We start from the raw sequence: 243,793 nt of genomic DNA on the forward strand, positions 1-243,793 counted from the left end.
TGGGAATTGAATCTCCTTTGAGGACCTCACCAATCACACTCCTGCCTGCTCTACTCGGGGAGACTGTCACCAGGCACAGGTTCAGTTAGCGGCGAGGAGAGAGACTCCACTTCTTGATATGGAGCCCACAAGGTTCTGAGAGGCTCCCATACAGGACGGGAAACGATCTTGTGGATATCTGTGCAAATGGCCATCTGCCCCCAGACTTGCATGGCACACTTACACACACCAACGCACACACGCTCACACACAATAAACAGAATTCTTGATTGATGATGCAGCCAAATACCATGAGGCTCTTCATGGAATGCTTCCTAACCTCTATTCCAAAAGCTCTCATCGCTGTTCTGAAGCTACATAGTTTTGTAAATGACGGTCAGACAAATAAAACTCAGCGAATTCGTGGAGGATTTCTTAGCACCTTTAACAGACTAAGAGGCAGAAAGAATCTCATAAGCATCGTCACTCAAAATATGGTTGTTGGATCCGTAAAATTGCATCACTCGGGTGCTAGTTAGAGATGCAGAACTGCGGGCCCCAAGTAGGCCCGCTGAGTCAGCACCTGCATCTTATCAGGACTCCCTGGTCTCCACGTGCACAGACTGGAGATGCACTGACTTACACAACCGTGTGGTATTTCACAAAGTCATCCATGGAGCCCTATTTTAACCCTGAGCACTTCCTGGGCTTCCTGGGAATTCATTTTGGGATTGCCAGAACCCATCCTTAGGGAACTGCAGCCTCCGCCAGGCCTAAAGGAACAGGTCACCAGGCCCAACTTTCTCAGGCTTCTCCCAAGAGAACTTGATGGAAATAGATAACCAACAAGGACCTACTGTATAGCACAGGGAACTATACTCAGTATTCTGTAATAACCTATAAGGAAAAAGAATCTGAAGAGGAAAATATATAATTATACACACACACACACACACACACATACATATAATTGAATCGCTATGCTGTGCACCTGAAACTCACACGATATTGTAAAACAACTATACTTCAATAAAAATAAAATAAAATAATTTAAAAATCACCTTAAAAAACAAAGAGAGTTTGATGGTTCTGAGGACCCGCTACCCCTGACCTCAGGCAAGAGAGTGGTGAAAAGAAGGGTCCTGGCCTCCAACCCCCCACTCTCCTTCTAACTCTGTCTTCTAGCCCTCCCCACAATCTCTCTTGCTTCTGAAAATAGTATAGAGATGGAAATGTGCACAGTGACAATGATACTATTGGCTACATTTTGGTTATGCATTTTTTTCAGTATGGAAATCATTTTAGTGGTGTGTGTATTTTATGTAGGAAAAAAAAAGGCAGTATCATTAGTCGAGCTCTCAGACTGCATAACCCTTCTCACAACAGGCTCAGTCGCTAGGAACCATGTAGACTGGAAAATGAAACACATTACTGCACACCCATGAAAGGCGTCTTTGTAAACATGTTGGAGGCAAGTGGGGGGATGCATCTCAGACATAGGATTAGATACCATCCAAACCGATTCCACTCACGCTAGTAGCATCAGCTCTGAAGTTCAACTGTTTTCAAAATACACTAAACTTTCCATGAAAAAGTCAACTTTTGGCAGCATTGGGAGGTGGGGGAGGAATTACGGAAAGTAAGAGCTTTAGAATGTTCATGTCCCCATCCAGAGAACAGAAGGAAGGGCCTTTGTCACTCAAGTAACCCATGCACTTTGAGAAAGGTAAAGCCTTTCGTGTCAGAAGAAAAATAAACCAATTTTTATACTTGAGAAGGCAACAGCTGTGTCCATTTTCAACCTGTAGGTTTGTTGAAACTGTAGGGACCAGAAGAGATTTCCTGCAAGGCAGATGAAGTGGATTTGGTTTTGCTCTTATGATCCATGATAGCTATACGGCAAGAATAGCAATTTCCCTCCTGTATCAAGTTCTGCTAAGTGTGAGATAACATGAGGGAATTTACATGAACGTGGGAATTATATAAATGAGTTGTTTAGGCAAAACTGCTCCTAAGTTAAGCTACCTATTTTTCAGCTCATGAGGGTTGAATGCAGTAACAAACGCATTTACAGATATTAGGCAATTTGATCCAAGGTGACCTGTTACCATCTCTGCTCAGAAATACCTATTTGTTACAAAGAAATTCTCCTGACTTTGAGAACAAGTCATCCTACCTAGGAACTTGCAAAATCTATTGTCGGGGGTGGACACTATCTTTTTTTTTTCCTTTTGGGAAAACAAATTACAATTTGGAAAGAAAAATGAAGAACGTTAAGGCTAGTGGTTAAGACACGACAGTGCCATTCATCTACTCCCAGACAGGTCCCTGGCTTACTAAGGCATCCAAGATGCTACTTAACTGCCCTGAATCCAGGCTCCCGCCCAATGCCCTCCAGATATACAAATCGGGAGCACTTCATCAAGGTGAGACCTTGGATCCCTTGGACCAAAGCTTTTATACCCAAGTGATTTGACAGAAGCTTATTTTACAGCAAGGGTGGGAAATCTCTTCTTACTTATGTCCTCATCAGATAAATAATTATATCACTAAAGGCTCAGGGAATTTCTGATTTTACAGAAATACAGACCTCGAGACAAAAATACTTAACCCATCTAAAAACAACACCATCATTTATTATCCACGTGAAACCTTCTTTGAAAAGCAAGGAGAAGGTGGAAGATGTAAGTCAAAGATGTTCAACTGTTTCAGCCTCTTCTGACTCCCCCGTCCTGATCCCTCATGCATCACGCTAACCCTTCTCTGGGGGCCAAGCTCGGAGCGTGTGAGTTTGTCGGGCAGGTGCGTTTCCCATACCTGCCTCAGCGTGAAGCCAGCCTGCTTCTGGGCCCGAGGAGAAGTTCTCTTTCCTTGCAGCAAGATAATGTTTTAAAAAGCTGACTTTTAAACCTCTTCCTGAATTTTTTAATGGATTAAATTCATCATGTCACCAGCTGCTGTGCAGCTAATAGAGCCATAAAATACTGTATTAAAGGATTACCCATGCAAAATTTCCTCTTGCACTAATGTGAATTTTAATACTTTTAACATTTAGTTGAGATGGGAATGTCCAAGAACAGCTTGTTCAATAGGTTGTTCTATAAAATTAAGTTCCTCGTCTCATCAGAAATGCCAGGACTCCATTAAGCTAAAATTTTACAGAGAGGCTAAGATGATTCACTGTGCAGCATTTGTGAGAAAGGAGGCAACATCTGCTTCTACATTATTGCTCTTTAAAAAAAGAAAAAAGGAGGGAAAGAAAAGAAAAAGCAAACAGTCACGGATCCCATACATTCATGGAGACTGGACTGAACAGAGGAAAATGCTAACTTCAGGTTTGTGGAAGGTCCATCTACACAACCCCAAAATGAAGCCAATAATTAGGAACACCTCAATTTATGTTCCTCTTGAATGTCATTACTCAGAAGGTCAGAAAGTCTGAAAATATACAAAGGGCGATTGTCAAAATGACATAGATATCATATTTTGGGTAACAAAAATGTGATTATGTGTATCTCTATGACAAAGAGAGAATAGAGGGAAAATGTAGCTGATAAAAGATTCACAAGAGGAAGACTTCCCTGGAGGTCCAGTGGTTAAGACATTGCCTTCCACTGCAGGGGGCATGGGTCTGATCCCTGGTCGGGAATCTAAGATCCCACATGCCTCGTGGCCAAAAAAACCAAAACATAATACAGAAGTAATATTGTAACAAATTCAATAAAAACTTTAAAAATGGTCCACATCAAAAAAATCTTAAAAAAAAAAAAAATCACAAGACGGGACAAAAGGATGCTGGAAGTTATATAGTTCAACTTCTTCTTTTCTAGGGGGCAGTATTGAGCCCCTGAGAGTTCCTTCCTTCCCCAGGTCATGGGGCCAATTAGCTCAGAACCAAGAATAAAACCCAGGTCTCCTGCACCCAGACCCAGAGACCACACGTCTCCCTTACACATCTCTAAATATGAATATGTGGATTCTGTGTGTATGAAACGGCTTATGTGTTAAACAACAATAAAAAGTCAACAAGTCAACAGTGATAAGATAATCTTTCCCCCTGTGAAAGCTTTAGAAGGTAACAAAGCTGTATGGATTACACATCATTTCCACATACTTCTAAATCAGACCACCTTCTGAATAGTTCATTTGAAATGTTACTTTCCTGATTATGTCTCCTTACCCTCTTTTCCTGAATGAGCCTCCAAAGCCCAACTGTAACTGTTACCTGTGCATCTCAAATGGGTCAGAATTTCATTCTTTGCTAAAGAAAATGTCTCTTAAATGAGTTTGCTAAAAAGCACACAGACTTCTTCTTTAATGTTGTTCAATAATTGGTCGAAATGAAATCATCCACAGAGGCTCCAAATTCACATCAAAATTAAAGTGGATGTTAGGGGGGCGCCTTCAAGATGGCGGAAGAGTAAGACGCGGAGATCACCTTCCTCCCCACAGATACATCAGAAATACATCTACACGTGGAACAACTCCTACAGTACACCTACTGAATGCTGGCAGAAGACCTCAGACCTCCCAAAAGGCAAGAAACCCTCCACGTACCTCGGTAGGGCAAAAGAAAAAAGAATAAACAGAGACAAAAGGATAGGGACGGGACCTGCACCAGTGGGAGGGAGCCGTGAAGGAGGAAAGGTTTCCACACACTAGGAGCCCCTTCGCGGGCGGAGACTGCGGGTGGCAGAGGGGGAAGCTTTGGAGCCGCGGAGGAGAGCGCAGCAACAGGGGTGCAGGGGGCAAAGAGGAGAAATTCCCGCACAGAGGATCGGTGCCGACCAGCACTCACCAGCCCAAGAGGCTTGTCTGCTCACCCGCCGGGGCGGGCGGGGCTGCGAGCTGAGGCTCGGGCTTCGGTCGGAGCGCCGGGAGAGGACTGGGGTTGGCGGCGTGAACACAGCCTGCAGGGGGTTAGTGCATCACGGTTGGCCAGGAGGGAGTCCGGGGAAAAGTCTGGAGCTGCTGAAGAGGCAAGATACCACTGTTTCGGGGTGCGCGAGGAGAGGAGATTCAGAGCACCGCCTAAACGAGCTGGAGAGATGGGCACAAGCCGCGGCTATCAGCGCGGAGCCCAGAGACGGGCATGAGACGCTAAGGCTGCTGCTGCCGGCACCAAGAAGCCTGTGTGCGTGCACAGGTCACTCTCCACACCCCCCTTCCGGGGAGCCTATGCAGCCCGCCACAGCCAGGGTCCCGGGATCCAGGGACAACTCCTCCGGGAGAACGCAAGGCACGCCTCAGGCTGGCGCAACGTCACACCGCCCTCTGCCGCTGCAGGCTCACCACGCACTCCGAGTGCCTCCCTCCGCCCGGCCTGAGTGAGCCAGAGCCCCCGAATCAGTGGCTCCTTTAACCCCGTCCTGTCTGAGCGAAGAACAGACGCCCTCCGGCGACCGACACACAGAGGCGGGGCCAGATCCAAAGCTGAACCCTGGGAGCTGTGGGAACAAAGAAGAGAATGGAAATCTCTCCCAGCAGCCTCAGGAGCACTGGACTAAATCTCCACAATCAATCTGATGTACCTGCATCTGTGGAATATATGAATAGACAATGAATCATCCCAAAATTGAGGAGGTGGACTTTGGGAGCAGCTGTAGACTTAGGGTTTGCTTTCTGCATCTAATTTGTTTCTGGTTTTATGTTTATCTTAGTTTAGTATTTAGAGCTTATTATCATTGATAGATTTGTTTATTGATTTGGTTGCTCTTTTCCTTTTTTTATTTTATATATATATATATATTTTTTTCCTTTTTCTCTTTTTGTGAGTGTGTATGTGTATGCCTTTTTGTGTGATTTTGTCTGTATAGGTTTGCTTTTACCATTTGTTCTAGGGTTCTGACTGTCCTTTTTTTTTTTTTAGTATAGTTTTTAGCACTTGTTATCATTGGTGGATTTGTTTTTTGGTTTGGTTGCTCTCTTCTTTCTTTCTTTCTCTTTTTATGACTTTTTTATTTTTAATAATATTTTTTAATTATTTTATTTTTTCCTTTCTTTCTCTTTTTTTCTCCCTTTTCGTCTGAGCCGTGTAGCTGACAGGGTCTTGGTGCTCCAGCCAGGTGTCAGGCGTGTGCCTCTTAGGTGGGAGAGCCAAGTTCAGGACATCGATCTACCAGAGACCTCCTGGCCCCACATAATATCAAACAGCAAAAGCTCTCCCAGAGATCTGCATCTCAATGCTAAGACCCAGCTCCACTCAACGACCAGCAAGCTACAGTGCTGGACACCCTATGCCAAACAACTAGCAAGACAGGAACACAAACCCACCCATTAGAAGAGAGGCTGCCTAAAATCATAAGTTCACAGACACCCCCAAACACACCTCAGACATGGTCCTGCCCACCAGAAAGACAAGATCCAGCCTCATCCACCAGAACACAGGCACCAGTCCCCTCCACCAGGAAGCCTACACAACCCACTGAACCAACATTACCCACTGGGAGCAGCCACCAAATACAATGGGAACTACAAACCTGCAGCCTATGAAAAGGAGATCCCAAACACAGTAAGTTAAGCAAAATGAGAAGACAGAGAAATACACAGAAGACAAAGAGGCAAGGTAAAAACCCACCAGACCAAACAAATGAAGAGGAAATAGGCAGTCTACCTGAAAAAGAATTCAGAGTAATGATAATAAAGATGATCCAAAATCTTGGAAATAGATGGAGAAAATACATTTAACAAGGACTAGAGAACTAAAGAGCAAACAAACAATGATGAACAACACAATAAATGAAATTAAAAATTCTCTGGAAGGAATCAATAGCAGAATAACTGAGGCAGAAGAACGGATAAGTGACCTGGAAGATAAAATAGTGGAAATAACTACCACAGAGCAGAATAAAGAAGAGAGAATGTAAAGAATTGAGGACAGTCTCAGAGACCTCTGGGACAACATTAAACACACGAACATTCAAATTATAGGGGTTGCAGAAGAAAAAGAAGAGAAAAAAAGAGAGACTGAGAAAATATTTGAACAGATTATAGTTGAAAACTTCTCTAATATGGGTAAGGAAATAGTCAATCAAGTCCAGGAAGTGCAGAGTCCCATACAGGATAAATCCAAGGAGAAACACACCAAGACACATATTAATCAACCTATCAAAAATTATATACAAAGAAAAAATATTAAAAGCAGCAAGAGAAAAGCAACAATTAACATACAATGGAATCCCCATAAGGTTAACAGCTGATCTTTCAGCAGAAACTCTGCAAGCCAGAAGGGAGTGGCAGGACATATTTAAAGTGATTAAAGGGAAAAGCCTACAACAAGATTACTCTACCCAGAAAGGATCTCATTCAGATTCAATGGAGAAATTAAAACCTTTACAGACAAGCAAAAGCTAAGAGAATTCAGCACCACCAAACTAGCTTTACAACAAATGCTAAAGGAATTTCTCTGGGCAGGAAACACAAGAGAAGGAAAAGATTTACAATAACAAACCCCAAAACAATTAAGAAAATTGTAGTAGGAACATAGATATCAATAATTACCTTAAATGTAAATGGATTAAATGCTCCAACCAAAAGACATAGACTGGCTGAATGGTTACAAAAACAAGACGCATACTTATGCTGTCTACAAGAGGCCCACTTCAGACCTAGGGACATATACAGACTGAAAGTGAGGAGATAGAAAAAGATATTCCATGCAAATGGAAACCAAAAGAAAGCTGGAGTAGCAATTCCCATATCAGACAAAATAGACTTTATAGTAAAGACTATTACAAGAGACAAAGAAGGACACTACATAATGATCAAGGGATCAATCCAAGAAGAAGATATAACAATTGTAAATATTTATGCACCCAACTAAGGAGCACCTCAATACATAAGCCAAATGCTAACAGCCATAAAAGGGTAAATCGACAGTAACACAATAACAGTAGCGGGCTTTAACATCCCACTTTCACAAGTGGACAGATCATCCAAAATGGAAATAAATAAGGAAACACAAGCTTTAAATGATACATTAAATAAGATGGACTTAATTGATATTTATAGGACATTCCATCCCAAAACAGCAGATTACACTTTCTTCTCAAGTGCTCATGGAACATTATCCAGTACAGATCATATCTTGGGTCACAAACCAAGCCTTGCTAAATTTAAGAAAATTGAAATTGTATCAAGTATCTTTTCTGATCACAACACTATGAGACTAGATATCAATTACAGGAAAAAAATATGTAAAAAACACAAACACATGGAGGCTAAACAGTACACTACTAAATAACCAAGAGATCACTGAGTAAATCAAAAAATACCTAGAAACAAATGACAATGAAAACACAACAACCCAAAACCTTTGGGATGCAGCAATAGCAGTTCTAAGAGGGAATTTTATAGCAATACAATCCTACCTCAAGAAACATCTTAAATAAACAACCTAACCTTACACCTAAAGCAATTAGAGAAGGAAGAACAAAAAAGAAACCAAAGTTACCAGAAGGAAAGAAATCATAAAAATCAGATCAGAAATAAATGAAAAAGAAATGAAGGAAACGATAGTAAAGATCAATAAAACTAAAAGCTGCTTCTTTGAGAAGATAAACAAAATTGGTAGACCATTATCCAGACTTATCAAGAAAAAAATGGAGAAGATTCAACTCAATAGAATTAGAAATGAAAAAGGAGAAGTAACAACTGACACTACAGAAATACAAAGGATCATGAGAGATTACTGCAAGCAACTCTATGCCAATAAAATGGACAACCTGGAAGAAATGGACAAATTCTTAGAAATGCACAATCTTCTGAGACTGAACCAGGAAGAAATAGAAAATATGAACAGACAAATCATAAGCATTGAAATTGAAACTGTGATTACAAATCTTCCAACAAACAAAAGCCCAGGACCAGATGGCTTCAAAGGCGAATTCTATCAAACATTTTGAGAAGAGCTAACACCTATCCTTCTCAAACTCTTCCAAAATATAGCAGAGGGAGGAACACTTCCAAACTCATTCTACGAGGCCACCATCACCCTGATACCAAAACCAGACAAAGATGTCACAAAGAAAGAAAACTACAGGCCAATATAACTGATGAACATAGATGCAAAAATCCTCAACAAAATACAAGCAAACAGAATCCAACAGCACATCAAAAGGATCATACACCATGATCAAGTGGGGTTTATCCCAAGAATGCAAGGATTCTTCAATATACTCATATCAATCAATGTAATACACCATATTAACAAATTGAAGGAGAAAAACCATATGATCATCTCAATAGATGCAGAGAAAGCTTTCGACAAAATTCAACACCCATTCATGATAAAAACCCTCCAGAAAGTAGGCATAGAGGGAACTTACCTCAACATAATAAGGGTCATATATGACACACCCACAGCCAACATTGTCCTCAATGGTGAAAAGCTGAAACCATTTCCACTAAGATCAGGAACAAGACAAGGTTGCCACTCTCACCACTATTATTCAACATAGTTTTGGAAGTCTTAGCCACAACAATCAGAGAAGAAAAAGAAATAAGAGGAATCCAAATTGGAAAAGAAGTAAAGCTGTCACTGTTTGAAGATGACATGATACTATACATAGAGAATCCTAAAGATGTTACCAGAAAACTACTAGAGCTAATCAATGAATTTGGTAAAGTAGCAGGATACAAAATTAATGCACAGAAATCTCTTGCATTCCTATACACTAATGATGAAAAATCGGAAAGTGAAATTAAGAAAACACTCCCATTTACCATTGCAACAAAAAGCATAAAATACCTAGGAATAAACCTACCTAAGGAGACAAAAGACTTGTACGCAGAAAATTATAAGACACTGATGAAAGAAATTAAAGATGATACTAACAGATGGAGAGATATACCATGTTCTTGGATTGGAAGAATCAACATTGTGAAAATGACTCTACTACCCAAAGCAATCTACAGATTCAGTGCAATCCCTATCAAACTACCAATGGTATTTTTCACAGAACTAGAATAAAAAATTTCACAATTTGTATGGAAACACAAAAGACCCCAATAGCCATAGCAATCTCAAGAAAGAATAATGGAGCTGGAGGAATCAGGCTCCCAGACTTCAGATATACTACAAAGCTACAGTAATCAAGACAGTATGGTACTGGCACAAAAACAGAAATATAGATCAATGGAACAGGATAGAAAGCCCAGAGATAAACCCACGCACATATGGTCACCTTATCTTTGATAAAGGAGGCAAGAATATACAACGGAGAAAAGACAGCCTCTTCAATAACTGGTGCTGGGGAAACTGGACAGCTACATGTAAAAGAATGAAATTAGAACACTCCCTAACACCATACACAAAAATAAATTCAAAATGGATTAAAGACCTAAATGTAAGGCCAGACACTATAAAACTCTTAGAGTAAAACATAGGCAGAACACTCTATGACATAAATCACAGCAAAATCCTTTTTGACCCACTACTAGAGAAATGGAAATAAAAACAAAAATAAACAAATAGGACCTAATGAAACTTCAAAGCTTTTGCACAGCAAAGGAAACCATAAACAAGATGAAAAGACAACCCTCAGAGTGGAAGAAAATATTTGCAAATGAAGAAACTGACAAAGGATTAATCTCCAAAATATACAAGCAGCTCATGCAGCTCAATATCAAAAAAACAAACAATGCAATCCCAAAATGGGCAGAAGACATAAATAGACAGTTCTCCAAAGAAGCTATACAGATTGCCAACAAACACATGAAAGGATGCTCAACATCACTAATCATTAGAGAAATGCAAATCAAAACTACAATCAGGTATCACCTCACACCAGTCAGAATGGCCATCATCAAACAATCTACAAACAATAAATGCTGGAGAGGGTGTGGAGAAAAGGGAACCCTCTTGTACTGTTAGTGGGAATGTAAATTCATACAGCCACTATGAAGAACAGTATGGAGGTTCCTCGAAAAACTAAAAATAGAACCACCATAAGACCTAGCAATCCCACTACTGGGTATATACCCTGAGAAAACCATGCAAAAAGAGTCATGTACCAAAATGTTCATTGCAGCTCTATTTACAATAGCCAGGACATGGAAGCAACTTAAGTGTCCATCAACAGATGAATGGGTAAAGAAGATGTGGCACATATATACAATGGAATATTACTCAGCCATAAAAAGAAATGAAATTGAGTTATTTGTAGTGAGGTGGATGGACCTAGAGTCTGTCATACAGAGTGAAGTAAGTCAGAAAGAGAAACACAAATACAGTATGCTAACACATATATATGGAATCTAAAAAAAAAAAAAAGGTTCAAAGACCTAGGGGCAGGACAGGAATAAAGACGTATATGTAGAGAATGGACTTGAGGACACGGGGAGGGGGAAGGGGAAGCTGGGACGAAGTGAGAGAGTGGCATGGACATTTATACACTACCAAATGTAAAACAGGTAGCTAGTGGGAAGCAGCCACATAGCACAGGGAGATCAGCTCGGTGCTTTGTGTCCACTTAGAGGGGTGGGATAGGGAGGGTGGGAGGGAGACGCCAGAGGGAGGAGATATGGGGATATATGTATGCATATTCATTTTGTTATACAGCAGAAACTAACACACCATTGTAAAGCAATTATACTCCAACAAAGATGTTTAAAAAAATAAAAATAAAATAAAAAATAAAGTGGACATTAAAATGTGGACTGTCCCCGATTTGAAAATACAACCCAAGGGGATCGGTTTTAGTGGAAATTCTCCAAAGTCAATGTTCTTTGCCCTAGCTGAATTTTGTCCACGGCTCCGTATTCTGTACGCTGTATGTATTACTGTTCTGAGAGCCTGTCATTTCTTATCAGAATGAGAAAGGCTAAAGAGATAATATTTCAATAACATACTGGCCTGATCATAAAATAACTCAATGGAAATGTGTAACTGCCTCAGGCAGCCCGGCAGGGTACTCAGCAGTTAGATGATTTCTATTCTGGTTTTTTTTTTTATGGTTACATTTTCTGTTATATCAGACATCCCCTCAAGTCTTAGTTATGCTTTTATTCAAACGGGAGAACCATAGTAAAAAGACCTACAAAACTTATTATGATATATCACTATAAGAAATAAAAGTAGCTTCCACGGTAGCATATTGATAAGGACAGGCCTGCCACAGTCACTGACCTTTTTTCATCTCACCCACCAGGGCTGAAGCCTGAGTTTCTTGGTTGCTAGGCAACGGGGGTCACAGTTTTCAGGTCTTGAATGCACAACCTAGTCAAAAAGCAGATGATGTGATCTTCAGAAAGAAAGCAGATGTTTGACAGGTGTAAGAATTTCAATAGGTACAGGGGTTTTTGAATTCGTTTTTACCGTGCTAAAGGCTGCAAGGGAGAAACTTCAACTTGTCAAAAGATGCTGGGAACATATTTTTAAGTCCTGGTGATGAGAATCTATTGCTGAAACAATATGAAGAGAATCTAGTCAAGCTTCTCTTTGAGAAACACACTGACACATGGCTTAGGATTTTAGCTGCTGGTAGAACAATGATCAAACTCTCACTGCAAGCACACGGACACACACACAGGCATGTCAAAAACACAGGGTGATCTTGGGAGATGAATTTGGGGGCTGATTTGGGGATGAGGGTTTTTGTTTCTGGTTTCCTTGTTTTGAACATTTTTTCACAAACATGACCGCATCCTGCCTTGCTTGAAGGCAATGCTGCAAGCAGCATGACAGCCCCTAAAGGTCAGCAACAAGAAAGCTCATTCCCAAACCCTTTCTCTCCTGCCAAGTCAACGCTTCCTTTAAACTTTAATAAAGGGCATTAGAGAGAACCGATTTCTCACGTGGGAAGAAACACCCCAGCCCCACATAATTACATTTGACTATATATTCCATTGGTATGTATTAACTTTACCTATATTACCCTAATAATATTTCAAAAATGGCAACTTTCTAAGGAAGAAATTCGGTCGGTGTTAAGGGTCAAAAAATAAGAGAAGGATTTTGAATTTCCCATTTCAAAATCTGTTTGAATATCTTATTTGAAGATCGAAGCAAAGAGCATCTATTTTTATTTTACTTTTTGTCAATACCCGCTCTGTAAGTATCACAATTTTTTATGGAAGAGAAATGGTAGTTAATTCCTAAAGTTTTATTTTGCTCAATGTGATGTCCTGGGAGAGAGAAGAAGAAAAATACGTGTGTGTGTGTCTGTGTATTTGTGTGTCTGTGTCTGCGTGCCTGTGTCTGTGTGTGCGTGTATTGGGAGAAAAGCAACCAATTATAAACTATAGGTGAATAATTTGGAATCCAGAATTTTAAAAGACAGATATAAGGGTTTTCTGGTTTCTTTCACGCTGGGCCGTATCTACGTTCCTGTAGATCCCACCTGATTTCAACCCGGGCTGCTAGGTAGACATCCTGGCTCATATAAATAGCAGTGAGATAGCCAGCAGGCAGGTCACACTCCTGGAGACTGAGGCCGTCAGATAACTCTAATGATTTCTTTGGCCCTTCAGGGTGAAAAATTTACTCCATACTTTTTTGTCTACTATTTGCCATTTTCCTTTCCCTGAAGATAACTGTCATTTTTAGAAACATCTGCTGCCTTTTCCAAGTTGTCAACACTGAAAGAACACAAAATGAAGCAGCTGGAAAACATGTAGACGTCACCCCCACTGAGCCAGGATGCGGGTGTAGCCCCTAAGAGCAGCATGGGTGAGCGCCTCCTCAGCTATGGCTAAGTGCCCCCTCAGAGCTATTTTCCTCCGGGTTCTTGTTGATTTACAGATCCTGAATTTTGTTAAGTCTTTGTCACCAATTCCAGAAACTCGCAGGTCAGGGGGCATAAGTGGGAAAAATTAGCCTCTGCCGGAGCAGCCTCCTGCAATCAGAAAGACAATCTCCAGGTTGGTGTATTACGAGCCAGTGTGGGTGGTGGACCAGAATCTGTCCAGAAACAGTGTGGCTGGACCACAGTCAGCACAGAAGAGAAAGAGTTTAGGAACTTCCCATGCTACTGAATGGTGTCATTTTATGCCTGTTCAAGCTAATAAAAAAATATTCAAACTGTATGTCTTTTTCTATTGAACTTTTAAAATTTTATTATATTTTACAGAAATATGAATCCACAATGGATTGGGGAAAAAACTAGCCCTTGAGAAGTACTGTCCTCAGCTGATGTCATTATACCCAGCTTGCCATGGTCCTGGTCCTGATAAAACGGTCACAGATCCAACCTCTATGCAGAGCTCTTTACAGTAGGAGAGACAGGAGCCCATCAAGGGTCCTAGGAGGACCGTTTTGCCCAAAATCTCTTTGCTTTTGCCTCAGTGCTTGCAATTTATTACTCTCAGCTAAGTACTCCTCTGAGTAAGACGCCAATTGATGCAAACACCCGTATGGATTCACCGTTGAACTGATTTCTTCTGAGAGCAGAGGGAAGATCCTGAGCACCATTGTGAGATGAGAAAGTTTTTAAAAAATTGAGTTGAGGGCTTCCCTGGTGGCGCAGTGGTTGAGAGTCCGCCTGCCGATGCAGGGGACACGGGTTCGTGCCCCGGTCCGGGAAGATCCCACTATGCCGCAGAGCGGCTGCGCCCGTGAGCCATGGCCGCTGAGCCTGTGCTCTGCAACGGGAGAGGCCACAACAGTGAGAGGCCCGTGTACCACAAAAAAAAAAAAAAAAAATTTAGTTGAGAGTGAGGTTTAGTAGAGAATCCAAGAAGTTTGGTTCTAAAAAGGGTCTTGACGCAATTGCATCCCAGCACGGTTTTGACCTCCCTATCTCAGCTGCTTTCTGTGAGGGGCAACTCTCCATGTCCCCCTGCCCCCCAGGGAGTGACCCTGACCTTCGTTAAAACTTTCTTACTCTGATCCAACTGAGGGGAATTTCCTTCAGGGGACAGCTGGGTGTGCCCCTCATCGGACTATTGGTTCTCAGACCCATTCCCCACCTTCCCCTTCTCTGCTCCATCCCAGGGAAGGTGGTTCCCAGACTCCTTTGGCCCCCTCGTTTCTCCTTAGGTTTGTTCAGTGGGAAGTGCTGGCAGAAGACCAGACAACTTCTAGACGCTACTCTCAGGATGGGTTCTCATCACTCAGTTCAGCTCTCGGGACCACGGTCAACACCTCCCCGGGATGGCTTGTCCTCACCCAGTCAGCACAGCCTGGAGACGCAGCACGGCCAGCATTCCTAACCCCACCCCGGGCACCAGAGAAAGAGGCAGGGGTGCAGCCCAAACGGGGAGCTCGCGATATCTCTGAAGAGTTGAATGGACCACCGCAAGACATCCTACACGTGGGCGGGGCTGCGGCAGGCACGGCGGGGAGAGCGTGTCCCACCAAGACCGAGGAGCAGCCTGGGAGTGTGGAGCCCATGGTGAAAACCAGGCCCCCCGGCAGGGACAGAACACGTGGCTTCTGGAGAGCCTCCCCACAGCCAAAGAGCCTGTCAGCAATAAAGAGCAAAGGTTTTTCAAGAAAATTCTGAAAGGTTCAGGCAAGTAGTTATGTTCTAAAATATGACTTTTCTTTGACTTATTCCTAAAAATAGGCACTTCCTCCAACCTTGACTAAAAGCCGCATCTAATAGTTGGATTGCGACAGATGCATCTTTCAGGACCTGACTACTTGTCCCCAGCCCCTTCTATTCAATGGAGCTAAAGTGAACTTTTTAATATGTTACCCAAAGGGGAAGCCATGGATTCTCTCCTTCTTGCTCTACATTGAGGGGCATCTCTAGCAGCACCTGTATCTGTCCAGGGTTCCAGCTCTCACCAGGTGGTCCCCACGGTGCTTCTAGAACCACCCAAAGAAGCCAGCTTCTGGAGCCCGATAACATCACCTCTCCCTGAGCCCCGTCCTCACGTTGCTAATCTCTGGGTGCCTCACTGTCCTGTCTGTACCCTCAGCTCTTTTATCGCCTATGTGAGCCCCCATATTAAATTCCCTCTCTTTGAAATGCCCAAAGGGATCGTTATTCTCTTGGTCTGATAGTGGGGCTTGCTACTCTTATGGGTAAGAGACCTGGTTGATACGGGCAACCATGCAATATCCAGACATAGCTTGAGCACAAAGTTCTCTGATGGAGACTGTAGCGCACAGGGTACGCACATCTCAGTTATGACCACAAGCTTCTCGCTGGACCAGAAGCTCCCTGGGCATCAGGATCCTGTCTCTCTCATCCCTGTATCCCCAAGACCTACTGTGCCAACACATGATCGGTACACAATGAAGATTACTTGAACATTTTTAAATGAAGGGTACGGAAATTACTATTTAAACCTTTTTAAATGCAGGAAGAATTAACATGTCCATTTTATACTGTGCAAAAGGAAGGTTAGAGGCATTCATTTTTAAACCACAGGAATCCCTGGTCACACTGTTTTATTGACCAATAATTGGCCCATCGTTTTAGGGATGTAATGAGCCTAAAGGAACTTAATTTTCCAATTAAAAATTTAAAAGTCAATTCGATTTACCTTCAAAAAGCAAGAAATTGTTCCAATAGAATTCCTTTGTGAAACCCAAATTCTACACGGGCAAAGCACACAAACTCCAGGGAGGTGAATTATCACATCGTAAAGTCCCCTCCCACCCCCCCACCCCCCCACCCCCCCACCCCCAGTCTGGTGGGACTCTAAATGTTTGAGGTGTTAAATACCAACTTCGCCTTCAAAGAAAACTACTTTTGACATGTACTTCTTAGAAGAAAGGCAAGAGCTAAAAGAGGCAGGGCTGGCCTGAGGCAAAACTGGGATGTCACGGAGATTGTTCCTGGTTACCTGCTTCCCTTCCTAACCCCACCCGGACCCTCTCTCCCCAGCACCCCTGTGCCCCGTCTCTCCCCACTTACCCCAGCAGTGCAAGCACTTCATTTACACTAAGCTACAAATAACTGATAATAGCTTAGAAATCTGGCCCTCTCTAGAATAGGTACATCTTTACAGTAACCAAGTACATCAGTGTTTCTCAAATTTTAGCCAAAACTGGAATTGCCCGGAAGACTATTACAACACAGATTTCTAGGTACCGCTCGAGATTCTCATTAGGTAGTTCTGTAGGAGGCCCTGGTATCTTTTAACAAGTTCCCAAGTGATGCTGAGGCTGCTGTGTAAGGATCACCCCCTGAGAACCACTGAGTTAGTGATAGGTACCCGCTCAGCTCCCGGAGGCTGGTTCAGATCCTTCTGAATACAAGGTCTGCCTGTTTCCACATTTCCCAAACAGGTCTGAGCATCAGAATTTAACAAATAAATAAACAGATAACCAAACTTTTTTTTAAATATAAATTCCCCTGAATTTACACTCAAGATTCTCGTTTATTAGGGCTACGGTGGCACTGAGAAATCTGTATTTTTTGAAGCTCTCATTTGGTCCTGAGGCTCATGTCTTTGGGAACCCCTATCCTGGGCAGTTGGTGTTACAGGGAAAAGGATTCTCTTAGTTCAATCCCAGCCCCACCTCTTATCACCAATGGAACGCTGGGTAAATTACTGAAACTCTGTCAGCCTCCGTGTGTAAATCCATAAAACGTAGTCTTCAACAGCCTTAAAATTGCCTCTTGTTACCAATCTCCTGCCCTGCCTTACTTGGAAAGGAACCCCCAACTCTGATTTCTGGAAAGGAGAGAGAAGAAAAGATAATGCACATGGCAATGACACATTTTTAATTCGGGGGCCCCCAACCAAAAATTCAGGAGTAGGAGAGGAGGGAACATACCTTTTAATCTTTCTTAGTTGCAAAAAAAACACTTTGCTAACGAAGGAAGAATTGTCTCCCTGCAAAGCGGTGGCTGCTTGGGCAACCAGCACACACTGTCTTTACAGATTCTTTAACTGAATAACAGTTATGTTTGTTGATTGCTTTTAACAACGGGCTTTACTCATCTGATTATCCCCCCAACTCCTAGCTACTTGGGGGGGAGGAAACAGTCATCAAAAAATGTCAAAAGAGGAATTGAATACATCCTTCTAAACTCATCAAATTGATTCACAGAGTTTGCCTCTTGCCACAAGAAAATGACACGTGACTTAGCATGTCTCTTAATTTGTTCAATAAACACTTCCCAGAGTGCTCGGCGTGAGGACTCTGTAGATGTGTAAGGCCAACCCTCAAAGCATCCATGGTCATTCCAACAAAGCCCTCAAAGCATCCAGGGTCGTTCCAGCAAAGCCCTCAAATAAAAAGTTGTAGGTTCCTACATAAAGGCCTGTAGAGGGTTCAGTGTCTCGCTAAGGAAAGGAATGTGCATACTATATGTCCTGTATAATATCCATGTTCTACATCCATGATGCTAGGTGTTTCAAAAACTCACCAGCATCTTTCTAAAGGAATGATTGAATGACTCATGCCCAGATGCAGAGACCGCTTAAGACAGTGCTTTCTGAGCTGCAGGAGAAGTAAGAATCACCTAGAAATCTTGCTCGAAACCACTTTCCTGGGCTTCCCTGGTGGCACAGTGGTTGAGAGTCTGCCTGCCGATGCAGGGGACACGGGCTCGTGCCCCGGTCCGGGAAGATCCCACATGCCGCGGAGCGGCTGGGTCCGTGAGCCATGGCCGCTGAGCCTGCGCGTCCGGAGCCTGTGCTCCGCAACGGGAGAGGCCACAACAGTGAGAGGCCCGTGTACCGCCAAAAAAGAAAAAAAAAAAAACAACTTTCCTGAGTCCCACCCCAGATTCAGGGAGTCTCGGGGAGGCCCTGAGGATGTGCTTTTCCACGAAGTTCCCAAGTGATGCTGATGCTGCTATAGTCCTTGAGCCACACTTTACAAGACAAAGAATTCTTCCCCGGGTCTGGAGAGAACGCGGGCTGGGCGCTTTCAGGTGGTTTGCAGTGCGGTGATGGGTGGAGATTGGCAATCGGAGCCTGGAAGTCGGGGTTACCTGTTGGAAAACGGATCACTCATTATGCAAGCGTTCAGCTGAACAAACACTGCAGCCCTAGATTCTAAGGGCAACGTCAGGATTAGAAGCAGGAGAGACATGGACTTGAGACCCTCAGCCCTGCGTTCAAATCTCAGCTCTGCCACCTCCTGGCTGGGTGATGATAAGCCGGTTACTCAATCCCTCAGACAATTTCTTCATCTATAAAATGTTTGGCAAATCAAAGCCAAACTCCCATCATATATCTGTACCACATCTTCTTTACCCAGTCATCTGTCGATGGACATTTAGGTTGCTTCCATTGTAAATAGTGCTGCAGTGAACATTGGGGTGCATGTGTCTTTTTGAATTATGGTTTTCTCAGGGTATATGCCCAGTAGTGGGATTGCTGGGACATTTGTAGAAACGTGGGTGGAACTCGAGTCTGTCATACAGAGTGAAGTAAGTCAGAAAGAGAAAAACAAATATCGTATATTAACGCATACGCGTGGAATCTAGAAAAATGGTACCGATGAACCTATTTGCAGGGCAGGAATAGAGACACAGATGTAAAGAACAGACATGTGGATATGGCAGGGGTGAAGAGGGGGGATGAAGTGGGAGATTGGGACTGACATATATACACTACCATGTATAAAATAGATAGCTAGCGGGAACCTGCTGTATAGCACAGGTTGCTCAGCTCGGTAATCTGTGATGACCTAGATGGGTGGGATGGGTGGGGCGAGGGAGGTCCAAGAGGGAGGGGATAGATGTATATGTATAGCTGATTCTCTTCGCTGTACAGCAGAAACTAACACAACATTGTAAAGCAACTACACCCCAATTTTTAAAAAAGCCAAACTCCCAGAGTTTTTGTAAGATGAAAGGAGATGATGCACAGAAGGGAACTTAGGACTGTGGCCAGCACATAGTAGGGCCATAAACGGTAGCTTAAGGAAGTGACGTAGCCTCTGCTCTCTACCTGCACATGGCCTAAAGGAGAAGACTGACATTTACAAACTCAGTTTCACACAAGGATGATTAGAATAAGTGCTATATTTATGGTTAAAAAAAATAAAGTTCAATGGAAGAACAGGTTGTTCATAATAGTCGTCTCACAAGGATACTTGAACAACGAGATGAAATCGTACATCTGCGTCCCCGACATGCACGTCTTATGTAATAGGTGCTCCGAAATGTTCATTTCTTTCCCCCTCCCTCCCCTTAATTCCAACTGAGATTTCTGGGAGAGCCTCGTGAAGCAGATGGGGTTTGAGCAAAGCTTAAGTTCTCCTAACCTGGATATTGCTTTTGTGCTTCTCCCCAGCGCTTTGAAGAGATAACCCCCTATCAGATCGCTAGACCACTCCAGCGACATGGCCAAACGCTTCCAGGCCCTGATCAGTCCAGCTTCACGTGCAAAAGCACTGTTATTCCCCTGCTAATAATCCACCCTGTCACCAAATCACTCTCGTCTCCGTGCGATGAAAGGCAAGGGAAAACCTGCTGAAGTGTAACATTTAGGATCAGAAACTTAACAACGCTTTTCAAAATTCGATCAGAGAGATCATGAAAGCAGCTCTGGTCAAATTCACTGTGCAGGGAAAGGCCTTTTTGAACTTCTTACCTTTTGGTGATGCTTTTGATCTGCCACGCACACGATCTCATTAAAAGCATATTATTTAGCGTAAACTTTGAACACTCACCACTTTTCCCAGTAGCCCGGGGCTCGGGGCCGTGGACTGCAGTTCAGGGGAGCTTTATGTCATGGCAACGTGTCATCACGTACCTGTCAGGACATTGATGTGGAGGTACGCGGGGGAGGGGCAGATTCTGACTCAGACACTTCCAGAGCTTAGCAAGGTGAGGTCGTTAGGCGTCTGCCAATGAAATGACTCCTAATGACTCAGGAATGCTCAGCTGGGGCTGGCTGACACACAGGGCAATTCATCTTCGTGGGAAGACTAGACACCTGGTTTTCAGTGCAGGTGACTTGCCCGGGTCCAGGGAAATGAATCGTCTTGTTCCCGACCCTCACAGAGACTTTGGAGACAAAGTACAACCTAAATTCTGGGACCAGCCATTGATTTGTGGCTTAGCTTTCCTTACCGGGCCAAGGGTGATGGGGGCCTTACAGAGCAAACAAGCTGTTGATACGGTGAGTACAGTGCATCTATAGAATCACTCCCAGGATCATGATTCTATTTGATAGAGTTTCTTATTTGTGATTCTTTACGTATCCCTAGGGGGTGGGTAGAAAATAGAGGACAAAACCTGCTCCACTCCAATCAAGAAACACTTTAAGTCAAGGAAACACAGAACATCAGACAAGGTGGGTTTGTTTCTAGGGCTGATCATTTTCCCAGTTAACATTGCTTTGTCTCTGTATGTAAATCAGCTCCTTTCTGCTTAAATAATGGGATTAACTGGGGGACAGTAAATAGTTCTTCTTATGATGCCGCCTAAAGTCAAGACCTGATACCACAGAAGGCCCAGAGGTCAGGGGTTCAGAGTAATATGTGGACGAATGAAGTGAAAGGCACCTGCTATTCGATCTTTCCTCCCTACCACCCTGCTGATTCTCACCTCCTACAGCTTCATCGTACCCCACTTAGAGGCAGGAAGATGCGGGGAACAGGGTGGTCTCTCCACTGATACCTGCTTTCCCAGGAGCCACAGACTGCCTCTTGCCTTATTGGCCAGGGAATTAGAACACAGGCCACTGCTAGCTGCAAGGGAAGCTTGGAAATCAGAGGGCAAGGTTATGATCATCGCTTGGACTCATCACAGTCCATCCCCAGGAACTGGACGCTTTGCAGCCCAAACAAAATCAGGATTCCACTGGCAAGAAAGAAGGGAAATTGATGTTAGGCAAGTAACGAACAGGGTGTGCCCACACTCGGCATTTTGGGGTAATTAAAACTTTTTTATGAGGTCATACAGGAGACAGGACAAACTGACTCACTGGGGAGAGGCAGAAACGTCTGGCTATCTTCATGATAAAGATTAGGGTTTATTGTGTTTGTGAGTGATTCCAAGTGTGATTCTTCTGGTTATTGGAAGAGGCCTGTATGTCAGCCATGCCAACGTCTTCCCTGTATCCCTCACAAAAGAGACCCAAGGCCGAGCCACTTCCTTGAGCCCATGTGCAGAGTCCTGGTGGGACCCTGGTACTCTACGTACCAAGCTCTCTATAAAAGCAAAGGGTTCCTCATAGTTTTTTCGTCTGGATTATTTTCTTTCCCTTCCCTTCATTCTTAACCGTTAACATTCCCTCCATCCCGCTTTCCCACTGGATCCCAGTGCAAAATGCCCATTGGCTCCCAAAAAGGAAATTCTAGAACCATCTTGAGGAATAGTGATCTGGTCTCTTTTTCAAGAACCGCTGGCAACATTCCCAACTCCTGGGTCTTTATAAACTGATGGAAATTATTGACGTGTCCAAGAAGCAATGTGGAGGGAAGATGCAAGACTCCCAGGACACTCCCTCTAATAAGTTACCTAAGAATCAATTCAGGACGCCTTCCCTCTTGAGGCTTATGTGACACTCCATGAATAAGGGCTCAATGCTTCAGGTTCAATGCTTCGCCTAGTGGCATCATCGCTCAGAGCAACAGGAGTCTCTGAAAAAACTTCACAGTAAATTAAGCACAATTAGCAGAGCAAACATCAACACTAGCAACCCAGTAAAGAAGTAGTCACTCAGCCTTCATGCTCAGCACCATTAAAACTTGAACTATTTCTCAAATCAGTGATCTTTTAAAGTGATCATTATCGTGAACACCCTACTAAATTAGGAATCCTCATTAAAGTTACCATAATGACATTAAACTTCAGCCTTCGCCAAGAGGGGGAGGTATTAAAGCTTCCCAAGAAGCGACAGCTCATATTTTTTGATACAAACCATAAAAATAGCTAAATACTTTCTAATGCTTTGATAAGCTAGGCTTTTTTTTTTTTTTTTTTTTGCGGTACGCGGGCCTCTCATTGCTGTGACCTCTCCCGTTGTGGAGCACAGGCTCCAGACGCGCAGGCTCAGCGGCCATGGCTCACGGGCCCAGCCACTCCGCGGCATGTGGGATCTTCCCGGACCGGGGCACGCACCCGTGTCCCCTGCATCGGCAGGCGGACTCTCAACCACTGCGCCACCAGGGAAGCCCAGCTAGGCTTTTTTAAATGTTCCTTTAAGAAGCATTTCCTAAATGACAGACATTTAGAGCTGGAAGGGACCTTTGAAAGCATAGAGTTCTACTCTCTCATTTAACAAATGAGACTGAGGCCCAGCTATATCAAATGATTTGCAAACTGTCTTACAGCTAGTTAGTTGCAGAACTCGCTTAACATATGTAAATATAGTCAGAAATAAACCCCATTGAGACAGAAGCCTAAAAGCACATACACCTGTCTGCTTTGCCCCCTCAAGTAAGTACCAGGGAGAATCTTCCCAGTCCAGGGAAATGAATAGGACTAGGCCAAAGATACCGGAAGGGCTTGTCAGATTTACCAAATAAAAAACCAGGGCACTCAGCCAAATTTGAACTTCAAAAGACAATAACATTCTAGTATCAGTTTGTCCTGTGCAATATTTGGGATGTACTGATACTAAAATGAATATTCGTTTCCATCTGAACTTGAAATTTGAGGATCCTATAATCAGACAATCTTAACTCAAGCCCTCATGCAGGTGATGAAAAGAAGAAATGAGGGACTTCCCTGGTGGCGCAGTGGTTAAGAATCTGCCTGCTGGGCTTCCCTGGTGGCGCAGTGGTTGACAGTCCGCCTGCCAATGCAGGGGACACGGGTTCATGCCCCGGTCCAGGAAGATCCCACATGCCATGGAGCAGCTGGGCCCGTGAGCCATGGCCGCTGAGCCTGCGTGTCCGGATCCTGTGCTCTGCAACGGGAGAGGCCACAACAGTGAGAGGCCTGCGTACCGCAAAAAAAAAAAAAAAAAAAAAAAGAATCTGCCTGCCAATGCAGGGGACACGGGTTCGAGGTCTGGTCAAGGAAGATCCCACATGCTGAGGAGCAACTAAGCCCATGCACCACAACTACTGAGCCTGTGCTCTAGAGCCTGAGAGCCACAACTACTAAGCCCACGTGCCACAACTACTGAAGCCCACATGCCTAGGGCCCGTGCTCCACAACAAGAGAAGCCACCACAATGAGAAGCCCATGCACTGCATCGAAGAGTAGGCCCCGCTCACCACAACTAGAGAAAGACTGCATGCAGCAACGAAGACCCAAGGCAGCCAAAAATTAATTAATTAATTAATTAATTAATTAAAAAGAAGTAATGAGACCTGCTAAACCTATGACATTGTAGTAGAGATGAGTTAGGGCCCTCATAACAAAGACCACAGACTGGGAGCTTAAGCAACAGAAATGCATTGTCTTACATGTTAGAGGCTGGAAGGCTGAGACCAAGGTATCAGCAGGGCTGGTTCTTTTTGAGGCTGGGAGGGAGAAGCTTTTCCAGGATTCTCCTAGATTCTGCTGGTTTGCTGGCCATCTTTGGTGTTCCCTGGCTTGTGGATACATCATCACAATTCCCTGCCTTCATGTTTACAGGGTGTTTACCTCTGTATATGTCTGCATCCAAATTTCCCCTTTATATAAGGACACTATTCATATTGGATCAGGGCTCCCTCAATGACCCCATTTTAATTTTACTAATTACATCTGCAATGACCCTATCTCCAAACAAGGTCACATTCTGAAGTACTGGAGGTTAGGACTTCAACATATGAATCTGCTGCAGGGACGCTCTCCAACCCATAACAAATATTAATGAGAACTACATACGGCTTGTAACACACTTTTAAGTACAATAGGCGCTAAAAGGTACACAAGAGGATTCTGACAGCAATCATTGTTCCCTCCTCTCTCAGGCACAAAAGATAACTCAATCGGTTTTTTTGTTGTTGTTGTTTTTTGCTTTTTGGGTTTTTTTTGCGGTACGCGGGCCTCTCACTGTTGTGGCCTCTCCCGTTGCAGAGCACAGGCTCCGGACACGCAGGCTCAGCGGCCAGGGCTCACGGGCCCAGCCGCTCCGCGGCATGTGGGATCTTCCCGGACTGGGGCACGAACCCATGTCCCCTGCATCGGCAGGTGGACTCTCAACCACTGTGCCACCAGGGAATCCCCTCAATCAGTTTCGATGAGGAATATCCTGGACCCTCTTCTGTCTCTTATTGCCTTTCTCTAAGTGTGCCCTTCTTGCTACTTATTACCCATCCCAGAATTGTTCTTGGACTCTGCTTTTAGGCACTGTCCTTGGAATGAGGACTTGATTTTGTCGGGGGAGTTTGATGCTTCCAAAGGCTGGCTGCCTGCTCTACTCAGCAAGACAGGTGGCTGCATTGGGTTGCTCTCTCTGCTTCCTCCTGTCTGAGCCCTCCTCCTGGTCTGTGTGCATTTGACTGTCCTCGTTCCCTCTGACCCCATCAGCTGGAGAAGGAGTGTTGGTAATGCCAGGGCCACGGGAAAGCCTCTTGGTCAAGAAGTTCACTTCCTGCTGGAAGTTCGAGCTGAAAGTGGAGTACAGAATCAGGTGGTCATAATTACTGTTTAATTGCTTTCTGCCCCAAATTACTCTATGCTCCATATGCAGCCCAGAAACGCCAAATGATTTGCTCAGTGTCTTACAGGTAGTTGCAGAACGAGCTTGATATATAGGAAACCTAGTCAGAAGCAAACCTCTTTGAGGCCAAAGCCTAAAAGCATTTCTACTTGCAGAGCAAGACCCCAAGCAAAGTGTTCTTTCTGTCCACCATGCTGCCTCCTGTTATTCCTGAAAAGTCAACAAAACGTGCAGGACTTATTTGACTATAATCTAATGAAGATGGCTTCTCTGACCATTAATGACTTTGGACAGTGGCTTCCATATTGCTGATTGAGGTATAACACCTGCTTCAAAGATTGCACCGAAAACTGTGGGTGCCATTCCCAAGCAATGTTTAATCATCTGGCTTTGTACAACAAAAGATGGAAGAAAGGACTTATTATAATAAAATATGAATTATGCCCCTGATATGACATCTCACTAATGCCGTTATGTTAGAAATGGAGACAGAGTAACAAGATATCGTCTCTTTGACTGAAGCTGATGAAGTGATCTCAGAAAAAAGAACATCAAAGTCTCAAAACCAGAAATGAATCGTATTTTCTATTTTACATTCCTAGGCAAAAGAGAATCTTTATTCACAATTAATATTTTTAAACAATCAGGTTAATGCACTTTATTCTTTATCAAACAGTGTCTTTTTGCTTCATTTTCTACTTAAATAGAATGTAAGTGTATGCTGTAACTTCTGGGGTGATAACCTGTTTAAAAGCCTCCATAACCTCAAGAATTCTAAGGAGTAAAGCAGGTTAGATAAAAGCATTATTGTTTTTAACCAAAGGCCTGTGGAAAGCTAAAGCCAAAAAAAAATACAAACTGACCTTCAAAAAGCTCTAAACATTTACAGCAGAACAAAATTGCAATTTGATTGGTAGTAGGAAAATATGTGATTTCAAGTTCAATTTCATAAGGCAAACCTTGGAACACAGCATCATGAGGTTGGTTTAACTGCACTGTCTAGAATTCTTTTGGGGCCCTGGCAGTGAAAGCGCTGAGTCCTAACCACTGGACCACCAGGGAATTCCCTTGGCTCTGATTTTAAAGACCATCTTTGCAAAAAGACAAGAGACTGGAAGATACACTCGGGACTGTGACAGTAAGTAAATTACCATTTCTGGAATTTTTTCCAGTGATACTGATTAGAATACCCGCAAACCCCTACCCAGTGAAACTTCAACCAGGGTTTCAGATATTCAGGGCACAACACACGGTAGAATGAAAATCTTAAACTCCTGTACCAAGCTCAAGGACAATACAGAATAGATTCCTTGGGCTACAGTTGTGAATGGATTTGCCATACACATGTAATGGCCATAACCATAGTCTAGAATATAAAACCTTATTCAGACTTGAGAGAGGTAAGGTTAACAATGGAGAGTCATAGTTTGTGGTCACTGTTGATTTTACTCTAGCAAGTAGCTAAGATGGAGACTAACGAAGCTGAGCATTTGACCAAACGTCAAGCCGCAGAAATCAACGTTGATTTGAAAAGTGAACTGGAGTCCGCAGAGATGATACAGCTTCTAGTATTTAATATACAGCCCCACACAATTGCACGGCAGGAGATGGCATCATTTTTATATAGTCCTTGGTGGTATCTGAATTTAACTAAAATATCATTTCTTGGTATAACTCAAATGGCAAATGTCCATGAATGAACATGATTCAAGAAGCACAATAGAGTGATTATTTTCATTTAAAAAATTATTTCTGAACGTCAAAGAGAAGGTTAGTGCTGAATACTCTTGATACTAGGAAAAAATAAATATGTTTGAGGAGGAGAGAATTGGTAGTTAAGGAAATGTTGGGATGCTTTAAATTTCGGTTAAAATAGGATTTGGGGTGTCTACCATGCTAAGCCATATTCAACCACCAGGTGGCACACTTCTGCCTTCTTTCCACCATCCAAGGGCAGAAAAAATACCACTGGGAGATGTTGGGTTTCGTCTGTTTACTGGTTTTCATGCTGAATACTCGCCAAAACCAATTTAGCATCATAAAACTATATGGATCTACAAGTTGTTCTTTCTCAGCTTTAAGATTTTTATTACCATCAGTGGAAGTCACTTTGCTTTTTCATTAACCTTTGAGCCAACAATGTACTAACACACCCATGAGCAGAAATATCAAAAAAAAATAAGCCCATTGATTACTCTTTACATGAAAACAGAAACAACTGGAGAAATCATTTTACCTTTCGGGATACTCAAGCAAGGATGGCTGGCATTTAATATTCAACACTTGCATTTCATATTTGTAAAGTATATTTACAATGATACATTTATGATAATTACTCAAAAAAATGAATATGATAGAATAAGTGAAATATACAATCTAGTTAGCATTCTGAACATTGTCAAGATTTCGGCAGGTTTTTTCCAACATTTATGAAATGACTTTATTGCTAAAATCATCAAAGTCACCCCAATTTTTAAAATATTTTAATAGAATGTCCATTTGTAATAATTCAGATTGAGGGATAAAGATTGTCATTATGCCTTAGAAATAGTCCTTCCTGCCTAAAAGTAAATATGTTTTAAACTCCGATTTACTGAAAAAGATGCCCTTTTGGTTTACTGGGGTTTAGCAAACAGATTTGGGGTTTATCCCAGTTGACAAAGAACTAGCCATCGGTCAGTTAAATAGCACTTTTCAGAGAACTTTTAATGTTCATTGATCAAGTGGCCACACAAATGGGAATTTTGCTTCCTTCGGATCCAAAATGATCACAAGACAGAACGAGGTGAATTCTAGCCCCAGTAGCCCCTCGCTAGCTGTGCCGCCTTGAACAAAGCCACTTAATCTTTTTATAACTTCTTTTTCTCAAATAAAAAGTTAAGTAAAGTAGAATATTTCTAAGGCCCCATTTCAGTTATAAAACTATGATTTTATTATCTACATTTGAAAATCTAATATCATGAAGCATAAGAAGACATCTCAAGGTAATTGGGAAAATAGGAGAAGCTAGGAAAGATTCCTAGTACAAGGGCAAACCCTAGCGAAGGTAGGAGTGCACAGACTGGCCCCCATCTTCTCCGATGAGTAGAACCAAGAGCTCTAAACACACAAAGGAAGGAGAAGCCCTTTGGTGTGTAACTTGTTTACTTCATCTGGTCTAATTAACATTTAGCCACCTCAGAATGCATTCACAGAGCTCCTTCTCTGACTGTAGCTGTCTCGCACAGACTCTTCAATAGCTAAATCCGCTTCATAGAAGCCAGCTCCTGGAACCTACAACTTAAGGGTCCATCAAGAATGACAGCCATGGCTTTAGCATTGTGTATTCTGCCCATTGAAGACCATACTATAAGCACTAAACTCCTTTTCTTAACACTTGTTCCTGGATTACTCCCTTAACTCAGAGCTGCGTTATATTTTTACATTGAGTTTACAAAAGCAAAAATCTCTGAATTCCTCAAATTTGAGAATGATTCTATAGCATACACACTCTATATATAAAATCTACACCGAGCAAACAATGGATACATATTTTTACTTACAGTACGATCTCTTCTGTAACAAGCTAATACTGCATGGATTTAGATTGGGCCAAGAAACATATTCAATAGGCTAACCATCAGAGGACAGGTTTCTTTTTCAGCATACAAGGGCTTCTTTCGTTCTTTATCGTGCACTTCTGATGGTATTTTAAGAAAGATTTTCATGAAGGATGAGTCCTTAAGTAAGACTTTAAAATGAGGCCAATAAATATATTTTATTGGTTATAATACCTTTTTCTTTATTAGAAGAATAACAGACTGCTGGTTAACTGGTCATGAAATATTAGTCAAAAAGAAAAATATATAATGGAAGCGATCTCAGTGGGTGCTAACTCATATTTTTTCACTGGGATTTTTTTCTGCATAAAGTTAAAGGCATATGGACCCAGTTCTGTCACCTGTAGGGAAACATCAAGTGGTTTTGCATCTCTTGCACCAGCAGCTCTGGAGCTTCTCTGCACCAACATTCGGGACCCAGAGAGAAAATCTCGTTTGGACGTTAGCAGTCAGAAAACACGATCAGGACAACACAATAGTGGCAGAGCTTCCGACAGTGGTGTGTACAAACCCCGTAGCTCTGCATGGAACAATTTTGTCCCCACCAAGCAATGTGAGACAAGGGAACTCTTTTTTCTTTAAAGCTGAACTTTTTTTTTTTTTTTTTGCTATACGCGGGCCTCTCACTGCCGTGGTCTCTCCCGTTGCGGAGCACAGGCTCCGGACGCGCAGGCTCAGCGGCCATGGCTCACGGGCCCAGCCGCTCCGCGGCATGTGGGATCTTCCCAGACCGGGGCACGAACCCGTGTCCCCTGCATCAGCAGGCGGACTCTCAACCACTGTGCCACCAGGGAAGCCCTGAACTATTTTTTTTAATTTATTTATTGAAGTATAGTTGATTTACAATGTTGTGTTAATTTCTGCTGTACAGCAAAGTGACTCAGTTATACCAATACAGTTAAGTCCCCTACATACAAAGTTTCAAGCTGTGAACTTTCAAAGATGCGAACATGCATGCCAGCCCCTGTCTGCCAGCTGTTGTACTGTACTAGTGTACTTTTCAAGGTACTGTACTATAAGATTTAAAATGTTTATTTTTTGTGTTTTTTTAATGTACATATTATTTGTGTGAAAAGTATTATAAACCTATTACAGCACAGTACTATATAGCCGATTGTGTTAGTTGGGTCCCTAGACTAACTTTGTTGGACTTACAAACAAATTGGACTTAGGAACGCGCTCTCGGAATGGAACTTGTTCATATGTAGGGGACTTACTGTACATACATTCTTTTTCATATTCTTTTCCATTATTGTTTATCACAGGATATTGAATATAGTTCCCTGTGCTATACGGTAGAACCTTGTTGTTTATCCACCCTATATGTAATCATTTGCATCTGCTCATCCCAAACTCCCAGTCCATCCCTCCCTCACCCCCCTCCCCAACAAGAGAATTCTTTCTGCCCCAGGCACCTCCCTTTGCTAAGCGGCACCATCTTTAACTTTTAGTTAAATCCCATGTTCTCCCAGATTTTATCCACCCCCATACACCTCAGCCTGTTCCCCTCAACCTGGTGGAGATGATTTAAAACTTAAATTTAAGAGAAAAAGCAGATGTTTTAGGATAACAAGGGAAAGTTATCCTCAAATATGCCTGTGATGCTATAAATGGAATTAAGATAAGCTTCTTTGGGCAACTCTGATACACTGGTCTCATTTTGCTGGAAGAAATGCTGGGGAACACGCCCTTACTCTCATGTACAGGGAGCAGGGCAAGGGTGTGTGCTGCTAGGCACCCTCAGAGGAGGGAGCTTGTTGAGACCCCAGCGACAATCTCCATGGCAACCAGAAGTCTCCAACCAGGGATTCTCAAACTTCAACGTGCATAGGAGTCACCCAGGACTACCTTGCGACGAGGCAGCTTCTTATTCAGCAGGTCTGGAATGGGGCAGAGACTGGTGGTCCTCAGACCTCACAGGAGTAGTGGGGACATTCTCCCCTCCATGAAGCTTGGAGCCAGTAAAGGCAAGGAAGAGCAGAGCTAGACTGAGGCTAAAGGATGATATTTAATGCAAATCAGCGATGTATTATAGTTAGAAGATTCTCAGTAACTTTTTAAAATCTCTGTCATTACAATATCATCTGTATAATAAGTAAGAATTTTTAAATCTTTTTAAAATTTTTTAAACAACTTGAAAAATGACTGACGATCCCAAGGTGCTGTTTCAGCCCCCCCCCTTTCTTTTTCAGACTCTTCAATATTTATCCATTGGCTTCTTTACTTTCAAACTTGAACAAGGCTAGAGTTTTTATTTTTCCCCTGATTAACAGTTTATTTTATCCTTTAAAATTATAACACAGTAAAACTGTTTTTCTTTTGTTTTATAGGTCTCTGAATTTTAATACACGAATAGATGCGTTCACACACCACTACAATCAGGGCATAGCCCCCCCAAAATTTGGGGCATTACCCCCCAAAAAAGACTTATAGGATTTTGGTTCCCAAATTTCTACAGCTTTTTCATCTTTCCCCCTTTCTCTAGTTCTTCTCTTTGCTCCCAGGTTGGCAGGCAATCTTATATGAGTTTGATTTTTTTAATAAAAGTAAAATGATATTAAGTTTTGAGAAAATGTTCAGACAATTCACACTCTTCTTGAAGTAACAGGAGACAGAAGAGGGTTGACACTCTGAGGTTCAGAACAACTGTGATGAAAGGAAGGTCACTGAACCCCGGGTGGGAAGCAAACACATCCTCCTGACTTGAGCTCCCTCTGGACCAATTGGGCTGCTGCATGTTGCCCATGGACCTTCCTGAGGATGGAGATTCTCATCAACGTTCTCTTTGTTGTATTGCCAGAGTCAACTCAGAAGAGAGTGCAGGCTGTCTCAGAGCCCTCAGTGACCTGTAAGCTCTGATCCTCAAGGCTGGAGGGCAAAGCACCCTGCTAAATGCGGGCGGCATTGGAGGGCCCCAAAATAGGTCACTGGCAGAGGCGGAAAGGAGTGAGCTCATTTATGCTGTTTCAGCGTGTAGGGCACTGGAGACTGTCGAATCTGTGTCCTACAAAAAAAGTTTCAAATCACAGAAAAAACTCAGATCCTTCCATGATTCATATTAACTACAGATAAAAGAATAAACCTGCAGGAAATGACAAAAATGCTATAATCTGGGAGGCTATTTCCAACCCCTGTAAACTTTTAACTCCACTCATGCCACAAAACTGAAGGTCTTGGAATATCGCCTTTGATTTACAGAAGGAAAAAAAAATGATGACATTACTGAAAAGACCCGTCACTCCTGTCTCCTCATGTAGTTCAATGTTAAGTACTCTACAAAACTGATTCCTTGGTGGAAAGTGATTCTGTAATTCAATCGAGAGATCTTGCTAATGTCCCAGACTGCAAGAACATAGCTTAAGGGTTTAGGTTTAGCAGGAAACCTTGCAAACCAGAGACGGAATTAGAGCCTGCCTCCTCAATCAGGGATGAGCGAGGGTGTTGGCAATGTACTATTAAATAACGAGTAAGAGTTTTAAAAGGAAGTGTAAGAATTGTAAGGTTAAGTTGGTCTAGAGATGGAAGGTTGGAAGGTAAAGGATAAGACGAGACAGGACACCAGATGAACAAAAGGTGAAGATTGGTAATCGGATGATTAGTAAACAGGAACAGAGTAGACCTTTCTCTCTACTTTTGTGTATGTTTGAAAATGTCCAAAATAAAAAGTTTAAGAGAAAAAAAAAAGATGCCATCAAAAGGACTGTGATGGGAAATTAAGGCTTCTTGAAACTCATGGAATTTGTAGATGTTTCTCATTTTTGTATCAAAGGTAAATATAAATAAAAATGTGATGACTTCTGTAAGATTACAGGTCAATTAATAAGTGCAAATGGGAACTTTTTGTAAAGGCAGGAGTAAGACACCTTCTCAGTGCAGTAAGTGAGCTTTCTTGTGCGACGATGTCTGTAAAGTTTTGTCATTCATGTATTATTCATACACACATGCACACACAATATTATATATACATACATAGTCAAACTTCTAAATGGAAAATTATGGTGGTGGGAACACTGACTATTCGTGTCCCAAAAGGGTCATGGCAGTATTTCTTCATGCATCAGTGCGTATCAATAGTATGGCTCAAGAATTTCTATTTATGTCACAAGCGTTTCTAAGCTCTAGCTACAGTTATAATCAGTTGGGGACTATCCGAAAAAATACTCACGACCTGATACTCATCCAGACCAGTCAGTTAAGTTCTCCAGGTTTCTTAATGTATCCAGAATTGAGGGCTACTAGCCTACTGCTCTCAGGAACACAGCTAAGGTCTAAAGGGACAAATTGTCTTCAAAACTCGTCAGAATAGATCCAGCGGATCAAGACGGTGGAGTAGGAAAATTCGCAAGCTTATCTCCTCCCACAGACACACTGAAACTACAGCTACATATAGAACAACCACCTCTGAGAAGGACCTGAAGGCTAGCAGAACGGATGTGCTACAAATAAGGATGTTAGAAGAGGCCACCTTGAGATGGCAAGGAGGGCAGAGAGTTGGTCTTGTCAGTATCCACACCCCCGGTGCTGCAACCCACAAGAGGGAGGGGTTTCACAGCTGTGGGAGGCCCCCTGAGGAGTGAGGGATCTGAGCCCCACATGGGTTCCCCAGCCCAGGGGACCTACATCAAGAAGACAAGCCCCACGCAAAAATAAATAAATAAATAAATCCAAAGTTTCCACTTTAGGGCTTCCCTAAAGTGGCGCAGTGGTTTCTGCCGATGCAGGGGACACGGGTTCGTGCCCCGGTCCGGGAGGATCCCACGTGCCACAGAGCGGCTGGGCCCGTGAGCCATGGCCACTGGGCCTGCGCGTCCGGAGCCTGTGCTCCGCAGCGGGAGGGGCCGCAGCAGTGAGAGGCCCGCGTACCGAAAAAAAAAAAAAAAAAAGAAGAAGACAAGCCCCCATAACTAACATCTGGCTTTGAAAACCAACGGGGCTTCTGTCTGGGAGAACCCGAGGGCAGTGGGAAACGGAGACTCTGCTCTTGAAGGGCTCAGACACAAACTCACCTGTGCTGGGTCCCAGGGCAGGTGCAGCAGCTTGAAAAGCACCAAGTTAAAGATAAAGAGAGAAGCTTAAAAGCACCGAACACAACTAGTCACACACAGGGGAGCCCCATAAGACGATCAGCTGATTTTTCAGTGGAAATACTACAGGTCGTGGATAAAGAAGATGTGGCACATATATACAATGGAATATTACTCAGCCATAAAAAAGAACAAAATAATGCCATTTCCAGCAACATGGATGGACCTAGAGACTGTCATACGGAGTGAAGTAAGTCAGACATCTATCATATATGTATCATGTATTGCTTATATGTGGAATCTTAAAAAAATGGTACAAATGAACCTATTTACGAAACAGAAATAGAGTCACAGATGTAGAAAACAAACTTATGGTTACCAAGGGGGAAAGGTAGGGGGAGGGATAAATTGGAAGATTGGGATTGACATATACACACTACTGTATATAAAATAGATAACTAATAGGGACCTACGGTACAGCACAGGGAACTCTACTCAGTACTCCGTAATGACTTATGTGGGAATAGAATCTAAAAAAGAGTGGCTATATCATATGTATATGTATAACTGATTCACTTTGCTGTACAGCAGAAACTAACACAGCATTGTAAATCAACTATATGCCAATAAAAATTAATTTTAAAAAAGGAAATACTACAGGTCAGAAAGACTGGCACAGTATAGTCAAAGTGCTGAAAGAAAAAACTTACAACCAAGAATTCTCAACCCTGTAAGGTTATCGTTCAGAATTGGAGGAGAGATAAAGTTTCCCAGACAAACAAAAGCTAAAGGAGTTCATCACTGCTAAGAAGGCCTTACTAGAAAGTTAAAGGACTTCTTTAAACAGGAAAGAAAAGGTTGTAACTAGAAACAAGAAAATTAAGAAAGAAAACGTCTCACTGGTAAAGGCAATCATATAGTAAAGGTAGTGGATGAACCACCTACAAAACTAGTATAAAGGTTAAAAGACAAGAGTGGTAAAAATCATCTATACCTAAAATAGTTCAGCAATACACAAAATAAAAAGATGTAAAATAGGGCTTCCCTGGTGGCGCAGTGGTTGAGAGTCCGCCTGCCGATGCAGGGGACACGGGTTCGTGCCCCGGTCCGGGAAGATCCCACATGCCGCGGAGCGGCTGGGCCCGTGAGCCATGGCCGCTGAGCCTGCGCGTCCGGAGCCTGTGCTCCGGAGAGTGAGAGGCCCGCGTACCGCAAAAAAAGAAAAGAAAAGAAAAAAAAAAGCAACAAACTAGTGAATAAAACAAAAAAGAAACAGACTCGTTGATATAAAGAACAAACTAGTAGTTATCAGTGGGGAAAGAGAAGGGGGAGAGGCAATCTAAGGGTAAGGGAAAAAAGGGTTATTATGGGATTGTATGAACTCATGTGTGTGAAACTTCTGAAAATTGAAAAGCCCTATAGAATTTTAAAAACTGTTTCATTCGATCAAATAAATAAATAATAGAATATTGGCAACTAAAAAAAATAGACTGCTATATAAATAGGTTGCTATATATGAACCTCATGGTAACCACAAAGCAAAAACCTATAACAGATGCACAAAAAACTAAAAAGAAAGGCATACAAACACATTATTATAAAATAAATAAGTCATGGGGAAGTAATGTATAGCTTAGGGAATATAGTCAATAATATGGCAATAACTTTGTATGGTGACAGATGGTTACTGGGTATATGGTGGTGATCAGTTCGTAATGTATTTAAATGTCGAATCACTACATTGTACACCTCAAACTAATATAATACTGTAAATCAACTATACTTCAATTAAAAAAAAAGACAAAGTCAAAACTCGTCTGGATAGGCCATCAAGATTACCCTATTGTTTGGATAACCTCAACCATCTATGCTAAGTAAGGAAGTGTCGGCCGTGGAGAAGTTAAATTACAATGAAAATCATGGTATGCTCAATGTTAATTAGAATAAAATGAAGTAAGCTGGATAAAAATGTCCTGAACTGTGGTAATTGGCCAATGGTGGGTCAGTGCTGGACTGGGGACCCACTAGTAAAGCGTAGCAGGAGGGGAACCAGACTATGCTAAAAAACATTGGAAAATTCACCCAATGGCTAACTGAGCAAACTGTCCATTTTAAACCTCACCCTCCAATCATTCTTTATGTTACCAACAACTTCAAGAAACTCCTCGCCCAGAACTTTTTTCTAACTCTGCCAAGGAATCCCATGCCTCTTTTTCCCCATCCTCAGTATAAACTCTTCTTATATTCTTACAAGATGTTCGTATGCTCAGGGGTGTCTGATCTTGAATGAACAGTCTCATCCAATGCATAATATCAGAGGGGAAGACAAGGCATCCTGGCTTTGGACTAGCCTGATTCCAGTGGCGATTAGGTCATAAGACAGTATTAGTTCACCTCTATTCCATGAGGGCTCCCAAGGATCAGTTCTTTCCCATTCTAAGGACTCCAGGAAGGACCGTGTACAGGTAAATTTAAGAAGTAGCTGGAATACTTTAGCAGACAGTAGTTTATTTGATCCTTACAAATCCAATTTATTTGATCCTGTTATACAGGCAGGACATGAATTATTATTCATACTTTACATATGATCAAACTGAGGCTCAAAGAGATTATGGTTTACTCACTTTCATGCTGCCCGTCAGAGTACAGACAAAGCTGATTTTCTGATTGTTAATCAAGGGCCTGTTCCACAAGATCAGTTGCCCTCCACTGTCACTAATGATCACATACAGGTATTGAGCAAAGCATTACGCTGGATGCTGCGAAAAAGACAAGAGCAAAAGGTCCCCATCCCTCAGCAGCTTGAAATCTAATTGCGAGAATAAGGCATTTCAATTTTTGAACAAAATGAAATAAAAAACCTATAATACCTGTGTTAAATGTTGGAAAATAGATAGTGAAAGACAGCACAGGCAATAAAAGCTGCAGGACCTGGTGTTTCAAACTGAACAAAAGGAAAGATTCTTTTAACAAATACTTCTTCGCAATATTTATTGAGCACCTACTACGTCTCAGGCACTTTTCTCCAAGATCGAAGACCTTTTACTTTTCTTACCTAACCTCTCACAGCATTTGGAGAATCTGGGTGAGAAAGAGACTCCAGAAAGCACCCAGATGACTTTGGGGGGGGGGGCCTGGGGTGCAGAATTGATGGGGCCTTCCAGGGCCGGTGAGTGGCACTGGGCCGGGACCCAGAACGTCATGCCAAATTACACATGGCCAGATGGCTCTCTCGTGCCCCTACCCCACCCCTGTCTTGTCAAGCAATCCGTACTTTGATAAAACCACTGATAAAACATTCATGGGACCAGATTAGATTTTAAATCTATCTAATGAGCCGTGAAATGTGTTGTGTCAGCTCCAGCCATCAGAGGCCGTGTGACCCATTCTGCTTTGTAGCCATGCTGACCCATCAGGCTCTGGAGCATATTCTTCTGGTTTTTACCCTTTCAAGTCACTGGGGGAAAAGAAATCTCCCTGCCACTCCTTCCGGCTTGTCTGCCTGCCCACACACACGTCTTTTATTTTTCTGTTTTAGTGGGGAGGTTTCTTCCACACATCCCAATCTAAGCCAACTCCCAAACAGAATAGCTGATGAGGGATATTATTTTTAAGAAGAACTGTGTTTATTTTAATAAAATATGTTTTATATGATTTGTTTCTTAGTGATAATACTTACTACAGAGAAAGTTGCATGCTTCACACTGGCCCTGAGCTGGTTTTGTTTTTTGGGGTTTTTTTTAATTTAAATTTTTTTTCATTGAAGGATAGCTGATTTACAATGTTGTGTTAATTTCTGCTGTACAGCAAAGTGACTCAGTTATACACATATATACATTCTTTTTTTTAATATTCTTTTCCATTATGGTTCATCCCAGGAGACTGGATATAGTTCCCTGTGCTCTACAGTAGGACTTCGTTGTTTATCCTGAGTTGGTTTTTAAGCTAATGTAATTAAGCCCAATTAAATTAACTAATTTATTCATGTGATGAAACAAATGCTGTCTGTCTGCCTACTATGTGCCAGGAATGCAGAAAGAAAAAAATTGATTTCTTTATTCCATAATAATTTTTCAAGGCAGTTATTATTCAATCCATTAAAGCAAAGATTGAAAGAGGTTGATATCTGCCTTGGGTGTCATTACCCCATTTTATCTTTACCTCCCACCAACTCAGTCTAGACCCTCTGTTCTGCCAGGCCAGTCTCCTCACACACAGCCCCTCAACCCCCAAGTCCTGGGCTCCGTCACCCTGGCTGCAATGTTTTCTTGGCCACTCCATCCTCAAAGTTCTGTCTCTCCTCTGAACCCTCTTCTACAGCAGTCGTAGGCATAATCGGTACCATTTCTTCCAAAGGTCGTTTGCAGGAACTTTGACAGCTGGTGTCAGATGCTACATTTGGTGCCACTCCCAGCGTCATGCATGCAGGTGACGGAGTGACTGATGGACTGTTTGGGAGCAAATCAGTCTCCTGTATTGTTAGAGAATCTAGAAAGAAAAGGTAGGTCCTAGAAATGTTTGTTTTCCAATCAGTCCATTTTTATAGCCTTACCTTAGAAGGTAGTGATTTAATCTTTCTCCTTTGTGCACTCTGCACAGTTTGGCACACTTGCCCCAAAAGTCTCCGTTCCAAATTACACTCTTTTCTGTGTCCCTCTTTTTACCCCATAAGTCAAAAGTTAACCATTTTCATGTCTTGAACAAAATGTAAAACCTGAACTTGGTGATTCCAATTAATGAGAGGCTGTTCTTACTAAGAAAATCAGGGATTCTCTATCCAGGAACAAAAAGCTGGTAAAAGTCTTGAAATCCACTAAACAGACCTGCAATTGCTTACACTGCCCAGTCCCTTGTCACATCTCAGCTACAATCAGAGCTGAATTGTCTTGGTTCCCTTAGAAATCGTCAGCTGACCCCCCGTCAGATGCGCTAACATGTACGCCGGGTTAGGTAAACCGGGACCTGGAAGATTTCTGCACGCTACTCTTTGTGCAGCAAAACTCGACATGATTTTCACGATCTTAACTCACCTCTCCTTCTCCCTGCCCCCAGAACTAATCTATATGCTAATTTGCACTTGATCATGCCGCCCCACAGTATGGTAATTGCTGTAATGTTTTCCAGGGAGAAAAAAAAAGTAGAAATCCATCTCTGAAGTCTGTGCATTCACAAGAACCTCGGCACAAATGGCAAGTTAGAAAGCCTGAGCTCACGTCGGTGCTTTGCTCATGGAGGTCAACGTGAGATCGTTCTAGAAGAATTGGAGATGTTCTCCTAGGCTACCCTACTTTGAAATGATCCCCAGAAGTACCGTGTGTCTGCAGAGGCAGCAACCTGCAGCCCATCGTAGATGAGTCAGGATGACTGCCTTCCCCATCCTGAGAGGGTCTCTGGATTTACAAGAGACCTAGAAGCCCTGACTTCACAGTTCATCCTCTGAAGGGTGATGGCGAAGTTGTCCAGGCTTCCGGCTTCTCCACATCATCTGTATCCGCTCAGGGGTCCCTCCCTTCTTGCCCTATTTCACGCCTTGTGCCCTCCAACGTTATTAAGATATCAAATGCGGAGTGACACCAAGAGAGCCCTAATTAAACAGCAGCAAAGAGGGCCCTCGAAGGAACAGCCTGAACCCAAACAAGAGGAGCCTGGGACTGGAAACGGGGAAGAAAGACGATGGGGGCTTGGAAATCAGCTGGGTTTAAAGCAACCGGTTTGTTGTGTGTATTTAAAGGGCCAGATGACACAAAGAGCTCCCTGTGCTGTCAGGCCAGAGACCAAGCTCGGATGCACCAGGATGGAAGGGATAATACTCCCTGAGTCCTGTGACCAGCATCACATTGTAATTGGCCTCCAGATCACTTATGGCAATTAGGGAAGTAATATGCTTCTGAATAATTATGAATAATTAGGCACATTTATGAATAATTACATTGATAATAACTATCCAACTCATTCCATTTTAAAATTGTAACTCAGTCGTTATGCATTGGGTAGTCATTCCCTCCATCCTGCCTTCTGCATATCCCTGACCTGATCCACCTGCCCGTCTTACAGGGTCTGGAGCTTCTCTCCAGGTCAGCGTTGGTTACAGCAGCAGCCTGGTCCTGGACCCGCCCTGGGGACCACGGAACATACTGGTGGGTAGAGCTGGAGCTTCATAACATTGACTTGAAAGAATCTGGACAGTAGAAAGCGGCAGAAAGGACATAAGGAAACACCTTCCTAAAACACTGGAGCTTTGCCAACTCATGACTCATTTATCAACATGCAAATGACTTAAAAGTAACAGCCTGGAGCTCACCGCTGTTTTCAATACTGATGGTAAAAAAGAAGCTGTTGTTTCCACGTGTCACTGTAAAGAACACCAGTAAATTGTACAAGAGCCATCTTTTCATAGTGTCTTCTTATCGGAGCACTGGGCTGCTTAGAAATCAGAGGTCCAAACTGGAAGACGGAGTGCAAATCATGCGTGCTTCCGCGGGCTTTAAAACAAAATGCGCACTTGCTTTCTTGCTTTATTCTTTTCCCCCTCATGTCCCACTTTCACTTTTTCTTTTCTTCTTTCTTTCTCTCTCTCTCTCTCTCTCTCCCAGCGCCCCCTCGCTTACACCTGTGCCAATTTTTCTATCACCTTCAGACCTCTTTCTGTTCCAGTCCTAACAATGACAATCATAAAAGTAAGCTTGTATTTTCCCGATTCCAAAAGTAATATCCGTTAACTCAGAAATCTGGAAAGTATCAAGAGCGGAAATAAAAATAGAATTTAAAAAATCAATAATCTCAACACCTGAGAGAACCAATATGAACTTAGTATTCTGAGGTTTCTTTTTCCATGCATATTTTGCACAACTGAGATGTTACAAAAGCAATTTTGCATACTGAAATTGTCTTTAACATTTTCCATAGTATTTCATTTTCCATATTATTCAACAATAAACATTTTCCATGTTATTAAAACTTATGTTTTAAAAGTTTCATGTTTGATATGACCAAATGAAATTACATGCAAGTGTACATGATAATCATTTCCTGACATTTAGGGTACCCATGTTTCCCATTTTTGCTAGTTTGCCATATAATCTTGTGGGGAAGTCTTTTGTTCTTATCTCTCATCCTATTATTTCCATGTTCCCCTCCTCTTCAATTAAGACTTGACATGGGTGTAAGGAGGTACGCAGCTCCAGAAACAAGACAGTGGAATAATGTCACTGGTTCAGTGCACTGCCAGGCTTACAACATACAATCTTTTTAGGGGTGAGGAACATTAATAAGTATTCTGCAGTCTAACTCTAAACAAAACTTTTTATGCAGAATTAACAATAATCGGATTCCATCTCGGACCTACACCAAGGGGGCTTGGTACCTGAAATACCTTCTTATGCATCCTTTCCTGAGACTTGATGACAGAAAAATGGAGGCATAAATGACATCTTGCTGAGCTTCCGGAAGAGTCATTTTCGGAGGACGGTTTCAGATGCATCAGAATTGCCAGGTGAGCTTTGTGAAAATAGATTTTCCTGGAGTCCACCAATTGATATTCTGATTCAGTAGAGTCAGGAGTGAGGATCGAGCTGGGGAGGGAAGCAGGTGGCAGAGATGAGGTACCGTGTGTGTTGTCCCAAGAACCTTGGACTTCAGTGTAGGAGCAACATGGTTCATGAGTGGATGAGTGACCTGGACAAGTGGACACAGGAGAAAGGTGAACCCAGTGCCAACGAACAGAGTAAACTGAGTGGTTGTGAGATGGGGCAGGATGAGGGACAAAGAGAAGGACAGAAGGACATTGGACTAGTGGGACTACTGTGGTGACCCAGAAATCTGGTCAACCATTGATGAGACTGTGAATCGAGGTAGGACAGTGGGAGTGGGAGAGTGCAACAGGAGATGGATATGAAAGTCATATACAGCAGAACTAATAAGATCGTGTGAATGTTGAATGTGAGAGTTAAAAGACAAAGTTAAGGTGACTCCCGATTATCCGGGTCGGATAGAAATATGCAGGGGGAGCAGCAGTTGGGCGTCGTGTGGTAAGCGGGGAGGGGGAAGGGTGATATTGAAGGGCCATGATGAATCCACTTGGAAACAATGGTTTCCCAAAGAAAGAGGGAAATACTGTTCAAAAATAATCACTTTCTGAAGTTGTTGTTTGGATATTTAATCATGAAAATAAAGGTTTTGCTTTCTTCCCCACACCCCCGCCCCTTGTGAATGTTTTTGGACTGCAGTGTGACCGCACCCCAGGAATGAAAAGCCAGTGGTCTAGGTGGTTGGCCTTTCATGGGGAAGCCAACCAAGAGAGGCGCTCTCGTAGTACAGATGCTTTGCGTCACTTGCTTACTCAACGGTCTGGAGAGTAATCAAGCATCCCTGAGACTCTCTCCCCAGGTAACCTGAGGACAGAAAAAGCCGGACATCTGGTCCAAGTGTACCCCAGTTGTAGGTCTTTGCAAGTGTTCTCCCTGCAGAGTAGGACACCTGTAGTTCCTTGCATGAGGCAGCTCTACACAGATTCCAGGCCCCAGTCTCTGTGTCCCAGCAGCATTTCCTGTGGGCTTTGAGGGGAGTTGACATCCCAAAGGATTTATTGGCTCTCCTAGGAGGAAAGCTCAAGGAATGCTCATTGGGATATATTAATCCAACTGTTGGAAGAATTGATCGCTATACTTTGAGTACATGGGCACACTAACTTTAAAGAATTATCAACCAGTTTTTTGGTTTTGTCTTTGTCTGGACGTTTTATCTCCAAAGCACTGGCTAGTTTCCTATCATAAACAAAGAGACCACCAGATACTTCAAAGGGCACTCATGGGAGGAAATCCTGGTAAAATTTTTCAGTGGAAAAACTGTATCTCAATTCCAGTATCTTTTCTGGGTGGAATAAATAGAAAAGACTGAGAAATATGTCTTGATATTACAAAGCATTTAAAAATCATGGTTATGAAGACAATTTAGCAACATAGGAAGATGCACAAAAACAAGCTAGAAAATTAAATATTCACTATGAATTCAACTATATATATATATACACACATATATATTTCTTTTTTTATTTTTTTTTTTATTTATTTTTTTTTTTGCGGTACGCGGACCTCTCACTCTTGCGGCCTCTCCCGTTGTGGAGCACAGGCTCTGGACAAGCAGGCTCAGCGGCCATGGCTCACGGGCCCAGCCGCTCCACGGCATGTGGGATCCTCCCGGACCGGGGCACGAACCCGTGTCCCCTGCATCGGCAGGCAGACTCACAATCACTGCGCCACCAGGGAAGCCCTCAACTATATTTTTAAAGTGTAAAACAATGGGAAGAAATATGGCGAAATACTAACAAAGATTCTGTTACATTCGTGATAATACTTTTTTTGTCTATTTTACAATTTATCAAATGGTCACATCCAATAAACAACAGCAACAACTAAATAAATAAGTAAACAAAGAAACAAACTCTGCTCCAGATGGATGAGGAAAAACTAAGAGGAGGGGGAAAAGAAACCCAGAGAGGTCAAGGGTGCTACCCAAGGTCACACTCTAAATCAGTCGAAGGAGCTAAAACTAGAGGACAGAATTAGCCATGAGAATCACTCCCTCCCTTGATCCAGCCATAAGAAAAATGCAGCCTACGAGGACTAGACTGAATGCCCCTCACTCAGCTCTCGCCTTGGCTGGAGGCCCCTGCTTCAGCAGAAGCTCTAGAGGCAGCCCCTGAATCAGTCGTGCAGAGGTCCAGCCAGAACGGAGGCCTTTCTTTCCTTAGCAAGGAAGGCAGCACCCACTGCGTGAGCCGCCACTACGCACCATCAACCTCCTGAAAACAGCTTGAGTCTGATGTCTCAGCGAGCCCCCAACCCTCCCTTCCCTCCTGACTTCTCCCTCCACACAAAGAGGCCATTATCTTCTTGTTTTTTTGAACGAGGTATTTGGATAATGATTCTGCTGCCTAGCCAACCCTTCCTCCGCCCACTTTCCCGCTGCCAGCTAAATTCTAATGATTGATGGGGGCAATACTGCGAAATTTTGAGATATGGGGGACAGGAAGGGAGAGGGAAGGAGACACAGTGGACAAGGAAAGGGGGGCGGCAGTGCTGAAGCACCAGGGACATTAGAACATGTCAGGGCTGGTAAATGATTCATTGAGGTAATGATGATAAACATTTATCTCTGAGCATATATGTGCGTTTTACCTAACGATCTCAAACGTCCATAAGTGAAGAAAGACTCGGAATAAATCATACAAACAGGCCCTAAATGAGAATCCCTTAGGAATGGGATCTGAATTGTAAATGCCTGCCGGAAGCTCACGCAGCAAATTACAATAAACGGAATGATATTTTAAGCAGCTTGGTACTTAAAGGGTAGAGTGTGGAGTCCTGAGGATTTCCTTCTACCTTCAGATCTCTCTCTGTGGCTGGTTGAGGCTTTGCGATGCTCTCTCTCGGGCACTTCTGTTGCGGATTCTAAGCTGAGCTGGAGAGAGATTTCCACCTGTAAACCTGTAAGCTCGTCAGTAGTCCAGGCTTCCTGTTGACCCAGCTGAGTTTCCCTTCTGTCAAGGGCCTTTGCTATCCAAGGGTAAAGCCCACGATTTGTATTTTCTGGACAATTTTACTGAGTAAGAGCCAATGAAGCCAGGCTTTGAGGAGTCAGAGAACATGGTGCAGCCCTGAACCTTTAACTCCAAAGGTTTATTTGAAATGCACATGCCCATGATGACACCTTAGTGACTTACATGTTTTACTTCTGCATTTTTCACTTTGTCTATTCCCTGAGCCTTTGGAGACTGTGCACCTGGAGACATTCTCAGGGCAGTAGCCTCATAGTGTCCCCTGAATTAGTCATTGAAATGAGCCATGGGCTTCCCTGGTGGTGCAGTGGTTGAGAGTCCGCCTGACGATGCAGGGGACACGGGTTCGTGCCCCGGTCCGGGAGGATCCCACGTGCCGCGGAGCGGCTGGGCCCATGAGCCATGGCCGCTGAGCCTGCGCGTCCGGAGCCTGTGCTCCGCAACGGGAGAGGCCATAGCAGTGAGAGGCCCGTGTACTACAAAAAAAAAAAAGAAATGAACCAGATCTGGCTCAACTAACACCATAAAGTAATTGCATTCTTAGCTACAGTTCAGCTCTGATCTTTGTTCTGTATCATAATCCTTTATCATCAACATCAAGCACATTAAAGAGAATTTTTTAATTGCATTGAAGTATAGTTGAATTACAACGTTGTGTTAATTTCTGCTGTACAGCAAAGTGACCCAGCTATACATATATATACTTTTTCATGTCTTTTCGTTATGGTTTATCACAAGGTGTTGAATAGAGTTCCCTGTGCTGTACATAGGACCTTGCTGTTTATCCATCCTGTATAAAAGAGAATTCTTGTGTAATGAATAGTAAGAGTGGCCTTACATATTTTGATTTCAGGGGTACTAGGAAGGCTACTTTGAGCCCCAAGTCATCTCCTCCACTGGCCTGTCACCGTGTCTGGATTTTGCTCACAAGACACAGATTTCTTTAGGGAAAGTGCTGTTTGAGTCTACAGAGCAAACAGACTGGCAACACATCAGAACAACTTGGAAAGTTTTTATAAAGGATTGTTTCTCCACTTTATACCAGATCTATTCTCTCTCCCAGGATGTGGTCTAAGAAACTATACTTTTTGAACCCCAGTGTGTAATTCCAACGTGTAAACAGGTTTGGAAACTAGACTTCCCCACCTCCAAAGTGTGGGTGAATGTTATTTATCTAGGATTCCCTATGGCCAGCTAATGTGCTCAGGACATAGTATGCTTTCAATACATGTTTTGAACTTAACTGAGAGAGGAAACGTCCGTCAATAACATTTTCCTGGGAAATAGCATCATCCAATCTCTCTCTTTTGCAAAAGAGGGAGTAAGATGCCGTATGAGTGCCTGGGAAGGAAGGAGAGACTGGAAAGGACAGGCAGAAAGGGAGAGTCAGAGCAGAGAGAACGGGAGACCAGCACCGCCTTACGTGATACTTTTGTCCAGAGTTTCAATGGCCTTCATGGTAAACATCACTTGTCAACTAAAATTTAAGACAAAACACAAGACTAACCATTTTTATGTTCACAGAGACAATGAATAAGCACAGTCTTGTGCATATACATTTTCAAACATAATGGTGTCTATGGGCCACACCTGTGCTGCAGGCTAATGTCTTAGGTTGGGCCCCCCCAGAAGGTGATTCTCTCCACTGCTGATTTGCCTGGTGACGCGCACAATATAGGAGACTTAAAATTATTCAGCCTTGGGCTTCCCTGGTGGCACAGTGGTTGAGAATCTGCCTGCAGACACAGGGCACACGGGTTCGAGTCCTGGTCTGGGAGGATCCCACATGCCGCGGAGCAACTAGGCCCGTGAGCCACAACTACTGAGCCTGCGCGTCTGGAGCCTGTGCTCCGCAACAAGAGAGGCCGGGACAGTGAGAGGCCCGTGCACCACGATGAAGAGTGGCCCCCGCTTGCCACAACTAGAGAAAGCCCTCGCACAGAAACGAAGACCCAACACAGCCTAAATAAATAAATTAATAAACTCCTACCCCCAGCATCTAAAAAAAAAAAAAAAAATTATTCAGCCTCGTTGGATGTTTGATCAAAAATCCCAGTAGACCAAGGGTCATTTTAGATACATAAATAATTTTTAAGAATTAGAATATACGATAGTCAAACCATCCCTCCTATCATTTTTCTCTGAGAATTCAAGATAGTTCTGAATTTTCCAATAGCTTGTGGTCGTCATTTTGAACTTCACTTATTTTAGGGAGATTCATTATTTTTCTGTGACAAAGATATACAGATGAAAAATATTGAATAACAGAGAGCTTCTCTAGATGAGTAATAATAGTAATAATAGTGAACGTAGCAATGCTATATGGTGACACGGACATGCCAAGCTTGTAACCCATTTTCTCCCCACAATCATTCTAACAGACTTTTCTATGCTTCGCTTTCACACTTGAATAGAGATTTCAAGAGACCAGGAAGCCTGCCCAGGTCAGGCACCCAGTAAAAGGCAGAGACAGGAATTTGAACCCTGACCTGTCTATCTCTTTACCCACAAGCTCTATTATTAAAGGCTCATGAGCTTATAGCAACATTCAACTTGCCAAGAACTCAAAAAAGAAAAAAAAAAAACACTATTGATAAACAAGTAGAAAAATGGCCCATTTTACAAGAGGAAAACCACAAGGCTAAAACTTTAAAATATTTTTTCAAAGAAAAAACAGCTAAAAGAAAACCAGGTTCTACTTGAAACAGTGTAAACAAATACTTTATTATCAAGACGTTGCAAACATAATATATTATACACTCTATTTGAAACTGATATGGAATTTATAACTTTATTTTTTGTTATCAAACTGGAGGTGAAAGAGTGGTCAGCACTCTTTGAGTTTATATTTCTAATACAATGGCTAAATTTCATTTTCCTGTAACTTCTATCTTCCTATATTCAGAGGCTGGTGGAAGAAGATGAATTATGATAGGATTGGGAGAACTCTGAGTAATGTCAAACAAAACGTCTTATGCGTTGTTTCAGTTTTAACTGTACGGCATCTTATGGACTTTGGTCTCCACCAGAATGATCAACCTGTCACTCAAGTTAATTTTCAGAAATGTGTTGACATAAGTCTTACTGTAAAAAGAAAACCAGCTTCCCTTCCTCCTGCCACCAGGATTCCGAGTCTTATGTCTTGGCCTTTTTGCATGATTAATGTTGTTCTGAGAAACCTACAGAATCAATAAGCATTTTCTGCAGCAGAGATATCTACATCCCCAAAGAGAGTTGCCTATTTAGTTTCCTACTCAATCTACAAAATGCATTACCCTTTGGAATGGAAGAGTCAGGCATGGCTGCTTGATGAGAACCAGGAATTTTGTTGGGATTTTCTTACCCTTTTCAGTGTGAAAGTCCTATGGCTAGGAGGACCCCATTAGTCTCCCGGGTGGCCTGGGAGACTAACCACGCTTACTCTGGTTTACACACACCCCTGAATGACCCAAATTAAACATTGGAGCGATCTGACCCTTTGGGGCTTCTATTTTGGAGGCTTCTTAAAAGAACAAAACTGAGAAAAGAAATCTCTCTTCCTCTCTCTCTCTCTCTCCAGAATATAAGATTCTCTGGACTAGACAGCATCACCTCCAAGGGTTTAGAAATCTACCTTGTTGTACCAGACGTCATTCCCTTAGATTGAGAAAAACCCTCTTCTCTACTGAGGCCGTATAGTTTGACTCCCCTGCTGAAGAGGCAGGGGAGATGTATATAAACACAACTGCTACAGATGAACACAACTGTGTCCAACACACAGGAGTCCAGCAAAGCACAGAGTAACAGAGCAGCAGGTGTGGAAGAGGTAAGAGAGGAGCTTGTCTGGAATTCTCTTCTCTCCCACACCGTTACACAGAGTTGTCATCAAAGAGAAAGTCTTGTCCTCACATCTTTTCAAGATGTGGGCTCCTTTCTAAGAAAAATGAATGAAATAATTTGGAAGCGAGATTCAAAGGTATAAGGGGGAAAAAGGAACTCCCCACAAATGTCAAGTACTTTGGCTCCACCCACCTCCACTTCCGCATACTCAATCCCACTACCCCCGTGGCCAGGAGGTCCGACCTTGAGTAATATCCGACACAGAGCCCCTGTCTCACTCCATGTCACGCCGGACCCAGGGAAGGATAAGGAAAACTGGAGGAAGGAAGGCACAGAGGAGCCCTTTGTCTAGTGCAAACGGGATTCTTGTTGGGATTCTGACCTCTTGAGTTGGAGCTGACTCGAAAAAGAAAGCAAGACGAGGGGATGCGATCTGATAAGCCGGGAAAAGACTGCCAGTTCACTCAGTCTCAGTGAGGCTGGGGCCAGAACCTTGTCAGCCCGTTGGATTTGAGCTCAGAGTTGCAAGAAGAGACTTTTCCTGGGTGCTCAGTTGGGGTCACCAGCTCAGAGAGGAAGAATGAGAAGCCTAAACTTTCTTAAAGAGGATGCCATGGGGCTTCCTCCTGCACAGCAAGGATTCCCGGATCAGCAAGTTTCTAAGGCTATTTGTGGTACAGATCTTCAGTGAGAATTTTCTCTGTGCCTGGAAAGAATGAAAATTAGCAGTCCAACCATGTCATGGAAACAACCTGGGACATTACTTAATAGATCTAATTACATGAGAATAATTTCATTAGCACCAGCTTTCACTTGAATATGCTACAAATGGCCCCCAAAAATGTGCCTTTCCTTCCTGGAACCTATCCATAATGAGATTCTTGTGGCTGACGATTTACTCCATAAGACAATTCCAAGGCATCAAATTTTAAGTTAAATGAACACATTAAGCAACCAGACAGTACTTCTTGGGTTTGTAATTATCGTTATTTACAAAGTACTCTTATAACCACCAGGATAATGTCACTGAAGTCATGTGCAATGCTAGAGAGAGGATCTAAGTGATGGATACCTTTGCAGAGGCCAGGGATCCTGACTCCCTGTTGACCACCCACGTCTCCCAAAGTGGGAACTAGGATTAGGATGCAGGAGAGCCCTGTGCATCCTCCTGGGCCCCTCACAGGGCCAGGGAAGCACTTTCTCTCCTTAGGGTGCGGTGACCTGACTTTCCTGCTGTGGACAAGCTCCAAGTGAAATCTGACCAATAAGGCTTTCCTTCATTTCCTCCTTCATTTCCTCCCTCCTCCTGCCTTTCCTATCTTCCTTCCTTCTTTTCAATCTCTCTCTCCCTCTCTCTCTTCCTATTTTCCTTTCCTTCACTTCTTCTCTCCTCTTACACACTCCAACTCTCAACACACCAGCAAGTAAACATTCAATAATGAATCTTGTACATATATATGATGAAATATTACTCAGCCATGAAAAAGAATGAAATAATGCCATTTGCAGCGACACGGATGGACCTAGAGATTATCATACTAAGTGAAGTAAGTCAGACAGAGAAAGACAAAATCATATGATATCGCTTACATGTGGAATCTAAAAAAATGGTACAAATGAACTTCTTTACAAAACAGAAATAGAGTCACAGATGTAGAAAACAAACTATGGTTACCAGGAAAGAAGGGGGGGAGGGATAAATTGGGAGACTGGGATTAACATATACACACTATTATATATAAAATATAATAACAACTAATAATGACCTACTGTATAGCACAGGGAACTCTACTCAATGCTCTGTAATGACCTATGTGGGAAAAGAATCTTTAAAAAGTGGATGTATATGTATAAGTATAACTGATTCACTTTGCTGTATGCCTGAAACTAACACAACATTGCAAATCAACTATACTTCAGTAAAAGTTAATTTTTAAAAAGATACAAAAAAATAATGACTCACCCCCTGATAATATAAGCATTCTGATTTGAATTTCAACACTGTCCAGAGTCTCGGGATATTCAGCTAAGCGTTATTTACGGAGAGTTAGATCATCCCAGAACACCTTCAAGACTAACCAATAAATACGTAAAAATACAGCTTCTGCAACATCAGATTGCCAGCCTGGGAAGTTGGCATTAAGGTCATTTTTCATTAACTTTCCATGACTCGGCAGAACCGCCATCGGCCCCTTCTATTACCAGTGTCCCTCTGTGTTTTATTTTTCTTTTACACCAAGTGCGAGCACAGTCTCTATAAATTGCTACCAAGTCCCTAATTACTTAACCATATCCTGTATCCAGTAGCACTGAAACGCCATTCTATTGGAATCAGCAGGAAGGGGACTGCTGTTCCAGATGAAAGCAGGCCACAAATAAAACCTCATTAATACCTGCAGCTTCAGAGGAAGAACACGAGCTGCGGCCATGCTTCAAAAATATCAAGAGTACAAGATGACAAAGGAAGCTCCCTCCCCCTCCCCAAACCCACCCCCCAAGAACAGATAATGTTCTATCCAGATTGAGTGAGAGAGAAAAGGCATCCCCAGAAAGAAACCCAAAGGGGAAAAAATGCACTGAATTCGGCCTTTTTCCCCCCATAAGTTTTCTGCCACCATAAACATGTTCATTCCCACACTGGTAGAGAATAAGAAAGAGAGCTTCAGGTGAAAAGTTACCTACATTTATAATGTCAGGCACTGGGCCTGCCTAGGTAAAAGGTAAATGGTAATTTTATCATTAGCATGCCTGACCCCTTGGCCGCCCCATATCTCACAGGAAACATTACGAACAGCTCACCTGTCAGGACGCAAACGCTTAAAGGTCAATGAGCACAGAAATCTTCCAGAGCTCACAGCTGAATTGCTGACACCTTTTATTATTGCCGCTTAAATAAATGATTCAAGGAACAAGACAAGGAAAGACTGGCTTCATGGGGAGATTTCCATGATGGATTCTTGGGGGTTTTGTTTCAAAACTCTATAAAAAGACTTTGCTGTGCCTTGGTATCAAGGGGCAAGGCAGGCCTCGAGGATTCATAAATATTCCTGGACTTGAAGGATTTTCAGTATTCCTCAAGATATACCATCCATCTGTAATGGAATTTGGCAAGGAATTTCCCTTCCTGTTTCGCTTTTTATTCTACGTGAATTCGACATTTTATCGTCCTTTCCATTAGCAGTAGGAGGGCAGATAGTAAGGATGATTTTCACAGCACCGTGTGAACATTGCGCAATTCGAAAAGCAAGAGGGTTGAATGGAGATTTGAAAGAGTGTTCCACTTCTTAATTTTTCACAATTAAAATCATAGGTAAAAATATGTCATTTAAAAATAAGAAAAAATTTTAGGGCTTCCCTGGTGGCGCAGTGGTTGGGAGTCCGCCTGCCGATGCAGGGGACACGGGTTCATGCCCCGGTCCAGGAAGATCCCACATGCCGCAGAGCGGCTGGGCCCGTGAGACATGGCCGCTGGGTCTGCGCGTCCGGAGCCTGTGCTCCGCGGCGGGAGAGGCCACAGCAGTGAGAGGTCCGCGTACCGCAAAAAAAAAAAAAAGAAAAAGAAAAAATTTTAAAAATAAGCATGGCAGGGACTGCCCAGGAGGTCCCATGGTTAAGACTCCACGCTTCCAATGCAGGGGGCACAGTTTGATCCCTGGTTGGGGAGCTAAGATCCCGCAAGCTGCACAGCGCAGCCAAAAAAAAAAAAAGTAAGCGTGGCAGTTCCTCACATGGTTCAACATGGAGTTGCCACGTGGCCCAGCAACACATACCACTTCTGGGTTTCTACCCAAGAGAATCGAAAGCCGAGGCTCAGACAGATACTTATACACCCACGTTCACAGCAGCGTGATTCCCAGTAGCCAAGAGGTACAGCTCAAGTGTCCATTCGTGAATGAATGGATAAACACAATGTGGTATGCACATACAATGGAATATTATTCAGCCTTAAAAAGGAATTAAATTCTGATACGTGCTACAACATGGATGAACCTTGAACACGTTATGCAAAGTGAAAGCCGTCAGACACAAAAAGACAAATGTTGTATCATTCCGCTTATATGATATGTCCAGAATAGGGCGCTCGGTAGGGACAGAAAGTAGATTAGTGGTAACTTAAGACCAGAGAGGAAGGAGGGAATTAGGGAGATGATCGCTCAGGGTTGGGGAGCACCTCCTTGGGCTGATGAAAATGCTCTAAAATTGGATGCACAATCCCTTAAACATAATAAAAGCCTGAAATTGTGTACTTTAAGCGGGTGAATGGACAGTATGTGAGTCCTATCTCAAAAGTTTTTTAAAAGAAAGCAAGATATATTTGGATGGAAATGCTAATGTTACTGATGAGATAAAGGTAGAATTGACAGATAAAATACTGGTCTTTTTTATTTGCTAAATCTCATTACCCTAAGTTGTTCTAAGTGCTGCCAAAAATACCTTGAAATTATATTCATAGTATTGCCTGTGATTCATTCTCCACGTGGATCAGAATTTTCTTCCCTGACCCTTAGAATTTCTCCATTTATTGTTAGTAGAGAACTGAGAATCCCTCTGAATTTGTGCCTACATAACAATCGCCAGCACGACTACACAGGTAGACAGACCATGGCAGTCACGTGTCACGGAAGCCAGATCAGAGGGATGGATGTTTCCAGCTCTCCTCCAAGACTAAGTTGCAGGCTCTGGTTAGGTGTTTTCCCTCTGCAAGTGTTCCTGCTAAGCCATAAAAAGTTGTGGTTTCCAGCCTTCTTGAAGTTTGGAGGAAACTTAGCTCCTTTTCACTAGCCCCACCAAGGAAGGAGTGACTTATCTGAATGGGGAGACTGGGGGAGGGTGTCCTGAGCATCTCAGCCCCCTCTGAGCTCACTTTCTCAGTCTCACCTGCCTACAGCCCATGCAGTCTTCCCCAGGTCGAAAGCAGCTGCACCTGCCAGGATGCCTGTAGCTCCCCAGGTGTCCAGCACACAACTGGCTAGTTAAACCCAAACAATTCAAAGAGGAGAACTAGAAAACTCCTTCTTGCTTTTTACTTGCAATAAAGCTGATACAGTGGGCTTTATCAGACCCCTGTGTCTCACCTGGTTCAGAACCAACATGGGAAAGGATAGTGACCGCTTGTCACCTCCAAAACCCAACAGACCTTACTGGGCAGGCAAACTAATCATCACACCTCGAGTAGTCCCCCACCTTGTATTTAAATAAAACCTTGATCTCTTTCAAGCTACTTTATCACAGCCACATTGCTGGAGCCTGAGGCCATGCTAAGAAAGAGATCACCAGAATGCCAAGTGAAAGATGGGGTTGGTCATTCCGAGGTTTATTTTTCAAGCTTCAAAGGACCATAAAAATGGGCTCAGGGAAAGAAAATACACAGAAGGGAAATCTAAAAATGGTCTTAAATATAAAGTTATTAAAAATTGATTTTTATGGAGGCCAGAATTTTATCTTCTAATTTTATCTTGAAAGACTGACCTAAAGCAGAAGGAAATACCAAATGTAAACCTTCCATCTGAGCACCTTTCTGCAAACTTTCGAGAGGATCTACTGGCAGCATCTACCTTCACAGACGTCAGTGGCCATTTCACAATGCATCACCTGGATGCATTACAGTCTAGATGACTGGGGCAAGGATGGCATGCATGTGACTTTTTTACGTTCTTTTTTTATTGAAGTATAGGTGATTTACAGTGTTGTATTAATTTCTGTTGTACAACAAAGCGACTCACTTATACCTATATATACATTCTTTTATATATTCTTTTCCATTATGGTTTATCCCAGGACATTAAATATAGTTCTCTGTGCTATACAATAGGATCTTGTTGTCCATCCATTTTATATGTAATAGTTTGCATCTACTAACCCCAGACTCCCACTCCATCCCTGCCCCACCCCTCTCCCCCTTGGCAACCACAAGTCTGTTCTCTATGTCTGTGAGTCTGTTTCTGCTTCGTAGGTAGGTTCGTTTGTGTCATATTTTACATTCCACAGATAAGTGATATCATATGGTATTTGTCCTTCTCTGTCTGACTTACTTCACTTAGTGTGATAATCTCTGGGTCCATCCATGTTGCTTCAAATGGCATTATTTCACTCTCTTTTACTGCTGAGTAGTATTCAGTGCGTGTGTTTTTAAGGGAGCAAGTGATCCCAGCCCGAAAGGCATCAGCCTAAGTCTTCTCAGGGATTTTTCCCCCCAGAGAAGTTGTTCTTTGCTCTACTAACTGCTTCACCCTCACCTACCAGACCATCCCATGGATATTATAACTTCCTCTGGACCCTCCCATCAGCTGCGCTTTCTGTCTCCACTTTTCACGCAGGTTATTTCCAAAACTAAGCTGAAGACTCTTACCATCCCCATGATTGCAGGATCCAGAGGAAGACTCTACCCCAGCAGGAGATGGCGTTCTAGGCAGGTCTCATCCTATCCTTCTTCCTCTTCCTCCCACTCTTCCCCACTTCCTCCATCATTCTCCCCTCTCTCCCTCCATCCAGCCCTCCACTCTACTAACCCAAATTCCCACACAACTTATGTTGTTCCCTGAGAACCAGTCGTAAAGAAGCTACAGGATGAAGTGGCAGTTAAGACAAGATACTCCGACAACTTAGCATTTTACCCCAAATTCTTACAGCTCTTAGGGGTACCAACAGCTTGTGAATAAAATGAATTTTTTATAGACCCTCTCAAGATTTTCCTCATTCTGTTAGCTGTGTGACTGACCACCAGGCACCAAGAAATGGGAGACCCCATTTGTAAGCAGCATTGGAAAGTTTGGGCTCTTGTAAAGTTCTGCACAGTACCCAAGGCTGAAATGCCAGGATGGGCTCTCATCAAGTTCGCTTTTCTCTCTCCACACCCCCTTACCTGGGATGATAAGGAAGACGGGTTAAGACTTCATTGGGCTGGTGTTTGAGTGGATCCGCTTGTTTTTAACATGTTACGGAGTGCTCTCAAAGAAGCAGGCAAAAAAGTTCCTCACTCTCTACTAAGCTTGCTAGTTACCATTGGAATCAACATGCAAAGCAACAAACCACTGAAAAGACACGACCAAATCTGAGCATGATTAATCCTGAGCAATGAAGATGCCATTGTCATCTGTCCGAGGGGTAGGATAGTCCCAGCTAAATCTGGGGTTTATTCCCCACCTGTCTACAAGGGCATCAGAGCCACTTAGGTAACTTCTAGAGAATGTCAATACAATCAATCGATTCAGTCAAATTTTGAACAAAAATTTATCAGTCCAACTAGGCAGCATGTAGATCAAGGGAGAAAACAAGGTCTTCTCTTTTTTAATTACCAGTTTTCACAATAATTGAACATACTTTGATCTTTATTTTATCTCTTCTGTTTGAATGAATGAAATAAAAGTTATCAGAGATTATTCCATGCTAGATGAAATAAGTTTCACCTATTATTCCATGCTGAGAAAAAGTTTCCTAATTCAATTTTTAAGATCAGATCAAATCATATTACGGCCTATCTCCCTATAATCTACCTCTATATAACCCAATGATCAAAACCCCTACTTTTCTATATGTTATATTTATAGCTGTGTAAATATATGTTTGTATACAACTATTTGAGCATGGAGAAAAATTAAGATACATTCTAGGTTGTAAACATCGGTTGGGGTATGATTTGGAAGAAAAAGAGGCAGAGAGAAGGATTTGTGAGTGAAGCAAAAAGACAAAAGAAAAAATGAGCTCACAAAATATTAACGTATGTGATATCATCCCATTCATATAATTTTAAAGTTTTTAATTCAATTTTTTTTAATGTGTATAATTTCAAAATGAAACAATAATGCAAAGGAAATTTTTAAGGAGCGAGACTATGGCCCTTCTATATTTGGGTAAAATTCCTGTGCTCCCCCCGCACCCCCTATTCCTGCCATCACAGAATTTGTAGGACTGAATCATGATCTCTTCTCCACTTGCCTCGAGAACTTCCCAGTGTGTCAGTAACATGAGGGTAGGGGCTGTATTATATTGTTCCCCCACAAACAGGCACGATTTCTGGCATACGGTAACAGATGCTCAACCGATTCTGTGACTGAATGAATGATTGACAAGGTACCCATGGGCAATGGATCCCCTAACACACCATGAGGAGACAGGTGGGTTATCCCACTTAACTTAAAAAAGACAGGAGAATGATGTCACAGAAAGATTGTGAATTCTAAGAGTTCACCACAAATCAGTAACATAACATACAAATCTGAAAATTTTTTTTCTTTCCACCAAATTTGGAGTGATTTTTTCCCCTTTTTTATTGAAGTTTAGTTGCTTTATGGAAAAAATTTAATATTTTTCCCTTTTCTAATTTCAGATCTGATGGAGATATTACTGTCCTGCTTTAAGAAGCAAATGACTTGATAATGCAAACATGAGCAAAAAGTCCACATCACTTCGCTTTGGACCAGTTAAACTTTCTCGTCTTTTCCCCCTTAGTACCGCCATTGTCTGGTGTGATAAAAAGCTCAGAGGTGAACTCTTCCTCTGAACACAGAGTAAGAAGTCAAATTTTCTATTTCATGCCACCATTCCTAACTTCATCATTCAGGGCTTAGGCACTAACCTTAATACAGATGAGAAAAGAATTGTAGTAGCCCTCCTTCATTTAAAAGAACTTGGCTGAAATAGACTCACAGACATAGAAAACAAACGCCTTTTTACCAAAGGGGATGGGAAGGAGATAAACTTGGAGTTTGGGATTCACATATACACGCTACTATATATAAAGTAGGTAAACAACAAGGACCTACTGTGTAGCACAGGGAACTATACTCAATATTTTGTAAAAACCTACAATGGAAAAAAGAATAGATAGGTAGATAGATCGATAGATAGATAGATGATAGATAGATAAATAGATGTATAACTGAATCACTTTTCTGTACGCTTGAAACTAACACAAATTGTAAATTAACTATACTTCAATTTAAAAAAAGAAAAAAAGAACTTCTGCCAAATTGTAATCATCTCTCAATATTGGTTGTGGGTGTCTATTTAATGAGAACCTCCTTATAATTTTTTAGCACATTGTTAATTCACAAGAATTTATATCATTAAGGTCATTGAACTCTGTTATTTCCTATCAGCTATTAAAGAGAATGCTAATAATTTAAATTACTCCATGATCCTGCAAAAAGAAACAAAAAAAGTTGATGTTGTATCTCATTTCATTATATTTTCATTCTTTTGCCTTTTTAAAAACTGGACATCTTTATCTTCCATTAATTTTTTCAAGTTTTCAGTTGTTGAATTTTTCTGTGTAAAAAGTTACCATTTGATTGGGAAAAAAGCTTTCAAGTTAAACGAAAAAATTTCCCAAAACATTCATGATATTGTTTTATTTCATGCCATAATTATTTAAAAGGTGATATTTATACCTCCACTCCCCTGGTCATCTTCCCTCTGTCAGGAAGTGAATGCAACATCATAAACACAGTTCACAGAAGCAAATATGTTTAGCTGTGTCAGATTCTATTGCTTTCCAGAGAGCTTCAGACGAGGAACATAAAAAAAGGCGACAATTTCAGAAGCCACTAAAATTTTATACTTAGCTTTGTGAGTAGGATTAACACATTTTAGCAAAACTCCATAAGAAATGCTGGCTGCTCTGCTGTGTGTCTGTCACAGCCACGAAAACTCCCAATATGTCGGCCTTCCTCATAAAGAGTAAGTATATTGTAAAACCGTTTACAGCCACTATAAAAATGTTTTGACTATTTTACCGAACTACCTGAGCAGGACACATGAAACTAGTTAAGGGGGAAAAAAAAAGATTCGCCTTTCCAGTCAAGCTTTCTAGAATTCAGGGGAGGGTGGAGAAGAGGAAAGGCCGTTTGCTATTAAAGTGGCATGAGCATCGTGTCTGCTATCACGTCTCATCAGAACGGAGTCTCCGTGGTGGTGGGCATTGTGGAGTGTATGCAGACATTAAACTATATTGCTGTACACCTGAACTTGATATAGTAAAAACATTTTTTATGTCGCTTTGCTTCTCATGGTTTATTTCCAACAGCAACTATAAGGGATCCAGCTCCTGGCTCCCATCTGAGAGAAGCCAAACATTTTACTGAGATGGTGTCCACACTACTATCTCTCGAAAGGAATGTGGAAGCCAACACTCCATATAGGACACTTCCAGGGATGTTCTAACCACATCCTGAGCCTTAAGAAGGTGCCCCTTTCTCCAGAGGATGCAGCCCCTTGGAGCAGTCGCCGAAGCTCAGCCCCTCTGCAGCCCCGACAGCCGAGCACCCTCGTGAGCATCTGGCCGACCTTGGCCTCGCAAATTTCCAGCCTTATACAGCTCCTCCTATGCCTTTTCTATCCCATACGCTTGTGTGTTTACCAAACAGACTCTATTCTTTGTGCCAACCAGGAATCCAGAAGCCAGTTCTTATTTCATGTATATGGACTGAGAGCCAGTATATACGAGTGGACAATGTCCAGACCATATATAGAAAGAGAGCTGCAGCAACCAGCCCCGGGCACCAGCCTGCCATCTGTAAGACAGACTCATAAGAAGTCAGATTGGGGGCTTCCCTGGTGGCACAGTGGTTGAGAGTCTGCTTGCCGAAGCGGGGGACGCAGGTTCGTGTCCTGGTCCGGGAAGATCCCTCATGCCGCAGGGTGGCTGGGCCCGTAAGCCATGGCCGCTGACCCTGTGTGTCCGGAGCCTGTGCTCCGCAACGGGAGAGGCCACAACAGTGAGAGGCCCACGTACCGCAAAAAAAAAAAAAAAAGGAAGGAAAAAGAGGGAGAGAGAGAGGAAGGAAGAAGGAGGGAGCGAAAAGAGAAAAAGAAAGGAGGGAAGGAAGGAAGACTTTATATCAGTTCTATTTTCTATATAAACCCTCCTGTCTTTCGGGTACCATTTCTGTTCACACGTACCTAATAACACTGCAGTCAGATTACAGTGTGTATAAATTGCTCTTATTGAACCAAATGTGCCTACTTCCCCCAAATCAGCAGGCTAGCAGCCCTTTTTGTCAGCACAGTAGACGGTCAGATGTATTTGGTTTGAAACCCGACTCCACCTAGTGCTCGGCTTCTGAACTCCATGAACCCTCACTTTGGCATCTGTGGTCACATGAGAACAGCGACCCCCACTCAGAGGGCCATTAGTGTATGATTAAATGAAACAAGTAGGTAAAATTCTGGCATATAAAGGGCAGTCGATATGTGTTCATTTCTTTCTCCACTCTGATTTTCTCACTTGATGTAGGCTTCCAAGGTCAGAATCCAGTAGCCCTGGTGGTGCAGGTCCTGCCTCACTGCAGGCGTCCAGTCACACAAATTAATGATAATGTTTCCTCTAGAGGAGCTCAAAGCTTAAAAGCTTTGATATTTTTGATCAACACCTCCAAAACAGGAAGCTACATTTTTAGGCAAATCCACCTCCGAGGATGAGGTGAGGCTACCTGACCTCCGAGAGGAAAGCTTGGCTCAGGGCTGTAGTCTTAGAAGCCCACTTCTCCCTGTGGACTTGATGTGTCGCCCCCCTTCCTTCCTTCCTTCCTCCCCTACTCCTCTCTCCGTGTGGGGACAAAGGCGACCCAGACACAGCTGGACAGATACAAGCCTCCGAAAGAGCTCAGCATTCCAGGGAGCTAAAGGACAGTAAAAGCAAAAATACTGCCCGAGGTGAGGATAACAGCGAAGGGCTGTCAGGGCATGAAATAGGCTGTGCGTGTGATTTCCAGAGAAGAGAGCCCAGAGGCTCAAAGAACAGCTTCTCTGGCCTCGCCCCTCTCCTGGAGGACCTGCCGCCTCCCGGCTTTATTTACAGTGGCTGCCAGCAAAGGAAAGGATGAAAAATGGTTTAGGCAGTTTGGGGGGTGGGAAGGGAACGTGTGAGGAGGCAGAAGAGAGCGGAGAGAGAGTAACAGTGGAGAGAAAAGGAATTAAACTTTCATTAAATCAGAGAAGGGGGAGCTCTACTAGAAAACTATTTAAGTGAGGCCACGAAGGCTCCAGAGAGAAGCTTGAAGTTAGTCTGAGCAGGCAGTTCACCCGGCGTCCTTTCCAAATTCTCTGTCCATAGAATTAGCTCAGCGAGGCAGAAGGACCGAGGGCTCGAAGGAGGCGTGATCACAGGTCAGTGAACGCTGGCATCAGTCTCTCTGACATTTGCACACCTGGGAGCAGAGCTGCAAATATGCGAGCAGCCTTCTTAGAACCCTGAAGAAGTGCACTGTGAGATCTATCCGCTTCCATCCTGAGCACTGCCTTCCTGCCGCTCTACCCGCAAGAGGGGTACGTGCAGCTCAGAGCCCACCCATCTGGCTCAGGTTAAGCGGACTGCATCTTCAGATGCTCCCCAGGAAGTGATACGTGAGGGAGGCTCGGGAGGCGGAGACAGCAAACCGTTTCACTCGGATTCTGAGCGACACTTGTCTTTTGAGTGGACCCTGCAGGGAAAGCGACCCTGAAGTTGTCAAGGCAATGCCGAGCGAAGCCGGAGACTCACTAACCTCCAGAAACCCTAGGCAAGACCCTGCATCGCCTTTTGAAGTCTGCCTTGACCCGATAGACTTGAATCTTCCCTCTTCTGTGTTCCCATACCCTGTAATCCATACCCCAATTATATCATAGATCACGTTTATTATAACCTGTAGATTTGCATATCTGTCTGCCCAATAGACTGTGAGCCTCTCAAAGGCAGGGAGTATGCCTCGTTCAATGTTTTACCTCTAGAGTTTAGCACAGTGCCTGATACGTTACAGATATTCAGTAAATGTCTGGTGTATAAATGAATTAAATCCAACAAATTCTAAAAGAGAGAGCCTCTTCCTCAATCGGTCCCCACTGACGCCAAAAGTGATAGGACTGGGCTTCCCTGGTGGCACAGTGGTTGGGAGTCCGCCTGCCGATGCAGGGGACGCGGGTTCGTGCCCTGGTCCGGGAAGATCCCACATGCCGTGGAGCAGCTGGGCCCGTGAGCCATGGCCGCTGAGCCTGCGCGTCTGGAGCCTGTGCTCCGCAACGGGAGAGGCCACGGCAGTGAGAGGCCCGCGTACCGCAAAAAAAAAAAAAAAAAAAAAAGTGATAGGACTGAAGAGGCCAATAATTAATCCACCTTTATATTTCCACTTTATATCTTTCGTTATACTTATTAAAGACTCCCAACGTAATTTTTAAAAGTAAACTACAAATAGCAACAACCTTTGCAAAAGAGGTAGCAGATTTTTTTTCACTTAAATTTATTTGTGCAGCTCCCCAAAGCAGCTGGGATTCCTAGAACTTAAATCAAGAGTCCCAGTGTAGGAAGATGGGTGAAATAAGTAAAGGAGAGTAAGAGGTACAAACTTCCAGTTATAAAATAAATAAGTCACGGGGATGTAATGTACAGCATAAGAAATACAGTCAATAATATTGCAGTAACTTTGTATGGTGACAGACGCTAACTAGATTTATCGCGGTGATTATTTTGTAATGTATAAAAATATTGAATCACTGTGTTGTACACCTGAAGCTAGTATAATATTGTAAGTCAATTATACTTCAATTTTTTTTAATTCCAAAATAATTTTCAAATCCAATAGTCCCTACTACTTTTCTAAGGCTGGTCTTAAAACTACAGAGTCCTGGGTTCCGCTCCAGCCTCACTGCGTTAGAATTGACAAGAGAAGGGTTTAGGAATCTACACGTTTTTAAAAAGACCAGCTGGCAGGGTCATTGTTAGGATCAGATGCGAAGCTATGAAAAAAGTGATAACGTGCTGGAAAAGTGCCTCAACCCTAATCATCCAGCTTATTCAGAAATACACCTTCCTTTGGCTCCGAGAGAGCATAATCTCTCCAAGCTGAGACTAAATGGGCATTTCGGTGCCTAGCAATACAGTCGGGAATCCCCCCAAAACTTGCAAATGGAACGGTTTCCCAGTAGGCAACCCAGGAGCCATGTGTGGGGTTGTAAATCTCATTAACACAGAACAGGGACAGCTGAAGAAGGCCAGTGAGAGGTCCCACCCTTCTAGAACCTTCCCGGGGCCTCATGAGCACCACCTGCCAAGCTGAGAAGTGAAGGACCAACTCTGCCATGGTGGAAAGTGCAGCATCTGTGCACCTGCAGACGTGGGAGAAAGGGGAGAGGTCCTTTCTGTGTTCTCTTTCCACAAACTGGTCATCTTAGACACAGTTCTAACTGTGAATCACCCAACACTTAGTCTGGTTGGAGAAAATGTAAAACACGGTGCTCATGCTTCTCTCTTTGGGTTTCAATCGCATCACATATAAATGGTTGCTATTGTGAAATTAATCCCTCCATCTTTCGTTCTCTGTGCAGCTCTCCACAGGCTGTGTCAATTGCTTGCTCCTAGGTTTGCCTGCTTACGGCTGACACCCTGTCACGTTGTGTGGGTTCTTCTGTAATGGCACCAGACGTTCCGGTTCTGAGAAAGTTGTTTTCATGGAACAGTCAGAGCTGCACTGGCAGCTGGAGGGACCAGCAGAGCTCAGCACAGCAAGGGCGACATTGCATGGGACCAGGATGTCTCAGGGAGGGATAAAGGTAACTTGCAGACAGATTCTAACAAGGTTAGGGTGTGAAGAATAATTTTATAGTGACTAGGCTTGCCAGATTCAGCAAATAAAAATACAGGGCACCCAGTGGAATTTGAATTTCTTTTTTTAAAAAATATTTATTTATTTGGCTGCACCGGGCACGCAGGATCTTCATTGCCACGTATGGGATCTTTAGTTACGGCATGTGAAATCTACTTCCCCAACCAGGGTTCAAACCCGGGCCTCCTGCATTAGGAGCACGGAGTCTAAGCCACTGGACCACCAGAGAAGTCCCAAAATCTGAACTGCTGATAAATGTGTAAATATTTAGCTTGAGTATGCTCCAAGCCATATTTGGAACAGACTTATACTAAAAATTTATTTGTTTGCATTTTATCTGGACCATCACGATAGTCACAGTGAGCTCTCGCCATTTCTTTTCCTGGCGATTCTCAGCCTTGGCCACCCATTAAAAAAAACCTAAAGAAATTTGAAAAATCTTGATGCCAGATCAATAAAACAGAAGAATCCTTAGAGGTGGGACCCAGGCTTCTGTGTTTTTAAAACTTCCCATGGGACCACTGTCAGACTTTTGGTTTTTAGCTAAAGAAACTGTAAGAGGGATAGACTAATCATTGCTGAGAGTTGTGTTTTGTTTTGTTTTGTTTTGCAAGCTTTCTTGAATTGGGATAAAGTTTGAGCATCTCATCGAATTCCATCTTACCCGGAAGGTATGAGCTACGATGTCTTCAATAAATAAACACTGATCGAGCACGGCGCATGGCACTAGAGAAGCAGAAATGGACAAGACACAGTTCCTGCCATCCTGTAGTGGACTTTTATCAAAAATCTTCCCAGGGAAAACTCTTTCCTTCCAAGGAAGAGTAAGGAAGTTCAGAATGGAATCTGAAGGATGATAGAATGATGTCCCCATGTATTTGTGGACACTCGATTTATGATAGAGATGACACGGAAGAGCAGCGAGAAAGAAAAAGAAGGAAAGAGAGAGAGAGAGAGAAAGAGAGAGACAGAGAGAGAGAAAGAGAGAAAAGAACAGAAACTGTCACTTATACACCAAAATCCAGCACTCCTCCCTTCAGTCTGGACTGGAATGGCCTCAAAGGAAAAAGGAAGCAGGGATTGTGCAAGGAAAAGAGAAGTAAGTACCTCTTGCTGTCTCTCTGTCTGAAGAGGCACACGCAGCTGATCCCTGAAAAACACCCGGATGTAAGTTACCGCTTAGCTGGGGAGCAGCCATTTCTAGAAATGGTCCTAACTCTCTCAGACACTGGAGTAACCCTTCCTGAATGATTGCTTCTCTGCACTAATGTTGCCTTCACAGCCTGCAAAAGTGCAGCTTCCGAGAAGCTCTCACTTAACTAGGGCTCTTATGGGAAGTATGCCCCAACTCAAGTTACACTAATATGTATAGGGTTTTTGTGTAGCAGCTACTCACATGATAGGCTCTCAGAGGTTGTGGTCAAACAGACACACACCCTCAAATATCTCCTTGCGTCTAGCAGATGCTTCAAATTAGACTTCATTTCTCCAGCTGAAGGTTTGGTCAATTCCGCTCAAGTTTAATGTCATATTTGAGAGTAAGATTTTTAGCCTAACATTTTAGCCTAACATTTTAGCCTAAAATTAGCCGAACGTTTAGCCTGTATTTCTCACCAAGAATCATGGAGATGAAAGTGTTCCTAGAAATTACACTTCCTAGTTCAACCCTTTTATTGTATAAACGAGGATGTTGAAGCCCAAAGAGGTGACAGGGTTTCCCTGACACCTACCCCAGGACCAACTTGTAACCAACCCAGCACCAGTCTCCTGATTCCCTCCCACGGCTTTTTCTACTGTGAATGTCTTGGCTTCGGTGTAAATAAATTTAATGAGATATTTCCTAAGAGCAGAGTGAGGGAGATGGCAAGTAAGTGGGTATTGGATTCCTGAAATAGGTAGAGAGTCACAGAGAGAAAATGAGTAGACCCAATTCACGAATTTTGCCTAGGGCTAGACCTTTATACATTTAATATATGATCATAATAATAATAGATCCACTCAGTCGTTCTTTTCTTCCAAGGGACTAAATTCGCCAGTTCTTTTCGATGGTCAGATAGGAATGATATTCGAGGGCAATGACATTCCATATACATCATGCCCTTGACGTCCCAGGGTGCATCTTCCTTGAGGGTTTTAATTCTTTAGCTGACTTCTAGTCTACTCCTGATTCTCACACCAATGACTTACACCCAAGAGTGTATATCTATTATAATTGCTACCTAAAGAGAATAAGAATTACAGATAAGTAATTTTCTTTTTCTAATCTAACCCCCTGGAGGCATTTTAGCAGCTAATACGGGTGATGACAGGCATTTCTGCTATAATTTATACAATTTCATTTTTCTTAATCATGGGTTTTAGTTCTCTTACGTCACCCACTTGAAATGGAAGCAGATTTTTTTTTGTCACTGCTTTTACATGTGTAGGCTCTCTTGCAAAGTGCTTAAAATGTCCACACGATTATGAGACATTTGGATTAGCATCATTTCTGAGAAAGCTTTCCTCTAATTACTTGCAAATCCTCTTAAAACAATTTATAAGGCATGAATTTAGGTGCTTCCATGGGACACCATATTTTCAGTATTTAAGAATACATGAGAAAAGTTCCTAAGTGGGCCTAACGGTCCACTTATAAACCGCTATTTGCCTTGGCAAAGAAATTGGTGATTAAGAATGTATGTTTGATGTAATTTGTGTGGTACAACATAGAAGAGAATTTAGGGAATGCCTGGTGTGGGCTTGAATAATTCATTTTTGTGGTTCTCATATCTAGCACAATGCCTGATGCATAGAAAGATGTAAGTATTGATAATTTGCATGTAGTATAATTAAGTGGTCATCAAATAAGGTAGTATTCTGATCATACCCTTAACCTTCACACCCACTCCTTCAAAGCCAATTCAGTTCAGTCAGCCTGACAAATCCAAGACACGTTAGTGTTCTCCAATCAAGAGAGTCCAGACCTGCTACAGCTCAGGATCATCTGAGACCTAGAACTGGGGACGGCAGCACCATTAATGGGTCATGAGATCAATTTAGTAGCTCAGCAAACAGGATTTTGTTGGCGTGGAATGCGATAGCATAGAACGGAATAGGACAGATTACATCTCACTCTGGTAAGAGAAAGTACTGGTTTGTAAAACTCTGATTCCCTGGATACAATGGAGCTAGGTTATGTTGTAAAAGTATTTCTTCCTGTGGTTCAAAACAAGTTGAAAGCCACTGTTGTAAGTTGAATGGAAGCACCTGAAAAGATTAGCCCACATCCTAATCCCTAGAACCTGTGAATGCTACGTTATTTGGAGAAAGGGTCTTTGCAGAGATAATCAAGGTGAGAATCTCAAGATGAGGGCATCATTCTGGATTATACTTGTGGACCCAAAATCCAATGACAACTGTCCTTATAAGAGAAAGGCCAAAGGAGATTTGAGAATCAAGAGGCGGAGTCAGTGTGACCATGGAGGCAGAGACTGGAGTGATGTGGCCACAAGTCAGTGAACACCGGGAGCCGCTAGAAGGGGAAGGAATGGATTCTCCCTGGAGACTCTGCAGGGAGCAGGGCCCAGCTGACACATCGATTTCAGACTTCCGGCCTCCAGAACTGTGACAGAATAATTTCTGTTATTTTAAGCTGCCCAGTTGGTGGTAAGTTGTTAACAGCAGGCCACAGGAAACTAATACAGCCGTTGATCTAAGACGCAAAGCCCTGGGTTTTTTCAACAACTCTAGAGCCAGCCGTGTCCCATCCCAGTCTACACAGAAACCCCAAAGTTACCCAGAGAATTAAGTTCATTCTTTGGTTACCCAAAACTCACCAATAGGGCTTCCCTGGTGGCGCAGTGGTTGAGAGTCCGCCTGCCGATTCAGGGGACACAGGTTCGTGCCCCGGTCAGGGAAGATCCCACAGGCCGCGGAGCGGCTGGGCCCGTAAGCCATGGCCGCTGAGCCTGCGCGTCCGGAGCCTGTGTTCCACAACGGGAGAGGCCGCAACAGTGAGAGGTCTGCGTACCGCAAAAAAAAAAGAACTCACCAGTATATTTTTTTAAGCCATGGCCCTTTATGAGAAACATAAAAATTCAAGCCCCCACCATCTGATCTAGCCCAAGGGTGGGAAAAAGAACCATATACAATCACAGTCACCAAAGCCAAATAAAGACAACCGTTAGCCTGCTTGTTTCAGACAAGGAAATTGTATCAAGCTTAATTTTCTGTACAGTAGGTGTTTTGTTTAATTTTCCTAATATAAATTTATAATAATAGCTATGCTTTTTCAAACTTAAAGAATGTATTACAAAATCACTATTTTTCTCTCCCTAGTCACTAGAGCCAGAAACGGAATTTGTCAAGAATGAGGAAAGATGGCTCCTTTAATAACAATATAATTCTTACTCCCCCTATACTCTTTCCAAGATTGGCCAAAAGAAGCGTTATTTCTAGGAATGTCTGGATATCAATCACCATAGGGCATGCTATCCACTGTTGATCTCACCCGTGGGCCCTGAGCAACTGTAAGATATCCAAGCTCTATGGTACATACTTTAATTGGAGCATGATAAAATGGAATTATAAGTGTTTATGATGAATCCATTTTTGTATCAGCGGTAATTAGCGCTGTGAACTGCCAAGGACCTACCCTAGTTGTAAGCTCCTGGCTTTCTTTGGATCTTTCCCAGATTTACATGAGGACTGCAGTGCATGTCGTTTCGAGGAACCAACACCTACTTGAAAGACGCAGGAGGCAAGACAGTCCAAATGTCATTCGTTCACTTAGTCATCACTCTCTTTCCATCACCTTGTTAATGACTCTTTGCACTAGTTAGGACACCTAGCATAATGTTCTGTACGTAGTAGTCACTGCATAAACATATCAAACCCAATTGAATTATATATTCTGAGATGATAGTACGAACTAAATATTAGGGATAATTATCAAGTAGGGGAAAAATAGAAGTGGATGTAAGATTAATTATGGCAAAACCATCAACCAGCTCACTGCATGTCTGGCTAGCGTTCTCTTTTCCCCTTATATCTAAGAGAAAAATCGAGATAAACAAGATTTTCAAACCATCATAGGCCTCCCTTCATAATAGGTTGGTTGAACTTCAAAGCCTCTCACCGACCCTAATCCCTCCATCCCCAGCAAGCCATGGCAAATTGAAACTCACTGAGACTCTGAGGCCTCATAGAGACAAACCACCCTCCATCAGGGAAATGTCACCACTGGTGGCTTGTTCTCCTCATACTCGTGACACTGTCTGTAAAAGTGATTTGTGGACATTAGGATGGCTGTAAAGACGACATGAGAAACCCTTAGGAGTGAACTAAGACAAAGAGGAGGAGAGGGGGCTGGTAAGAGCTAAGGAGTTAGTAGGGGCAAGGGACAGTCACTCTAGGCCAGGAGGAAGCCACCTTCCCAGATGGCAGATATGAGTGAAACCATTTTTTAAATTACTACTCTTTTGACTTTTTAGACAAATAGCAGGAGATAGAACAGTGCAAAGTTACAGGAACAGACAGCCCTGAATTTGAAGATTGTACCCTGGATTCAAAGATTAAAGATGAACTCGAACCTTGAACAGGTGAATTCATTTCTCTAAGCCTCAGTTTTCCTTTCTGTGAACTTAAGACCACTGAGCTTCAGGTTGTTATTATTATTCATTGAGCTAACGTCTGTAATATGCTTAGCACAGTCATTGACACTGCACTTGCCGAAGCGCTTGTAAATGCAACCCTGTTCTTAGATATCCTGGGTTCAGTCTATCCTAGTGGCATCTAGGAAAAGTTGTATTATTAAGTTTTATCTGGACACAAATCAGCACATTTCTTCAGTGAGGATGAAGTGGCTAAACCGTATTTTCTCCAGCCCAGCCGACACACTGCCACCAGCTTCCTGAGCAAAGAGCTCTTACACTGCCTCTCTTCGGCTCAAAACATTCTCAGGGCTTCCCCGGTGGCGCAGTGGTTGAGAGTCCGCCTGCCGATGCAGGGGACAAGGGTTCGTGCCCCGGTCCGGGAAGATCCCACATGCCGCGGAGCGGCTGGGCCCATGAGCCATGGCCGCTGAGCCTGCGCGTCCGGAGCCTGTGCTCCGCAACGGGAGAGGCCACAACAATGAGAGGCCCGTGTACCGCAAAAAAAAAAAAAAAAAATTCTCAGAGTCCCTCACCCCTACCCTCCTTCACCCTCCCCCTCCTCATTGCATTAGAATTTCATTCAAGACAACATGGCAGGCTGGAGAAAGTGTCCCTCGGCTTAAATGTCAGTCCTGCCACTTAGTAAGAGGCCATCTCTAGCAAGTTCCTTAAGTTCTCACTGCCTCAGTTTCCCCATCTGTAGAAAAGGAACAATAACACTTTACAAAAAGGGAAAATAACACTTATTTGGGGACAGATCTTTCAGGGATTAAAAACTAGGACGTCCTCAAAAGCAACTATGAACACCTGATCTAAAGCAAGCACTGGATGAATTTTCATGCTTTTGCTCTGTTCCAGCTTCACTCCGCATCACCCGCCTTCCATCCCACTTTCCACTCAGACTGAGGGCTCCGCTTCAACTTCTCATCACCTCTCCTTGGCTTTGCTCGCAGGATGCATTCTGCCTGGAGTACCCTTTTCTGTCCCTAAACATCCACATCCTGCCCGTTCCTCAAAACTCAAGTTAAACACCATCTTTCCCACAAAGGCTTGCCTCTACCCAGAAGAAATAATCACCTCCCCTCCGAGCTTCCTGGACGGTGGTCTTTGGCCTTATTGAAAACCTTCACATTGTCTTAACGATCATTGCTCTCAGTTCAGTCACCCCAGTCTCTAAGGGCAAAGTATCATCTGCAACTTCTCCCTGGGCACACCGCAAGTGCTCGAAAACTCTTCGTTGAATGAATGAATCAATAAAAAATTATGTGCATAGAAAGAAAAATTTATATGAAATATCTATGCTTAATTGATAAATGAGAAAGTGGGATGAGCTATCTTCACGGAAGCAAAGATTCTGCCTTCCACTTTCTTTGTGTGTGTGATTAAAAGAATTGCATGTGTTTACAAGCAAGTTTAAGAAGGTTCCCAATGCCTGCCTTGAATATTCCCAATAGTTTACGACCTCTCATTTCCTGTAAAACAGCAAATGAATTTAACTGTGCAACTTTCCAGCGTTTGACAGCTTTGGGGCTTTGTGTAAGAGAAATCAAAGCAATCAGTTATTTCATTAATTCAACAGTGGAAAATGTCAAAATATCACCTGTCTTTGCATACACTAGTGAATTGAATGAATTTTTCTCTTCTAATGTGTTCGGGGGTCACATAAACAACACTTCAAACCCAACTAAATATCCAGTTTTCTGAAAATGTATCTCTATGATTTCCTTAAATTTTGGGGGGTTTTATAATTTTTAAAAAATCTTTAGCATTTAAAAAATGAATAAATGTGACTATATCAAAGTTGTGAATCAAAAATAATCCTTTTGCGTCTCCCTCCCACCCGCCCTATCCCACCCCTCTAGGTGGTCACAGAGGAGATATGGGGATATATGTATATTTATAGCTGATTCACTTTGTTATAAAGCAGAAACTAACACACCATTGTAAAGCAATTATACTCCAATAAAGATGTTTAAAAAAAAGAAAGAAAGAAAAGTAATAATAATACTTTTTCTGGGACTTCCCTGGTGGTCCAGTGGTTAGGACTCTGTGCTTCCACTGCAGGGGGGGCATGGATTCAATCCCTGGTCAGGGAACTAAGATTCCCACAAGCCTCACAGTGTGGCCAAAAAAACATGAATGAATTTGCAGAATTTTTAGTAAGTGGAATCATGGGAATTAAGGAAAGTAAGCACTATAAGTGCTTCAAAATGAACAGACCATTCTACGAAGAAAAGCCAGAATCAAGTTTTAAAGAATGTGACATGGGAGCGTGGAGCACTGTGGAAGTGTTTTTCGTGTGATTGTGGCGGTGGTTACATGAATTTATTGATATGTTAAAATTCATAGAACAATCACCGAAAAGGAGTCAGTAAATTTTTTTTTTCAGCAGCGCAGAGCCCATGTTTCATTTAATTATTTCTGTCTTTGTTCATTTTCTCTCAGTTTTAGAACTCACATCCTAGGCTCTCCACTGGCCACTAGACTGATACTTGTCTTTTTTTTTTTTTTTTTTTTTTTGCGGTACGCGGGCCTCTCACTGTTGTGGCCTCTCCCGTTGCAGAGCACAGGCTCCGGACGCGCAGGCTCAGCGGCCATGGCTCACGGGCCCAGCCGCTCCGCGGCATGTGGGATCTTCCCGGACCAGGGCACGAACCCGTGTCCCCTGCATCGTCAGGCGGACTCTCAACCACTGCGCCACCAGGGAAGCTCTGATACTTGTACTTTTAGAGGTTGAGAAAAATAGCTAATATCCATCTTCGAGTGCTAAACAAACACTGAACAACATCTTTAAGCAACTGAAAGAACGTTCCTCCAAATTAAACACCTGATAACGACATTCCACTCTTGGTCTGTCCTGGTTCCACTACTGATCTCTTCCAAGTCTTCAGAGAAGTGAGCACCCAATAAACATTAACCACCAGACAAAGACAAGCATCTCTCTGTTCCAGAATATGCCTCTCGTCAGCTCTCGCTAGGATATAATCAGACCTACATTTAATATACCTGTAACAATAGCAAACCACCTCCAGGTTATGATGTGAAAAGTATAAGTCAGAAATCATTCCAGCTTTATTTATTATGCTGTCATTTACTGTCGTGTGGTAAAGCCCAAAGAATCTAATTCCCTTTGCTACTGGGATTGTAGCAGCGTGTCTTTTTTATGAAGATTTCATCTTTGAAAGATGTTTAAGCAGGCTCTCATTGTTACCCGGTGTCACTGATCTGGTCTCCCCACTGAGCTCTCACATGAAAAAAAGTGAATTCAACCCAAGATGTCTTACTGTGACCTTGTCATCTCTTTTGGTGTCTGTCTGAGATAAATTGAAATACAGTGTTTTTTATGTGAATCTGTTTACATCTATCCTTTATTACATACATTTTTAAACTTATTTGTGTTATTCACATGTTGACATCAGTGCCATGCCAGACCATATGAGGCAAAAGGAAAACTTAATAACACTGATCCTGTTTAAAATTTTGATATTTTGTTCATCATGGATTTTTTGGCATTAATTCAAATTTTTTAAGATGTTGCCTTAGAACATTATTTGTCTTAATTACTGAGTGTTTTGGCAGCTCCTAACATTTGCAGCTGAAGAGAATGCCTCGCCCACCTCAACCTCGTCCCAGTACAAAAAATTTAAATGGAAAGTAATGGAACCACCTTAAGAAAAAATTCACAAGACTGAAAAATGTAACTTATTGATTCTGCCATTCAGAATTGTGTTTTGCCAATTGTATTCATTTCCTAAGGCTGCCATTACAAAGTATTACAACCTAAGTGGCTTAAAAACAACAGAAATCTGGAGGCCGGGAGTCTGAAATCAAGGTGTCGTCATCGCCACGCTCTGTCCGAAGGCACTGGAGAGCGAGTCCTTCCTTGTCCTTTCCTGGCTTCTAGTGGGGCCGGCAATCTTGAGCATTCCTGGGCCTGCAGCTGCATCATTTCACTTTCTGCCTCTATCATCATGTGGCTTCTCCCTCCGTGTCTTCCCGACATCTTCTTAGAAGGACACCAGGCCTATTAAGGTCCTACCCTTCCCCAGTATGACCTCATCTTACTGAGCCAGTGGGGCTTAAGCCTTCAACACATCTTTCTGGAGGACGTAATTCAACTCCTAATACCAACCAAAACAGGTGATAACTCTTCTTGGAAGAGTTGGCCTGCCCGCATATCAAGTTGCTTGCATGGGATTGGTGTGGGGTATGGCCACGTGTTGTGACAAAGAAAGGTCTCTCTAGCCACCTGATGACCCCACCCTGCTCTCTCCATCACCCAATACCTTCCCTTCAGAGCCCTCCTACTCACGTACTCCTCCTCTGCTCTTACCTGTTGCCTGTTAACACCTGTCCCCTCTCACTCTGTTCTTACCTCCAGCACAGCTTCCTAATCCCCTGCCTCTTCTCAGTTCCACTCCATATCCATCTGCCCCATGGATGAAGAGCCTGTGGCCTCAATAGCCCATCAGTTTTGACCAGCTCCATCCTGTTCTCCTTCAGTTCATCTGAGCCTCCTATTCAACTCATCTGCCTAAACTTTGCTAAAGTTGGGTTGCGGAAAACTCATGTGAGATTCTCATGCCTTATATCCATCTTCTGATGGCTTATTTTCCTACTACCATGGGGAAAATTTCCAAAACTCCTAATGTGAGCTACCATCAGACTCAAGATTCCATGAGGGATGCAGGGAGCAGGAAAAGAGAGAGGGTTAAGACTTAGAAACTCAGCATTTGCCCATCAACCCCACACCCTGGCTTTCCATTCTTACCGGACAGCCACCACCTTTGAGCAGTAAACCATTTGTTTAATCACTTCACTTTTTCCTGACTGCTAGCAATGAAATGCTGCACTCTCTAAAATAATTTCCTGACTATTTGCTAAGATTCATCTCTGACATTTCATTAAATATGATCATTTAACTGTACAAGTACAAATGCATTTTTAATTTAGCTTACTGCAGATATTACAGATGTGGGGAAATGAATTCACATTGCTCTAGGACAAATATATCATTCATACATGCATGCGACAAAAGAACAAATTATTAAAAATTACTGAAACTTCCACGAAGATTTATATTTAACTTTCCCATTTTCAACCTCTGTGTGACTGTGAAAACGGATAGCATGTCACTCTGTCAGCCATGATTCTATGAAGAATGTGTGGGTGATCCCATAAGGATCTCCATCAATAGCCTTGTCTCTGTCATTGACACTCTGTGGCAGGAAAAGAGCTGCAGACGGTTTCAAGTGCAAAGTTAGGAGGTTAGCAGTCTTATCACTGAAGCAGTAGGTAATGTGCCTGCCCTACAAAAGCCAAACAGCAATAGGATGTGTGTCTTCTCTGCCATGTGCTGTAAAGCCCGTCATAACAAATGCCAAAGTTTTATTTAATAGGAAAGTGCTCAGATGTGAACTGACATTCTTGAATGTCTTCCTGGGATCTGTTGTCATTGAATTCAAAGCTGACTGACTGAGGAAAGAGCGAGCTTGGTCTGGGGCCTTGAGCTATGAAATCAAGAACTTACGAGTCATGAGCTAACACTTACTATCTCATAGGGTGTCAGGTGTTCCCACAGAATGTCCTTTTATTACTGTGGAAAGAAATAGGCTCCTTTTCAAAAATCTTTATGATATGTTTTGGACAGAGGACAAAAGCAATATAATAGAGGTTTGAAGCAGTTACCTAGAAGAAAATGTATCCCCAAAGTGGCAATGAGAAGCTTGTTATTTCCAGATATCAAGAAACTAAAAGAATTCAAATATCCTTCACATTTAAGACACCAATATAATAAAAATAGTAGTGTCCAAGACATCTACTAATTACTTTCCAAGTCATCTACTAGTGATAAGATTTGAGGTTTGGATGGGACCTTGGACATCATGTGGATTATACCGAATTCAGTTAGCGTACAAACAAGAAAAAAGAGGCTCAAATAATTCGCATAGACACATACGAAATTGGTAGCCAAACCCAAACTAAAAGCCAGGGCACCCAATTTCATCATCACGTGATCCTCAAGGAATTTCTAAAGGCCAGGTAGGCAGGGAATGTAAGCCTCCCTGCTATGAGGATATTAGCCAGCTGAGCAATTAGCCATCAGCTGAATGACCTGCGGCTCACCTGCCCACATGGGCAGGGATATGAAGGGTTAAGTGACCATAGGGCGTTAGAGGAACTTGCTTCATCAGACCTGTGGGAAAAAAAAAAATCTAACCTCACAGACGTCCGCACTCCCAGTTTAAGCACTCTGTTAGCTGATGTCTCTGATGGTTAATTTTAAGTGTCGATTTGACTTCGGGGCATCCAATATGCCATGGGGTGCCCAAGTATTCGGTCAAACATTATTCCGGGTGTGTCTGTGAATGTGTTTCCGATGAGATTAACATTTGATTCAGTAGACTGAGTAGAGCAGGTTGCCCTCTCTGATGTGGGTGGGTCTCATCCAATCAGGTGGCAGCCTGAATAGACAAAAAGGTTGACCCTCCTCTGAGTTACAGGGAATTCCTCCCGCCTGGCTGCCTTTGAACCAAGACATTGGCTTTTTCCTGCCTTCAGACTCAAAGTGAAATATGGGCTCTTCCTTCAGTCTCAGCCTAGAACTTCATCATTGGCTCTCCTGCATCTCCAGCTTGGCAACGGCAGATTTTAGGACTTATTCCTATAATCCCATGAGCCAATCCTTTATGATAAATCTCTTTCTCTATGGAAATGCATCCCATTGGTTCTGTCTCTCTGGAGAAACAACAATGTCCCTGTAATCTTTTTTTTTAAATATTTATTTATTTGGCTGTGCCAGTCTTTAGTTGCAGCATGCGGGATCTTTAGTTACAGCATGCGGGATCTTTTGTTACAGCATGTAGGATCTTTAGTTGTGACATGTGAGATCTAGTTCCCTGACCAGGGATCGAACCTGGGCCCCCTGCATTGGGAGTGTGGAGTCTTAGCCACTAGACCACCAGGGGAGCACCCCGGCATCTTTAAATTTCACATCTTTTATAATTGCTTTTTTTTTAAACATCTTTATTGGAGTATAATTGCTTTACAATGGTGTGTTAGTTTCTGCTTTATAATTGCTTTTTTTAAATTTCCAACTCAGGAGAAACTTTAACTCAGGCAAACATTGTAGACACCCAAAGCCCAAAAGCAGTTTCAGAAATAGAAAACTTGCATGCCAGAGTTATTGGATGATGGTTCTAAAATTGATGCCACATAAATATCACACATAAAAATCTTCTCACTGTGTCACAATAAGAAGGCTGTCATTTCCAGGCTCAGTTTACCGTGAAGCTGACCATCGCAATCATCTTCTTTTCCCAACAGAGGTGGTTTTGAAATATCACAGTGAGTGATCACACCACTTGCAGGATGCCTGGCACTGCCTCGGTCATTCACATTTCGTTTGGACTTTCTCTCTTCTGATGAACCAAAAGTCCTTCTCCCTCACCAAGCTGTGAAGGGGGATGTTTCTAGGCACAGTGTGTTAAAATACAATTGGGGAGAGGTGGTGGCCCCCAAGTTCTCTTACTTTTGAGTGGTGGCAGCATTGCCTTGCTGCGTGATGAAGCAATTAGGCCAGCCAATAAGTGCTCTAATTCCTGTGATCCAGGCTTGTAAAATCCCACCATTTACAAGCATTATTATTCTGCTTACAAGTGATGGCACTGAGTGAGGCTGTATGCCTGTGAAGTTTCTGCTCATCCACAGTGAGGGGGAAAGGCTCGCGTACCGCAAAGAAAACAAAAAAAGAGGTAACTATTTTCTTTTCAGGAAAGAAAAATAATAACGACAATAATAATAATAATAAATAATCCAATTCCAATTTGCATCACAGTTTTCCTCAAATCTTTTTTTTTCATTGAAGCAGAGTTGATTGACAATATTGTGTTAGTTTCTGGGGTACAGCAAAGGGATTCATTTATATATACATATAGATTTTCTTTTTCAGATTCTTTTCCATTATAGGTTATTAAAGGCATTGACTCTAGTTCCCTGTGCTATACAATATGACCTTGTTGTTTAGGTAAAAGGTAACAATTAAATGCTGTTCCTGGGCCACAAATAAGAGATGTGCCCACTGAGTTCTACAGCGTGTTGGTACTTATGATAGACAGAAATCAGCAGGAGAAGAAAAAATTTTCACTTACCCCGATCAAGTCAAATACCTTGTCACGTATCCACGGCTATATTTGATCACCAAAGAAATGACTGGCCCAGTCTTCTCATGACTGTTGTCCGGGAATCAGCCAAACAAAATAATCCTACTTTCATAAAAATTACTAAGATAATTTTTCTTTTTTTTTTTTTGCGGTACGGGGGCCTCTCACTGTTGTGGCCTCTCCCGTTGCGGAGCACAGGCTCCGGACGCACAGGCTCAGCAGCCATGGCTCACAGGCCCAGCCGCTCCGCGGCGTGTGGGATCTTCCCGGACCGGGGCACGAACCCGTGTCCCCTGCATCGGCAGGCGGACTCTCAACCACTGCGCCACCAGGGAAGCCCCCTACTAAGATAATTTTAATACAGGCGTTAGTACAGCTGAAATACCCTACAGCGAGCAAGACACCTGTTTTCCTTTTTTAAAGTAATTCCTAATATAGTGTCGCAACTCTTCCTTAATTCTCTCTCTGACAAACTGGAGGAGGGGGTAAACACGTTCTCCTGACCTGCTCTGGAAGAGGCACACAGCATTTGTAGCTTTCCTTCACTTCTCATATTTTTTTAAGAAGTGTTATATGTAATAGCAACGTTTCAATTATTTTTGCAATCCAAGCTCTTATTTATTCTTCACCCAAAAGTTCATATTTTAGTTTATCATATGTGTGAATCTTAGTTACCTTAAGTTGAATGACTTAGAGAGGCAAGACCGTGTACATTTAATTCCATTTTTATGGTATTCTCATGCCACTTCACATATACACAGGTACCTAATGGCAGTGGAAACAGGGAGAATGCTGGTGAAGATGATGTTGATGAAGAGGATGATGAGGATGAGGATGATGGGGATGAAAATGCTGACAAGGTTCACGGTGATGAATGATCAATTCTTCCTCTCCAGCATCTCCCACAAGCCATTTTTCTATGGCCTTCAAATGTCTTTCCTCCTCGGTGACACCAAGTTTCTCTAAAAGGATTTAACTGGCCCTTCAGGATGATTTGGGATGAAAGAAAAGGAGAAGTTTTCCATAGCTCAGAAAAACTCTTGCATTATCGCAAGGAAGTTTGGCAATCAAACATCAGGTGGGGTAAAGGAGAAATTGCAGAAGAAAGATAAATCGTAACAAGCCTCAGATGACCTCCTCTGAGTAGAAGGACTGTTAAAATAGAACAGAGACATAAAGGTAAGAAGGTTAGGTTTTGCCAGTAAGTGTTCGAAACTTGAGTGTATCTGCGGAGATGCTGAAGACACCGTCCGACAACAATGCTCTTGGCCTGAGAAGGCAGGGCTGGGCTACCTCTTCCCATCAGGCTGGCCAGAGCTGATTAGCCATGACAGGCAGCTCTGAATAATTGCTCTAATTGCTTCAGTGAGCCCTTTACCTCGTCCTAAGAAAGGAATCATGCCTCAGCCAGCTTCAGAGGCCAGACACCCCTAACCTGACATCTCTAACAAAGATGCGTTTATTTCCATGGAAGCATCATTTGATGTTGTTCGTCAGAAGCAGAGATGCGAGAGTTCAACCGAGACCTCAAAGTTGGCCGTAGGTAAGGGCCTTGTTAAATGGCTCGGGAGTTTGTATTTGCAGGTTGACTTGGTGTGATGAACAGTTAGTGGAGACTGCTAATCCCAAGAAGGGCAAACATATGTCACCCTGAATTGGGTTGTGGATTCCACTCTCCCGGAGAGCAGGAGATAATGAGTGCAGTGTGTCATCAAAACTTTTCATGTCAACTGTAGAACACATTCTCTCTAAATAGGAAACTGTCAGATCCGCTTAAAGCCGTGAGTGACAGGGACCTCTTTCCGCCTATACCTTCTCATTGGAGATGCCAACTTACTTTAGACGGCTAAGTGGTGAGAGGCTTCACTTGAGTCTTGGTCTCCTATGCATTTGTTTGTTTTGCTACAAAATGAAACATAAATGATAAAACTTCTCAACTCTTGAGGAAATTTTCTGTGGCCTTCCCTAATACTTGAGCATTTTTACCTCACTACTCAGATAATTTCTACAGAAGACAAAATAATTTATTCTGAGTCTAAGCGATGCGTTACCCTAACTGTCCATCTAATGGCAAGGAATTTTCATGGAAGGAAGCATTGCATAAAAATCTCTATAATGTGTTAGAGACTACAGGAGCTCAAAGAGGTCAATCAACGTAATCTTTTTGTGTAATGAGATCACCTGTCCATTCACCAATGTGCAGACCTCTCTTTATTATGGAATTTAGCATATCTTGTTCAAGATAATTATTTTTGTACCAGTGCCACCACATGAATTTGAGGTCCAAGAGGGCTGGAACCAGCTTGCTCACTGTATAATCCTAGTGCCTATCCTAGTACCTGGCAATCAGTTAAATTAACAATTAACTAAAGTTGTGCTTTTGAACTAATTTTCTTATTATATTGATACCATTCCTTTACTCTTTTTTATTCTCTTTCTTTCTCCCTTCCTTTTTTCCATTCTTCATTCACTCTATTGCATTTACTATGAGGCTAACATAAGATTTTCCTTGAGTGTGTCAGAGAAAAAAAGTGAAAGAGAATGGATATTTATTGAGGGACTTACTATATGTTTGGTGGGTGCTAATTTTTTTCCACACAGTATCTCATTCAGCACTCACCAAAAATACTGAGAGGCAGCTAACATTATCTCAGTTGAGGAACTGGGGCTCAAAAAAGTAGGGACTTTCCCCTATGCCTACTCAAACTCCAAATTGCATAAGCTTTTCCCTGTACCAAACTGTGAGAAAAAAATAGGAAAGTTGTTCAACTGGAGTAAGGTAGAACATCTAAAAAAGTTTCAAAACTTCACCTTGATGCCAACCAACCTGAGAATTGAGTACAAGCTGATCACACACCCTGCAGTCCCCTCCCTCACACTGCCTTTAAAAACCTTCCCCGTATATATATAACTGAATCAATTTGCTGTTCACCTGAAACTAACACAATGTTGTTAATCAACTATACTCCAATATAAAATAAAAAGTTAAACAAACAAACAAACAAACCTTCCCTGAACCCTCCTACACTGTTGGTGGGAATGTAAATTGGTGCAGTCACTATGGAAAACAGTATGCAGTTTCCTCAGATAACTAAAAACAGAATTACCATGTGATCCAGCAATCCCAGTCCTGGGCATATAACCAGACAAAACTATAATCAAAAAGATACATGGGGCTTCCCTGGTGGTGCAGTGGTTGAGAGTCCGCCTGCTGATGCAGGGGACATGGGTTCATGCCCTGGTCCGGGAAGATCCCACATGCCGCAGAGCGGCTGGGCTCGTGAGCCATGGCTGCTGGGCCTGCATGTCTGGAGCCTGTGCTCTGCAGCAGGAGAGGCCACAGCAGTGAGAGGCCCGCGTACCACAAAAAAAAAAAAAAAAAAAAAAGATACATGCACCCCAATGTTCATTGCAGCAATATTTACAATAGCCAAGACATGGAAACAGCCTAAATGTCCATTGACGGATGAATGGATAAAGAAGATGTGGTATACATATTCAATGGAATATTACTAAGCCATAAAAAAAGAATGAAATAATGCCATTTGCAGCAACATGGATGGATCTAGAGATTATCATACTAAGTGAAGTAAGTCAGACAGAGAAAGACAAATACCACATGACATCACTTATATGTGGAATCTAAAACAAGACACAAATGAACATATCTACGAAAGAGAAACAGATGGAAAGAAAACACTCCCCAGAAGGGTGTTAGCAAAGGGAAGTGAGGGCAGGGTGAACCTTAATTTGAATCTTGTTTTAGAGAACAGACTTGTGATTGCCACGGGGTGGTGAGGGTGAGGAAGGGAAGGATTGGGAGTTTGGGTTAGCAGATGCAAAGTAGTAACAAAAAAAAACCCCAAACCTTCCCTCAAAGCCATAAGGGAGTTTGGGTCTTTTGAGCATGAGCTGCCCATTCTCCTTGCATGGCTCCCTACAGTAAACGCTGTACTCTCCTTTATCACAACCTGGTGTCAGAAGATTGGCTTTGCTGTGTGTCCAGCAAGCGGACCCAAATCCAGGTTGGGTAACACTTGCACAGGGCTGTGTGTTCACTGTGGCCGGCAAGACAAGATTGCTTCCCATTTGAACGTGGTCAGGTCTCAGATCCCACTGGAGCATTTGGTTGACAATCTGACAGTTATCTCAAGAAAAGGACATTAAAAAACATAAATTGACATGAAGTAATTGCATTTTTTCTTCAGCACAGAAAGACTGCCTGGAAACCCCCTGCAGCTGCAAGACACAAAAGTAACATGAGCTTGTGCTTCTACATAAACCAATACCTTTTCATCGGGATTTTACTCCAGTCAGTGCCCAGTGCTCTGACTTCCACGCTGTGTCACGTGGGGAATGCACAATGTCATAAGCCACTCCAACAGGGAATCTGATGAATTGATTGCAAGATATTCTGCCTTTTGAAGGAAGCAGTTGGCTGTATTCATCTATGGATGAGAACCCTAGGCAAATTCCATTAACATTTGAAATGATATTAATGTACCTTCTGTGCATATGTTGAGTGGCTAAAGCTGACTGAGTTCAGCAAGAAGCTAGAAAGTTTGGACCCTCACTTATAATTCATATGCCATGACTGCGCAGGGTTTTCATTTTTTATTTTTTTATGTATACACCCAGTATTCATAAACTGCTTCAAATAGATTGGCAATAATAAGTAAATAAACAAATAAATTAAATATCTAAAAATTTGGAAAATGGAAAGCAAGCTCTCTAGGGGAAAACATGCTTCTCTATGATACGGGAAAGTTGATTCTTTGGGGGCATTAGTTAGTAACTTTCCATTTCATACTTAACTATAAACCTCCCTCTAAAGAACTTAAAGAAACCATTCAATCTCCCTTATAAATTTAGGTAATTATAAGTAACATGTAGCAGTAAATGTCATTCCTCTAATTTACTTGTTTACTTACTGGGACTAGTGATGTTTGTAGGAAAGACAACTAAGCCTTTCTCCTTAGCATAAAGAATCATCATCCAAAATCCTCTTTTCTGATTCTTTCAGCATCAAATGTTCTGGCCTCTTTTGTGTCTGCCTTCTCTATTTTTCTGATCAAAGTACCAGTTGTGCAGACCTTGCTTTATAAACTTACATTTACTGCTATCATAGGAACTACACCCATATCACATGATCAAAGCCCAATTCTTTAGCTGCTACTTCCTTCAATAGCTATTCCATCAGCATTCTAGAGACAAAACAACACAGCATGTTACTAGGAATAAACTAGATAACTAATGAGAACCTACTGTATAGCACAGGAAACTCTACTCAATGCTCTGTGGTGACCTAAATGGAAAGGAAATCCAAAAAAGAGGGGATATATGTATACGTATAGCTGTTTCACTTTGCTGTAAAGTAGAAACTAACACGACATTGTAATGCAACTATATATGTAATGCAATTCCAATAAAAATTGATTTAAAAAAATAAAATAAAATAAATTTAGAAAAACAGCATAGCATGAAGATGCATGCAAAGGAACAAAAGAGCACGAAATATCAATAAGAAGGAAGCATTTTATAATCACTACCGAGAACCAACTCATATAAGATAGTAATGAATAACATGCAGGGAATTTTAACTAACAAGCCTCCAGAGCATATACTGATACAAGTAGATACCAGGATCTGAATATTACAGCTCCTTAAATAGGACAAATATATTGATACATTGCTACTTAAAAAAAAAAAAAAGATTTTGTTTGCTTGAATTTTGCAGACTTTTACTGAACTTTCTGTTCAGTGTCACAAAATGTCATAATTGTGTCCTCCAAGCTCCTGTAAACTGGATTCAGCGATTCCCACTCACATCTTGCACAGAACTTGTAATCAGATCAGCTCAAGTTGATAAGCATCTTAAAGCTAATTGTCCAGGTGCTAAATTCATCTCCATCTATTTATTGCAAAGCAATGAGTTAATGCATCTTGTTGGGGGATTCTTAACATGTCTCCCACTGAGCTTAATGAGGATGAGATAAAAAGTTGGAGAAGGGAGACAGATGGGGCCAAATACAAGAAGAGATCTGAGAGGGAAGTTCCTGGGGACAGATCTCTGTCTGGAGAAAGCCATCTCTCCTTTCTCTCCTGACTGCCTTCTTACCCTCAGTTTTCTTATCTTACCGAAAAGCCTGGGAAGCATCCGTTTCCACCCAGAAATCACTTGGATGCCAAAAAACCAAATTAATTACTGTTTTCAGGTTTTCCATTTCTATGGAAAGTTGAGATATTTTTAAATCCCATGTTTGGTATAATATTATTTTATGACATAATAGACACATTCATCAGACCAGGTTATGCTGGGTAACAAACTGTCCCCCAACCTCAGTGTCTTAAAGTATCACATGTGCCTCCTGATCATTTCTATTGTCCAAAACGTGCCACATGAACATGGGGAGATTATGACTCCACCCCCAGAAGGGCTGTGCGTATTTGCATACAATAATAAGATCTACCACAGCGATGGACCACTTGATAAAATTTTGAATGTATGTGTTTTCATCTTTAAGTTGAGATTTTTTGGTATCATAATTTATTTTTAATGGAGTGTGGGTAGGAAAGAGTCCATAGAATATACTGAATTTCTCATTAAGTTAAAATAGAATATATGCCTTTGAGAGAAAATTTTAGTGTATATTACCGATTTCTATTTTTTAAGAAAAAAAAAAGCAAGTCTGCGTAATGATCTTGGATGCCCACTTATGGCGTAAAAAAAGGATTTTGCTGTGCTAGTCGTATCTTTCTTCTAACAAATACCTGGACGACTGTAATAGACCCCTCTGATCCATCCTCTGCAGCACAGCTGAGTCACCTGCTCAAAAGGCAATCTAACTGGATCATTCCTCTGCTTAGAAACTTCCGGTGGCTTCCCACTGACCGGCTGCAGTTACCATGGTTACTGTGGTTTCTCCAGCCCTTCTGATGTGGTCCCAGCTTCCTCCTCAGCCTCATCTTTTGATGCTTCCAGCTCCACCTAAGCACACCTTACCCCTACCTTTAGTTTCTCAAATAAGCCTGCCGCTGGGCCCCTCACATGCTGTTCCTCGCCTGAAACACACACTCCTCTTTTCCACCCCCAACTCTCAAAACCCTCTCTGCCTTGGCCTGGCCGACTCCTTCCTACACATCCTTCAGGTTGTAGTTTGAGAGAAACTTTTCACAGGAAGCCTTTCTCAGGAACCGGAGACTAGGTTCAGAGCCTCTGGTTTACATATCTCTAGCACTCGGTAATAAGTGCTCTCCCACCGCACTTAATACACTTTAGGCTAATTGCTTGTTTAATTGTTCAGCTCCTTCAACAGACTCTTAGGTGAAAGTACTGACAGAACCAATGGCCCATGCAGGTCTGGGGTCAGTTCAAAGAGATCTCAGAATTCAGGGACCACAGCATCCCCCAGCAGGCCCTGGGAGGATGCCCGAGACCCATGCGGGACCTACCATACTTCAGCAGATCCCTCTCAAGGTAAAAAGTGACCAAGGAGTGGACATCTCAGCTCCCAAGAGGATTCATGAGCGTTTCCCTTCATTCACATGCCATCCTGAGCAGAGTGAGTGGGAGGAAGTCTGTCAAAGGTCACTGTCTGAAGGGCCGTACCATCTTGGCCTTCCTCATATATACCCCCAGCACCAAGCACAGACCTGGGGCGTGGTCCTCAGTAACTCTTTGTTAAATGACTGACCCTATGAATAAATATCAGGTGACAGGGCTTCCCTGGTGGTGCAGTGTTTGGGAGTCCGCCTGCCGATGCAGGGGACACAGGTTGATGCCCCGGTCCGGGAAGATCCCACATGCCGCGGAGCAGCTGGGCCCGTGAGCCATGGTCGCTGAGCCTGCGCTTCCGGAGCCTGTGCTCCGCAACGGGAGAGGCCACAACGGTGAGAGGCCCGCATACTGCAAAAAAAAAAAAAAAATCAGGTGACAATTGTTAAACCCCTATGAAATACGCAGGGCACATATCATTTGGCCAATGAGGAAGCTGAGCATGAAAGAAGTTAAGGGATTGCCCCAAAGTCACAAAGGACAAAAATACAGGGGCTCCTGGTTACTCCTGCAAACCAATTCTGTCCAGCTGGGTGCCTCTCTTAACAGACTGAATGTTTATATCCTCACAAAATTCTTATGCTGAAGCTCTAACCCCCCACTGTGATGGTATTTAGAGGTGGGGCCCTTGGGAGAAAATTAGGTTTAGATGAGATCATGAGAGTGACATTCCCATGATAGAATTAATGACCAGAACTAACTCTCTCTCTCCATCTCTCTGTCTGTCTGTCTGTCTCTCTCTCTCTCTCTCTTTCTCTCCCTGCCATGTGAGGAGATGACAAGTAGGCAGCATTTTCCAAGCCAGGAAAAGGACCTTCCTTACCAGAAAGTAACCAAACCTGCAGCATTTAGACTTCCCAGCCTCCAGAACTGCGAAAAATAAATGTCTGTTGTTTAAGCCACCCCCCGATGGTATTTCGTTATAGCAGCCTGAGCTAACTAATACAGCCTTCAAGTTTACCTTTAATTTACTTGAGTTATCACCACGTGTTATAGCACCATATTTCATAGAATCTAAAACGTTATCTATTGGCGACATGCACCTGTATTTTGTGTGTATCACTAAGGGGAAAACTACTTCCAATTCCACTGGGACACAATGCTTCCTTATCACATACAAAATAATTTTTTGCTCATTAACAGAGCTTTTTTAGACAGAATTAGGCATAGATTTCATCATGGATCCTCTTTGCCCAAACATTTTTAATAAGTGAAATAAATCAGTTAAGATTTTCCTAAAACTGGGACTTCCCTGGTGGCACAGTGGTTAAGAATCTGCTTGCCAATGCAGGGGACATGGGTTCGAGCCCTGGTCCGGGAAGATCCCACATGCCGCAGAGCAACTAAGCCCATGCACCACAACTGCTGAGCCTGCACTCTAGAGCCCACGAGCCACAACTACTGAAGCCCACGTGCCACAACTACTGGAGCCTGTGCTCCGCAACAAGAGAAGCCACCACTGTGAGAAGCCTGCGCACCACAATGAAGAGTAGCCCCCGCTCACCGCAGTGAGAGAAACCCTGCGTGCAGCAATGAAGACCCAACACAGCCAAAACAAAAATGAAAACAAAAGAGAAAAAAAAGAAGAGTTACAGTGAACTGATTTTTCTTCCTTTTATTTATCTGTACTTTCTAAAATTTTAACATGACATTATTATGTCATTAATTTTATAATAAAAGTATAATATCTGCACATTTGCTTTCTTTTTATGTAGTCGAAGGCTAAAGCTATCCATACGGCAGAGGAAAAGCCAAATAATTCAATTATTTTTACATTAACCCTATTTTCAATAATTTAACTTTTAAAGTGTCTTGGTATAAGGTTTCTTAAAAATGCTATCTACAGCCTGAGGATCCATGGAAGGAGACCACATTAAGGTACTTTGGGATCCACCATAATCTCTCTCTGCAGCCGAGGCCTGGGCCCTGGCTCTGTGGGCTTGTGCAGACTTTGTTCTCCCAGGCTCCGTGGTCTTCAGGGAGGCTCCCTGGACATCCCCAAATTCTCTATCATCTCATGGTTCTGAAGAGGGGAACTACAGGCCATCAGTGAGTCGATCCCATGCTATTCAAAAATGCATAAGGAAGTTAAGGAAATTGAGGGATATATTTCAGTCAAATAAATCAGCATCCCAGACTGCTCAACTTCAATCTAGACCAGGGAGGGGGTGGAAGGGGTGTTATGGGCTGAATCATGTCCCCCTCCAAATCACATGTCAAGGTCCTAACCCCCAGAGCCTCCAAATGTGACTGCATTTGGAGGTAGGATCTTTAAAGGTGATTAAATTAAAATGAGGCCTTTAGGGTGGGTCCTAATCCAATCTGACTAGTGTCCTTATAAGAAAAGGAATTTAGACATAAAGGCATACACCAGGGATGCACACATGCACAGAGGGATGGCCGTGTGAGGACACAGGGAGAAGACAACTGTCTACAAGCTGAGGAGGAGAGAAGTCTCAGAAGGAAGCAATCCTGCCGACACCTTCCGACACCTTGATCTTGAACTTCCAGCCTCCAGAACTGTGAGAAAATAAATTTCTGTTGCTTAAGGAACCCAGTCTGATATTCTGTTATGGCAGCCGGAGCAGACCAATGCAGGGGGTACACAGTAAGTGACCCCATGTCAGCAGGACTCTTCTTTTAACACTTTATTTTTTGTTTGTTTTTAGCAACTTTATGCACTTTTATGACTCCAAACAAACTGCTTTGTATGTACATATATGGTTTTTAATTGAAGTACAGTTGATTTGCAATGTTTCTTGTTAATACAACCTTAAGCTCAGGAAGTTTCATCTGTGGCCTCTGAGAGCCTGTGCATGACAGCAAGTGGTGGCGTAAGTGCCTTCTACCTACGGATGGTTCCAAGGTTCTTTTCTAGCTCTTACTCTTAACCTTCCCCCCCCCATACCACACCTCCAGGATTTGCTAAAACTTTGTGACCAAGAGACTGATTTGAAATCTCAAGTCCAGCTGGGACTCTGCGATGGCCCGAACAGACCAAGAGTAGGCACAGAAAAGGATACAGGGAATAGGAGGTCTAGAAAATAGCCCACCCAATTAATCCCATTTATAGATACTGTAGTTCTAAGTTAGTTGTACCTAAGAAAATGAAAGTGAAAGCTTATAGCACTGGAAAAAGAAACTGACAGATTATTAGCCTGACACTCACCATTTGCGAAACAGAGATAATAGATTCATTATCTCGAGTCCCGCCCCGCCCCCATCCTTAACAGTGTGGGTTTGATTGCCCTCTTGCCTACAGGTAATACTCCATCAAAATTAAATCTGTCAGCTAGTTCTCAATTTTATAAACTACACAGGCAGGGGAAGAGAGGAGGCTGGGCGGAGGCGGGCGCTGGGTCTGAGGGAGGTTGTCTTTCCCCAGGCTACCAGGACGCTAATCCAAAGTCCCTCTGAACCAAGGATTTGGAAATACGCTTACATTCACGGTCCCATAGTGACATCAGCTGGTCAGTTCCCAAACAACAGCCTAGCCAGGGAGGAACAGGCCCGAAAACAGTCATCTACAGCCAAGAATCCCTGGGTAAATGTATTTTTTAAGCAGCTGCACAATAGCTAGATTTTCAAAGTGTCTTTTACAATGATTCTTCCAAATATGTAATATCGATAGCTGATGGTAAGTACAAATTTAGAAGTAAGCTTTCAGAAATGGGAGTTTAAAACCTTCCAGTGGCAACAAGTACGATAATCAACCCCAATAAAGTATATGCATTTTGTAGATCATGAATGGATTTTAATTTTGAAATATAAGGTCGAAACCAAACACAGTTTGAGATGGATTCTCAGACAATATTAAGACGTAAAGTGACTTTTTTTGGAGAGTTACAGCTATGCCAATTAGCCCGGGCCCAGCATGAAGTACAAGAAGATTAACAATTCAGGAGAGTGGGCATAAGAAAGTACAGTCAAGTCTATGTCAGTTAGACCTCTTTTGTTGGGTCACCAGAAGGAGGGCTTTGGGTAGGGATTTCAGCATGGTGCTCATAATTCCGTAACCCTGTGGTTTGCACTTTCTTTTAACAATACAGGAGATTCTGCGGTTGAAGCCAAACAAGAATGCAGGTATAGAAGATTGAGAAGGGGGTGAAGAAGGCTCTGAGCATCATGCCTCTACTTCACAGTGGGGAGCAGAGCAGAGATGAAGACGTATCCTTGGGATCCACAGAGCACAGTTTGAAAGCAACTGTCTATAACCTAATGGTCTTCTGAAGAGGAGAAATCGGAGGACCAAATATTAAACGAGATAATCTAGACGCTCGGGAAATGATTTCTTTCTTAATTCAAGGTAAACTCATTTTAAAGCTAAAGGAAATATTAATATATTGGTAAAGAAAGAATAAGAAGGTTGATTAAAACTGAAGAAGCCTTAAAAATTTAGATATTAGAATTAGATATTGGCTGTTGGAATGTATGATCACAAAAACACAACCAATTACTCAATATTTCAAGTTGATTTGCTCACGTAGAGAAGCTCTTATGTGTAACTACTGCCCACAATAACAAAGATTTCTTACTCATTATCCGTATCAGCTGTAGGTCAGCAGTTGTTCTATGTGCCTTGTTCGTTCAGATTCAGGCTGAAGAAATGCCCCATGTCTGGGGCACAGTAATCCTGTGGCAAAGAAAAGAGCTAAGACCAAACCATTCAATGGCTCTTGAAGCTTCCGCTCACATTCCATTGACCAAAATAAGTCAAACGTCCACCCCTGACATCAGTGGGGTAGAGAAGTATAATCCTCATGTAGGGAGGCACTGCAAGCCACATGGCTACAGACAGGGCTGAATAATGCTCTTATAGAGAGGGCAGAAAACAACCAGGGACAATAATACAATCGACCAGTCCACTAAACTCCCAGTGACTAGCACAATGTCTTGTACAAAGTAGATGCTCAATAAATGATTAAAATAGTTTGTGAAATGACAATGTTGGCCATGAATTCACATTAAATGTAGATCAGTCCATCTGTTCTGCTGCAGAGTTTTTCTTCCTTGGAGTGTTAACACAGTGATTTCCACTTTGCTACCGTAAATATCCTACTAAGAATGAATCTCACCAACATCATGTTGAGCCAAAAAAGCCCAGATGCCAAAAAATACTAACAGGCGAATGGATAAAGAAATTGTGGTGCATCCGTCCAGAGAACGACTACCAGCACTAAAAAGGAATGACCTAGTGATACACACAACAGCATGGGCGAGTCTCAAAATAATTACGGGGAATGAAAGACAAAAAAAAGAGTACACTCTGTATGATTCCATTTATAGAAAATTCTAGGAAATGCAAAGTAATCCATGGTGACAGAAAGTGGTGGCCTAGGGAGAGGAGAGGTAGGGCTGGGGGAGAGGGTAGATAAGGGAACTTTGAAGGCGATGAACATGTTAATTATCTTGATTGTGGTGATGGTTTCATGGGTGTATTCATCTGTCAAAACCCATCAAATTGTACACTCCAAATATATGCAATCTACTGTATGTCAATTATGCCTCAATAAAGCATACAAAGTACTTTTTAAGGCGTGCTTACCGGGCTTCCCTGGTGGTGCGGTGGTTAAGAATCCGCCTGCCAATGCAGGGGGCACGGGTTCGAACCCTGGTCCCGGAAGATCCCACATGCCACAGAGCAACTAAGTTTGTGTGCCACAACTACTGAGCCTGCGCTCTAGAGTCTGTGAGCCACAACTACTGAGCCCGCGTGCTGCTACTACTGAAGCCCATGCACCCTAAGGCCCGTGCTCCGCAACAAGAGAAGCCACCGCAATGAGAAGCCTGCACTGCAACGAAGAGTAACCCCCACTCGCCACAACTAGAGAGAGCCCGCGCACAGCAACGAAGACCCAATGTAGCCCAAAATAAGTAAATAAAATAAATAAATTTATTTTTTTAAAAAAAGCGTGCTTACCTCATGATTTATATGAAGTTCAACAACAGGCAAAACCAATCTCTGGTGGTTACTCTTAGGCTAGGCGCTGACTGGAAAGATTACAAAGGATTCAGGTGATGTTACCTCGAGCTGGATGCAAGTCAGTTACACAGGTGTGTTCTATTGGTGAAATTTCACTGAGATGTATGTTTATGCCGGATGAGCTTTTCTGTAGGCAAGTGATATTGCAATAAAAAGTTTTTAAATATGTCACTATTTTTAAAATACATACTGATCATCTTAACAGTATTAAAGAAAGTCATCCTCATAGACAATTTATGACAGAAAAATAAGTTATGTGATTGCCTTATTTATCACCTCCTTTGGAAATTCGAGGGCTGTGAGTGGATTTTTGTCCTGCAAGTCTCCATGACTGAGGACAGACCACAGAGACTAGAGACTCGTAGACTGTAGACCCTGGGAGGGAGCAGTCACAGGGACAATGGGGGCAAGTGTCAACACAGTCACCACGAGACCAGTGTCTGTCCACAAAAATGTGCCAATGCTGACGCTTCTGCTCTCTTTTGTGTCCCTAATTCTAATTACTCTTACCTTTATTGTCATCTTAGGCAGGGATGCAGGGAGATGCCACGTATACACACAAGGGGTTCACCTGTACCCAAGAGCAAGCCAGCTATGCCAAAGCCCCACCGATGGGATAACACGATTGCAGACAGCTGAGCGAAGATAAGAAATGAAAATTCCTAAACATTTTTATGAACCCATCTTTTTCACTATTTAATATATTTTTTAAAAAAAGAAAACCTTATTCCCATTGACCGATTACTTTAATGAATAAATATAATGTGCTGTCAATGGTTGGACGGTTGAAGTGGATTATATTTCCCTTGCTGGCAAGCATGGTCTTAAATAAAAACGAATTGAAGTTTCAACAACCCTCTGCCCCCCAAAAAAGAGAGAAAATCAGTCTGAGTTTCAAATGACTTTGATCTTTGTGTTTATTTTATAAATTACTACCTGGTCCCTATGAATGTCCCTATGGATAAAAAACAAATCCAAGTGTCTCCAATTGTGTGTTTAAGTAATTTTAAAAGACAAATTTTCAAAATGCCATTGATCTATGGTAAAAACTAGTACTCTCTTCTCATGCATAAAACTTTAAGATTCCCCACTAAGCTCCAACTAATCAAAGAAAAATGAAAATAACCATAACCACTTATGATCACTATTTAAAATGTGAAAAAAAAGGAGACGAAAAGAACGAACTGAAAATCGAATTCCGCATCAAACAGCCACTCTACCCCGTGCTGTGCTACAAACTACATAGATAAATAAAGACCTGATTTGGGTACGAGAAAGTGGGGTGCTGCCCTAACTAAATCCTAGAACATATGGCAGTTTTCAGGACAGAGTGTTGGTAGAAGGCCTGAGGGCCTTCGAGAGACTGTTGGCAGAACCCTGATGATGGCCCCCAGGAGGCTGTTGGTGAGCTTAAAGGAAAAGAAAAATGTTCTAGGAAACTAGAGGAAAGGGGATCATTGTGATGCCGTAGCCGAAAATGTAATAACACTCTCGTTGTGGGAATGTGGAAATAGAAAATGTACTTCTGAAAGGGATAATCTAGCTAAGGAGACTTCCAAGCATAGTGTGGAAGGTGCCACCGGCCTCTATTTGCTGCTACAGTAAAGGTGAGTAGAGAAATAAACTCAACAAACTAAAGAACTGCTAGATATAAAGGAACCAGGGCTTGCTAGCCTCAAAAATAAAACTTTCTCATTCCCAGCCTTTCCAGGTAGCAAACAGTGCTAAGATTAAGAAATACCTTTCGGACGAAGATCAAATCCAAAGTATGTCAGGAAAATATGGTCTAAAAATGAAGCCAAAGGTGTGATTGTAAAAGCTTTTGTTAAGATCTCAGAAGGCAGCACCCATTTCAAAAAGAAAAAAAAAAAGTCTAAGGGTCTTAAAGCCACTGTTCCTTGGCTGCTTTCCAGGGAATCTAAGCTGCAGAAGGGTTTATTCAAGAGATTTCAAGTGTTTCCTTTAGCTAATGGAATGGATTTCAAATCAATTCACCGAAAAACCTGTGAATTTTTAAAGTTACGTTAGATTGAATTGAGAGCATAGACGGTACAACATGAAATGATGCCTTCAAATGATCAAATTTCTGTGGTTAGAAACCAGATACAGAAATTATTCAAACGCTTCAAACATGGGCCACATTTTAGGGAAAGGAAGGGTATTTCAGAGGGTGGAGGAAAGAGCAGTGAATCTTTCCCAGGCGTTCAAATTGAGCCCTAATCATGGAGCTGCCAACACATGCCCAGCTGGACTTGGGAATTGTTACAAACCTGTAACTGCTGTGTGCCTTCACCTGTTTTGAACAGAAATGTCTAAAATGGTTATCCCATGCCTATCCCATCGTTGGGTGTTGGCTAAGTGGGGTCCAGATAACTTAGTTCACAGGTCTTTCTGACAAAAGGAACAGTTCTCAATGAGTTGTTCCAGAAGAATAATGTTCAAAAATCCTCATCTTCACCTGGACCAGATTTAAATGACGGGATACTGGACACTGACTTGGAGCCTAGTGTCATAATGGGATGATGCTTCCGGGCAAGTATAGTTTCCATGTAGGAAGGACTGGCATTGCTGTGACCAGAATGCAATCTGTGGAGACTCCAGCAGATTGCATTTTCCAAAAATAACTGCAGCAATAGTTTTGGTCCCACATGGTCTTCAGAACCTTGCAACTACTCTTCAAGAGGTAGTCTATTTCCCCTGCCCTTGAATTGGGGCAGCCTTGATCAATAGAATGTGATGAAAGTGATACTGTGAGACTTCCAAGGCTTGGTAATTTTAGAAGGAAACTTTTCAAAATATCATTGATCTGTATGAAAGCTACAACTCTCTTCTGATTCATTGTAGAAACGAAATGTCATGCAGTGGAATTTCCAAAGTGGATTCTGCTTTTGACAAACACTCGTAACCAATATCATAGTTTCCTGATAAAAGGGAAAGACTCAGTTGGCAAGTGATTTTTTTCCTTTTGCCCTTCCTCCTACCTGGAATGCAGATGCAATGGAGATATGGCAGCCACCTTTCAACCATGAAGACAAGGGCAACATGTTGGAATAACAGAACAGGAAAACAGAAAGAGCCTGGGCTTTTGGAGGCATGGTAGGGTGGCTATGTACTTCCATCAGCTGCTTGCAGACAGACTTCTTCTTATATGAGAGACTGAAATCCTGAAGAGAAATGGGCTGCTTGCAAGATGATAAATAGTCACTACTTTGCTGCCTTAGTTTTAGGGGATACTTGAGAGAGGGTGAGTCTATGTTGAACCAGAGAGAGAATGCCCTCCCTCCAAAGGGAGCAGCAGCTACTCAACTCCAGATATGTGTCCCCAAGCAGGAAAGGATGTTGAGCGTTGCCAGATTTTCCTGTTCTTAAAGGAAAGTCAGAAATCTGGATTTCTATGTAAAATTTCTTGATTTTAAATGTCGGCAACTAATTCAAGTTTTTGAAACTGTATAGTTCAACATCGTGCTGGATAAACAAACACATCTATAGACTGAGGAAGATTCACTGGCTGCAAATTTGTGGCCCTGTTGTTTCAACTACACAGCTTACACTAGGATGAAAGTTTGGCCTTAGGAAATGGATAATTGTATTTGCTTTATCAATGACTCATCGAAAAGAAATGGAGAATAAAGACGTGTAGTGGCCAACCTGGTGAGCGTTGAACTTGGAGCCTGGATATCGCCCTTGAACTACTCCCTGGAATTAGCGATGCAAAGCCAAAATGTACTGTCTTCCTGGAGCCCTTCCCCCTGGAATGGTGTTCTAGACTGAATAACTCAGACTCGGGGAAATATGCTGGTCAGAAGAGAAGGACCAATCTCAGTGACTATAGGATGGAGTTTTCTGGAAGGTCGACGGACAGACACATCATGGAAGTTTAAAAAAGAGGGGCACCTTTGCGAAATTGTATAAATGTGCGGATGGAAGAAATGAGATGAAGATCTGGGAATATCCATGAGGGTACCCTGAGCATCCTTCTGGGATAGGGACCAGTTCTTGAACTAAATGAAACAGTCAAATTTGGAACATAATTTTAGGCTTCTTTCTCTTGTAATTCCCTGTAGTTGCCTTGACCCTTCAGGAGATGTATAAGAAAACAAAGGAAGCGGGCAGAAATGAATGTGGAGCCTCTCAGTGCCAGGAGGCGGCTGCTGTCTTCAGGGAGCGTGCAGTGTCCCCTCCCGGCTCCCTGGACCAGAGTGACGTTGTCCATGGGAGCCCCTATCTGTGCACAGCAGTCACCTGCAAAGTCCCCAGCAGCTGGTCAGCCAAAATGCCACTGCCCAGGTAAAAAAAATAAATCTTTACCCCTCCACAGGCACAAGGAGAGCAAGGGACACTTATCAAGGAATCATAACCAGCAGAGAAATGAATAATAGTTGTCCACACCAAAGCTGGCAGAGGAGATGAAGAGGGTCGGTGGCCAAGAGGACAGCTCAGGAGGGGCACACATCAAAATCTTCTCTTTCAATTTATACGGAGAGACTGGCCCTTCAAGACAGGGAGGCTTAGCGTTACCTATAAAATGGAATCGTGGGACCTCGGGCATTATCCAGTCCATCAGTTTCTACATCCATTTTTCACAGTAGCACTTCTCTTCAAAAGAAATTGTATAATTGTTGAAGCTGGGTGACTATGAATAGGGATTTATTATATTATTCTCTCTGCCTGTGTGTATGTTTGAAATTTTCCTTATGAACTCCTTTTAAAGAAAGAGTGCATTGAAATTTAAAATACGAAACAAATTGAATGCATGCAGTTTAAACACCACCAAATTATTCTGTCAATATTCTGCGTACTTGCTAAGAACCATTTCCTAGGAATTGTTGGCAGATGATCCGTCATTGCTTAAATACCTACGATGACAAGGAGCACACTCACTTGGGACAGAGTTGGACGGCTCTGCTTGTGAGAAATAATGTTGAAATTGATCCAAAATTGGACCCCTTATAACTTCAAATGAGAATCAGACAATTCCTCCACTAACAAAGTATATTTATCCTTTTTGTTTTATTCAGTGTGGTTTCAAATAATCCCCCCCAAACTGACACAGTTCGGTATTCAGTATCACAGCCTTATATGCTACAAAGTCTGCTAGAGAGCTGCTAAGGGCTATGTTTTTCCATCCTCTGGGTTCAAAAAGATGTGAGCAAAATACTTAAGTAAAATTAAGATACCTACAGGCAAAACCTGACAAAGTGTTTCACACTGTGTTGCATAATAGATTGAGATTCTTTTTTTTAATATCATGGCACTCCATATCTTCACCTACCTGTCAGCTCCACATCATTTGTTATTAATTGAACACCAGAGAGCCTGGAAAGAGCTTCAAGCTAGTGAGAGCACACAAATCAGGAGCAAAGACAGCAAACCTCCTTGGAGGTTCTTGTTCACAAACTAACGGAGTTTAAAAAATGCCCCTCAATTTGGAGGATGCTTGATATGAAATCAAACGCAGTAGAAACATGAGTTTCAGTTGCCTAATTTAAACCAAAAACTGAGAATAATACATGGGCAGCCAGGTCATCTATGGAATTCCAAGCAGCACTGAAGGAGAAATTCTTCTCTTTCTGATTTTCTTTAGCATGTCAATTGCATGGACCTATTCCCAGCATCCTCTGATTCTAAGACAGGGACATCCATGGGCATCTCAACAGGATGAGTCGGAGGAAAACATGTGTCTGGTTTGCGGACTGATTTTTACAGCAGTGCTTCCTCACTAAGAACCTCATCTGGCTTTCCACTGAAGCTTTGTATAAAACATGCTCGTCCTATATTAATCAAAGTCCAGTCTCAGGTGAGTAATCTTCATTCCGATACATGTCCAAATGCCATCACAAAAGAGTTAAAGCAAAATGACACTTGAGTGTCAAGTGCATGAAGAAGACGTTCCTCTACTAAATTTCCTAATCAAATCCCATCTACTTAGGCCGGTGTGCATATATACCCATATCTGTCAAAAGCCAAGGAAAAAATCCAAAGAATGACACTGACTGTAATGTGATAGCAACTAACTAGATGCTCATCAAACTTGTTTCCTCTTCTTCCAGTAGCAACCAGGATGCTTGCAGGAAACAGAATCCAACTCTGATGATTCAAGAGACTTTAAATGAAAGGACTATTTACAGAGGCATGGAAAGGATTGAGAAAACGCAAAAGGGTTGCTGAGGCATGCAGGAACTAGCGAGAAGAGAAAAGTATGACAGCCCCGAGCTTACCAAGGACTCTCAGATAACACAGGCTGTCTTCTGATTATCCCACAAATACGAGATGGACTCCCTCTCAATTAACAGGTTGGCTGTCTCAACGGATGCCACGTCTTTAGGCACCAAGAGAACTTGAAAGAAAGTCTGTTACCCACACACAAGGGACTCTGGGGAGAGAAGAATAGGTTCAAGCCCATCTGCAATGGCAAGAGCAAAGAGCAGAGCGTGAGTTTGGTCTTCATCGTGCCTGGGGGCTAGAAGAGGGTTCCCATGGCCAGGCTGGGATTGCGAGTTTCAAAATTCCTTTTAGTTTTAAGAGCTCAGGAGGCGTATGGGGTTTTCTTTGGTAAAGTACCAGATTTCGGGGGTGGAGAGCGGCAGTGGTGGAAGCCTAAATGCTATCAACTGTCTAACATCAAAAACAGAGAACAGACTCGTGGTTGCCAAGGGGGTGGGGGAGGGCTGGACTGGGAGTTTGGGGGTGATGCAAACTATTACATATAGAACAGATAAACAACAAGGTCCTACTGTAGAGCACAGGGAACTATATTCCATATCCTGGGATAAACCGTCATGGAAAAGAATATAAAAAAGAATTATATATGTGTATAACTGAGTCCCTTTGCTGTACAGCAGAAATTAACACAACATTTTAAATCAACTATACTTCAATTAAAAAAAATTTTTTATACATCAAAAACAGGGTTAGATTCTATTGCACAGCCAAATAAAGGAAGGGAACAAAGTATAAAAACTCCAAACTCAGGAATTCCCTGGCTGGCCATTGGTTAGGACTCTGCGCTTCCACTGCCGGGGGCACAGGTTCTATCTTTGGTCTGGTCGGGGAGCTAAGATCCCACAAGACATGCAGCAATGACTGATAAATCCTCCAATAACGAGGACGATGAGGAGGCGGATGCAATGAGATGATAAATGGCCACTTTCTGAGCCCAGAGCTGGTGGTTCAGGAAATCGGTGAACGAGGGATTGGGGGACTGGGGCGAGGAAGTGATTCTTCCTTTAGTAAATTTTTCCTTCTAGTAGTTTTCTGAGTCATTTTCATTCGCACAGACCTACCCAGCAGGCATGGATTCTCTGCTTTGGGGATTTTCACATTTGCTTTAAGGCAGAATGCTACCACGTCCTCGCAGTGTGCATGTTGGTCTCGGTGACCCACTGATCAGCATCATGTTCATTTTCTCATTCAGCCAATGAAGTGGTCAAGGGCCCACTCTGTTCGGTCTCTCGTGCCAAGTGCTAATGACTCAGTAATAAACAGGACGCCGTCCACATCCTCAGCAAAAGCTTGCAATGGGCACAGAGGGAGAAGAAGGCAGTTTCAATACAGTGGAGCACTTCTTATGCGAGGAGCATTCCCAAGGCTGCTGGGAGAGCTCAGGCTCAGCCCCAAGAGAGGACCTGGGGCGGGGCGGGGGTGTCTGGGGAAGGAGCATAAGAGATACTATAGTGAGTTCAGTGCAGACACGTTGAGTTTGAGGCGCCTCAGAGACTTTGGAGAAAAGCCTTTTTTTTTTTTTTTTTTTGCAGTACATGGGCCTCTCCCGTTGCGGAGCACAGGCTCCGGACGCGCAGGCTCAGCGGCCATGGCTCACGGGCCCAGCCGCCCCGCGGCATGTGGGATCCTCCCAGACCGGGGCACGAATCCGCGTCCCCTGCATCGGCAGGCGGACTCTCAACCACTGCACCACCAGGGAAGCCCAAGACTTTTTTTTTAAAGTGAAGTATAGTTGATTTACAATGTTCTGTTAGTTTCTGGTGTAGAGCAAAGTGATTCAGTTATACATATATATACATGCTTTTTCATATTCTTTTCCATTATAGCTTATTATAAGATTATTTAATATAGTTCCCTGTGCTGTACAGTAGGACCTTGTTGTTTATCTGTTTTATGTGTAGTAGTGTGTATCTGTTAAGCCCAAACTCCTAACTTATCCCTCTCCTTGCCCCATCCCCTTGGTAACCATAAGTTTGTTTTCTATGTCTGTGAGTCTATTTCTGTTTTGTAAATAAGTTCATTTGTATCATTTTTTTAGATTCCACATATAGGTGATATCATCTGATATTTATTTGTCTTTCTCTGTCCAACTTACTTCAATTAATATGACAATTTTTTTTTTTTTTTGGCCATTCCAGGAGGCTTAGTTCCCCAACCAGGGATTGAAACTGGGCCCTAGCAGTGGAAATGCTGAGTCCTAACCACTGGACTGCCAGGGAGCTCCCCTAGTAGGATAATCTTGAGGTCCATCTTTGTTGCTGCAAACGGCATTACTTAATTCTTTTTTATGGCTGAGTAATATTCCATTGTATATATGCACCACATCTTCTTTACCCATTCCTCTGTTGATGGACATTTACGTTGCTCCCATGTCCTGGTTATTGTAAATAGTGCTGCTGTAAACATTGGGGTGAATGTAACTTTTCAAATTAGAGTTTTCTCTGGATATATGCCCAGGAGTGGAATTGCTAGATCATATGGTAACTCTATTTTTAGGTTTTTAAGGAACCTCCATACTCTTCTCCATGGTGGCTGCACCAATTTACATTCCCACTAGCAGGGTAGGAGGCTTCCCTTGGAGCAAAGACTTCTTAACGCAGCTGACAAGACTCCTTCTGGGCTTCCCTGGTGGTGCAGTGGTTAAGAATCTGCCTGCCAATGCAGGCGACGCGGGTTCGAGCCCTGGTCCGGGAAGATCCCACATGCCACAGAGCAACTGAGCCTGTGCGCCACAACTACTGAGCCTGTGCTCTAGAGCCCGCGCACCTAGAGCCAGTGCTCCGCAACAAGAGAAGCCACTGCAATGGGAAGCCCGCACACCGCAACTAGAGAAAGCCCTCACAAAGCAATGAAGACCCAATGCAGCCAAAAATAAAAATAAATTAATTAAAAAAAAAAAAAGAGACTCCTTCTGATCCAGCACCTACTTGCTTGCCCAGCTTCCCTCTCCCCTACTGACCCGGGACAGTTCCTGCAAGAATCGCGTTCTCCTCAATTTACAGCCTCTGTATGTGCAATCCCCACCCCACCCCCACCCCCAGAACTCTCCACTTCCATTCCATCTTACCCCTCACCTGAAAAACACCTTTTCCTCCCTCTGGTCTCAGCTCAGACACCTTGACCCCCCAGGGAACCTTCCCTGACCTTCCCCAGTTCTCTGTGCTCCTGCCCTTCTCTCTGCTTCCTGCTCTTTGCCTCTCACATGATTCTAATGGTCTGTTTTCAAGCTTCCTCCCTCCAGACACCCTACACCTGAGGGATCGTTTGTCCATGTGACCCTACTGCTTAATTCAGTGCCTGGTGCATAATAATGACTTAAAGAACCCTTGGGATAAATGCAGGACAAACAGAGATATGAGAGGTACCTGCAACAAAGAAATCAAAGCATGCATTGCACATGCATCACCTTATTTAGCACGCGGTTGATGGCAATGAAACCTGGGTTTAAAATCCCAACATCTTCTTCTAAAATAAAGTTCCCCTAGAACTGAACATTTTCAGATAGGCGCTGCTGAGAGCAATCTGATACAATCACGGTTTCTGGCATATGCGGCTCATTTTAACAGATGCCGATATGACATACAGAAAGCTGTCAGGCCTGCTCCAGAAAAGAAAATCAGCTGGTTTGTGTTCCACTTGACAAATTAATTTCCTTTGACATTTAATTTGTATCCCCAGGTACTGTGGATTTAAAACTTGACTAGGACAATAGCAGATTAGAGAAGTGTTCCATTTGACAAAATCAAATCATCAAGTTATTTTTATTATGAGCAAGGAGGTCTTCGCATGGATATTTCCAAGTCAAATATGCAGATCATCTAAAAATACGCATATTGACTATTGTAAGTAAAATACAACATTTCTCCTCATTCTTATGCCTAATATTGAGTGAAGGAAATACAGCATGCGTCAGCTCACCATAAAAACAGGGAAAGGAGGACTTCCCTGGTGGCGCAGTGGTTGAGAGTCCGCCTGCCGATGCAGGGGACACGGGTTCGTGCCCTGGTCTGGGAAGATCCCACATGCTGCAGAGCAACTGGGCCCGTGAGCCACAACTACTGAGCCTGCGCGTCTGGAGCCTGTGCTCCGCAACAAGAGAGGCTATGACAGTGAGAGGCCTGCGCACCGCGATGAAGAGTGGCCCCCGCTTGCCACAACTAGAGAAAGCCCTCGCACAGAAACGAAGACCCAACACAGCCAAAAATAAATAAATAAATACATAAATTTATTTTAAAAAATAAAAAACAAATAAAGTACCATTTGTATTGTTTCGGATGTGCTCGTGTAAACGACATAATGTGAATTTTGCTTTGTTAGCCAATTCGAAAACCCTTTTCTTTTTATAGGTCAGTTAAACCCATATATATTTATTAATATAATCGATATACTTGGCCTCAGCTCTGTCATATTGATTTTATGTTATATAAATTATATACACTCATGAAGATTACAGTAATCCACTTATGTGGTCTGTTTTTTTTTTTTTTGCTTGAGTGTTCTCTTCCCCTCGGCGTTTAGGAAAGTTAGTATTTTTGTTCTAAGGTTAGCTTTATATAATAACTCTAATCCCCTCTTCTTTGGGATGCTGCCTATCAGTTACCATTTATGAACAATATTAGAGTTTGCTAGTAATCTTTTATTTCACCTTCTCCCCTGCTCTTCCAGCACCTACATGGAAACAATGGCTTTTTTTCTTCTAATTAATACCAGTAAGGCAATCACAAGCTGTTTTCATTTCCATGTGCTCTTTACACAACATTGTAAATCAACTGTACTTCAAAAAAAAAAAAAATGAAGAAGAAGTGAGTAATGTTCGGAAAGACACCGCGCATGGAGATGCCCTCTTTGAGGGAATAGCTGGTAGCCAAGGCAACCAACTTCCAAAGGCAACAGTGAGGGAGACGCAGTTTCCCAATGATTTTAAGGTCATGTTCCTGATGCAGAAGTGGCATTGGTGCTGGTAGCAGCAGTGGCTGCAGAAAAATCTAATTTCTTATGTTTGTAGCAATACTTTGTAGCCATGACATCAGCGGTAGAACTTCCCTCATCAGGCCACTTCTCCAGCTTGGTTTTGGAGAAACCTAGCTTTGAGATTGTTCCTGTAGGCTTCCTAACATTATTGTGAGCTTCCTAATATCCTTTAAATTAATCAGAGTAGATACTGTCCTTTGCATCCAAAAGCCCTGACTGATAACTGGAGGCCACACATCTCCCATCGTTGTGAAGGACTGAATGAAATAACTCATGCTTAAAGCACCTAACACACAATAGTGCTCAGCAAGCACTAGTTTCCTTCTGGATTCCCTATAGAGGAGAATAATGTACACAGAGGCAGCCAAGCTAGATCTTGTCCAAGTTTCTGAAATAGATTTGCATTCATGAAAGATATATTCAGTTATCTTTGTCTGGACACTGAATGTCAAAGCCTCACATGTTTCTTGGAATCTTTTTAGCCTGTAAAATCAGAGAGCAAAGGTAATAAGCTTTACATGCAGGACTGGCTGTATAAGTCATTGGGCCCGTGCAAAAAGACAAGGCAGGGCCCCTTTTTAAAAGCTATTAAGAGTTTCAAGATGGAGACAGCAGAGTGTTATACCAAGCACAGGGTCCTGCTAAGCATGCCCTTGAAAGCAACCCTGTCTACGTGTACTTCTCATCCTCTTTCTCATACGTTGGTATTAAGACTAGAGAGTATGACAGGAACATCTAGACACCCCCTCTCTATGGCCAGCCCCAAAGTCTGTTCAAACAAGCAAGCATTTTATCTATACACCACAGGTGGCCACAATAAAAGGCCCTTCCAGCCAACAGTACAAAACTGCATTAGTAACACCGTTACATTATAAATTTACAATGACAAAATTACATTAGTGGTACAAAAATACCTATTCACTTTCAGGCAAAAGTCTCGAAGTATTGAAAAAACTGGATGTCAACACCAAAAGGAACCAGAGAGGATATCTAATCCAAGCCCATTGTTTTATACTTGGGGAAACTGAGTCCCAAGGGGGTTAACTGCCTTCCCAGAATGGCACAACTTGTTCATGCTAATCAGAAACCAGAATGCCTGACTCCCGAAATCTGGTTTAAATTTGCCCCTTTTTATGTGACACCACCTGCTTTCCTTTTCAGCTCAGAAGCACTGCAGTGGTCAACCAGTTTTATTCCCCAGTCATGCACATCCACAACAAAAGGAGGAATACCAGGGAAGAAAAGGAAATTCAAGGTTAAAAACCTTCAAGGCCCGCCCCCCCGCACAGCAACTGTCTCGACAGGCCATGCTCTGACATTAATTCTTCTCTGAAGAATGGAGTAATCCTCTCCCCTTCTCCACCCCACTCTGGGAGACCTTGAAGCCTGATCTACGGTAGCAAGACCCATGCACTAGAGAAACACTTGCATACGTACACAGGAGCCTGATCAAGGATCTTACGGCAGCAGTGACATAAGGGCAAGAAATTGGAAACAACGTAAATGTCCATCAAGAGGCTGACGGATGGTGAAACCATTACAGCTCTTCTCTGAAGTGCTGAGTAGCAGCTAAAAAGAATGAGGTGTTTAAGTGGCATGAAAGAAGTCTCCAACACATTATTGAGTAAAAGGAAATTGCCAAACGATACATAGGGTATGAAAAAAATCAAGGAGACACCTAAGGTACCATATACATGTGTGTACATGCCCAGTAAAAGGTCTTAAAAAATCCACTCCAGACTCACTGCAGGGGTTGCCAGTAGGATACAGAATGGGATCGTGGAGAGTCTGATGGTCATAATTTCAAGCCTCATCTTGAAAATGTCAAGTTCAATCCTGCCTCTAGGCTTTCACACTGGCTGTTCCTTCTGCCTTGGGACACTCTTCCCTGGGGGTTTTGCATGGCTGGCAAGTTCTCTGTTAGGTTCCTGCTCAGTTTTCCCCTCCTCAGAGGTGTTCACTGATGCCCTGTCTAAAGCAACCATCCCCAGGCTGTGGGTGAGGGATGGAGAGAGACTTTTCATTGTATACTCTTTTGTACCCTTGAATTTCAAACCAAGTGAACTTCTCCCCCATTCAAGAAATAAATAACAATGTAAAAACCGTCAGGACTTGACGGGAAGAAATAAACTTATAACTACTTTAAAACAAACAACTTTCTTTTAAATTACAAAATCTATCTATAATATTTCAAATCGAAGTGCATAAATTAAAAAGTGATATTCCACCCATATATCCAATCTTACTCTCCCAGAGTTATCACTTTTACCATTGGGTGCATGTCTTTTCTGATACTTTATACTGGAATTCAAATCAAATCTCAGGTTAGGTGATTTAGGTCAAGGCTTATCTTAAATATAATGCCTATTGGAATTAGATAACTGTACAGATTGTTTTAAAATATTTTATTGCAAGCAAAACGTGTAAATAGATGAGTGAATTCTCTCAGAGGACTGGCCTTTCTGGAAGGAGTGAAATAGTTATTCAACTCTCTGTATAAGGAAAATAAACAGATAATTAATGCACAATAATCCACTTATACTGGAATATCCTTTGTCTTTTGTTTATGTCGACTTGGCCAAATTTTCTTTTCTTTACATTTATGTCTGCTGCCATAATTAACTCTTTAAGTATTTTAGGGTAGGGAAGGTGTCACACAGTGACAGCATTCCCCACTAAACTATATCTCTGACTTAGTGATGAACTACCTTGTGTTTCCTTTCCATTTCTCTCAGACTAATACACACGTTGTTTTTTCATTCTTCAATGTGGAAATCATTTTTCATAAAACTTTTGGAAATATTCTAAGTTCAACATATACTCCCCATTTTATACTTTGAAGATGTTAGAATATCTTAGGGAGAAAGCGTTTTGTGCATTGTTTATTTATATACCAAAAGCTACATAAATTGTATCACTATCACACACAAATTAAACATAAATATACATAAAACACATAAATATATCTACATAAATTATATCGCTATTATATCTTTTGGTATTGCAAATAAAGATCATTAAAACTAGTAATGGCTGAATGGGCTATACAAATTACTTGACACTATCTAACACACCCAGTATTCTTTGATAATCTTTAAATTCAGAATTCTACTGCTAGCCCTGAGCTGGAGTCCTGAGGTTTGCTAGTTCCTTCTCCAGCTGTCACACCACCCACGACCCGCCTTCGGCTCCGCCCCTCACTTAGCCCCGCCTCTGCGCACAGGCGCACCTTCCACGCCCCCTCCGTTCAGCCAGTAGCCGCTGACGTTTGTGAGAGTAGAACGTCCCTCTCAGCCAATGCAGGAGACCCTTGCTGACCTAGTCCCGCCCCTGCCGAGAGCTCGGCCGGAAGATGGCGGCGGCCGCTGAGTTGACGCTGCTGGAGAAGTGTCTGGGGCTCAGTAAAGGGAACAAGTACAGCGCTCAGGGCGAGCGTCAGGTGAGAAGCTGAGGCAGCGCGGAGGGGGAGAGGTGGACGGGAGCGCGGCCTGCTGAGCCGGGGTGGGACCGGGCCGGCGGGCGGAGGCGGCGGAGCGAGGATGCCGCGCGTCTTCTCACCACAACGTGTCTGCGCCGCCGGCTCTCCTCCTTCGGCCCTGGCTCCCGGAGGGAGGAGGGGGCACCTGCTCCTCTCGGGCTTGGCCTGAACTTTTCCTCCCGCGAAGTTGTCATCATCATCCCATTCTGGGAAAGCAAGGGGGTCCTCAGAGAGCCCTCGGGTAGACCGAGTTGGAGGCCCCGCGTGTGCGTTCAGTGACAGCATTTGCTGTAACAGTACTTTTCATTCAGAATTACGCAGCGACTGCGGAGAGCAAACGGCGTGCCGAGTACACCGTGTTAGGCTGGGGGATACGGAGGTGGTCGAGGCGGACATGTCCCTCCCCTCAGGAAGCTTGATTTTTAGCTAGGTGGACAAGCATTGCAGCTGTGTTAGTTACAGTACTGAAAAGTGCTGCATTGCAGCGTAGACGTATGAGAGATCACGTAGTGAGTCCTGGCGCAATCTGGGAGATTCGGTTTTTCTGAGGCCTTGTGAGGTCAAGTTCAGTGTGCAGCGTGCAGAGATCGAGGGGGGAAGTTCCGCGGTTGGAGATTGCCTGGTGGGGTGTAGGGACTCAGATTTCTGAGGGCTTTGAAGGACGTTGTGTTTTATTAGGTGGGTGGTTGCGGTGGAGGAATCAATGTATCAGAGGAAAATGTAGGAAGACAACTTTGGATTATGTACGTTTTTTGCCCCTTTGAGATTTTTTTCTAGATGATACTTGGTTTTTGTTGTGACTTTTTCTGTTCCTCATTTGGTCCATCTTAAAATCTTGTCTCCAGAGCAGTCGTATTATAGTTTTTACACGTCAGTTAGATTGAAGTCTGGAAAGGATAACATGACTTGCCTGAGACCAGCCCACTGATGGGTGCAGAGTAGGCACTGGAGCCAGAGTGGCCGAGTGGCCAGCTTGTGCTTTTGCCTCTGTACTCCTGCTGATTCCTCCCCTTCTGCCCCTACTCCCTGGTTTGGTTTCTGTTTTTCGGGGATGTTGCCAAACATGAGTCTTGCCTTCAGAGAGCTTATGATCCAGTATGAGAAGTAGTCATCGACAGTTCATGTTAATCAGAACAGCAGAGCTGCTAAATGGAGGAGAGCGTTGTTGAGGAGGTGGAAGAGAAAGTTAATCCTGACTCTAAAAATGAGTTTGTAAACTATGTGAAAAGCTGGTGTTTAAAGTGTGTAAGACCAGTAAATTACGAAAGATTGGGTAATTGGGGGTAACAAGTAGAGCAATACGGTGGATGGTGCAATGCAAAGTAAATCCAGAGTTGTAGTTCGAGGCCCAGTTGTGAGGGCTGTGGAGTTCAGAGTGTGGTTTCTTATTTTATTTTAATTAAACCTTTGTTCTCCTTTTTCTTTCTTTTTTTTAAAGCAGAGGACAGCTATTGAAGGTTTTCGTTGATGTGTTTGGGGAAAGGGATGAGGATATATGGTAAGATTTATTCATTTTGGGGGGAAGACAACTGACAGCAATAGCCAGTGATAAGGCATCGCTGCAATATTATCGATAATAAAAATTTGAAAACAATCCAGGAATCCAGCTCTAGGAGAGTGGTTATTAAATTATGTACATCAGCACATGGGAACATTATTTATGTAGCCATTGAAAGTGATCACTTTGAAGACCATGGAACCTTAAGGTGAATGTGAAGTGGTGTGTGTCCCGTGACTGCAGCTGCATGAGGTTTGTCTACTTAGGCTGCGTAAAGGAAGGAGAATGAACTTTCCAGCCAAATGTACTTTACTGAAACCCTGACTCTGCCGTTACAAACCTGGTGACCTTGGTTCTTTATCTGTAAACTAAGGAGGAAATTACTTACCTGTCTTAAGAGATATAATGATTAGATGAGAAAGTAACCAGAAATTTTTTGAGTTCCTGTGATGGGATTGTGGATAATTTGTTTTTCAAAATAGTTTTCTAGAATTGTCATTTTACCCCCACAGTCAGCAGTTGTGAGTCCTTTTCTTTCCTCTTTCTTTCTCTCTTTTCTCCCTTTCTCCCTCTCCCTCTCTTTTTTTTCTCCCTCCCTTCCTTCCTTTCTTTCCTCCCTCCTTCCCTCCTTCCCCTCCTCCCCCCACCCCCTCTCTCTCTCCCCCTTCCTTCCTTCCTTCCACCCTTCCTCCCTCCCTCCCTTCCTCCCTCCCTCCCTCCCTCCCTCCCTCCCTTCCTTCCTTCCCCTACCTAAAAGCACACGCATCTCAGTGAGTTACCTGCCATAAAATGCACACAAACACAGTCAAGGAATGGAACACTGGCAGCATCCCCAGTGAGTTGCTATTGTTTTCTTTTAATGCGTTTTTTTAAAGGAGGTTATTGGTGATCTTAGAAGTAATGGTTTCATTTGAGGGTGAAGGCAAAAGTCAAAGTTCAAGGAGCTAAGTAATGAATGGAAAGTAACTGGTGAGGAAGTGGAAAGCTGAGACTACCTCTGGTTGCCTCCTTTACCGTTTAGGAGGTAACCTTTGAATCTGTATCCATAAAATGTTAATCTCCCCGTATACTTCACATGGTCTTATTGACCTAGATGTAAGTGTGAAAGGGCCCTCAACAGTGAAAATCGCTATCCGAGTTCAGTATGCTATTTGAACTGAACAGATGGCTGAAGAGAGCAGCCGTCTTCCAGGGGAAATATTCTCTTTTGGTTTCCTGAGGTCCTTTAGATTGTATACTTGTTTATAATTGATCAGTCTCCCCATTGGTGATACTTTCCATTTTCTTTTAAATTTCTCAAAATGCTTCGCTTAGTTGCGCATCAAGAACAATTAAATTAATTAGCAATTTCTTATAATCTGAGCCTTCGGATTGCTGTTACAGTAGGGGAAACTTAGAAAGTAGGATTGTTTTTCAGGTGATTACCTGAAGCCCATACTTTATTATTAGACTTTTATAATCAGTGACCTCACTCTAAATGACGCCAAAATTGATGAATATGCAATCCATGGCAAGGAAATCACCATCGCAGTCCACACCTAGTTAATGAGATAACTATATTAGATCACATATCACTTAAACCAGGATAGAACTCATTTGGTGGTTCTAGCTGTATCAACATGAATTCAGTGTTCACTATAACTGTTTCTTACTTTTGTTATTACAGAAGTTGGGTTTATTTAAGCATGTTCATTCACCTTGCTAAATAAGGTATGGGTAATCTTGATCAAAATTAATGTGATATTATTAGGATTTCCATTTTCTCTTTTTGTACATATGTAGTTATAAATTATGCAGAAGCATCATTACTAATTTTTGCAATGTTATTACCAGTTTCATAGCATCAAGCATCTATTATCAAATGTCAATTATGTAACTCTTATTTTCCTGACTCATTTGTAGGTAATTTAATATCTTAAGGGTATTTGAAAAGACAGTTTGGGAATTAGCGATTACTTAGAACTTACAGTCGTGATGGTATTTGTTTTTAAAATTTATCTGAAGAATTTTTTTTCTTTTTAAGATTCCAGTTCTTCAGACGAACAATGGTCCAAGTCTAACGGGATTGACTACCATAGCAGCTCACCTAGTCCAGCAGGCCAACAAGGAATATTTGCTGGGGAGCACCGCAGAGGAAAAAGCAGTGGTTCAACAGTGGTTAGAATACAGGGTAACTCAAGTAGATGGACACTCCAGTAAAGACGACATCCGCACTGTTCTGAAGGTATCGCCACGTCTCTTTATAGGCTGAAATGTGTGAACTCTTAATAACAGGATGTCTCTTCCCTGAGATTCAGTAACTGAAGTTGTTGGCTTTCTTTACTTGTTTCCTTCTGCCTCATGTTAGTCTGTACAAACTAACAAGGAGCACCTTGTTACTTAGGTACCTCCTTGCCTGGAACAGCCTCTACCAGCCCCTCAGCTCACATACCCCTTCCTCAGCTCGTCCTTGGCTACTCTCTCTCAGACAGATGCACTTCCTTGTTCTCAGTGATTTTCTTTCCTAACACAGCACCCTGTGCTTTTCCTTTGCAGCACTAATCATAGTTAATAATAATAGCTTTGTATGATTTTTTAATGTGATGGCTTGATATTCATTTCCCCCACTCTGCAGTCCTGATTCCCTAACCAGTAAAGTACTTTCTTAAAGCCAAGGGGGAATCAAAGTTTTGGGGGTTGTAGTTTGTAAAAATCTGTCCATTTGATCTGAGAAAGGCCACATTTCCCGCCTTTGAGACTGATTGCTTTGGGATTTGTATTTTCTTTCTAAAGAGGTCAAGTTAGAATTAAAGAATCTATTGATATAAAATATAAACCAAATATGGCTCCAGAATCACTAAGAATAAAAAATCTTTATAAATAAAATTATTTTTGTTAATTATATAAAAATAAAGCATTGTTTTGTTTTTTTTGTTTGTTTTTAAGCTTAAAATTTGAAGGAACCTTAGAGATCACCCAGACAACCACATGTCATTGTAGGAATCCCTTCTGTTTCCTAATTTTATTCCAATTGTAATATAAATTGGTGATATAAGTTGTACAAGAAGATCTTATGGTACTGAAAGTTTTTCATCTGTCATTCTGGGAGAAATGGTTTAAACTGTATTCCTGACAGATACCATCAATAGAACTGGTAGAAAATAAATTTCAGGTCTCTTTCGTTTATAGGTCTGTCCTGATCAACTACTCTTTTTTAATATCCACGAGTGGCAGCGCTCCCAAAGGGAAGCAAGCATGTCTTCCCTCTAAGTGAATGGGAGCTTTCAGGCAAATAAGAAGTAAATACAACTCTCTCTTACAGTTTTCCAAAAGAAAGCATTAGTAGTAAAGTATTTAATTCTTAAGTATTTCATTGAAATTGGGTGTGTAAGTTCAAAAGTCGTATTCAGAGATTTGGTATTAGGAGCTTAGAAGTATAAAACATTGTGTCTGGGATATGTCAGTATTATTATCTGAAATCTCAACTGGGAGAATCCAGCTGGCGATATGACCATCTTTGAAATGTACAAGGCACTGGATGATTTGGGTGGTCGCCCTTGCTCTGCCACTGTTTGCTCATCTGTCCCTACAGTGATGAGTAGGATACGGTCCTAGGGGCTGATGATACAGTGACCCACTAGGCACAGCCCCTGCCCTTACAGAACTCAGACCAGTGGGGGAGACAGATGTGTGTGTGATTTGGGGCTAGATGAGAAAGGGTGGTTTACTGTTTTACTTTGCTTTTTGCTATTTCGTGATAGTGTTTTTATTTTAAAGGCAGTATCCGTTGTAGAACTTTAAGAAATATAAGTAAGCAAATAAGAGAAATTTCAAACATTTGTAGTCCCACCATCGAGCGAGAACTGTTAGCAACACTTATGTTTGGTCCTCAGGTAGTGGATTGTTGACTCCCTTTCGTGTTCTTCACATGCTTTTTCTTTTCTCATATATATATGTGTGTTGTATTTTAAAAACGGGCCACTCTTGGACACTGTAACTTGTTTTTTTTTGTTCACTGACAGTATGTTGGGAGCATCTTTTCAAGTCCGTAAATACTCGCTTATACGGTCTCTGATAACCTGTTAGTACTCTGTCACATAGCTGTGCCAAGATTTAGTCTGTCCTCATGTAGTGTTGGATTGTTGCTGAATATTTTCACACATTCCCGTTGGTTTCCTTAGGCAAATCCCTACAAGGGAAGTGGTTGGGCCAAAGCTGTATATGTCTAAGGCTATGTTGCTCCTCTGCCTTCCAGAAAAGTGTATTGACAGTGGCTTCTTCCACAAAACCCTTGCTGCCCTGGATGTTACCCCTTTTCCTTCTTTACCACCCCAGTTTCATAACCAGAACAAACCAAAAAGTGATCTCTGTTTACTTTGCACTTTTTTCCTTGACGTTGTTAATGCCGTGGCATTGTTTTCATAATGCTTATGAGCATCTTCATTATTTTTAAAAATTTGCTTACATGTATTCTTGGCCTGTTTTCATACTGGGCTATTTCCGTTTTTATTACTTATTTTTTAAAATTTTCCTACTAAGGATATTGTGAAAGGATTTCATTTACTTGCAAAAGTTCCATTTCAGAGTTAAAACCACAATGGCTCATAATTAAGGTGTAATTTCAGAAAGCAGGCATTATGATACACTAACATTTGGATCTAGATGGAGGATATATAGTTGTTTATTATACTGCTTTTTCAATATTATTAGAAGGTTTAATAATAGGTAATTAAGAGGAAAAAGAAAAATCAGGTGGAACTCTATAGAGGGAAATATTTTTTAAAGTTTGGCAATGGCATCAGAAAGACTTGTTTAAAAAAAATGTAATGAACATCAGACATTAGTTCTGTTCCCTGAATATTTTGAATGTGTGAAATTCTGTTTTGAATTTCAGAATTCAATTTCTGAAAAATTTCTGAATTTCTGAAAAATCAGAATTTAATTTCTGAAAATTTTGATTTAGATCACTAATCAGAAAGATATTACCTATTCATAGTTTTTGAAACTCCATTTCAAAGTCTTTATAACTAAAGAGTATAACCTTAAAAGAGTCTTTATAACTAAAATATAGATATGGATTCTATTTTAAGAATATATATACTATACAAAGCAGTGTTGAATTATTGTTTCAGACCTTTTTAAAAATGCTTAACATTAATTGTAGATATATTTATTTTATTCTTATGCTTTATTAAACTTGTTTCATTTGAAGACATTTGAAGAAAAACCATCTCCATTAAGCAGATTATTATAGAATTTAAGTGGTAGCCTGTAATATACCAGTGTATTTTACCCTCTTTACCCAATTTTATTTTGATTCTTATGCATTTGCTTCCCTGTTTATGTCCGTGTTCCTTTATGTCATCATCTGTACCACCCCAAACAGTCCCATATTCAAATACCGTCTTGAAAATTACTGTCTTTAAGTGAAGGCATGGGCAAACTCAAAGAGATCAGATTCAATTCAGCAAACATTTACTGATTACTGAACCACTATGTGCCAAGCATTTGGCATATGATTTGAATATCAAAACAGACTTCTCTCTCTACAGATTAAGAAATTTTTCTAGAATGAATGCTGTTGACCTCTGGGGCAGTGTTTTATAACTAGTCTTTAGAGGAGCCTGTGAGAATATCTGATATTTATAAATCTTTCTCTGAAGGTGAGATGAATCTTTTGTCTCCTTTCATGTGAATGTAATTTAATGTAAATTCCTGTGCTGTTAAACTACATGTTAATTTCGAGAGGGACCAAAAATATGTATATAATATATTTTCTTTTGTCTAGATTTTTTCTTTTCTCAGGAAACTAATTGATTTTATTTATGCTCATCTATCAGATAATACTTCTGATTTAGATTAGGATCCTTTAAATTTTTTATTTAATTTTTTAACATGTACTTAAATTTTTTTTTCCTTCAAAAGTGCCTCTGAGCTGTTTAGGGAGCTCAGTGCTTAACCTTTTAAAAATTGATGGTCATTGTCTGAGGAACAAATGACAAAGATCTTTCTGTAGCTTTAAATGGTGTTTAAAATTGGAGTCTTTAGGGTGTTAGAAAAACTAGATATCCAACTGCAAAAGAACGAAACTGGACTCTTACCTTACACAATATTTAAAAATTAACTCAAAGTGGATCCAAGTCCTAAACATAAGACCAAAAACTGTAGAACTCTTAGAAGAAAACCTGGGGGGAAGGCTTCAGGTCATTTGATTTGGCACCGATTTCTTGGGTATAACACCAAAAGCACAGGCATCAAAAGTAAAAATAGATAAATTGGCCTTCATCAAAATGTGAGGCTTCTTTGCATCAGTAGAAAAAATCAACAGAGTGAAAAGGCAACCCATGGAATGGGAGAGAAATATTTGCAAATCGTATATCTGGTAATATCCAGAATATATAAAGAACTACAACTCAACAACAAATAAGAACCCAGTTAAAAATGAACAAAGGACTCAGGTAGACATTTCTCCAGAGAAGATATACGAAGCTAATAAGCATATGAAAAGATGCTCAACATCACTAATCATTAGGGAAATGTAAATCAAAACCACAATGAGACACCACCTCATATCCATTAGGTTGACTACTACCAAAAATAAACACCAAAATAGCAAGTATTGGTGAGGATGTGCAGAAATTGGAAAACTTGTACACTGTTGGTGGGAATGTAAAATGGTGCAGCTGCTATGAAAAACAGTATGGCGATTCATCAAAAGAGTTAAAATAAAATCATATTTACCGTATGATCCAATAATTCCACTTGCGGAAATATACCCAAAAGAATTCACACTAGGTCTCAAAGAGATATTTGTACACCCATGTTCATGCCAGTGTTATTCACAGTAGCAGTTAGGTGGAATCAACCCAAGTGTCTGCTGACAGATGAATGGATGAATAAAATGTGGTCTATACATACAGTGGAATGTTATTCAGCCTTAAGGAAATTCTGACACATTTTACAACATGGATGAACCTTGAGGATATCATGCTCAGTGAAATAAGCCAGACACAAAAGGACAAATAGTATATGATTCTACTTATATACAACGTATAAAATAGTCAAATCCATAGAAACAGAAAGCAGAATGGTGATTGCCAGGGCCTGGGGGATGAGGGAAAGGGGGAGTTGTTTAATAAGTACAGAGCTTTAGTTTTCTGAGATGAAAATATTCTGAAAATTGATTGCACCACAGTGTGAATACCCTTAACACTTACTGCATTATGCACCTAAAAATGGTTACGGTGGTAAATTAAAATTTGATTAATTTTACATGTTACATGTATTTACCTCAATTAAAAGTTAAAAATATATATTAAAATGCAACAATAATTACAATAATTATTAACAACATTAATTAATATTAATAAATTAATATGATCAATATTATAATTAATAGCATTGATATATTAATTAATATAATTGATATTGATTATACTTATTGTAATTAATAATTATATTATAGTTATTATAATTATAATAAATTATAATTCTCTTAAAACATAGGAATTGTTGGGCTTCCCTGGTGGCACGGTGGTTAAGAATCCACCTGCCGATGCAGGGGACACAGGTTTGAGCCCTGGTCTGGGAAGATCCCACATGCCACAGAGCAACTAAGCCCACGCGCCACAACTACTGAGCCTGCGCTCTAGAGCCCGTGAGCCACAACTACTGAGCCCGTGTGCCACAACTACTGAAGCCGGCGTGCCTAGAGCCCGTGCTCCGCAACCTCAATGAGAAGCCCACACACCGCAACTAGAGAAAGCCCGCACGAAGCAGTGAAGACCCAACGCAGCCAAAAATAAATAAATAAAATAAATTTTTTTAAAAAATAGGAATTGTTGAGGAGCTTTTTATATTTTAATGGAAAAAATAAATCCAACATGAGCATGATTTACAAAATGCTCCCCCGCAAAAAAATTGGAGTCTTTGAAAGGATCAGAGATGGCTGTGAATATCATTTTCTAATGTTTTCTTATTTCTTTAAAATAAGGCTAATAATATTTACCTTATTTTTAAAAATGAGTTGATTGTTATGTGATTTGTGATTTTGAGTGAATTCAAATCTATTGTCAAAGATTAAATTTATTAAATTAAATGTCAGTATTGTGTTTTCTAATAGCCTTCTAAATGTTTCAAGTCAAATGTATAGTTAACTTTATTATTACTGTTTTTTAAATTAATATTTTTAATTTTTTTTCCCTAGGATCTTAATTCATATCTTGAAGATAAAGTCTACCTTACAGGATATAACTTCACATTAGCAGATATCCTCTTATACTATGGACTTCATCGCTTTATTGTGAGTATTTGAATAGTTATTGGTGTTTTTGTCTGTGATGTTCAGAATGATTTGTTTTGTCTTGAATTTAAATCAAGTTTGAATTTTCAACTTATCACATGAAAGTGAAAGGAATTATTTTTATACAAGGTACCTTATGCAAATGTTCCTTCCATGGATCCATCACACATAGGAGCTTCCTGTTCCTTGACCTGCTTGATTCCTGTTCTTGTTCCTGTTTTCCTTTGGGGCTCCTTCTCTTGCCGCCCTTTGTACTCGCTTGTCATCCTCACCTGGACCCCACCATCCCCTTTCTGCTCCAGCTCTACACCTCGATTTCAGTACTGCACCTTCTGTGCCATCTCTTACCCTAGCTCTTAATCTTACTCCCTAGTTCCATCATTATCCGAAGTAACTCGATTCCTTCCCTCTTTCCAAACCTGTACACTTTCTTCCCCATGCAGCCTAGATCCCCTTTGTGTAACTCAAATCCCCAACTCTTGGTCAGTCCAAATATGTGCCTTCAGTCCTATCTCCTGGCTGAGCTATATCGGAGAAATCACACACAAGCTGTCATTAAGAAGATGAGCATTTCTCCCCTCTAATTAAAAAAAGATGACAAGGAAGTGTAACTCTTGCACACCAACGTGTATATTTACTTTCTTCCCTCTCTGACTTATACAGGTCATGCGATAGGGAAAGGAAATACTCAGAGAAGGAGGGAGCTTGTGTGGAATTTCTTTGCCAGCAGAGTGGACAGGGTCCTAATGCACAGCACTTGTAGCACTGGCTGCCAAGCTGTTTCACTGTGAGTCTAGGTGCCCACAAGGGTGTATGGTTTTCAAGCAGGTTAGAAGAGTTTCATTCAATGCTGCGTGTGAAAACTAGACTTCCAGGGAGTTCCCTGGTGGTCTAGTGGTTAGGATTCCAGGCTTTCACTGCCGTGGTCCGGGTTCAATCCCTGGTCAGGGAACTAAGATCCCATAAGCCACGCAGCTCAGCCAAAAAAAGTAAATAAAATAAAACTTAAAAAAAAACTAGGCTTCTGTTAACAATATTCAATGATCTCTGCCTATTTATATTCCCTATTTTGACATGGATATCCTTTTTATATTTAGTGATTACAGTATTATGATTGAGTATCTCATGCTTATTGTTTTCCAAACAGAATTGAGTGAAATGATACGTAAATCACTGTTCACCGTCCCTTTGGGTTCGTAAAATGAGTCCATAACCAAAGCAGCTCTCCCACCCTGGTCCACATGCAGGCAGATTATGGCAGAGAAGTAAACACCTTCTCAAGGAACGGGCCTCACAGACGAGGCCTGTGCTGTGACAGCGTTGCCCTGCGGTGTTAAATGACATTCCTGTTGAGTGAGGTGTAAATATACCCAGGTGAGAAAAAAAATGATTACTAGGTGTTGAGTTCGGGCAGAGTAGGCTTCCTGCTTGTGTTCATCAGACAGTTCTAGCGCTTTGTTTGCCATGGCAGTGCATTTATTTTTGCCCTCATACGTTCCTTCATTTACCTGTTCACGTTATTAAATACTTAATATGTAGTCAGCACGATCAGCGCAGTATACAAAGCAGCAGTCAGGGAACCTTGATGGCATCAAGTAGTCCTGCTGTGTTTTGTTTCAGTGTGAGCCCGATTTTAGCGGTGGCTGATTACTCTGAGATCTGGTCCATCTTAATTCCCTCTGAGCAATATTACATTGTTCTTCCTTTGTTAAACTGCCAGTTACCGTGGCCGTTTATTATCACCCCTGTGACTCATTGCTTTCTTAAAGTGATTTCTTCAGTAGATAGCAGTCCCTACGAACAGGCTGTTACTCAAGATTATTAAAATCCTTTGTAAATATGTGCTGCTTGACTATAAGATTGTTATCAATGAGATACATTTGTTTCCAAGTTCGGAGCACCAGTGGAGGTGTCATTCTTCTAGAAAGAAAGGAAAAGTAAAAAGAGCTGCAGCACAGTCCAGGAACGCAGGCCGTAAAGAATGTCCCAGGGGCAGCATGGTGCCAGTTGGAAAGGTAGCAGACCAGCATTTCACCCTGGTCTGGAATGGGTCACTCAAAGAGTTTCTCACATGTCTTCATGGAAAATTAGTGACTAAGAATGTTATCTGTTTGGCTTTAAAGTTCAGACTAGTTGTAGAGTGCCAGTATAAATAAGAAGGAGTGATTAGGTAGAAGAGCCAAGCACCACTGTAGACTCGCTGGCATTCTGACCAGTAAGAAGCAGGAAACGGTAACTAGAACAATCGCATCGTGTTTCCTGTTGTAAAAAAAAAAGAAGAAAAAAATAGTCAATTAGAAAGGAATGATGGAAAACCAGTTTTAAGTAAAATATTTGATGGGGATCCCATCCCAAAAGTTCTAAAAAAATGTAAGTTTGGTGAGGGTAAAATCTTTCTGTTTGTTTGTTTCTGTTTACAGTATGTTCAGAAATAGAATGTCTACCAAAAAAGTAGTGGCGGTAACAAAGCGAGGTCAGTCATAATTTTCTCAGACTCAAGGGGCAAGCTCCAAAGTTTAAACCAGAAGGTTAAGCATAACCTGATCCGTCTGAAAAAGTGCTGCATTTCTAGCAAAATGTTCTGAGGGAAAATGAACAAATTTACATTGTCTAAACTAGATCATCTAGTTAAAAATTATCGGAATAAATTAGGAAATGTTAGAAGAAACTTTAGAAGTTCCTGGAATAACAGTTATTTTGTGCTGTGGGTCTGTTGTAATCCTTACACTAGAGACCAAAAAAGTGAAATTTTTAAGTTGGAGAATATCGATTTTGCCATGTGTTGTAGTTTGTTACTGTTGTTAAAATCTTCAGTGATAGGCCTGGTGGCAGCATATGCTAGGCCCGGTGACACCAAATGCTGTTCTGAAATGTAAATAGTAAATAGACACTGCCCTTTTTCCCTGTGTCAAAATCTGAGTGAACAACTTGAACGTAGATCAAACAAGCGTCAGTACTTTATTGTTTGGAAATGCTTTCTTGGTGCATTTTAATTCATTCTGAAAAATAACATCTCACAAAATGGCTGAGTAGAGACTTTTTAGAATGAAAGAGTTCTGAAATTAGTCAAATTTGTAAGCAGTCAGATTGGATTCATCATGTATTTCAACAGCTGACATGAAATCAAGTTGCAGTAATACTTGCTACTTTTTGCTTTAACTGTTAGTAAAGAGGTTTGTTGAAGTTGGTTTTGAATTTTATTTACGTATGTAAATATGTATGTATGTATTTATGTATGAAGGGAGGGAAGGAAGGAGGAAGGAAGGAAGGAAAACTTACCCCCATTTCCTGTTAGAGTTGCAGCTATGTTTACTAGTAGTTGAACTTTTTAAAAATCTTGTATTTTCTTTAGAAGTCAGTGGTGAAGTTCACCTATGGTAAAGATTTAGAAAAAGAACAAAAAGTTAGCTCTTTTACAAAATGTGTTTTACCTTTTGAAATATGGACTGATACTCGGTTTATTCCGCAATTGTTATTTAAGTGCCTTCTATGTACAGTACAAGATAGTTAGGAATAATATGATTCTTTACATGTGAAACCATGAATTCTCTTTTAATAAAAAGTAACTTTTACACTAAAAAAAAGACTTTCTTGACCAATTTTCTTGACTATTGTGTTAATTTTTTTTTTTTTTCTTGATGCGCGGGCCTCTCACCGCCGTGGCCTCTCCCGCTGCGGAGCACAGGCTCCGGACGTGCAGGCTCAGCGGCCATGGCTCACGGGCCCAGCCGCTCCGCGGCATGTGGGATCTTCCCAGACCAGGGGCACGAACCCGTGTCCCCCGCATCGGCAGGCGGACTCTCAACCACTGCGCCACTGTGTTAATTTTTTAATCTGCTTGCCATGGCCTAACTATGTTATAGGTGAACAGTTCTAGTCACATGTTTCTGGTAACTGGATGCAGCCCTCCACCCCCTTAAACAAGATGAGTGTATTTTTGTAATTTGCTGCAGCAGCTTGCTGTGTAGGATTTAGACCAGAAACTTAAATTTTACATAACAGTAGCAGTGAGACCCCCCTGCTAGGAAACTGGTCCAACAGAGATAGACATTTGACACCAAAGATGTTAAAAGATCAGATGTTGATACAGTTGTATCCTAATGTCATAAAGGAGAAAAGGAAGGCAGGATGACTTCTATCACTTTCTCTTTTTAGACAGCATTATAGTAAATGTGAAATGAAAATACAAGTTCAATTAAACATTTATTGAGAAAATGCTATATGTCTACCTTTTAATTTTATTGCTAATAATATTTTACATTCTGTAATAATTATTAGATACCAGAGTGATTTGTCCTTCAGTGTTGTTGACCTGGTGACTTAGCAGAGTGTTTGCCTGTAGGCACAAGTATATGCTAAATTCTGAACAGCCATCGGGCATCCATCGCTAAAAGTGCCTTCCAACAAGCAGACTGCCAATGGGTTTGAAGTACGTGAGGGTGACTGAGATTTTTGGTGTGCGTGAACATTCCTTGTCAGTTTTAGGGAGACTTGCAATATGTTAAACAAATGAATTAACAACAGGAGAAGGAACTACACTAATCTTACCTGGTCCGTGGCCGTCCTACTGGCTTCTCCTTACCTGACACCTCTTCATGATTCTAATCCAAGATTTGGCTCAAAGAAAAGGCTTCAAGTCACCTACTTTGGGATCTGAGCCCAGTGAAATGATAGGCACCCACTGTTTTGATTGCATCTTTCCCTAACCAAATCTCTGGGCATACTTGTAGCTTGACAGTAAATTCTGTGAACTACTACATCCTCTAAAGATTGAGTGCAGCTTTATTGCAAACAGAATTCAGAAGGTCTGTTGTTCATCTGAGACATACACCCCAGAAACAGCCCTTCCTTCTTGTATTAAGCAGTAACCCCCTAACATTAAATGAGTCAGTGTCTTCTTCAGTAAAAATTTCCCCCAGAGTTTAGTAGAAAGAAGCAGTTGTCTACACATACATATACACCAGCCATCTACAAATATATATATATATATATATATATATGTATGTATTTGAGTTTACATTGTATTCCCTTGTTAAGTATGTTAGATGCCAATAAACCTTTCTTATTTTAGGTTTGCGAAAAGTATCGGAGAAAGAACCATGTCTTAGTCTCTCAGAAGCTATTCTCTTCCTTTCTTCTATTTTCCTTTACAATAAAGTAAAAAAACAAACTTTAGTCCTCCAGGTCCTGTGTTAATGTAAATTTTTCATTTGTTGAAAACTTCAGATTTCGCCCCTAAGCACATCTGGTTTTGAACTGAACATGAAATCATTAAACAAATGGTGGGCTCGTCCAAGTGGCTGAAGTGGTTCACTCCTATCTGAATATGTTGGCTTTGAGAACTGTGGGGTTTTTTTCCCCCAAATTTCTATCTCCTACTCAAATGGTATTAATAGTTGCACTTATGTAATGTCTGTGTTGTGTGTGTGTTTTTAATCTCTACTTAGGTTGACCTGACAGTTCAAGAAAAGGAGAAATATCTTAACGTGTCTCGCTGGTTTTGTCACATTCAGCATTATCCAGGCATCAGGCAACATCTGTCTAGTGTTGTCTTCATCAAGAACAGACTGTATACTAATTCCCACTAGAAGCCATCTGCGCTGTACAGAAGAGTGATTAAGATATTTTAAATGGAAAGTGTATTCTGGACCAGAGGACTGACATGAATTGATAGGCAGCCATTCTTTATTCATTGAAGTTGGTAGAATTTTTAAAGTATAAACTTGTGTCCCAACATTTTATTTGTTCTTTAGTTGAAATTTTGCAGTTTCTTTAATGTAAAACTTCAAGTGCTGTCAAAACTTGAGATCAAGGTATCAATTATCTTATTTTTAGAGATGAAATTTATTTTAATAAAAGTTGCAAATCAGTGGCTTAATCTTAAAAAAAATAGTCATTCTGATGGTTGACAATATTTGGCTATTTATTGACCTCTTTCATCTTATAAATTAATTTTCCCCTTCTGAATATTTATAGTAGTTTGTTTTTTAAGAACTAGGGTAAATTGTGCCAAGGAGACAAAAAAGGGAAGACAGATGGATTTGTTTTCAAATATTTATGTGAGCCAGTAAACGTGGTTGAAAAATTGAAAAAGTCATTTTTTTGTTTGTTTCTTTCCTGTTGTCGGTATTCATTGAGGTGAAACTACTGCACTGCCCTAGAGGGAAGTGGAATAAAATACATTCCCTCGAATTCATGATTCTTTTGTTGTCTTTGGGCTCATTGGAATATGCAGTAGCTAAAAAGCAATGGGAAATTCCCACTATCCCACTAATTTCGGACTTGATAACTACTAGATTTTTCTAAACTAAAAACCAACATAGAAAGGCTGCTGTTGACATTCTGTGTAAAGAACGAAGACTCATACTGTATTAAAACAAACCTATACAGTTTATAACTCTTAGTGTAGTGGCTGAGTAAATAAATAATCAATGATTGAGAGCTAAAGAGCTTATACTTACAAATAATAGGAAAAATTGTCTTTGAACACTTCACTGTTAATGCTGTGCAACATTTTGGTGCTGACTCTGAGTCTCAGTAGAATACAATTCAAAGCTCAAGTGCAAAGAGCAGAGACTTGGGAAGGGTCCATCCCTTTGGCCCAGTCCTGCTTTGATCACATACTAGCTGAATGCATGACCTAAAACAAATCAGTTAACCATATTTTCTAATCTCTAAACATAAAAATAAAATGTAAAAGTAAAGATAACTCTAAATGTTGAGGATTTGTGGGGACAAACATACGTGAAAAAGCCTAACATACAGCCCATGGCTGTCAGTAAAGGTTTCTCTTTGTAAGAGGCCCCCCACTCCCGCTTTTGTTCTTCACGTTACAGAGTCAAGAGATTTAATAGGCCAAGAGTATTGAGTATATTGTAATAGATCAAGACAATTTTTACAGGATTGGATCTCACAATTCATTGCTATTGGGAGCATTTTTAATTTTTACAAAGTAGCCTTTATATTAGAAACTCTGGACTTGTATTTGCATGTTCAGAGACTAAAGGGCTCAAGTTCCCCTTGGGAGTTAGTACGTGTGCCACAGAGGCAGGCCCAGTCTGACTTCTCATGCATGCCGCTGCCCCAGCTGGGTCTGCTGTAAGGCTTCCACCTTAAAGTCCACTGCTGCAAATTACCCCTTCCCCTAACACTTCTCTGGTCTCCCCTGGACCGGGGAGGTAAGCAGGATAGACAGGATAGGCAAGAGATGGGCTAGCCAGTCCTTCTGTTCCAGCCATTTCACTCTTTTCCTTCAGTGTAGGTCAGCTGTGAGGAAGCGGGGGACAGAGGATACCGGATACCTCTTTGCCAAATGTATCCTCTTCCCACTTCCACATGGTGAGTCTTTTTTTTTTTTTTGGCCACGCCCCGTGGCTTGCTGGATCTTAGTTCCCTGACCAGGGATTGAACCCGGGCCCACGGCAGTGAAAGCGCCATGTCCTAACCACTGGACTACCAGGGAAGTCCCGCTTGTGAATCTTATATCTGCTAGTCAGTTCTTCATTGCAGAGCATATCATTGCTTCAATAGTTATCACCTACTACGTGCCAGGATGATCTTGGAAGATGCAGGGGTGGCAGAAAGAGAAAATCCTGGCTCCCGTAGGCAAAGGTTAGATAAGGTTAGATGTTCTCAGCGTCTAAATCGAAACAGTTCGTTTCCCCTTAGAAGGGCTGAGGGGCGTCCTGGGTCATTTCCGTCAGGTACTTCTCTACCTGAAATGCCCTTTCTTTCTCACTTGATGACCTCTTCAGTATTCAACTTTGTCGTGTCCTGGAAGTCAAGTCCACGCTGACCAACCCATCTCCCCCTGCCTCCCATCTGGCACTGACGTCATTGTGCTATTTTTGATCACTAGTCTCTTCCACCAGATGTTTAATTCCTTGGGAGCAGAGACTGTCTTTTCGCAGCTGTCCAAACAATAACTGACACATAACAGTAAATGCTCGATGTGTGTTGAAAGAATGTAGTATTAAGTGCATTTTGAGCTAACCAAGAAAAGTGTAAGTGTGAATTGCAATTAGGTACAGATGTATAGCAGAAAAACCACATAACATTAAACTGGGTTGTTTCTTATGTGAAAGAAGACAGTCCACAGTTGGTATTAGGCATCTAGCTGCTTTCCACTTGAAGGACCTTTCCGGGAAGCCCTATTCAGCAAAATCTATTTACATGTCTTTGGCCATCCCAGCTGGGAGAAAGGCCAGAAGTGGAGTCCTTTAGCACACACATTGCCAGCCAGAACAAAACTTGTGCTATGAATGAGGAAGAAGGAAGAAAGGATACAGCTAGGTAGGCAGCTAGCTATCTATCACGGTAAGTAGTGTTTAAGTGGGAAAGTACTTTCTGAATGCTAAATAATCCAGTTGTAAAATAATTTTTGTGAGTAAATTGTTGACGTTCCATGGATCATCAGTTTGCAAAGAATTCGAATACCATAGAATAAATACTTTTCACTGATCACGGTTTTCAAGGTTCACAAGCTATTTTAGGATCCTGCAGTACTGAGTTATGAGGATCTGTGAATGCACTTTTAATAACAGCGCTAACAGCTAAACTTCTTGACCGTTCAGTATGTGTTCGGCACCACTCTAAGTGTTTTAAGTGAATTCACTCCTTTAATTCTTATCCCCTTTTGCCAGATAATGAAACTGAGGCACGGATTGGTTAAGGAACTTCCCCGGGTCACAGCCAGTATCCAGGGGTTGGGATTCAGTCGAGTGTCTGGCTCAAACTCAGTCTGTAAGCACCAGTGTGCCTGGCAACTTCTGCTTAACCAACTTGTGAAATTCGTTTTTGCCAACCTTAGAAAAAGCTGCCGTAGGCATTGGATAAAACAAAAGTGTACATAACTTTGAGAATAAATTAGATGTTTCCACAATTCTGGATATACTAAAAATGCCTGACTCGTACACTTTAAATGGGTAAATTTTGTGATATGTGAATTATAGCTTAATAAAGCAGGCTTTTGCTGTTGTTTTTGGTTGCACCACGTGGCATGTGGGATCTTAGTTCCCCAACCAGGGATCCAACCCACGCTCCTGCATTGGAAGCGCAGAGTCTTAACCACTGGACCGCAAAGGAAGTCCTAAAGCAGCTTGCTTGCTTGCTTGCTTGCTTCCTTCCTTTCTCGCTCTCTCCCTCCCTCCCTCCCTCCCTCTCTCTCTCTCTCTCTCTCTTTCTTTCTTTCTTTTTGAGTCAAATACATTAGCCTTACCGTATATTAATTACGAGACCTTGGATAAGTCACTGCATGTGAAATTCCTCTTATGAAACAGGTGAAGATGACTGATCTCATTTAATTTGCAATAAGAAGGTATAAAAATTACCTAGCACAGTGCCTGGCACACAGAAAGTGATCAGTGAAGGACAAACTGCTATGGAAGATTGTAGAATCATAACCCACAATTTTGTAAAGTCAAATTCTTAACTAATCCATAAGCCTCTTCCCACCGGCCATCTCTGAGGCACCTGCTCAACAAGATCAGATAAAATAACTAGGCAGAGCATCTTGTGGTTTTAATATTTAGTTGTTTATTTACTTTGGCTGCGCCAGTCTTAGTTGCAGCATGCAGGATCTAGTTCCCTGATCAGGGATTGAACCCGGGCCCTCTGCATTGGGAGCACGGAGTCTTACCCACTGGACCGCCAGGGAAGTACCCATCTTGTGATTTTGGTAAAACATGAATCCATTGTATTACTCACCAGCTTAAAAATCTCTGGTCCTCACATCTTTCAAGCCATTGAAAAAAGGGCGCATGCTATTTTTCTTTTTTCCCTAAAAGATCAACGAAACTCCTCTAAAATAAAGTGTATGCCATTCCTTCTGAAAAGCAGATGCCCCTTTTCACCATTTCCTTTCTGTAATTCCCAGAAGCCTAGAGCACTCATCATTCAATAATCCCTCTAGGGCGTCCCTGGTGGCGCAGTGGTTAAGAATCCGCCTGCCAATGCAGGGGACATGGGTTCGAGCCCTGGTCTGGGAATATCCCACATGCTGCGGAGCAACAAGGCCCGTGTGCCACAACTACTGGGGCCTGCGTGCCTAGAGCCCATGCTTCTCAACAAGAGAAGCCACTGCAGTGAGAAACCCACTCGCTACAACTAGAGAAAGCCCACGCACAGCAACAAAGACCCAATACAGCCAAAAATAAAATTTAAAAAAATTAATAAATTTAATAATCCCTCTACATTCAATATCTTGTAATAACCTATAATGAAAAAGAATATATATATATGTATAACTGAATCACTTTGTTGTACACCAGAATCTAACACAACATGGTAAATCAACTACACTTCAATTTTTTAAAAAATAGCCCTCAAATATTTCTTTAGCACCTACTGTGTGTCGACAGTCGACTAGGCCCTGTGGACAACACAGGTACACACTTGCCCTCATAGGGTTTCCAATCCAATGGTCTGTAAACAGATTCCTGAAACAGCAGGTAAAGCATCCTTGGGAAGGCAACCAGCTGCTCAGCATTCTTTGAAAGTAAAAAAAAATAATCAGATACCATTTACTGAGTGTCTACTGTGTCTGGGCTCTGTGCCAGACACTTTACAACCTTCACATTATCTCATGTTACTCTAGGAGGTAGGGCAGAGGCAGAGACTAACCCACATGCTGACCACCCAGTTAGACCACGGCTGGAGTGAATGGGAACTGTACAACTGCAGAACTGGAGGACATCACCATTTTATGCACTGGGGTTTGATTTGATGGCCGTGACTAGGTACTGGCCCTGTCTCCCTACACCCTGTGCAACTTCCAAGAACAGGTCAAAAATTCCAAGTAGGGAAGGATCATTCTTCAGTCGAGGATCCACAAATTTTCCACTAATTACAATAAATAATGGTTTTAAACCAAATAGAGGGGAATTCCCCAGGGTCCAGTAGTTAGGACACTGCAGTGGAGGGCCTGGGTTCAATCCCTGGTTGAGGAACTAAGATCCCACAAGCCACGGCGCTGCCCCCAAAATAAAAATCAATAAGTAAACAAACCAAATAGAAATAATAGAACTGGAAGCAGTATCAAAACGCCATTTGTGGGACTTCCCTGGTGGCCCAGTGGTTAAGACTGCACACTTCCAGTGCAGGGGGTGTGGGTTCGATCCCTGGTCAGGGAACTAGGTCCCGCATGCATGCCGCAACTAAGACCCAGCACAGCCAAATAAATAAATATTTAAAAAAAAAAAAAGGCCATTTGTCTTTCGGCCCACTTATACCCAAAGCATCCAAGATGTCACGAAGTGATTTGTGGAGTTCCGTCACAAGATGGTAGAAAAAGTGACCTAACTTAAACTCTCCTCCATCCCCATCCAGATTCAGCATAACATTACTGCATGGAGGTTTTTAACAGATGTGTGGGCAAGCTCATTCTTACTCCCTGTTAAGCATATAGGTCCCCCATTGGCTCCCCCAAGTTAAACCTGAATCTGTAGTCACCACAGTCTGTAATGGGCACATTAAGTTTACCGGAGGGACCAAGGTAGGAAGGTAGGAGTGGAGAGAATGGGCAGATCACCCGCTGCTGGTGCGTCGTGTGAGAGCCCTGCTAAAAGTCCTTCCAGCATAGCTTCAAGACGTGTTGATAAAAATTTAAGCAGAGATATTGTTAGGAAAGAATAGAACTCTATTGCAATCAGGTACACGTACATCACACCGAGAGATAAAATACACAACCCTTGACGAGGAGTCAAATTAGAATGATTGTGAAGTACAGCTTTTTCATTTATGTATGTTTTTTTCTATCAGTTCACTTCATTCCTTTAAAAAAAAAAGTCAGATGTTACACAAACTTTAATATTAATCTAGCTTTGGCAGAGATGTGGTGGTTTTGTGGATTCGAGCATTTAGCTTTTTAGCTCCAGAGAGCGATATTTCTTCTTTCTCTCCATAATGAGATAACCTGCTTCTACCCATTACCAGGGCACTAAATTTGAAATTCTCCATACACCTGAGTAGGCTGCTACATATCTGGCCATCTTAATTTTAGTCTTGATTTATTGAAGCTGAATTACATTCCCAACTCTTCCTGGAGCTCTGGGTGAATTTTATTGAAAAAGCAGTGGGGAGAAATTTGCTATCATATATCGCTCTTGCTGGCCAGAGCTTTTCGATACACAAGGGGCTCTATCTGCTCCATGTCTTGTATGCTGGATTTATAACACTGAAGCCCAGCTCCAGGGTTACATACAGGCATATCAGAGATGAGATGGGGAATTTGATTTTGTAATAATGATTACTTGTTGCTGGAGCCCATATTCCTGCAGGCTCTTCCTTTATTCTCCCTGCCGCCGATGAATAAAACTAATTCCAACTGCTACCTTATCTAGCAAAACTCATCTTTCACTTACGAGAGAGGCCAAAAGAAGGGAGACAGGAAGTCAGGAGAATTTGAAATGCTGGCCATTTTTGCTATTATGTCTCAAGGGTTTCTTCTTCCATTATCATGATTCCTTTAGGAATATTTTCATCTTTTAAACTTTCGTTTCTTTGTGGGGAGAATGAAAGCGTCACATGTCTTCCAGCCTGGCGAGTTCATTTGATGGCTCATCTGTGCTGTCTGTTCCACTTCAGAGAGGCTGGGTCCCTAGGGCTAGCCAGTTGTATTAGAGATCCTGCGGACTTGGCTTGCCATTTCTGCTAAGGGTCATCGGTCCTCGCGGTCTTGCCATGGATAATTTTTGCCTTCCCGAACATCATCTGCTTGAGAAATTTGTGCCTGGCAGGCCTGTCTGTCCAAGTTAAGCTTGAAATACAGTAGCCACACAACTAACCTGACAAAGCATCGCTCTACACAGCAAGGCCCCAGGCCTGCTTTGACCAAGACCACAAACTTCCAGCCATCTGATTACAAATTCCAGAGTTTCTTTGGTGCAGTCCATGAACCAGTCTGTTCATGCAACGTGGGTTATCCTTCCTCCACTGCCCCAGTTTTCCCAATCTCCTGCAACACACACACACACACACACACACACAGAGATACACACACACCCTTATCTTAAAAACCCTTAGAAATGCTTCACCCTCTGGTTGACCTTACCAGTTCCTGACTGTTCGGCACTTGACTTGAACCCTGAGACTTAGATGAAAGAAATGTAGAGCTGACTGTCATTGTCTGAAGTTTGAGGCATGTGTGACAGACATTACATGAAAGCAGTGGTTCTCAGACTTGAGCATGAGTGGTAATCACCTGAGGCTTCTCAAAACAGAGATTGCTGGGTCCCCGTTGGAGTTTCTGATTCAAGAGGTCTGGTGTGGTGACCCCACCATGAGAACCGTTATACTACACCTGTCCGAAGCTTGGGTGACGATCAGACACAGAGCAGCTGCGCTCATCCAAAAACTCTTGCTCCTGTCTTTTTGCGTAGCTAAGTCCAGTTTTCTGGAGGTGGGCCTAGCCTGGTGATGGAGCATCCTGAGTTCTGATTGGTTGGCTCTGTCCCAGGAGTTTCTCTCTGTAGCAGCTCTCGCGGGAAAGCACTGCATGTTCTCCAAGTGATGGAGCTACGCTGGAAGCAGCTCTAAGAAGCATCAAGCAGGATTCAGTCCAAGAAGGATCAGTCCAGGACTGTAAAGTCGTTGCCTAGTCTCTGCCAATGCCAATACCCAGCGCGTTATTTCATACCACACAGCCTCTGGGCTTAGCATGCCAGAGGCATTTCCAAAACTTCATATGATTAACACACAGTAATATTGAGTATTTTACTCCCCAAAACTGTCTAATCTTTTCCCCTCCTTTATTTTCATCAGTTTCTTCCATTTTTAATTTTTTAACCCACTTCAAAAATAGGTTAGACAGGGCTTCCCTGGTGGGGCAGTGGTTGAGAGTCTGCCTGCCGATGCAGGGGACACGGGTTCGTGCCCCGGTCCGGGAAGATCCCACATGCCGCGGAGCGGCTGGGCCCGTGAGCCATGGCCGCTGAGCCTGCGCGTCCGGAGCCTGTGCTCCGCAACGGGAGAGGCCACAACAGTGAGAGGCCGGCGTACCGCAAAAAAAAAAAAAAGGTTAGACAGAAAAGGATAAACAGTAACGCCAATAGAAAATATGCAGAGGAAATGTCATGAAGTGGATTTGATAAAAAGCAAAATAAATTTAGGAGCGCACTCCCGCAGCTATGCTTATCCATCATGGGCTTATACTAAGAAATGAGTTTTAATTTTGTTCTCAAGAGGCATGTAATTAAATACACATTTTATTTTTATTTTCTAACTTTTATAAGGTTCAATAAGGAGTTAGCAAATAATTTACCCTGAAGTCAGAAATTTACTTCTTCTAAATTAGCATTATTTGCATGTTTTAGATGCCTTAACTCTCAAGAAGCACAATAATTGGCAAAATCCCTTTACCATTCCATGGTTTAGAAGTGTCTGATACTGAGAGTCTCTAAAAAGGGATCAAGCATAGAGCGCTGTGCAGGGGAGAAGAGCTACTCTTAAAACAGGAGAAGTGCTTTGTGTATGATCCCATTTAGGTGATGTTTTTGAAATGACAACGATTTAGAAATGGAGGGTACATCATGGGTTGCCAGGGGATGGCGTAGGGCAGGGAGGAAGGTAAGTGTGGTTACAAAAAGGTGCCAAGGGGGGTCTTTATGGCTCTGGAGCTGTGCAATATCTTGACTGTGCTGACATAGTCAGCACAGGTAGGTAGGTACATAAACACAGGTAGGTACATAAACCTACACATGTGATAAAATTATATAGGACATAATACACACACACAATGAGTACAGGTAAAACTAGGGAAATCTAAATAAGATTGATGAACTGTATCAATGTCAATATCTTGGTTATGATATTCACATTTACAAAATGTTACCAGTGGAGGGAAATCAGGCAAAGTGTATGACGAATCTCTGTATTATGTCTTACAACTGTATGAGAATCTACAATTATCTCAATAAAAGTTTTATTTAAATAATACAGGAAACGTCTTATCAATCCAGAGACAACTAGAGATAACACAAGCCCTTCAGGGAGATTCCACGGGTCAAAGAGCAAGGACACAGAGCAGCCCGGACCCCAGCCCAAGGTATCTGTCAGGAGGGCTCTGCCACTGGAACTTTTCTTTCAGTTGCTCTTTGCTGTCTGAGCTGCAGTTGAAAGATTTGTGTAAAAGAGGAGAAAGAAACAGAGGTGTACTCTGGACCTGACCATCCCAGAGAACAACGCAACGCAGTACTGGGCGGAAGAAAACAATCAAACAGCTGGAACGTGTATCTACAGGCTGTAAGCAACAGAATTGCAGGAAAGTCATTGCATAGGGATTTAATATTGTCCCCTCTGGTAGATGTCGCCTCCGTGAGGGGAGGAAAAGGCTGGGTCAGCGCTATATCCCAGCCCTTAGCACTGCGCTTGGCACACAGAAAGTGCTCAATCCATATTTGTTAAACGTGTTTGAATGAGGAAATGAAAAGGCCAGTTAGAGGTAGTATGGCTTCCCTCTTCCTTCTCTCCAGATCACCCTCCCCTACTTTCTCTTTATCCACCACCTACACTTAAACACGTACGCAGGGACCAGGTTGTTTCTGCCCCAAACAGCTGGGCGTTTAGCCTCTCTATGCCTCAGCCTCGTCACCTGTCAAATGAGGAGAATAATAATGCTACCAACTTCAGAGGACTGCCATGAGCCCTAGCTGGGTCAGCACGTACAGAGCACTTACAACATTAGCTGGCCCGTCATAAGTGCCACGTAAGTGTTTGTTCAATTGCAGCAAGTTCTGACACTGACTCCCGGAGTTAGCCCAGACCTCATAGACTCCAGAAGGCTCCACAGCTCTGGTGGTTCCCAGGCCACCTGAGCTTCTGGCCAGCTGTCTACAAATGTCAGGAGGTCTCACTTTACCCTTTCAGGTTCAATAATTCACTAGAATGACTCACAGAGCTAAGGAAAGTGCTGTGCTTACGATTACAATTTTATTGTAAATGATACAAGTCAAGACCAGCCTAATGAATAGATGCGTAGGGTGAGGTCTGGGAGGGTCCCAAACGCTAAGCTTCTGGGTCCTCATGTTTGCCTCACCCTCTTGGCACATTAAAGTACGGCTACCAACCGGGAAGGTCACCCGGGCTGTCCGGAAGGTTTTTACTGGGGTTGCACTGTGAAGACATGGTTGATGTATCATTGCCTGAATGACTGAACTCAATCCCCAGCCCGCTCTCCTCGCCAGAAGTCAAGCTGATATTACATGGCTCAAAGCCTCAACCCTTTAATCACGTGGTGGTCTTTCATGCATGGCCAGCCCCCATCCTGGAACCATCCAGGGACCCACGTGAGTGAGCGCTTTAGCATAACTTCCGGCCCACCAAGAATAACAAAGCCACTCCCCTCACTTGGGAAATTCCAAGGATTTAGAGGTTATCTTCCAGGAACCAGGGATACGGATCAGCCAAGTTCTTTATTATACAACAAAAATAAAGTAGATTCAATTCATTGAACAGGCAGAAGGGGCAAGGAAAACATTCCAGGAAGGGGGTGTCTAAAAAGGAAGAGGCAGGGCTTCCCTGGTGGCGCAGTGAGTGAAAGTCCGCCTGCCGATGCAGGGGACAAGGGTTCGTGCCCCGGTCCGGGAAGATCCCACATGCCGCGGAGCGGCTGGGCCCGTGAGCCATGGCCGCTGAGCCTGCGCGTCCGGAGCCTGTGCTCCGCAACGGGAGAGGCCACAGCAGTGAGAGGCCCGCGTACCGCAAAAAAAAAAAAAAAGAAAGAGGCAGAAATAATGTCTGGCACAGTCATGACACAGTGGAGAGACCACATCGCCACCCCACCCCACTCCCAGCTGATGGAGCTCTGCTGTTTTAGAAGCACCAGCCTTGAAGTCCATAGACCAGGGCTCTGACCATGGTTCTGCTATTGGATAACTATGGTACCATGTTGTGGGAGTACATTTACAGATCATTGTAAGCCATGTGAAATCCTTTCTATAAGAGGATATAAGAAATCCTCTATAAGAGGATTTCTATAATTCACACACACACACCTACCTTAGTGGATTAAAACAACAAAAATTTATTATTTCTCATAGTGAAACTGCACAATTCAGATTGGGACGTGGAACCCACTGTCTTTTTTTTTTTTTTGTGGTACGCGGGCCTCTCACTGTTGTGGCCTCTCCCGTTGCGGAGCACAGGCTCCGGACGCGCAGGCTCAGCGGCCATGGCTCACGGGACCCAACCGCTCCGCAGTACCTGGGATCCTCCCGGACCGGGTCACGAACCCGCATCCCCTGCGTGGGCCGGTGGACTCTAAACCACTGCGCCACCAGGGACGCCCGAACCCACTGTCTTTTAATTGAAATCACACACCTGGTCTCAGGACTTAATGAAGCTCAGGTTCTTTATGTCTCAGCATAGAAAGAATTCAGTGAGAGACAAAGTGATAGGTAAGAAATGAATTTATTTAGTGAGGTACACATTCCATAGAATGCGGGCTGTCTCAAACGGCTAGAGTGGCCCTGGGAGAAACACATTTCACAGACAGTGTGGGCCATCTCAGAAGTCGAGAGGCCCCAAAATATGGGGTGGTTAGTTTTTATGGGCTGGGTAATTTCATAGGCTAATGAGTGGGAGGACTATTCCAACTATTTTGGGGAAGGGGCGGGGATTTCCAGGACTTGGGCCACCGCCCACTTTTTGGCCTTTTATAGTCAGCCTCAGAACTGTCATGGCGCTGGTGCCTGTGTCATTTAGCTGATGTATTACAATGAGCGTATAATGAGACTCAAGGTCCCCTGGAAGTCGAATCTTCCGCCATCTTTGACCTAATGGTTTCTAGCCAGTTTTCGTCATATCCTCAGTGGCTATGTCATTCTTTTTTTTTTTTTTTTTTTTGCGGTACACAGTCCTCTCACTGTTGTGGCCTCTCCTGTTGCGGAGCACAGGCTCCGGACACGCAGGCTCAGCGGCCATAGCTCACGGGCCCAGCCGCTCCGCGGCATGTGGGATCCTCCCGGACCGAGGCAGGAACCCATGTCCCCTGCATCGGCAGGCGGACTCTCAACCACTGCGCCACCAGGGAAGCCCTATGTCCTTCTTTTAGAGGTTGTGCCCTGCCCCCTTCCCTCCTGTTTCCATAACACTGTGGGTTGATTAGGCAGTTTTCTGGCTTCATGTGGTGGTATCCACTCCACTGCAGTTCATGGGACTGCGTTCAGCTGGCTCATGGCTGGGCTGAAAGACCCAAGAAGGCCTCCCTCACACTTGGCTGCTACGGGGCCTCCGTTCTCACCTATAAAGCCTCTCTACAGGGGATGTCTCATCTTCCCGTGCTTCTCCACAGCACGGCCTGTCCCCAGCAGGACAGCCTAGACTTCCTGACAGGAGCAAAAGCAGAAACTGCCAGGTGACTTAAGGCCCACCATGTTCTACCCATCAAAGCAAGTCACAAGGTCAGTTCAGACTCCAGGGGAGGGGAAACAAACTCCGTCTCTTGATGGGCAGCAAGGGAGGAAACATGGCAGCCATCTTAGAGACTCTCCCACATTCTCTGATCCTCAGCTTCTGTATCTGAAAATGGGTATTTTAATATTTATCCTAACTAGAATAATGAGAAGATGGTATGTTATGTGTGATGACATTTTATAAATTGTAAAGCGCCAAACACGTGCAAGACATTATAGTGGTGGCAAATAAAGGTGAATTGGGAGAAAGAGCAGATTATACAGGGCTTTAAAAGGAGATAGAGGAGGTTATTGAAATAGTATTTATTGAGCATTTGCTGTGCCAAGCGCTGTTCTAAGTACTTTACAGGTATTAACTTCTTTAATCATCACTTTATAATATGGATATCTTATTGCTATTCTGTAGAAAAGGAACATCAGGCAAGTGGCACAGTCAGAATTTGAACCCAGTTCTGTCTGATTCCAAAGTCTTAACTACTGCACCTGGAATTTGTAAGGCCAGCAGGTCCGGGGAAGGGCCCAGGGAGCCAGACGGAACCCCCGCCAAAGTGGCTGATGCAACCGACACCTGACATTGCCACAACACCCGAGAGATTACCAAAAAAGGGCTGCTTCACACAGCAAGACCTCCCCTGCGTCCATCCCTATACATTTTGTTAGCGCCCGCACCTGGGCGCGACTTCTCTGGCCCCTTTCTCTCGGACCAGTGAACCTCGCCCTGGAGCGTTCCCAAATCAAGCTTGTTTAAGCTCTCCTCCGTTTTTGGTGCCGTTTCTTACAGAATTCTTATATCATAATCAACTGGCAATTGGGTACGGGGAGGTAGCAGCTACCCCAGAACTACTGAAACAGAATCTGGGGAGGCAGAACCCAGAATCTGCAATTTTAACAGCCATGTTAATGTGGGGGGACTATCAATCTCACTGTACTAGAGGGAGCCTGAAGCCGAATCTGGCTTCTGTACCCCGACACCAAATTAAATCTTGGAGACAGAGTTTTGGGTGAAGTAGAAGAGAATAGCTTTATTGGGAGGCCACAGCAGACTCCTGCTCTCAGAACTGTGTATCCCAATCTAGAGGGGATAGTGAGAAGTTTTATAGTAATGATTCAAAGAGGGCGCTTGTGGACATTCTTCTGATTGGTTGGTGGGGAAGTAAGTGGGAGTCAGCATCGTCAACCTTCTGGTTCTAACCGGTCTGGGGTCACCGTGCTTATTATGGTTAATTTCTCCCACCTGGTAGGGGTTTCAGTATCTGAAAAGATATTGTTATGTATCCCTGCCCCAAGGCTGCACTATTCTTTTTTTTTTTTTGGTCACACTGCGTGGCTTGCAGGATCTTAGTTCCCAGACCAGGGGAACCTGGGATTGAACCCCAGGCCAATGAAGTGAAAGCACCGAGTCCTATCCACTGGACCATTAAGGAACTTCTGACACTACTGTTTCTTTTCACTGTTCCTCCCTTGTCTCCGCATCCCCGCCCTTCCCTAATTAGCAACTGTTTGAACCTGCTAGTTGGAACTCCGGGAAGGTCATGGAGGCTGAATGAAGCCTATTTTCTGTAATCGAGTAATGAGGGACACAGAATTTTGTGCCCAGGAGCCCCACAGTGTCCTGTTCAGTATCAAGTCTTCCCAGGTTTTTCAGTAGTTCAAAGAAACTAAGCTTAGAGAAGATTTAGTCTGGCAGATGCAGAAGAAAACTTGAATACGGAAAGTGCCTAGAAGTGGGGAGGATAATGAGGGGCTTTAAAAATAATCACGTTTTCTAGAGGTTAATGCCAAAGCGAGGGAAATAAAAGGTTAGAAGCCGGACCCAATAACATGCAATTAACCAAGTTCACATTCTACTTATGAATTCATCTATTTTATGCCTCTTTGTTATTCCTGTGCTAGAAAACCCCAAGTTCCATCTTCACCGCACCCCACATGACTTACACAACATTTCAGGTCTGAAGACAAAATATACCTCCTCTGGGAAGTCGTTCCTGGCCACCTCCTGCCCCCAGGTGTCCCACACATGTGCTGCACTTAACTCCATCCTATCACATACAAGGCCCTAGACTGTAAATGTTGGTGACTGAGAGACCCTTGAGGGTAAGGACAGTGCAGGAAGAGAGGAGGGAGAAGGGAGAGATTAAGAGATGATTCTTAGAAAGAACCGCTGGGTGAACACAGGAGATGAAGGAGTCACTGAAAAGTTGCACCGTCTGTCGTTTGAACAGGCACAAATATTAACGCAAGTTCATGTGCCCGACGAAACGTCCGCGTTTGGAGCAGAGAAAGGTTTATTGCAAGGCCATGCAAGGAGACAAGGTGGCTCAAGTCCTAAAAAGCCTCCTGCACTCTGAAGGGTTTCGGCAAAGCATCTTTAAAGGCCAAGGGCAAGGTGGGGGGAGGGGTCTGCAGAATACGCGATCAGATCGTGCACAATACTCTGATTGGCTGTTGATGAAGGAACAGGGTGGTGTCACAGGGGTTAACTTTATCAGTCCTTAGGCTCCGGGAGGCCTGGGGCTACGTGCTCATAGTCATCAAGTAGTTAACATCCTCCATTTGGTGGGGGTGGGTTCACATCTTCGAAACACCTCAGGAAAATTTCATCAATTACTATTATCTAGGTACTTCCGAGAGGAGCTAAAGCAGAGGCTATGGGGGAAGGCCTGTGCCAGGAAGGGAATGACAACTTGTTGAGAATACAAGATCAACTCTAAGGAGTTTACCAAACAGTAGCACTAGATACAAATGTCAGCACCAGATTTGTCTCTTCATGGCTACGAATCAAAGCAGCCTAGCAAATTATGGTCCCTTCCATAATTACATGCATTTATTTTATCTTAGCCCCTATAACAACTGGTTGAGATTTTGTAAATACAAATGCTAAGAACAGACATTTTTGCTCTTTACATGGGCATGAATGAGTCTGAGAGGTGATTTGGGCAAATTACTTAATCTCTAATCCTGTTTCTTCTTTTGTTAGAAAGAAATGACAAAACTGTTTCCCGCAGTTGCCATGATGAGCAAATGTGGCAAAGCACTCACGTCAACAACCTCCATTAAATACTGGTGGCAGGTAATAATATAGATGATGTATTTACCCCACTATTATTCATATTCATCTATGACTAGATCCCCTCTCCGCCAACCTCTCTAAATCACGATAAATTCCAGCAGGTTTAGGGAGGAATAAATTTAGCTCTAACTTTCAAACACCTTCCTATTCCGGCAGCATCTGCCCTAACCCAGCATGGCGGCACCGGCTTCTTCAAGCTCACATCCCTGGCCACACCATAGTGGCTTTATAGGAACCGGCCGCTGGGTAGACTCAGCTTCCCCGATGCTCTTTGATGACGCCTAAACCCCGCGCGGGGAAAGCGGACTGTGTAGGTTTGCGCAGGCGCAGCGCGGCCGCGGGTGGGCGGAGCTGGCCGGGATGAGCGGCGGAGGGACGGAGACCCCCGTGGTTTGTGAGGCCGCGTCGGGCGGCGGCGGCGGCGGCGGCGGCAAGAAGAAGGACTCGCTGGGGACCGCGGGCTCGCCAGCCCACCTCATTATCAAGGGTACGGAGTTCTAGGGTTCTCGGCCCGGTGGTCCCAGCGCAGCCCCACCTGCCAGGCGGCGTCCTCTGACCCGGGGCCGAGCCCCAGGTCGACCCCCGGCTCCTGGGCGGCCTGGCGTTTGCGGTGGGTGGGTGGGTGGGGGAGGGGTCTGCGCATTGGCGCCAGTTTCCCCGCGCCAGGTGCCTCCCAGTAACAGCAAATCGCCCTAGCCCTTCCTGCTTCCTCGTAGAAGCCGCAGCCGAGAGCCGTCGGGCTGCCCTCTCCCCTCCCCCAGCCCGGGACCCTGCGTGGAGCTGCCGTGGACGCGGGCTCGCGACCCACGTGTGATGCCCTGAGCTTGGGAGTCGGGAAGAGCCCGCGCACCCAGGCAGGCCGCTTAGGAGGTGTGTACCTAGGTCGTTCGCTCTGACCCTGTCTGCTCCTGGGTCGTGCAAGGTGGAAACGAGAGAACATGAAGGCATCTTAAAACACCAAAGGCCCCCAACACGTGTACCGATGTCCACTCGTCCCGTCTGCTTTGAGCTGGGAGAAGGTTACAACCTAGCTACAGCCCTTATTCTCACAGAACCTGAATTGGTTTGATTCTCCAAACTCTCAACAACTGTTTCGTGCAGAAAGATCTTTGCCAGTTAAATACCGCACCGCCTCATCTCCGTCCTCTCTTAACCCCTCGCTTCTGCCGGCAGCCCTACCGTCTTGCAGTGTTGAAGCCCTTGTAGGATTCCGGCGCCCCTCAGCGCTGCCCAGGGAATGGCATCCTCGTGTTCATGCCTATTGCATTTTAACCGTATCTGTCAGGTTTGTGTAGAATTCAGGGTGTCTCAAATCTAGTTAGTAGTGTGGGCGTAGTGCATGGGTGTTAGCCCTAAATTATAATTGTTTACGTGTGCAATCTTAGTGAACTATTACTTAAATTTTTTTTAATTACGGTAAAATACATGGAATATAAAGTTTCCCTTAATCATATTTTAGCGTACAATTCAGTGGCATTGGTACGTTTCACGTTGTTGTGAAACCGTCACCACCATCCAGCTCCATAACTATTTCATCTTCCCAGACTGAAGCTGTGTACCCATTGAACACGGACTCCCCAGTCTCCCCTTTCCCCCGCCCCAGCCCCTGGCAGCCACCATTTTGCTTTGTTTCTGAATGTGGCTACTTTAGGTACTTCATATAAGTAAAATCGTGCATGTGGCAGAATTTCCTTCCTTTTTAAAGCTGAATATGATTCAAATATTTCATTGTACACACACACACACACACACACACACACACACACACACACACACACACACACACACACACACACACACATTTTGGGTATACATTAACCCATGGATGGACGCTTGGATTGCTTCCCATTTTTGGCCCTTGTGAGCATGGATGTACAAATATCGAGTTCTTGCTTTCATTTGTTTTGGATATGTATCCACAGCTGAATTGCTGGATCAAATGTTAAATCTGTTTGTAACTTTGTGAGCAGCCACTCTACTGTTTTCCATAGTGGCTGAACCGTTTTACATTCTCACCAACAGTTCACAGGTGTTCCCATTTCTCCACAACCTAAACAATACTTGTTATTTTCTGTTTCTTTGGTAGTGGCCTTTCTAATGGGTGTGAGGTAGTATCTTGTAGTTTTGTTTTTTTTTTTTAATATTTATTTATTTATTTTGGCTGCGCCAGGCCTTAGTTGCGGCACATGGGATCTAGTTCCCTGACCAGGGATCGAACCCGGGCCCCCTGCCCTGGGGGCTCGGTGTCTTACCCACTGGACCCCCAGGGAAGTCCCAGTAACTTGTAGTTTTGATTTGCATTTCCCTAAGGTTAATGATGTTGAACATCTTTTTATGTGCCTACTAGACATTTGTAAATCTTATTTGGAGGAATGTCTATTCAGGTCCTTTGCCCATTTTTAAATCAGGTAGTGTGTTTTGTTGTTGTTGAATTATAGGAGGTCTTTTTCTATTCTGGATATTAGCCACTTTACAGCCATGATTTGCATATATTTTCTCCCATTCCATGGGTTGCCTTTTTACTCTATTGATTTTGTCCTTTGATGCACAGAAGTTTGTGATTTTGATGTAGTACTTTTTTTTTTTATTGAAGTACGGTTGATTTACAATATATTAGTTTCAGATGTAGTACTTTCTTTAAAAGAAGGTAATTCAAAGGAAGTTTTTCAGGTTAATTCAAAATTGAGTTATAATTGAAAATATGTCTAGAACCTCCTTGGGTTTTTTTGTGGAACGATTTACTATTTTCAGTATGAAAATCTGTTTTTAGTTCATCTTACTTGAAGACTATCGACTGTGAAAATATACGTGTCGAGTTTTATTGCCAGGGTCTAGGGAGAGGGAAATATATAAATAAATGATTTCAATACTTAGGCCCCAGGTCTTTGAGGTTTTCTGGGCTGTGGTTGGCTGTTAGGAGACGGGGAGCTTCCTGGGGCATGGAGTGTCTGACCTGAGTCTTGAAGAATAAAGGGTTAGTAGTTGAGAAAAGCGGGCAAGGATATTTTGGACTTAGTTTGGAAGAGCATGAGCAAAGGTGTGGAGGCCTGAGTCAGCACGGCATGTTTGGGAAACTACACGTGGGAATCAGACCGAAGAAGAATTCTTGCCTTTTAAGGAGATTGGACTTCTTGTTGAATGTTCCATATTGTTATGGAACAACAATAAGTACAAGAGTCATGTGGTTAGATCTGTGTTTTAAATAGAGCACTCAGGCAGGTACAGTGGGTCCTCATCTTGCAGGGTGCCCATTTGTGAACTTGCCTACTTTATAAAGTGAATTTGTAACTGCAGAATCAGAGAATACAAAGGGCCTACTGTCCTGCAGATAAGCAGAATTGACTGTACATGGAGTGGGTTGAAGAGGGGTGTGACTCACTCTGTTGAAATAGTCCAAGACAAGCAAGGATGGAACAGAAGGGATGGATTTGAGAAGCAGTGAGGTGACAATGGTGACGATGTGGGTGTTATCAGAAAAATTTACTCTGCAGTAAATTGTTCCTTATGGGCAAAGAGATCCACATACTACATTAAGGGTCTGCAAATTCAGGGCCAGAACTTCATTAGATAATGAGAGATCTGCAGTTTACTGTGTTTTTTCTTGTCTCATAGTCTGTTGAAGTGCTTATTTCTGTCTTTTGTGTGAAGAGATTGTCTAACTCCCACGTTAGAGTATGCACTTTGGAGAACAAAGGATTATATCTTTTGTCTTGTTAACAAACAACAAAAGAGTGCTTTGCCTGTAGCCCGGCTAGGATTGAGTTTATGTGGAAATATGTGGCTTACCTTTACATTATTAAACTGAGAGAATTTGTTTGTAATCCTTGGGATACCTGCAACTCTGAATTATTATAATGTGTTTGTTTTGTTGTTATAATGTTATTACAAAACCAGCTTAATTTCTGTGGTCGTGTGTGTTTCAGAATCTTTTTTCCCCTCATCTCCACATCTTAAGTTCTGGAGTGCAGTCAGGGTTTCAGAAGTGGTGATTATCCACTTCTGAACAGAATTGAATTCTCCAAAGACTAAGAAAATTCCCATTACATCAGGCCACAGACGCAGGTATCCCAAGATCAATGTAATGGCTTCTCAGTCATATAGAAAAATGTATGTTAACCCTTTGTGGATGATACAAACAATTTGATCTCTTACTCACTGGAGTAGAGAGGAAATTTCAGGACAATATGGTATGTGGTATGAGAGCAGAATATACCCCGGGATGACTCACCAAAAACAGTTAAAATTCAGAACTTTTTTTCCTTAATTATGACTTATAGTGACTTACAATGAACACTCACCACCCATATTAATAAACACACATGAAGAGCCCCATCGTGCCCTTTGCTCTCATTGCACGGCCCTCCCTCCTCTAAGGTAACTGCTGTCTTGAATTTGGTGTTTATCGTTCTCGTGCATTTCTTTATAGCTTTATGGCTTCTGTATATGTCCCAACAGGAAGTGATTTTGCATATTTTGAAAGTTTATATAAATGGCTTTATCCTTCTGAAAGTTGCTTTTTTGCTTAACATTTTATTTATGGGATTTTTCCTTGTTAATAAATGTAACCCCACTGTATTCATTTTCACTCACTGATTTGTAATATCCATCCTATGAGTATGTTAAGTCGTTCCCCCTTTTTTTTTGACATTATATTCATGCTGTAGTAAACATTATGCATTTCTCTTTCCTTTGTTTAAGAGTTTTTCTAGGGCACATACTTGGGCATGAAATTGCTAGGTATACGTCTTCAACTTTATTAGATATCGCCAAATTGCTCTCAAAAGTACTTTACCAATTTACTGATTGGATAATCCATAGTCTGAACTGGATTTTAACCTTCATACGTTTATGGGGACAGGAAGAATAAAACAAGCTAGAGATTGTGCCACTTAGCGTGGATTGACCGTGAGTTTCATTTTGTCTTTACAGATCTCGGAGAAATTCATTCAAGGCTGTTAGATCACAGACCAGTTATCCAAGGTGAAACCCGTTATTTTGTGAAAGAATTTGAAGTGAGTATTTGAAACCTATTTTGTAAAAAGACTGCCCTAATTGTTAGTGTGTTAATATACGGAAGGGAAATTCCCTAGTTTTAAAATCTATGATTTTTGTTCATGTGTTCATAAAATGTACAAAGCATTCAGAGGCATTGACATGAATGGAGGGAGCACGAGAGTGGGCAGCAGGTGCCTTGGGCTCCAGTTCTGGTGCCTGCTCTGGGGTATTTACTGTCTGTTGAACTCAGGTTTTCAGGTATAAAATGAGATATAATGAAAAAAATGATTTTACAGATGAATGGGTCAGTTTTGCAGACCCATTTTCTATATTTTTTTTTTCTCATTTGGGGCAGCAGCATCTACTGAAAGCACTCAAGTTAAAACGTGAGAATCGCCCTTGGCTATTCCCTCCTCTTTAGGTTACATTCAATGATCAAGCCTTCCAAATGCTACCTGACAAATCTCTGTCCATTCTGATTGGTATGCCTGCTTTATCAACCCAGTCAAATCCAGTCTTCACCCTGCTGCCAGAGCGCTCTGACATTAACTTTTTCAAAACCTTTGATATCATTTTCTGTCTACAGGACAAAGCCCGGCATCCTTCTATGACCCGGCTCCTATCTTTCTAGCTTTACCATCTCCCACCCCACCTCGTGTGCTATGTCCCAACAGTCCTGATGCACTAGCCTGCCATTCTGTTTCGTTTGACTGTGATTTTGCACATGTATAATTGGTTCACTGTGCGTTGAATAGTAACATCCCAAGCTCCTGTTGGGTAGATGGTAAATGACGTTACACAAGCAGTTTTGTGATTTTGTGGAAGTTGGGGTTTTCTTTTTCTTTCTTTTTTGGCCTCGCGGCTTGCAGGATCTTAGTTCCCTGACCCGTGATTGAACCCCCTGGCAGTGAGAGCACCAAGTCCTAACCATTGGACCGTCAGAGAATTCCTGGGGTTTTATTTTCAAATGAGACTCCAACCAAGCAGGAAGTCTAAACTTGCTAAAAGGAGAGAACCTTTCCATAAACACTTTAAAAGTACAGAAAGCCTGTGGTACAGAGCACTCAAAAGAGAAACAGAGCTGCAGCATTAGACACCATTTCTGGGTTCAAGAGACTTAAAATCTGCGTAATATCTGCTTCATGGAGTTATTGTGACGATTAAAGGTGTGTGTATCTTAGAATATTTTCTGGTACCTAGGAATAACTGTTAGTTATCTTTGTCATCATTACTATTGCTGTTGTAGAGTAAGAATAATTATCCCCCAGACAGAAAATTAACCATAGACTATTCCCTTATCATGCTATGTAAAGATTATTAACAATTGACTAGTGAGAATAAAGTAGTGGGAATAAAGTCTGGGCACAGCACGCTGGGTACTCTGCTCACGGTCTGACACGGTTAAAATCAAGGAGCTGTCCAGGCGCCATTCTTATTTGGTGTTCAGGGTCCTCTTCCTGACTTGCAGGATTTTGGCAGGACTCAGTTCCTTGCCCAGGTAGACGAAGTTCCCATTTCCTTGCTTGCTGTCGGCCGGGGCCGCTCTCAGCTCCTAGAGGCCACCCATATTCCCTGCCACACGGCCCCTTCCTTCTTCAAAGACATAAGTGAAGTCTGCCTTTCATGCTTTAAACCTCTCTTACCGAGAAGAGTCCCATCCCTGTTAAGGACTCACCTGATGGAGTCAGGCCCTCTAGGGATAATCTCCTTTTCTTAAAGTCAGCTGATTTGGGGCTTTAAGTAAACCTGCAGAATATCTATACAGCAGCACCTCGGTTAGGGTTTGACTGAATAACTGAGAGGTGTGTATATCCTAGGGGTGGTGCTCTCAGGGACCATCTTGAATTCTGCCTTCCATGAGCTCTTATTACTACCTATATTTTCCTTACTTTTTGCTTAGTTATTGCCCGTTGTCCTTCCTAGAATATAGACACTTACCTTTCTTATGCTCTGTTGTGTTCAAAGTGCCTGAAAGAATGTCTTGTGCATTGTAGGGTAGGTACTTAATATGATTCAAAAGCACAATTAACAGAGCTTGGCCTAAGACCTGGCTTTTCCAACATCCTTTCATAAGTCATCTTTTTTTTTTTGGCCAATCTGGTTAATTTGAAATGCTAAATAGCTTTTATTTTTAAAAAGTTTGTAAATGTATCTCTAAAGGCCTACTTTATATTAAAAGAAGCATAGAATTTTGGAATTAAGATGGCTTCTCTAATCTAACCCCACCCCCCCCACCCCCCCTTCACTGAGCCCAGAGATGGAAAGAAATGTGTGGAAGGTCACACAGCTGATTAGTGGCTGAGTGCTCATTAGATAATGTAGGTGGTTCCTGTGAAAGGGCTGTACAAGCAAAACTGAGTCTTGAATGGATGATGAAAGAAGTGTTATTTCATTTATGCTGCGGAATATGTTATATTGAAGAGCTCACTCCCTTTTGAAGCCAACACCTCTGTTAACTGGGGCCGAGAGAAGACGGGCATGTGCTTGAGAGGAGAGCAGTTACCTGGGTTCCGCGTTGTTCAGCCCTCCAGGGTCTCTTTGGAGACAGGGCTGTGCTGAAGCATAAAAGAACATGGGCCTTGGAGCTGGACCTGTGACGTATCTGGGCTCAAATCCTGGTATCCCTCTTCCTAGCTGTGATTATTTGCTTTATTAAGGCCTAGTTTCCTCTTTCTTAAAACGGGAACAATAATACATACTGCAGAGTTTTTGTGAGGATTAAGTAATGTATCATTGTTTAAATTCCGTGGTATGTCGATGTTAGGCAGGTGTTGGTAACTGTTATTATTAAGAGAAAGATGGGAGCAAGTAAAATCAAATTAAAATTGTATTCAGAATTTGCAATACTTTGAGTTTTGGTTCCGTTTTTGATATCTTTAGGGAAAACAGCGATTTGTTAAGCAAGTGGTATAGACATCTCAGGAAAATGTTTACTAAAGAATAAAATTTTCACACTGGGTATGACAGATGTAAGCTTATTATAGAAAGTGAAACAAAATGTCTTCAGCACTTATTTTGTGTGAGGCCTCATGTCAGGAACCAGTGCTGTATCCCTGAGTAAGACACACGGGCCCAGCCTTTATGCAGCAGGGTAGGCTCATGTGGTCACTGAAGAATGGTCTCTGAAGGGCTCAAAAATATTTCATCAGCTGTGTTTGCGCTCTCTCCAGCTAATTGGTCACATGACTCCTCTTCTAGAAAAGTACTTGATGCCGTCCTTTCACGCAGTCACCTCCCCAGTCCGTCTTTTTTAGTGTCTCCTGGAAGCTTTCCTGTATGTCAGGCTCGGGTACCTTTTCTGTCTGTTACACACTGACCTTTCCCCTCAAATTATGAGAGAAAAGCTGAAAGCATTTTAGAGATTTAGATTTGAATAGATATGTGCATTACTTACCATTCTTTTCTCTCTTGGCCCAAATAAAAACATCCTCTATTTACTAAAAGTGGTCTTTCCCCAGCGTCACACGGCTGGACCGGAGGAACGGGGAGGCAGAGCTGTCAGGGCTTCCTACAAGTTTTGTCTTTTTTTTAAAAATTGAAGTACAGTTGATTTACAATGTTTCAGGTGTACAGCAGAGTGATTCAGTTATATATATACACGCATACTCATACATATATATGTATATTCTTTTTTAGATTCTTTTCCATTACAGGTTATTACATGATATTGTATATGGTTCCATGTGCCACACAGTAGGTCCTTAAGTTTTGTCTTCTCTAGGTCACTTAAATGTGGTTCACTTGAAGAAAAACTGGCTAGCATTTAAAAGGAAACTCGTTTATAGTTTATATATTTTTAAAAGTTAACACACACAGCAACGATAATCCTTTTCTTTATAAAATTTCCTTTCTAAAAGAAGGCAATAAGTGCCACACGGTGGCAGCATTACTTAAATTATCGACCTTCTATTATAATATTTTAAGTTCTCTTTTTGTGATTGTTAGTATTTCAGGACAGTTGACTCTCCTGCTCCCAACTGCACACAGCTCTTTTATTCCCCCTGATTCCAGTAAATACTATGAACAGAGATCCCGGCAGGGCCCCTCCAGTGAGCCTGTCTGGTTGTGTCAGCGAGTAAAGGCATGATCTTCTGCACTGTTATCTTTCCAGCTGCAGAGACGCTGGGGCCTCTCTCGTGTGGGACAGAGGGGAGGCCGTGCAGGTCAGCGTTTATGAAATGCTTAGGGGCTGTGCAGTCCTGCACGAACTCATCTTCAGCAAACTTCAGTCTCTGACTGCTTTATTGACTGGTTCCTGAATACCTTGGTGTATCATAAGGAAGGTGTTTGGTCACTAGTGACAGACACCTGAGGAGAGTGGCTTTCCTAAGTGCTTACTTTCCTCTCATGGCAGCCAGAGCCTGGGGCAGGTGTGGCAGCCCTAGGACGTCAGCTCTTCCTCCAGCTTTTCCTTCTTCCTCACTGCCGTGGTGCCCTCACCCCAGGCTCACGCTCACAGGGTAGCTGTGGGAGCCCAGCCATGGCGCGTGCACTTCATGCAGCAGAAAGGACGGCAGGGGGGCAACGGCTAGCTGTGTCTGTTACGCCAGGTTTACCACCACGTGGTATTTGGGTGTGGAGAGGAGGGGGATGGATCCAGAGCTGTCTGTCACACCGGATACGCAAAAATAGATACGAAACAGTCTCTACCTTCAGGAATTTACAGTCTGCGGAGAACAAATTGTAATGGTGAAATTATTATGATAAAATAAGCACAAAGTGATTGAAATCTCAGAAGCGGAGATAACTCCCAGCTGAGCTGGGAGGGAAATCTTCAGAAGCGGGGCTGATACTTGAACTGAGAAAGAAAAATAGGTGTTAGAGAAATAGGGAAAAAATGGAGGAAATGTTGATTAAAATTGAGGCAAAAAAATTTGTTAAAATAAGTACAGTAGTTATAGGAGGTGTGAGGGTTCTTACTGCTGCGTCTGAATGTGAGTTGTACTGATAAAAAGGTAAAGTCCCGGGCTTCCCTGGTGGCGCAGTGGTTGAGAGTCCACCTGCCGATGCAGGGGACACGGGTTCGTGCTCCGGTCCGGGAGGATCCCACATGCCGCGGAGCGGCTGGGCCCGTGAGCCATGGCCTCTGAGCCTGCGCGTCCGGAGCCTATGCTCCGCAACGGGAGAGGCCGCAACAGTGAGAGGCCCGCATACCGGAAGAAAAAAAAAAGATAAAGTCTCTTAAAAGGCAGGACAGACAAGAATTTCATTTGACATCTGATCTCATTTTTGTTAGGTTGTAAGAGTAGCTGTCAGAGTATTAAATATCAGGAAGAAGTCGATCCCACATGGCATGTAATAGGTTCACGTATGTATGATAACGGTTTTAAAACTTGTGAGAAAAGAAACTTGTGGGACTGACCATTTTGTGATGGAAAGAAAATTTTAAATATTACATCGGCCTCTCATTTCCTCTCTGATACTGTCGTTACATCTTTAATGTAAATATTACAGTGACTGTACTAACATTATGAACAATTGCTAACATTTTGAAGCATTTAGTGCCAGGCACTGTCTTGAAGCACATTACCTGAGCACTTGTTATTAATTTCAACTTGAGAAAAATTAACTGTATATGTAATTTTATGGGGTGTTATACATGAGAAACCAAGCTTCATTGGTACTGTGCTTTGCTCTGAGAATTTTCACCCCAGAAATAATATTCATATAACAAATAAACAGATGTTGGTTTATAGTCTTCCTTTTTTTTTTTTTTTTTTTTTGCGGTACGCGGGCCTCTCACTGCTGTGGCCTCTCCCGTTGCGGAGCACAGGCTCCGGACACGCAAGCTCAGTGGCCTTGGCTCACGGGCCCAGCCGCTCCGCGGCATGTGGGATCTTCCCGGACCCGGGCACGAATCCGTGTCCCCTGCATCGGCAGGCGGACTCTCAACCACTGCTCCACCAGGGAAGCCCTATAGTCTTCCTTTTGTAGTAGGTGTCAACCGTATACCTTAGCCAAAAATATCAGCATAAAAACAAGCACATACCAGATGGGCCTATTTGTTGTTTAAATTAATTATTGTCATTAATGGGCTGTTAGAGAGGTGACAGTACAAATTCACTTACTATAACGTGTAATTTAAGGCTAAACAATGGCTATAAGGGAGAGAGCCAACCAGGTCACATGCGGTGGCTCTGTCTTCTGCCCGTGTAGATACAGGCTATCAGAAAACGGAAGGAGAGGGGAGGGCATATGAAAAGGAGACTGTCCTCAGTTGTTGCCTTATCAGTATTAACTGGGAGGGAAAGGATGCTATTGCAGATTAGATTTTGAGGGAGAGGGAAAGGCTAGAGACAGAAGAGGTGACCACCTAATACTAATCTTGCTTAGAGTAGGGAACCAACAGACAGTAGCCAGAGTGGAGACCGGGTTATTGTGAGAAGTATTAGTGTAAACATAACCATGAGAACAAAAACGCCAACTTTTTAAAATACTGAGATACCCAAAAGAGAGAACAAATAGACCGCGTGACCACATAGAGAAAGATTATATACGTTGTGGGTGTGTGTGTGTTAATCAGCATGACTCAAAGTGAAATAAGAAAAGTCTGTATATCATGTTTCTGTTTAAGAAGGAGTTGAAATATATTTATACATAATGTGTATATACACACACATATATGTTTATATACGCATCTGTGTATACATACACATACCTATGTATACATGTGGATGTATATCCTTATAGTTAAGACAATGGCAGGATAAAAATAATTAAAGAGTGTTAGAGGGAATAGGATACAAAAGGTAGTGATAGAAGCTAGACTTTCTTGAATATATATATTTTTAGATGTAGTTTGGGAGCCATGTAAATATTTTACATAATTTAAAAGAGAATTAAATTTTAAGGAGCAATCCCTAAAAATCAAGTAACATGTAAAAAAAGCAAACCTATTTTCCTAGAAGGTGGCATTGCCACGCAGAGAAATTCTTCCAGGTAACTTTAAAACGCAGTAATTTGACTGTGTACATTTCTAGTGGAATACCCTTCAGAACAGAAAGTTAAAAAAAAAAAAACCTGAAATTATTTTCAGTAATTTTGTTAATTCTGGCACTGGTATTGTTATTTCATTGACTTGGTGATAAAGCAAATGAGTAACTCTGTTGGTATTTTGAGAATTGAAAAAGAAACATAAAGACAGGAGGGTAATTAAAAATCCTGTAGTCCCGAATTTAAGGGTTTTTTTTTTTTTAAATAAATTCATTTATTTATTTATTTTTGGCTGTGTTGGGTCTTTGTTGTGGTGCGCGGCTTCCTCTTGTTGTGGTGAGAAGGGGCTTCTCTTCGTTGCGGTGCGTGGGCTCTAGGCGCGCAGTCTCAGTAGTTGTGGCTCGCGGGCTCTAGAGCGCAGGCTCAGTACTTGTGGCGCACGGCCTTAGTTGCTCCGTGGCATGTGGGATCTTCCCAGACCAGGGCTCGAACCCGTGTCCCCTGCATTGGCAGGCGGATTCTTAACCACTAAGCCACGAAGGAAGTCCCCTGAATTTAAGTTTGATTATGAATGTGAACTTTAGATGTTTCTTTTCTTTTCACAAAAATACCTATTTCCTAGCCTTGTCCACTCAAAGGGCTAGAAATGATGACTGACCCTTAGTGCTCAGTCTCTAAATACCAGTGGTGTTTAGAGACCTGCTGATTCCAAGTCTGGGTCAGGAAATGGACAAGAAGAGCCTGGAGCATCAGGTCGAACTAGAAAGCAAAGAAGCTACTAAGGAGCACTGGGGTTTGGACTGAAGCATTCCAGAGCCAAGGTAAATAGGCTCTCCATGGAAATAGGATGATTTCAGCATCAGGGAGGACAAATACTGCAATGGGTTAAAAACTTCAGATATTCCTATGAGTCATAGGAATGCGTGGAAACATACAAAAAAGAAACCTTTAGCAGCTTTAGGAAACCAAACCATTATTTTTGAAACTGGTGGATAAAGAGAAATAATCAAATGTTTTATTCTGCCTTTCATATGAGCATATCTCAGAGTAACCAAATAGTTGTCGAGGGGAAATTTCTCTTTATGGAAGTATTCCTGCTGATAAATGAATATGGAATGTTACCAGCATCCTGTTGAAAGTGCACAGCCCACCTCTGAAATATTCCTTTTTTTTTAAATTTTATTTTACTTTTCTTATACAGCAGGTTCTTATTAGCTATCTATTTTATACATATTAGTGTACATACGTCAATCCCAATCTCCCAATTCATCACACCACCGCACACACACACCCTCCCCACTTTCCCCCCTTGATGTCCATACGTTTGTTCTCTACATCTGTGTCTCAGTTTCTCCCTTGCAAACTGGTCCATTTGTACCATTTTTCTAGATTCCACATATAAGCGTTAATAAACGATATTTGTTTTTTCTCTTTCTGACTTACTTCACTCTGTATGACAGACTATAGGTCCATCCAGGTCTCTACAAATGACTCAGTTTCGTTCCTTTTTATGGCTGAGTAATATTCCACTGTATATATGTACCACATCTTCTTTATCCATTCGTCTGTCGATGGGCATTTAGGTTGCGTCCATGACCTGGCTATTGTAAATAGTGCTGCAGTGAACATTGGGGTGCATGTGTCTTTTTGAATTATGGTTTTCTCAGGGTATATGCCCAGTAGTGGGATTGCTGGGTTGTATGGTAGTTCTATTTTTAGTTTTTTAAGGAGCCTCCATACTCCATAGTGGCTGTATCAATTTATGTTCCCACGAACAGTGCAAGAGGGTTCCCTTTTCTCCACACCCTCTCCAGCGTTTGCTGTTTGTAGATTTTCTGATGATGCCCATTCTAACTGGTGTGAGGTGATACCTCATTGTAATTTTGATTTGCATTTCTCTAATAACTAGTGATGTTGAGCAGCTTTTCATGTGCTTCTGGGCCATCTGTATGTCTTCTTTGGAGAAATGTCTGTTTAGGTCTTCTGCCCATTTTTGCATTGGGTTGTTTGTTTTTTTAGTATACAGCTGCATGAGCCGGTTTTATATTTTGGAGAGTAATCCTTTGTCTGTTGATTCGTTTGCAAATATTTTCTCCCATTCTGAGGGTTGTCTTTTCGTCTTGTTTATAGTTTCCTTTGCTGTGCAAAAGCTTTGAAGTTTCAGTAGGTCCCATTTGTTTATTTTTGTTTTTATTTCCATTATTCTAGGAAGTGGGTCAAAAAATATCTTGCTGTGATTTGTGTCAAAGAGTGTTCTTCGTATGTTTTCCTCTAAGAGTTTTATAGTGTCCAGTCTTACATTTAGGTCCCTAATCCGTTTTGAGTTTATTTTTGTGTATGGTGTTAGGGAGTGTTTCAATTTCATTCTTTTACATGTAGCTGTCCAGTTTTCCCAGCACCACTTATTGAAGAGACTGTCTTTTCTCCAGTGTATATCCTTGCCTCCTTTGTCATAGATTAGTTGACCATAGGTGCATGGGTTTATCTCTGCGCTTTGTATCTTGTTCCATTGATCTATGTTTCTGTTTTTGTGCCACTACCATACTGTCTTGATTACTGTAGCTTTGTAGTATAGTCTGAAGTCAGGTAGTCTGATTCCTCCAGCTCTTTTTTTTTCCCTCAAGACTCCTTTGGCTATTTGGAGTCTTTTGTGTCTCCATACAAATTTTAAGATTTTTTTGTTCTAGTTCTGTAAAAAATGCCATTAGTAATTTGATAGGGGTTGCATTGAATCTGTAGATGCTTTGGGTAGTATAGTCATTTTCACAATATTGATTCTTCCAATCCAAGAACATGGTATATCTCTCCATCTGTTGGTATCATCTTTAATTTCTTTCATCAGTGTCTTATAGTTTTCTGCATACAGGTCTTTTGTCTCCTTAGGTAGGTTTATTCCTAGGTATTTTATTCTTTTTGTTGCAGTGGTAAATGGGAGTGTTTCCTTAATTTCTCTCTCAGATTTTTCATCATTAGTGTATAGGAATGCAAGAGATTTCTGTGCATTAATTTTGTATCCTGCAACTTTACCAAATTCATTGATTAGCTCTAGTATTTTTCTGGTAGCATCTTTAGGATTCTCTATGTATAGTATCATGTCATCTGCAAACAGTGACAGTTTTACTTTTCTTCTTTTCCAATTTGTATTTCTTTTATTTCTTTTTCTTCTCTGATTGCCGTGGGTAGGACTTCCAAAACTATGTTGAATAGTAATGGTGAGAGTGGACATCTTGTCTTGTTCATGATCTTAGAGGAAATGCTTTTAGTTTTTCTCCATTTGCTGTGGGTTTGTTGTATATGGCCTTTATTATGTTGATGTAGGTTCCCTCTGTGCCCACTTTCTGGAGAGTTTTTATCATAAATAGGTGTTGAATTTTGTCAAAAGCTTTTTCTGCATCTATTGAGATGATCATATGGTTTTTATTCTTCAGTTTGTTAATATGGTGTATCAAATTGATTTGCATATGTTGAAGAATCCTTGCATCCCTGGGATACATCCCTCTTGATCATGGTGTATGATCCTTTTAATGTGTTGTTGGATTCTGTTTGCTAGTATTTTGTTGAGGATTTTTGCATCTGTAGTCATAAGTGATATTGGTCTTAAATTTTCTTTTTTTTTGTAATGTCTGGTTTGGATATCAGGGTGATGGTGGCCTCATAGAACGAGTTTGGGAGTGTTCCTTCCTCTGCAATTTTTTTGGAAGAGTTTGAGAAGGATGGGTGTTATTAGCTCTTCTCTAAATGTTTGATAGAATTCACCTGTGAAGCCATCTGGTCCTGGACTTTTGTTTGTTGGAAGATTTTTAATCACAGTTTCAATTTCATTACTTGTGATTGGTCTCTTCATATTTTCAATTTCTTCCTGGTTCAGTCTTGGAAGGTTATACCTTTCTAAGAATTTGTCCATTTTTTCCAGGTTGTCCATTTTATTGGCATAGAGTTGCTTGTAGTAGTCTCTTATGATGCTTTGTATTTCTGCGGTGTCTGTTGTAACTTTTCTTTTTTCATTTCTAATTTTATTGATTTGAGTCCTCTCCCTCTTTTTCTTGATGAGTCTGGGTAATGGCTTATCAATTTTGTTTGTCTTCTCAAAGAACCAGCTTTTAGTTTTCTTGATCTTTGCTACTGTTTTCTTTGTTTCTATTTCATTTATTTCTGCTCTGATCTTTATGATTTCTTTCCTTCTGCTACGTTTGGGTTTTGTTTATTCTTCTTTCTCTAGTTCCTTTAGGTGTCAGGTTAGATTGTTTATTTGAGATTTTTCTTGTTTCTTGAGGTAGGCTTGTATAGCTATAAACTTCCCTCTTAGAACTGCTTTTGCTGCATCCCATAGGTTTTGGATCATTGTGTTTTCATTGTCATTTGTCTCTAGGTATTTTTTTATTTCCTCTTTGATTTCTTCAGTGATCTCTTGATTTTTTAGTAATGTATTGCTTAGCCTCCATGTGTTTGTGTTTTTTACGTTTTTTCCCCTGTAATTCATTTCTAGTCTCATAGCATTGTGGTCAGAAAAGATGCTTGATATGATATCAGTTCTCCTAAATTTACTGAGGTTTGATTTGTGACCCAAGATGTGATCTATCCTGGGGAATGTTCTGTGTGTACTTGAGAAGAAAGTGTAATGCGTTGTTTTTGGATGGAATGTCCTATAAATATCAATTAAATCTATCTGGTCTAGTGTGTCATTTAAAGCGTGGTTTCCTTATTAATTTTCTGTCTGGATGACCTGTCCATTGGTGTAAGTGAGGTGTTAAAGTCCCTCTATTATTGTGTTACTGTCGATATCCTCTTTTATAGCTGTTAGCATTTACCTTATGTATTGAGGTGCTCCTCCTATGTTGGGTGCATATATATTTATAATTGTCCTATCTTCTTCTTGGATTGATCGCTTGATCATTATATAGTGTCCTTCCTTGTCTCTTGTAACATTCTTTATTTTAAAGTCTATTTTGTCTGATACGAGTATTGCTACTCCAGCTTTCTTTTGATTTCCATTTGCATGGAATATCTTTTCCATCCCCTCACTTTCAGTCTGTATGTGTCCCTAGGTCTGAAGTGGGTCTATTGTAGACAGTATATATGTGGGTCTTGTTTTTCTATCCATTCAGCAAGCCTGTGTCTTTTGGTTGGAGCACTTAATCCATTCATATTTAAGGTAATTATCGATATGTATGTTCCTATTACTATTTTCTTATTTGTTTTGGGTTTGTTTTTTGTAGGTCATTTTCTTCTCTTGTGTCTCTAGAGAAGTTCCTTTAGCAGTTGTTGTAGAGCTGGTTACGTGGTGCTGAATTCTCTTAGCTTTTGCTTGTCTGTAGAGCTTTTGATTTCTCCGTTGAATCTGAATTAGATCCTTGCCAGGTAGAGTAATCTTGGTTGTAGGTTCTTCCCTTTCATCACTTTAAATATATTGTGCCACCCCCTTCTGGCTTGTAGAGTTTCTGCTGAGAAATCAGCTGTTAACAATATGGGAGTTTCCTTGTATGTTATTTGTTGTTTTTCCCTTGTTGCTTTTAATAATTTTTCTTTGTCTTTAATTTTTGTCTATTTGATTACTGTGTGTCTTGGCGTGTTTCCCCTTGGGTTTATATTGCCTGGGACTCTGAGTTTCCTGGACTTGGGTGGCTATTTCCTTTCTCATGTTAGGGAAGGTTTCGACTGTTATCTCTTCATATATTTTCTCGGGTCCTTTCGCTCTCTCCTCTCCTTCTGGGACCCATATAATGCCAATGTTGGTGCATTTAATATTGTCCCAGAGCTCTCTTAGGCTGTCTTCATTTCTTTTCATTCTCTTTATTTTGTTCCACATCCGTGAATTCCAGCATTCTGTCTTCCAGGTCACTTATCCTTTCTTCTGCCTCAGTTATTCTGCTCTTGATTCCATCTAGTGTGTTTTTCATTTCAGTTACTGTATTGTTCATCTCTGTTTTTTAATTCTTCTAGTTGTTTGTTCTTTAATTCTTCTAGGTCTTTGTTAAACATTTCTTGCGTCTTCTCGATCTTTGCCTCCATTCTATTTCCGAGGTCCTGGATCATCTTCACTGTCATTATTCTGAATTCTTTTTCTGGAAGGTTGCCTATCTCCATTTAGTTGTTTTTCTGGGGTTTATCTTGTTCCTTCATGTGGTACAAAGTCCTCTGCCTTTTCATTTTGTCTATCTTTCTATGAATGTGGTTTTTGTTCCACAAGATGCAGAATTGTAGTTCTCCTTGCTTCTGCTGTCTGCCCTCTGGTGGATGAGGCTATCTAAGAGGTTTGTGCAAGCTTCCTCATGGGAGGGAGTGGTGGTGGGTAGAGCTGGGTGTTGCTCTGGTGGGCAGAGCTCAGTAAAACTTTAATCCACTTGTCTGCTGATGGGTGGGGCCGAGTTCCCTCTCTGTTGGTTGTTTGGCCTGAGGCGACCCAGCACTGGAGCCTACCCAGGGTCTTTGGTGGTGCTAATGGCAGATTCTGGGAGGGGTCACGCCAAGGGGATTACTTCCAAGAACTTCTGCTGCCAGTTTGCTTGTCCCCACAGTGAGCCACAGCCACCCCCTCTGCAGGAGACCTTCCAACACTAGCAGGTAGGTTTGGTTCAGTTTCCTATGGGGTCACTACTTCTGGATCCTGATGCGTACACTACTTTGTGTGTGCCCTCCAAGAGTGGAGTCTCTGTTTCCCCCAGTCCTGTCGAACTACTGCAATCAAATCCCACTAGCCTTCAAAGTCTGATTCTCTGGGAATTTCTCCTTCTGTTGCCGGACTCCCAGGTTGGGAAGCCTGACGTGGGACTCAGAACCTTCACTCCTTTGGGTGGACTTCTGTGGTATAAGTGTTCTCCAGTTTGTTAGTCACCCACTGAGTGGTCATGGGATTTGATTTTATTGTGATTGCGCCCCTCCTACCATCTCATTGCGGCTTCTCCTTTGTCTTTGGATGTGGGGTATCTTTTTTGGTGAGTTCCAGTGTCTTCCTGTTGATGACTGTTCAGCTGTTAGTTGTGATTCCGGTGCTCTCGCAGGAGGGAGCGAGCACACGTCCTTCTGCTCTGCCATCTTGAACCAATCTCTACCTCTGAAATATGCTTGCAAACAATTTAACAAAACAAACCGTGAATCTGATCAGCTCTCTAGTTCTAACTACTAATTTACAGGAGAGAGAAGAGACAAAAGGATATCTTAAATCACACCATTAGGATTCATTCAGTTAAAAAACAGATTGTGGGAAACTGTGCAGAACAGATGACTCGCTTTTTTTCAATAAGTTGCAAGGTGGACAAAAAATGGAAGGGAAATCTATAGATTAAAAAGAATTTAGGAAACATATTAACCAGTTGCAGTGTATGAATCTTATTTAGATTTTGGTCTAAACGAACTGGGGTATAGAAGGAAACATTGGGATATTTGAGGTAATGTGAGTACTTCGTTGATATTTAGTATTGAAGAATTATTGTTGAGAGAGAGTGAGTGGGCGGGTTGGGGCAAGGGGAGGAGGATATGGGGGAGGGGAAGGGCGCTGTGATTTCATTTTTTTTTTATTTTTTATTTTTAAAGAAGAATCCTTGTTTTTTAAAGGTAGATGTTGAAATATTGCTTTAAAAGAATCTAGGATTGTGGGTAGGGGGCTGTACGGAGTGTTACAGGGGGAACAAAGTCAGCCACGAGTTGAAGCTTGGTGATGAGTACATGAGGATTCATTCTTTCATTCTCTCTCAACTTTTGTATAAGTTTAAAATTTTTTATTATGGAAAAATTCGAGTAAAAATCTGACCACAGCTGCTCATAAGAATGGCTCAAAACAAAACCCCCAGTAACTAACATTATTTCCTTACAATCAAGTTTACCACCCTTTCTGAAGTAAACTTTTCGTCTTGTATTATTTTAAGATTTACAGTAAAGTTACTAAGGTAGGACAGAGGTCTCCTATACGTCTCACCCCCCCCTTGTTTTGTTTTGTTGGTTTGTTTGTTTGTTTAGGCTGCATTGGGTCTTTGTTGCTGTGTGTGGGCTTTCTCTAGTTGCGGTGAGCGGGGGCTACTCTTCATTGTGGTGTGAGGGCTTTTCATTGCGGTGGCTTCTCTTGCTGTTGAGTACGGGCTCTAGGTGCACGGGTTTCAGTAGTTGTGGCTCGCGGTCTCTAGAGCGCAGGCTCAGTAGTTGTGGCGCATGGGCTTAGTTGCTCCACGGCATGTGGGATCTTCCTGGACCAGGGCTCGAACGTGTCCCCTGCATTGGCAGGTGGATTCTTAACCACTGCGCCACCAGGGAAGTCCCCTCCCGTTGTTAATGTTTTACATTAATTACTATACTACATTGGTAAAAACTGAGAAAGTGACATTGATACATTACTGCTAATGAAGCACCAGACTTTATTTGGATTTCACCGGTTTCTCCATTGCAGTCCTCTTCGTGCTCCGGGATGTAATCCAGGGCACCACACTGCATTTAATTGTCATGTCTGTCTAGTCCTCTTTGGTCTGTGACAGTTTCTCAGTCTTTCCTTGTTTTTCTTGATCTTGACAGTCTTGAGTCCTGGGCAGTATCCTGTAGAATGTCCCCCAATCTGGGTTTGTCTGCTGTTCTTCCTAAGATTATACTGGGTTTCTGGGCTTTGGGAAAGAGTACCAGAGAGGTTAAAGTGCCTTTCTTGTCACATTACATTGGGAGGTGCGTGCTGTCACCATGACATCACTGATGAGGTCACCTTCATTGACTCCACTGTAAAGTTAATATTTTTCTCATTCCCTGCTCTATTCTTTGGAAGCAGGTCACTAAGTCTAGCCCACCCAAGTGGAAGGGTGGTTTAAGCTCAGCTTTCTGAAGGGGGGATGGGCTGGGGGTCCCCAAGACCACCCCCAGGTTCATTGGTTACTCACAGGACTCAGCATGTGGTTGCACTGGTGGCTGAACTCTATTATGGCAAAAGGATGCAGAGCAAAATCAGCAAAGGGAACAGGTGCATGGGGAGACTCTATAGGAAGCCAGGCAGAAACTTCCAGGGGTGCCCCCAGCAGTGAGTTGTGACAACACGCATGAAATAGTGTCTCCCAGGGAAGCTCGTCTGAACCTGGGGGTCCATGGTTCTTATTGGGGACTGGACAAGTAGGCACACTCTGCCTAGCGCGTATCAAAATTCCAGACTTCCAGAAGGAAAGAGGTGTCTTACACCTCCATGGGAGCTGTTTTCTGGTCACGTTCCCAGCCCCCAGCCGAAGGCCAACCTTGCAGGCAGCCTTTGTAAGGAGGCGGTCTCAGGCACTCAGTGTTAACTCTTTTCGGTACAGGGAAGTTCCCACATACTATTACTTTTACAACACATTTTTAGTTGAGAAATCTGGAATCAGATGAAAAATACAGAGCATAATAATAGAAGCTTTATGATGGTAAGAACAACAAAATCAAATTTAAAACCAGATCATTTCTTTCTTTGCCACAGTTGAAATACATGGAGTCTAGGTCTCTTCTTGTTCTTTTAGTATTTCTCATGCCCAATTTTTTTTTTTTTTGCGGTACGCGGGCCTCTCACTGCTGTGGCCTCTCCCGTTGCGGAGCACAGGCTACGGACGCGCAGGCTCAGCGGCCATGGCTCATGGGCCCAGCCGCTCCGTGGCATGTGGGATCCTCCCGGACCGGGGCACGAACCCGTGTCCCCTGCATCGGCAGGCGGACTCTCAACCACTGCGCCACCAGGGAAGCCCCCCTCATGCCCATTTTTAAACATAGGTATAAAAATATTACATTGCAACTTCTGAAGCATTTCGTAATTTAAAAAAATGCCTCCAGGTTGTGACCTCATTTATTGCCAAATAATTGGAAGAAGGCTGGGTAAATTTCAGTAGTAGGTAATAACATAACCAAAACCTGGGTGGAAACCCCAGAAAGTAATTACTAAGATTTAAGACACAATATGTACTAACTGTTTACTTTCTTTTAACAGGAAAAACGTGGTCTTCGAGAAATGCGAGTTCTTGAAAACTTGAAGAATATGATCCATGAGACAAATGAACGTACTCTTCCCGCGTGCAGGGAGGCCATGCACGACAGCTTGAACCACGTTCTCCAGAGACGTAAGCCGGAGGTTTCCTCATGTTGCTTTATTTCAGATGCATGCGCTGCCGAAATGGATGTCCTTGAGTATCTGCTGAGAGAGGGAGAGAGAATTCTTAAGCGGGAGCCAGGAGAGGGAAGTCACAGATAAGGTGCTTATCCAGCCGTTAGTGTGTGTTGCCCTTGATGCTAAGAGCATTAATCTCCAAGGCAAGATGGGTGCACAAGATAATCCTTCTAGGATGTAAGACAATCGAAACATTTTTTACCTTAAAAAAAAAAGCTTATTCATAAGAAAAAGTTTGATGACCAGTAATTAGGATATGAAATGAAGCTTCTTTTTCAAACAGGATACTAGAGTTTTTAACTAAAAAAAAAAAAAAACCTGTCAAAAACGTTTATGTTTTATCACTTTTTTCATTAAGCAAAATATTTTAACATGGAGAGATGTTTGCTTAAAAGGATATTTATTAAACATATTAAACTATAAAATAAAAGGAGTTTTATTAGTAACTGAGTTTAAAATTAGAGGTGTATCAGAAACTCAGCGCTTCTCGGGTCCATATTGACACTGTTCAGTTTGTCCAAGGACAAATGATGCTGGTAGATAACGATGGAGGGCAACATGAAACAATATCTTTCTGGGGAGAAAATAGCAAAACTGGAGGGTAATGTAATGTCCTGTGAGGGAAGGTAGCAGGGGGGCTTGGTTAATGACTGAGTTACATAAGAGTATGTGTGCAAGTCCAGGTTAGCCTGGGTCCTCTGATGCTCAGAGGAGCTTGGAGAGGACAGACCTCCCACAATCACATTTGGTTTCTTTGAGTAGAAGAGCAAAGAGTCTAGAATTGACTTCAGGCTTTGCATGGTAACTGCAAACACACCCTTGTTCGTTCAACCATCACTTCCTTAACCTTGACAAGCTTTCTAGTCATTACAGTAAAAGTAAAACTCAAATTATTATTGATAGAAATGCTTATGTTTACTTTCGAGATGTACTTATAACTTTCCTTGTACACACTTTGAGTATATAAAAAATATTGGATCAAACTTAGTAAGAAAAAGAAAACTGTGAATGGTTGTTTTGACTTGTTTTGTTCTTGGGCCAAAGCTATTTCTGACGTGAGGCCTCATGCTAAAAGTATAGTCTTCACAATGAAATAGAAAAGTTTTACAGGTAACAGGGAATCCAGACTGTAAATGTATTCTGCTAAAAGAAAGAATTAAAGCACGCAGAATGTGAAGTAATAATGAAAGTTTTAACCTCTGAGGACTACCTTATTGTTAGCATTAGAGACATGCGGTGGCTTTGGAGTTAATTTTGTCGCTAGAAGCAGGAATGGCTTCCTCAGTAGGCTCCAGCCTAAGTATTTCCTGGTAGCTATTATCATGAGCCTAACGGGGATAATGGAGATAATTATCTGATTTTAGAGCCAATGTAGTTTTAAAAATTGGCCTGGGCCCAGCTCTTGTTCCTGCAGGATTTCATGTTTAAAAACTTTACATTTTGAGCCATGGTGCTGGCTTGCTTATAAAAGTGAGTTTATCTAGGCAGTATACTCTGATCTAACTAATACTTTACAAGGTTAGTGACAGTTGAGTTTTGTTTTGTGCCTGTTAGTAGATCTGTCTCATTTACCTCTTCTCTGCATGTTTGAGGGCTGAGCTGGGAGTGTGGTTGGCTGAGAATCTTAGAACTCGGTGGTGTGGATCTTAAGCTATTGGTCGATCGTTGTGCACAAAACTGAGCAACTGTGGAGCATTAAGGGAGGGACGTCTCGGCTTGTTTGGATGGAGACGGTTACAGAATCCTAGCTGAGTGTCTTAGCATTGGATGAGCAGAGGCTTCAGAACCAAAACTCACCTGTGGTTCCTTAAAAAACACAAAAAGTAAGTGAGAGCTCTAGGAGGGTACATAAGAGTAACCCGTAAAGTACGTTTTTCTCATCCTAGTGTCTATGTTCTACTTATTATTTATTTCATAGACTCGTAAACTTCACCGTGTTTGTTGTCTCAAGATCTTGCTTAGCATTGAGGACCCAGCCTTTGATTTTAGAGGCTAAGAAGGACAGAAAGCCTTCAGGTTATTCCTCATTCAAATAAACTAAGTTTTAAGAGCAGTGACTTTATTTTTTATTATTTAAACAAAAGGATATATGCCTAAGTAATAAGAAAGTAGAAATAAAGAAGAAAATAAGAAAGAAAAAGAAGCAAGAAATCACTTTAATTGCCTCAAGATAACCATTGCTTTTTAGCTTTGGTGAATATCATTCCCGACATCTTTTTTTTTTTTTTTTTTTTTGCGGTACGCGGGCCTCTCACTGTTGTGGCCTCTCCCGTTGCGAAGCACAGGCTCCGGATGCATAGGCTCAGCGGCCATGGCTCATGGGCCCAGCCGCTCCGCGGCATGTGGGATCTTCCCGGACCGGGGCACGAACCCGCGTCCCCTGCATCGGCAGGCGGACTCTCAACCACTGCGCCACCAGGGAAGCCCTGGAAGGTGGATTCTTTACCTCTGGACCACCAGGGAAATCCCAGTCCATTTTCTTTTTCTCATTTTTTGGGGGTTGGAGTGGTTATGGTGAGGTGAGGAGTCTCAGTTCTTTATAGACTCTGTGTTCCTATTCTTGGCCACCACTTTTTTTTAATAAATTTATTTATTTATTTTTGGCTGCGTTGGGTCATCGTTGCTGCGTGCAGGCTTTCTCTAGGTGCGGTGAGCGGGGGCTACTCTTCGTTGTGGTGCACGGGCTTCTCATTTCGGTGGCTTCTTGTGGAGCACAGGCTCTAGGTGTGCGGGGCTTCAGTAGTTGTGGCTCGTAGGCTCAGTAGTTGTGGCTCGCGGGCTCTAGAGCACAGGCTCAGTAGTTGTGGCACACAAGCTTAGTTGCTCCATGGCATGTGGGATCTTCCCAGATCAGGGCTGGAACTCATGTCCCCTGCATTGGCAGGTGGATTCTTAACCACTGCACCACCAGGGAAGTCCTTGGCCACCACTTTTCAAAGTTTAAATATAATTATATAATTCCTCATTGTTCAGTAAATGATGGATTTTTTTTTACCTTTTTAAAAAACTGTTAATTTATTTTATAAGGTACTTGGGGCTAAGTTTGTCTGATTTTGCTTCACTCTCCCTCTGTAGCTAGAAAACTTTAAGAACTCATTATGACTTAAAATACTAATTTTTAATAGCACTTGACTAGTTAGATTTTTTACCTGTATTTTCCTCATTGACCATCTTAACTGTGTAAAGTAAATATTTATCACCCTCTTCCCAACACATTTATAGTTGAGGAAACTGAAAGTGTTTTAACATCCATGGTTCTCCCTAATAGTTGGAGGAACCGCCATGCAGACTTAGTGCTTCTGCTGCCAGAGCTCAAGCTCTTTGAACTTCAGAATGACGCTTCTGCGGAACAGGTCATAAGGAGAGTCCGCCTTTTCTCCTGGATTCTCTCCTACAGCACAGGCTCCTCCTTCTCAGTCTGCTTTGTTAGTTTCCACTTCTCTCCTTGACTTTTGACATTGGGGTGCCCTACGGCTTGGTTCTGGGACATCTTTTCCGTCTGTACACACTATTTGTTCCTTGAAATGAATGAATGAGAATTCAGCCAACATCTGCTCCTAATACCAAACCAGAGCTACTTTCTTAGGTGTGTATTTGCAGTTTACACATACACACTGTGACACAATGAATTTGTTTCTCTTTTATGTGAGGACACAGGGACACTGCTAGCTGTTGCATGTCACAATTACTGTGTGTGGTGCTAATCTCCTCAAGTAATCTTTTGGTTTAGGGAAAATAATTTGACGAATTCCTAACTCCTTAAAGTCAGTATAGCCTCCTGGGACACTGAGACAGCTGGGGAAGTGGCTTCCTACTGAGTCAGGAATGACCAATATGTGGTATAGAAGTGATAGGGTTAGATAAATGGCCCTTTTCCTCTTGGAGTCTCTACTTGTAAAGAAAGGGGAAGAAAGGGTAGTTAGGTGATTGTCTTAGATTTTAGAAGAGCAGATTTCATTAAATTCAGAAAGCAAACCTTTTTTATCATGTGGGTAAAGAATGAAAAATTTCAGGGACTGAAATTTCTCAAAATGGATATTCTAAGTACAAAGATAATCCTGATAAGGAACTAAAGTGTGCCTTTGTCTGATGTGTTCTAATTAAATTTTTAAAGTATATAACAAATGACAAAATATAAATGTCATAGTCCTGTAACTCTTCTTTTAGATAAAGCCCAGAATGATCTGAAAATGATGAAGCACCCAAAGACCACAAAATGGGTTTTTTAAGAGTTATGTTCCGAGCCAAGAAAAAAAAAATACAGGAAATGATAGAACCACCACTCGGGAGAGATGATGTAATATTAATACACCACAGAAAGAAGGCAGAGCTCATCAACTCCTATTTTGTTGTGTTTTCAACTTTTCTATTAGAACAAACAGTGATTGGGAACCTTAATTTTTAGTACTAAAGTGTTATCTTTGATGTGACTAAAATGAATGGTTACTGATAAAAACATGACTTTTTAAAAGCTGAACCCTCCCCTTTGTCATACCCTCTCAGGGAGGGGCCTAACATTTTTCTGAAAGAGAAGTCACAGCCCCTGCCCTGTATGGAACTTTGAACTTGGGGCTGGGTTGAGTGGGGTAGAAAGGCGTAATTGTGAAACAACTGGGTAAAGTTGTTTAAGCAAATGCAAGATAAAGTGGTAGGATATACACATACCTGGTTAAAGAATTTCAAATAAGAGAAAATCCTTACAGGGAAAGGATTCAACTGGAGGGCTTTATGAAGGCACTAAACCTTGAACTGGGCTTTTGAAACATGTAAACATTTTAATTAGAGGAAAGGAATAAGGAAAGCACTTTCAGTAGGGAGAGGACAGTGCATAGAATAATAGCAACAGTCACATTTCTTGACTGCTTACCATGTGTGAAGAACTGCTCTGAGTAGCTTTTATTATTAATCTTTCAATTATTTTTAAGCATACTACGTACTGCATTATCTCATCCTTTTCTCATGTCCATTCTGAAGCCCTCTTATTAGTTGTTACGTTCATTTTACAAATGAGGAACTAAGGTTCTGAGAGATTAGGAGCAGCAGCAGTAGCACCTGGCACATAGCAAACACTCAGTAAATACCTGACAGACGGCTGCATGAACGAGCGAGCACACAAGCCCAAGGGCAGTCACACGCGTAACTAAAGTTCAACTCAAGGTTTGACTGTGGAAGGCTGACTCTTAGCCCACACACCAACCAGCGAAGTAAGTGAGAACGTTTGTGTACAAAAATAAAACGGATCTGGTAAAGGAAGAGGCTTGAACAACTGATGGATTAAAACCAGTTTCATTGTTGAGATTATAAGAGAGGTAGAGCCCTGAAGGTAAGAGCCGAGTCTTAGGGTCAGGGGTCTGATTTTAAGTCCTGCTTTCTGTGCCTGTTAGTCATATTACCTCCTTGAGTGACGTTTCACTGCGTTTGTGCCTCAGTTTTTTACAGATGACAAAAATCTGTAAAATGGGATAGTGATACTCAGTAGGAAAGTGGAATTAAGAGGAGTAATACATGGAAAGTACTTAGCACACTTCCTGGCACATAGTAGTACTCAGCAAATAACTACAATAATTATTACTAGCAATTTTAAGTCATTACAAAAGGGAAATGACTCAAAAGAAAGCAGTCCAGAGAAACCTGAATCTGGCAGTGGCAGCCAGGATGAATTAGAAGAGGTGAGAAGAATAGTAGAAAGTCGTCGAAGCATTCTGGGTATCAAGTCCTGCCTGCAAGAGAGCAGGGGTACCAGTGAGGAAGGGGCAGGGGAAGTTAATGAATCAGAGAGACTCCGTAAAGTCTACATCCATCAGAATGGAATGATACATTTATCAGGTGTTTTATATCTTTTTAGAGAATTCTGAGGTCATTGATGACAACTTATCATTGGAATTAGTACTGAATGCCCTTGGCTTGCAGCTCAAAGCTCACAAATGATAGTGGTTCTCATTATGACATCCTGAATACTTTGTTTTCCCCTTTTAGCCACCCTACCATGACCAAAATACCAGCTTTTTTTGCATAGTTTCTTAGATCTAAAACAGTCCAAGTGTTGTTTTTTGTTTTAATCCAGGTAAGTTTCTCCTTGAACAAGGGCTGCTGATTGAAAACCCACTCTGTTTTATTTCAGTGCAAGCAGCTACGGACTCGGTCTGTAGGCTCCAACAGAGGGAACAGGAGCGAAACAAGGTAAAAGTGGACCATTTGGGTAATGGAGGCTGTAACTCCAGGGCTTTTATTATCATATTATTAGCAGTTGCTTTTGATTTTAAAAAATTCTCTGAATTTGTTTTCTCTTGTGCAGTGATTTTAAAAGATTAAAAAATGGCTAATTCATTGAAGGTGTGTTGAGGAGGTATGGTCACATAATTGCACGATCTGTATTTTTATAATTCAAATTGCAGACCTCTTTTTCTCCTTTTCAACTTTTCCCTGAAAGTGGTATTTGTCTCTTAGAGGAGAAAGAATAGGACTGTTACATGGAACAAAAAATACCCACCAGGTTGGAAATATAAATCTTCAGGCCTGAGGCCTTGAGTATATTATGTATATTTCTTCTAGAAAAGGAGGCATTCATGCCTGTGGATGGGTTCTTTAATGAATAGTCATAAGAGTGTGTGAATCACTTGCTGGGTAGTGCTTTGCTTATTTGAATTATACCTTAACTAAATTCAGATGTGGAAAAACAGCACAAGAATTTAAGTTCCTGTAATAATTTGGTGTTTTAACTTACAGTTTTCATGAAGTATTTTTATAACTTTATTGTTCTAAACTAGTGGGGATGCACTTGTTAAGAAATGGTGAGTCACTCTGAAAATATGCCTTTTTGTGTGTTTATATCAGCAAGCGTTACTATCTCCATTTGTCCTTAATGTGTGGTTTATCCATAATAATGGTACCGATCTGGCACTGTAAAAAAGAAATACGGACCTTGCCTTGCCCGAGTTTAAATTTCTCCACCCTTTGCTCAACTCTTAATGTTGATATAAATTTAAAAACTCAACAATCTGATGGATCAAGCCTTACTGAAAAGACAGTTAAGCCAGGTGGGAAGGCTGCCCGAGAGGAACAGGATCCCAGCGGGCCAGGTTGGGAAACAGGGCTGTTGCGAGACCACTGATAACATGGCAGGGCAGAGCCGTGGGCAGGGAAGTTGGTGTCGGGGTGCAGTGCTTGCACAGTGTCCGGAGAGCACGGTGGGGACAGCTGTGGGGGCTTCAGTGCGCCATGCCCAGCTGGACAGCAGATTTTTTTTTAGTCTCTACTTGGCTAGGTGCCACTGAAGGTGAAAGATTTTAATTTAAGTTTAAGGCAGCTCATACATATAGGAGCTAAAAGTCTAGGAGTCCCAAACCACTAACGCGAATATAATGTAGGATAAAGTAAGGGCTGTGATAGTTACAAAGAACTTTGCAGGATCTTGGCAAAAAGTGTAATTTACTAGGAAGATAGTGACATCCGAGCCCAACCTTGATCAGTGAGTAGGAATTCGAGTGATAGAAGATGGGAAGAAAGATACTGTAGGATAAAGGATACAGTGGAAGCAAAGGCAAAAGATGGGAGAAGTCGGTGGTCTCACGGAGCTGGTAGGTAGACTGTCTAGATGGATGTTTCCAGAGAAGAATGTAGAGAATCAAGCATTCAACGTTAAGCAATTTGTTGTGGAAGCACCAGGAACATTCCTGTGTTTGAGAATCAGAAAGACTTTTTCTGATAGAACACTGGCTGTGCTGGCTGTTACTGGCTGTAACTTATGCAGTTCTCTTGGCTTTCAAAATAAAAATGAAAAAGGGTTTTTTTTTACGTGAATATGCACTCACATGATATTGGTCTTTATATCTAAGACATTCTCAGGGCAGTTATGATTCTGATAAAATGGCAATCCCTGTCATTCTTAAGCAGAACTAACCTAACATTAAATTATAATTGGGATAGATGGTTCCTCTTGTCACTTTGAACTTTTTTCACGTTTGGTGTATTAACTGTATGTAAGTAGGAAAATTACCAGATTGGGTAAAAAATATCTGGTGTCTTCTATTTCTGGTACTTGCCTTTATTAGCTAACTGTGTGCCCTTGGACAAGTCCTTGAGCTTCAAAGCAAATACTTGTTCTACTTACCTGATAGATTGATGTTCTACTTACCTGATATATTGTGTTATATAATTTATGTGAAATAGCTTTACTTTCCAAATGTCAGGTGGCTTTTTTTCCCCTACCACCTCGATCGTTTGTTTAAGATGCAGGCAATCACTCTGCATAAGAGCCCTGCTGTGGTCTGTAGGGTTGGTGAAGCACTTGATTTTCTAAATTGAAAGATACTGTCCCTTGGTTTAAAAAAAAATGGCCTCAAGAAATAATAAAGCCCTTGGGGTATTTTGGTCTTAAATATATTTCTTCCAGGTACTATCTCAGAGAATGTTATTGAACTTTTTTTTTAATGGAATACACATTAAAAATCAGTATTTTAGAATATATTGAAATGTAGTCTTTATTTCTTTTATTAGTGCGTGTCTAGTTAGCGGAACATTTGAAATATGGATCCTTAAGGTCTTTCTTTTTTTCTGAAGTGCCATATCTGATTTCGCCAAAACTTTGTGTGGCGGAGGCTTCAGACGACGTACATATGACAGACTACATACATATGACAGACTACATACATATGACAGAGAGGCAAAGCTAACTTCTCCTCTAGCAAATGTGCACAAAGCAAAATTGACCTCTAGCTGCAGTTTACAATCTAATGTTAGTTGTTGCCTCGGTTATTCTATTGGCTACATTTTGTATATTTGAATGGCTCTCAGAACAAAGAAAGATGGGAGTAGTAATGGAATACAATAGACTATTGCCATTAATCATTCTTTTATGTCAAGACAATTTGTGGAATTCTGTGGGAAGTAAGTTATGATAAACGTCATTCATCCAAATCATACTTCCCACAATTGATATCTAAAAGTACATTCAGAAGGACAATAAATGCACATTCCCCAGTTATTTGACATATGTCTTAAAAACTGGTAACTAATACAAGCTGCATATTGGGCACTAGCAGTAAGAGTAGTGAAATGAAAATACAATTGGCTTATAAAATTCACTGACTTAAATAAGCTGTCAAAGGCAGATGATGAGCTGATTAATATCTGTCACTGGTTTAAACTTAGGTTCATGCACAGGCATCAACTATTGAAGTTCTGTTCATCCAGACTAGAGATAATAATAAAGTAAACATGAATCCTTTGATTCATCTTGTCCACAAATATTTATTAAATTTAGTTTTCCCTCTGTATGATTTTTTTTTTATGAGAGCAGTGAGATAGCATGGTTTATACATTTTTTCTTGATAGAGTTTGAAACTGTAGGGTAATAGATCAGTACAATCGGCCCTCTGCATCCGCTGGTTCTGCATCCGTGGATTCAACCAAAATATTTAAAATGTATATTTTTTAAATTCCAGGAAGTTCCAAAAAGGAAAACTTGAATTTGCCACATGCTGGCAGCTGTTTCCAAAGCAGTTACACTGTATTTATATAGCATTTATATGTATTAGGTATTATAAGTAATCTAGAGATGATTTAAAGTATATGGGAGGATTTACAGGTTATATGCAAATACTACACCATTTTATAAGGGACTTGAGCATCTGTGGATTTTGATATCCATAGTGTGGGGGGGGGGGCGGTCCTGGAACCAAAACCCCATGGATACCACGGGATGACTGTACATAATATTCTAAATATTTTAAATAATTACTGGCAGTTGTTATTCTGGTACTTCTTATTGATGTAAATACTTTTTCATTTATCCTTGTAAGGCATATGTAAAATTAAAGGCACATGTATTGCTGACAGATGTTCCAAAGAACCTTTTAGACATTAGTTGCTTTATTCAGAGTTTTCCCTTAGACAGGATTTTTCAACCTCTGCGCCGTTGGCGTTTGGGAGCAGATAAATCTTCGTTGTGGAGTCTTTCCTGCATGTTGTAGGCTGTTTAGCAGCATCCTTGGCCCCTACCCACTAGATGCCAGTATCACCACCCCCAACCTGTGTTGTGATAACCAAAAACCTGGGGGACAGGAGCCTCAAAATCACCCCCCACTGAGAATTACCGACTTAGACTAATGCGTGCAAAAATGTGTTTTTATTATGTATCCATGAGTTGATTTATAGACCTGGTCCTAGACACAGTTTGCCTTCAGGATTGACTTTTCTTCAAATGTATCTCCAATGGGACATAAGTAAGCTGGGTTATTACTACTGTTTCTTTCTGTTGTAGAAAGAGACAAAAACCATTACAGCTAATTATTTTTGGTACACAGCTATAGCTCATTAATAAACTTTCTCTTTATTTTCTTTTAAAGTTGGCATTTTCTTTTTTATCTTGGGAAAACAAATGTATCCACTCCTTTGAGTATGCAATTGATTTCATTTAGGAAGAACCCTCTGAAACTTGATTTGAATTATTTTTATTGTGATAAAATACACAGATATGTCATTTGGGGAAGTATTAAACATAATAAGTCTGGAAGAGATTCATAAAAGTCACATTTCACAATGAATTCTAGAAACTGTAATACTATCTTTATTTCTTTGGAAACCATTTTAGTGGCTCCCAGTGTCCACAGTATAAAAATTTTAACTACAGAGTGAAACATACAAGTTTAAGTAAAAAAAAAAAGTAATGTAGAATGATAGATTTGAACTAATTCAGGTTTTATTTCTGCAGTTGCTGTGCTGGATCATTTTTTATTTTTTTTAGTTTTATTTTTTGACTGTGTCGTGTCTTCATTGCTGCGCGTGGGCTTTCTCTAGTTGTGGTGAGCGGGGGCTACTCTTCATTGCAGTGCATGGGCTTCTCATTGTGGTCGCTCCTCTTGTTGTGGAGCCAAGCTCTAGCCGCGCTGGCTTCAGTAGTTGCGGCGCATGGGCTCAGTAGTTGTGGCTCGCGGGCTTAGTTGCTCCTTGGCATGTGGGATCTTCCCAGACCAGGGATTGAACCAGTGTCGTCTGCATTGGCAGGCGGACTCTTAATCACTGTGCCACTGGGGAAGTGCTGGATCATTTTTTAAATGCAAGGACATTTAGTAATTCAGGGATTAGAGGGGCTGAGCATCTAAAGAAAGCTGACATGATTCTGAACTGTTAGGAATTTACTTTTGGAAATGAACGTGTGTAGCTGACTCACTTTGTTCAGGACTGGCTCTGTAACTGGAAGTCCTTTAAATTAACTTCAAGGTTTATTAAAGGATAAACAATGAAAATGTGTTAATTTGAAACTTATGTATTACTAAACTTCAACAGTAACCTCAATAATCGTTTAGCACTCAGACCAAAGAAGGATTTGGGGGTTAAGAGTATTTTATCACTGACATTACTCAGTATATTGCCAGCACCTGGTGGTAATAAAAACCAGTCTTTCAGTTGTGTGTGTCATCGGTTTAAATTCTGTTCAGACAGTGCACCCCCTTGTTGCTTGCACCCAGGGCAGAGCTCTCCCACCCTCGTGCTGTTGGTATGCCATTAGTACATATTGTATCGTTATTGAAAAAAGAAAGCTGCAGACCATCATGTGTCGTATGACTACATTTTGTTGTAATTAAGTAAATAGGTTTGTATGAACAAAGGAAAAAGCGTAAGTGTACCCATCAAACTAGTAATAATACTAGGAAAAAGGAAACAAGGGACAGGATTTGTATGTGTATGTTGGGGGGGGAACTGTCCCTTTATATTCTTGTATTTGAATTTGTTTCTAAGATCTGTGATACTTCTTTAATAAAAATTAAGGGAAAATGCTAATATGAGGAATTACTGAGCCTTAAGTGTTTATACTTTCTATTTTGATAGATTTTTGCAAATTGCTCACCAGAGACCCTAATTACTGCCACCACCATGAATATCAAGTTTTAAACGTATAATTTAGTATGTACTCTTTTGGTAGCTGCTAGAAATTTAACTGCTAACCGTAATTACCTATTACAGGTAATTTTAAGCTTTAAATGGTAAGTAGTTCCATTATTATGTTGTGTTCCTTCTGTTAGTCTTGTGTGAATCTGTTGCACATAACGATAGTTAGATATGATCGTTATTTTTCAAACGCATTTCAACTGTAGAGGAATCCTTTCAGACTAAATCTGACGTAGAGCCCCCTATATTGAACGTGAAAGCCGAATTACTGTGCACAGGCGATGACGGTCTGCGGTTAGCTCACTGTTTATAAAAGACTGTTCCTTATTTCTGAGAGTTCTTTTTAGTTGTAAACAGACTCATTGGCATGTTAGGCTAAATCTTTGGCGTTTATAACTTGCTCTGCGTGAACTGGAGGCGCGCTGCCCTTAGGACGGGCTTGGTTCTCGAGGAGGTGGCGCCTTTGCTGCTTCAGATCAAGGAGCAGTTCAGCTCCTTGTTGTTCTGTTCTGGTGAGGTTACCGCTGCCCAGACTGTATTTCCTGACATTTTGAATAGATATGCTCTGAGGTAACCTTCACTCCTGTTGGCTTAAATAGTTTTTAACTTGCTTCTGGGTGATGATATGTGAGATATAGCTAACTCGGGATTTTTCTGCTGTTACATACAATGAAACCTCACGTGTCTAGAAGTCTTAGAACACAAATCATTCCATATAGCCAGGTCAACCACAAAGCTGAGATTTTTATCATCTTGAAGCATAGTACTTTTATCACTTTAACTATTTTGGATGGAAATCTTTAAAAATATATTCCACACTTTTCTGGTTTTTATAAAAAGTTTATTAAATGTTACAGGTCAATTTTCTTTATGAATTAGGAATTACTGAGAATGTAAAATTTTATGCTGTGGTGAAAATGGTGATGTCCTCAGGGAATTAGAGAGAAAAACGTGTTTCTCTATTTCAGATGCCCTCAGATACTGTCTGTTTCTAAGTTTCTGTATCTGTCTTCTTTTTTGTAAGGCTGATGCCTATCATTTCTTTCTATCTCATTTATCAGCATTTTCTTTAATTTGACTTTTAATATGGTATAGCTTTGGAAAACAGTTAACTAACCTGGTTAGAATTGTGTGTAAGTTAGGGCAAATAAATTCAGAATCAGAAGAGTTTTTCATGAATACTGCAGTATTTTTAAATGGACTTTGTGTTATGTTATTTTGGGCTGCTGTGTGTGTGTGTGTGTGTGCGCGTGCACGCGTGTGCGTTTTTTTTTTTTTTTTTTTGACCGCTTAAAGTTCTTACCATAAAGTTTTCAACTAAGTTTCAGGTAGATGCTATTTTCTGGTAGCTGACTTTTGTTTATAGGTAAAGATTACAGTGTTGCCAGTACAGGAATATACAAGCTACCCCTCCCTTTTTTTCCTTACTAATTGTGGAGAATGCAAGATTTCAAAGCAGTTATTGTTATTAAAGGTGGGAGACTGAGAAAGGATAGATAAAGTAGAGTGGCTTCCAGACCGCTTTTAAAAAATTTTCTTGAGGTATAGTTGATTTACAATGTTGTGTTTAATTTCTGCCTAAGCAAAGTGACTCAGTTATACATATACATACATATACATATATTCTTTTTCCTATTCTTTTCCACTGTGGTTTCACAGCATATTGAATATAGTTCCCTGTGCTACACAGGACCTTGGTGTTTATCCAACACACACACACACACACACACACACTCCCAATCATTCCTTCCCCTAACCCCCTTCCCCCTTGGCAACCACAAGTCTGCAAAACTCCTTGATATGAAAGCAAGACTAGATTTTCAACTCGGTTAGGGAATTGTCAGTCTTCACCTTCTTTTCACCTGGACTAGGAGGCCAAGCAGTGATATGTGTCATATGAAAAAGCTACTTGGATGTATATGTCTTTGGTAATAGTATTCTGAAGCTACAAAATAGAGAAACTGGTCTTTGGCAATGTCTTAATTAAAGTCTTGTCTTACAGCCAAATGGTAAATGGTGGAATCACGGGAAGATTGAGTTGAGTATGGGATTGGGAGGCGAGAACTATTACTTTTATTCAAGTTGCCTTGTATTGTTTGAATTATAAAAATCTGTTGCTAAAATCAGATTATTAAAATTAAAGATTTAAAACCCTAAATTGAAGAGGATTAAAAAGTGGTTTGATCTGCCTTCTAATGCATTGCTCATATCTGTATAATAATGCTTACCTTCTATTAAGCACTGTAGACACTGAGCTAGGAACTTGACATGATACAGATTTATTTATGAATGTAAATATTCTTTTCCTCATTTTAAAATTAAAATTTAACGTGGCCAGTCATGCAACTGGTAACAGGTGAACCAGAATTTGAAGCCAGGTTTATCCACTTCCCAAATCTTCATTTTTCTCTGTTGAGCTGTATGGCAACATGCTGCCTGGTGGGAAGTCGAACCTGGGCTGTTGCCTCATGGCACAGATCACAGGGTCAGCCAAGCTAATGACAGTGCTTCAATTAAAAAGAGAAGACTAATCTGTTAAACAACTTCTGAGCATGCAGGGTTAGTATCCTCTGTACTTATTAGAAATTAATTTTCAGCCAAAGCAAGGCATCATTTTGATGAAATTTATTTGCATTTTTCTTCTCTATGACTTTTCTCTTAAAATAAATAGTTTTGTAAAAGTTCCATGAAAAGAATTTAATGAACTCTTCATGTTTTATTCATCTTTTGAAGAATTACCGTCCATGAGGCCGAAAGGTTAAGAAGAAATGTTTTGAATTTTGTTTAACCTGTTTCCCAAACTTACTGGATCAGCAAACCCCATCCTAACCCTCTCTCCCCACCACTGTACTGCCTGCTCAGATCACATGGGTCTGCGGGACATATTTTAGGGGAATGTTTCACTATAACTGAAACTTCAGATTCACTTCTAACCTCTCGCCTTGGTGCTGAGGAACTTTAGATCAGATTGGCAGAAAAAACTTGCAGTAGTTGTTTTTTTTTTTTTTTTGTCTTGCAGAAGACCTTTAGCCATCTATGTAAAACTTCCTTGGAAAGATCTGATTTGCACTTCGTGATAGAAAAGCCATAGGTTTGGGTGTCAGCAAGTCCTAAGTTTGAGTCTACAATGTAGTAGCTCAGTGACCATGGAGAAGTAAACTTAGTGTTCTTAAGCCTTAATTCTTCATCTGTAAAATGAGAATCCTGTAACCTCAGAAGTAGATAAGATATACAAAACAACTAGCAGAAATACACCTTTCATAGATACTTAGAGCACCATGGCTTCTCCACCTTGCTTCTTCTCATCATGGCCCAGCTGAGAGAGAAGATAATGGGCGGCATTATGGGTGGCGGGAAAACACGGCTTCCATCTTTTTCCTGATAGCTCTCTCAGCATCTGAGTTACCAGTATTCTGAGTAACCAGGTGTCCTCCTGCTTTCATTAGAGCTCTGGGATTAGTAAGCCTTTTGGTGCTTTGTAGGTTTTGATGGTTTGCACCTGTCACAGTGCTTGTTTTTTAAACAGGACTTAGTCTGTGGCAAAACTTCTAGACACATACGTAGAATACTGAGGCAGAGATAGAAAGTTTTTTTTATACTGTCTTTTTGTTATTTAGCTCTTTGTGAGTTGACCAAAAGTTTCGTTCAGGTTTTTCTGTAAGATGTTACGGGAAAATCCGAACGAACTTTTTGGCCAACCCAATACCTATTCAAAGATAATAAATTATATTAAATTTATGCCTTTTAATTTATATATTGTTTCATCTTTATTGTTGTGTTACTCAAAAGAAAAAATTTGTCCTCATATAGAAATACTAAGGGACATCTCAAGATGAACTTAGATATTTGACACAGATGCTTTTGCCGTTTATTTGCTTTAAGTTTTGGAACTGAACCAAGAGAGAGTTCTTGAGTTGTCTTCCAGTGATTAATAATCTGTGATTCTTTTAATGTGGCCAAAAATATTTTGTGTGAGACATGCATTTTAATTTCTTAAAATAACAATTCTTTTGGCATGTATTCTTTAAACTTAATTTTTAAATTATATGCGATTAAATGGAATTTGTGGAGAAATAGAGGTATGAAAATTTACCTGGATTACGTTTGATTCTGTCATTTAAAATACTAGACATTTTTGAAATTTCAGAAATGTGCATGCCCATGTTCGGGCATAGTAAGAGAAGCCTTAGATGTTTCTAATATGTCATGTTCTTGTTGGACATTAAAACTATAAAGCAGTTTTGTCACTGTGACTTATAAGCCGATTGTTACACTGTAGTGAGCAAATATCAAAATATTTGTCTCTCTGCATAGAAAACTAATTGTCTGCAAAACGTCCCATGACTTTCAAATTTTCTTTTCTCAGATGCGTAATGACCATTTAATAGCTAGTGAGAAACAGCATATAATGCAGTGGGAGGATTTCATGAAAGAACAACACAGCAAACAGGCTGAAGTGGACGAAGAGCACAGAACAGCCATGGAGAGGCTGAAAGAACAATACGCCGAGATGGAGAGGGGCCTGGCAAAATACCCAGCCTTTGGAGAACTTGAGCCATAACAGTGACAGACTGATGAGAAAATACTGCCTCCCCTCAGAAACCGCTCAGCCTCTGCCTCAAGTTGAGCAGTGTATTCAGTGTCACTCTTTTGCAGAAAAAAGAAACTGCTACCGGAGTCTTAGCTGTTTCCTAGAAGAAGAATGCCACATCTTCCCAGTTTCAATTTCCTGTATCTGCCTGTATCTCTAAATGGGGAGAAGTAGGAGGAAAATGGTATAAACACGCTCTTTGTTAATGAGGATTGGTCTTAGTTTCCATTGATTATCTCGGAGAACTGTAAATACAGACTTCTTAGAAAAGTAATTTAATTCATTCTTATGCAGGGTTAATGTTACTTTATTATTGTGGCTCAGAAGGCCGATATGGTGGCTGCCTGTCAGAGCCTCCCTGGCTCTTGGAAGAGTGTGTACAGTGTTATTCCATGAGTAATGTACTGAGAAACAACTGTCCTGGGAGCAGAGACCACATTGAAGAGAGTCAAAACTTTGTCTCTGCTCTTCAAAGAGAGCCACGTTGGTCTCTGAATTGGCCTGTTAGGAGAAGTTGCAGATTTTGCATGGCAGCGTAGTGCCGTGTTTCACTGGATGACAAGACATGCTTGTTAAGTTTGTGGCCTTCCAGCACTTCATATTTTCAGCTTTTAAAATGTGCTCACAAGGAAAAGCTTACCAAAAATAGAGTTGACTTTTAACCTTTCCAAGAACCATAATCTTGCCCATAGATTTACCTCATTTTTACGTGTGTTTTGCTGTGGGTAAGCTTTGTAAGATAAATAATGTCTATACATGTTTCAGCTGTTTAATGAGTAATCAGCAAAATCTGCCAAGGCGTCCCTCTGGAACCATATAAAGATTCTGGCTCTGAGTACACCAGAAGTATTTGCCCACATGGCAAATGATCCATGTTAAATGTAAATCCTTTTTAGTGTTTAATGTCTGTTCTCATCAGCAGGTGTATTAAGATGAAACATGTACCAGTTCTGTCATCACTGTGATCTTTAAAACTCTGCATTTACCAATCTAATGAGGAACTAAGTTGATTTTTTATTTGCCATAAACCGAGCAGAATTAAATGCAATAATTTCAAGAGATTTATGGCAAATGAATTTGAGGTATGGATAAATCTTTCAGGTCTTTTTTTTTTTTCATTGCTCTTCAGTAAAGAAAGGCACAAGAAAGAAAATACTCAACTCTTGTGTTATCTCAGTGTTGCTACTGCAGAAAAGTGACAATGCTTGCTTGTGTAAATTTATGGCTTGCTGTCAAAGCTTCATTCTTGGCTGCATGTTGAAAATGTGATTAAAGTTAATAGAGGAGATGAAATAAGTATTTGAGATTTCTTTCAGTAACACTGAACTTCTGCCAACTCCCTCTGTCCGCTACTGTAGGCTTGACAGGTTCATCCATCATCCTCCGGTACCTGGACGAAAAAGAGCACTTGCTGACATTCAGGCATGTTGGAATTTTCTTAATTCTCTTTCAGTGGATGGAAAAAGAAAACATACTTCCCAAAATATCCCACACATGAAAAGGGAGGGGAACCTTAAATGAAAATTCCTTTTGTACCATAGGCAGTTTGGGGAGAGCCATTAATTGCCAATGCACCATTGAACAGATGCTGGAACCAGGAGATCAGGACTTTGTGTGATTAGGAATGGTTCCTCAACTTGTGCAGAGATTTCTGACAGTGTTTGTTCATCTCATATGAATAATAAATACTTTACCATATGAGTTTGTATATACTATAGGAGGATCTAAGAGACTTCTTAAACCAAAATGATTTAATGGACTTTTCGAGCTTTAAACATTGATACTAAATTCTTTCTTTGTGACTTTCTTAGCTGTTCAGTATAGCTTCTAAAAGAGAGGGTTGCTTTTCTTTCCCTTTACTATTTTTAGTAGTGAACACTTTCACTTATATTTCCCAGTTTTTAAATCACTTTTGATATGTGTTTTATTTATATATAGAAAGTAGCTTTAGTCGTTACATAACATACAGCGTTTCTGCTGCTGTGCTGTCAAGCAGAGAGAGTATGGATTCTGTGTGCCTCACTGGATTAGTTTCTAATGATCAAACGAAATCATGTTTGTCAACTTAAAGTGCTATAGAAATATTTGTTTTTAAATTCTAAGTATTTTTTATTTTTCATCATGATTTCTTTTTTGACTTATATATGTGGATTTTTTTTTCCATTTCCTAACATGTAGTTTTTTGCCTTTTTTTTTTTTATTTGCGGTACGCGGGCGTCTCACCGCTGCGGCCTCTCCCGTCGCGGAGCGCAGGCTCCGGACGCGCAGGCCCAGCGGCCACGGCCCACGGGCCCAGCCGCTCTGCGGCACGCGGGACCCTCCCGGACCGGGGCACGAACCCGTGTCCCCTGCATTGGCAGGCAGACTCCCAATCACTGCGCCACCAGGGAAGCCCTAACATGTAGATTTTTAAGTTCTGCTCTTATTATTGATTTCTGCTTTTATTGGATTGTGGTCCAAGTATAGATTCATATAAGACTTGAGATGTTAAAATTTGTTGAGATTTGCCATCTTACCTAAAATATGCTAAGTTTTTGTAAATGTTGTGTTAGTGCTTAAAAGTATGCATATTTTCCAACTGTTGGGTATTCATTAGACCAAACTTGTTAATTGTGTTGGTTAAATTGTCTGTTTTACTGTTCTTTTTTTCTTCTACTTGATCTTCCAGATTCTGATATGTGTTAAAATTTCCTACTCTAGTGGATTTTCTGATTTCTCCCTGTAATTCTTTCAGTTTTTATTTCATATATTTTGAAGCTTTGTTATTAGGTACATACAAGTTTAGAATTATCTTCCAAGTTTAGAATTGAATCTTATATTTGTAGTCACAGCCTCTATTTCTAGTAATGTTTTTGTATCAGTTTATATTGCTTTAAAATCTGTTTCTAAAAGAGAGATTTATACAGGCCACACCAGCTGGTTAATAATTTGTAGGGTATAAATTTCTTTATTCTTCTGTTGGACCTTTATATCATGTTTTCATGTGCCCCTTAAAAACTGTAACTAGATTTTTTTTCTTTCTATCTAATTATCTTTTAACTGGAGACTTTAATCCATTTTACATTTGTTGAAATTACTAATATATTAGGATTTATTTATACAGTAAGTCCACTACATATGAACCTTCAAGTTGCGAATTTTCAAAGATGCGAACGTGCATTCATTCTCCTGTCCAATCACGTAAGCTAGTTCACGTGTCTTTCATACATTGAACACCTTGCTGTGTAACACGAGGAGCTTACTAATAAAGACCTGACAGAATTGGAGGCCCAGAGAAAGGACGAAGAGAGACAAGAGGAAGAAGAAGAACAGAAGAGATTCACAACACAGGAAATAGCAAGGGGATTGTCTTTATTTAGAGGAGGCACTGTTAGTTTTTGAGCACAGGACCCGAATGTAGAACGGTACACGAGGGTTGCAGCAGCCATTCAGAATGCGATCCAGTGCTACCGTGTCATCTGTGACAGCAAAAAAAAAAAGAGCTCCTACCCGGACATCACTGGATCGTTTTTACAGGAGGGTAGGTAGAATTGAATCCAGCAAGGAACCAGAACCTGTGCCATCAGTGTCAGGCATGAGTGAAATTGCAGCTTGCCCTCCATCTCCTATTGCTGACGATCCTTCAGCTCTACCATCTCCCACCTCCTCTCCCTCCTCCAGTCAGTAACTCTTCTTGCCTGTTCACTCGATGCCAGCCCCGGTATCCCAGCTGTTGTACTGTACTACTGTACTTTTCAAGGTACTGTACTGTGAGATTAAAAATGTTTTCTTTATTTTTTGTGTTTGTTTTTTATGTATTATTTGTGTGAAAAGTATTGTAAACCTATTACAGTACAGTACTGTGTAGCTGATTGTGTTAATTGGGTACCTAGGCTAACTTTGTCAGACTTACAAACAAATTGGACTTAAAAATGCGCTCTCAGAATGGAACTTGTTCACATGTAGGGGATTTGCTGTACCATCTTACTGTGCTTTTTGTCCCACCATTTTGTTTCCTCACTGCCTTTGGGTTTTTTTTCTTTTCTTTTTCCACACTGAGTTTTGGTTTTGTTTTGTTTTGTTTTACAATTTTCCTCTACTAGTTTGAAAGGTAAAACTCAATTTTTATCTTTTTAGTGCTTACCATGAAATTTAGTTTGCATAGTTAACAGAATCTAAAGTTTATGTCTTTACTCTTATTTGAATATTAGACTTCTGAACAAAGTGATTGCTTCCCCTTAACTAATAAGTGTCTAGAATTTTAGTTTTATCTCAGTTTAACTCCAAAAACAGTTATTTTTTACAGTCAGTATTTGCTTATTATCCTTGAAAGTTATCTGGGTATACAATTCTAGATAGACAGTTATTTTCTCTCAGTATTTAAAGATATTGTTCCACTGTCATCTTGCTTCCAGTGTTGCTACTGAAATGACACTTGTCGGTCTGATCAGTATTTCTTTGTAGATAATCTGTCGTCTCCTTCAGGTTATGTTTAAGTTCTTTATCTTTCGCATTCTACAATCAAATGTCATTATACTACAGCATGTCTACTGTGGATTTCTTTTCATTGATCTATTCAGATTCACTGAGCTTCTTGAATCTGAGAATTAGTGCCTTTCATGAATTATGAGAAATTCTCAACTTTTACCTCTTTGAATATTGTACCTTTACATTCTTTGGATTCTCTCCTTTAGGAGATCAAGTTAGACTTAAGTGTTCCCATCTCACTCTGTTCTCCATATTGCTTTATCTCCATTTCGTATTTTCTATCTCATTGTCTCTATGTGTTGAATTCTGGATGATTTGTTTAAATGTGTCTTCTCACTGTCTTTAACCTATCAAGTTTTTAATTATGGGTATATTTTTTTCATTTCCAAAAGTGTTGTTTGGTTCTTCTTCAAACTTCCTTCATCATTTGGGGTAGTTCCATTATTCCCTCTTTTTCTTTTCTTTGAACATATTAAATGTACTTATTTTGCATTCTGCATATGATGATTTCTGTATTTTTCTCCTTTTTTGTGAATCTGAATCTATAGTTTGTTGTTTGTTGTTTTGTCTGAAACAAGTTTATGGTGACTTGTTTTCTGATGTGATCAGTGAATTTTCATTGTGAGTTTACATTCCTCTGAACTTTCTTTTCGGGAATTTTTGGTATGTTTTGTGTGTTTTGGTTTTTGGGTTTTTTTCCTAGCACCTCCATTTTGTTTCTTATGGCCCTCTAACCCTGGACCACTTCAAAGTCAGTTTTCACCTTGAGTTTTCCTCCACTCCCACCCTGTCACTCAGTGTGTGTGTGCTCACAGACACTTACAGGCAGTGTGAATTTCTTCCTCAAATGTATGCCAGTGTCAGGCTGTGATAAGACATTCCTAGAGATTTTTTTCATCCTTCACAGCTCTACTTGGAATAAGAAGAGAAACTTTAGGTGTTTTCCTAGTTCACTCACTGAGAGTGGTGCCCTTTGGGGATTCACCAATTGTACTGCAGTCCAGCTCAGTCCCTGTTGTGAGCTGAATTGTGTCCCCCAAAATTCATACGTTAAAGTCCTAACCAATGTGACTGTATTTGGAGACAAGGCCTATGAGGAGGTAATTAAGGTTGAGTGGGGTCAGAAGGGTGGGGCCCTGATCTGATAGCACGGGTGTCCTTATAAGAAGAGGAAGAGACAGTAGAGCACCCTTTCTCCACGTGCACACAGAGAAAAGATCATATGGTCGCAGCAGAAAAGGTGGCCATCGGCAAACCAGGAAGAGAGGCCTCAACAGGATGGAATTTTCCAGCACCTTGATCTTGGACTTCTTACCTCCTGAACTGTGAGAAGATAAATTTCTTTTGTGTAAGCTACCCCATCTGTGGTGTTTTGTTACAGTGGCCCAAGCAGACTAACACAGTCCCAGACGGTGATTCCTGCCCCCATGCAGGCACAGGTCCTTAAAACTGGGGTTCTTCTAGGCCACAGGGATGGGGACCTAGGACAGTTATCAGTTCCAGAGTCAAATTATCCTGTAGAATTTCACTTTTTCCCGATCTGCCTTCAGTTGTTTTCATTAATTTGCGATGAACTTAGCCATGAATAAAAAATACAGTTAACTAACACAACATTGTAAAGCAATTATACTCCAATAAGAAAAAAATAATAAAGTAAAAATAAATACAGTTAAACTTTTTTTCTAGCATTTTTGGTGTTCAGTAGCTATTGGAGATTTCTCTGTTCAAAAAGGTATGTTAGGTATATGTTGATTTTATTATATTCAAATTTCCCTCCCAAAAGACCTTGTCCATATTCTAGTATAAAGGATGATACCTTTTCTTTCAATCATTGTGCCTAATGTTCAATATTTTCTATTTTGTGTTTTCTTATTATCTGTGAACTAATTTGATTGTTTCCATTATTTCTATTGGATTCTTTTTACTATTCATGAGCTAATAAAAGCAAATAAGAGTATAGCAGTCTCATTTTGAACCTGTATAACTCTTATCTGTATATTTCATTTTGGATTTCTTTTTTTTTTTTTCTTTTTAGGGCATTGTTGTATATAGTTTGTGAAAACATCCCGGGTCCCTATTATGAGTATATAGATAGAAGTAGATTTGTGGTATTAAACCCAAGGTTTCATGAAAATCTGGAGGAATCACAAATGCCTCCAATATGCATTGTGAATTCTCTTTTTTGTTTCTGTCACACATAGGCTTTCAATCTGAACACTTCCAGTCTCCGTAGAGGTATTATTTATAAGTGAAACTTTTGACTATAAGAGAAGTCAGTGTCATCTGCAAATAGAGTTTTACTTCTATGATATTGTTTATCATAGACTCCATCGAAGAAACTTACAACTAATAAATTCAGTAAACTTGCAGGTTTCAAAATCAATATACAAGGACCTGCTGTGTTTCTATTCACTAACAATGAACGATTGAAAAGAGAAATTAAGAAAACAATGTCGTTTACAATTGCATCAAAAAGAGTAAAATACCTAGAAATAGAGGTGAAAGATTTGTACACCAAAAACTACAATATATTGATGAAAGATATTAAAGAAATAAATGGAAGATATTTCATGCTCATGGATTGGAAGGATTAATATTGTTAACATGTTCATACTACCCAAAGCAATCTACAGATTTAGTGAAATCCCTATCAAAATTTCAATGGCATTTTTCACAGAAATAAACAATACTGAAGTTTGGAACCACAAAAGAGCCCAAATAGCCAAAGCAATCTTGAGAAAGAAGAACAAAGCTGGAGGTGCTTCCTGATTTCAAACTATATTACTAAGCTACAGTAATCAAAACAGTATGGTATTGGCATAAAAACACATAGACCAATGGAACAGAGCCCAGAAATAAACTCATGTATATGGTCAGTTAATTTATGACAGAGGAGCCAAGAATATACAGTGGGGAAAGGACAGTTTCTATAATAAATGGTGCTGGGAAAAGTGGACAGCCACATGGAAAGGTTGAAACGACACCTCCATCTTACACCATAAAACTAGTAGAAGAAAACAGGGGGTGAGCTCCTTGACATTCGTCTTAGCAGTGATTTTTTGGTTATGAAACCAAAAGCAAAGGCAACAAAAGCAAAAATAAACAAGTGGGACTATAGCAAATAAAAAGCTTCTGCACAGCAAAGGAAACATCAACAAAATGGAAAGGTAACCTACAGAGTGGAAGAAAATATTTGCAAATTATATATGTAATAAGGGGTTAATATCCAAAAAATATAAAGAACTTGTATAACTGAATAGACACTTTTCCAAGGGAGATAAACAAATGGCCGACAGGTACATGAAACATGCTCAACATCACTAATCATCAGGGAAATGCAAATCAAAACCATGATGAGATATCACCTCACCCCTGTTGGGATGACTGTCATCAAAAAGAAAAGAGATAGCAAGTACTGGTGAGGATGTAGAGAAAAAGGAACCCTCATACACTGTTGGTGGGATTGTATTGGTGTAGCCTCTATGGAAAACATCGTGGAGGTTCCTCAAAAAAATTAAAACTATAACTGGTATATGATCGAGCAGTTTCACTTCTGAGTATATATCCAAAAGAAACAATCACTATCTGGAAGAGATCATCTGTACCCCCATGTTCATTGCAGCATTATTTACAATAGCCAAGACATGGTAACAACCTAAGTGTCCATCAGTGGATGAATGGATAAAGAAGATGTGATATGTGTATATATACACATACAACGGAATATTACTCAGCCACGAGAAGGAAGGAAACCCTGCCATTTGCAACAACATGGATGGACCTTGAAGGCATTATGCTAAGTGAAATCTGTCAGAGAAAGAGAAATACTAAATGATGTCACTTCTATTTAGAACCTAAAACAAACAAAAACCTCATAGAAACAACAGATTGGTGATTGCCAGCGGCAGGGGTGGGTGTGGGTAAAATGGGTTGGGGGGCGTCAAAGGATACAAGATTTCAGTTATAAGTTCTGGGGATGTAATGTGCAGCATGGTGACTGTAGTTAACAATATTGTATATTTGAAAAGTACTAAGAGCGGATCTTAAAGTTCTCATCACAAGAAAAGAATTCTAGATCAAATTCTTGACTTTTATGAAATTGTCCATATTTTTTAAATTACAATTCTTCAGAGAAGCAATTTTGTAAATATTTTTAAGGCTTCTATAGTGAGTCCCTTAAAACAGAATTTGTAGAGAATCTGAATAGAAAGCCATAAGTTAAATTTTTTTTTTTTTAATTTCATGTACTCTGAAATGCTTAAGCAGCTTTGGAGATGTATCTTTTTTAGAAAAATAGTTCATAAAATTACAGTGAGGTTGTGATCACACACACAAACCTTATGGGGTCCATTGTATATTGAATAAATTTATTTTAAAATTAATTATACGTCAAATAATTTATTAAGATGGAAACTATTTAATTTTACTAAGAAAAATGTTGACGCTAAAGAATTTGTTTTTTACTCGGGATCTAAAATTTGTAGCTAAAAACCAGCAGGTGTCACTGTGATAACAGATTTTTTTTTTCCCCACTAAGCAGTTTTGTGTAGATGGGTGCATACCATCTGTGAACAAAAATGTGTAAGAAATAATGAAAGTGAGTTATATCCTGAGCAAAAATGTCAAAATTTAAGAAAGCATATATATAGTATCCCTGGAGGGTTAGGAGTACTTTTGAGAATTGTTATTTTTTTCCTAACTTTCTTCATGTTTCATACATACAGATTTATAAATTATATTATTGATGTGAAGGTACTATTAGCAGTAAAAGTACAGCAAAAACCCCTGGTGAGGCTTTGGACTTTATCCTGAAGTGTAGAATAGTACACAATTCATTAGGTTACATCTTGTGTAGCCAAAATCAAGTCAAGAAACAGTGCATTCCCCATAATGTTTTTAAATGGATTTGGAAAAAAACCTTGGTCCTTTCCTCCAAATTATAGTTTTATAACTTCCAAATTAATTTTTAGAGACAAAAATACGGTAATTGGTGGAAAATAATAGTAGGAATTAAAGAGCTGGTTGTCAGGGTATCTTTTTCCCACCAACTATGGACGCCAAAGTAGAATTCAATACACATTTATTCATCGAAGCATTGTGCTGTGTCTGGACTGTATTCCAAGAGAACTAGAGTCAATAATAGCACTCCATCTTAATGGAATTTATGATCAGTTTTGCACATGTAATAACGAAATAGAAGAACCAGGACAATAGTATTACACAGTATCATATCAAAGACGATGCTCTACCAGGAAAACAGTTTATGATTAAGCGAATTCCTAGTAGGAACTATCTTTGTAAGTTATAATCAAAGAATCATTAGTAATAAAGATAAAACTTGAATTCAGTAGGATTTGGAGAGTGAGAAGAATGGCAGAATATCCGGTTCAGTTTAGTGCATTAAGCATTTATGAAGCACCTGTGGTCCAGCCACTTCGTATTCCTAGATAAATTGTAGGGATTTTTAAAAAATGCATAAAGCTCAATTTCTGCCCTTGTTTATCAAAAATGCAAATGAAATTACTGGTAAGTTCGTACAATAATTACTAGGCTTCTTTGGTGTTGAAAATATCAGAGAAGACTGGAAATTGGAAAGTGCACTTGTTTGAGAGTCAAAAGACCTAAGTTTCAGTTATGCTTCCATCGCTAAATTTACAGACTTAACATCACTTAGACAATTTTCACATCACTTCCAACTTTATTAATTTGTGCATAGCCTGTAGGTTAATGAGACTGTGTGGCACAATGACAGTATGACAGGAAGGTTGCGCTATAGACTCAAATGTGTGACTGATAGAGGAAATTGCTACCCTGCGCGTGGGTTTTTGAGAATGTGACTGAAAATAGCAATTCCTAGTCTAGACAGGGCAGGGATAGCGATGAAGATCTCAGTTTGGAATTTAAGATTGTGAGAATTTTTAACATCCATATATAGGTATGTCTATGCACTGTTTATATTTCTTATGACAACAAAATTTAGATAATCAGCCCTGTTGCTTTTTTATATATAATCATAATTGTTAGCCCAAGTGACTGAATTTTTTTGCTTTTGAGAACAGCATCACTATTAGGAAGAGGAGAAAGATGTTAAGATATCTTTATCTTCTAGATAAATATTTTGCTTTTATACATTAGTGAGAAAATACTATGGGCTTTTATTAGGCAGCTAGGCCTATTTAAGGATTTCCCATTTCCTTTCCCAGTAGATTAAGTTATTCAAGGACAAAGAATGTGTTTTGTGCTGTTCTCTATCCCATGCTTAGAACATGTGCTGTGTGTTAAAAAAAAAAAAAAGTTCTCTCCATAGTATAAGGCTACTAATGAGTTTGATTAAGTGAGGTTTGAATTACCCTTGCTATTTTTGTTACATTTGTGTTTCACAGTGGATGAATATGAAGGTAAAGACTAGATGAACATGTTCTGTTATTTTTAGTCTACACCATCAGGTTTCTGGTCTGTCACCTAGCTTATAATATTTGCTATTTCTCTCAGGAAAGCTTTTAAGATAAACTATATACTGTGAAAGTAGAAAGTTGACATCTTTTGGAAAACACAGTGACTCCCAATTACCAAATAGATATCTGTTTGGGAATGAATCTTCGGATAGAAACAATGATGTACATAGTGATCAGGCTTTTCTAGCCACAAAGACTGTTGTGTCTCAAAGTATTATAGTACCAGCATCAGGACCAGTGATGTAAGCTAGTAATCAGCCACTATATTGAAGGCCTTTTTTTTTTTTTTTTTTTGAGAGATGTATTTAGAGTTTCAACTTGTGGAAGCTGGACTGCAGCTCTGGAAGCAGTATTGCCGGGTAGGAACGGGGGTGGAAGAATCCATTCCTGAAGGGAGGCTTCTTTGGTAGAGGCCGAATCCTCCCTCATCCCCAGTTCCGGCCTCTCTCCAGTCTGCTTTCCTTGCTGTTGTTACACTTACTGCCTTGAAACAGAAAGTTCTCCATCCCACTTCCCAGTGAAGTATCACCGTTTCTTATCTGGTGCTAAAGAGATGTTCAAGTTTTTTAAATGACTTGTTGAGATTAAGTAGTAGATGAGAGAAGCATCCCTCTTCACCACCAACACACACACACGTTTTTAATGTACTTAGGTGACAGTGATAGTTCTTTAAATGCACCACCGGGTAAAAGGAACCTCCATTTGCAGATTCAGTGAGCTCCCATAACGTTTCGTCCCTGGCCCTCTTAAGGTGGGACGTCCTGTGAGCCGACCAGTTGGCTGTGAGTTTGCTACCCATAGGCTTCCACTGGGGCTGGAGAAGTGACAGGGGGCTGGGGGGAGCAGCCCCCAGGGTTTATTTTCATTTCTTTTCTTCTTTCTTGCCTGAACTGATCCCGCCATCCCAGACATGGGTTACCATGAAGTGAGTCAGCGCTCTTGGAGGTGCCAGGTCCCACTGGTGGTCTACACGCCGGAGAGGATGACAAAACGCCTTCCTCTCGTCCGTATCGGATACACGTGTTTGTGTGTATCTCTTGTATCGATTCTGCGTTTATTCTCTTATCATCTCATGGAGGTATTTCATTAGGGACACAGAGTAAGACAACACTTGAATCCTGGAATGTGTGGACATTCCTAATGTTAATCACCCAAAAAAGTGGTGATTCTTAGGGCCAGGCAGGTGTGGAAACCTCTCTCTCCCCTCCTGTCCCCTCCCCCCACGGTTCATCTGGAATTTTGGAAGTCTAGGCACACTTGATAGCAGCCTTAGTGGGTAGGGGTTACAGATGACCTCTGCCTCGTGTGGAGGTGGTCAGGGAGTCTTTGTAGGAGGGCCTGGGCCAAAGATGAGTGAGTTATGCTTTATAAACCAGATTATCTGGTTATATTTTGTGACTCTTCACATTTTGTGACCCCCAGTCTTTAGTGAAACCCTTTTTTCCTAATGTTCCAACATGATCTCCGCTGTGTGGAGGGAATTAAGGAAGGAGCTGACCCCCAGTCTCAAACATGCTTGGTGGTGACAGCAGGGAGAGGGCAGAGAGCCCCAAGGGGGAGGCGGGTGACGCACCTGTGAGGTCTGGTTTCCATTGCCCACCTACATTCGATTTTAGTAAAGAATAGGACAAGTTCCTTTTTAAGTGTTCGGAAAAGGAAAACTCAAGGCTACAGCAAGTGAAAAGTAAGAGGCAATAATGCATAGTTGCTGTGGCCAGCGGACTGGCTGAGCCAAGTCTAGGTCCCCATCGTATCTTAAACACAAAACAAAACAAAACTTTGATTAATTGTGTACAGAAGAAAAATGCGTGTTTCAAACATTAGTTATAATCAATTAAACTAGTTTTATTTCCATTTTTTAGAAGATGAAAAAATAAAAACTTAAAAGATTATGCAAAATCCTTCATTTAACATATTACAAGCGTGTTAGAACTGCCTCCTAAACCCAGGATGCCCCCCATCCGCCAGGCTCCACATTTACCCTTTAACTGCTGCTCCGCCCCTCTGCTCACATTTATAGCAGAATGCCTGGAAAGAACTTACCTTACCTTGTATGCTCCCCTGAGCCCATCCCAGCCCCTCCTTCAGTACCACTCCTCCACTGAAGCCCCTCTTACCGAGGTCACCAGAAGCCTCCATCAGGCCAAATCCAGTGCTCGGTCCTCGGTTCATGTTACTCTATCAGCAGCTGACACAGTTGATCCCTCCCTCCTTCTAGAGACGCTGTCTTCACCTGGGTCCCTGACGGCCACACAGTCCTGCTTTGCCTTCTCCCCTCTGTGGGCCTCTCTTCCAGGCTCTGATTGTTGCTGTGCCTCACAGATTTCCAGCCTGTTCTCTTCCCTGCAGCCCCGTCCCATGCTTTTCTCGACACCCAGTTTATATCTCCAGCCCTGACTTTCGCCCTCATATATTCAGCTGCCCGATTAGCACCTCCACTTAGGTCTCTAGAATGTACGTCAGACTTCGGTGTCTGAAGAGACCTTGCTGCCCCTTCCTCTCAGACCTGCTCCCCCAGGCTTCCCAGCTCTGTGTACAGCACCACTGTTTATCCAGTTGCTCGGGTCAAAATCCAGGCATCAGTTCTCACCCCACGCCCGACATCCAATCCATCAGTTAGCAACTTGGCTCTGCCTTCGTTATCCCCGGTCTAACCACCAATTCTTACCACCTCCACGCCTGCAATTCTGGTCTCAGCCACCGCGGTGTTCTCCGTGCACCGCCGGTTCTTACCGTCTCCTTGCTCATCCTCTTGCTTCCCCCAGCCCTACCCAATCCATTTTCCACGCAGCAGCCATGGATCCTTTAGAAAGCACGGAGCAGATCTTGTCACTCACCGACTTAAACCCTCTAATGACACCCTCTCCCGCTCAATAAAATCCAAGCCCCTTTGCATGGCCTGCGAGGTCCTGTTGCTGTCACGTTTCATCTCCCTCCCCGTACACCTCGCTTAGTTCCATCTGGCCACGCTGGCTTTCTTGCTGATCTTCAAACACACCTGAGCTCATTTCCACCTGGGAGCCTTTGCCTGACGTGCTCTTCCCTCAGATCCCACCGAGATTCCCTCCCTCTCTTTCCTTAGCTCTCTGTTCAAACGCTCCCTCCTCCAAGAGGCCTTCCCTGACCACTCAAGCCTTAAATAGCACCCTCCCATTGGTATTTAATGTTTCGCTGACTAGAACATAAGCCCATGAAGGCAGGAACCTTGTCTGCCTTATCCATTCTATATTCCCAGTACCTGGCATGTGGGACTTACTCACTGGATGGATGGATGGATGGATGGATAGATATGCTATAGTCTTTGAACCTGTATTTCTTTACACCTGATTTTTTTAAGGTATAATATGAAAGAACTGAGGTATTTCTTAAACTTAATTCTACATTTAGTAATGGATTTTTAAAAATCATTTAAAGATCCTTAAGCTTTTGAATGACAATGCTAGGCATTAGACATTCCATAGAAATAGTTTCCTCTTTATTGAAGTATCATATATAGCACTGCAGCATACTGTTCCAGGGAAAAATAAAATCTCTCTACAGAAACTACTGGAAACTAAAGTTGAATTATAATAGAACTATGGTGTTTCTATTAAAAATACTTAGACTCTAACCAGAAAATGTTTGGTGCTTCTCATTTCATTACCAAACCATCCAAATAATAATCTCTATGAAGAGGAGATAAGATCATTGTATCGTAACTGAATCGGACAGAAGTGTCTGAGAACCACCAGAGGTTCCCAGAGGTGGGATAGTTGAGGGGTAAGAGTGTCCACTACGAGTTCAAATTCCACCTCTGCTACTTATTAGCTAGGTGACCGTGGGCAAGTTACCTAAGCTCTCTGTGCCTCACTGTCCGCATCTGTAAAATATGGGTAGTAAAAGTACCAAAACCTACCTAGTTTGTTCTGAGGATTAACTTCGTTAACTTACGTCATATATTTTAAACAGAGCCTGGCGTATAAGTGCTGTATTTAACGTTTGCTTTTATAACAGTTGTATTATCATCACCATCTCTTCTAGATGTCCATTTAGGAACTTACTCTTTGTAATCCACCCATAGAAAGGTTGATAGGTCGTGATCATAAGTAGCTTAAGCTTCTTAAAGAGAAGTCCATAGCAGCTCTCTCTTCTTGGAGCACTTAGCTAGATCAGACTGCTTCCTGTGATCCTAAAATACATATTAAAGCCAAAGAAATACTAGTTTTCTAACCCCTTAGATGGCACATCCATACAGCTGGTACCACAAATGATGTCACATGTCAGGAAAACCAGCTAATATATTCCACAGACTCATAGGTACTTCTCAGGATGAAATGTGTTTTACTTCTAGTTCCCAGGCTGGTCTTTGATTCAGACCCAAATGAGAGAAAAATCAAGCCTTTCACATAGGTCTCTGCTGAACCCATTTTGATAGCACTTAATTTATTGGAGTTATTCATTTGCCACATTTAGTAGTATTGGTGAAATTCCTCATTTCTCAAAACAAGTTTTGCTTACACCCTTTCAAAAGCATGTTATTGGGATGTGGGTAGGTTGTCTGGGGCCAGTCTCTTATCTAGAGACCAGATTCAAAAAGTCTGAGTTCAGCGAAGTGACTTAGGCTGCACGCTCTTGTTTTGTTTAATAAGCATGTACGGGTCTGGCTGAAACGCAGTGCTCTCCCCACTAGGAACAATGCCATACACATCATTTCCTGCAATAATGGAGTTGGAAGGCGATTATCTACTCACAAAACAGGCTGAAACAACAGTTCCTGATATTCTTCTCAAATACTTTAACTTCCCAAGGAATCCGGAAAAAATAATTCCATGAGACAGTGTTGTGAATGAAGGTATGACATTTCAGTTTCCTTCACTGGAACCCAGTGACCAGCAGAAATGAATTACTACCCACTTGGCGTTACTGAGAGGGGCTCTGGCTGGGTGAGTTGTCTATCTTTGCTTTGGGACCCCTGTACTTGTGAGAGGATGGCCATGGGTTCCTTTTTGTCCATTTATGGGAACCATCCTAGAGATTACCTGCAGTTTCTGGAACTAATTTTATGACATTGTTTCCTTTTACTCCTAAAGAGAATTTGAGACTTCTGTTTCAGACTTTCTGGACAAGAAATGTATACTTTCTAGCAAGAATGAGGCTACATGTTGTATAGTAGTGTGAGAGCTTTTTAAACCCTGCGGCTCCTTTATCTTAAATATGGGATGGTAAATATTCATAATAAGAGCCTTCTTCTCTGTGACCCTTAACCATCCAGGCATCGCCCAGGTAGCCTAATGATGTGCCTATGACAGAAAGGAGTGATTAAGATGAAAGGTTTAGACACTGTCTTCTGGAATTTTCATGTGAAGGAAAACTTTGCAACAAATTATTTCATCAGGGATGCACACATAGGTTTTCTTCACGTCCTGAGACAAAATTGGGCACAGTCATTTGGCTGCCAACGTAGGATGCCAGTTGTAAAACTCTGAAAACTTCCAGGAGATTGCCTGCTTTGAATTTCATCTGCATATTTGACTTTGTGTTGACATACCCTCCCTACTAAATAAAAGGTATAATATATTGTGTGCAAGTGTCACTGGGAGGGACAGTCAGCAGAATGAAGAGAAACCTGAGACACTGTAATTACCCAGGGAGGTTATAGAAGCTCCGGAAGTTTGTCACAGAAACGTAGACTGTCTTCAGGCCGCTTGTTTGGGTTTCATAAATCTTCTCCCTGCCTGGAAGCTTAGGTATTGATTTAGTGTCTTCTCATTCAGATACATCAAGTCAAAGTGTTTGACATATTTCTCTAAGGAAATAGATAACTTTTTAAAACGTAGTATGAAATTGGCATTTAAAATTGTTTCTTTCTGATTGTATCAGAAATTGGCCAGTTCTTCACAAATAGTGGAAATAGCTAACCTGAGACTTTCTTCCTTTAAGACATCTTTCCCTTTAGCCCGGCCCTTACTTGACAGTGTAGTTGGCACCCTCCATCCGGCTCCTGAAGTCCACATGTCCACACCACCCTCCATCCGGCTCCTGAAGTCCACATGTCCACACTGTGGACTTTCCTTTTGACTCCCACCAGCGCTGTTCAAGTCAAGAGACTCAAATTGAGAAACTGTAGGTGGAAATGGGTCAGATTGTTTTGGTAAAAAGGTAACAGGTAAAACTCAAGGTCTAGCGAAGGGTCCAGGATGAAGCTAAGCCTGACAGGAGGACTTGGGCCCTCACGTGGTGATGGACGGGAAGCAGCCACGTGCAGTTCTGGGACGTGGTTAAGGTAGGCCCTGCGGGTGGAAAAGGGCCAGGCGAGGTCTTGGCACCCTCTTCCTTCTGTGGCGTCTGCTGGGCCGGATTTCAGTGGTCTTAGGCATAGTTCAGGAGCTTACGGAGAATAGACCGTGTCTGGAGCCTTAAGTCAGTTGCCTTGGCTGTTTGGCTCTCGTTCGTATCAGTGGAGTCATTTCTGGCTTCTTATCTTGGCTCACTCCCAGGACTGGCTTAACACAATAGTTAGCCAATTCTATAAATCCCAGTTACCTTCATCGTCTTTCTAACGACCGCAGAGGGAAATCACCAGCTGTGAAAAATCAACACATGGATGGAACACTTAAATCCTAACGGCTGCGGTATATATCTAAGGATGGACGCTATTAATGTTTTCTAGTATCAACATGATTTCCTTGGTAATATAGCAGTTCAGTAAGATGTATCCGTTAAGTTCCAGTTTGTTCGTTTTCAATTCATTTTTACCCGTCGTGCTGGATAAACAATAGATTAAGAATCTGCATTTACCATGATACCGTTTTTATAAGCACTTTGAAATACAGAATGAAATTTTTCTAAAGCGAAATCTGTCTTAGACTGTATCCAGGGGCTGCATCGCTAATCCAGTCCACATTTATCTCGTTCTTGCGATGTACTTTGCAGAGAACAGGGGATGTAACTGAAGTATATGTGGCTGCTACTTATGAAAGACTTCAGGTGAAAAAACAAAAACTAACTTACATGAAATGGTTGGAAAACAATTTGAAACTAAATTTTAGACCTCTTGGGTTGTACAGGAGGAAGAGACCACGGTGGGCTGACGCAGTTCATTCCATCTTTCAAGGACCCTTCATGGAAGAGGCAGGATGTAAAAGATGAGGGGAATGTCATTGGACAGAAAAGAAGAGAGAGAGAAACGTTTAGGAGCCTCTTTTGGACGCCAGGCTCTTTGATAGTAGCGTCGTATACGTGATCTCATTAATCCTGCTGAGTAGACATTTATATCCCTGTTTATACATGAGAATATTAAGGATTAGAGAGGTTACATAGCTTGCTTAAGCTCGTATAACTAGAGGGTTGCTAATGAGTAGCGGTTAAGGTTATTGGCTCTGAATTCCAGGACTTTTTGAATTTGTATCCCATCCCGTCTGCCGACTGGCTATGCTTAATGTCTGAACTGCAGATTCTTTTCACCTGTAAACTGGGGACAATAACAACAGCTGCCTCGTAGATTTAGTGTGATGAAAAAACTAATGAGACGAAGAACTTGGCGGTTTCTGACACACTGTACCTGCTCAATAAATGTTTTAAAAATATATATAGAAAGAATGTGAGTGAGATTCATACCTACTCTTGTCTGACTCCAAAGCCTATATACCCTGTATTATGTGACCCTGCAGAGGGAGCAGGTAGAAAATTCCAGAGAGGAGAAGAAGTACAAGCAATGTGTCTGCTAAAGAAAGGTGAAGTTCTCTTCATGCCTGACGTAAGGTCGGGTTGGTGAAGTAATGGCACAGCGATGGGATAAATCGGGTGGACGCTGATTCTGGAGGACCTCAGAAGCTGGGCAGAGGGTTGAGGCTGGAGGCCACAGAGATCCCGAAGGCCGGCGAGCTGGCGGATGGGGCTGAGGGTGTGGCTGTCAGCAGTGTGGGTGGTGAGGGGGATAGTTCTGGGACTCCGCTTGTGACGCCACCAAGGAAGGCGTGAGGTCACATGGCCCCGCACTGGGGGAATAAAGAACAGGAAGAAGGGCCACGTGGGAGGATGCTGGCCCGGGTGTCACCACCTCGCACAGCTGGCAGCACAAATGGGGGGCGCTCAGTGCCGCCCTCCCTGCTAGGAGACCCCATCCCGCTGCCAGTGCCCTGGCCCTGGCTTCCCTGCTGTGGACCTGACCTCCCTGATGACCTCCCTGACCTCTCTGACCTCCCTGACCTTCTTCACCTACCTGACCTCTCTGACCTACCAACGCTACAGTCAGCTTTAACTAGAGATGATTTTGTCTTGATTAAGAGAAAAAGTCAACAGTGTTTTATTCTAGATAATCACAAAATGAATGAATGAGAAAAATATAGTATACCAGAGAGTCCCTTCGAGTATAATCTTTTGCCTTCAGCGAGCTCACGTACTGTTTTGTTTTGTTTGTTTTGTTTTAAGCCTCACATTACTGTTTTAATGCCTACCTATAATTTATGGAAGATTTAGTAAAGTGACTACACTGCTCAAAAGACCTGACATTTCTAATTTTACATCCCATTTTTTACACTTTCACCAGATAAGTTCAGTTTGAGTACAGTAATGCTCAGCCTTTCCTTAGCAGTGTAGCCGAGTGGTTCTGCCTAATAGGTCTTATGATTATCTACAAAGGTTAATATCTGAAGATAAAAAGAAATCAAACTGAATGTTTCCTGAGCAAATCCTTTGTTAATTAGACTAAAAGCTGGCATCTGTAGGCACAGGTATTGCTAACATATCAAAGGAGCCCAAGTCTTGCAAATTAATAACCATTGTATGTTCAGCCAGTGGTTGGAATGAAAACATATAAGAATTGTAGTAATAACAGTAATAATTATATCATGTTAGGAAAGAGTATATCCAAATGATTAAGAATATGGGATCCCGGGCTTCCCTGGTGGCGCAGTGGTTGAGAGTCCGCCTGCCGATGCAGGGGACACGGGTTCGTGCCCCGGTCCGGGAAGATCCCACATGCCGCGGAGCGGCTGGGCCTGTGAGCCGTGGCCGCTGAGCCTGCACGTCCAGAGCCTGTGCTCTGCAACAGGAGAGGCCACAACAGTGAGAGGCCCGTGTACCGCAAAAAAAAAAAAAAAAAAAAAAAAAGAATATGGGATCCCCAGAGAGTCATGGGGTCGAGTCCTGACCTCACTCCTCTTTAGCTGAATAAACTTTGCATGTTGTATCATAAATCATAGTTTACAAAAAACCTTGCTCACATGTTTATTTATCTGAACCGGTCAGTTCTGGGAGGTAGGCAGGAAAGGGGTTAGTATTCTCATCTGACGTAAGAACTGAAGTTCAAAGAGGCATTAAGTAACTTAACTGAAGTTAATTAATGACAAATCCAAGACTCAAAATCTGGTGCTTTTTCCTCTACATCGTTCAGCTGCACAGACCAAAAACAAGACAGTGAAGGAGCCCCGACTTTCCTGAATATAAGAGCAGGTCCCTCAAAGTGAGAGAGTGGCATGGACATATATACACTACCAAACGTAAAATAGATAGCTAGTGGGAAGCAGCCGCATAGCACAGGGAGATCAGCTCGGTGCTTTGTGACCACCTAGAGGGGTGGGATGGGGGGGTGGGAGGGAGGGAGACGCAAGAGGGAAGAGATATGGGAACATATGTATATGTATAACTGATTCACTTTGTTATAAAGCAGAAACTAACACACCATTGTAAAGCAATTATACTCCAATAAAGATGTTTAAAAAAAAAAACAGGTCCCTGATAGCAGTGGCTTCTGAGGGCCGGCCCACAGACAGTGATGATGCATGACAGCATTTTCCTGTCTGTGTCATTCAGACTTGAGGGCTGATGGTGAAGTGAGAAAATGTGGGGCAGAGTAGGGAGCTTTAAAGAGTTAAACTTATTCAATTTAAAGGACTGCCTTTTACTCTAAGGTTACATCTTTCCTACTTCTGGGTGTTAAAATAGTCTTATAAAATGATGACAGAACATAGTAATTTTTTTGTTGTTGTTGTTAACATCTCCACTTGATGTAATAGAACTTTGGCAAAACCATATTGGTTGACAAACTTTGTTTTAGAAATTTTTTGAGTCCAGAATTTGAGAATCAATGCTCTAGCGTGATTGCATTATTTTATGTGTTAAGAGTGTAAGTTTACAGTGTTATTTAGTTATCTACATTAAGCCATAAAATCAGGCACTTGGATTTTTATACACATTGAATTTTCTCTTTCTTTTTTATTGTCTAAGTCAGTGATTCTTAGCTTTTTTGGCAGCAGTCACAGACCGCTTTGAGAATCTGATGAAAACTGTGGATTCCTCTCACTACCCCACCCTCAAAAAGCACACGCACAATTACCAGTACAAAGTAGTTTGCAAACTTGGCAGTACTGAAAATAAGGAGCCTCTAGGCGGCGCTAGTCTGTTTGATCATATATCCCATTCTGTTTTTTTCATCTTGTTCGTTTTGCTCTGTTAGGTATTAGGGCTTATACAGGGGACGTTGGTTTCACAAGAGACAGGGTAGGGCTTCCCTGGTGGCACAGTGGTTAAGAATCCACCTGCCAAGGCAGGGGACACGGGTTCAAGCCCTGGTCCAGGAAGATCCCACATGCCCCAGAGTAACTAAGCCCGTGCGCCATAACTACTGAGCCCACGAGCCACAACTACTGAAGCCCACGTGCCTAAGCCCGTGCTCCACAACAAGAGAAGCTACCACAGTGAGAAGCCCACGCACTGCAATGAAGAGTAGCCCCTGCTTGGTGCAACTAAAGAAAGCCCGTGTGCAGCAATGAAGACCCAAAAATAAAAAAAAATAAATAAATAAATTTATATATAAATATATAAATTGATATAAAAAAAGAGATAGGGTAGGAGGCTCAGTGTCAGGACCCAGTGTTTATTTGGAGGTCCCTATATCTCGTGTGGTTTTTCAGGTAGAGCTGTCATTTGATGGAAGATAGTAAATATTATTAGATGGTTTTGGCAAGGAAGTGGGGAGCAAGGGTTCTTATATACAGTCGTGATGGTATAAGTTGATGTAATTTCTTTGGAGGGCAATCTGGAAATATCTATCAGCATTTAAAGTGCACATACTTGTATGTGAAGACATGTATACAAAGGTCTTTGTTGGAGCTTTTCATATATGAGTAAACAACTGGAAACATACATATCCATTGGTATGAGACTGGTTATATAAATTATGTATTCAAACTAGAATACGATGCAGCCATGAAAAAGGATGAAGCAGCACTACTGATGATAAAATGGAATGCCCTCCAAAATATATTGTTATGTGAAAATGCATTTTAAAAGGAGGAAATGCACACACACATGGGTTTGGCTGTTTCTGGAGTTTACACAGCAGCTGGTAATAGTGACTGGCTTGGAGGTGAGGCCTGGGGAGACAAGGGTCTGCAGTGGGAGAGATACTTACTTTTTCTATATATTGTGGTGCCTGAATAATTTTAACTGGGTCCTGGTATTAGTTTTTTAAAAAGCTAGTTTTTTTGTTTTTTAATTAATTAATTTATTTATTTATTTTTTGGCTGTGTTGGGTCTTCGTTTCTGTGCGAGGGCTTTCTCTAGTTGTAGCAAGCAGGGGCCACTGTTCATCGCGGTGCACAGGCCTCTCACTGTCGCGGCCCCTCTTGTTGCGGAGCACAAGCTCCAGACACACAGGCTCAGTAGTTGTGGCTCACGGACCTAGTTGCTCCATGGCATGTGGGGTCTTCCCAGACCAGGGCTCGAACCCATGTCCCCTCCATTGGCAGGCAGATTCTCAACCACTGTGCCACGAGGGAAGCCCCCAGAAACCTAGTTTTTAAAAAGAACAAATTTTTAAAATCAGTATGCAATATGAGAAAAAGAGATGAAAGGGTATTTACATTAGATGAAATCTGCCTAAATGAAAGGGATGATGCAACACCAACAGACTTCTTTTTTTTTTTATTTGTTTGTTTTGCGGTACGCGGACCTCTCACTGTTGTGGCCTCTCCCGTTGCGGAGCACAGGCTCCGGACGCGCAGGCTCAGCGGCCATGGCTCACGGGCCCAGCCGCTCCACGGCATGTGGGATCTTCCCGGACCGGGGCATGAACCCGCGCCGCCTGCATCGGCAGGCGGACTCTCAACCACTGCACCACCAGGGAAGCCCCAGACTTTTCTTTTTTAAAAATTTTATTGAAGTAGAATTGATTTACAATGTTGCATTAATTTCTGCTGTACAGCAAAGTGATTCAGTTATACATATGTATACATTCTTTTCCATTATGGTTTATCCCAGGATACTGACTATGTATCCCTGTGCTATACAGTAAGACCTGGTTGTTTATCCATCCTGTGTATACTAGTTTGCATCTGTTAATCCCAAACTCCCAATCCACCCCTCCCCCTTGGTAACCACATGTCTGTTCTCTATGTCTGTGAGTCGAACAGACTTTTCTTTCCGCCTCGTTCGCTAATTTAAGAACAGGGGACACCTGATGGAGGTGAGAACTGGTAAATGAGTAAATCAAAGGAAATAGCTTCTCATGCAGCGTGTGGCCAGTGTAAGGGATTTACCGCCAGAGGCATAGAGTCAAATATTGTGGCTGGAGTTTTTTTTTTTTTTTTTTTTTGGAAGTCTGGTCACTTCTGTGCAGTCATAACACTGTCCTTACGCAAGAAAAGATAAGGGTAATCAGACCTGGTGGTGCAGGGTGTAAGCTGATCATTGCAAAGGAAGGAATTTCTCCCCAACCTCCCTTCTTTTTTGGCTTCTTCCAGTGCCTCAGAATAAACATTACACAATTGGCTAGGTCTGCTTTGAAGAATGGACAGTACTTCCTCTGAATCATTAGATATCACCCACAGCCAAAGGAAGGATTCCAGACCTGCCAGGGCAGCAAAGCTCGTCATTCTCTTTTTTCTTTTTCTGCACCCAGAGTGATGGGCCCTTCAGCTCAGAATGAAGAGTTTCAGCAGAGCCCTCCTGCTGCTGTCCTGCTCCTTCTTTTTCCAGGAAAGCACAGGCTCAAAGGGAAGGAATGGATTTCAGCTCCCCTTCTGTGGAGCTGGCAATCTCGTATAAACAACAAACCCCAGATGATTGAGGGAGGGACTGAATAGATACTCAGGAAATAATTCATGCTTTTTTCTCTTTCTCTTTCCTTCTTTGGCTCCAGCTAGTAATGAATCCCTCCACCAGGGGGTAGACAGAAGACATAAACTAGTGCTGACCAATCTCATTAAGCCCCGGTTACCTATTGGACATTGTTACAGGTCTCGTTTACCCACATGACTCAAGAAATACTGCACCCATGTACCTCTGTCTTATGTTTTAAGATTGAGAGTAATGTGTATCATCAGGTTGACCTGGATTTGAGCAGGTAAATGGGGTGTAAAATGGAATATCATGTCAGGGTGAGCAAGATAGTTGCACTTAACAAAACCCACTGCCAAAGGCTCCATTCTGTCCCTCCCATGTGATCACGTCAAGGGCAAACCTTCAGGTGTCCAGTCACATGAATAAGAGGACCCTCTCGTTAAAGGCATTTCTCCCCCATTGTGGAATACAGTTGCAGGCAGACAGAGCATTTGTTCAGTGTGCAGGATGAATGCGTTTCCCTTTTTCTTTCTTTCTTTCTTTCTTTTTTGGCTGTGCCGCATGCCTTGCAGGATCTTAGTTCCCCAGCCGGGGCTCGAACCTGGGTCCCCTGCAGTGGAAGCGTGGATTCCTAACCCCTGGACCGCCAGGGAATTCCCCGCTTGCCTTTTTCAGGGCTTTGCATTGCAGGGCCTTTGCTGTCAGCCAGTAGCTGGATGGTGTCTACACAATTAGTGATCCTGGGCCCACCTGGTGGCCAAACACAGGGGCACGGCGTCTTGTATGTCCTACAGACAAGATTCAAAGCAGTCGGTATCCAAACACCCAAAGCCAGGAGAAACTTGTTTCGGTCATTATTCTTTGGCTTAATTACATGCTAGAAAGTTCCAGCTGAACTTTTAAAAGAAGATCTCTCATTATATTTAACTAGAATTCCTTTTTTGCTAGCCAAACCCACTGGCACCATGTGCAATCCCAACTTTCCACCGTTTTAGGAGACTCAGTCCATTTCCAACATTGTCCAATAGAACTTTCTGTGGTGAAGGAAGTGTTATGTATCTGAGCTGTCCAATATGGCAGCCACCAGCCCCCCATGTGAGGACTGAGCACTCAGAGTGTGGCTGGTGTAACCAAGGAACTGGGTGTCTGATCTGATCTGCTTTTCATTGACTGGTAAACAACGATGCCACCCCAGCTTCAGTGTCCCTTAACGTCTGAGCCTATTTTGACATTAGCGTCCTAGCAAATATACAGAAGTGGTGCAGCTATTTTCTTCCTTCCTGGGCAGAGCACTGACTCTCTTTTTTTTGCCATGAAGATTTAAAAGCAATGTTAAGATACTGTTTCTCTGTTTTCACACAGTTTTAGGGAAAGGAGTGCAGTCTTGTCACTGTGCAGAGGCTGCCATTGTGACTCAGGTGCTGTAACAGGACCTGTGATCCCACCTTACACCTGAATGACAACCTCAGCGAACAGTAGTGAGGCCTCGTTTTCTAAGTGGAATAACCTTGAGTAGAAATCTAAGAATCTAATGTTTGCATGGCCAGGAGCAACATGGGGTACTGGGAAATTCCATCGGTGAGGCAAGCAACTTCTTGGCAGCAGGAACCATGTCTTTTATCTGTTTCCTTCATTCCTAGCATAAATTTTAATAACTGCTTCTCCAATGAGTGACATAGTATGTGAATGAAAAAATGAATATGGCTCAAAAGGGATGCTAGTAACATAACCTCCCAGGAGTCTCTCATTAAAGTCCCCAGCACCCTAGCAGGTATGTTTACTAGCAGAGATGTTACGGAAACACACAATGTAACTAATAATGTTTTGGACTTTTGCAGCAACTGATACAAAACCACTGCAGGCTCCTCTATGACTACTTTGAGTACTGTACAGTTAAATGATAACCTACATTTATAAAATCTATGAGTCCAGAAAAAAGTTCCATTTTCTACAAAACTTTTGTTTCTCTTTGAATGTGTTTTGTACGATGGCCCCTCCTCCGTCCTCCCTTCCTGGCCATTCCTTTTCATCTTGACCTGCATTTTACCGTAGCACTGACTGATAGACGTGATGTGGCCCACTGCCTCCCTTCGGTGAATCCTGCTCAGTTTCACCATTATTATGGTCAGTTGCATGAAACTGCTTTGTAGGGACTTCCCTGGTGGTCCAGTGGTTAAGACTCTGCACTTCCACTGCAGGGGGTGCGGGTTCCATCCCTGGTCGGGGAACTAAGATCCCACATACTGAGATCACACACGCTGCTCAGCGCTCGGCCAGAAAAAAAAAAAAATTGCTTTGTAAACTAAAGCACAGGGTAGTTCCATTTGCAGATGGCAAAACAAGAGCCTCGCTTTTCTTTTCTAAGATGCTTCCTTAACAGCGTTCACCGTCTGCATGTTTTTTAAGAGCTGGGCAGCCTGTCTGCTTTCTTCATTGTTCTCATCAAAACAAATCCATCAGTTTCTTCACCTGATCAACCTATTTCTGCCTTTAAGCCTTTTTTTTTTTTTTCAAGTTGTACCTAATGATTGGAATGTCCTATCAGGTCAAGTGCTCTAACCTCATTTCCTTCCTAATATCAACATACTTGAAATTCCAACTCAGAAGTAGACGCTTTCAAACAGCAAACCAGGTTGTTATGGAAGGAAGAACTCAGAGCTCTAGGAAGTGTGATAACTGATCTAAAAAATCTACTTGTGCACTAGCTGGTTGTATGATCTTGGATAAATTACTCACCTTGCCTGGGGTCATTTACTACCTCTGTAATATGGGGAGAAAGAATGATCCCTCCATACTGTAAAGTCTGTGGGATTAAGGTACACTGTCTGCTCCGTTCCATCCTGTCAAATCCCACAGTGATGACACGCTCTCTAACAAGTGATGCTGCAAATATATTCTGTAATGAATTAGAAATAATTGCACACGTCATTTACGTGAAATGTATCATGTACACTGCTATACTCAGCATAGTACCATGGATGGATAGGCATGTAATATGTGGCGGTGATAAAACATTTTATGATAGAGATTTGCTTCGGTGAACGGCAGACTAGTCAATTCAGATCAACCCCCCTCAGAGAACAAAAAAATATGTTCTTAGTTGGTTGAATATATGGAGTGCAAACAAGTTAGTGAATAATTATAGTGCCAAGATCAGGGAAAAGAAAATTACAGAGAAATGAGCATTTGGGCCCATTTTTTCCTTAGGGACCTCTGCCTGTTCCATAAGTGGTAGCTGAGAGATTGAAAAGCTGAGCAAAGTTTTTGACAAACTCACAGGACTGGGGATCCAGAAATTGAGTTTGGGGTCCATCATGGCAGCAGGCTGGCATACCTCAAACACTCTAGATTGGAAAGGAGTCAGTATGTACTGAAATAGACCATTCCTCACGGACACTGTAGTTCCTCTGTGGATCACCTCAATCCCAGCTTGGATTAAGATCATTGAAACTGCTATAGCCCTAGATGTCTGTTGAGAGCAAATTTATATTCCTCTTTGGAGAAATATAGCCATCATCCGAGGCCTTAAATTCTCTCTACGACATTTCATATAAAATTTCCATAATTCAGTCAAATATAATCACACACAGGAGTTAAGACGATGTGATGAAATCCCAAGAGAGACAATACACAATAGGAATGGACTCACAGGGGATCTGGACAATGACATTATCTTACACAGACTTTAAAACAACTGACTAATGTGTTTAAGGAAATAAGGTCGGCTTTCTAGCAGATTAGATACAGCTGAAGCAAGAACTTGTGGAGTGAAAGAAACATCTTAAGAAAATATCCAGAATGAAGCATGGAAAAAATAAAAGTTTAGAAAATACAGAAAAGGGTGAGGGGCAGGGGATATCATGAAAAATGTAACAGTAGGAAACAGTACAGTCTTTCCAATTATTGGCTCTGGGTGAATTGAATACCCACATGGAAAATAAAATGTGGCCCCAACTTCCATACCATGCAAAAAATAATTAATCCCACATGGGCTGCAGGTTTAAATATGAAAGGTAAAATTATAAAGCTTCTAGAAGATAATTTAAGAGCATATTTTCATGAGTTTTGAAGGGAAAGATTTCTTACACAGGATCCCAGAAGTTTAACCATGAATGACAAGGCTTCCTTAAAATCTACAACTTTTGTTTTCAAACAATAACATTAGAAAGTGAAAAGGCAAGCCACAGAGTGGGAGAACATATTTATAACATGTATAACAAGGGATTTGTAGCCAGACAGATTAGTCATGGAGCCCATAAAGAGAATATCCAAATAGCCGATAAACATATGAAAAAGTGCCCACTCACATTAGTCATGGGGAAATGCAGATTAAACTAGAGTGCAACGCTATTACACACACACACCAGAATGGCTGCAGTTTAAAGGACGGGCCCCACCAAGTGCTGGTCAAGATGTGAAGAAATAGGAATTTATATATTGCAGGTAGGAGTATAAACTGGCACATTCTGGAAAGACTTGGGCATTATCTACCAAAACTGAACATAGATCTGCTCAAAGACCTAGCAAGTCCATTCCCAACAGAACTGTGAGCCCAGGTGTACCGTAAGACACACACAGGACTATTTATCAGAGCATGGTTTGTAAGACACCAAACTGGAAGGAACGCAAATAAACATCAACAGAATGGGTACATAAACTGTGGTATATGTTCATGCAGTGAGGTAATATACTGCCCCCCAGATGAACTAACTCAGCTACATATAATAGTGTAGATGGACCTCACAAACGTAATGTGAGTGAAACAAGCTAAATATAAAATTATATACACGATATGACTCCATTGATATCATGTTCAAAACAGTAAAACTAATACCTGGTGGTGATAGAAGTCGAAATAGTGGTATCCTTGGGGAGGTGGGAGAATGTAGGGATTGGGGCTTGTGGGGTGGCGGTAATGTTCTAAGTCTTGACAGGGTGATAGTCATGCAGGACTGTTCTCTCTGGATGATTCACTGAGCTGTACACTTTTAAAAGATAAAACCCTATGATTATGTTTATTCAAACTAGGATTTATCATTTGCTGAACTCTAGGCTAAATACTAAAATTGGAAAGGTGACTCGGAGACAGAGTTGGGTGTCCCGGAATTTGGAGTCTAGCTGTGGACTCGGGATTGCTTTCTCTCAGGAGTCGACATATGCATTGAGTCTTAAAGTGTGATCGGCTTTTCAACAAATGAAGGAGACGGTTAAGGACGTTCTACGTAGAAAGGGTGAACGTAAGCAACGTTTAAAAGTGCAGGCATGATGGACATATATACACTACCAAACGTAAAATAGACAGCTAGTGGGAAGCAGCCGCATAGCACAGGGAGATCAGCTCGGTGCTCTGTGACCACCTAGAGGGGTGGGATAGGGAGGGTGGGAGGGAGGGAGACGCAAGAGGGAAGAGATGTGGGGATATATGTATATGTATAACTGATTCACTTTGTTATAAAGCAGAAACTAACACACCATTGTAAAGCAATTACACTCCAATAAAGATGTTAAAAAATAAACTTTATATGGAGACACACACACAAATAATATAAAATCCTGAAAAAAAAAATGCAGGCACGTTCACTCAGCCACTGAAAAGATAATGAGAAAAACCCATACGTGTTCAGTGTTGCATCAGTGCTGACGGCTGATGAGAACGCCAGGAGGATGGTCTGCTGCCAGTGGGAATGAGGAAGGACGAGCGAGGGAGAAGTTTCCCATGTTGATCTTCAGTCGTAAAGAAGAGTGGACTTACTTTATTTACTTGGTAGTAGCCAAGCACCGACAGAAGTAAATATTGAAAATAAAAACTGTGCATATCTTTAGGGGAAAATGCAGGGGCTCCTGTGCCCCTGTTTACGCTCTGCCCTCCAGTGCTGATGAGGCTCCCGGGGCACAGCAAGAAACACGTGTGCCCCACGGATTTATGGTTTTCTCTCTGGTCCCACCACTCACGCCACCACCGCCACCCCACCTGTGGGCCGGCATGAGCCCCAGCTGATTCTCCAAGTGGGCGGGCAGCTCTTCCCTAAGCTGACGCCTCAGCAGCGCCCAGGTCCTATTTTGTGCGTCCCTCGGCTGTGCGTTTCACACAGGGTGGTCATCTACCCTGCATCTGTCTCACATTCATGTCCTTATCCCTCCGCCTGGCACAGCGGCTGGTGTGCCGCTGGTGTACCCCGTGGTGCTGAACAAATGTTTGTTGAAACCACATTAAATAAAAGCCCAGGTGGTGAGTGGCCCTAATATTGCAGCTGTGGCATTAGGAGAGCTTATCTTGAGCCCTGATAGGGTGTGGACTGATGGGAGGGCTTATCATCCAAATAAAGACACTTTGGAGTGAGAAAAATGGTATTATGAATACATATGCCAGGGTCAACCCAGGATTTTCTGGAGGAAACAGAGATTTGGTCACCCTCATATGACGGTATCGCTACAGGGTGACATGAGGTGTCCCTGAGTCCCTCAAGGAAGTCCCATCTCTCCTGTGATCCCAATCCTGTGTGACACCACTCTTGTCGATCCTAGACCTCTGAGAGGAAGGTGGTCCTGGGACTAGAGCAGGCTTCGTCCCCCTGCATGTCCTCACGAGTTCCACTTGTGACACGCCACACCGTCAAGGTTGAGCGCTCATCTCCCGCGGGCCCACGGGGTTCCTGCTGAGTCTCTGAAGCCTGGTGTTTGGCCCCCGTGTGACACGTGCAGAGGCCAAGAGGCGCTTGGTCCCTGTGGCCGGTGATGGACTCCAGCATCGTGCCGTGTTTGTAGGGACACGCGACGTGCACCCACTCTGCCCTGTGCTTCTGCCTCAGAGACAGAGCCTTCCCCAGAGCAAGGGTTCCTGCGTGCCGTTTTTATCTCACCACAGGCACTTCCGAGGCCACAGTCAGGACGGTTTCGCTGATTTCAGGGGGATCAGTCCAGGAGACAGTAAACGTCTTGATAGACTGAGGACTTCCTAGAATATGGGGTCCGACCAAAGGGGAGATGAATGACGAAGATATAAATTTGCCATGGAAGAAAACAGCACTCCCCAGCACCAAAAAATACTTTCCGTGCTATGTAAGTAACGCACAAACATTACAGCCAATTCGCACTTGATACACGATGAACTTCCCCATTTCTTTGATAGGAAGGCTGTGAAGCGAGATAAAGCAGAGGCACGCTGTGGAGGACAAACATCTCGGCATCCAGTAAACCTCCACGTGTTTCTTTTTCTGTTTTCAAGACTGGTTGCTATTTCCTCCGTGCCCCTTGTTTATTAGTGTATTGACTCATCCAGAGTCGAGCTCCCTGTTTCCACACCAGAGAGACGGAGTCGCACATCTGCCAAGCAGAGCCGGCAAGAGATAACAGCCAGCAACAACAATGGTCTTCCTCAGCCTGTCGGCCAAAAAAACTTCTGGCAGAGCGGGCTGAGAATAACTTATCACCGGTGCCTGTTCTGGAAGCACGGAGTAGTTGTTTGCCAGACAGAGATAACAGGCAGGATGCGACCAAGAGCCAGAATCGCCCTGGAAGTCGGGGCTCCACCTGGCAGACGCTGAAGAGGAAAGAGGGATAGAGCAGCCAGTTAGCACATGGTTTCCTGGTGCCGGGACCCGGCCGTCAACACGTGCCAGTGTTCCTAAGTCAGCCAGGAGGATTGAGTTCATTCCTGAGTCCTGTAAAGGATACTTAATGGTTTATGCTGCAGGGAAGGATTTCCAGAGATGTGATTTTTTAAAAAAACCACCACCAACAAAAAAACTATCAATGCAAGCAACTCATCTGAAAGAGAGAATCTGTTCATTTTCAGTTGCTTTGGTTAAAAACTACATGATGGTGTGATGAGATGAGTGTTTGATTGTCTTATAAATCACCCTCTCCGTGTCTGACACATCCTTCATTCTCAAGGGGTGGCTTTGATTACCTAGAGATGTAGTTGAGGGTTTCTAGGAGGCTGGACCTGCTTATTCTGAGCTGCCGGAAGGGCATCTGAAACTAGACTCACCTCCCTTGTCGTTAAATGTCGGGATGGTACACGTTGCTCTGCAGGCTGTTTCAGCTTCAGAGGTTAGATGCACCAAGTGGCGCCACCCTTGCCAGTTTCTGTGGTCAATTTCTGATGAAAATTTCCTTCCTTGTCTCACAGAGCTTTTTAGAGTGATAATTAAAACAGCAATAAAGGAATAATTGTTTTAGTAATAAGTTCAACACTGTACTGTAAATCACTTAAACTACAAGTCCTGTGTAGCGTGTGAGTGCCAATAAGCTTTATTCATTTGAGAGAGGGCAGTGGAGAGCAAGTCATCTGAGTTCTCTTTCAAAGTCACAGAGCTTGTTCTTCAACAAGGACTCAAAAGCAGATGTCAGAGCTGCGTTATAGGAATCTTGATACATAATTGATGTTTACAGAGCGATTCAAGATTCCAACGTGAAAGCTCCCTTGTCAATGGTAAGTAACTTAATGACACTGTCTGTAAATACAGTATACTCTTTCCCCTCACCTAACACCCACTCTTGTTCTGTCAGTTATTGTAAACTAATCAGCATCATCTCCAGGGGTTGTGCTAGGTCACCTAAAAATATCCCTCTGGATTTTACAGCACTCCTTTCTTCTTAATATGTGGATGGGTTTGTTTTTGTACGTTGGTCATTTAAATCCCCTGAAGAGAGGGATCTCAGAGTAGGAGTCTTACCTCAATGAAAGCCATGTTTCCTGGCTCCTCTGCAAAATATTTTCAGTAAGATTTTGGCAGGTGAAGATAAGGTTTAGCTACAGATAGCTTCGGTTAGGGTAAGGACCACACATCTTTTTTTTTTTTTTAGGTAATTTTTTTTAAATTTATGTTTTTAACATCTTTATTGGAGTATAATTGCTTTACAATGTTGTGTTAGTTTCTGCCGTATAACAGAGTGAATGAGCCATGTGTATACATATATCCCCATATCCCCTTCTCTTGCGTCCAGGACCACACATCTTGGGTGAAGCATTTTTGTCATTAGCCTGTTGGTCTGTTTAAGATTGTGGTTAGCTATCTGATATCAATAGCAGCCCATTTCTTGCACTGGGCATTTCACTAACTTCATATAGATAACTCAGAAATTTCAAGGTCAGAAGGTATAGCACTGACTGCCTTGTTAGGAGGGGATTTCAGTGCACAGAGCCCTAAAAAGAGAATTCTGAATCTTATGGCTCTACCTCCCTTGGGCCGGCCATCTGGAGGGCAGGTGGGAAAGGAGGTAGCAATCCAGATACCTGCCCCCTCCATGGAAGGCCTGCAGTTTATGTGTGTATATGAGACAAAGCTGGTTTCTGTCAGTACAGAAGATACTAACGGGTAATTGGTGAAGAATTATTTTCCAAAATTCAGTTAATGTGATAAGTTAATTTTTTTTTGATTTTCAGAATGCTTGTAATGGAGTGAAATAGGCCCTTGTTTTATCTCAGCCACATTATCCCCCATCTAGACAGTTTTATCTCAGTTTTATCTTATCCTTGTTTTATCTCAGCCACATTATCCCCCATCTAGACAGTTTTTTTTAATAAACAATTGTGCTTTGAGACAGTAATATTTTAGAACAGAAAATGGATAAGGGAAAAGTGATGACACTGAACACCTTTAAGGCAAATCATCTGAAAGTTAAAGGGAAGCAAAGACAATCTTAATTACTACTATATTGCCATATTTTCTCAAATCTGAGATGCACTTGATTATTTTCTTACGTATTACATTTCTGAAATGAATAGCATCTTACAGTGGATCTCTGTATTTAATGTGACGGTGTTACTTTCCTTCCCCATCTCCCCCAAACGTCTGTTATAAACTCATCATCTTAAAAATCAGTGGCATCCTAACATTAATGGAATAAAGAGGCCCAGAATTAAGCAGAGATAAATTTTCCTATATTTCCTCAGAGTCTGTCATTTTACATATTAAAGTTGGAAGATTAAGTTTTTTCCTTTCTGATTTCGTGATTGCCCTCAGCGGAGTGTCCCATATGAGGGTGATCGTCTTAACTCTGTATTTCTTGGATAAAATGTATGCAAAATCATCACCCATTGCGATATTTAGTATTTCTTAATTATTGTCAGTTAATGGCTCAGAATGGTGAGAGAGAAAATATAAAATTCAGTAACGTTTCCATTTGGAGCTAGGCTTCTAAAAATCCCTGAACACCTTCACAACCGTTGTGTAATACATGCGGCAACTCGGACATGCTCTGTTTGCACGCCAAGCGGGCGTCCTGCAACACAGTCTGACACCAGCTACCTGGAGTGAGTGTCACACTCCACAGGGTTAAGGGCTCAGTCTCTCAAGCCTGCCCTCTCTTCTGACACCAACCCCAAGTCTCAGGCACCTGCGATTCTGACAGACTGGCAATAAACGTAAAGGGTTCCCCTAGAAGAAGTCCTAGAACTCAGGAAAGCGCTGTACTTATGATTACAGTTTTATTATAAGGGATACAAATGCAAGAGACACCCAGGGCCAGGTCTGGGAGGGCCTTAGACACAGAGCCTTTGTGCCTCTCCACGTGGAATCTGGGTGGGCCCCCTCCCTGCACATCAGGGTGTTCACCAACCAGGAAGCCCCAGGGTTTAGGGGGTGGTCTTATTAAGTAGGTGCGATTGATTAAATCATTGACCACATGATTGAACTCCATCTCCAGTCCCCCTTCCTGGAGGTTGAGCTGGTTCTCAGTCCCAACCCTCTGATCAAGTGATTGGTCCTGCTGGTGACCAGCCCCAACCTGAAGCTCTCTAGGGACGCCCCCCCTTGAGTCATCTCATTAGCATAACAAAGACACTTCTGTCACTCTGGAAATTTCAAGGATTTCTGGATCTCTGGGCCAGGAACTAGGGACAAAGACCATATGTATATATTCTGGTACCACGGGGCATGGTCCAGATTCTGTGTAAGGTTCTAGCTTGTGTCTCTAGCTCTGTCCTTCTCACTGGCTTACTTGCATTCCACCGCAGGCTCCTCAGGATGTCCTCCTGCCATCTGCAGCTCAGCAAATTCCAAATTATGCTTAGCTTCATCCCCTGAATTAGCTTGTCCTAAATCCCCCATCATGGTTTATAGAAACCACTGTCCTTCTGTGCGTTGAAACTCCAAGTTTCGGGTTCATCCTCGACTCTCTCTGGTTATTAAGATTTTCTGTTAAGTCTTGTCCGATCCCATTGTTTAGGTCACTTTACAGCTTTTTTTGAACATAGGCTCCCTGATAATGTGTTAAAAGATCCAAAAGTGAACAAGTCATGAGGACCCAGACCGTGTTAAACTCCACACACTTCCTCACTGCGTCTCTTGCCCCAGAGATGCCGGGAGGTCCCCTCTGGTTGAGAATTTCGGGGCTAGATTATAGCCGGATCACAGTCATCCTCAGCCCTTCAGAATCAAAGGTCATCAGTCATGTTCCAAGGGAGCCTCCTCCCTGTGCCCTTGACCACACTGCCACTAGGTATCTCGCAAGGCAGGTTTAGGGACTGAACCCTGAGGTGGGGCTGGGTGGCTTGGGAGTGGCAGGGAGAGCTGGCAAGCAGTAGGTGATTGTAGGTTGCAAACAGACTAATCTCAATTTTCCTTTCCTTTTCCTTGGTATTCTATTTTATACATCCCACCAATCAAAATTTCCTACCCCACTTCTTTAGTGCATCCATTCATTCACTTGATCGTTCACTGATTCACTCGTCCCCGATCTCTTGAGCACTTCCTCTAGGCCAGGCACTGTTCTAGCATCAGGATAGAGCAGCATTTAACAAAGCACAGCCCCTTCCCTCTGGGAGATCCCAGTCTGGTGGTAGGGGAGGTAAGTAGACGGATATACAAGAGAATTTCAAGATGTGCTAAGTGCTATGAAAACAGTATTAAACTAGGCTAACATGATAGAGAGTGCTGGGGGGACGGGTGGTTGGATGCTCTGGGAGGATTCTAGGATTACACTGCGCAGAAGCCAGGGAAGTGTGGTAGTTGAGAACATGGGATTTGGAGGCGAACAGACCTGTTTCAGGACCACAAAGGACCGCTTGCCCTTAACTCTGAAGTTAGAGAAATTGGGCCCAACTTTGTTCAGCTTGATTGGCTCCTGGTTCCCATTAGAGAAGCTCTGTGCTTTGAAGGAGCCCAGCATTCTTTCCTGGAGGCTCAGTGTGATAAGGCCACACAATCCGGTTGCTGTGTCCTCCTGCGTCCCCTTCCTTACTGTCCCTAAGAGAGCCTCCAGGGGCCCACACTGGTTCCCTACTAAAGTGAGGGCTCAGGAATGAACCTCTCCGCTTCTGCTCCTTCAGATTCCATGGCCCCCCTCCCTCTCTCCATAAATAAACCTCCCTTCTGTTTATTTAGGGTGGTGAGTCTCTATTTCCACACAAGGCCGCAGTCAGCCTCAGGGCCCTCCTTGAGGTCTTCTGCATTCAGGGGTCTTGGTAGGGAGCACCCCTCTTGGGATTAATAGGAACCGGCAGGGCAGTGACAGTGAAATGTGAAGAATGTTTGGGGGTGGGGAGCGCCCTGCAAGGCCCGTGGTGCTTTTTCACAGGCAGGCAGCCCCCGGATGACTGAATGCCTTATTATTAAATCATGCAGGGGGGAAAAAGTCACTTTTGGCCTGAAACCAAATATGGGAACTTTCAACACCAAAGGCAACTTTCTCAGAATGTTTTATAAGGAGCTCTGTTTGAAGTCTCAAGTCAATGTAATATCCAGCTCAAAGATACACTTTCGTTGTAGTTCTTAATCATAACTCATTTGAAATAACAGGTATGTCAGTTTCCAGTCGTCTGCTCTGATTCATCAGGACAATGCTGTATTTCATCCAAATTAATGTAATAGATTATAAAATACCTTTTTATCTATACTTGTACCCAGGTCTGGAAATTCACTCTGCCTCCCTGTTCTTTTCCTTCTACCCAGTCCATGCCCACTATGCACCCACATCCCTCTGCATGGCCTGATAAGAATCTCTCGCTTTTTCTCTATCTCATTCTGATCTCTGAGCAATAGAAGTAGAAGGAAACGGAAATTAAAAGAGCTTTTCTCATAGAACTACCATACGACCCAGCAATCCCACTACTGGGCATATACCCTGAGAAAATCATGATTCAAAAAACGTCATGTACCACAATGTTCATTGCAGCTCTATTTACAATAGCCAGGACGTGGAAGCAACCCAAGTGTCCATCGACAGATGAATGGATAAAGAAGATGTGGCACATATACACAATGGAATATTACTCAGCCATAAAAAGAAATGAAATTGAGTTATTTGTAGTGAGGTGGATGGACCTAGAGTCTGTCATACAGAGTGAAGTAAGTCAGAAAGAGAAAAACAAATACCGTATGCTAACCCATATATATGGAATCTAAAAAAAAAAAAAAGGTCATGAAGAACCTAGGGGCAGGACAGGAATAAAGACGCAGACCTACTGGAACATGGACTTGAGGACATGGGGAGGGGGAAGGGTAAGCTGGGACGAAGTGAGAGAGTGGCATGGACATATATATACTACCAAATGTAAAATAGATAGCTAGTGGGAAGCAGTCACATAGCACAGGGAGATCAGCTCCGTGGTTTGTGACCACCTAGAGGGGTGGGATAGGGAGGGTGGGAGGGAGGGAGACGCAAGAGGGAAGAGATATGGGGATATATGTATATGTATAACTGATTCACTTTGTTATAAAGTGGAAAGTAACACACCATTGTAAAGAATTATACTCCAATAAAAACGTTAGGAATAAATAAGTAAAAGTCTAAAAACAGAAAAATAAATAAATAAGTAAAAGAGCTTTCTCACGGATGTTTCCTAGGGATAAGGTGGAGTGTTTCCCCTTCCAGCTACTGCTGAATTGATGGCCATGCCCCGTGTGAATCCACAGAGAGAGAAAGTCAGCAGAGGAATTGACTCCAAACCAGAACACTGGTATCCACCTAGCTATACTAGAGCCGATTTTGTAAAGACCTCGTTAAATATCAGGAAAAACCTGTTCACGGGTAATTAAATTTAAAGCTGCTCAGAAAACCGTATTACGTTCAAGAGCATAAGTGGTAGCGGTGCTCCAGGTAGAAACAAACAAGCCAGCAATTCCCAAGACCTCTCTGTCAACAGCGCCTTAAGCCTCTGAGAAGGCAGAGGCCTCTGGGGTTCATTAGCTCCTGAAGCTCTGTCCCAGTACTGGATGGCCCTCACTGTTAGACCGTTTTCTCTTATTGAACTGAAATTTCTCTCTGCCCACTGGAAATAGCTCTGCGTCTGGGGAGAAGGGAAGGGACGTACAGAAAAGGTCCAATTTTTCTTCTGGGTTGAAAACACCCTTCTATCTTATCTCTGGGTTAAACAAACACATGGATTTAAGGAAATAATTTTCTTTCTTTCTTTTTGTTTCTTAGCCACGCCGCGAGGCTTGTGGGATCTTAGTTCCCCGACCAAGGATCGAACCCCAACCCTCGGCAGTGAAAGCGCCGAATCCTACCACCTGCACCGCCAGGGAATTCCCAGGGAATAATTTTCACATGAAGTTTCTTCAGGTCCCCTCAGCAACTTGCTTTTCCTCCTCCTGAATTCTTTGTAAGTTGTCTCTGTGTCTCTCACACTGTCGCATCCTAAACCCCTTCCTTCAGTGTGCTCTCTCCTCCCATCGTGACCTTTTCCCCTGATGAAACCTGGGATGGTATCCACCACATGCTACCCCAACCTTTTAAATTTGCTTTTATGGCTCTACTCTCTATAAAAACAACCACTTATGTTCCTAAAAACATGTGGAATGTGTGTGAATGTGTGTGAATGGGAATATATATTCTTGGTGTTATTGGTAATTCACACGTATTTCTGTGTCTTTACAGCCTGGGAAAGGCGGCTATGTGGAAAACAGAACACTCATCCAAAGGTCCTGTGACACTAATAATAGCATTTTGTGTTTACACTGAGTATTATTTGATAACGGCCACTGTTCTAAAAGCTTTACATGGATTCTCCCATGTACCTTAACCCTCAAAAACTTACCAGGTAGATGAAGAGAAGGCTTAGGAAGATTACCTAACTCATCCAAGCTTCACAGGCCGGTAGAGCCAGGAATCAATCCACCCTCACGCCGACTGCGGTATCCTCCAGCCACCTCTGTGGTCTTTGTCAGTATCCGATAAACACTCATAGGTTTCATTCATCAAAACCTAACCTTTTTTTTTTTTTTTTTTTGCGGTACGCGGGCCTCTCACCGCTGTGGCCTCTCCCGTCGCGGAGCACAGGCTCCGGACGCGCAGGCTCAGCGGCCAGCCACAGGCTCACGGGCCCAGCCGCTCCGCGGTATGTGGGATCCTCCCGGACCGGGGCACGAACCCGTGTGCCCTGCATCGGCAGGCGGGCTCTCAACCGCTGCGCCACCAGGGAAGCCCCAATTTTTCCCATTTTGAGTGTTCATCTAAATAGTTTTGAGCAAACGCTCAAAGTGTGTTTGAAGTCAATTCCCTAGATAAAGGTCCAAGGATTTGACCATATTAGGACACATGCAAAACTTCTGTGTTTTCTTTTACACGTTTTGTATTTTTAACTTGTGCACTTAGGTCAAAGAACTGTCTTAAATTAATTTTTGTGAATTGAGGACTTGTAACCACTAGTTTGTTCTCTATATCTGTGAGTGTGTTTCCTTTCTGTTACATTCACCAGTTTGTTTTGATATTTAGATTCCACATGTAAGTGACATCCTATAGTATTTGTCCTCTGTCTGACATTTCAGTGAGCATCATGCCCTCCAAGTCCATCCATGTTATTGCAAATGGCAGAACTTCATCGTTTTTTTTTTTTTTTTTTTTTTTTGGCGGTACGCAGGCCTCCCACTGCTGTGGCCTCTCCCATTGTGGAGCACAGGCTCCGGATGCGCAGGCTCAGCGGCCGTGGCTCACGGGCCCAGCCGCTCCGCGGCATGTGGGATCTTCCCGGACCGGGGCACAAACCCACATCCCCTGCATCGGCAGGCGGACTCTCAAACACTGCGCCACCAGGGAAGCCCAGAACTTCATCCATTTTATGGCTGGGTTGTCTGTTCATTATTTTTCTGCATCTTCCACTTGTGGACAGCAACTCTGTCTTGTCTCTAAATGAATGAATACCTAGAAGACCCTGAAATATTTGCAGAATGACTAGTGCAATACCACACATAGGCACTTTAACTGAAGGTATGTATTTGTTTCACTGTCTAAAATATTTAGCTTTATTAATCTCAGTGTTCCAGGCTATAGAAGTAAACTCCAGGCCTTCCCGCCCAGCCCCTGCCCTTCCTCCTCAGTAGGACAGCATGTTTGGGGTGGGAGCGGGCCGAGAGTGGGAACAGGAGAGGGATGGTATCCCATAGGCCAGACTCCACTGCAGCCTGGAGTGAGACACTTCATGACTTCTCACTTTTGTGTTCCTGGTTCATTTGATGTCTTGATTCTTGGTCTTGGGGCTGTTTCTGCTTTGCTCTGACAGTTCGCCTGAGAACCTGGCCCCCATGGTACCTCTGCGGGGCTCCTGGTGCCCCAGGTTCCCGGGCAGCCCCCCACTGCGTCCGCATTGCTCAAAACAGTCTGCAGTGCCCGCTTCCCTTCCTAGAGCATAGACGTCTGACATCTGAATGTTAGGTTTCATTTTCTGGGGACTCCCGTTTGCATTCCATTTTAGCGTGCCCTAATTTTTCCTTGTCTTCCATCTGAGAGGATATTCTTTCTCTCTTGGGTGAATTACTTTCTTGTTTACGTGAGGGGTCTGCAAAGGATGGCAATATCGTATGTCTTAGAATTGCTTTAAATATGACATTCTGAAATACAGACTCTGATAGTGAGATTAAAACTGTTTTAGGATTGTAACTTCTCCCTGGAGAAAGTGATTTAGTGGTCACAGCCTCTGCTTGATGAGAGATCGTGACCCTCTAGAACCCCAGAGTTGGGTCCTTACTACGTACACTCACCTTTAGCTGGCTGCTGCCCTTCTTCTAAAGACCGCGATACCTTCTTTTGTACCTTAAAGCCACCAGCATTTATATGGGTGAACACAACCATCTGGGAAAGAACTCACTACTTAAACTAATACTCAGGACTGCACTTCATGGAACTTGGAGTTAACTCCATTAACAATAGACAGATCAGTCTGTTTTATTTTTACTATTTTTCAATAATAATAATTTTAACATGAGTGTTACCTTTGCTTTCTGGACATGAATAAATAGCTTTCTATCTTCCATATTTGGGAGCAGCTTTTATACTACAGGATTTTTTTTCTTTGTGAATTGGATAAGATTCACCAGTAGAAATATAGAGCCGATTGGGAGGACTCTTTGATGACTGTCTACATTTTTTCTTGATATTTGGCCTATTCAGAATTTCATCAGTTTTGGTAACATTTTTTCTAGAAATGTTTTCCATCTCAATGAGTTTGTTGAATCTGTAAGCATGCAGTTATATAGACTCCTCTTATAATTTTAGTGAATTTTCTGATTATTTTTAGAAAGTGAAAAAAAAATCAGGGAGATGGTTTTTAAGATTGTTTTAATATTTTATTTGGCTGGGAAACCCAGAAATCTCCAAATCGGGCTGTGGTTCAGTCAGCCCTCTTTTCTGAAGAGACTCCAACGGAAATATAAGAACAGGGTGCAACAGCAAAGTGAAACAAAGGAAAGTCAAGTTTAATTTCATCTGGGACTTTGCCCTGCAGGGTGGAATGGCAGTAGGCCGAGCTGGGTCTGGGTTGCGCATCATCTCCTGGGTAATTGAGAAAGGGTAGAACCGAGCAAGTTTCCCATCGTCCCACTCTAGTGATCCAGAAGAGGAGGAAGAGCAGGCAGGAAGCACTGGCCCCGGTGACGAGCACTGAGCGGGTCCAGGGTTCCGCCCCAGGACGTTTCTAACAGACCAGCAGTGGCCTGTCTGGCTGCCACATTGGCGAGAAGACAGAGGAGAGAGAGTGAGCAAGTGATACATCGGGAGAAATAAGAAGCCCTGAATTGTATTTTTTATTTTCGTGTTTTTACTTAGTGCAACTTTATTTTTTTTAATTTATTTTATTGAAGTATAGTTGATTTACAATGTTGTGTTAATTTCTGCTGTACAGCAAAGTGACTCAGTTATACATACATACATATATATATATATTCTTCTTCATGTTCTTTTCCATTATGGTTTATCCCAGTATATGGAATATAGTTCCCTGTACTCTACAGTAGGCCCTCGTTCCCTATGCTCTACAGTAGGCCCATCAGTTCTATATGTAATAGTTTGCATCTTCTAACCCCAAACTCCCACTCCATCCCTCCCCCAACACCCTCTCCCTCTTGGCAACCACAAGTCTGTTATCTGTGTCTGTGAGTCTGTTTCTGAGATAAGTTCATTTGTTTCATATCTTACGGGATATCATATGATATTTGTCTTTCTCTGACTTACTTCACTTAGTATGATAATCTCTAGGTCCATCCATGTTGCTGCAAATGGCATTATTTCATTGTTTTTTATGGCTAATATTCCATTGTATATATGCACCACATCTTCTTTGTCCATTCATCTGTCGATGGACATTTAGGTTGTTTCCCTGTCTTGGCTATTGTGAATAGTGCTGCTATGAACATAGGGGTGCATGTATCTTTTTGAATTGTAGTTTTGTCCAGGTATACGCCCAGGAGTGAGATTACTGCATCACATGGCAAGTCTGTTTTCAGTTTTCTGAGGAACCTCAATACTGTTCTCCACAGTGGCTGCACCAATTTACATTCCCACCAACTGTGTAGGAGGGTTCCCTTTTCTCCACACCCTCTCCAGCATTTGCTATTTAGTACAACTTTATTATTATACATTTCTCTGTTGACAAATGTTAATACTGACATTATAGTGGAAGCACCATCACTTCTCAGCCCTGTCAGCCACTGGTTTGCTCCTGAGTCACTGTGATGCATATTTGCAGTATGAAATGGACACGTACTTTCAAGAGAGGCCAAAGAAAAGGCAGAGATTTGCGGGTCCAACATTTTGCTCTAATGCTTTCCTCTTTTCTTCATTTCTTATATTCTTTATTTTATCTGGTTCGAATAGGATTTATCATGGGTGATATTGTACATGATTTAAGTGTTTTTCCTCCTTGTGAAAATCTGATGGGGTGAAAATGGACATTCTGTTTTTAATTCATCTTCGTAAGATGTGAAGAATTGCCAAATAGGATTTTCTCTTTGGCCAAAATGAAATTTAAAACAAACAAACATATTGATATATATTTTTTAATTATAAATACTAACTTTTATTAAGAAAATAGGCTGATGATCTAATCTCCATTATATTCTTCTTGAAAATTTTATGAAATGGGTTGGCTAAAAAAGAATTAATGTTTTCCCAATATCTACCTAGTCCACTCTCTTCCACAACTGTTTCGATTGCCAGCTTTGTTCTCTATGTATTTAACTATTTGAGCGTCGTTTTGTTCTTTTTTGTACATAAATTAATGGTTTTCATGGACATCATTAATTATACCATTTTACTCTTGCATAGCAACTATACGTTTATATTTTAACTGACCAGTAAAATTTCAACCTATAAAGTACACAAAATTTTCATCTAAGTTTTATTAAGTGAGTAATCAGATATTACCAATAACTTGGACTGACACTGACATGTCTTATTTTACTTCATAAATTTATTTCATTTATTTATTTCTGGCTGCATTGGGTCTTCATTGCTGTGCGGGTGCTTTCTCTAGTTGCGGCGAGCGGGGGCTACTCTTCGTTGTGGTGCGCGGGCGTCTCATTGCAGTGGCTTCTCATGTTGCGGAACACGGGCTCTAGGCGCGTGGGCTTCAGTAGTTGTGGCTCGCAGGCTCTAGAGCGCAGGCTCAGTAGTTGTGGCGCACAGGCTTAGTTGCTCCGCAGCATGTGGGATCTTCCTGGACCAGGGACTGAACCCATGGCCCCTGCATTGGCAGGTGGATTCTGAGCCACCAGGGAAGTCCCTGACATGTCTTATTTTAAATCGACGTGATGCTAATTAGAAATTTTGGGCACATGGTCATTCTCAAGTCAAGGAAGAGTAAAAATGAAATAGAATTCAGCTCTTTGGCCTTGCATATGCCCAAGAGCAAAGCTGAAGTGGAAGAGCACACTTTTGCCACATTGGAAGCTGCAGCTGAAATTCAGTGCATCTTAACATTTAACTTCCTCTTTTTTAGATGTTTTTCAGAATAGTTATAATTATGGTGTTATATTGTTTTAACCACTTGTTAAAGTCATTCGGGAGAATGACTTTTGGAATTTCCAAATAGTTCTTTTTAATGCAAACTAGTACTTATTATATCCTCTTTAGGTATTTTGCATTTTTTCAAAGACACTTTTTATTCTCTTTGATGCATTTTGAATTCTGCCTGGTGTCAAATTCATATTGTTGTCCCTGATTTCTTTTGGTTTTTGTATGCCTGAAATATCATCTCCCCATTGTTGTTGTTTTTTAATTGTAGTAAGATATACATAACATAAAATTTGCCATTTTAACCATTTTTAAGTGTAGAAGTTATTGGCATTAAGTACATTCACAATGTTGTAAACCATCACCACTATCCATCTTCATAATCCCACACAGAAACTCTGTCCCCATGAAACACTAACTCTGCATTCCCTCTCCTTCCAGCCGCTGGTAACCTCTGTTCTACTTTCTGTCTCTATGAACTTGCATTTTCTCGGTATCTCATAGAAGTGGACTCATACAGTATTTGTCCTTTTGTGTCTGTTTCACTTAGCATAATGTTTTCCAGGGCCATCCATGATGTAGCATATGTCAAAATTTCATTCCTTTTTATGGATAACTAATATTCCATTGTATGTATATTTATATTTTGTTTATCCATTCATCTGTCAGTGGACAGTTGGGTTGTTTCCACCATTGGCTCTTGTGAATTATGGTGCTATGAACACTGGTATACAAGTATCTGTTTGAGTCCCTGCTTTGAATTTTTGGGGTATCTGCCTGGAATTGCTGGATCACATGGAACATATAAAGTTCTATGTTTAACTTTTGGAGGAACTGCCACACTTTTCCACAGCGGCTGCTCTATCCTTTTGTTTTTAACGGTGCCGTGTGGGTCCGTTTTAGTTGTGTTTCTTGTAAGCAGTGTATGTTTGGCTTTTACTTTTTAACCCCAAACTTTCTTTGACTTTAACTATCCCAGTCATTTGGCAGATACATACTCTTTTTTATTAGGGCTTGTCTTTAATGTTTTTCAAAACATAGTCTCCAATCTATATTTTCTGACTGTAAAATTTAAAAATTAAAAAGATGCTTTTTGACCTACCCTCCTGCCTATAATTCCCATGTAAGACTTGAAATTTAAATTATTTTTGCTTCTTCATCTTTACCCTGTACTTTCACCTCAGATACTGATCTTCTTTAATATAAATAGGAGTTTGAAATTGAGGTTATTGTTACTATTTTATAGTTTTTGTAGGTGAATGCATGTTAATTTTCAGATGTTATGTTTCACATTGGCCTTGAGTTTAGCAACCATATTTGTGACAGTATTTTCTACAACTCTACCTTTAACTGACTTAGTGCTCACAGCTGATGCTTTTAGTCTCGTTTTCAGCATTTTTGGTTTCATTTCTTAAGCATCTCCAAATAATTTTTCAAGAGAAAATGAGTGCCATGTATATTCAGACCAGAATTAGCTTTTCCAGGACGCTTGTGAATTTTATGTTTCAGGTTTTCTCACTCATAACACCCCCGCCAGTGCCTCATCCCTAAACTTGCATTCGTAACACTACATACTTTTGAAAGTTCCCCAGATTGTACTTTAGAATCCACAAAGCCTGGATCCGCCCTTGATTCTTACTGATTAATCTCTGAGTATATTCATTTTTTGCCTTCTCATGGGAAACGATTACAGAGCTAAAGTCAGATTTTTTACTCTTTCTAGGAAATATATTTTTCCTATCCAGAATTCAAGTGAGGTTGTTTTCGTTTGTTTGTTTTGTAATTCAAACATTTCTCTAGACTATATCACCCCCACCACCCATCAATTCCTGTGCTGAGTTTCTTCTTCCAGTTGTTACTGTCTTTGGATGACTGTAGAAAGAGAGCTGCGGGATGAGAAGGGGGACTTTGCTCAGCTATTCTGAAGCATGACAACCAAAGAGGAGATGACCAGATGCGAGAGTTCAGGCTTCTATTCCAGGTTTCAGACAGTGAAGTAGGAATGACATATTGGCCTATCTTCTTCCAAACATGATAGAGCTGTCATAATTTGAGAGAGGCATGGGTTATTTTTCTCAGTCCAGTTCCACTAGTCTTATAATTTGTGGCAAGATCAGCCAGATTGTTTTTTAAATAACAGTGTTATTGACATATAGTTCACATACCGTATGACCCACCCTTTTAAAGTGCCCAATTCAATGTTTTTTTGTATATTCACAGATATGTGCGGCCATCACCACAATCAATTTTAGAACATTTTCATCACCTCTAAGAGAAAACCTGCACTCCTTAGCTGCCACCACCCCCAATCCCCTTATCCATTCATTCCCCTGCATCCCTAAGCAACCACTCATCTACTTTCTGTCTCTGTAGATTTGCCTGTTTGGGACATTTTCTATAAATGGTATCATATAATATGAAGTCTTTCGTGATTGACTTCTTTCCTTTCACAGAATGTTTTCAAGGGTCATTCATGTTGTAACACATACCAGTATTTTGTTCCTTTTTTGTCCAAATAACATTGCACTGTATGAATATTACATTTTATTTATCCATTCGTCTGTTGATAGCCATTTGGGTTGTTTCCACCTTTTGGCTTTTACAAACAATGCTGATATAAGCATTTATGAAAGAGATTTTGTGGGCGTATGTTTTCATTTCTCTTGGATAGATACCTAGGAGTGGGATTTCTGAGTTATATTCTACCTCTACATTTAACCCTTTGAGGAACTACCACACTGTTTTCCAAAGTAGCTGCACCGTTTTACATTTGCATTAGCAGTTTAGGAGGGTTCTGATTTCTCCACATCCTCGTCAACACTTGTTGTCTTCTGACTTTTTCTTTATAGCGATTCTTGTGGATGTGAAGTAGTATCTTATCGTGGGTTTGATTTGTATTTTCCTAGTGACTAATGATGTTCAGCATCTTTTCATGTGTTTATGAGCCATTGTATATATTCTTAGGAGAAATGTATATTCAGATACCTTGCCTATTTTTATATTGGATTTTTTTGTGTTTTTATTGTTAAGTTCTTATTAAGAGTTCCTTATATGTTCTGGATACTAGCCCCTTATAAAATATGTGATTTGCAAATATTTTCTCTCGTTCTTTGTGTCAGTTTTTCACCTTCTTGATATTGTCCTTTGAAGTTTTTTATTTTGATAAAGTCCTGTTTATCTCATTTTTCTTTTGTTGCCTGTGTTCTTGGTATCGTATCTAAGAACCATTGCCTAACCCAAGTCATGAAGGTTTATGCCTATGCTTTCTTCTAAGAGTTTCATAGTTTTAGTTTCTACATTTAGGTCTCTGATCCATTTTGAATTAATATTTTTATATGGTGTGAGGTAAGGGTCCCGCCTCATTCTTTTGCATGTGGAAATCCAGCTGTCCCAATACCATATGTTGAAAAAAACTATTCTTTTCCTAGTGAACTGTCTTGGAACGCTTGTCAGAAATCAATTGACCTTAAATATAAGGGGTTATTTCTGGACTTTCTATTCTCGTTCATTGATCTATATGTTTGACTTTATGCCACTGTCACACAGTCTTGATTTCTGTAGCTTTGTAATAATTTTCGAAATCGAGAAGTATTAGTCTTCCAACTTTATTCTTTTTCAAGATTGTTCTGGCTAGTCAGGGTCCCTTGCAATTCCATATGAATTTTAGGACCAACTTGTCTATTTCTGCAGAAAAGCCAGCTGCAATCTTAATAGGGGTTGCATTCAATCTATAGATAATTTGTGGAGTGTTGCCATTTTACCAATATTAAATTTTCTAATCCAGGAACACAAATGTCTTTCCATGCATTTAGGTCTTGTGAAATTTCTTTCAGCAGTGTTTTGTAGTTTTCAGTGTACAAGACTTACATGTCTTCTGTTAAGTTTATCCCTAAGTATTTTTTATGCTATTGTAAATGTAATCATTTTCTTAATTTTATTTTTAGATTGTTCATTGCTGGTGTATAGAACTACAATTGGTTTTGTATATCAACCGTGTATTCTGCAACCTTGCTGAACTTGTTTATTAGTTCTAATACTTTTTAAAAGATTCTTTAGGATTCTCTTGGTGCAAATGGGTTAATATTACTTCTTTCCTCCTTTCTGGATGCATATTTTTTCTTTGGATTGGCTAACTGCCCCAGCTAGAATCTCCAGTTCAATCTTGAATACAGGTGGTGAAAGCAGACATCCTTGTCTTGTTCCTGATCTTAGGGGGAGGTTTTCAGGCTTTTGGCACTAAGTATGATGTTTGCTGTGGGTTTTTCATAGGTGCCCTTAACTGGATTTCAGAAGCTCCCGTCTATTCCTCGTTTGTTGAGTGTTATCATGAAAAGGGGTTGGAATTTTTCAAATGCTTTTTCTGGATCTATTGAGATGATCATATGGTTTTGTTCTTTATTCTATTAATATGGTGTATTACATTGATTAATTTTCATATGTTGAATCAATCTTCCATTACTGGAAAAAATCTCACTTTATCATGGTTTCTAATCTGATTTATACATTACTAGATTTGGTTGCTAGTATTTTCATAGGTATTTTTGCATCTATACTTATAAGAGATTTGGGCCTCTAGTCTTCTTTTCTTGTGAGATGTTTTTCTGGTTTTACTATCAGGGTAATACTGGCCTCTTAGAATGAATTGAGAAGGGTTCTCTCATCTTCTATCTTTTGGAAGTGTTTGTGAAGGACTGGTGTTAATTCTTCTTTATACATTTGTCAGAATTCACCTGTGCAGGCATCTCATTCTGAGCTTTTCTTTGTGAGTAATTTTTGATTAATAATTTAATGTGTTTACTGCTATAGGTCTGTTCAGATTTTCTGTTTCTTCTTGAGTCAGTTTCAGTAATTTGTATCTCTCTAAGTTTTTGTACATTTCATCTAGGCATACAGTTGTTCATAGTATTCCCTTAAAATCCTTTTTATTTCTGTAATGTCAGTAGTAATGTCTCCTCTTTCATTTCTAATTTAATAATTTGAATCTTCTCACTTTTTTCTTGGTCAGTCTTCTAGCCAGATTTCTAATTTCATTTCACTGTGGTCAGAGAATTGTGTTTCATTTCAATCCTTTTACATTTATTGAGACTTGTTTCCAACCTGATATATTGTTTATCCTGGGTAATGTTCTTTGTGTACTTGAGAAGAATATGTATCCTATTGTTATTGGGTAGAATGTTCCATAGATATCCATTAGGTCTAGTTGGTTTATAGTGTTATTCAAGTCTTCTATTTCCTTGTTGATCTTCTGTTTTGTTGTTTTATTCATTAGTTAACATAGGGTATTGAAGTCTTCAACTATTAACTGTTCGAAGTTCTGTTTCTTTCATCAGTTCTGTCAGTTTTTGCTTCATATATTTTTGGGTCTCTTTATTAGGTACACACATGTTTATAATTCTTATATTTTCTCGATACCTTGACCCTTTTATCTTGACTCTTTTATTAAATGTTCTTCTTTGTCTCTGGTCTTAATGTCTACTTTGTATGATAGTAGGATAGCCATCCCAGTTCTTTTGTGTTTAATATTTGCATAGTATCTTTTTCCACTCTTTTTCTTTCAACTGATTTGTATCTTTGAATCTAAAAGGTGTCTCTTGCAGACAGCATATAGTTGGGTCATTTTTTAAAAATTTTACTTTATTTATTTATTTTTGGCTGTGTTGGATCTTCGTTGCTGCGTGTGGGCTTTCTCTAGTTGTGACGAGTGGGGGCTACTCTTTGTTGCGGTGCTTGGGCTTCTCGTTGCGGTGGCTTCTCTTGTTGCGGAGCACGGGCTCTAGGCACGTGGGCTTCAGTAGTTGTGGCATGCAGATTCAGTAGTTGTGGCTCCCAGGCTCTAGAATGCAGGCTCAATAGTGTGGCACATGGGCTTAGTTGCTCCGCAGCATGTGGGATCTTCCTGGACCAGAGCTCGAACCCGTGTCCCCTGCATTGGCAGGTGGATTCTTGACCACTGCGTCACCAGGGAAGCCCATTTGGGTCATTTTTCTTTTTATTCCTTATCCATTCTGCAAGTCTCTGCATTTCGATTGAAGTGTTTAATCCATTTAAATTTAATATAATTACCAATAAAGTAAATTTTACGTATGCCATTTTCTATTTGTTTTCTATATGTCTGTGTCTTTTTTTTTTTAATTCCTGTATTCCTCGATTACTGCCTCCTTTTGTGTTAAGTAGATAATTCCACCCTTTAGGAATGGGCCTTTGGAGGAACTCCAACCCCATCTGCCTCCTCCAGTGACTCCCAGTCTTATTTTCACTGTGATTGTGGAGCTGTTGGTTTACAAGATTATCACAGAGGCTGGCAAGAGGGATGGGTACATGGAAAGTTAAAACATCTCAAAGTTTGCTCTTACTGAAATTCAGGTCTTTTTCTTAAACAAATGCTTCTCAGATTGTTGCAAGTCTTTAGTTAATTTCCAGAGTTTGGAAAAAGTTGATTTGGACAAATTTTTAGTGTTCTTATTGTTTTTATGAAGGGAGATGATTGTTAGGAGTTTTTACTCCACCATTCCTGCCCATGTCACCCCTTTTAAAATCTTTAAGCAGATTATATCACAACCTCCTTAAAATCTTCCAAAGACTTCTCTTTACAGTTAAAATTCCAGTCCCTAGCAGGGCCTATCAGGTCCTGCATGATTTTGCCCCTGCAGCCCCTCTCACCTCACCTGCGTTGCTCTCGCCCTTCTCACTAGATAGCCTCTCTGTCCCTTCTATTGCTTGAATACACTGGGCTGGTTCCTTCTGCAACTAATGTCTCAGCTCATTGTCACCTCCTCACAGAGGTTATTCCTTACCTCACCCTTTCCCTCTTTATCCCATTACCCTGGTTTATTTTATTTTTAACATTTAGCACTATCTGAAAACATTTAGCACTACGTGAAAAGATCTTGTACTTGTTATGTACTTGTACATAACCTCCTCATAGAGGTTATGCCTTACCTCACCCTTTCCCTCTTTATCCCATTACCCTGGTTTATTTTATTTTTAACATTTAGCACTATCTGAAAAGATCTTGTACTTTATTGTATCTTATCCAATAAGATTTGCCTATCCAATAAGATTTCCCTCACTAGACTGTACACCCGATGAGAGCAAAGGCCCAGTTTGTCATCTTCTCTGCCACATCCTCACTGTGTAGAACACTCTTTGGCATATAGTTAGGTATTCATTGTTGAATGAATTAAGACCTAAGCTCATGGTTTACAGGCAACAAAAAGGGACCCACTTCAATTCTTAAAAAGGATTAGAACTTTATTTTTCTCCCTTGAAATTTCTCCAATCTATAGTCTGGCTGTTAAAATGAAGTTACTAAACTTTCCCTTAAAATAAGTTAAAACAGTTTTTTTTTTATTACCTATTCTTTTCCTTTCTTTTTTTGTTTAAAGTTTACTTTTTCTGGGAAGTATTAGTTCGAATGTAGTATGGGTAATACTGGAATACTAGAGCCTCTTTTTTTTTTTTTTTTTTTTACATCTTTATTGGAGTATAATTGCTTTACAATGGTGTGTTAGTTTCTGCTTTATAACAAAGTGAATCAGTTATACATATACATATGTTCCCATATCTCTTCCCTCTTGCGTCTCCCTCCCTCCCACCCTCCCTATCCCACCCCTCTAGGTGGTCACAAAGCACCGAGCTGATCTCCCTGTGCTATGCGGCTGCTTCCCACTAGCTATCTATTTTACGTTTGGTAGTGTATATATGTCCATTCCACTCTCTCACTTTGTCACAGCTTACCCTTCCCCCTCCCCATATCCTCAAGTCCATTCTCTAGTAGGTCTGTGTCTTTATTCCTGTCTTACCCCTAGGTTCTTCATGACATTTTTTTTCTTAAATTCCATATATATGTGTTAGCATACGGTATTTGCCTTTCTCTTTCTGACTTACTTCACTCTGTATGACAGACTCTAGGTCCATCCACCTCATTACAAATAGCTCAATTTCGTTTTCTTTTATGGTTGAATAATATTCCATTGTATATATGTGCCACATCTTCTTTATCTATTCATCCAATGATGGACACTTAGGTTGTTTCCATCTCCTGGCTATTGTAAATAGAGCTGCAATGAACATTGTGGTACATGACTCTTTTTGAATTATGGTTTTCTCAGGGTATATGCCCAGTAGTGGGATTGCTGGGTCATATGGTAGTTCTATTTGTAGTTTTTTAAGGAAACTCCATACTGTTCTCCATAGTGACTGTACCAATTCACATTCCCACCAGCAGTGAAAGAGGGTTCCCTTTTCTCCACACCTCTCCAGCATTTATTGTTTCTAGATTTTTTGATGATGGCCATTCTGACTGGTGTGAGATGATATCTCATTGTAGTTTTGATTTGCATTTCTCTAATGATTAATGATGTTGAGCATTCTTTCATGTGTTTTTGGCAGTCTGTATATCTTTGGAGAAATGTCTGTTTAGGTCTTCTGCCCATTTTTGGATTGGGTTGTTTGTTTTTTTGTTATTGAGCTGCATGAGCTGCTTGTAAATTTTGGAGATTAATCCTTTGTCAGTTGCTTCATTTGCAAATATTTCCTCCCATTCTGAGGGTTGTCTTTTGGTCTTGTTTATGGTTTCCTTTGCTGTGCAAAAGCTTTGAAGTTTCATTAGGTCCCATTTGTTTATTTTTGTTTTTCTTTCCATTTCTCTAGGAGGTGGGTCAAAAAGGATCTTGCTGTGATTTATGTCATAGAGTGTTCTGCCTATGTTTTCCTCTAAGAGTTTGATAGTTTCTGGCCTTACATTTAGGTCTTTAATCCATTTTGAGCTTATTTTTGTGTATGGTGTTAGGGAGTGTTCTAATCTCATACTTTTATATGTACCTGTCCAGTTTTCCCAGCACCACTTATTGAAGAGGCTGTCCTTTCTCCACTGTACATTCCTGCCTCCTTTATCAAAGATAAGGTGACCGTATGTGCATGGGTTTATCTCTGGGCTTTCTATCCTGTTCCATTGATCTATCTTTCTGTTTTTGTGCCAGTACCATACTGTCTTGATTACTGTAGCTTTGTAGTATAGTCTGAAGTCAAGGAGCCTGATTCCTCCAGCTCTGTTTTTCGATCTCAAGATTTCTTTGGCTATTCGGGGTCTTTTGTGTTTCCATACAAATTGTGAAATTTTTTGTTCTAGTTCTTTGAAAAATGCCAGTGGTAGTTTGATAGGGATTGCATTGAATCTGTAGATTGCTTTGGGTAGTAGAGTCATTTTCACAATATTGAATCTTGCAATCCAAGAATATGGTATATCTCTCCATCTATTTGTATCATCTTTAATTTCTTTCATCAGTGTCTTATAATTTTCTGCATACAGGTCTTTTGTCTCCTTAGGTAGGTTTATTCCTAGGTATTTTATTCTTTTTGTTGCAATGGTAAATGGGAGTGTTTTCTTGATTTCACTTTCAGATTTTTCATCATTAGTGTATAGGAATCCCAGAGATTTCTGTGCATTAATTTTGTATCCTGCTACTTTACCATATTCATTGACTAGCTCTAGTAGTTTTCTGGTAGCGTCTTTAGGATTCTCTATGTATAGTATCATGTCATCTGCAAACAATGATAGCTTTACTTCTTCTATTCCGATTTGGATTCCTTTTATTTCCTTTTATTCTCTGATTGCTGTGGCTAAAACTTCCAAAACTATATTGAATAAGAGTGGTGAGAGTGGGCAACCTTGTCTTGTTCCTGATCTTAGTGGAAATGCTTTCAGTTTTTCACCACGGAGAACGATGTTAGCTGTGGGTTTGTCATATATGGCCTTTATTATGTTGAGGAAAGTTCCCTCTATGCCTACTTTCTGAAGGGTTTTTATCATAAATGGGTGTTGAATTTTGTCGAAAGCTTTCTCTGCATCTATTGAGATGATCATATGGTTTTTCTCCTTCAATTTGTTAATATGGTTTATCACATTGATTGATTTGCGTATATTGAAGAATCCTTGCATTCCTGGAATAAACCCCACTTGATCATGGTGTATGATCCTTTTAATGTGCTGTTGGATTCTGTTTGCTAGTATTTTGTTGAGGATTTTTGCATCTATGTTCATCAGTGATATTGGTCCGTAGTTTTCTTTCTTTGTGACATCTTTGTCTGGTTTTGGTATCAGGGTGATGGTGGCCTCGTAGAATGAGTTTGGGAGTGTTCCCCCCTCTGCTATATTTTGGAAGAGTTTGAGAAGGATAGGTGTTAGCTCTTCTCGAAATGTTTGATAGTATTTGCCTGTGAAGCCATCTGATCCTGGGCTTTTGTTTGTTGGAAGGTTTTTAATCACAGTTTCAATTTCAGTGCTTGTGATTGGTCTGTTCATATTTTCTATTTCTTCCTGATTCAGTCTTGGCAGGTTGTGCATTTCTAAGAATTTGTCCATTTCTTCCAGGTTGTCCATTTTATTGGCATAGAGTTGCTTGTAGTAATCTCTCATGATCTTTTGTATTTCTGCAGTGTCAGTTGTTACTTCTCCTTTTTCATTTCTAATTCTATTGATTTGAGTCTTCTCCCTTTTTTTCTTGATGAGTCTGGCTAATGGTTTATCAATTTTGTTTATCTTCTCAAAGAACCAGCTTTTAGTTTTACTGATCTTTGCTATCGTTTCCTTCATTTCTTTTTCATTTATTTCTGATCTGATCTTCATGATTTCTTTCCTTCTGATAACTTTGAGGTTTTTTTGTTCTTCTTTCTCTTATTGCTTTAGGTGCAAGGTTAGGTTGTTTATTCGAGATGTTTCCTGTTTCTTAAGGTAGGATTGTATTGCTATAAACTTCCCTCTTAGAACTGCTTTTGCAGCATCCAGTAGGTTTTGGGTTGTCGTGTCTCCATTGTCATTTGTTTCTAGGTATTTTTTTATTTCCTCTTTGATTTCTTCAGTGATCACTTCGTTTTAAGTAGTGTATTGTTTAGCCTCCATGTGTTTGTATTTTTTACAGATCTTTTCCCGTAATTGATAATCTAGTCTCATAGCATTGTGGTCGCAAAAGATACTTGATACAATTTCAATTTTCTTAAATTTACCAAGGCTTGATTTGTGACCCAAGATATGATCTATCCTGCAGAATGTTCCATGAGCACTTGAGAAAAATGTGTATTCTGTTGTTTTTGGATGGAATGTCCTATAAATATCAATTAAGTCCATCTTGTTTAATGTATCATTTAAAGCTTGTGTTTCCTTATTTATTTTCATTTTGGATGATCTGTCCATTGGTGAAAATGGGGTGTTCAAGTCCCCTTCTATGAATGTGTTACTGTCAATTTCCCATTTTATGGCTGTTAGTATTTGCCTTATGTATTCAGGTGCTCCTATGTTGGGTGCATAAATATTTACGATTGTTATATCTTCTTCTTGGATCGATCCCTTGATCGTTATGTAGTGTCCTTCTTTCTCTCTTTTAATAGTCTTTATTTTAAAGTCTATTTTGTCTGATATGAGAATTGCTACTCCAGCTTTCTTTTGGTTTCCATTTGCATGGAATATCTTTTTCCATCCCCTCACTTTCAGTCTGTATGTGTCTCCAGGTCTGGAGTGGGTCTCTTGTAGACAGCATACATATGGGTCTTGTTTGTTTTGTTTTGTTTTGTTTTGTTTTGTTTTGTTTTTGCGGTACACGGGCCTCTCACTGTTGTGGCCTCTCCCGTTGCGGAGCGCAGGCTCCGGACGTGCAGGCTCAGCAGCCATGGCTCACGGGCCCAGCCGCTCCGCGGCATGTGGGATCTTCTGGTACCGGGGCATGAAACCGTGTCCCCTGCATCGGCAGGTGGACTCTCAACCACTGCGCCACCAGGGAAGCCAAGGGTCTTGTTTTTGTATCCATTCAGCCAGTCTGTGTCTTTTGGTGGCAGCATTTAATCCATTTACATTTAAGGTAATTATCGATATGTATGTTCCTATTCCCATTTTCTTAATTGTTTTAGTTTTGTTCTTATAGGTCTTTTCCTTCTCTTGTGTTTCTTGCCTAGAGAAGATCCTTTAGCATTTGTTGTAAAGCTAGTTTGGTGGTGCTGAACTCTCTCAGCTTTTGCTTGTCTGTAAAGGTTTTAATTTCTCCATCAAATCTGAATGAGATCCTTGCTGGGTAGAGTAATCTTGGTTGTAGGTTTTTCTCCTTCATCACTTTAAATATGTCCTGCCACTCCCTTCTGGCTTGCAGAGTTTCTGCTGAAAGATCAGCTGTTAACCTTATGGGGATTCCCTTGTGTGTTATTTGTTGTTTTTCCTTTGCTGCTTTTAATGTGTTTTCTTTGTATTTAATTTTTGACAGTTTGATTAATATGTGTCTTCACGTGTTTCTCCTTGGATTTATCCTGTATGGGACTCTCTGTGCTTCCTGGACTTGATTAACTATTTCCTTTCCCATATTAGGGAAGTTTTCAACTATAATCTCTTCAAATATTTTCTCAGTCCCTTTCTTTTTCACTTCTTCTACTGGAACCCCTATAATTCGAACGTTGGTGCGTTTAATGTTGTCCCAGAGGTCTCTGAGACTGTCCTCAGTTCTTTTCATGCTTTTTTCTTTATTCTGCTCTGCAGTAGTTATTTCCACTATTTTATCTTCCAGGTCACTTATCCGTTCCTCTGCCTCAGTTATTCTGCTATTGATCCCTTCTAGAGTATTTTTAATTTCATTTATTGTGTTGTTCATCATTGCTTGTTTCCTCTTTAGTTCTTCTTGATCCTTGATAAATGTTTCTTGCATTTTCTCTATTCTATTTCCATGATTTTGGATCATCTTTACTATCATTATTCTGAATTCTTTTTCAGGTAGACTGCCTATCTCCTCTTCATTTGTTAGGTCTGGTGGGTTTTTATCTTGCTCCTTCGTCTGCTGTGTGTTTTTCTGTCTTCTCATTTTGCTTATCTTACTGTGTTTCGAGTCTCCTTTTTGCAGGCTGCAGGTTCGTAGTTCCCATTGTTTTTGGTGTCTGTCCCCAGTGGCTAAGGTTGGTTCAGTGGGTTGTGTAGGCTTCCTGGTGTAGGGGACTAGTGCCTGTGTTCTGGTGGATGAGGCTGGATCTTGTCTTTCTGGTGGGCAAGTCCACGTTTGGTGGTGTGTTTTGGGGTGTCTGTGGCCTTATTATGATTTTAGGCAGCCTCTCTGCTAGTGGGTGGGGTTGTGTTCCTGTCTTGCTAGTTGTTTGGCATAGGGTGTCCAGCACTGTAGCTTGCTGGTCGTTGAGTGAAGCTGGGTGTTGGTGTTGAGATGGAGATCTCTGGGAGATTTTTGCCGTTTGATATTATGTGGAGCTGGGAGGTCTCTTGTGGACCAGTGTCCTGAAGTTGGCTCTCCCAGCTCAGAGGCACAGCATTGACTTCTGTCTGCAGCACCAAGAGCCTTTCATCCACACGGTTCAGAATAAAAGGGAGATAAAGTAGAAAGAGAGAGAGAGAGAGAGAGAGAGGAAGAAAGGAAGGAAGAAAGAGAAAAGAAACTAAAGTAAGGTAAAATAAAATAAAGTTATTAAATAAAAAAATTATTAAAAAAAAATTTTTTTAAGTAAAAAAAAATGGACGGATAGAACCCTAGGACAAATGGTGAAAGCAAAGCTATACAGACAAAATCTCACACAGAAGCATACACATACACACTCACAAAAAGAGGAAAAGAGGGAAAGATAATAAATCTTGCTCTCAAAGTCCACCTCCTTAATTTGGGATGACTCGTTGTCTATTCATGTATTCCACAGATGCAGGTACATCAAGTTGATTGTGGAGCTTTAATCCGCTGCTTCTGAGGCTGCTGGGAGAGATTTCCCTTTCTCTTCTTTGTTCTCACAGCTCCCAGGGCTCAGCTTTGGATGTGGCCCCGCCTCTGCGTGTAGGTCGCTGGAGGGCGTCTGTTCTTCGCTCAGACAGGACGGGGTTAAAGGAGCCGCTGATTCGGTGGCTCTGGCTCACTCAGGCCGGGGGAGGGAGGGGCACTGCGTGCGGGGCGGGCCTGCGGCGGCAGAGGCCGGCGTGACGTTGCAGCAGCCTGAGGCGCACCGTGCGTTCTCCCGGGGGAGTTGTCCCTGGATCCCGGGACCCTGGCCGTGGGGGGCTGCACAGGCTCCCGGGAAGGGGGTGTGTATAGTGACCTGTGCTCGCACACAGGCTTCTTGGCGGCGGCAGCAGCCTTAGCGTCTCCTGCCCGTCTCTGGAGTCCGCGCTATTAGCCGCGGCTCGCGCCCGTCTCTGGAGCTCCTTTAAGCAGCGCTCTTAATCCCCTCTCCTCGCCACCAGGAAACAAAGAGGGAAGAAAAAGTCTCTTGCCTCTTCGGCAGCTCCAGACCTTTTCCCGGACTCCCTCCCGGCCAGCCGTGGTGCACTAACCCCCTTCAGGCTGTGTTCACGCCGCCGACCCCAGTCCTCTCCCTGCGCTCCGCTCCGACCGAAGCCCGAGCCTCAGCTCGCAGCCCCGCCCGCCCCGGCGGGTGAGCAGACAAGCCTCTGGGGCAGGTGAGTGCCGGTCGGCCCTGATCCTCTGTGCGGGAATCTCCCCGCTTTGCCCTCCTCACCCCTGTGGCTGTGCTCTCCTCCGCGGCTCCGAAGCTCCCGCCTCCGTTACCCGCAGTCTCCGCCCGCGAAGGGGCTCCTAGTGTGTGGAAACCTTTCCTCCTTCACGGCTCCCTCCCACTGGTGCAAGTCCCATCCCTATCCTTTTGTCTCTGTTTATTCTTTTTTCTTTTGCCCTACCCAGGTACGTGGGGAGTTTCTTGCCTTTTGGGAGGTCTGAGGTCTTCTGCCGGCGTTCAGTAGGTGTTCTGTAGGAGTTGTTCCACGTGTAGATGTATTTCTGATGTATCTGTGGGGAGGAAGGTGATCTCCACATCTTACTCTTCCGCCATCTTTCCCCTCTCTGAGTTTTTTTTTTTTTAATGTTTTAATTTCAGTCTTTTACATGTAGCTGTCCAGTTTTCCCAGCATTAAAACAATTTTAACACTTGTTTTTTGAAACTAGTTATAATCTACATTAATTATGCCCGATATATATTCTTAATCCTTGTTCACTCCTGGCCTCATATCTTAAGACCTCTGTTTATTTTAGAATTCAACTTTGTATATCATATAACCCCAAAGATCACTTTCCTTCCCTTAACACTAGGAAAAATATCACAGGAAATTCTGAAGAATTTCAGTCTCTAAAGTGGGAAACCTTAAGATCTGAAAGTAAATTTAACTATAGTAAGCTGTAGGAGGTAAGATCTGTGGAAGTTTGGGTTGTAAATTAGGCTCTTCAGAATATGAATTCCTCATGCTATCACTTAATTTACTCCGTGCTAAATTATTCCCACAGAGTAACCAAACCCAATCTGTGTTTAATATAAGGCTATGCAACATTTCCCTGCCATTTTTATGTTTAAGAACCATTTTTCCTCTTGTGGCATTCCTTGCAGAAATGAAATCTGTGAAATTATTGTGAGCCCTTTCTTAGGGTCCTTGTGGTGAGTACAGTGAGGTGTGGCCTGATGACTCATCCTGTGTAACTAGCGCCACTCTATCCAGGAACCGAGCCGTATCCATAAATGTATGAGCTCCAACACCAGGTGTCAAAAAGTCAGCATTTATTTAGGAAAGGAAATATGTCATTGAGTGATTAACTCCTAGAAGCAACAGTTAAACTTCTGAATCATTTGAATTTATTTTAAAGTGCCACTATTCTTCTTTACTTCGTAGTTGGAATTATTTACTAGACACTTGGGTTTTCAGTGAGAAAATAACATGGACACCTGTCCACATCAAGAGTTTTCTCTTTGTGGTTAGTCTGTAAAATTAGCTGGAGAAACTCAGCAGTTAATAATTTCCTGCTTTGAGAGGAGCTTTTGAACCTTTCCAGGATTGTACCTGGGTGGATTCCATTCAGGTGTGCATTCCCTGAGTCAGAGAGCCGCCTGTACACGTGGAAGGATGCTGGGAGCCATATGCAGGTGGCATAGTGACATGGCGGTGTAGACTGGTTCTAAGAAGTTTCATTCAAGGAACATGTGGCCCCAAAAATCTTTCTCAGTGGGCTTCCCTGGTGGCGCAGTGGTTGAGAGTCCGCCTGCCGATGCAGGGGACACGGGTTCCTGCCCCGGTCCGGGAGGATCCCACATGCCGCGGAGCGGCTGAGCCCTTGAGCCATGGCTGCTGGGCCTGTGCGTCCGGAGCCTGTGCTCCACAATGGGAGAGGCCACAACAGTGAGAGGCCCGCGTACCGCAAAAAAAAGAAACACAAAAAAATCTTTCCCAGTGGTTAGGATTCGACGCTTTCACTGCCATGGCCCGGGTTCAGTCCCTGGTTGGGAAACTAAGATTCCACATGCTGCACAGTGTAGCCAAAATAAATGGAGAGCAAACGGTGGCTCTGTCCTTCCACTGTACACAAGTCACGGGATATCTTGTTGACTTGCACACCGAAGCCTGAGAGGCACAGGCAAGCCTGCTCGGTTGGTTTGGTTGGTTACAGCACGATGATAACAGGGCCCAAGGATGCCCTGTCTGGTTTCTCTCAGGTCAGCTTGCCTGGTTCAGGGAAACAGAGTCTAACCCAAGGCCACAAACATTACCCTTGGCCATTCACCTAAACCCAAGCCACTCACAATTCTCTTACACAGTTACATTCTTGGTTCCACAGAAGGAGATAATGGTAAACAGGCTGTAGAAGTCACTTTCTAAATGCTTTCTTGTTAGTTTGTCCGAGTTCCAGGTTTAACTCTAGAAATGTTTCTTCATGTGGGTGAAGGCTTTTTTTTTTTTTTAAAGGAGGTAATGGCTCTTTAAAAAAGTCCATTTTTTTTTTGGCTGCATTTTGGGTCTTTGTTGCTGCGTGCAGGCTTTCTCTAGTTGTGGCGAGCGGGGGCTACGCTTCGTTGCGGTGCGTAGGCTTCTCATTGCGGTGGCTTCTCTTGTTGCGGAGCACAGGCTCTAGGTGCGTGGGCTTCAGTAGTTGCAGCACGTGAGCTCAGTAGTTGTGGCTCGCGGGCTCTAGAGTGCGGGCTCTAGAGTGTGGGCTCAGTAGTTGTGGCGCACGGTCTTAGCTGCTCCGTGGCATGTGGGATCTTCCCGGTCCAGGGACTGAACCCATGTCCCCGGCATTAGCAGGTGGATTCTTAACCACTGTGCCACCAGGGACGTCCCAAAAGCATTTTAATAGATACATAATGGGAGAATTATACAGATTGTATAAGACATATTTAAACATTTGTTAGCCTATTCATTTAACGTATACAGAGTATGTGTTTGGGACCAGGTTCTGAGAATACAAAAGCCAGAAAGAAATTCCTGCCTGCCCTCAAAAAACTTACAGTGTAATTAATACTGAGTTAATTGGAAGTTCGAGTTATTAGGAAGGCAGGGGGAGGAAAACTATAGGGGAGGGAAACAGTAATATGTGGTCACATGAAATTCAAATATTCTCACGTAGTCCTAAAGGTAAGCTTTTTATTTCTTTTCTTCTCATTAAAACTATCAAACCTATTTCTCTTGCTGCTGAAAAATAAATAGTAAATAACTACTCTGAAACTTTATTTCTGATAAACATAATATACTCACATAATAATATATAAAAATTAATGCCAGGTACTTTTAAAAAGGAATATAAGTTGAGTATCCTATTTAAGAATATAGTTCTTGTGGGCTTCCCTGGTGGCTCAGTGGTTGAGAGTCCACCTGCCGATGCAGGGGACGCGGGTTCGTGCCCCGGTCCGGGAGGATCCGGCATGCCGCGGAGCGGCTGGGCCCGTGAGCCATGGCCGCTGAGCCTGCGCATCCGGAGCCTGTGCTCTGCAACGGGAGAGGCCACAACAGTGAGAGGCTCGCATACCACACACACAAAAAAGAATATCGTTCTTAAAAAACCTAATTTTTATTAGTTTTTCATTCTTACATATTCATCGTAGAAAATTTAGACTACACAAACCAAAAAGAAGAAAATAAAAATTATCCATCATCCTATTACTCAGATATAACCAGATACCACTTAGATATATGTTTCAGAAGGTACCTTCCAGCCTTTTAATTATATAATAATAATGAACATTTATTGTGTATATAACAATAGTTAACATGTTAGCATGCTGCTAGGCCTATCACTTGCAGCATCTCATTTAATAAATGGCCTCAGGCTTTGCATGTGTTTCGTGGCAGTTTTTATTTTATTATTTTTTTTTTGCGTTACGCGGGCCTCTCACTCTTGTGGCCTCTCCCGTTGCGGAGCACAGGCTCCGGACGCGCAGGCTCAGAGGCCATGGTTCACGGGCCCAGCCGCTCCGCAGCATGTGAGATCTTCCCGGACCGGGGCACGAACCTGTGTCCCCTGCATCGGCAGGCGGACTCTCAACCACTGTGCCACCAGGGAAGCCCAGTTTTTAATTTAATATATTGTGTGATGCTTTCCTTTTCACTAAATATTCTACTAAGGCATCATTTTAAATGGCTGCATGGTGTTTTAACATATGATGTATTTAACATAGATGTATTTAATCAAATGTTTAAAATTTTTGAACTTTTTCCTATTATGATAAATGCTAGTGATGAGCATATTGTTTATAATAGCAAACAAAACAAAATAAAACCCGACAAGCAAGAAAATATTTGTAACCTCCAAAATTATTTCCTTAGGATAAATTCTTAAAAACAGTTCTGAAAACAAGCACTTGGATAATTTTAAGACTTTTTTTTTTTTTTTTTTTTTGCGGTACTCGGGCCTCTCACTGTTGTGGCCACTCCCGTTGCTGAGCACAGGCTCCGGACGCGCAGGCTCAGCGGCCATGGCTCACAGGCCCAGCCGCTTCGCGGCATGTGGGATCTTCCCGGACCGGGGCACGAACCCGCGTCCCCTGCATCGGCAGGCGGACTCTCAACCACTGCACCACCAGGGAAGCCCAATTTTAAGACTTTTAATAGGTATTGCCAAGAGAATATCCCTTTTTGCATTCAGCATCCGTATTTCCAGAACATAAGGATGGGCTGGTATTTTTCCATCATGTAAACAATCTGTTAATTTAGGACACAATGAACTGCTACTCCTCTTGGTCTGTCCCTTCAGCAGCTGCAGCTTTGGAGTTGCCAGGAAGTCGCCTGACTGGCCAAATCATGGACATCTTGGCCATCATCAGAAAGAACACAAATAGCCGATGTTGGTGAGGGTGTGGAGAAAAGGGAGCCCTGCTGCACTGTCGGTGGGAATGCCAGTTGGTGCACACACTATGGAGAACAGTATGAATGCTTCTCAAAAAACTAAAAATAGAACTACCGTATGACCCAGCAATTCCACTCCTGGGTATATATCTGAAAAAAACCAAGAACACTAATTTGAAAAGATACACACACCCCAATGCTCATAGCAGCATTGTTTACAATTGCCAGTATATGGAATCAGCCTGAGTGTCCATCAACAGATGGATGGATAAAGAAGATGTGGTGTATATGTACAATGGAATACTACTCAGCCATAAAAAAGAATGAAATTTTGCCATTTGCAGCAACATGGATGGACTTGGAGGGCATTAAGCTAAGTGAAATAAGTCAGACAGAGAAAGACAAATACTGTATGATATCACATGTGGAATCTAAAAAATACAAGAAACTAGTGAATACAACAAAAAAGAAGCAGACTCACATATATAGAGAACAAACTAGTGGTTACCAGTGGGGAGGGGCATTACATGGACAGGAGAGTGGGAGGTACAAACTATTGGGTGTAAGATGGGCTCAAGGATGTACTGTACAACATGGGGAACATAGCCAATATTTCATCATAACTATAAATGGAAAGTAACCTTCAGATGTTGTATAAAAAATTTTTAAACTTTTTTAAAATAAAAAAAATTATCATGGACATGCTACTGGGCTCATGGTACCTACTTGTAACAGTAGGGGAGGCAACCCAGTCGCCTTTCTTTCAATTCAGAGAAATGAATCCTAATAAGTTTGTATAAATTCAAATACCTAGTGAAAGTTTTTATAGGTTAAAACATACACTGCAACTTTTTTTTCCATAGTCCCTCCTATCAGCATAACATCCAGTTTCTGAGATGTGGCTGAGGAATTATCAAGAAAGGTTAGAGGGCTTCCCTGATGGCGCAGTGGTTGAGAGTCCGCCTGCCGATGCAGGGGACACGGGTTCGTGCCCCGGTCCGGGAAGATCCCACGTGCCACGGAGCGGCTGGGCCCGTGAGCCATGGCCGCTGAGCCTGCGCGTCCGGAGCCTGTGCTCCGCAACAAGAGAGGCCACAACAGTGAGAGGCCCGCGTACAGGAAAAAAAAAAAAAGAAAGGTTAGAAGGAGGTGGAAGTCTAGCCCAGCAATGTGGGGATACTTGAACTTGGAGATCACATCGGATAATCTTACACCCTTCTGGGTTCTGGGCATCTTGAGACATGCAGTATCTACCATCAGCCCTGGAAAAGTCCCCCAAAGGTTCTGGATGTTCTCAACTAAGGCACTAAGGAGATCGCTTAGATCCTCTATATGACCTCACCAGTGTCCTGCAACAATTGATAAAATAAATGTGAAGATGCTATGTAATATTCACATCAAATAGTAGAGACATTAAGAGGTCAACTCTAATAGACCCTTAACACAAAAGAAGTTTATAATTTTCTTTTAAGACCAAAGAGGATGCCAGTATTGGTTAAACATTAGAGAACTGTAAAAATTCCATCTCGGGAGACAAAAAGAATAATAGTGTTCAAGGAAATTTGACCTCAAACCGCTCCCCCACTTATATGCTTCCCAGTTGCCTCCTTGGTTTAGATTTTATTCTGAAACTTTCTCTCTGGCATCATCTGGTACTATGCTTGTGACTTCATTTTGTCCCCTAGAGAAAATGGTGTAATATAATTAGAAACCTTAAAAAAAATTTTTACTCACAAAAATACCAAGCACAAAAGTTAAAAACAAAACAAAAAAAACCCTAAGTAATTATGAGTCTCTCCCCCTCCAAATAAATAATTAGACTCAAGTGTGGGTTATTCAGAAAAGGAATTCACTGATAAATGACTAGTAATAATAGTTCCTTTTTCTTTGCAGAATCAAACTGTAAAAAAAATAGTTAAATATCATTTGCACGTGGGTGGGCTTATCAGTACTTCCTGTGTTAGGTTAGAAGGTGGGAAGTAGTAACATATTTACTTTGGTCACAGTGGCTGCTGGTTGAGAGTTCTAGTTTGTTCCAAATTATTTTACTCACCAGTCATTTATAATAGGCTTCCTGCATTCATACTCTACCTACACCTTTCAAAGAAGCACTTAAAGTCAGTCCAGAACTGTTTCTTAGGTTACAGTATTTTTAAGGCTAAAACAACTTCTTGTATCGTCAATGGTACACTTAATACATGTTCACTGATAAGCATGTGGTTTAAAAAATGAATGTTTTGCCTTGAGGGAGAAGTAAAATCATGAATTTAAAGTAGGATACTCTTCTGGCTTCTGTTAGATTTAGTTAAGCCCCAAAGAATATAATTCCTGGTATAACATTTTAAGTCTCAATATTATACATTGAGTTTAAATATTGATGTTGCTTTCCAAACAAGTTTTCCATTGAAAGTGTTACTATTTCAAATTTGCATACTTCTTCACTATGGTATTTATTGCATGTTGGAATATACCTTCAATTTTATAAGGAAAGTTAACGATGATAAAATAAGCATAAGCTTATGTTCTCACCAACTTTCCAAAAAGAGCTCTACCCAATAAATGAGACTTGGCTGGTGTGAAACCTATTAAAATGTACTGTAGCTTAAGTGATTATATGTAGTATTTAACAACATCTTTTACTGAATTCAGTAGACTTAAGCATTATTACGGTTGTTTATAGCCTGTATGTATGTATACACATGCACACACTTCTTAAAACTGGGCACGATATTTTAAAAAGAAAACATGATTCTTATATATTCAACAAGGACGTTTATTAATCATGTGTCAAACATTTATATGCCATGTCATTACAGTAATTTTTTGTTGTTGTTAGAGGTCATAGTAACTGTGCCCTTTTTCATGGCAATTAAACATTCATCTTTAAAATGGCACTTATGGCTACGTTAGTTATTTGTGGATGCTTCCAGTTTTAAAGACAGCTTTACTAAAAGTTTTCAAGATATGTGGAGATGCTTAATATGGGATCCTCAAATTCTTTTTTTTTCAGTCACACCACGCAGGGTCTTAGTTCCCTGATCCCAACCAGGAATTGAACCCAGGCCCCCTGCAGTGGAAGCTCGGAGTCCTAACCACTTGACCGCCAGAGAAGTCCCTCAGATTCTTAATGATGCCTTCTTATTATTTTGCCTGTGTGTGTGTGTGTTTGCCTTTCCTTAAGCTCCTTCATTTCCCCCCCAAACTCCCATCGTGTGGCTGGATCATGAGAAATTTTATGCCTTTGAATACACCCAGAGTTGCTGCAAAATCCCTCTTCATGACAATTCTTCCTTCTCTGATGGATTTCCTTTCAGACTCTCTCCTTAAAAGATGCCCATTCCTGACTTTATTAAAACTAGGACTTCCAAGAAACGTTTGGGTAATTGAAACAATATAGAACTTAAAAATGGGGCAGAGGAGACCAGCGTCCAGGAACCTGGCTCTCCCCTGAGTCCGCCTCTGGCTGGACTTTCACGTGAGCTCAAGAGATGCGCTGGGCATCCTCCCTGCTCCTCACTGCTGATTTTCACAAGGAAGAGGAAAAGTAGTAAACTAGAAGCAGCTTTTCCACCCTCAAGCAAAAGACGTTTTCTCCTTTGAAATGGAAGAAATGTCATCTTTGTCATTAATTCACAAATCTTTATGGAGGTCCCCAGAATTGTGTTAGGCCTTGGGGAAACAGAAATGCAGAAAAGACAACCTTTGACATCTCTGAGCTTCTGGTTTTGGGAGGGAGGGAGATCATCAACAGGTAATGACGCGATGAATAGTCTCCAGAAAAGAAGTGTCCTTGACTGTGGAGGGCAGAAAATCAGGAATGTTCCCAGAAGTCAACACCTGAGTCTCAGGGAAGGAGTTGGCCAGCTCCCACCTCTACTAGCAGACTCTACTCAATACCAGATGAGTAAAACAAACCCTCATCTCTCATGATAACCCTTTGTTCCTGAGAACTTTCTGTACTTGCCTCAAGGATGTTATGTGGAAAGATTTCTAGAATATGTCTGGAAATGTGCTTCCTTGAATGGGAAAGGCTTTCTTGATTCCTGACCAGATGTGTTTCAGGAAGAAGGAGGCATTGACTGAAAGCCGTAGAAGCCAGCCATAGAAGAAGAGAAAGCATGCCTAGTCCTTCTTTGTAGAATTCAGTTTAAAGACAAACAGACAATATGTGAAGTTATTTGCACTCTTTGTTGGGAGTCATGATCCAAGTGTGATCGTGGAAAGGTGATTTTCGAGGACCAGAATTGGTGAATCACACACATTTGTAAGAACACGGCAGTAATTTTAGATCAAGTGAAACGGCCAGTTGAGGAGCTGCTGGGGGGATCGGATGAGCCATTATTGAAATCGGGCAGAGCGCCCCAGAACTCCCAGGAATTGGTGAAGCTCGTAGGCTAACCTGGGGCAGGAGCCGGGGGAATAGGTGGGTCCCCAGCAACCTGGGAGACTTGGTCTACCTTGATTTAGGTGAAAGCATGTCTACCCTCCAATGACCCCTGACCCTTGACAAGGTATTAAGAATCTGCATGGGGCTTCCGTGGTGGCTCAGTGGTTAAGAATCCACCTGCCAATGCAGGGGACACGGGTTCAAGCCCTGGTCTGGGAGGATCCCACATGCCACACAGCAACTAAGCCCATGCGCCACAACTACTGAACCTGCGCTCTAGAGCCCGCGAGCCATAACTACTGAGCCCGTGTGCCACAAGCCCGTGCTCCGCAACAAGAGAAGCCACCGCAGTGAAAAGCCCGCACACCGCAACGAAGAGTAGCCCCCGCTCGCCACAACTAGAGAAAGCCCACGTGCAGCAACAAAGACCCAACGCAGCCAAAAATAAATAAATAAATTTATTTTGCAGAAAAGAATCTGCATGATGGTGGCAACTGTTATGAAGGCAAAAAAGACAAAGAATGTTGAGACTGAGGACACTTGGGTGCTCATCCCGTCTTTGCCATTTGCTAACTCTCTATCACACGCAGCACAAACCTTAGTGTCCTTAACTGCTTTTTCCTATTTCTAAACATGGGGGATACATCAAGGTATATCATCAAGGATGCGTTAAGGAAGGGTCAAGGGAGAAAAAGGAGGTGAGGCACCGCACAAGAGGGCTTTCTGCAGACAAGGTATTGCTTTGTGCCTTGGGGTGCATCTGTGGAGCTTCTAAGAAGGCCAAGGGCATCCTATGAAAGGAAAATCACGCTGAGAAGGGAAGTCATTTAGGAAAACTGTTGCTTTATCTCTATTAGAATTTTAAGATTCTCCAACAATAAATATTAATAGGTTACTTATAAAATGTTAAAAACTGGAAGAGTACAGAAGTAGAACTGTGTTTTTTAAAGGAATATTTTGTCAGTTAAGGAAATTTAATGTAAAAGAAACAACTTACTTGTTTTCCTCTTTGAATACAGGTCCATAATCCTTCATTGTTCTGAAATCCAAAGAACTTTCAAAACAAATAATTTTTAGAATAAGTTTTCAGCAAGCTTGTTTGATGGTAAAACATAACCTGAGGGCTTCCCTGGCGGCGCAGTGGTTGAGAGTCTGCCTGCCGATGCAGGGGACATGGGTTCGTGCCCCGGTCCGGGAAGATCCCACATGCCGCGGAGCGGCTGGGCCTGTGAACCGTGGCCGTTGAGCCTGCGCGTCCGGAGCCTGTGCTCCGCAGCGGGAGAGGCCACAACAGTGAGAGGCCCGCATACTGCAAAAAAAAAAAAAAAAAAAAAACCATAACCTGTTTTTTAGACTAGTCTTTATTTATTGCTTTACTTACTTTTTGTAATTGTACCGACTGATAGCATGCTACATAATACATAATACAAGAACCATTTTAACTTTTTTTTTATTGAAATATAGTCAATTTACAATGTT

The 243,793-nt window shown here is 41.7% G+C and overlaps 2 protein-coding genes across 8 annotated transcripts; both read left to right on the forward strand.

Moving 5' to 3' along the window:
- Positions 1 to 104,782: 104,782 nt before the first annotated feature.
- On the forward strand, positions 104,783 to 131,254 carry EEF1E1 (eukaryotic translation elongation factor 1 epsilon 1). Of its 2 annotated transcripts, none has more exons than XM_030881472.2 (4): positions 104,783 to 104,918; positions 108,479 to 108,679; positions 114,641 to 114,736; positions 129,671 to 131,254. In XM_030881472.2, the coding sequence occupies exons 1-4, from the start codon at positions 104,832 to 104,834 to the stop codon at positions 129,698 to 129,700; spliced, it is 414 nt and encodes a 137-aa protein (XP_030737332.1). In that variant the 5' UTR covers positions 104,783 to 104,831; the 3' UTR covers positions 129,701 to 131,254. The 2 variants fall into 2 exon arrangements, with proteins under 2 accessions (XP_030737332.1, XP_030737329.1); XM_030881469.2 differs by lacking the exon at positions 129,671 to 131,254 and adding an exon at positions 120,184 to 120,933.
- A 5,289-nt stretch (positions 131,255 to 136,543) lies between these two features.
- On the forward strand, positions 136,544 to 243,550 carry BLOC1S5 (biogenesis of lysosomal organelles complex 1 subunit 5). Of its 6 annotated transcripts, XR_009565766.1 has the most exons (7): positions 136,544 to 136,700; positions 141,143 to 141,225; positions 158,055 to 158,184; positions 164,353 to 164,411; positions 213,045 to 213,222; positions 233,050 to 233,265; positions 233,507 to 236,416. XR_009565766.1 is itself a non-coding variant. In XM_060307652.1 (6 exons), the coding sequence occupies exons 1-5, from the start codon at positions 136,574 to 136,576 to the stop codon at positions 213,213 to 213,215; spliced, it is 570 nt and encodes a 189-aa protein (XP_060163635.1). In that variant the 5' UTR covers positions 136,544 to 136,573; the 3' UTR covers positions 213,216 to 213,222; positions 240,938 to 243,550. The 6 variants fall into 6 exon arrangements, 5 of the variants coding, with proteins under 5 accessions (XP_060163635.1, XP_060163633.1, XP_060163634.1 ...); XM_060307652.1 differs by lacking the exons at positions 233,050 to 233,265; positions 233,507 to 236,416 and adding an exon at positions 240,938 to 243,550; XM_060307650.1 differs by having other exon boundaries at positions 233,050 to 236,416.
- The last annotated feature ends 243 nt before the right edge of the window (positions 243,551 to 243,793 follow it).

The sequence above is a fragment of the Globicephala melas genome, chromosome 11 (assembly GCF_963455315.2).
Source record: "Globicephala melas chromosome 11, mGloMel1.2, whole genome shotgun sequence".
Taxonomy (NCBI): Eukaryota; Metazoa; Chordata; class Mammalia; order Artiodactyla; family Delphinidae; genus Globicephala; species Globicephala melas.

What these genes read in the sequence shown, in the direction of transcription:
- EEF1E1 (XM_030881469.2), top strand. Translation starts at nt 104,832, where the DNA reads ATGGCGGCGGCCGCTGAGTTGACGCTGCTGGAGAAGTGTCTGGGGCTC. An exon ending in ACATCCGCACTGTTCTGAAG is followed by an intron (nt 108,680 to 114,640) that starts GTATCGCCACGT and finishes TTTTTTCCCTAG; the next exon opens with GATCTTAATTCATATCTTGA. An exon ending in ATGGACTTCATCGCTTTATT is followed by an intron (nt 114,737 to 120,183) that starts GTGAGTATTTGA and finishes ATCTCTACTTAG; the next exon opens with GTTGACCTGACAGTTCAAGA.
- BLOC1S5 (XM_030881468.2), top strand. Translation starts at nt 136,574, where the DNA reads ATGAGCGGCGGAGGGACGGAGACCCCCGTGGTTTGTGAGGCCGCGTCG. An exon ending in GAACCACGTTCTCCAGAGAC is followed by an intron (nt 158,185 to 164,352) that starts GTAAGCCGGAGG and finishes GTTTTATTTCAG; the next exon opens with TGCAAGCAGCTACGGACTCG. An exon ending in GGGAACAGGAGCGAAACAAG is followed by an intron (nt 164,412 to 174,486) that starts GTAAAAGTGGAC and finishes TTCTTTTCTCAG; the next exon opens with ATGCGTAATGACCATTTAAT.